The 288,358-nt window shown below is 45.7% G+C and overlaps 1 protein-coding gene, 3 long non-coding RNA genes and 2 other non-coding genes across 12 annotated transcripts; 2 read left to right on the forward strand and 4 right to left on the reverse strand.

The window, feature by feature from the left end:
• Positions 1-20,519: 20,519 nt before the first annotated feature.
• On the reverse strand, positions 20,520-28,253 carry LOC115090844. The gene is made up of 4 exons (XR_003856523.1): positions 27,848-28,253; positions 27,359-27,485; positions 25,377-25,469; positions 20,520-20,830 (listed from the first exon to the last, which is right to left on the reverse strand). It is a non-coding gene; the product is annotated as an uncharacterized LOC115090844 (long non-coding RNA).
• A 2,989-nt stretch (positions 28,254-31,242) lies between these two features.
• On the forward strand, positions 31,243-175,753 carry ST6GALNAC2 (ST6 N-acetylgalactosaminide alpha-2,6-sialyltransferase 2; the record flags this gene model as incomplete). Its single annotated transcript, XM_029597497.1, has 10 exons — positions 31,243-31,347; positions 31,924-31,943; positions 125,013-125,070; positions 129,011-129,188; positions 131,737-131,899; positions 151,554-151,692; positions 152,605-152,708; positions 157,911-157,994; positions 172,110-172,209; positions 174,834-175,753. Coding segments are annotated over 10 exons (1,125 nt in total), but the record flags the coding sequence as incomplete, so codon positions are not given.
• A 16,331-nt stretch (positions 175,754-192,084) lies between these two features.
• LOC115090845 lies at positions 192,085-210,384 on the reverse strand. 5 transcript variants are annotated; one of them, XR_003856527.1, is made up of 6 exons: positions 210,369-210,384; positions 208,709-208,894; positions 204,126-204,235; positions 203,662-203,792; positions 196,302-196,343; positions 192,085-192,210 (listed from the first exon to the last, which is right to left on the reverse strand). It is a non-coding gene; the product is annotated as an uncharacterized LOC115090845 (long non-coding RNA). The 5 variants fall into 5 exon arrangements; XR_003856526.1 differs by lacking the exon at positions 210,369-210,384 and adding an exon at positions 209,233-209,249; XR_003856525.1 differs by lacking the exon at positions 210,369-210,384 and adding an exon at positions 209,005-209,127.
• LOC115091402 lies at positions 193,973-194,045 on the reverse strand. Its single transcript, XR_003856704.1, has one exon. It is a non-coding gene; the product is annotated as a small nucleolar RNA R38 (small nucleolar RNA).
• On the reverse strand, positions 203,881-203,959 carry LOC115091403. Its single transcript, XR_003856705.1, has one exon. It is a non-coding gene; the product is annotated as a small nucleolar RNA R38 (small nucleolar RNA).
• Positions 209,333-262,266, forward strand: LOC115090846. Of its 3 annotated transcripts, none has more exons than XR_003856529.1 (8): positions 209,333-209,753; positions 234,216-234,280; positions 247,482-247,670; positions 250,780-250,901; positions 259,311-259,344; positions 259,652-259,707; positions 259,800-259,952; positions 261,900-262,266. It is a non-coding gene; the product is annotated as an uncharacterized LOC115090846 (long non-coding RNA). The 3 variants fall into 3 exon arrangements; XR_003856531.1 differs by having other exon boundaries at positions 247,582-247,670; XR_003856530.1 differs by lacking the exon at positions 250,780-250,901.
• The last annotated feature ends 26,092 nt before the right edge of the window (positions 262,267-288,358 follow it).

The raw sequence follows: 288,358 nt of genomic DNA on the forward strand, positions 1-288,358 counted from the left end.
AAAATCCAAAACAAGAAAATAGTTCAGCGATTGCTTGTGGCCTGGTACACCAGAAGCCGGCCTTGTTTGTTGTCTGAACAGCTTAACACTTGAGGAGTGTGTTAGCTCAGAGAGGAATATTCTTCAGCAACAACTCTTTCTACTGGAATCTCATTAGACTTGAAGCTTCTTTCCATCTCAGACCATTTCATCCTGGCAGGTGAACATCCCATTCTTCCGGACCTTTCTGCAAAAGGGTTTTTGACAAGGGTTAAGCTCTTAATTCCCTGGGGTTCCAGCTGCAACTATTTAATGGTACAAACAGATTCATGGAGTTTGATGTTAAATGTATTTGCCCTCCCCCTGATGCTCTGGTGCTTCAGTGAAATCTGGTTCTTAGAACTTGTTTTCTCCTTTCGAAGTGCTTAGTCATGCGTTCTCAAAAGATATTACTTAAAGGTGGCCTATGCCCAGAGTTATGGACTTTGACAGTGATGCCTCCTAGCCTTTCCACCGAACTGGTCACTTTTTAACCAGTGCCATCCTTCTTATCCAAAGCCATTTTTGCCTTCAGTTTAACAGGCAGTATGTCTTTTAGTGCCCTAAAAAAGGGAATCGTGGTGGTAAGGGTAATATTTCCCCTTATTAAAGGTTCTTTGAACCTCCCTCAGGTAATTAAAAGATGGCTAACTGATAAGCCTGTATTCAGTGGACATCAAGGGGAGAGTCAGCTTCAAAATCCTCATTGTCCATGTAAATCAAGCAGATGCTCACCTCAGGCTTTGTTAAAGGGTCAATGGGTTCCGAGGGTGCTTTGCCTCATTCTCTGAGAACTCAGGCTTTCTCTTGATCAGAGTCTACAGTGCCTGTTCTGGAGGACATCTGTAAGGCAGCAGAGGGTCTTTATATTCTCTCCTAGATGCTATGGATTAGAAGTACAAGCCAAGGGGGATACTGCCTGGGGCAGGCATTCTCAGAGAAGCTTTGTCTTCTTCCCACTTGTGTTGAAATGGGCTTGGGTACATCCCACTAGTGTGTACTGGTGTAGCAGGATGATTACGAAGGTGAAATTTAGTCTAACCTGTTAATTTCCTTTCCTTGAGTTCTGCTACCTCAGTCCAGGAAAGTCAGGGCCTGCACTGTTATCCTTGGCAGCTGCCTTGAGTTTGGTAGAAATTTTCCATTCACTTTCGAGGTGCGCCCGAGGCTGTTGCTTCTGTGCTATTATCTCTCCCGTAGCACTGCTTGGCATGCGCAGTGTTGTTCAGAGATATGTGAGATACGGTCCCTGCTGAGCAGATTTTGCTTTCTAGGCAGGACAGACAAAAGAGTTTCCTCTGTCCTTCCTGTTATGAGTCTCTATTTATTGTGCCTAAAGTTATGTTTTAGGGGCAGTTGGTATTTCTCATTGCTTTGACATAAGACCCTGCATATTGCAGGTGCAGCTCCAGCCTGTAAACCGGGTGGTGATGTCACTGGAAAAGGGCATGTCCTCTTTCCCCATCTGCTAGTAGGTGAATAATATAACCCATTAGTCTAGACTAGTGCAGCAGGACTCAAGGAAAGGAAATTAACAGGTCAGACTAAATTTCAGCTCAGGATCCCTGTGAGCTTCAGGGAAACAACTGTATTAGCAGAGCATGAAGTTAGTTTGCCTCCTCTAGGGCTGCAGCTCCATGGTTTCACCTTCAGTTCTTTTCCATGTGTTGGCTGTGAACTTTCTGTGGAGCTGAACCTCTTTCCCAACCCCTTCTCCATACGCCATCTAAGATTGGCAGAGTTAGTTCAGGTTGCTAGGTGACCCCTGGTGTCGTGATATTGTCAAGTGATTGAAAGGAACCCTTTCTTTCTTTTTAAAGGAGGAGCAGCTTTTCTTCCCAACAATCTCCTCCTCTTTTGGACCACTTTCCTTCTTTATGTGCACTGGACAGAGGATTAAGAGGTCTTGAAAACACTACAGAGCCAAAGACATTAATAACTCAACTATTTACAGTTGAAAGCAAATCCCCTGCACCGATATCTACATGCCCAGATGAATTATTACCATGGCTGCAACACAATCCTTTTCTTTTTAACACTGGGGGCTCTGTTCTATGGCTTAGAGTTTTGCATGGAGAAGAAACTCCTTTTGCCTTTCCATGTCTGGATGGCAGGTTTCAGATGAAACCCTGCCCAGGCTTCTTTCAATCCTTGTAAGTTTCAGGCTGTGTTCATGCAACTCTAGGAGCTGTTGGTGAGCTGGTAACTCACCAGCAGCAGATTCCAGGCTAAGCGCAAATGATCCCTGACAAAGAATTAGTTTAAGTGAAGCTCCATAATGCATGAAGTCACACCCCTCTCTGAAAGGAAATTCATTTTTCAGATGTCAAAGCAGTACTGTTCTTCTCTTAAATGCATTTTCCAAACATTCCACCCAGAGACCTGCTCTGCCCTGCAAGCTTTTTTCTCCTCCCAGGACCAGCACCATGGTTTTCTGAATACAGTACATATATCATAACAATGTTCAAAGCAACCCAACAAATGAAGTCTCTCTTTGGCATAGTCGTGCCCAGCAGCAGAGCTGGCTTTAGGGGTGTATGACCTGGGCAGTCACACAGAGGCACTGCCAGGGCTTGGAATGAGTACTGCCACCTGCAGTGCTCTGAGCAGGGGGAGAGGGCCCAAAAAGGGGGAGGGATAACCCCAGCCATGGAGGATACTGTTCCCTGTGCTTGCGTACGACACTGCTGGCACTAAAGCTCACCTTGCACGCTATATACCGTTGCTTTTGTTCCATGTAAACCGAGGTGATGTTTCGACTAACATCGGTATAAAAGACTTTTAAATAAATAAATAAATAATGAGTGGGGAAAACAAACATTGTTCCTGGTTTGGTGAACTGAATTCCAGACAGACCATTTAACTGATCAACAGAAACTTTCTTTCTGGGACTATCCTGGCAAATTCTCACTGGTCACGATAGCAAGAAACTCTTGGCACTGATTAGTAGCCAATAGCCCAGGTGGGTGCCATACACAGTTCTTCTTAGGGTTCTGCCAATGTACCCAGTACTACTCAAGTTATAGGTGCCAGCATTGACCTCCAGCATCCACTGCTGATCTGGGGGCCGATGTAATATACTTCGCGAAAAGCGGACGCTGACTTTTCAGCGCCCGCTTTCTTAATGCACGCATAGCGCCTGCAAGGGGGACTCCATGCAATATGTAAATTAGGGTGTCGTGCTAGGAAGGAGGTGCTAGGGTCGCTTGCGCGACCTTAGCACCTCCTTGCTAATGCGACCCGCTGTGGCTGCCGGTTATGAAGACCGACGCCGATAAACTAGACGCCGGTCTGCCAAGTTATTTTATTTATTTATTTTTTACTTTAAAAAAGAAGCACAGAAAAGCAGTTTTTTCTGCTTTTCTGTATTTCTTTTCAATGCACTCAGCTATTAACGCCTGCTCCAGGCGTCTGAGACGCTCATTTATCTTTTTGCATTTGGTGTGAATGAGTAATAGCCTCATTCACATGCATTTGCATGTGATGAGCGCTAACTCATTCACTCCACATCGGACGCGCATTAAATAGGCACTAATCCCCCTATTGCATTAGAGGGTGGATTAGCACCTATTTAACACGCGTCCGACAGCGGGTTAAATAGTTGTGCTCGGCTGAGCGCACTGTATTGCATCGGCCCCCTAGTGCTGAGTTCCTGCATTGCTCTGCCGATGCACATCAACCCCACCCTCCATCAGTGCTGCCTTTCAATTTCAAGTTAAGCCCATTATCAATGCTTGCCAACTCACCCCAGATCACACGAACATACGGGACAGACCTTCATAGATATTACCTGTCTGTGGTACTTCTCTTTTATATGCATACAAAAAAGGTTCTTAAAAAATATTCTGGACTACTTTGTGGGAAAGGTGACTAGATCTATGACCAATGATTATAAATTTGATGTGCACAAGTACTCTGTTGCAAATTACTTTGATGTGTACAACATTATATGATGGTCATCTTTCAATCTGAATCATTCTGTGTTTTCAGCTTCAAATATACATGAGGTTAGCTTTTATATATACCTAGCCAGACAAAGCATTTAAAATTACACCTCCCGGTGAGAAGATAATCAAGAGATTCTTCATACTCTTAAATCTAATCGTCAACTTGCAGTACTACATATGCTTACCCAAGGCAAGAATTCCAATAACAAATTATAGTATTCCACAATTAAAAGCTGTATAGACTTTCATTAGGGAATTAGATAATATTTTAGAAATTGTAAAGCATTTTAATAGAATTGCTGCAGTACTGAAGACTTGCTGTGGATTTATATTACCCTGTGGTCTTTCTATAAACTTGAAATAATAGAATATTTGATAATGGCCAGAGGAATAAGCTTTTATAGTCCATACGATAGAGATAAAGATTGTCATCTTTTGGGATATAGACTGGAGTTTGGAGACTGATGTATAAGCATGTAAATGCCCCAATATTCAGTACACCAAGCAGAGCTGGGATTGAGAGAGGAGCTGGTAGACTGTCGCGCCAGGTGAGCAGGCCCGGTCGTGGCACCAGCGTAGCCGGGAAGCGCAACACCTTCCCTATCCATAGGTTCTGTGGGGGGCGTGTCACTTTCTAAAAATATGGATTGCAGGAGGAAGCTGAGCTTTATTTAACAGGCCTGGGACAGAAACTGAATGAATGGGGGGGGGGGGGCAGTACAAAAGCTTGCACCGGTCTTGGTTCTGATTTTTGCAATATGTAATTATCATCTAAGAAGATCAGCTTGTGGATGAGGAGGAGGATATGGAAGTGAGACATGAACTTACAGCATAAGAGATCATGAAGAAAGTGCATGCATTTGAAATCTGTTAACTTCCCTTACAGACACTCTCTTTAAAGGTCTAGACCAAGGTCAATCCTACATTCTTGCCCTGCTTGATATCTCTGCAGCTTTTGATACCATAAGTCACAATATCCCTTTGACACGTCTTTCAGAAATTGGCATTTCAGGCACAGCCCTTCTATGGTTCAAATCCTACCTTGATAAGAGAGAATACATAGTCAAAATTGGAAATGCGAAATCCACACCCATACAATTAACCCAGGGTGTCCCGCAAGGCTCTTCCCTAACCTCCACCCTCTTCAACATTTACCTGATGCCCCTCTGCCAACTACTCTCCGACCTTGGCCTCAAGCACTTCATATATGCGGACGATGTCCAAATCCTCATCCCTGTACAAGAATCCCTATCTGAGTCACTAAAGACCTGGGAAAATTGCCTAGCATCTAATAATACCCTCCTCACCAACCTGCACCTGGCCTTAAACACTTCAAAAACTGAGCTCCTCCTCATATCATCCCATCATAATTTATTGCCACCCCTCAGTAATGACCCCTTCCTCCCTACTATCTCCCTCCCGCACACCGTATGGGATCTTGGTGTCACCTTTGATCAACAATTGAAGATGAAAACATATATCAATACAACCATAAAATAATGTTTCTTTAAGCTCCATGTTCTTAAAAAAATTTAAACCCCTCCTCCATTTCCATGACCTCCGTAATGTCCTCCAAGCGACTATTTTCTCCAAAATGGACTTCTGTAATTCCCTACTACTAGGCCTTCCGAACGCGACCATCAAACCTCTCCAAATGCTTCAGAATGCAGTGGCTAGAATCCTCACTAATACCCGTAAATCTGACCATATTACCCCTGTCCTCAAAGAACTCCACCGGCTCCCCATCTCCTCTTGTATACTCTACAAAACCCTCATTATTATCCACAAAACCCTCACATCCATAATATACATTGGCTTGATGACTCCCTCCGCTTCCTCTCCTCCAACCGTTCCACGAGAGCAGCATACAAAGGCAGCTTATACACACCCTCCCCCAAGACCACCCACCTCACCTCCACCAAAGAGCGAGCCCTATCTGTTGCAGGCCCCGCCCTTTGGAATTCCATGCCACCTGATCTCCGCTTACAGCCATGTATCAGAAATTTAAGAAAAAGATTAAGACATGGCTTTTCAAACAGGCATACCCTGAATAGGTCCCCTCACCCCCCTCCTCTTCCATTATTTCACTCTTCCCCCTGCCATCCCTCCCCCCCTCCTTCCCCCCCTTCTGCTTCCCTGCTTTTTTCCTCTTATCCTCCTGCCCTTCACTCCCTATGTACTGTTCAGTACACCTCCTGAACTTTTCCCAGAGTACATCCCTTACTCTTTTTAATTTCCATTTATATTCCCCTTACCCTGTATATTGTACATATCTCCATGCATTTTAAAGTTTATCTTGTGTTATATTGTACTCTTAACTCTTGTGTTCTAGTTACCCTCTATTATCCTGCTACTTATATAAGGTTCTCATATTCGTTCTCTCCTTCATTGGTTTCACTGTTGCTCCCCTGTTTCCCCCTCCCTGTTCTATGTATTTCAGTTAAGTTCTCTATAAACCGATATGATGTACCCACGAATACAGGTATAAAAAAAGCTTTTAAATAAATAAATAAATAAATGTGGCATTAGAGGAAAATGCAGAAGATTGGCTGGATTTGAATTATCACATAAAGCATGGACTTCCCTAAACTGAATCCAGACTTAACATACTCTGCATCTTCTGCTTAAATGTCACATTAAACACTCTCCTGTTACCAGTGTGAATGCTCTTCTATTCAAACAACAGAACATATTACAAGTTATTGGCCCCAATATAAGTGTGCTGCTAGCATAACAGATATATATTACGCATAATTATTTCCCTACCATATCCTTATTTATTTAAAAACTTTTCCGTACCGTCATTAAGTTAGATTACCATCACAACTGTTTACAAAAAGGCACAAATAGAAATAAAAGTTGATTAGTAGAGCTAACATAATATAGGTGTGCCATCATTGCTCCTTATGCAAGAAGATGAGAACTTGCTCCTTTTCTCTTATCCATTTCCTAAAGACGGTTTTGTTCCAGGACGGCCGCAAGTCAAATCGGAATCAGCCCGACTGCTTACCTAATATTTACCCTCTCGTCTTAAGATCTTCTTATAAGGCCTTTTTAACTATCCCTTTGATAAAGGAGGCAACGCGTTTGAAAACAGGTAGTTGCTGTTCTCTTGCTCTGTTCCAATACAATGGAAGTCTCTTCTTAAGGAAGCTTCTCTGATCAGTCTGGGACAGACAACCAAGGCTGTCTGTCCCAGAAGAAGACCGGAGCCCAGAGCAGCAATGTCGTTGCGGGATCCCATCCCTGCGATGGTGAAGAAGCAGGCCAGAGCAGGAAGGCCATCATGAGATCCAATCCCGGCAGTGGCGGAAGTAGGAGTTTGGCTGTGCTTAATGAAAAGGCCCCATGTGTGGGTGACAATGGTAGATTGAATGTATGTGTGTGGGTGAGAATGGGAGCCTGAGTGTGCGTTTGTGTGTGTATAAGAATGGGAACCTGGGTGTGCATCTGTTTGTGTGATAATGGAAGCTGGGGGGGGGGGGGGGGGGGGGGGGGAGTTGAGAGAGTGAGAGCTTGTTGTGGTGGTAGAGTATGTGAGAGTGAGAATTTTTGTGTGTATATATGAACATAAGAAATTGCCATGCTGGGTCAGACCAAGGGTCCATCAAGCCCAGCATCCAGTCTCCAACAGAGGCCAAACCAGGCCACAAGAACCTGGCAATTACCCAAAAACTAAGAAGATCCCATGCTACTGATGCAATTAATAGCAGTGGTTATTCCCTAATTAAACTTGATTAATAGCAGTTAATGGACTTCTCCAAGAACTTATCCAAACTTTTTTGAACCCAGCTACACTAACCACATCCTCTGGCAACAAATTCCATTTATTGTGCGTTGAGTGAAAAAGAATTTTCTCCGATTAGTCTTAAATGTGTTGAGTGAGTGGGAAAGACAGACACTAGAATTAACTAGTGTCAATTCACAGTGTCAAACTCACTGTTTGACACTGTGAATTGACTCGATTTAGAAATCAGGACATTGCCTTTGACAAGTTAATGGATTAAGTTACTCCGAGTTTAAACTTTCATCGAAGAATATATGTACAGAAGCTATATCCTGGTCTCGGGAATTTGTTATCTCTGTAAAAACTGTTGATTTAGATTGTTGACTTACTTTTAACTGTTCACTTACTCTTAACTGTTATATGTAAAGCCTGTTGCTATTTATTGTTTACTTACTGTATAACCGGTTATTTGTAAAGCCTTTGGCTAAATTATTGTTTACTGTAAACCGAGGTGATGTAGACCTATACGTACCGCGGTATATAAAAATCTCCAAATAAATAAATAAACTATGTCTGGCTTGCTTATTACCTCAAACGCACACAAACTCTAAAGAATATATCCCTCAATTTCACCTTTCACCAAACTTTTAAAAGTCCAAAAATTTCTGAAAGCTATACTTACCAATCCTCTTTAACCACCATTAAATTAATCTTCACTCAGTTAATTGAAGGGTTTGAGATTTGGCGCGTGCTTCCAATCCTCCTCTACTGCAAAGGGTGCGGGGCCTCTGGAGGCTGGGGCTGTGGAAGTCCATCCCTAGATTGCTTGCGGTGACCTCTGGACTCCTCTCCTGGGGCATGCTGGGAGCAGAATACAGATGAGCCTTCTGGTCCTCCTCTACTGGTAGAGCATGTTAGAGTGCGAGCTTTTGTGTGTGAGAGAAAGCATAAGCCTATGTGTATGCAAGGGAGGAAGGGAACATGACAGTAGGAGAACAAACAGAACAAGAAGAGAGACCCTAAAAAGGAATTGGGAAATGACCAACAAGAGCAATGGACGGCCGGCGCCATCTTGTGCTCCTACCATGTGACAGAGGCCGACCAATGGCACCGGTAGCCCCTGTGACATAGTAAGGTCAAAGGCTATCGGTGCCATTTTGAATACCGGCAGCAGAGGGCGTGAGTGCAGGAGATGGCTCCCGGACCCCCCGCTGGACCACCAGGGAGTTCTGGTAAGTCTTGGGGGGGTCAGGAGGGTGGGAGGTTTGTTTAAATTTGCTGCCTTTAGACGGCCAAATAATACGGTGAAGATTTGTTGTATTCGTGGGGAATCGCGATACGTTTCGCTTCCCCACGAATACAATGAATATGGCCCTATACGTTGCGGATTACCAATACGTTGCAAACGAATGCACACCCCTATCACATTCTGCTACAGCAGTTCTTGGACTCTGTATCTATGTAAGCAATGTTTTCTTTCTGCCACTCACTCTTTTAGGCGATGACATAGGTACAACGAGAATCAGAAAAAAGAGCAATATAAGGACATCGGGGGAGTATACTTGTAACAGTTCACCCCCTTTCCCCTTGTCCCCTGTGAAAATTAAACATTGTCCTTTTGAGACAGGAGTTGCTCCTATTCAACACAGGTCGCCTTCCCTTTTCCCCTTCCCTCAGTGTCTCTCTATACCATACCAAAAGGCTGGATGCTTTCAGATGATAATGAATTTAGGGGCCAGCCTCTCGCTGATGGATACTTCATAATGGCCAATGGCCGGAGAAGGCAGAGCCCCTGCAAAGTTTGTAAAGCAGGATTCCAGCAGATGGGGAGGAGGAAAGGTAGCACATCCTTGCAGAAGCCTTGTCTTTAATTCATAGTTAAACTCCTGTTCTATTGTGTTTACTAAGTGGTAGATTACTAGGCAGCTGGAGTACAAAGGAATTCTTCGCCTGGCATTTGAGACTGGGCAGCAGTACAATACACAGTTCATGCTGGGTCCTGCTAATAGAATTCCTTTAGTGTTTTTTCACTGAAGCATCACTTTACAGAAGGAAAGTTCCTTTTGGATCCGTCTTAGGGGGTTATTTTCTAAAGCTTTTTGCGTGCGCTAGCTAGATCGGGGAGGAGTAACCACCGGAAGGGGAGGAGTTGGGGCGGCACCAGGGCGGATGCCGCGAAGACAGCATGGACGGCGAAAAGGTAAGGAACCTTTTCGCTTCCAATTTCGCGCCCAATAACACCACCTTTTATGATGGCGCTATTGGGTGCGATCGCTGCCAGCTTTCGCAGGCCCGCCCCCCGCTAGCACGTGATTCAGAGAGCCCTGCGACATAGGAAAATCTAGCCCTTAGTTTGATCGCCAAGGTACCAAAATGTACACATACTTCAGTGGAAAGCAATGGCTTGGCTCCAGGAATGGCGAAGGGCCCACATTATAGTGCAGGGAGAATCTGCCTGCACCAACGCTAGTCCTGTTGGAGAAGATGCTCATCTAAAAAAAAAAGAAAAAAGTTCCATTCGACCAGAGAATGCAGATTCCAAGATACCCATAATGGGGGCACTTTTCAAAAGCTCCACTTTGGTACAAAGCTCACAGGAATTTTTACCCATGGACTGTGCACCAGGTTTCAAAGGGAACGTAGTACCTACCTTCTTTTTCAAAACTGCCATGTGAACTTTTGCAGCTGCTTTTTTGAGGACATAAAAATTATATTAAAATAAACATGTACAGACTAGAAAATGCAATCTACATGTGTTATTTCTGTTCCTGCCCAAACACAGTCCTACCTCCAAACGCAGCTCAAAGCATGTGTGTGCTTTTAATTGCATTGAGGGAGGACAATGTTTAGATTTAAACTGCTCTTTACCCACAGAAATGGCTTTGAAAATTGGCCTCCCATTCAAGTACAATGTTATAAAATACAGCTTTAAACATAATAATTTCCACCTCCAGAAACTACCATAGTGTTTGCATTGACTGTAATCCCCTTTCCTGAAACTGCGTGGCAGACTAGCTTCAAATAATCACATCATACCGCCCCCCTTACAACACAGAAATTCCTAAAGACAAACTATCCGAAGAAATAACACACATCAACTATGTAGATAGCCACAACACTACAACTGACTGGCTAAACAGAATCACTTCTTTAGCTAACGAACTAAATCCTCTCAAAATGGCCTGCATTAAAGAACCAAAAACAATCCATGGTATAGTGAACAAATCAAAGAAATAAAACGTATACTTAGAAAAAAAGAAAAAGAATGGAAAAACAACAAATCAACTGAGAATCTAAGTACAGAAAACAACTAGCATACTACAAAAAAAAACAATCTTAGACGCAAAAAAACTAAATACTACAGCTCAAAAAGAAAAATTTGCAAACAACGCCAGAACCCTATTTAATATAGTAAACAACCTAACATGCGACAACACAAACAATCACCTAACCCTACAAGAAAATCAATGCAATGATGTAGCCCAATTCTTTAAAGACAAAATTGAGAATCTAAGGAAAAAAATCCCCGTAACTACAAAACAAGAGATTAAGATGCCCACTAGAGACGTCAGTATCTGGTCAGAATTTGAGGAGGTATCACATCCTGAAGTAGAAAAAATGATTAAGCAATTAAACCCTGCTACCCACATAATCGACACCATACCCATTACAGAACTTAAAAAAATAGCCGACACAATAACCCCAACCTTAACTAAAATCATTAACCTCTCACTAGATGAAGGAGTAATGCCGGATACCTTGAAAGGAGCCGTAATCAAACCAATTATTAAGAAAAAGAACCTTGACCCCCTAAATCTTAGCAACTACAGACCAGTCTCCAACTTACCCCTAATAGCCAAACTAATCGAAAAATCAGTTCAAAAACAACTATCAAACCACCTTGAAAATAACAACATACTATACCCAGCACAACATGGATTCCGCAAACACTACAGTACAGAAACGTTGCTATTAGCTCTATCAGACAATATCTTAAGAGGATTCAATACAGGAACACAATACATTTTGGTTCTATTAGATCTCTCTGCAGCATTTGACACTGTAAACCACAGAATACTAATCAATAGACTGAAAGAATTAGGACTCACTAATAAAACAATAAAATGGTTCGAGTCATACTTAAACAGTAGATGTTTCCAGGTACAAATCAAAAATGCACTTTCAGACAAAGTCACACTGCTAACTGGTGTCCCACAGGGATCAGCCCTATCTGCAACACTCTTTAACATTTACCTCCTCCCAGTATGTCATTTACTAGCAGGACTGGGAATCATACATTACATTTACGCAGATGATATACAATTACTGTTACCCATTCCAAACACCATCGAAGAAACAATGAAATTAGCCAATATGTATCCAGGAATAATCAAACAGCTCCTAAACCAGATGGAACTGGTAATAAACATTGACAAAACTGAATTCTTACACCTTGAACGTAAAAACACACACCACACACAACCAACATTCACAATCAAAAATATTCAAACCGCTGAGTTAGTAATAAAAGTTAGGAATCTAGGAGTAATAATTGACCCTGAGCTAAACATGAAACAACACATCTCACAGAAAATAAAAGAAGGTTACGCAAAACTAATGATCCTGAAAAGACTAAAACCTCTACTAACAATTTTCGCTCGGTTCTACAAGCAATGATATTTGCAAGCACAGATTATTGTAACTCCCTGCTTTTAGGACTACCTCAATCTACAATTCGGCCTTTGCAAATATTGCAAAATTCCGCTGCCAGAGTTTTGACAGGCAAAAAAAAGAGTGACCACATTACAGGAACACTTGCTGAACTCCACTGGCTTCCAATTGAACAAAGAATACAATATAAGGCACTTTGTATAATCCATAAACTAATCCACGATGAAAAGCCGACTGGCTTAACACGGCACTGCGTATCCACGTACCACAAAGAAACCTGAGATCTGCAAATAAAGCTCGACTAACTGTCCCCTCTGTCAAATCAGCATATCTCACGCAAGTCACTGGCTGGTCCCGTACTATGGAACACCATGCCACTCGAAATAAGACTACAGAGAAATCTGAAATTATTGAAAACTAATCTGAAAACCTGGCTTTTTAAACAAGCATTTTATAAAGATAAAGAGAAGGAGAAAAATAGTTTATAGATAAGGATGCACCAAGCTAAAAGTTATTAGTAACCTACTAAAGCATATTAATGTTAAAATCAAACCGCCTAACTTGTTCCTAACAATCAGGATTAACTTACACACTTAAGTTTATTATTTTAAATTGTTACCGTACTATGATGGCACATGATTAATTTGTAATCTATACCACCCATATTTCTCTTTATCGTGCCCTTCTGTAAACCGTTGTGATGGTTATTTAACTTAACGACAGTATAGAAAAGTTTTTAAATAAATAAATATATACTGGTATATATATATATATACACACACACACACAAGGCTTATGTCAGTCAGTCAGTCAGTCACACTGTTGTGTCTGTCTATGGCCACAAGGTGGCCCCAGAGCAGTAGAAGGTGCACTGTGCAAAGACAATGTCCAAGTGCCTGTAACTAAAAACTCACCTGAGCTAAAAAATTCTAACTTATCCCTATCAATTAAAAGGCAGAATGAAAATACAAACAAAAAACAAACTTTGAAATGTTTGTATGCTAATGCCAGAAGTCTAAGAAGTAAGATGGCAGAATTAGAATGTATAGCAGTGAATGACGACAGACTTAATTGGCATCTCAGAGACATGGTGGAAGAAGGACAACCAATGGGACAGTGCTATGCCGGGGTACAAATTATATCGCAATGACAGAGAGGAGCACCCGGGAGGCGGTGTGGCACTTTATGTCCGGGATGGCATAGAGTCCAACAGGATAAACATCCTGCATGAGAGTAAATGCACAATTGAATCTTTATGAGTAGAAATCTCTTGTGTGTCAGGGAAGACTATAGTGATAGGAGTATAGTACTGTCCAGCTGGTCAAGATGATTAGACTGACAGTGAAATGCTAAGAGAAATTAGGGAAGCTAACCAAACTGGTAGTGCGGTAATAATGGGAGACTTCAATTACCCCAATATTGACTGGGTAAATGTATCATTGGTACATGCTAGAGATATAAAGTTCCTGGATGGAATAAATGACATTTTTATGGAGCAATTGGTTCAGGAACCAACAAGAGAGGGAACAATTTTAGATCTAATTCTCAGTGGAGCACAGGATTTGGTGAGAGAGGTAACGGTGGTGGGACCGCTTGGCAATAGAAAAAACTGAAAGGAGCATCTACAAAGGTAAAAAGTGTGCAAGAGGCGTGGTCATTGTTAATAAAATACCAGCCTAGAAGCACAGTCCAGATCTATTCCACACATTAAAAAAGGTGGAAAGAAGGCAAAAAGATTACTGGCATGGTTAAAAGGGGAGGTGAAAGAAGCTATTTTAGCCAAAAGATCTTCATTTAAAAATTGGAAGAAGTATTCAACAGAAGAAAATAGGATAATGCAAAAGCATTGGCAAGTTAAATGTAAAACATTGATAAGACAGGCTAAGAGAGAATTTGAAAAGAATTTGGCCGTAGAGGCAAAAACTCACAGTAAAAACCTTTTTAAATATATCTGAAGCATAAAGCCTGTGAGGGAGTCAGTTGGACCGTTAGATGATCGAGGGGTTAAAGGGGCACTTAGAGAAGATAAGGCCATCGCGGAAAGATTAAATTATTTCTTTGCTTCGGTGTTTACTGAAGTGGATGTTGGGGAGGTATCTGTACTGGAGAAGGTTTTCATGGGTAATCATTCAGATGGACTGAACCAAATCACGGTGAACCTAGAAGATGTGGTAGACCTGATTGACAACCTGAAGAGTAGTAAATCACCTGGACCAGATGGTATACACCCCAGAGTTCTGAAGGAACTAAAAAAATTAAATTTCAGACCTATTAGTAAAAATCTGTAACCTATCATTAAAATCATCCATTGTACCTGAAGACTGGAGGATAGCTAATGTAACCCCAATATTTAAAAAGGGCCCCAGGGGCGATTTGGGAAACTACAGACTGGTTAGCCTGACTTCAGTGCCAGGAAAAATAGTAGAAAGTGTTCTAAACATCAAAATCACAGAACATATAGAAAGACATGGTTTAATGGAACAAAGTCAGCATGGCTTTACCCAAGGCAAATTTTGCCTCATAAATCTGCTTCATTTTTTTGAAGGAATTAATAAACATGTGGATAAAGGTGAACCGGTAGATGTAGTGTACTTGGATTTTCAGAAGGCGTTTGACAAAGTTCCTCATGAGAGGCTTCTAGGAAAAGTAAAACGTCATGGGATAGGTGGTGAAGTCCTTTCGTGGATTACAAACTGGCTAAAAGACAGGAAACAGAGAGTAGGATTCAATGGTCAATTTTCTCAGAGCAAGGGAGCGGGCAGCGGAGTGCCTCAGGGATCTGTATTGGGACCCTTCCTTTTCAATATATTTATAAATGATCTGGAAAGAAATACAACGAGTGAGGTAATCAAATTTGCAGATGATACAAAATTGTTCAGAATAGTTAAATCACAAGCAGATTGTGAAAAATTGCAGGAAGACCTTGTGAGACTGGAAAATTGGGCATCGAAATGGCAGATGAAATTTAATGTGGATAAGTGCAAGGTGATGCATATAGGGAAAAATAACCCATGCTATAGTTACACAATGTTAGGTTCCATATTAGGTGCAACTACCCAAGAAAGAGATCTAGACGTTATAGTGGATAACACATTGAAATCGTCGGTTCAGTGTGCTGCGGCAGTCAAAAAAGCAAACAGAATGTTGGGAATTATTAGAAAGGGAATGGTGAATAAAACGGAAAATGTCATAATGCCTCTGTATCGCTCCATGGTGAGACCACACCTTGAATACTGTGTACAATTCTGGTAGCCGCATCTCAAAAAAGATATAATTGCGATGGAGAAGGTACAGAGAAGGGCTACCAAAATGATAAGGGGAATGGAACAGCTCCCCTATGAGGAAAGACTAAAGAGGTTAGGACTTTTCAGCTTGGAGAAGAGACGGCTGAGGGGGGATATGATAGAAGTGTTTAAAATCATGAGAGGTCTAGAACGGGTAGATGTGAATCGGTTATTTACTCTTTCGGATAATAGAAAGACTAGGGGGCACTCCATGAAGTTAGCAAGTGGCACATTTAAAACTAATCAGAGAAAGTTCTTTTTCACTCAACGCACAATTAAACTCTGGAATTTGTTGCCAGAAGATGTGGTTAGTGCAGTTAGTATAGCTGTGTTTAAAAAAGGATTGGATAAGTTCTTGGAGGAGAAGTCCATTACCTGCTATTAATTACGTTGACTTAGAAAATAGCCACTGCTATTACTAGCAATGGTAACATGGAATAGACTTAGTTTTTGGGTACTTGCCAGGTTCTTATGGCCTGGATTGGCCACTATTGGAAAAAGGATGCTGGGCTTGATGGACCCTTGGTCTGACCCAGTATGGCATGTTCCTATGTTCTTACAATATGCTCTGTCTGCAGAGCCCTGTCAGGCTCCCACACAGGCTCTCTTTCACATACACACACCACAGGCACTTCTCTTAGGGGATCATTTTCTAAGCCTATCGCACACGAAAAGTCCCTTTCCGTGTGCAATAGCTTGCTGGGGGCGGACGCGGCAATGTCTTCACTAGTGGCGATAAGGTAAGTTACGTTATCGTCGCCAGTAGCGCACCCAGTAGCACCACCTTTCACGGTGGCGCTATTGGGTGCGAAAGCCGGCAGAGATAACACCGTGGTGGTGCGATGGCTGCCGAGCTCCCCCCCTTCGCCCCCCGTTACCGCTGGATTCACCATTCTGTGCGAGAATGGAAAATTCAGGCCTGAGTTTAATATATTAAAACAATATTTATCTTTCACTTTTCTTTGATTTTGAAAATTTATATCAGTTGTGAACCAGAGAACCTGAGCAATGCCAGGTTCCTTTTGCTAATATGATGTCTGCAAAATCCAATTGTCACCCTTCCACACATAAGGATAAAGCAGGCACAGGCATCGGCATGCTTACACACACTCATAGGCTCCCACATACACATAGGGGTAGATTTTATAAATCTGCGCCCGCGCGCTTTTGTTCGCGCACCAGGCGCAAACAAGAGTACGCAGGATTTTAATAGATACGTGCACAGCCGCGCGTATCCATTAAAATCCGGGGTCAGCGCGCACAAGGCTGCCCAAAATCGGCAGCCTGAGCGCGCCGAGCCGTGCAGCCTGCCTCTGTTCCCTCCGATGCCACTCCGAAATCGAAGCGGCCTCGGAGGGAACTTTCCTTCCGCCTCCCCCCACCTTCCCCTCTCTAAACCCCCTCCCCCTACCTTTGTTGTACAAGTTACACCTGCCCGAAGCAGGCGTAACTTGCGTGTGCTGGGCCGGCCGCCGGCGCGCAATTCCCAGGCCCGGGAGCCGTTTTGGAGACCTCAGCCACGCCCCCGGGCCAGAACCATGCCCGCGGCCCCGCCCCCAAATGACACGCTGCCGCAACATGCCCCCCCCCCCGGATTTAAGTGCATCCCGGGGCTTGCCCATGCCGCCGAGCTTTCGGGGGGGTACGTGCCCTAGGCACCTTCTGCCTTGCTCTGGCCCCCTGTCACCCCCCCCGATCACAACCCCCCGATCGCGAACCTCCTTTGATTGTCACTACCCATGGTGGTAATATTAGGGACAGAGGTGTACATGCATACTTACAAGAACGATTAATTCCATACTGATTGCTCTTCTACATATGTCGTGTATGTATTAGTGTGTCCATGTCCGAAAGTTTATGTGGGACGCACTACCCGTTCAATACAAGTACGACTGAATGAACACAAGGCATGTTTAAAGACAAAAACTTTATCAGCACTGATTGTCCAACATTGTTTAGATTGTGAGCATAGCTTTTTTTCAGTTGAAATGGACAATTATTGACCACCTATCATGTTCGATTCGAGGCAGTGATATACTTGCAAAATCAATTACCAGGAGGCATTTTGGATCTTCACTTTAAAGTCACAATCTCCTGGTGGTATGAAGGAAGAACTTGATTTTACAGCGCCTGGTTGTTTCAGTTCACTACGACTGTAATTAATTGAGAAGTCAAAGCAATATGGTGTCCATGGAAAAATAAAAGAAAGCCGATGGTGTAGTTTGGGAGAGTTCAAGCATATCGACTGAATGAAAATTGACATCCCCTGAGGAAAGACACTTTGTGTGCCTGAAATGGGAGGGCAGTGAGTTTTTTTGAAGTCTAATATCATGCTTTGAACTGTAAAATCTTTACAATGTTGTTAACAATTATAACTTTCTCATGATGTTTTTAAAATTTTAATTCATTAATTTTAAAACTATGCGCATTTTTAAGTGCTTATAAAAAAAAATTGTAGATTTTATACACGCTATAGTAAATTAATGTTTTTGGATGGAGGTTGGGCAGTTGATGATTTAAAAAATTTAAATTATTACCGGGTGGTAATGTTTGAAGATATGAAACCTGCTGCCTCGTCCATACAAATTTGTTGGTCTTGAATTTTTTTCACTGGTTGAATAGCATTTTTGCAATTAAAAATTTTTTATAATCACAGAATAATTTAGGTTTGGAAGGTATTGGAGATTATATTTGATATTGATACTTTACACCTTTCCGGTAGAAATTGTTGTGTTTGTAGCAAAGGTAGAAAAATAATTTTATATTCAGCTCAGTGAATGGAATAAGCCAACTTGTGGAAAGTACAACTCATGATACTTTATTTTGTGCAATACAGGAGGAAAAACATTTCCTCCTGTATTGTACAAATAAATACATTTTTCCAGTTTTGCATGACCTGCAGCATCTGGCTTTTCAGGGTTTCCAGTTCAGTTTTTGAATGAAGGCCCATGGCACCAGGATCTCTGGACTGGTTTCAGAGTGAGCTGGAAAACCAAAGAGCAGGAAGAAGTTGCTGGGGGGAAATTAAAATTAAAGCCCCCTACCTTTAACAGTCTCCCAGTTCATTGTGTGGAGGATGAGGGCGCACTTTTTCACTTGGGCCATAGGTGCCAAATGGCCTAGCAACGGCTCTGATACATACAGAAATGCACACACACATTTATACATACACACACAGGCACTCATACACACAGTCACCCCCCCCTTGCACACACACATATACACTCGCTTCCCCCTACACGTACACAAATAGGCTCAGCCACACATTCACATACACACACATAGGCTCCTTCACACCATACACCCAGGCTCATACACACACACACACGGGGCTTCTTCTTTAGCCACCACCAAGCCTTCTTCATCCGACACGGGATGGCATCCACGGCAGCCTTCTCCTTCTTTGGCCGCTGCAAGATGGTATCCTGTGGCAACTCTCTCCTCCTCTGGCCATTTTGGAATGGGATCTGTGGCAGCCATCCTGCAGGCTTCTCCAGCCAACGCAGGATGGAGCCCTGCAGCTGCCAGCAATGGAAGAAATCTAATATACTGCCAATGCAGATAAAGAGGTTGTGTGTTTCTGTGTTATTTTATTTATGTATTTCTCTGTATGTTTGGCATTTGTTTTATTTTTATATGTGTTTTATATTAGTTATTGGCCTTGAGAAAAGGGAAAAGCAGTTTAATAAATACAAAAACATAAGAACATAAGAACATAAGAAAATGCCATACTGGGTCAGACCAAGGGTCCATCAAGCCCAGCATCCTGTTTCCAACAGTGGCCAATCCAGGCCATAAGAACCTGGCAAGTACCCAAAAACTAAGTCTATTCCATGTAACCATTGCTAATGGCAGTGGCTATTCTCTAAGTGAACCTAATAGCAGGTAATGGACTTCTCCTCCAAGAACTTATCCAATCCTTTTTTAAACACAGCTATACTACCTGCACGAACCACATTCTCTGGCAACAAATTCCAGAGTTTAATTGTGCGTTGAGTAAAAAAGAACTTTCTCCGATTAGTTTTAAATGTGCCCCATGCTAACTTCATGGAGTGTCCCCTAGTCCTTCTACTATCTGAAAGAGTAAATAACCGATTCACATCTACCCGTTCTAGACCTCTCATGATTTTAAACACCTCTATCATATCCCCCCTCAGTCGTCTCTTCTCCAAGCTGAAAAGTCCTAATCTCTTTAGTCTTTCCTCATAGGGGAGTTGTTCCATTCCCCTTATCATTTTGGTAGCCCTTCTCTGTACCTTCTCCATCGCAATTATATCTTTTTTGAGATGCGGCGACCAGAATTGTACACAGTATTCAAGGTGCGGTCTCACCATGGAGCGATACAGAGGCATTATGACATTTTCCGTTTTATTCATCATTCCTTTTCTAATAATTCCCAACATTCTGTTTGCTTTTTTGACTGCCGCAGCACACTGAACCGACGATTTCAATGTGTTATCCACTATGACACCTAGATCTCTTTCTTGGGTTGTAGCACCTAATATGGAACCCAACATCGTGTAATTATAGCATGGGTTATTTTTCCCTATATGCATCACCTTGCACTTTTCCACATTAAATTTCATCTGCCATTTGGATGCCCAATTTTCCAGTCTCACAAGGTCTTCCTGCAATTTATCACAATCTGCTTGTGATTTAACTACTCTGCACAATTTTGTGTCATCTGCAAATTTGATTATCTCACTCGTCGTATTTCTTTCCAGATCATTTATAAATATATTGAACAGTAAGGGTCCCAATACAGATCCCTGAGGCACTCCACTGTCCACTCCCTTCCACTGAGAAATAAATAAATCTTTTTGTGATGTTATGCTTTTTGGGTATCGGGGGGGGGGGGGGGGGGGGGGGATGACGCCATCTCATTCCTCGCCTCAGGCAGCAGGTTGCCTCGAGCTGCTCCTCCCTGTAATGGCCGATTTCAGTTTCTGGATAGAGCCCTGGTGCATGGCCACAACCCAAGGATTTTGGAAGGCAGGGAGTGAAAGTGAAGGTATATAAAATATCCCCTGTTAAATTAACTCTTGAGCTAATAAAAAGGCTTAAGCTAAATCTAAATAAACAAAATAGGAGAAAAATCTCTGGGTAGTTAAAATGAAGGCTCATGGTGCCAGAACCCAGCTCTGGTTCCGATTGAGCTGAAACTGCAACGCAACAGGAGAAAACTGCTGGGTCAAAAAAAAGAAAAGAAAGGAAAATGTTGTTATACAACAATGTTACATTGGCAATTTGAATCACTCTTACTGAACACAGATAGCACTACATACAATGATGTATCATACAAGTTAATATACACATATACTCACTCAATACACACTCTTACAGGATCATCACTCCTTTCTTTTCTATCATACACTGTACTTTTGAACAAGTAGCTTAGAAAAATATATATCAAATGGTAGAGGGTTTTGCATGGCTGGCTGGGTTTGTGACATCAAAGCCCAGATAACCAATCAACAAAGGGCCAGATTTAAGAGTTTGCTTCCTATACGCAGGACCAGATGGTGAGGGCAGGGGTCCTCCTCGGAGCTTGGAGAGCAATGGACCTTGAAAAAGCAGGAGAGAGGGTGGTATCGTTTTGAAGTGGTACAACCCTAAATTAATTGAGATAAGGCTCCTCTTTGGCCTAGATATTTGGCACTTTTACAATTTGTTACCCAAGGTAATTTCCTATGTTGTGTATGCCTAAATCAACATGAGCATTGAATATCCACTCATGCCAAATAGGCCTTAAGTAAAGATCCAGCCATGTGTAAGGGAGTATATAAGAACACCTTAAAGGACTAGCCAGAGCTATCTAGTCCGGCCTTCTTTAAGTCCCAAGCCAGCAAGGGTGTTACTGGGGGTGGACCCTTGGACAGAGACAAGGTTGATGCTACCTGCAGGGAGGAGCCCTGCAGGTCCTTATAGTCAGCTGGCAGAGCTGGCCAGTGCGGAGACCCAATAGCACCTTCACCAATACCAGCCCTCGTTCCCTGCAGGTTGAGCCCTTGGGTACCAGGGCAGCTGGACTTAGGCGCAAGTCTCCGAAGGTGAACAATCCCACAAAGGACGGTAGGCATGAGCTGAGGCATTCCTAGGATCGGGGCAGGCAGCCAACAGCAGAGTCCAGAAGATGTGCCAAGGGTTGAGGCAGGCAGCGATCCAACGAAATCCAATAAAGTGTACCAGGAGTCAGGGCAGGAGGCAAATCAACGAAGTCCAAGAACAGTCCAAGGTCAAGGCCAGAGAAGCAATCCAGAAGAGGACAAGGTCAGGACCACAGAGTCAGGCAACTAGCTACTCACAAGGAGTTCGATCTGTTGCTGAGATGAAGACTGAAGGCAGGGGCTGGATTAAATACTTCTGGAGCGCTGACATCAGTGAGGGCTGCAGGGCTTTTCCCACCATAGGCCCTTTAAATGCTGCAGAGAGGTGCGCGCATGCACCTAGGGAAGTGCTGGCCAAGACCAGATGGTGGCGGTGCGAGCGGCGGCCCCAAGCCGAGAAGGGGAAACGTGGCGTTGGCGCGGGTCCCTGCCAACTCGAGAGAGGTCGGGGCTGGTCGGGTCATGGGACAGCGCCAGGTGAGTGAGGCCGGCCACGAAGCTCTGCAGCCAGCAACCGTAACAAAGGGATTCTAGGCCCAGGGAGGATCCCTGCACCCTTGCATAAGAAGGGTTCCTCTGCCTTTCCCCCCCCCCAACATCCACCTCTGAGGCATGACCCCGCTGAGTTCCTGTCTCCCTTGCCCCAACATCCACCTCTGAGGCATGACCCCGCTGGGTTCCTATCTCCCTTGCCCCAACATCCACCTCTGAGGCATGTCCCCGCTGGATTCCTGTTGCGTCCGTCGGTGCTAGACAGCTTTGCCCTGTTTGCCTCACCTTGTTCATGGCTCCTCCTGCTTACCTAGGAAAGATGGCTACCACTGCCTCTACAAGCCGACCTTGCCGGCGTCCCCGAAACAGCTATGGTACAGCCTCCCACCATGCTCCTTCCAGGTACCTACTAGGGTGAGTGCGCACGCCACCCATGTCTTTATTCCAACCTTGGCGCGAACCTCGGGGCGTTCCCCCTAGCTGATGTCACGCCATCCAGATATACAACCTATTCTAATTTGCTAGCTTGTTGAGTTAGCAAGGACTCAAATCCATTCCCGTCTGTGCTACTCTGCCACTTCCGTGCTGCAGCTGGAAGCTCTCTCTCTGCCCTTCGGGGTATTGCTAACCTGGGTACCCGCTCCTTGGGGGCCCTCTGCTTTATTTCAGGTGCCTTACAGGGAACAGGTACTCGCTCCTCTAGGGCCTTCTCTCCCTGCCTCGGTGCCTGCATTATCTTCTACAACCTGGTGGAATCACATACCTACAGCAAACACCTAGTAAGTACTCTAACTCTCAGTCTCTCACATCCACAGTACTACCTTGCTGGGAAACCTGCTTCAGATCCCAACAGGGTGAGCAGGGCTCCCTCTGCCGCGGTCCCCGAGACTGCTACTACCAGACTGCCTCACTACTGCCACCTCTGGTGGTATTCAAGCTGTATAATAAAAGAACTTGTGTTTGTGCGTTCTGAGTTTAGCCCAGTACTGGGGCTCCTCCCCATGGGAGTGGTCATCTGCCACAGTACCCAAGGATCCACCCAAACACTGCTTAACCATAGCAGTTCCTCTGCCTCCTTTCCCCAACTGCCACCTCCGCGGCATGTCCCCGCTGGGTTTCTCCACCTCTTCCCCCCCCCCCCCCCCCCACCCCCACCCCACATCCACCTGAGAGGCAGGCAGGTCCCTGCTGGGTTCCTCTGCCTCCTTTCCCCAACTGCCACCGCATGAGTCTCAGACTCATTTCCAAAACAAAATAGTAAGTGTGTGACTGAATTATGAAAGAATTTCAAGACGATGCAATAAAGTGCACTTATAAAATATGTATCCTTGGCATTGTGCATCTATTCTATCCCACTACTGGAACAATATACATACACAGATTACAATAAACACGCCCTGGAGTGTGTGTGTAGTAACATTTCGATGCCAAAAATTGCCATGTGTCCAAGGCGCCCATTTAATGTGGCAAATGTAATGCTTGTTTCCCCGGGAGCTTTGTGATTCTGCCAGTACCCGTATTGTTCCTTGCAATACTACTACTAAAATATTAAAGTAGGAGTAAGAAAGCAGACTCATGCAAAACAAAAAAAGGCCTTCAGAAATAATAAAAAAAGAAAAATGAGCACCCAGCAGTAGTATATTTCTGAAGGCTTTTTTTTTTTTTGCATGATTCTGCTTTCTTACTCCTAATTTAGTATCACAAGCATTACATTTACCACTTTAAATAGGCGCCTTGGCCATGCAGCAATTTTTGGCATCAAAACGTTACCCGTTGCACTAGCCTGAGTGCACAATATTGCATTGGCCAGGTTGAAAGATGTGTGAATGATCAGTAGCCTTGGTTGAAGCCTTGACATTGGCGCAATTGCTCACAAGTATACAACTTGTGCTAATTCAACCTGACAGAATGTTTTCTGAAAGTGTATGAGTGAGTGCCGTATTACAAAACACTCAAATATGTTTGATTACTACATTACTAAATTACAGAGCAGATATCTATTAATCAATCTTTTTATTTTATTTTTTTTTACTAGTAGTAATAGTACTGAAAGACATCTATGAATGTAATCAAACACACTGAGAACAGTTTTTCACATTAGAACTCTCAGTCCCCTAATATTTCTTTCTAAAACTGCAAAAAGTAACAAGGTTTTACTTTATATAATTTATTTGCAAAAATAATGTACAAAAACTATATTTAACAAAAACATAACACAATAAATAAACTTAATCAAATCATATAACACAAATAAATCAGGGTGTTGGAGAGGAGGGTAGCAGCCCTGGAGACCTCTCTGGAGCAGAGGGCAATGGCATTACATGAGGAGATGCCAGTGCTCTCTGCTCCAGAGCAGGATCCTCCTGAGATGCGACCCTCTTTGTTACGTTTTGCAGTTTCAGAAATATTAGGGGACTGAGTTCTAATGTGAAAAAAACTGTCCTCTGTGTGTTTGATTACGTTCATAGATGTCTTTCAGTACAATTACTACTAGTAAAAAAAATTAAATAAAAATGATTAATTACTAAATTTAGTAGTTTGGCACTAATCATTATTACTAAATTACAGAGCAGCAATCTGTTAATGTAATAGCTGGCATCAAGGTAGAGAGAACATGATGGTAAGCTACAAATCTCCTCTCGTTTCTCCTTCCATTCCTCAAAAGCACATTAAAACTTCACTAAAGGTAGCTGTGCTGTTTGTACGTCTCACTGTGCATCTTAAACTTAAAGTGGCCCCTAAACCCAAACTCACCACACAAACCTCACCCCGAATTACTCTTGCAGTGGTATATAAAATATAGTTCTGTTTTTCCAAGAGCCTCTACAGAGGCGCTCTCTCTCGCTCTGTAACACATGTTGCGAAAAAAATACCTATGTGGGCATTAAAATATCACTCATTGTGCTATCTTGGAAATTACCCTAATCACGGCCCCTTCTCCTATCACAAGCATTATTCATGCGAAATTTATAGAAAAATGAAAAAAAAAAATCTAGGCCTTACTTTATTGTGCTACCACTCGTACTCACCACTCACACATCCATCCCAGCCACTATAACTGACTGATCTCAGAAAATGATAAAAAAATGATTTTGTCTTTCAGCCTCTGACAGATATACTACTATATTACCTGGCCCACTGGCTGAGGCTGTTGCCTCTGTCCTCCTCGGGTGGCAGCTGGGTCCAGGAAGCCCTGTGTCCTTGCTACCGCTGGTGTGCGGTTCTGTAGAAGACAGTTTAAAATTGAGAGAATAACAGTTGAAAGACACAGGAGTGAGGTCATGAGTACAGGTTACACTACAGCCACAGGCAATTGCATTCAATGACTGTTATAACATAATTAAAATTATTACAATTAAAATTTAGTGCAGCAGCACACTTATTGAATGAATAATATTTGTGTCACAGTAGTATTCTAAAAACAACCTATAAGGCAAGGGATGGGACAGGGTTCTGCGGACCTCCTTGAGCCACTTACCCTTATGAATAGGAGGTCAGGCAGGTCCCTAACCTGCCTGGCCGTTGTAATATGGTGCCAGGCTCGCTTATGCAAGCCTGGCAGGTCAGGTTCATTGGGGGGAGGCATTTGTGGCCTGTGGGCCTTTGTGCTGCTTGCAGCTTATAAGTTAGGGATTTGGTGGTTTAAATTTAAACCACTGGCTTCAGGGGAACAGGTTGGTTCCCACTTGTCTGGGGTAGCTGGGAGTAGGAGGAGTCTGGGTGGTCTCCCTGGCACGCAGCTGGGCTTGCCTGTTATAATTAGGGAGGTTTGGGTGGACCCTTGGACACTGTGGCAGCTGACCATGCCCACGGGGGAAGTCCCGAGAGGGGCCACAGGTCAGGCTCAGCTTAGGACAAACACAGAGTTTGATCTTTTATTAGACAATGTGGTGAAGCCACCAGAGGTGGCAGTGGTGAGTAGTTGAAGTAGCCCGGCTGGGCTAGTATCCCTCAGGCGCTGGAACAGCGACTCCTCCGGTAGCAGTGCTATAGTGGAAAGAACTGAGAATAATGAGTACAGTGGAATATGCACAAGCCCCAGTATGGAGAACCCCAGGATTAAGAGAGCAGGCCTTCGAGGAATGAGTACCTGATCCCTGAGAGGCTTGAAGGTGATGTACTCACACAGCGGTTCCACGTAGGAGATGGCACTAGGGCTGGAATGGAGGCAGGCCCTTGAGGAGTGAGTACCTGGTTCCAGGGAACAGCTCTGAGGTGAAGATGGTAGTACTCACTGGTGTTGAAGATAGCGAATCCTTCCAGGCAGAAGAGAAGGTAGGAGCAGGCAGCGAGTCAGGGAACATGGGCCCTCGAGGAGTGAGTACCGGTTTCCTGATAGTGACCTGAAAAGCAAGTGAAGCCCCCAAGGAACTGGTACCCCGTTAGCGTTAAGAGTCCAATAGAATTGGAGGCAGAGTAGCTGGGTACGGAGAACGAATCCCATCCGTATGATTCCCCTTGCTAACTCAAAAGGCTAGCAGTGTAGCCTTTAAATATCCAGACCGCGTGATGTCATCACAGGGGGACGCCCCTGAGGTTTGCGACAAGTAGGAAATAAGAGTGAGGGCTGCGTGGCGCGCGCGCCCCAAGGTACTGATGGAGCATGGCAGGAGGCAGCGCCCAAGTCGGTCCAGGGATGCCGGAGAGGATGGCAGGCAGACGCTGCGGCAGCCAGGCATCCATCCACAGCAAGAGGAGGAGCAAAGAAAGGTAGGCGGAGTGAAGCCGTCAGGACGGGACGGTTGCAACAAAGCCTCACTTGCCCGCTGCTGCGCCTGATGCTGCATCCCTCCCGCCCGCCCCTACTGGTTGTTATTGTTCGGGGAGGGGGGTTGGTAGCCGAGCCGATTTGGGGGGGGGGTTATGCCTTGGTTAACGGTTGTCTGACTTGACAGGGGTCATTTCAGGGATTCCTAGCAGAACAACTGGATGCAGTTGTTGCTGGTACAACTCCTTGCTGGACTGTGGCGGGAGTTGACATGATCGGCTCCTTGCTGGGTGGTGGCAGGGGTTGTGGGATGTCACTTCATACAGGCTGGGTTAGCCTGCGTATGCCAGGCTTGCTGGTCAGTGGTGGATGGGCGGTGGTGGGGAACTTATTGTTATGGTTACCTGGCTCGGGCTCCTGGGTGTTTGGCAATAAAGCTGCGGCTTGTTTGATCCCCAATTCTGTTGTGTGTGTATTGGGCGCGGGCAGAAGCAGCGGTCCTGATTACCCATATTAGTCTCAAATGACGACCTTAGAATTAGAGGGATAAAGGAATAACATTAATTATTATAAACATGACCAAGATTTGCCTTGACCTACTAGGTAATTTTGTATGCCACCTAGAAAAGTTAGTAAATATAAATACTATGTTATATTTACTTATCTTTCAATGTGGCATTCAAAATTCTAAATGCCACCATTTCACAAATAATACCTCAGATAACTGCTTCTTTTTTAGTATAGTGTGGTGCTACACTTCTGTTCTTCTAAAATATATTTATTATAATATATAACCACTGTACTTATAACTTTATATAACTTACTCTATTCTACTACTACTCTATTAAATTTTCCAATACAAAAATATAAATATGCACAACATTATCTCTCACCTTTCTTGTTGAGATCTTTGATCTCACAAGGGTAAGAGGCCCTCTGGCAAAACTCCTCCTGGAGAGCGACCCAGGCTGCAGTCTCCCTTTTCAAGTTTGTCCTGCAGCCTGGGGGGTGTATAGAGATTCTGCTCATCCAAGAGGATAAGCTGGGCCATAAAACAGGGCTTCCTGGCCCGAGGAGTCCTCTCCTCCACTGCCACCTTTGAGGAAGACGGTACTGGTTCAGGATCAATTCTACCATGATAAAATAAAAAAGAAGATGAAGAAAAGAATGTGGTTTAGGACAGAGGATGGATAGTGGGGGAGGGGAGGGGCTGACAGGCCAGGCAGTTCCCCCCCCCCCCGTCTATGGAGGACAGCTGACTGTTAAGAAGAGTGTGTCACTCAGCACAACATCTGTCAGACCTTAATATAGGGTGCTGTGTCGCCTATCACTGGCACACATACCATTCACTGGCTGATATATGGGGGAGGGGAGGGGGTGAAGGGCCAGGCAGTTCCCCAGTTTTCTTAATTTCGGACTTAGGGCATACTAGAAATTTGTAATTGTTGCAATGTCAATGTACCTGTAGTTGAATGGGGTAGGGAAGTGGAATTTAAAACGTTATTTAAAAAGAAAGTACTACTTTAAAACAGAAATTGTAAAAATAATGTGACCAGGTTGCCAGTTTGTGTGTGTGTGGGGGAAATGCTGATGTGCACGGAGCAGGAGAGAGACCTTGGGGTGATAGTGTCTAATGATATGAAGTCTGTGAAACAATGCGACAAGGCGATAGCAAAAGCCAGAAGAATGCTGGGCTGCATAGAGAGAGGAATATCGAGTAAGAAAAGGGAGGTGATTACCCCTTGTACAGGTCCTTGGTGAGGCCTCACCTGGAGTACTGTGTTCAGTTCTGGAGACCGTATCTACAAAGAAACAAAGACAAGATGGAAGCAGTACAGAGAAGGGCGACCAGGAAGGTGGAGGGTCTTCATCGGATGACATACGAGGAGAGATTGAAGAATCTAAATATGTACTCCCTGGAGGAAAGGAGGAGCAGGGGTGATATGATTCAGACTTTCAGATACTTGAAAAACTTTAATGATCCAAAGACTACGACATACCTTTTCCATCAGAAAAAAATCAGCAGAACCAGAGGTCATGAGCTGAGGCTCCAGGGATGAAGACTAAGAACCAATGTCAGGAAGTATTTCTTCACTGAAAGGGTGGTGGATGCCTGGAATGCCCTTCCGGAGGAAGTGGTGAAGTCTAAAACTGTGAAGGACTTCAAAGGGGCGTGGGATAAACACTGTGGGTCCATCAAGTCTAGAGGACGTGAATAAAGAGGAGACAACAAAACACTGCACGGAGCGGCAGTAGCCAAAGAGGCATTCACGGAGCAGGATGCCAGTGGCCAGTGGTTGGTGTTCCTCTTTCACGGAGCAGAAGGATGGAGGGCTGCCATCTCCAAAAAAAAAAAAACAGGGGTTGGTAAGAGTTTGGGGCAGGGGTGTGGCCTGCTTGTTACAGCGGTTGCTACCCCTAATTGAGCTGGATGTTCACTTGGATGCAGATCCGGCGCTGCTCTCTACATTGGTGGTGGGGTGGAGGGGAATTAGGGCTGGAGGGTACTGGAAGCCAATAGCAACAGGTGGGTGAGAGAAAAAGATTAAAAAAAAAAAAAAGATAAAGTGCGTAGCTTGCTGGGCAGACTGGATGGGCCGTTCGGTCTTCTTCTGCCGTCATTTCTATGTTTACCTTTTTTATTTCAATAAAGTAGCATAAAGTAAAATTAACTTAAAGTACTTTATTTTCTAGGTACTTTTTTTTTTAAATGTATACCAAGTTTAAAACAGAAATTAACAAATAATGGTAGGAAAACTGTGACCAGGTTGCCAGCTTCTGTGTTAAACATTTTTTTTCAGTAAAGTAGCACAAAGTAAAATGAAGTACTTTATTTCATTTAACTTTAAGAGCTAACATGAAGTTAGTGCACACTAATCCCCCGTTAGTGCATGCTAACTCTGAAATGTGGGAAACACGAAATACCTACCTGCAGAACCGTTAAAAAAACAAAATTTGTCAGATGAAGATCAGTAACAAAAATGACATGAAAAAAAAAATCAGTGCACATCTCTAGAGTCTCTTTATCACAGGTCTTACCCTCTTAGAGCCTACTGTAATCCGTTTAGTCCTGACTGTCCAAATCCTCTGCAGGAGTGGGGGGCAGTTATTTTGGATACTGCACAGTTGGGGAGGATTTTTTAAATCACAGACAATTCCTCTTTCACTCGACTCAGCTCCTTTTTTATTGCAGACAGCTGAAGGCAAATGGGACAAGCCTTGATCTTCCAGATGGTCTGCCTTAACATCAAGGCACTGCAATTGATATACTAAATAATGGCCATTATGTTGATTTGTTTCGGTATAGAAGACCTGTATTGTGATACAGAATTTTTAAATACCTTGTTTACCACTCTAGTTTAATTAGCCTTGTACATGTGCCCTAGGGCTATATAAGGAAAATAAGGACAGGGATGGGATGGGGGTAGAGTGGAAGTGGGGGGGTGGTTTAAAGTGTCAATGCACTTTAAACACAAAACTAGCTTTTTAATTTAGTTGCTCAGTTGATAAAGAGCATAATAGCCTTAAAGTCATTTTATCCTGGATTAAAAAAAAAAAATTACATTCTCCTACAGTCATCTGCACAAGAAGGCAAGAAGAAACAAGCTTAACTTGTTCAAACAGTGTTAAAGTATTACTTTTCTAACAAAGACAAGCCCGAATTTGAGGGTTACCCTTTTAGAACGTGTGTAAAGGCACAAAAGGGGCACATTTTAAGGCTAGAAGTAGTTAGAAAAAAGTAGCCCTGTATGTATTGGACAAATAGTAACAGTCACGAAAATAGAGTGGATTTTCCCACCTGCGCTAACGGCACAACTTTTTGGTATGGGCAGTTAATGCAGAAACAACAACCACAAAAAAAAAGGCCACAATCAAGCTGTAGACCACAATCGGATGGAGAGCTGTGCTCAGCAATGTGTTGCAGACTTTTATTTCTAAACGCAACGCACCTACACAACCACCCGAATCACTTTAACTCGAGTGGCAGACGGGTAAACTAGTAAAGTGTTCGGTAATGTTAGGCAGTTAACTCTGTAGAGTAAGTGACTGCAAGCGACAAGACCAGTAAGAGCTGGATAAAATCTACATAGACTAGGTCAAATGCTTCCTTCTCAATACCCAGACATCTTTTTTTTTTTCACTTAAAAAATAATGGTGTCAAGGAAAGTATAAAATATTCAATTTTTGCCATTCCTTTCAGGCTAGGTCATTAATAAACTACTAGGACTGAATCCCCCCCCCCCCCCCTACCCCTACATACCGACAAGTAAATGTTTAATTATCGACTCTTAAGTCAAAAAGAGTTCAAAGTCTTCGACTGCTCTGCAAGTTCGAACTGGATAGGAAAGGTTTTCCTTCCCCTAACAGCGACAAGGAGACTTCTCCAGGGAAGGTGAGGCTGGTTGGCAACAGATGATAGAGAGGGACAAAGGAGGGGGGCGAGACTGAGAAAGGGAGGCACGCGGAAAGAAAAGAGAAGGGGACGAGAGAGAGCGGGGAAAGTGGGAGGATTTTGTTGTCTTGAATTCGAAAAGCACGCAGACGGTTCCAGCTGAGGGAACAGGCAACCTCAGCCGGAGCCGAGGAACTTCAACAAATCAACTGAAAAAATACAAAAAAGTTTTGCAATGAAGTCGGGAAGGAGCCATGCGGCAGCGGCCGGGCGGACTGGGGACAGAGCGGACTGTGGCGCCCTCCCGTCTGTGGGCCGGGAGGGCGCCAGCCAGCGACTCCGTGCACCCCCCCCGCTGCTGCGCAGGACGATCCAAGTTTGCTGCAGGCGGCCCCCCACTTGGAATCGGCTCTGCCTTTGCTTTGCGACGGTGTTAACGGTCTCCACGGTCCTGTATGGGCACTATTACACCCTACCGGTGTCTCCCAGGACGAGAGCTAGGTAAGAGAGGAAAGAGCGGGTCCGGGGCTCTAGAATGCGATTTAAATCTGTAAAACGTTTTTTTTTTTACTCCAGGGCCACCCGGAGAACAACAGGTAGGAGCTGCAATATTTCGAAATAAGTCGGGAAAGATGCTCATGCTTCCTGCTGAACTCTTGCACTAAATCACCTACAAGTTCCCCCCCCCCATCCCCATCAACGTTGAAAAATTGTGAATGTGAAAAAAATGTATGCGTTGTTTCAGGAATTTTATCTCCTATGCATCTCTTCCGAGAGTAACTACAAACAAAGCCCATCTCCCTCCACCCCCCACCCTCATATACAGTCTGTAAATTAACTCTTTGGGGGGGGGTCAGGTCCTATGTAATGCTGCCCTATGCTGTCCATCTGATGATCAGGCTTCTTCACGTTTTGCTTTTTAGCGATGGAAAATGCACTAAACTGGCTTTCATTTTGTAACGACACAATAGGGAGGGTGGAAGATGAGCATGGACTGCCCCATCTCCTCCCTCTCTCTTTCATGTAACTTTGCTCCCAAAGGCTTTGGGGAGATCGGCTGCACATTTTCACACATCTTCCTTTGCTTGGAGGAGACTCTCCTTGTCCTTGACCAATAACATGAAGGAAATTCAAACCAAAACAGGTTTAAATGCAGGTTCCGAGAACCCTAGGAGCATGGTCTTCTGCCCAGTGCACTACTTTTCCCTAGGGACATAAGATGAGGATAGCCCTTTTGGTCCAATCTATGTTGGAGATCTACTTATTGCCCCCCCCAAATTGACCTGCTCCTTCCAAGTATAACGCCTGGAGTAAAATGAAAGTGGGGGGGGGGGGTAACTTTTTTTTTTTTTTTTAAATAAAAGCCCAGAGAGAGCTGGAAAATAAATTTTAAACTTAAAACTGACCTGGGCTGCTGTGCTAGCTGGCTGGCTGAAGCTGCCCTGGCCAAGCAGGATTGCAGCAGCATTCATTTATTTATTTTGTCTTGTTTATTTGCCTCAAGGCAGTAATTGTCTGGCAGCATGATGCTGCAGAAGAGGAGAGGATGAAAGATACCTGCCTGTGATCTTAAAACAGGTCACAGATGTTTGAAAGCAGTCGCCATCATTGCAGCTGCATCAGAAGCAGGCTTTGAGTGGCAGGAAGGTGGCACTTGTAGCCGCAGCACGGCTGAAAAGGGGAAGCCCGGGTGCTGTCATTTTTCCATAGCAGACTGAATTAGCCATGCTTTCTGGGTGACGTCCTCCGGCAGCACGGAGCAGTGTTATCTCTCTAAAACTGCAGAGCCAACCCAAAAAAAAGATCTAGGTGTCATAGTGGATAACACATTGAAATCGTCGGTGCAGTGTGCTGCGGCAGTCAAAAAAGCAAACAGAATGTTGGGAATTATTAGAAAAGGAATGATGAATAAAACGGAAAATGTCATAATGCCTCTGTATTGCTCCATGGTGAGACCGCACCTTGAATACTGTGTACAATTCTGGTCGCCGCATCTCAAAAAAGATATAATTGCGATGGAGAAGGTACAGAGAAGGGCTACCAAAATGATAAGGGGAATGGAACAACTCCCCTATGAGGAAAGACTAAAGAGGTTAGGACTTTTCAGCTTGGAGAAGAGATGACTGAGGGGGGATATGATAGAGGTGTTTAAAATCATGAGAGGTCTAGAACGGGTAGATGTGAATCGGTTATTTACTCTTTCGGATAGTAGAAAGACTAGGGGGCACTCCATGAAGTTAGCATGGGGCACATTTAAAACTAATCGGAGAAAGTTCTTTTTTACTCAGCGCACAATTAAACTCTGGAATTTGTTGCCAGAGAATGTGGTTCGTGCAGTTAGTATAGCTGTGTTTAAAAAAGGATTGGATAAGTTCTTGGAGGAGAAGTCCATTACCTGCTATTAAGTTCACTTAGAGAATAGCCACTGCCATTAGCAATGGTTACATGGAATAGACTTAGTTTTTGGGTACTTGCCAGGTTCTTATGGCCTGGATTGGCCACTGTTGGAAACAGGATGCTGGGCTTGATGGACCCTTGGTCTGACCCAGTATGGCATTTTCTCATGTTCTTATGTTCTTATGAGCATGCACAGTTATTCCCGCGCATTCCTGCAGGGCTCCTCAGTTGTTTTTTTTCGCGCATCTACACAGTAATGCGGGAATGGCTCTTCTGACTTCTCGTTAAAATATTTTCTACATTCATGGAAGTGAACCCCAAAACAGCACTTATCGGTGCTACTATGTCCCGAAAAACTATGGGATTCAAATACTATCAATGTGGCCATATTCTGTCCCTCACCAATGGGAATAATTATTGCTATTTGTGTTTGGGGCCTGACCACGATCAGGCTTCCTGTCAGAGGACCAGGCCTCGTCAGGTAGCTCTGCCCCATCACTGCTGTCTGCTGATGGTTGCTCAACACAGTCATCCCTGGATCCAAAAAATTCAACATCCAAGCCAAGAGAGAAGGGCATCGTCAACAGGGCCTAAGGAGACTACCTCAGGCCGAGGGGTAAAAAAGAATCGGGAGAAAGGCCTAGTGCGCTCCACTTGAAAATGGGCATCGCTCAACAGCTGACAGGCACACACAAAACATTGGCGCACAAGCCAGTCTCAAGTTCATCGACGTCCAAGCATAGTGGTGCATCCCATACAATGCAAAAGAAGCATGATTCAAAAGAAGCACAACGCAAAGTTAAGAGTCTTCAACGAGGAGTTAAGATGGTGGCATAGGTGGACGCCGGTGAGTATTGCTCTCTGATTTCCTCTCTGTGAATTACCTGAAATGCCTGCGAAACGCAAGGGAAAGGTTCGGGTATACCCTTCTGAACCATCTCCTTTTTCTCCTGTACAATTGGAAATGCCAGGTTTATGTCCATGCCAGAACGGAATCCAGGACCGAGGATCCTTGTGTGTGAGCCCACTTGGAAGCATCGCCGTTGCCGATTGAGGAGGTTTCCCTGAGCCCAGAGCTGCGTCAACCGCCGGCGTAGAGAGCAGAAGAGGCGACTTCCGCAGAGGCCATGGGAGAAGGAGTTGCGTTGAGACCCGATGGGGAGGTGAAAGCCTACAGATTTCTCTGTAGATCCTCGACCCCATGATGACCCCCCTGCAATCTGCAGTGATGGGAGTGGAGCTTCTGCTACTGACTCCGAGGAAGCTAGGCTGAGCTTGGCGTTGGGACCCGCAATACACCAACCTGGTCCTCTTGGAAGTGGTGAGCCATTTAAGATCCATGCAAAACCTGCTGTTGTGATGGATGCACTTTGGGATTTGATAGTAAGTTTCAGGATTGCACTTGCTAATCTGAGTTCAAAGACCGAAATTCAATATACCCAGTAGAATAAAAGTTTAAAAGATGTCCAGGACCAAGCTAATCTTACATCTAATAAATCAGGGGAATGTGAAGCTAACTGTTGCACTTGGAAGTGGACCATTGTCCTGGAGCAGTGGAGAACGCTCCCTGGTAGGGACCAGGAAGCACCTGCCCCCAGGGGGCGGAGCACAGGAGGAGACAGAGGCTGGGATGAACTTTACCACTGGAAGCCTGAGGTCCCCCCCGGGTGCAGCCCATAGGGACCCGGGCCGCTTGGACTTAGGTGGGCCTTGCAGGGTCTCCCGGAGAGGTAGTAGAAAGGCGTGCCCACGATCAACAAGGGAACGCAGTTGAACGTCGTGCTGTTGACCTGAAGGGGTAAGGACGGCCCAACAGTGTAGGCGGTGACAAGGCAACCAGAGTCAGGATGGTCAAGGAACAGTATCCGAGAGACAGTCCAAGGGTACTACCTGGAGAGAAGTGGGGAGACGGAAGGTTGCTGGAACAGAAGGTCGCTGGAACAGAAGTCAAGGGGACCTGAAGCAACTAGGAGGAAACCTGTTGCAAAGGTAAGCTCTGACTGTCAGAGCTTGCCTTAAATAAGACTGGATCAATGGCGTCATCCGGGCAGGCCCGACAGCCCTAGCGTGCTGCGGCCCCTTTAAATCTAGAGAAGAGGGGCGCGCATGCTAGGGGAATCCTGGAAATGCAGCGGCCTTGAAGCCGGTGCGTCAGCCGCCGGACAAGCCTGAGGGGATGGCGGAGGCGCCTCCAGCACGGTGTGAGGCTGCGCTCAGCTGGCAGGGCCGCGTCAAGGAGGTGAGTAGGGCCGGCCGTCGCAACAGTACCCCCTCCTCAAGGACCCCCTCCGGAGTGGACAAAAGGCTGGATAAACCACAAATGAGGACTTGTGCGAATATGGTGATTGACCTTGGTTGGAGCATTGGAGAGTAATTTCCTCAGAGTGGTCCTGGGAACCAGTTGAAGGTCTGCATAGGTTCCTCACTGGAAGCCCCCGAAGGTAGAGAGTGATCTCTAAGACAGTTCTTCGGATTAGCTCAGGTTTCCCGTGAACGTTCCTGGAGGCGTCTTATCGATCCTCCCTGTTAGCTCGATAAGGCCTTCGAGAGAATGAGGAAGCTCTCATGCCGCCAGTTCATCTTTTATTCTGGGGGCTAAGCCATCTAAGAAGATTGCGTGCAGACTTTGCCCTTGCCAGTTTAATTCCGTAGCCAGGGTATGGAATTCTATCGCAGAAAGGGAACGGGAGCCCTGATGTAGCTGTAGAAGATCTGATCCCATAGTTGGAAGTCTGCCTGGTTCCTCAAAGACTTGTTTAAAGGCAGCTTCAAATTGCGGAAGATTAGTCAGCATGGGACCAGAGTGTTCCCACAAGGGGGAAGCCCACACCAGTGCCTTGCTGTCCAAAAGAGACAAAATAAAGGTAGTCTTCACCAGATCAGTCGGGAACAGCACCGCCTGAAGCGTAAAATGCATGTGGCATTGATTCAGGAAATCCCGACATCGTTTGGGGTCCCCTGAGTAACGTGGTGGAACTGGCATGGAAATGATCGCTCGTCCAACATTGGGGTTCGGTGCAGGTGCTGGTGTGGGTGGAACTGAAGAAGGTAGTGGAACGTTTAATCGACTTAGGAAGTCTTGTCAAACTGCTAGGCTACCACTTGGTCTAATGTTGATTGAAGCTTCTGGATGATCCCAAGATAGGAATCCAATCGGGCATGCATACGTTCCAGGGAGGAAGACAGGGTCTCGAGGCATTGTTGCTGCTCTTGTACCCTGGAGACCAGACCAGGAATGGCCTGCAAAGCGGAAAGCTCCGCCAAGTCCATGACCTTTGCAACCTGTTGCGCTTGGAGGTGGACCCTTGTCCTGGAGCAGTGGAGAATGCTCCTGGTAGGGACCAGGAAGCACCTGCCCCCAGGGGGCGGAGCACAGGAGGAGACAGAGGCTGGGATGAGCTTCACCACTGGAAGCCTGAGGTCCCCCCGGGTGGAGCCCATAGGGACCCGGGCCGCTTGGACTTAGGTGACCTCGCAGGGTCTCCCGGAGAGGTAGTAGAGAGGCATGCCCACGATCAACAAGGGAATGCGGTCGGACGTTGCGCTGTTGACCTGAAGGGGTAAGGACGTCCCAACAGCGTAGGTGGTGACAAGGCAACCAGAGTCAGGATGGTCAAGGAACAGGCCGAGGTCAGTACCCGAGAGACAGTCCGAGAGTACTACCTGGAGAGAAGTGGAGAGACAGAAGGATGCTGGAACAGAAGTCAAGGGGACCTGAAGCAACTAGGAGGAAACCTGTTGCAAAGGCAAGCTCTGACTGTCAGAGCTTGCCTTAAATAAGACTGGATCAATATCATCCGGGCGGGCGCGACAGCCCTAGCGTGCCGCGGCCCCTTTAAATCTAGAGAAGAGGGGCGCACGCTAGGGGAATCCTAGAAGTGCAGTGGCCTTGAAGCCGGTGCATCAGCCGCCGGACAAGCCTAAGGGGACGGGCACCTCCAGCGCAGAGTGAGGCCGCGCCGAGGAGGGCAGTAGGGCCGGCCACGGAGCCTGTGGCCGGCCATCGCAACACTAACATTTAAGAAGATACAAAAATTTAATGCCTCTGTGGTAAAATACTGTAAAAGTTTGGCTAGAAGAATTGAATTTCTTGAAAACCATGCCAGACACACAAATCTTAGAATATTGAACTTTCCCCGGGTAGTAGGAGAGATACCTTATGTGACTTTAAAAAAATTTATGATTGCTGTATTAGAATTTACCTCTGAAACAATCCCGTCAGTACCCATAAATGTTTTTTTTACCTAAGGCAAGGCAGGCAAGAGCTGCTGAAAATATACCTCTCAATGATTTGACTAATTTCTTGTAAAGTTCCTCTGTCGAAATTATAGACAGAGGAACCTTATTAGTATCCTTTATTTCTAAATATGATATAAATTATGTTATGAAAAAGTACTTTGCGAAATATCCAATTAATTTTTTTCAAACACCTATAAAAAGTTTTCCTGACCTTGCATCCACTACCCAAATGAGGAAGAAAGCATTTTTACAGATTAGGCAAGAAGTTGTAGAAATTGGATATACTTTCTCTCTTCGTTTTCCATGTAAGTGCTTAGTAAGGAAGGGTGAGGATAGTTTTATATTTTTCACCCCTGAACAACTAAAATTGTTTGTGAATTCTAAGAAACAGCTAACTTCATCCCCTGCGACCATACAAGAAGTATAATAAAGGATGCTGGAATATATGTTAGGCTTTTTCCTTAGAGAATTTCTCAGTTTAAACTTCTGTATGTTTTCCATACTCTCCTTCTACATTTCTGTTAATCAGTGGAAGAATGGTATAATTTGTATTTGATTGTGAGAATATTTGTTTCCCCACATTTTTCTGTATACAATTATGAATGGTTTGTATTAAAAATGGTATAAAGTAAAAAAGAGTCTTCAACGCTTCCAAAGCGCACCATGCATCACACACACAGCATCGGATCCAGAATGAAGCTCGATGCTTCACTCACATGCTATGATGCAACAACCACTCGACGCACTGGACGCAAAAGTCACAGGTCTGCTAGCAATGCACTCAACACTTTCGAGACCTAAGATTGGCTCTGGATGACAGAATACCAAATATACAGTGGTCCCAAGAAGAGTGCCATGCAAATAGTGCCTAAAGTGAGTCATGCAAGGGCATCATCGGGGGCACCCAGCAAAACCCCTGCAGAACCACAAATACCCTACATAGCAGAGGAGCTGCAAAACTCCAGTTCCTTCAGACAAGAGGAAATTGCAGCCTTGCCTGTTGGACTTGATTCGGGAGCCTCTTCCACTTACTCACAATGTGGGAAAAGTCTATTCTGATATCTCTTCTCTTATTATAAACTGCCAAGAAATGGTGAGTGGTGGTCTAGAATTGTTTTAATTAAAATAAATTTCATGAACACATCGGCATTCATCCCTCTTACAGGAACCTTTGGTTAAAAGGCACAAGTCTTCACTTCCTGAGCTAGCTGTGTCAAAACATCATAAGCCTCCAGATTCTCTCCAAAGAGAGTCCATAGAAGATCCCCTTGTCCAAGACGGTCATCTAGAGAAAGGGATACGATTCCACTAGAGATTGAACATCCTAGAGGCCAAGGCAGAGCAGCTTTGCATGCCATGGAACAAATCACGTCCACATTGAGAGCATTCTTCTCTTCTCTAGACACTGAAGGTCACCTCAGGCCACAAGAACCTGTCAGTCCCTCAGAGGAAGAGCTCTCCCCACTGCAAGAAGATCTTCCTGCTCCAACTGAGGAAAACAATAATCTACCAGATCGGGGAGGGGAACCTATTCCGCTTTTCTCACCAGAGCCAGACAAACCTCCACAAGAGTCTCTACCGACTTCACTTGGTAGCTCCACGGAGATTTCATCTGATCCTCCTGAAGATCTGCCAGACCCCGAGATTGGACTTACTCAAAATTTGTGGAGAAAGACGGTAGAGTACTCAAAGTGAAAACACGCAAGATTCTGGACTCCAGATCCGAAGTCATGGGTATTTTGAAGTTATTGGATGTACCGGAGGAACCAACAGTCTTACCATCACATGCAGTATTAGACACTAGGGATGTGAATCGTTTTTTGACGATTTAAAACAATCGTCAGATATATTTTAAATCGTCAAAAATCTTTAGAGCCGCGATACAATAACAATTCCCCCGATTTATCGTCAAAAAATCGTAAATCGGGGGAGGGGGGAGGGCGGGAAAACCGGCACCCTAAAACCCACCCCGACCCTTTAAAATAAATCCCCCACCCTCCCAAAGCCCCCCAAAATGTTTTAAATTACCTGGGGTCCAGGGGGGGGGGTCCCGGCGCGATCTCCCGCTCTCGGGCCACGGCTTCATTAAAAGAAATGGCGCAAAATGGTGCCGGCGCCATTTTGAATATTGGTAATACGGCCGGCGCCATTTTGCCCTCACTATGTCGACATAGTGAGGGCAAAAGTAGCGCCGGCGCCATTTTGAATATTGGCAATACGGCCAGCGTGCAGGAGGTCGCTCTCGGACCCCCACTGGACTTTTGGCAAGTCTTGTGGAGGTCAGGAGGTCCCCCCAAGCTGGCCAAAAGTCCCTGGGGGTCCAGCGCGGGTCCGGGAGCGATCTCCTGCACTCGTGACGTCGGGTGACAGGAACCAAAATGGCGCCGGCGCTACCTTTGCCCTGTCATATGGTAAGGGCAAAGGGCCACCGGCGCCATTTCTTTTAATGCAGCCGTGGCCCGAGAGCGGGAGATCGCGCCGGGACACCCCCCCCCCCCCCCCACTGGACCCCAGGTAATTTAAAACATTTGGGAGGCTTCGGGAGGGTGGGGGATTTATTTTAAAGGGTTGGAGTGGGTTTTAGGGTGCTGGTTTTCCTGCCCTCCCCCGATTTACGATTTTTTACAAAAAAACAAAAACCATGATGATCAGATTTCCCTCCTCCCCCCAGCCAAAATCGATCGTTAAGACGATCGATCACCCGATTCACATCCCTATTAGACACCATTATGGACAAGACATGGGAGTCTCCCCTTTCAAGAGTACCAGTCTCCTGTAAAACAGACAAAGATTTGTATGCAAAAGTCTTTGCATTATGGGGTAATGGAACTCCCATATGCCTCAGTGGTGGTGAAGTCTGCAATGAAGCAGTCAAAGAAATCCATACTTCACTCCAGCACACCTCTGGGCAAGGACAATAGAATCCTCAATGAATTTGGCCACAAGGTGTTTCAGAGCTCCATGCTCCACTTAAGAATACAACATCAATTTTATATAACCTAGTACCTGTACAAATATGTTCAGAACTTGAAACCATTTGTTAGATCGGATGCATGTGACCAGGTAACACCTCAGCCTCTAGTTGATTTGGAAGAAGGGCTATAAACACCTACTACGTACAGTCTATGAGGCCTTTGATACCTCAGCGCTAATTTCTACAACATCTGTTGTGGCTTGTAGGATGGCCTGGCTTCAAGCCAGTGCTATCAGAGAGGACATCCACAAAAAATTAGCAGACTTGCCTTGCAAAGGGGACAATCTGTTTGGTGACAAACTGAGGGAGACGGTTTCTCAAACAAAGGAGAAGAATGTAGCAGTGTTGTCGCTTACCTTACCCACAGGACAGCAGAGTACCACCAGGAAGTATTCTCAATACAAAAAGCTGTTTTATTAGAGAAGACCTTTTCAGGCAATATCAATCCTATAGACCAACACCATACCAGCCACTGAGACAGCAAAGTCAGCTGTCTCAGCAGAGGAATCATCAAAGAAATCAGCAGACATAGAAACAGCAACAGGTCCCAATAGGGTTTTTTTGAGTTCAGGCCGACCACAGATACCACTACAAGTAGGGGGAAGATTAACATACTTTCGCCAGGCCTGAGATACTATCACTTTAGACTGGTGGATACTGAACATCTTTCACCATGGCTACAGGCTAGATTTCAAGAGACTTCCATCAACTCCACTCCTTGTAGCGCCAATATGGGATTCTTTGCAAATTCCTCTTGTACAACAAAAGGCACAATGTTTACTTCAACAAAGAGTGATACGTGCCCTACTGCAGTATCAGGTCAACAAGGATTATAACTCCCAATACTTCCTCATCCCGAAGAAAGGTGGGGGTTTCCATCCAATCCTGGACCTTTGTTCGCTCAACAAGTTCCTCAACAAGCACAAGTTCAAGATGACCTCCCTGAAGTCAATTCTGCCTTCCATTCAGTCCAACGATTGGATGTGTTCCCAGTAGGGAAGTGAATCGGGCTTCGGACGATTGAAAATATCGTATGATATTTTCAAAATTGTCAAATTGGGGGCTCCCCCAAAACTATAGGAAAACCTCACGATATTGTTCGTGGGGGTTCTCTTATCGTTTTGGGGGAGGGCGGGAAAAAGGCACACAAAAATAACCCTTAAACCCATCCCAACCCTTTAAAACTAATCCCTTAGCTTCCCCCACCCTCCCGACCCCCCCCCCAAAAAACTTTTTACAGGTACCTGGTGGTCCAGTGGGGGTCCCGGGAGTGATCTCCCGCTCCCGGGCCATCAGCTGCCACTAATCAAAATGGCGCCGATGGCCCTTTGCCCTTACCATGTGAAAGGGTATCTGTGCCATTGGCCGGCCCCTGTCACATGGTAGGAGCACTGGATGGCCCGCGCCATTTTTAAAGATGGCGCCGGCCATCCAGTGCTCCCTCCATGTGACAGGGGCCGGCCAATGGCACGGATACCCTGTCACATGGTAAGGGCAAAGGCCATCGGCGCCATTTTTATGGCCCGAGAGCGGGAGATCGCTCCTGGGACCCCCACTGGACCACCAGGTACCTGTAAAATGTTTTTTGGGGGGGGTGGGGGAAGCTAAGGGGTTAGTTTTAAAGGGTTGGGGTGGGTTTTTTGTTTATCGGCTCGGGCGCAGCCGATAAACAAAACCGCGATCGGGCCGGACGAAAAAAAAACCAAGATGTGAATCGGAACCGGAATCCGAACCGATTCTGGTTCCGATTCACATCTCTAGTTCCCAGGATCCTAAGGATGCTTACATGCACATTCCAATCCGCAAATCATATCTTTGTTACCTGTTCTTTCAGATAAGTGCACAGCATTATCAATAAAAGGTTCTTCCCTTTGGTCTCTCATCTGCCGTGAGAATTTTTACAAAATGCCTTGTGGCAGCTGTGGCACACTTATAAAAACAGGGAATAAGGATTTTCCCATATCTGGATGACTGGTTGATTGTATCCCCAAAATTAAAAAATCTTCGAGCACATATTGCTGATACAATTTGGTGCCTCGAAAACCTGGGCTTTCTAATAAATTATGAGAATTCCAACGACTCCAGTTCATTAGAGCAAGGAAAAATACAACCCTGCACAAGGCCTTTCTACCCAGCAACAGAGTCAAGTACTCTTGTGCTCCAACTTCAACAGCAGACATACTCTACTGTTCTCTGGCTTCTTGTATTGCTAGGCCACATAACGGCAGCAATTCATGTAGTCCCACACATCCAGCTACACATGCGCTGCTTACAATGGGGGTCTGAAAGCCAATGGTCACAATACAAACAGCCTATGTTGAGAAGAATAAACATAACAGCTGCCATGAAAGTGGACATATCTTGTGGCTGAGTCCATCAGTCTTAATGAAGGGAGCACTCTTTCGGACTCTGCCGCACCAACTAATCCTCATAATGGATGCCTCAACTTCGGAGGGGAGCCCATTTTCTCCATCTCAAAACACAAGGCTTGCGGTCTCCGAAGGAAAGCAATTTCCAGATCAACCTGTTGGAGTTAAGAACAATAAAAACTGCAATCCACACATTCACACCAGAACTTCAGGGGAAATGTGCGATGATCCATACGGACAATCAAGTAGTCATGTGTTATATAAACAAGGAAAGAGGCTCTGGTTCCAGATCACTGTGCAAGGAAGCAGTGCCGATTTTGGAATAGGCAGAAGCATACTTCCTCACCCTACAGGTGACTTACCTGACAGGGGTGGCAAATATGGAAGCCGACAGACTAAGCAGGATTTTTCACCCTCAACCGGGGAGTGGCAAACGATTTCTTCAACAGATAGGGGTCTACCTTGCATAGACCTATATATGATAGAATGCAACAGGAAACTGTGCAGGTTCTTCTCCATCTACCTGACCCCATGGAGGGAAATCCAGGATGCGTTCCTCATTCCCTGGACAGGAGGCCTATTCTATGCATACCCACGAATACCTCTGATAGCTCAAACAATACAAAAATGCATCCGTGACGGAGTGGACATGATTCTCATTGCTCTGGCGTGGCCAAGGCAGCCTTGGTATGCCTAGCTAGTACAACTTTCCATTCATCCCCCAATTTTCCTGGGGAACAGCGTGGATCTACAAACGCAGGAGGGAAGAACTCTACTTCATCCCATTCATTCCTCCTTACAGCTGACAGCATGGAGATTGAATGGGCAGTGCTAGAGCACTTCAAGTTGCCACAACACATTCAAGATATTGTAGTATCTACTAGGAATCCTTCAACATGAAAGAACTATGCCTTTAAATTGCGAAAATACTAACAGTGGTGTGTTACCAAGAATATTGACCCGTTCACATTCACTCCCGAGTCCTTGTTAGAAAACCTTCATACTCTAGCCATAACGGGTTTAGCGACATCATCTATATGGGTGTACTTAAGCAAAATAGCAACTTATCATAGGGCAAAAAAAGGGCTTTCCATTTCAACTCACCTACTGGTGTCTTGTTTTATGAAAGATCTTACTCTTCTGTGACTGCCAGTTCATAAGCCTTCGGTTCCATAGAACATAAACATGGTCTTAGAGAAGCGTATGTTTCCACCATTTAAACCTCTGGAAACTGCCGCTTTAAAATACTTAATTTGGAAGGTAATGTTTCTTACCGCTGTGACTTCAGTAAGAAGAGTTAGTGAGCTTCAAGCACTAGTGCTTTTTTCTCCATACTTGCAATTTCATCATGACAAGGTCTTACTTCGAACTCATCCATTCTTTCTACCGAAGGTCGTATCTGCTTTTCATTTGAACCAGTCCATCTCACTGCCCATGTTTTTTTCCAAAACCACACAAGAATGACAGAGAGAAATTGTTATACACTTTGGACTGTAAGACAGCTTTAGCTTATATTAAGAGAGCTGAAGCTATTAGGCGTACATCTCAGTTATTCATTTATTTTAATCCAAATTCACCAGGTTCAGCAGTGACAAAATTGGATAACTCAATACAGGCCCCTGTATCCCTCTTCCACCTCTTATTATTCATAACCTTTTAGACCCGCTCTACAATTTTACCTTTGGTAAACCCTTGAATCGCCCTTTATTTATTCCTTAAGCAAGTCATTATTTGATATACCTCCTCTCCTTCTCTATTTTTCTCTCCCCTTCCCCCTTCTGACCCCCACTATTCCTTAAGCAATTTTTTTCTGGATATACCTCTACACCTTTCTCTTTTCCTCTCCGCATCCCCCTTTTGACCCCCTTTATTTCAGTATTATATTTATTCTTACCTCCCACCATGTTCTAAACATCCCACTCTGTTAGTTGAAGTTAAAATGTTCATGTATTGAAGTTAATTTGCATTTTAATTATCTACTTCCCCTCCCCATTTCCCATTGCATCCTTCTCTTCTTATGTTTGGAAGCTATAACATTTCTTGTAAAGCTTTTATATTGCATTTACTATTTTATGTAAACCGATATGATGTTCCCAACGAAAATAAATGTATTCCATTCTGCTACAAAGCACATTCCACTCAACTGGAGGGATTGGTTAAAGCTCATCAGGTGCTAGCAACTGCAGCTTCCATAGCGCATCTTCCTATCGGGGGATCGGGCATCCTCCGGTGGGCTGGTCGCTCTGATCACATGATTTTTTCCAGCTTCCTGCTGCGAAGAGGTCCTGCATGGTGGTGGTCCAGTGAGAGGCCCTGCACGGCCGTGGCCTGAAGGGAAAGGAAGTGCAATGATGATATGTATCATACAATCTAGCAGCAACCCTAAGCTTGGGACTCCCAGAAAGCATAGCTAATTCAGTCTGCTTATCAATGGGAAAAAAATAAGTTTGCTTACAATACTTGGTGTTTTCCATAGATAGCACGATGATTTAGCCTTGCGATCCCCACCTTCCTCCCTGGATAGCCTTCTACATCACTGCATAAATGTGGCTTTATCATCAGTTAAGGAGACCTGCAGGAATGCGCGGGAATAGCCGTGCATGCTCATAGAGCAAAGCTTTGCGATCTTGGAGAGATAGCTCCGCCCCGTGCCACCGGAGGGGGTCACCCAGAAAGCATGGCTGAATCATCCTGCTATCTATGGAAAACACATTTACTGTAAGCAAACTTTTTTATTTTGCAGCAGCAGCAGCAGTAGCCTTGGGGAATCTGCTGCTGCCCTATAGAGGCAGAGGATTGCATCGAGGACTCCTGGAAGGTCCCCGATGCCGAAAGCATGCGTGCTGCGAACTGGAAGTGACCCGGACAGGCTCGACCGGCTTCGCGCTGGCTCAGGGGTGACTTTAATGTTAAAATAAGGAGTTTGAAACAGCAAACCAAATTAAAAATTAGCAATTCTGGGAAAGGGGACCCTGCCTGAGCCTCCACCTTAGTTTGGGAGTACTGACTGAAAGTCACTTGACGCGACTTAAAAGTACCAAGAACTCATTTTAAAAATTTAAAAGTCAGCAAATAAGAGGGTGTGTGCAAGTCAGGAGAGCCTGCTGAGGTGGCCCCTTGTCTTGTTAGGGTCCCTTTGCTTATTAGGAACACAAGTTCACTTATAGGGGCCTCATTAGAAATAGAGGTAATATCTTTGGACCTTTGATAGCCTCTGAGACTTTAGAAATGGCTCAAATTAAAAAAGGTCCAAACTGGAAAGGAAAGAAAGCTACAAAAGGATTTAACTGAGAATAAATCTATGGGAAACATATAAGAGAGACTGGGAAAACCCTAAATTATTCATGGTTTGGGGAAAAATGTTGAAAATATTTTCAAGTTTGTTTTCCATTGCCTTTTAACTCTTTTTCACATAGAATCAGGAATGGTACCTCAGAGAATATTGATGAATCCTTTGAAATTGGCTAACAAAAATAAATTTAGGGAAATGGAATTGAATTTCAGGCTTATAACACTTTAGATTTAATCCCTATTAATCATACTGTGACCTCCATTTTATGACAGGATTTCTGTGAAAGCATGTCTGTGTCTATGCAAATCAGGCCCGGCACCACTGGGTGTGCAAACCATGCAATTGCACAGGGCGGCACACCTGGTGGGGCAGTGTCAGGAGCAGGGAGAGGCCTGTGCTGATGCCGGTGGACCCAATCCCACAGGGTGGCGGAAGAAGGAGGTCTGTGGTGCCGCCGATGGAGCCGATCCCACTGACAGCAGAGGCAGGACCCAGCAGAGGAAACCCATCTGGCAGCTCCTCCTCCGGTGTTGGCCCTGCGGTATTCAACATTCACGGTACTAGAACTTCCTGTAATCTTGCGAGACGAAAATACAGGAAGTGCTAGCACCAGGAGTGTTGAATTACCCTCAGGGCCAACACATGACGAGGAGCTGCAGAACAGCTTTTCTCCACAAAGGAACAGGCTGGCATCAGCAGTGAAGGAGGAATGACCCATGGACGCTGACTGCCTGGTCTGCATTTGTGTGTGAGTGAATGGGAGGCTGCCTGGGATGGGTTGGTGTTGGGTATACATACATGCATGCATGAGAGCCTTCCTGGGATGAGCAGGGTATGTGTGTGTGTGTGTGTGAGAGAATGGAAGCCTGACTGGGATTTAGGTGGTTGTGAATGGGAGCCTGCCTGGGGTGGGTGTGTGTCTGTGGGTGTGTGATAGAGAGAGAGAAAAAATGGGGGGCTGCAGGTGGATTCCAACCTGCCAGAAGCTGAAATGAAGATGAGGGCCTGGGGCTGCTGATAGATCCCAACCAAAGAAGAGCTGGAGATGCCTGTGGGTTTGTCTGTGTGTATTTTGTGTATAAGAAAGAGAGCAGAAAGTTTGTGCATCCCACTCCCAGTGCTCCACAACAATCCCAGAGTGACTGGAAATCAAAAGTTCCCAGGTATAGAGAGCATGAATTTTTAAAATCCTTTTTAGTTTTATTTTTAGGTGTTATTTGCTGTGTCTGCTGTTTTGAAATATTGCTGTCTGGGACATTAAAAAAAACTTGTATATGAATTTTTAATTATTTGATCTTTTATTCATCAGCTTTTTAAAAATAATAATATTAATATGTTTTTAGTATTATGGCTATTTTATTTTTTGATTTTATTGTTTGATGTTTGAGGAATGGTGATGGTTCTATTTTTTCATTGTTGCACTCTATAGAGAATCTGGCTTCTTGCGGTTTCCAGTTCAGTTTTTGTCTGCACATTTGTATTTCTGCTTTGTGGTTGCTCTATTCTGTATTTGGTGAGGGTCTGTTTATGTTCTGCATGTGTGACTAAAGTGAGGCATTTTCCTAATAGGATGTGTATTAGTATATTCGGGGGGGGGGGCTGTCAGAGGGTCAAGCCCACACCCAACACACATCATAATGGGCCTAATACCATATGGGCTCCAAGAGTCTTTTTTTCAGGGCTTTCTGGTTAGCATCACTGCAGTAATGTAAATATAATGGAAGTGATATTTTTATCTCAGTGATATTTTTCATGTAAAATATAAATGCACAACTCTTAACTGTGTGTGTGTGGAATGGGGAGGGGGCTTTGTGCAAGGCTATAAGGTTCGCCTAGGGCATCTAATACCCTTGCATTAGCCATGAGTTCGGGGGGAGGGGGGGGGGAATGGTGTCAGTTTTTTAAAATTTGTATCACTGAAGGGAGCTGGGTGCTTTTTTGGTAGGCCCCGGGACAGAGAATGAATGAATGGAGAGTGGGGGGCAGCACAGTAATTGTTTGCACTGGGCAGCAAAATATCTAGCACCAGCCCTGATGCTAATTAGATTGCTTCACCATCTTGTAACTCAAATCTGGAGTCCCGCTGTGAAGGGGCCAGCGCACACACAAGTTTCTCACTGATAGAAAAATTCATTCACTTTCCAGTAAAAAAAAAAAAAAAAAAAAGCTCTAAAATTCCCAAATTTTCTTTCCCTAAAACTTAATACAAAAGAGGAGGGTGTTCATAAAAGAACAAGGTTAAAACTTCTCCCAAATGTCCTAGAGAACTACTTAAACTGATGCCAGCATAAGTGAAAGGATCCAACCCAAATTGTAACAGTAAGTTTCCAGTCAGAAGGACATTGGCAGAGCCCAGAGAAGTCAGCCTGGCTACACTCTCACAGAAGCTGAAAACCTACCACAGTTAATGTTAAAGACACGGGAAAAAAGTGTAGGCACAGTGAAGTTGATTATGAAATGCGTGTGTGTGGAAGAATTGTAGTAATTGCAGTCAGGTAAAAGCAGAGCAGGAACAGAATAATTTCAACTGTGACCAAGTTAGCGGAATTTTTACTTGGTTTTATTAAAGAGGTGTGAATGGTTAAAGGTGTCTGGAAAGAGTGACAAGTATTTCAGAGAAAAGGGTAAATTTTCCAGATTAACATCTGCTGAGATATTGAAGCCCTTAGACCTTCAAAGGTATGTAACAATCCTCCTGAAGGGAAATAGTTTTGAGACAGAATACTGTTTTATATGTCAGTCCCAGATAAAAATCCATTTGCTGACCTGGAACAAAACAGTGTAAGGCAGTAAGTCAGCCTTCTGTAAGTGTAAAGCAGGATTGACTCTTATATTTGGTGAAGCTATAACTCTTTGCTATTGCAAAACCAAGAATAATAAAAAGTGATTGTAAGAATTCCAAAAGAATCACTTTCAGGTCAATACAGTAAAGTGCGGCCACGGTTACCCTGTTTCTAACCTGCCTTTTACTCACAATTTGGCCGCGTTAGCCCAACCCGCGATCCACTATCCCCTTTAACCCATTCTTACCGCCTCTTTAAATCAACAAGTAACCCTTTCCGCCCGCGGCATGTATATTAAATGTAAACGATCGGATTAGCTATTCCCCCCATTCAGTAACGCGTGCCCTGACTATCGCCTTTTTAACCTGCAGTTTAGCCGCGCGTTTAACCTGCTAACTTACCGCCTACCCTTACCCCTGCATTAGAGGCAGGGGTAAGGGTAGGCAGCAAACTTTCCCCCAGCCCTCGCTCACCTGCCCTGGCCGGTGAGCAAAAAAGGGGCAGCCCAGTCCTCTCTATCCTCCTCCCGAAGCAACGAAAGCGAAAAAGGAGGCAGGGCAAAAGTTAAAACAAAAGTGAATAAAGAGTAATAAAAGTAAACTTACTGGCGGGAGCCGGAGGGTGCACATTCATCTAGGGAGGCGGGAGCCGGCGGGCGTGCGTGCGTTCATCGAGGGAGGCGGGAGCCGGCGGGCGCCTGTTCATCGAGCCGGAGGGAGCCGGCGGCGAAAGCGGCCTCCAACAGCCCCCGCCGGCGGCGAATGAATGTATACACCTGTATAAGCCTGTGCAATTTGGGCGCTCAAGGCGTGACATCACGACGTTTGGCATCACGTGTGAAGTCACGCCTTGAGCGCCCAAATTGCACAGGCGTATACAGGCGTGCATTCATTCGCCGCCGGCAGGGGCTGTTGGAGGCCGCTTTCGCAGCCGGCTCCCGCCTCCCTCGATGAATGCGCACCCTCCGGCTCCCGCCAGTAAGTTTACTTTTATTACTCTTTATTCACTTTTGTTTTAACTTTTGCCCTGCGCCTTGCTTCGGGAGGGAGGGAGAGAGGACCATCCCCTTCCTGGTACCTGTCATTTAAAATGACAGGTACCAGCGCACCCAGGATACAGTATAGGTGCTGTATAAAGCGCCTATACAGTAAAATGGGTTGCGCGGGCCTAACCCTTCTCGGACACTTCTTGGACGCGGCTTGCATTTGCAAGCTATTTAAATACAGTATCGAGCAGTAGGTGAGCCGGACTGTATAACATACACTGAACAAATCATCAGAAGAGTCGCAAAGCTTAACTCTGGTGTGTATGTGTGAAGAAAATAAGACATAATAAGGAAAGCAGCACAGGAGACCAAAAGCGCCAGAGCATATAGATCTCTTAGTATACTAGAACTGCACTTGTATAAGTGATATCAGTTAACACAGCAGACTTCAGATTGCAAACTTACCTGACAGTACCTACACTTAACAGCGTGATAGAAAGCTGTCCCAGTGTCTGGAACAAGTAAAATCTGTTTCAAATATCTGAGTTAGTACTAGCAGCACCTGTCAAACGCTCCCTCTTATTTTTAATGCAGTTGGGACATTTGATTTTTTTTTTTTTTTTTTGTAATGAAGCGCTAGCTAACACAAAGTATCACCAAGCCAACAATATCAAACTGAGCTTATATTGTAATGTATATTGCTGAAGACTTGATCATGTAGTTTAGACAGGAATCCTGTTTTTGATTTATCTAAAGTACAGCTAGGAGATCATCCCCACTTACTGGCAGGAAGTTCCTGAGACAGAAACCACAATGAAGCTTCTCAGCTAATCTAGCTGCCTAAGCTAACAACACCCCCTATTCTTCTAACCCCAGCTACAGTGAGAGGACGAAGCTCAACACATCTGAACCATAATACATCGTACTCAAATTTTTCTCCAGAAAAAATACAGATGAATGCGCATCAACATTAATACTATTACAAGATTAGCTAGTCTTCATCCATTTAGTTTTACAGTGCACACAGAGGAAAGAAAAGACATTCACATGCAATAAAGATACCAGTGACAGACGCATAGAAAAAGAGAAAGAAAGGGAAAATAAGACAGAGACTAAAGTCTAGGCAATAACAGAGTGAAAGAACAAGAGACAGGAAGAGCAAGAGATTCAGTACCATAATAACACATACTTACCAGAGAAGTCTTTTTAAGGTTTGGATCGGAACAACCTTCATCTGATGTTTTGGATCAGTTTAACTACAGCAGACGTTTTCTGTACGAACCCAGATCAGTCCAGACTCCTGAGTTTTGCCTCCCTGCCAGCAGATGGAGACAGAGAAAGTTTCACTGACACTGTACATAACCCAGTGTGCCACCTGCAGTCCCTCAGTATTTCTGTCTCCAGCAGATGGTAGATGGTGTTAAAACCTGCAGTCTGGAGAATATTTAAAAAAAAAAAAAAGAAGAAGAAAAAGAGAAGATAGATCTACAGTTCCTTCTAGGGGGTTGTTAGGTCCAGAACCAATGCTTTTAAAATTAACAAAATTTCTTTTATTTAGTTGGATTCTGCCTTCCCTCCCTTCCTCGGGAGCCTTTACTGTGTGGGTTCCGGACTCCCTTAGTCATTATACAGGAGATGCAGTGGGAAGGAGATTTCCTTTTACCTCTATTCTTCCCCCTGCTGAAATTTAAATTTAATGAATCCTTGGATAACAACTGAAACCCCTTAGTTACTGGTCATCCAATTCAACACTGCAGGAGAGTCAATAATGTATGCCAGAGGAGTGGGGATTTGACAAACCTGATCATTCTCTAGTATAAAGCTGTGCTTAGCTTCTATAAAGTTGATGGTAAGTGTGCCTATTTCACTTTTTCAACCCGGATCAATCCTCTATGACTTTAGTTCTTTCTTTCACAGAAACATAGAAATGATGGAAGAAAAGGACCAAATGGTCTGTCCAGTCTGCCCAGCAAGCTTATGCCAATATCTGCTGCACTGTGAAGGTTTCCCCTAGGCTTATCAGTTTCCCAGACCATCAATGTCAGGGCCCTTGTTGGTTGCTGTTTGAGTCCAGTTCTCCGTCACCTCTTGCCATTGAAGCAGAGAGCAATGTTGGAGTTGGATCAAAGGTTTCAGGCTTATTGGTTAAGGGTAGTAAAGGCCACAACAGCAAGTTACCCCCATGCTTATGCTTATCTGTTTTCCCAGACCATAAAATTAAATGTCCTTGTTGGTTGCTGTCTGAATCTAATTCCCCTTTTCCTCTTTTCTCCCTGCCGTTGAAGCCAAGAGCAATAATGGAGTTGCATCTACAGTATGAAGGCTTATTGATTAAGGGTAATAACCGCCGCACCAGAAAGTTACCCCCCATGCAGGGCCGGTGGAAGCACTAGGCAAACTAAGCAATAGCCTAGGGTGCCACAGGTTTAGGGGTGACCCAGCAGCCACCTACTGCTTCCATCAGACCTGCTCAGAATTGTGAAAAAATTTGCCCCAATTCCCGATACTAGTGGCAACTGCAGGATCTAGGCCGGCGATTCTCAATCAGTGTGTCGCGTGCTACTCACAGCCGGCGGGGGCCAAAGAAATGAAGACAGTTGCTGCTAGCTGCTGCCGGAGACCAGGCCGGCGGGGGCTGAAGAAATGAAGACCGGCACTGCTAGCTGCTGCCAGAGACCAGGCCAGAGGGGACGAAGAAATGAAGATTAGAGCTGCCAGCCGCTGCCGAAGACCAGGCCGGCAGGCCGAAGATGAGCTGTTTAGCTGGGGGCCTTTGTGTGTGTGTGTGTGTGTGTGTGTGTATTTGAGATCGGAAGGGTGCTTCTGTGTGTTTGTGGTGTGTATGTGAGGCAGGGAGGATGCTTCTGTGTCTTTGTGGTGTGTATGTGAGACAGGGAGGGTGCTTCTGTGTGTGTGTGTGTGGTGTGTATGTGAGACAGGGAGGGTGCTTCTGTGTGTGTGTGTGTGGTGTGTATGTGAGGCAGGGAGGGTGCTTCTGTGTGTGTGGTGTGTATGTGAGGCAGGGAGGGTGCTTCTGTGTGTGGCGTGTATGAGAGGCAGGGAGAGTGCTTCTATGTGTGTGTGGCATGTATGTGAGGCAGGGAGGGTGCTTCTGTGTGTGTGTGGCATGTATGTGAGGCAGGGCGGGTGCTTCTGTGTCTGTGGCGTGTATGTGAGAAAGGGAGGGTGCTTCTTTGTGTGTGGTGTGAGGCAGGGAGGGTGCATCTGTGAGTGTGTGGTGTGTATGTGAGACAGGGAGGGTGCTTTTGTGAGTATGTGGTGTGTATGTGAGATAGGGAGGTTGCTTCTGTGAGTGTGTGGTGTGTATGTAAGACAGGGAGGGTGCTTGTGTGTGTGCGAGAGAGAGATGGAGCATATTTTTGGCTAACTGTGGCTGTGAGAGGAAGCATGTGTGTGATTGAACCTGTTTGTAAGTGAGATAGGACATGTGTGTGATTGAGAGCTTGTGTGTAAGTGAAAGAGAGAGAGCATGTGTGTGATTGAAAACCTGTGTGTAAGAGAGAGCGAGAGCATTGTGTGATTGAGAGAGACTGGTCCAGAGAAGTGACGTTGTATGTGTGTGAGAGACTGATCAGGGAGATGACTGGTATGTATGTGCTTGTATGTGTGAGAGAGAGAGAGACTGATTGTGGGCCCTAAGAAAGAGGACTGTGAGGACAGCTTCAGCAGCTACCGCTGCTTCTGGTGCGGCCTGCAAGGGAAAGGAGTAGGAGAACTGCTGGAGAGGGTAAGTAAAGGTGGCTTTTTAAGTTTATTTTTCTTGATTCACTACCATTTTAATTATTGGGTAGTATGTGATGTCAGCTGTTTTGAAATATTTTATTGGTGTTTGGTAAAGCTTTCAAAATTTGCATGAGTCTTTAATTGTTGGATATTCTATTCATCAGCTGTTTTGAAATTATTTTATTAGTATGATTTTACTATTATGATTAATGATTTTATTGATTGTTTCATGAGGAATGATGACATTTTTGTTTTTTCATTGTTGCACTGTATAGAGTCTGGCGTGATATGTTTTACAGTTTAGATTTTGTCTGTACATTTCTATTTATATTTTATGTGGCTTTATTTTGTATTTGGTGAAGGTCTGTGTTCTGCATGCAAAGACTGAGATGAAGCATCCTTTTAGCATGTGGTTTCTCTGTAGGTACCTGTAGTAGCTTGGCCTGTTCTGTTTTCCTGATAGGAGGTGTATTGATATTTTAGATTCTGGTGTAATATTTGTGGTATTCTTTTTCATAGGTAGGGTTGTTATTCTTTGAGTGTTGGCAGATAGTACTGTGTTGATATGGGAGGACCATGCCAAAACATTTCACAATATGAATTCCAAGATGCAAAGTTTTCTTGTTGGCATCAAAACAGTGCATTAAATTATCACAACAACTTGTATATTAATTTTACCTCAGAATTTCATTTTTCATGTAAAATATGTTATAAATGCATAATTTAAAATTGTGTATGGGGAGAGGGCGCCAGGCTGTAAGGTTTGCCTAGGGTGCCTAATACCCTTGCACCGGCCCTGCCCCCATGCACTCTTCTTGATTTCCGTCCGCTAGCCTTTAGGGATCCACAGTGTTTATCCCATGCCCCTTTGAATTCTTTCACCATTTTTGTCTTCATCACCTCCGGAAGGGCATTCACGGCATCCACCACCCTCTCTGTGAGCTCAGGGATCTCTGGCATGGGGTTTCTGTTTTGAGGTTATTCATCCTGATTCAGCAGATACAAGTCAGTGCTGCCAGCTGAGCAGAGCCAGGAGAGAAGAAAAAGTGGTAAAAAGATTTTGGCATTAATCTCTGTGCTAGCACACTGCTCCCAGCATCAGATCATCTGCCCTCCAATCCAAGTCATTCCCACTTCAAATCCTGTGATGATGACCTCATACCATCGGTGGAGTGCGGTTTACTTTACATTTACTCAAGATGCTGGAGTACTAATGAGGAACTTGTCCTGATTAAGGAGTGATATCTCACAAGCGCTCTATGGCTGGCCACTGGGATACATCCTTAGTAGTGTGAGCAAAGATAACTAGGCATATTGATTTCAATTTAGGACTCTGAGCTTACCTTTGCAATTTCAAACAGTTCATAAAAATATCTATATTTGCTGAATTTTTTTGTTAAGATTGTTGCAACATTTTTCTACACACAATCCTGCAATAGATTTATGACTAAAGTGTAATAATATTTTTCTTTCCATAAGAAAAGCCTCCCCTGTTAGTGGCAAGATAGAAGGGAAGGTAATTTTATCCACCTAACTACTTGTACTTGTCCAGTCCTGATCCATATTCTTTTTTGATAACAATGAGTTAATTGGAAATACTAGAGATTAATAGTAATAATAACATAAGAACATGCCATATTGGGTCAGACAAAGGGTCCATCAAGCCCAGTATCCTGTTTCCAACAGTGACCAATCCAAGTCACAAGTACCTGGCAAGTACCCAAACTTTAGATAAATTACAAGCTACTATTGCTTATTAATTACCGTAATAGCAGTTTATGGATTTTTCCTCTAGGAATTTATCCAAACCTTTTTTAAACCCAGTTACATTAACTGCTGTAACCACATCCTCTGGCAATGAATTTCAAAGCTTAACTATGCACTGAGTGAAAAAGAATTTTCTTCAATTTGTTTTAAATGATCTGCTTGCTAAATATATGTATATTTAATACACAGAAAATGAACAAGATTGCACTAATGGGAACACTCTCTTTATCCAAAAGGGTTTTAAATCTAGCACAGGGAAGGTAAGGGACTTGCTCAAAGTCAAGGCTTAAGTAGAGGATAAATAGGATCAAATCAGGCTCTGTAGGTTCACCAGTGGCATTCAGGGAGCAGGCTTGGAGTTCCCACTATGCAAAGTAGGCAGCTGCCTAGAGGCCTCAGGCTGAAAATAGCACTTCCCTCATCCTCTGTCCCAAGGACACTGTCTCACAAGCACTGATCAGCCTGAATGAGTGTCCTGTCAGACCCACCCCCTTAAAGGCAGAAGGGCTTGCAGCCTGACAACATTCAGAGCACTGTAAACTAGACTCTCTACCTTAAAGGGAGCAGATTTGCCAGCAAGCTGCCACCCATGTTGAACAGTGCTTGGACAAAGTGGCTCCACAGGAAAGAGGAGATGCTCCCTTTCATTTCCATACAGGTCAGAAGGTAACCCCCTTCTTCTGCTCCTGCATCCTTAGATAAGGGTGCTTAGAAGATAAATCCAGACCTGTCTGGGAAGCCAATAAACAAACTGAAGAAGACACACACAATTAAAAAAGTTTAAAAAAAAACTGTTTTGGTAGATTCATATGGCAAGAAGAGGCCTTAAATCAAAATATATTTTTGAAGGAATAATCCTTTTTTTTTTTTTTTTTTTTTTATGGGCACATCACAAAAAATAAATTAATAAAACAATTACTTTGATTGCAGGGCTGTTTTAGTACAGCACCAAAATGTCAGCTTACTCTGTGTGAATAAGAAGATCTGACTGAAAAGCCAATGCAGACTAAACTGAAAGTGCCATTCAGGGAATGCACATATTCCCATTCCTCTTTCTTGTGCCAAAAGTTGTTTCTGCTCCAGGGAATTCAAAGAATTAGGCAGTAATCTAGGGGAAGGCCACCAGTGCAGTTATTCTGTTATCTGTCAGGAATCTCCCACACCAATGCTCTCACAAATTGTCTGTAATAAAAGATCAGCTAACAAGGCACAGATAATGCCAGCAACCTCATTGCTAACCTCTACATTTATGTGGACTAAACACAGCTAACTCAAAACAGATCAAGGTTTTGGGAGGCAACAGAAAGCCAGGTTTGACTGCGTATGGAACTGTCCAGTTCTGAGACAGGATGCATTGAGAATGAGAGGCAGAGCAAGAAAGATGGCGCACAAAGAGCCCAGTGGGAAGCAGACACATCCTTATAGCCCCTGATTGAATAAGATGTAAAAACAAAAACAAACGTGTGCTGCACTTAGCACACATTTTCATTATGCACATGCTAAAAAAAAAAAAAAGATAAGTCCTACCGCAGCAAGCTAAAAGTATGCAAATGCATCAGGAGTTTTAAAAAAAGCCAGATACCTAAAAATGTGCGCAAAAAAAAAAACCAGAATAGGTGCCTCAAACACGGTTTAAGCTTATAGTTTTCTGCGTTTAAATGGCTGTACTGAAATAGACCCAGGCTCAATTTGCATAAAAGTACAGATAGGACCTAGTTTCATGTAAACTAGTATGCAAAATGCAGAGCGGGGGGTGAGGGAGGAGGCTAGTGGAGTTGTGATTTTACATAAACACCCTGGATTTTAAGAAGCACATGTGTAAGTTACATCGCCCGAAGAGCAGGTGCAACGTTGGGTGATGGAATGCGTATGCACCCATGGACAATGTCTCGAGGATTTTCTGAGCCAACCGATGTGCATTAGCTCTCTGAAAATACTTGCTAAAGTTTGTAAACGCAGACTTTGCCTCTATCCCTGGCTATTATAAAACATGATTTACATGCACAAACATGATTTATGCGAGTTTTGGGGCGGATTTTCAAAGGGTTACACGTGCCGAGCCTATTTTGCATAGGCCCGGCGCTGCACGCAAGCCCCGGGACTGCGCTTTGTGAAAGGGGCGAGATGGGATCGAGGCTGGGCAGACTGGATGGGCCGTTTGGTCTTCTTCTGCCGTCATTTCTATGTTTCTATGAGGCCTCCGGCACAGCGGCAGAGGCAGGCGTAAATAACAAAATAAAGGTGGGGAGGATTTGGGTAGGGCTGGGGGGGGGGCGGGTTAGATAGGGGAATGGAGGGGAAGGTGGGGGGGGGAGGCGGAAGGAAAGTTCCCTCCGAGGCCGTTTTGATTTCAGAGCGGCCTTGGAGGGAACAGGGAAAGCCTTCAGGGCTTGGCGCGCGCAAGGTGCACAAGTGTGCACCCCCTTGCGCGCGCCGACCCCGGATTTTATAACATGTGCGCGGCTGCGCACGCATGTTATAAAATCGGGTGTACATTTGTGCGCACTGGGTTGCGCTCACAAATGTACGCCCGCGCGTACGTCTTAAAATCCGGCCCTTTGCATACCTAAATCATGGTTAATACACACAAAAACGTGATTTCTGCCTGTGCACATGAAATGAGTTAGTTCAGGCTGGCTCATAAAATTTGGGGTACATTTTTAACCTACGCACGTGCGTCCATGTGCGTGCGATTCCTGGTACGTAGGCGCGTGTATGTTATAAAATCCAGGAGCCGAATCAGCCTGCTCATGGTTGGGCGGTGCACGCAAGTGTTGCGCCCGTCGGTCGCAGACGGCTGTGACCTTTGCTGCTCACCTCTTTGCTTCCCACAATTCCTAGTCTAGGGAGAATGGCCGCCTCTGCTTCAGCACGCCGACCTCCATGGCGGGTCCGGGATGGCGTTGGCGCTCCCGGCAGCCATCTTTCCTCCGGGGTTACCCTGTCCCCGTTTTGAGCACATCATGGCGGGAACCTCGGGGGCGTCCCCACCGCATGACATCATCCGCTCACCATACTTAAACCCAGCTGACCTTCCAAGCTACGAGTTAGCAAGGATTCCCGTCCTGCTTAATTCCTCCGTTCTAGGACTTCGCTTCGCTGTTCCTGTGCTCCTGGCTGAGTGTTCTCGGTACCCGCTCCTCAGGGGCCTTGTCTCACTCAGGGCTATCCGCTCCTCGGAGAGCCATTTCCTTTTGTCTCACTTCTACTACCCAGTGAGTCTCTTCACCATTCCTTCACCGAGACTCTACGGTGCCTTCCACTACAGATACCACGTTAGCTCTGAGTGAGTACTGGATCTGCTGTACATCTCCTCTTCGCTCTCTGTGTGGATTCTTGGGTTTCCCCGCTCTGCGGACCGCTACCATCTACCTCCAGGCTACCACGCACTGCGGACCACTACTGGATACAGTCTGGTACATAACTTCTTCAAAAGGAAGTATCCTCTGGGTTACCCCGCACTGCGGACCACTACCGGAGACAGCCAGCTTCTGCAAGGAGAAGTATCCTTCGGGTTACCCCATGCTGCGGACCACTAACAAAGACAGACTGCACTAAGCTTCTGCAAGAGGAAGTTTCCTCTGGGTTACCCTGTGCTGCAGACCTCTACCGGAAAGACCAGCTTGCAGACCACCAACTCAGGACTGAGTCTAATAACCCGCTCCTCGGGTTTCTCTAACTGTACAATAAAGTATTTGCCTCTGGTGTCTATCTCTGCTGAGACCCTCTAGGTGGAGTTAGCTCTTGCCACAGTCTAAGGACCCACTTTCTAGTTCAACACACAGAATGTAACAGCAAGGGGGGGTACTTATGCAATTTTCGAGCAGCGATGCATCCTAGCCTTCCCCAGTTCCCTCCCAGTCCACTCCAATTAAGAACCGTGTGGCCGGGCCCATTTGAAAACGGGCCTGGTGCACGTAAACCCCGGGATTTACATGTGCAGGAGTTTAAAAATGTACTCGTTTGTGTGCACAAAAGCACACATTTTCATACTGGGAATTTTTTGTTTATTTTTATTTATTTAGCTATTTTATATACCGTCATTCCAAATAAAGATCGCAACGGTTGAAAACATGCATAGTATGGCAAGATATACAATGGATTAATGTAATCACATAAATACATACTATACATAGGCATGAACACTGATTTAATGTAATCAATTGAGATATAGGTCTACGGGGTGTACTAGTGTTTTAACTAAGGGGATAAGAGGGTAGTGGTCTATAGGATATGTTTCAGATTTTTTATTTTGGCGTCGGAGTGTGATAGGCTGTTTAGTTCTATTGTTAGTTTATTAATGTCTTTGACCTTGTTGGGCTTGTTCTGAGCACAGTTAGTTTTAAGTTGTTCTTCTTGATATTTGTTCTGATCTCAGGTAAGTTTCAAGGTAGGTTATAGGCATTTTTAAATTACCATGTTTTCAGTTCACTTTCCGGTCACCCTGAGATTGTTGTATTTGTGGATGGCAGGGGAGGGGTGGTGAGGCTGGTGGCAGCATGTGCACACACTCTCAAACACACACTAACACACTCTTTCACACACATACATGCTCATTCTCGCACACACTCATTCCCCCACATTTACACACACACTCTCTCACACTCATTTATTTATTTATTTTATTTATTTGCATATTTTTATATACCGACTTTCTTCCCAAGAAAATCAAAACGGTTAACAAAAAAAACGTCTAAACAGATCTAAAAGATCATAAAGACGCAAACATTTCCATAGATAATACCATTTCCAAAATAACAGCAATTCATAACAATAATAAAATAAATCATATAATGGCTATCTAAAACACATTTCCAATTGTCAGTCTAAAACAATACTCAGATTATAAAAAGCAATCTAAAAATAACTATTAGTAATTAATAATTATTAATTAAAACAAAACATAGTAAAATACAGTACAACTAAATCTTAAACATAAAATCTTACTAAAATTAAATCTTAATAGTTTAGTAACTTAATATGATAACACTGAGTTTATATCTTATTATCTAGTGGATCTAAGATGTTAAATAGATCAGCTTATCTCTAAAAAGGCCTGTTCAAATAGCCAAGTTTCTATCAATTTCTTAAATTTCTGAATACAAGTTTCTGTTCTAATATCCACAGGAAGGGAATTCCAGATTTTAGGACCAGCCAAAGACAAAGTCCTGTCCCTGACTGAGTTCAGATGTGCCAGTTTTGGAGAGGGAATTGTAAGCAGTGCTTTTCCCAAAGATCTTAAATTACGAACCGGGGTATGGATCCGGAGAGAGGCATTAAGCCATTCGGAATTATCTCCATATATTGTCTTATGGATTAGAGTCAGACATTTGTAATGAATTCTCGAGTGAATCGGTAGCCAGTGGAGTTCTTTCAAAACTGGTGTTATATGATCATATTTTTTCTTATGCACACTTACGTCTCTCCATCCTACACACACACACACACTCACTCATAGCATGCCTGCACACACTCACTTCTCTACCTCTCATACCCATATTCATTCATCCTCACCTCAAACCCATTAGCAACAGCACTCTCCTCTTTCCCCAGCCACGCGGAACCAATGCTCCTCCTTTTCCTCCTCATGCAGCACCGGCCCGCTACATCTGTTTCATCTTCCTTGTACGGGCCTGATGCTATTGCTCTTCTTCCTTCTGCTGGGAGAGCTGACGCTGCCCATTTCTGGTTCCCTGTGAGGGAGGTCAACACTCTTGCTTTTCCTTCTTCTGCTGCACGGGGGCCGATGTACTTCCTTCACTTCCTGCCGCAGAACCAATGCTCTTCTTCCTGTTTTGGACCCTTGCTGCTCCAGTGACATTCTTCCAGGCCCTACTTCTACAGCAGCACCCGAAGTGTTTAGATGTTGTCCTGGAGATTCAGCAGTTTGTTTAGAATTCTGGAGTATCCAGGCCAAATCCGGAGAGTTCCCAGGTATGATCATGTTTTATGCACATAAATGCCAGGTACAGGACCCCAAATCAACAAAATAACATCATATATATGGAAACTAAATTTTTGTTATTTATTATTATTTTTATTATTTTAGTTCTTAGGTTTATTTATAATTATTATGAACGGGAATCTCATAAAATGCTCAGTTGTAGCAACGGTAGCTTATTAAAAGCTTTAGACAGTCTGACTCATTTAGACTGTGACTGTAAAATTTTTAATCATTGATTTCCGTTCATGAGAATGTAGGACACAGTAAACTTTTTTTGCTTGTGGTATCAAGCTTATATAAAGAACTCACATTTTATCGCTGTGATGACAGATGTAAAAAGAATCGGAGCTATCGCTGTGTTTTAGGGCTGCCGCAGCTCCGTTTTGCTCAAGCTAACACTTCACTTGAGAATCACTATATTTTCTTTTAGCTGATGAAAAAGAGGTCGGGGCTATCGCTCTATATTAGAGCTGCCACCGTTCTGTTTATTATTAGAGCTGCCGCCGCTCCATTTTGCTCAAGCTGACATTTCAATTGAGAGTCACTATTTTTCTTTGCCCTTGCCCAACACGGCTCGTGTTTCGTAGAAATACTTCTTCAGGAACTTATGATGGTTATTTTTGTGGTCCTGTTGACGGGGAAGAATTCTGCGTCCTCAATTGCGGTACAGCGTTTCCTGTCGGGATCCCGAAACACGAGCCGTGTTGGGCAAGGGCAAAGAAAAATAGTGACTCTCAAGTGAAATGTCAGCTTGAGCAAAACGGAGCGGCGGCAGCTCTAATAGTAAACGGAGTGGTGGCAGCTCTAATATAGAGCGATAGCCCCGACCTCTTTTTCATCTGCTAAAAGAAAATATAGTGATTCTCAAGTGAAGTGTTAGCGTGAGCAAAATGGAGCGGTGGCAGCCCTAAAACACAGCGATAGCTCCGATTCTTTTTACATCTGTCATCACAGCGATAAAATGTGAGTTCTTTATATAAGCTTGATACCACAAGCAAAAAAAAGTTTACTGTGTCCTACATTCTCATGAACGGAAATCAATGATTAAAAATTTTACAGTCACAGTCTAAATGAGTCAGACTGTCTAAAGCTTTGAATAAGCTACCGTTGCTACAACCGAGCATTTTATGAGATTCCCATTCATAATAATTATAAATAAACCTAAGAACTAAAATAATAATAAATAACAAAAATTTAGTTTCCATATATATGATGTTATTTTGTTGATTTAGGATTTTATTACATCATATTTATCAGTTCGATATTACAGTAGGTACAGGACCCCAGCACCACAAAATCCAGGTTCAGTCCCATCGGCCAACACTATTTTTATTTATTCATATTCCTCTTTTCGGCACTTCAAAACAGTTTACATTTAGGTATTGTAGGTGTTGCAAGTGCAGACGGAGCTTGGGAGCGGACGTGAGCATGAGCCCTCGGAGCACGGCAAACCCTCAGGGTGAGGCTCGAAAGTACGTGCAGTGGGAGGTGAGCGAATCCAGGCACGGGCTGGACTCGGAACGTAGCTTGAATGGGAACGTAGCTCATTCAGGCCACCGCTAAACCTGTATGCACCAAGAGTGAGATCCAGCAATGCAATGCTGGTCTCTGTGGTAACCCTCCAGCCACTCGATAGCCCTTTCAGACCTGCCGCTTGAAAAATGGCTTGTGTGTCAGGACTGACGAAGGTAGAGGATAGATGGTGACTGGAACAAGGAACAAGACTTGGAATGAGGAACATAGCTTGGAACATCACATGGGACAAGGAACATGACTTGACACAAGGAACATGGGTTCAGATATTAGATCAGGTTCAAACTTCAGGTTCAAGGTTCAGGAAAGGAAAGACCCCTGAACTGCAGCATGCCCTTCACAGTCACGCCAGATGCAGAGCAAACCCTGGCTTGGACCATGACGAAGACTTGCCACTGGAAACATGACGAAGACTTGAGAATCCTGTCCCGCTGCATGTCCTACACAATCCAAAGGCTGTTTGCGGACCATGCAAAGGTGGAGCAGACTCTGGACTTAACTCATGGACATGGACGGAAGCTGGAACAAGGCACTCCAAAGATCAGGAATGGGATTCATGGAGTCAGGACTCAGAACCAGGGATGGGACCCCCAGCATTTAAAAACAAGGGCCTTCTGGAGACTTGTCCAGTGGACGAAGACAGGCCTTGAGCCACAAGGCACCCTATACAACCTGTGAGCTGGTCTTGGACCACAACAGTGGCATGCCAAGGAGAAGACCTGGAAGTGGGACTTGGAGATGAAGACTGGAACATCAAGAACTTGTGAGGCCTTAACAGGAACCAAAGACACAAGGACCATCGAGAGACTAGGAACATGCAAAGAAGAACATAGACCATCAAGTCAGGAGCATGACCACGGAAGACCTTGAAGGATGAAGACACTTTGGACGACCATGAAGGTCCTTGTGAAAGCCCTGAATGAAGACTGAAGAGCCCTTTTATAGGGCTGCAGGAACTGACTTCATCTAGGAGGGCCGTGGTGCATTTCCCGCAGTGGGCCCTTTAAATCTCTGGCTGAGGTGCATGCGCCTGCACCTAAGGAGGCACCATGCAGGAGAGAAACGTCTGCAGCATCCAGGCCACATGGAGGAGTCAGCATTTGTGGCATCCCTGGCCACATTGAAGGTGGAAGCAGCAACCCGCCAAAGAAGCAAACCAGCGAAGGACTCCGGGCTGCATGGGAGTAGTGGCCTGGCTCAGTGGTGGAGGCTTTCCAAGGCCGCGCAAAACGGCAGCACCAGGACTGAAGAGGCAAGCGGCATCTCTCCCACTGCAGGAACAGCGTCGGGACTGTGGTGACAGCGTCAGGGTCCACTGGAGGGTAAACAAGCCGCTCACAGGCCTGTCCCGCGGGCGGTGTTGCAACAGTAGTTTTTTTTTTTCCCTATCCCCAGGAGGCTTACATTCTATAACAGGCTGATGCATTAAGGTACATCCAGCTGAGTACGTGGTTTTACTTGCAGTTTCGTGCGCATAAAATTAGCCAGCAATGCAGCAAGGAGATTCGTGCATCTAAAATGCATGCCCTATCAAATGCATAATGGATAGCGCCCAACGCCTGTAAATTCAATGGAAAAAAAGAAATTAGCTATTACTGCTTGATGCAGGAAAGCGTCCCCAAAGGCTGCACCCCCAATACACTTTTTTTTATGCAGGAAAATTTAACTCCAGCTCTGGATGTGGAGTAAAGTTTACTCACAGTTAAGGGTTCATGAGAAAGATAAAAAATTGGTCCCCTGTGTTGCCATAAATGTACCCCTTGAAGGGTAGGGTTGTTTAGCGAGATAAGTATAAGATTTAGTTATTTGGGGTTAGAACAAAAAATGTATGTAAGGAGTAGTGGAATGAAGCATGAGGATGAGCTAAAGGGCACCTTAAAAGCATGGATGATGCCTTTACTTTTGGTTAACACGCATTGCAGATTTCTGTAACTTCATGTAAACGCACTTTTTTTAGGAACGTACAATTTAGACATTTGTGCGCCTGTTGCAATACATTTTTGAGTGCCAGAAATGTACTCCCTGGTGGGCCCTTTGTTGTCCACCACTGTCATTTGAATATTTTAACGGGAACATAGGGGATGTGGCTGCATGCACCTCTTATTGCGTCGGCCTGTAAGTTTGTACCTGAGGCAATGGAGGGTGATGTGACTTGCCCACAAGGAGCAGCAGAGGGATTTGAACCCTGGTTTCCCTGGTTCGTAGCCTGCTCCTCTCTCTCTCTCTCTACCTTTGATCAGGAATTACATTTCCAGCATTAAGAAAATATGAGTTAAACCTACGCACCTTTCTGCACTGGGGAGCAGTAATAGCTATTGTTTTTATTAAACATGGGATTTGCATGGATAAGTGCTATTCTGTGTGATCATTTTTACTCAAAGCTGTGCACAAAACCCCCAGCTATATAGGGCGTACAGTTCTATGAACTGCAAAGTGCGCAACGTAGCACACTTTATTACCACGGGGCCAGAGTTAGTAAAAGATCATTTGACAATGCTTACATAATCATGCAGTACTACCGATATTGTCTTCCACTGGCAGAGCCCTTCATCGGGATACAGAGTCACCAGGAATATTCTCTCTTATCAGGGGAAACTCTTGATTGATTTAAACCCAGTGAAGGCAAACCTCGGAAGAACGATTACAGCCATAAAAAAAAAAAAAAATCAGGCAGCTCCTGTTCTGCTCTGTGATTGGGCCATGCCGGAGAAAGGATGCAGCTGGAGCAGAGACTTAATCGTTTTAGAAAGGGCCAGCCATTACAAAGCAGCAGGTATTGTCATCTTGGGAAAGAAAAACTTTATGCATAGAGAGAGTAACATCACCAAGACCAAAAGAGGAAATGCAGTGCTGTGTCGGAGAGAGAAGCAGGGGGGGGGCGGGTTCTCCATGAAGAGTCTTCAAGGTGAATTTTAAAAGCCCAGCGCGGGCCAAAACCGGGAGATATGCACATGTCAAGCCGGTGCGTGTCAAGTGGCTTTTAAAAGGCGCCTGCATAGGCGCATATCTCCCGCTACGCGCACATAAATGTTTTCTCAAAAAAAAGGGACAGGGAATGGTCTGGGCAGGGCATGGGCGTTTCCTGGATTTCATGTTGCGCAAATACTTACGAGCACAAGTGCACGCTGGGGGCTCCCCTGCTGCATAACTTGACTTCTGCTATGAAGGGCATGTAAATCACAAAATAAAATAAAAAAAAATAAACAGATCAGCGAGGCTTTAAAGGTCGAGGAAAAGGGAGGCTATTCAACTAGGGGGATTTGGATTCCTATCGCTTGCCTGGGCAAACTGGGAACGAACTGGGAAAACTGGCATTTGTGTCGGTACGTGGGTCTTTTAAAATCCCCCCACTTACGTAGCAGAAGTGGCATTTGTGCACAGTCGCACGCCTACTTAAAATGGTACGCAATTTGTGCGTATGTTCGGCCTGTTTTATACCATGCGCGCAGGGCTGAAATTTTCCCTCCTTTGCCCAGCTAAATGTATGTGTGGACTTCCATAGCATATGTACTTTTCACCTACGAGAAGGCATACCCAGAGGCTTGGTTAGGCTGGGAGTGGGGGGAGCGGGAGGAAAAGAGCCCTGCGTACATGGTATTTTCGCACTATTTTACCCTTCTTGGCCACCTGCACAAAAGAGAAGGTGTGAAGTACACGGGCGCTTTCAAAGCTCATGTACTGCTCACTAATTTTCAAACAGAAAATCTCAGCCTGGGAAGAGATGGAAAGGGAAAGGCAGAGCAGTAGATGGGGAAGCAAGGAAGCATGAGTGTGTGTGTGTGTGCGTGCATAAGACTGTGCGAATTACTTTGGTTAGGTGTGTATTTGATACAGCTGGAGAGATTTTCTGCATTTACGTGTGTTCTGCTTGTTTGGGTGGGTTAAGAATGTAATGTGAGTGCTTGAAATAATAGTTATGTATTTATAATGTATTTTTTAATGTATTGATTTGTATTTTATATATTTTTGTATTGTTGAAAACCACATTAGATGGTCCTATGCTGGAAAGAAAGGCAGTATATAAATCTCAAATGAGGTATTACATTTTTATATAAGTAGAAGCTAGTGCGAATTAGGTATAGTATTCCCAGTAAAGTCTGAATGATGTGGTATTTGCAGTGTGGACGCATTATGCATTTATTTTTGTATTTTATGTGTATGATAGGTTTCTTTAAAACTAAGTAATCAAAGGTTTTCCTCCGGCTTGCTCAGCCATTTGAAACGTTGTATGTGGTCCATCTTATTAAAATTTTGGTGACCTGTATCCTACATCAAAGGCCAGCACACACACAGGTCGATGCAGTATTCACGCAGGAAAAACAGGCGCTCATGCTTGAGCGCCCACTTTCCTAACGCACGTTCATCCACCTCTTATGGGCACGCAATGCAGAGGGCAAATGAGCTGCTGCGTTAAAAAGAAGGCGCTAGGGGAAATTGTGCGTCCCTAGTACCTCCTCGGCATTGGGTGCCCAGGAGAAGTGGTTGTACGTGGGTTAGGAAAATGGATGCTCATAATTGAACATCCATTTTCCCCAATCTGACTGCCGTCAGGACTCTTTTTTTTTTTTTAGTTTTATTTTTTTTCACATTGCTACTTTCTGTGGTTCCTTCGACTTAATATTGCCATGATATTAAGTTGGAGGAACCACAGAAAAGCAGTATTTCCTGCTTTGTAGTTCAACTTTTGGGGTTCTTCAAAACTTAATGCCAGCTCCGGGGCTGGCATTAAGTTTTGAGGGTTAAAATGTGCGCGTCGGGTACACGGTTATTTTTTTCATCGGGGTACTAGCTAATAGCTCATCAACATGGCTTTTACATGTGATGAGCACTATTAGCTATGCCCTGGTTTGGATGTGCGTTTTGGACATGCTGATTCCCTTATTGCATCAGGGATTATGGGCACATGTGCAAAACATGCCTCCAACTACGGGTTAACCTGTGCGCTAGCCTAAGTGCACGGTATTGCATCGGCCTAACAGTGCCTTCCTGTGGCTGAAGGAGTCCCAAGTGGGGAGAAAAGAGTCTACTGGTTAACCAGAGTAATGGGATGGTAACCAGGAGATCTGATATTATTCACTGCAGCCTTGGGAAGTTATTATCTCTTTGAGTCTCAGGCACCCTTAGATTGTAAGCTCCCTGGAGAACAGATTCATTGTACCACTTTTGTAGTTTGCTCTATAGTTCCATAGATAAAATGCCAATATATAAACTACTATATTGTCCTTGCACAACTATAGAACCTATACCCGCCCTCTCAAGGGGCTTTGAGCACCATCTGGTTGAAATGTGGGATCCAAATAAAGGAAACTAAAAACTTTTCTCTTCCATGTGGCAGTGCAGAGACCTGCCTTTGATCCACAGCCTAGCCCAAGCAGCAATTTGGCATTATTTGTTTAGAGTATGTATAAAGTACATACCCAACATTGTAGAAGGTTACCATGGATTAGCTGTTTCAATAAATGAGGACAGAATGAATGACTAACACAAGTCATACAAACAGAATAGATTGCTGTTCTTGCAGGTCGCTGATAATGGCTAATATATCTAGTTGACTAAAGGTGGACATGGGCTGGTTATGCTCAAACATTAGAAACATGGCAGATAAAGAATGATCTGCAGGGAAAAGAAAGAGGATGGTACGATGCGAAAGCAGAGGAAGTGAATGAACAAATGGAAAACATTATGAAAACCAGAAAAGATTTAGTTGGCAACATTGGCACTGGTGCACTGGATGGAGCTGAAGGCACTGTTACTATTAACTTGGGGGAGCTCTTTTCTCCCCATGCCTGCTTGTGTATTTTTTCTCCCCAGTTCTCCTAAATTAAGACTGTCCTTACTCAGAAAAGGCATTCAGGACCTAATTTATCAAAAGTCATAGAAAAGAAGAACATATTAATCCTTATAAATGCTTTTCAGCTGCCGTTTGCACGCTGCCGTGTTGCCTACAACCAGGGATCTGGCATCACATGCTGCCACTTAAGAACATAAGATATGCCATGGCCATATTGGGTCAGACCAAGGTCCATCAAACCCAGCATCCTGCCTCCGACAGTAACCAGTTCGGGTCACAAGCACCCGGCAGATCCCCCCCCCCCCAAAAAAAAGTAGATCTATTTCTTGTCGCTTGCTTCTATGGCTAAGCAATGGCTTCCCCAAGTCTACCTGGCTACTAATTGTTATAGAACTTTTCCTCCAGGAACTTGTCTAAACCTCTTTTAAACCCCACTGTGCTAGTTGTCTTGACCACTTCCTCTGGCAACAGATTCCACAACTTAATTGCACTGAGTGAAAAAATACTTTGTATGATTTGTTTTAAATCTGCTGATTAGTTTCATGGAGTTTCATGTTTTAGTATTTATTTATCTATTTGATTGATTTTCTGCTTTTTTAGTCACTTCAATGCAGATTACATTCAGGTACTGGACATTTTTCCCTGTCCTCAGAGGGCTCACAATCTATCCCACTCCCATCTGTGTCCTTGCCCAACCACCAGCAGTCCTTCTCCAAGGTCTTCTTTACGGAGCAGTATTTGGTTAGCATTTCTGCTTTCTCGTCATCCATTTCCACACATTGCTGCCTGTCACCTTTTCATCTTACAGTTCCGTATTTGGCATTCCTCCTTTCTCGGAGTTACCCCAGGTTCTGACAGGCCAAGCCTGGTGCTGCCCCCTGCTCCCGAAAGGAGGTGAGCAATGAGTCTGGGGAGACAGCAGCGTCCCCGACCCCCACCAGCTGCCCCCACGCATCCTGCATGTAAAAGTCCATCGTGTGCGTACACCGGAGATCCTGAGAGCTCGGGTCAGGAAGCGGCTCAGAGAGCGCAGCCACCGAACACCTCCGACCAGTCTCTGGCGGGCAACGTGGAAAGAGGCACCCGGCAATGACACCTGGAAACAGTATTTGAAAGGGTAAATAACCATCTTCTATTTACCCATTACACCCCACTCATGATTGTACAAACTTCTGTCGTATTCCTCTGCCGGCTCTAATCTGTCCAGCTTTTCCTCGTAAGGAAGACGTTCCATCCCCTTTATTACATCAACATAATCTTGAAAATACTAAGAGGATATAATGAGCGGCTACTGCAGCATGAACCACTGTGAAGTAGGTTTTGTCTTCTCAATGAAAAGATGTAGAACTTCATAAATTTCATAGTTGAAAGTGGCAGACCTTTACTGTTGCCTAGATTTGCATGAACGTAATCAGGCCGCTACAATATCGGTGTGCGGAAAACGGGTGCTCATGATTGAGTGCCCGCTCTCCTCGCGCGTGCCGATGTAATATTTAAATGGGCGGGGCAACAGCAGAGTTCACCCTGCCAGCAGCCAAAAATGAGGAAAGGCCGCGGCAGCTTTTCCTGTTAGCTGCGCATATGAACACACAGCTTTCTGGTCCCCGCACCCCCCCCCTCCCCGTCAATCACAAGAAGGCCAGCGGGGCCAAAGGAAAGACTAGCCCGCGGGGCCATCATGGAGCTCATCCCACCACGATCCGAACTTAAGGGAGAAGAAGGCCGGCGGGACCATGGTGGAGCTCATCCCACCATGGCCTGGAGAAAGGAGGTTGTGTGTGTGTATGTGAATGTGTGTGTGTGTGAGAACCTGTGTGCATGTGTCTGTGTTAGAGCTTGTGTGTGTGAGAGAGAGCTTGAAAGTGTGACTGTATCAGAGTTTGTGTTCATTTGTATGTTTGTGTGAGAGCCTGTGTGCATGTGTATGTCTGTAGGCCACGTGCGTATGTTTTAAAATCCGGCCCAATATGTCTGTTAGGGAGAGAGACGGAGTGTGTGTGTGAGAGCATAGGCATATATATAAGAGATGGAGTGTGTGAGAGAATGAATATGTGTGCATGTATCTGTGTGTGTGAATGTAAAGTTTGTGTGAGTCTCCCTTTCCCAGTGCATGACAATATCAGGGTGACTGGAAATCAAAAGATCTCAGGTATGGAGAGCAGGAGATTTTTTTAATCCTTATTAGTTTTAATTATTGGGTGAAATTTCATGTTTCTGCTGTTTTGAATATTTTATTGTTTTTTGGGAAATATTAGAATATATTTTAGTTATTGGATTTTTTTTATTCATCAAATGTTTTGAAATATTTTATTGGTGTTTGGGAAATTTTGGATATTTCATTTGGTAACTGGTTTGAAATATTCTTTTTATGACTGATTTTACTATTATGATTAATGATTTCTTGATTTTATTTGTTAATGTTTTATGAAGAATGATAATGTTTTTGCTTTTCTATTGTTGCTCTGCTTATTGAGGCTGGCTTGTTATGGGTTCTAGTTCAATTCTTCTCTGCATGTTTTTATTTATACTTTCCGGGCCGTATTTGGTCAGGGTTTGTCTGTGTTCTCCAAGTGTGATCAAGGTGAGATATTCTGCTACCATATAATTTATCTGTAGGGATCTATAGCAGTCTGATTTGTTCTGTTTTCCTAATAGAAGGTGTATTGATGTTCTAAGTCTTGGTGTAATATGTGCAGTGTTGCCTTTTCATAGATAAGGTTGTAACTACTTAAGTGCTGGCAGTTAGGGTTGTTTTGGTATAGGAAGGTTACTATATTGTAATGGTAATTCTGTTTATTCATGGCTTTCTGAGGGCCAAGCCACACACAGTACGCATTACAAAAAGTCTAATTCCGGCACCGGCGCATCTCCTAAGGCGAGAGTTATCACCACCTCCTCACTGGTGCAATCACAACGCACAGGCCCTATGGACCAACACGTATTAAGGGTGTTGGATACGCCAAAAGAGGACAGTATGGGAGATATGTCCTTAATCTCCCTTAGTCCTGCGAAGGACATACTCCACCACCACAACCGAAGGTGTTAACATCTCCTGGAATATCATGTGAACTGGTAGGATCAGCCCAGGGAGGTGCGGATGTTGATAGACAGTCTGTACCTTCTCAGGATGGGAATGTTATTTCCTCTAGTAATAATAATATACAATTAAGACCTCCAGTTCACATAGAAAGTAATATTAGTCCGGTGGTTGTACCAGACAATGTTACTATGGCGGATCTTGATTAAAATGAATGAATCATTGGTGACAGCTATTAATATTAATAGAGGTTTAATCAATGAACAGGAAAAAAAGGTGGATAAACATGAGAAAGATATAACAACTATGATGAATAAGATCCAGTTAATCCAAAACTCCGAGAATGTTTTCATAAAGGGTAGTCTTATGATGCATAAGGAGGTTGAATATGTAGAAAATTCATTAAGATCTAAGAACATGAGAATTTTAAATTTTCCGATTACTCGCCTCTTATCTCCCTGGGAGATGTTTAAGAAATTTTTGAAAGAGGTATTATTGTATCAAGATGAGGAAATTCCTAAAATTTCAAAAATATATTTGGAAAAAAAACCAGTTAGTAATACTGGTTCTCAGAAGGAAAACGGAGATGCTCCATCTTCTCTGGGAGTCTCGACTTTTTTAGAGGAGTCAATTGACATTATAAATAAAAGGGCTACCCTTTTTATATCATTTGTAGCGGAGCAAGATAAGGAGAATTTATTCAAAAAGTTCTTTAGATCTAAGAATTTCCTATTTTGTGGGCATAAGCTGCAGATGTTTCCTGACGTGACTAGGGCCACACAACTTAGAAGAAAGTATTTTTTGTCATTGAAAGCGCGTGTACTCGCAATTGGTGCGACTTTTTTCTTAAAATGTCCTTGTTTATGTTGTATTAATTATAGAGGGAAGAGATTTGGATTTCTGGACCCTACACACCTAGAAACCTTTTTGGTTGATAAAAGTCAAGTTGAAATATCAAGTGAGAATGCCCAGTAAAAATGATACATCTCCCTTCTCTCTATACATTTTTTTCTTGATTTGATTAAAATAGGATATAAGATTTGCCTTTTTGTCAAAATTGACGAATATTTGGTAGTGTTTACTTAAGTCTCCTCCTATTATGGAATATGCAACAACAGTAATAATGGTATTGTTTTAATTTCTATATTATATGTATATTGTATATGTTGTGTAACATATTTTCCTGTTTTTTCATGATGTAAGCTACTTGTGAAAAATTTAATAAAGATTAAATTAAAAAAAAAAAAGTCTAATTCCATAGGAGTTACAAGTGTCTTTTTTGCAGAGTTTTCTGGTTGGCACCACAGCAGTGCATGTAAATATAATGGGGTAGATTTTCAGACGAGCGCGAATAGCCTACTTTTGTTTGCGCTCCAGGCGCAAACAAAAGTACGCTGGATTTTAGTAGATACGCGCGTAGTCGCGCGTATCGGCTAAAATCCTGGATCGGCGCGCGCAAGGCTATCGATTTCGTATAGCCTGCGCGCGCCGAGCCGCGCAGCCTACCCCCGTTCCCTCCTAGGCCGCTCCGAAATCGGAGCGGCCTAGAAGGGAACTTTCCTTTGCCCTCCCCTCACCTTCCCTCCCTTCCCCTACCTAACCCACCCGCCCGGCCCTGTCTAAACCCCCATCCTACCTTTGTCGGGGGATTACGCCTCCCGGAGGGAGGCGTAAATCCCCGCGCGCGAGCGGGACTCCTGCGCGCCGGGCCGCGACCTGGGGGCGGGTACGGAGGGCGCGGCCACGCCCCGGGCCGTAGCCACGCCCCCGTACCCGCCCCCAAAACGCTGCCGACACGCCCCCCGGAACGCCGCGACGACCGGGCCCGCCCCCCGACACGCCCCCCTCCGAGAACCCCGGGACTTACGCGAGTCCCGGGGCTCTGCGCGCGCCGGGAGGCCTATGTAAAATAGGCTTCCCGGCGCGCAGGGCCCTGCTCGCCTAAATCCGCCCGGTTTTGGGCGGATTTAGGCGAGCAGGGCTCTGAAAATCTACCCCAATATGCATGTTGTAAGTCATGATTTTGCCTCAAAAGACTTTACTTTTGAATGTTCTTTGCCATGTAAAATTTCTTATAAACGCATCATTTAATTTTTGGTATCTGTAAAAGGGTGTGGAAGCGGGGCGGGGGGGGGGGGGGGGGGGAGAAGGGGAAGTGGCATATGTGCAAAGCTGTAAGGTTTGCTTAGGGTACCTAATACCCTTCCCTTGACCTGGGTTCTGTTTGGGGGAGGGTGCCAGTTTTTTGGTTTTTTTTTTTGTTTTTTTTTATTTATTTTTATAGCAGTGACAAAATCAACAAACAAGCTCTACTACACAACACCAATAGTCACATTTTCTTATACCCACAAGTGTATGTACAGTGCAAATAGAGAGAACTAATTCCACATATACTGACTTCCAGCCACACTCTTTTAGGCCAGAAAACGGGTGCCAGTTTTTAAAAATAAGATTGCTGGAGGGAGCTGGGCTTTTTTTTTTGATGGACCTGGGAAAGAGACTGAATAAATTAGTGGGAGGGAGGGGCAGCACGGTAATTGTTCACACAGGGCAGCAAAAAAGCTAGCACTGGTCCTGTTTTTAACTGGAGCTTGTAGGTTCCAAAAGGGATTTTCAGGTCTGGAACTGTTTGTTTTATACCCAAAGAATCTCAGTTTTGTTGGGATTCAGATGGAGCTTATTGGGGGTTTTCTGTCCATTCTTGGATGGCTGCGAGAAATGTGCTAACTTTCGTGGGAAGTCATTATCTCCTTGTGTTTCAGGTACCCCTAGATTGTAAACTCCCTAGAGAAGAGATTCATTGTACTACTATGTAGTTTGGTCCATAGTTCCATAGACAAAATGCTAGTATATAAACTATTACTCTGCACTTACACATCTACAGCATCTTGACAGCAATCCCTATACCCTTCCCCTCAAAAGGCTTTGAGCACCATCTGGTTGAAATGTGGGATCCAAGAAAAGGGATCTAAAAACTTTCATCTTCCATCTGGCTGTGCAGAGACCTGACTTTGATCCACAGACTGACCCAAGTAGCAATTTGGCATTATTTGTATAGAGTATGTATAGTGTACACACCCAACATTGTAGAAGATTAACAGGTGAGCCAATTGATAAAGTGTATTTGGGTTTTCAGAAGGCATTTAAGAACATAAGATATGCCATACTGGGTCAGATCAAGGATCCATCAAGCCCAGTATCCTGTTTACCAACAGTGGCCACTCCAAATCACAAGTACCCAAACATTAAATACCCATTATTACTGCACTACTAATTTGGTTAGCTTCCCTAATTTCTCTTAACATTTCACTGTCTGTCTCATTATTTTGGCCAGGTGGATGGTAATATACGTCTTTCGCTATACTCTTCCCTAACACACAAGGGATTTCTACCTATAAAGATTCAAATATGCATTTAGACTCTTGCAGGATCTTTATCCTGTTGGACTCTATGCCATCCCGGACATAAAGTGCCACCAAGTTGCCTCCTGTAATGTATTACAATCCGCTTGTGATTTAACTACTCTGAATAATTTTGTATCATCCACAAATTTGATAACCTCACTCGTCATATTCCTTTCCAGATCATTTATATATATATTGAAAAGCACCGGTCCAAGTACAGATCCCTGAGGCACTCCAATGTTACCCTTTTCCACTGAGAAAATTGACCATTTAATCCTACTCTCTGTTTCCTGTCTTTTAACCAGTTTGTAATCCATGAAAGGATATCGCCTCCTATTCCATGACTTTTTAGCTTTCTTAGAAGCCCCTCATGAGGGACTTTGTCAAATGCCTTTTGAAAATCCAAATACACTACATCTACCGGTTCACGTTTATCCACATGTTTATTAACCCCTTCAAAAAAATGAAGCTGATTTGTTAGGTAAGACTTCCCTTGGGTAAATCCATGTTGACCGTGTTCCATTAAACCATGTCTTACTATATGCTCTACGATTTTGATCTTGAGAATAGTTTCTACTATTTTTCCTGGCACTGAAGTCAGGCTCACTGGTCTATAGTTACCTGGATCGCTCCTGGAGCCTTTTTTAAATATTGGGGTTACATTGGCCACCCTCTAGTCTTCAGGTACAATGGATGATTTTAATGATTAGGTTACAAATTTTAACTAATAGATCAGAAATTTCATTTTTGAGTTCCTTCAGTACCCTAGGATGCATACCATCCAGTCCAGGTGGTTTGCTACTCTCTAGTTTGTCAATCTGGCCTACTACATCTTCCAGGTTCACAGTGATTTCATTCAGTTTGTCTGACTCATCACCCCTGAAAACCATCTCCGGAACTGGTATCTTCCCAACATCCTCATTAGTAAACACGGAAGCAAAGAATTCATTTAGTCTTTCTGCAATGGCCTTATCTTCCCTAAGAGCCCCTTTAACCCCTCAGTCATCTAATGGTCCAGCCAACTCCCTCACAGCTTTCTTGCTTCGGATATATTTTAAAAAGATTTTATTAGGAGGTTTTGCCTCTAAGGCCAACTTCATTTCAAATTCTCTCTTCACCTGTCTTATCAATCTTTTATACTTAACTTGACAATGCTTAAGTTTTATCCTATTTTCTTCAGATGGATCCTTCTTCCAATTTTTGAAGGATGTTTTTTTGGCTAAAATAGCCTCTTTCACCTCACCTTTTAATCATGACGGTAATCGTTTTGCCTTCTTTCCACCTTTCTTAATGTGTGGCAAGACCCATTGATGTTAAACGATTGCTCCGAGGCCTTGGTCAATCTGGAAAGATTTAGGAGAACCCATGAATGCTGTGGAAGATCAGTTAGTGGTTTCTCAGTAATGATTCATCTGCCAAAGCAGATACTACTTGACGTGGTGGTCATAGCTGTATTCCATTACCATCATCATTTTTATTTTTAATTCGCCTTTCCATTTGACACTCCCCAAGGCATGATGGAAGATGTAACGCTGGAGAGTTAAGGAAATCGATGGTATTGGATCAGCATTCTCTTTGCGCCATCTGTGGGTACCCAGTGAACCAGAGGAAACATTCCAGAAAGTTCACACTTGATGAATCCCATAGGACTCATCAATCTATCCTCAAACATGGGAATTAGAACAAAAAACACTCAATAAAATGGAACAAAACCCTACTTGTGAATTTTTATGGGTTTCCATACATTTCTCTCTCTCTCTCATATATATATATATATATATATATATATATATATATATATGAGAGAGATTTCAAAAGAGTTAAGCATGTAAAAATAGCAATATTCAAAAGCCCATATATGCACATAGAGTCCTTTGAAAATTACCTCCTAAGTGTGTACATGTATAGCATTTTATCTGGAATCTCAGCATCGGGACACCAACATGACTGGAAAAGGACATGGATGAGAGCATCCGAGTATCCAGAACTATGTTTTTAAAGCTTTTGCTTTTTTACGAGTCACTTCAGTGGCATCTGCATAATTATAACCCATTCGGAAGGTGGATTAAAGATCAACAAGGAAATCAGAGATACTGTACATTGAAACTTGACTGCAATCCCTTCATTAGCTCAACCAAAAATTAGACCGCAATCAATTTTATTTGAAGCATTTAATAATTACAACAAGAGCCAATTTATTGCAGCGTGATAGCATATTTGCTATAAACTGTTCATTTTTGGGGTAGAAACACTGGAAAACTGCACTCTCAAAAAGACAACTACTGCAATTTTCTGAGGTTCTTGCCTTTTTTTTTTATGCTGCCTTTTTCTTTAGCCTACTTTCTGAAGGAAACAAAGGCTTATGAGATTATTGTGTCTGCCCTTTTATTTGTTTAATCCTTCAAGATTTTCAGGGCATGTCAGGAAGAGCATGAGGATTCTGACAGGGATGTGTTTGTTTTTGTTTTTTTTTAAATCTACATATATGCTTGGACCACAAACGTGTGCACACCCACGTCCTGGAAAGTAGGCTCCTTTAGTTCTGGGAATCGTCTTGTTGCCCTTGAATGAGTTTTTGTATTTTGGGGTTTTTTTATTTGACCAGTCTACAGCCTGCCTTCCCCCCCCCCCCCCCCCCCACCTCCCGAAGCTACTGTAAAAGGTAACAAGTGATGATCCTTCCCTGTGAGGCCGCATGGCTTGAATGCAGAGACAGCAGAGGGTGGAAACAGCTTGAAGTATTTCATAAGGACAAAGATAAAGGAGGCAAGAAGTTGTTAAATGGAAGGACCGTGCGCTGGGAACCTGCGCCGAGCCTACTTTACATAAAGCATATGTGGGTTAGTAGCCTAGTATGAGAGCAGGCAGGTTGAGAACTAGGGAAGCCGGGGTTCAAATCCTTCGGATGCTCCTTGGGCAACTCACGTCACCTTCTATAGCCTCGGGTATAAATTTAAAGGTGAACTTTCAAAGAGTTGCGGGCGTACAGGTCAGCACATCTGCTTGCAAATAGCACATATATACGCATACGATGTTTTTAAAAATAAACCTTAAACATACACGCGCAGGTCATGGCGCATGAATAAATTAGCTCATATAAAAAAGGGGCGGGGCCAGCATTTACTCACATAGGTTGCTATTTTATAACCTGCAAAAGCGACGCGCGTATGGCCGTCACCTGCGCACGTTTACATCTGCTAATTATCTGGTGTAAGCGAGAATAAAATTCTTTATTGCCAAATGTTGACTGGGTGAGGGGGGGGGGTCTGGGTAAACTGGAGGGGGAGTTCAGACTGAAGAACCAGGAAGGTCTCGATGAGTTAGAGATAGACTGGGCAAACTGGTGAGCTAACTGGTAAAGCTGGTAATTTCCTTCACACGCGCGTGGAACAAAGTTTGATCATTTACACGCGTGAAAGCCATAAAAGGAAAATACGCAAGTTAAATGTCCTCGTGTAAATGATAAAAATTAGAAACACAAATTACATGTGCACAGCAGAATTGTGCCACTTATCCGGATAAATTTTGGCTTCTCTGAGTAAGTGGCGGCATTGGTGCCACTTAGCCGGATTAAGTCTCAAGAACCGCTAATTATCTGGCTAAGTAAGACAGCTGGGTAAGTGTTAAAACGCTACTTAAGAACATAAGAACATGCCATACTGGGTCAGACCAATGGTCCATCAAGCCCAGCATCTTGTTTCCAACAGTGGCCAATCCAGGCCATAAGAACCTGGCAAGTACCCAAACACTAAGTCTATTCCATGCTACTGTTGCTAGAAATAGCAGTGGCTATTTTCTAAGTCAACTTAATTAATAGCAGGTAATGGACTTCTCCTCCAAGAACTTATCCAATCCTTTTTTAAACACAGCTATACTAACTGCACTAACCACATCCTCTGGCAACAAATTCCAGAGTTTAATTGTGCGTCGAGTAAAAAAGAACTTTCTCCGATTAGTTTTAAATGTGCCACATGCTAACTTCATGGAGTGCCCCCTAGTCTTTCTATTATCCGAAAGAGTAAATAACCGATTCACATCTACCCGTTCTAGACCTCTCATGATTTTAAACACCTCTATCATATCCCCCCTCAGCCGTCTCTTCTCCAAGCTGAAAAGTCCTAATCTCTTTAGTCTTTCCTCATAGGGGTGCTGTTCCATTCCCCTTATCATTTTGGTAGCCCTTCTCTGTACCTTCTCCATTGCAATTATATCTCTTTTGAGATGCGGCGACCAGAATTGTACACAGTATTCAATGTGCGTATTCAAGGTCCGGCTATGTTGAAAATACATGCCGCCTATCTTTTAGGGTAGATCTAAGTGTGTTTTATGTCGTGGGTGTGTGCATTTGTGCACATGATATAAAATATATGAGCATGCACACATTTGTTTTAAAGTTACCCTCCCTGATTGTAAATCCTCTGGGGACAGGAAAATACATTGATGTGCAGTATGTGGCTCACCTTAAGCTGCCAAGGAAAAAGACGTGAGCTAAAAGAAATAAAAAATACTTTTGGATGTTCACAATGATTGCAAAATGGCCTTCATTTTAAATCTAGTTTACACCATTTTCTAGACAAAGCAGATAATCTATTTTGCTGATCTTATTTCACATTCAAAGCAATGGGCACCATTCTGAGCTTCATAGTCAGTGAATGGATCCTGAGAAACTGCAAGACTATTTTCATGATTTAAGTTTTTTGAGCTAAGGGACTCTCTCTCTCTTTCTCGTTAAAGGAGGAAGAGTGGGAAAAAAAGCATATAATGCATCAGCTGGAAAGGCTCCTTTTGTCTCTCTGCTTACAATGAGATTCTGAAGCAGATAATGTGGGTGGAACTCTATTTGCATGCAGCTGAGCTTATGCTATTCAAATCCTGAGCGAGGGGAATAGAACTGCTTTTGTTTGTGAGCACCACTGTTACAGATGGACCAAGCTGTGCCATGGATGTTTGCAGTGATCCGGAGCAGTTTTTGACTCTGCCAAATCACCAAATGGAAATGAGGGCAAAGCCAGAGATCAAGCAGGGTCTATGGTTTCGGAACAAGACAGGAAAATAGGTAGATTAGAGTCAGGCCTGGATTTGCCAATAGGCACACTAAGCCTATGCCTTAGGTTGGCAAAATTCTGGGAGGGGCAGCAGGCCAGCTAAAGATTTGCTGCCTCCCGGCTGTGCTGAATCTCAATCAGCAGAGAACAGGAGGGAAAGGGTGGGACTGGAAGGGACAGAGCAAAAAAACCCAAAAAACTGCTCTGCTTCTATTCCAGGCTCCACTGCCCCCCATCCAGGGAGTCTAAAAAAACCACTCTGCTCGCTAATCCTGCCCTCTCCCCCTTCTCTGTTGTTCAGAGATATGAGGGGAGGAGCTGGGCAGGGAATAGGTAGAGCAGAGTAAAGAAGGCTGTGCCTCAGACCCCTCTGCTCATTGTCCATTGTCCCAGGGAGGGAGGGAGTGATTGCACCACTAGTGCTTAGGGGTGGCAAAATCATAAATCCACCATTGACCAGACTAGATGCACACTGCAATCCTTATCTAAATCATGTTTTGCTTAGCGGTATTAGTCCTAGAGAGAAAAATGAATTCTTTTGCAGATTATGAGATCCCTTTCAGTAGGCAAGTATGAGAATTATCCAGAAGTGGTGATGTTAAACAAGCTTTCAAGCACATAGGTTCCTTCTTCTGATGTGAAAAACTGAAAAGTCCTAAAATTAAATTTGATTAAAAAAAAAAAAAAACACCACCCTCCAAGGAGCATTCAGTAGAATAACAAGGAAGTTTATAAAGGGCAAGTTCATAAATGCCATCGAAGTCCAATATCCATTTAAAACATTTGGTTGGAGATCACGTGATGCAGTAAAGGGGATCAGACGTGGGATCTCTCTTCTCGGCCTCTCCACCGCCATCCTACCCAATGTGAAACACCCTGCCACGAAATAAATTGTGCAAAGTACTTCTTTTACCTCGGGATATCATTGTTCGGCTGATTGCCGCAGAATGGTCTCCAGGAACGCAAAGAAAGAGAGAGAAAAGGAGAAGACCCGGCCGACTGAACAGGCCCTGGAGGAGGAGACTGGTGTACCGGATGCAAATTCGGCTGTGGCATTAGCAGATAACCGTTCGGCGGTCAAAGAGGCCTTAGGGCCTGAGTTACTTACAATTTCAAATAAGCTGACCGAGCTGACTGCCTCCATAACCGGCTTTGAATCGCGTTGTTCCGCTATAGAACAGTGGGTCTCCGATGTGCAGGACGACCAGCAAGCCGCATAAAAAGAGCTTGACCATCTCAAAGCCACGTTCCTGAAACACTCCGACCGCCTGGAAAACCTTGAAAATAGTCTGCGTTTTGTGGGTTTGCCAGAAACAATAGCGGAATGTGACCTGGCTGCCTTTCTGGAAGAATGGCTGCCATGAGTGTTGGAGCTCCCCTTGTCACATGGCCCGCTAAGGGTCGAGCGTGCTCATAGACTTGGCCTTAGACGGGAAGCGGCAGTGAGGCCGAGGGTTGCGATCGCGAAAATTTTGAACTACCAACATAAAACCGCGATTCTACGGGCTACACGTGCCAGGAAGGGGCTTGAATACGAAAACTACACGATACTCATCTTCCAAGATTTCTCGGCCGGTTTGTGTCAACAACAGTGGGCTTTGGTGCCATTTTGCAGTCGCGTGTATGCTTTAAATATAAAGGCGGCACTTGTCTACCCAGCGAGTATCCGAGTATCGACTCCTGATGGCGTTCGCTGGCTTACCAATCCTGCAGAGGTTCAGGAATTTCTTAAAGCCTATGATACATCTTCCCCAGCTTCATCGGAAACTCCGAGTGACATGGCACGCTATGCAGGAAGCTATCCTTTCCGATCATGGGACTTGCTGTGAGTACAGGCCTTCTGATACCGCGGCCTGACTGAGATCCGCGGAGGGAGATACAGAAAATGGATTCTCTTTATATTTTATTTTATTTTTATTTCCTCTTCCTGGCTCCTACTGCTATTTTCCCTGCTTGTGGATATCGGGTCCCTTCTGCTCAAGCCTGATCTCACATGGCAGAGACTGGACTTGCCGCGGCCTCGCACTCTTGGGGGTGACTGCTGCCCCTCCCCCCCCGGTGTGCCGGGCTGCCCCATACCGCGGGACATACTGTTGTTGGGCCATGGTGCGGCCCATGTGGAGAGACTCTGTACGTGGGCCCAACTTCTGTTTTTTTTTGTTGTTGTTGTTTTTGTGTTCCCGTATGTATAGCGACCTGTGTACGGTTGTGTCAGACCTTCCTTTTTTTTTCAAGCCTGCTTCAGGCTGAAGAGACAGTACTTGGTCACAGTCCTTATTATAGTAAATTGTAGTAATTGGGAACCTCGACAAAGGGACTGTTTTGTTCTGTTTGGGTTACCTCCACTCCCAAGGTGTGCGGATTGTATTCTCTTTAGGCTCCTTAAGCTGCAATTGATTCCTATTCACAGTGGGGGGGGGGGGGGAGACGTCATCTGCATAAAGGTGATCTCCGTTAGTTCACGGAATGAGCTACTGGGTTAGAAGGGGGATGGGGTGGAAGGAGGGGAGGGAGGTTGGAGGGGTGGGGGGGAGAGGGGGATGGGGGTTTGTTGCTTATTTTTTGTGGTTTACATGTTGTGTTTGGAGTGCAAATGTGAGTTGTATGTATACGACTGACTCCTGGGGAAATGGGCGGGCTATGGCGGGGACCTTAGCTGGGAGGGTCCCCGTTCCACATTTAACTTTCAAAACCTTTCTTGAATACAGGGGTGTTGCGATAGATGGCTAATCCAAAGGTACGGTTAATATCCTGGAATATATGTGGTATCAATTCCCCTATTAAGCACACGAAAATTCTCACACAACTCAGAAAGAAGTCGGTTGACCTGGTATTCCTCCAGGAAACACACCTTACTCATCTGGAACTTAAAAGTTATGCCGTAATTGGGTGGGTTCCGTACATTTTGCCTCCGCTACCACTAAATCTGCAGGCGTCGCCATTTTGATAAATAAGAGACTGCCCATTTCTATTAAACATGAACTCAAGGATCCACTTGGTAGGTACATCATATTAGTAGTTGAACTTTTTCAAACTACTATGGTGCTGTGTAATCTATATGCCCCAAATAATCCAAGTACTGACTTTTTCCAAACGGTTATTTACAGATGGCTGGAGTGGCTGCATTCTTGAAGTGGAGAGGAGGCCTTTAGGATAGGTCCGGAAAAGCTTGTTTAAATAGCCACGTCTTAAGTCTTTTTCGGGATGTTGGGAGGCAAGGCTCCTGCCAGAGATTCGGTGGGATGGAGTTCCAGAGTGAAGGTCCCGCTGTTGAGAAGGACCTGTCTCTAAAAGTTATATGCCGAGTGAATTTAGTGTGAGGTACCTGGAGGGATCCTCTGTTTGCTGCTCTGGTCGGTCTAGAGGCAATATGTTGGCTGAGCGGGAATTGTAGGTCGAGTCTGGTAAGGTGGTGGATGGTTTTATATATAATGGTGATGGACTTGAAGATAATTCTGAAGTGAATAGGGAGCCAATGTAGGTTTTTTAGGATGGGGGATATGTGGTCTCTTCTCCTGGTATTGGTGAGGATTCTTGCTGCTGCATTTTGGACCATCTGTAGAGGTTTGGTGTACGAGGATGGGAGACCTAGTAGGATAGCGTTGCAATAATCTAACTTAGAGAAGATTATTGCTTGTAGTATCGTTCTGAAATCATGAAAGTGGAAGAGAGGTTTTGTCCTTTTCAGCACTTGGAGTTTGTAGAAACAGTCCTTGGTTGTACGGTTGACAAATGCTTTCAAATTGATCCTGTTATCTATTATAACTCCTAAGTCTCTCACTTGGGTGGAGAGTGGGTAGGCAGGAAGAGTATTGATGGTGTTGCTGTTTTCTGGGGAGATAAGTAGTAGTTCGGTTTTGGCAGCATTTAACACGAGGTTTAGACTAGCAAGAAGGTCGTTGATTTTTTGGAGGCAGGATTCCCAGTATTCGAGGGTTTTGGAGAAGGATTCTTTGAGCGGGATCACTATCTGGACATTGTCCGCGTAGAGAAAGTGTTTGAGTTTTAGCTTGGTTAGAAGCTGGCACAGCGGCAGGAGGTATATGTTGAAGAGGGTGGGTGATAAGGCGGATCCCTGTGGGACTCCTACAGGTGAGTTATGGCGGGGAGATTCTTGTTGTGGATTTTCACTTTGTAGCCTCTGTTGTTGAGGAAAGTTTTGAACCAGACAAGCGCCGTACTTGTTATACCAATAGTAGAGAGTTGATTTATGAGGATGGAGTGGTTTACGGTGTTGAAGGCTGCCGAGAGGTCTAAAAGAATCAGGAGGAATGATTGACCTTTATCGAGACCCAAAATGAGGTAGTCTGTCAGCGATATAAGGAGAGATTCTGTACTGGAAGCTTTGCGAAACCCATATTGGGAAGGGAGTAGAATTTTATTATCTTCGATGAGTCTGAGATTTGAATGTTAACTAGTTTTTCCATGATCTTAGCTATGAAAGGTAGGTTGGCGATCGGTCGGAAATTGTTTGGGTCTGTAGGATCCAGATTAGGCTTCTTTAACAGTGGTCTGAGGGATTCCAGTTTGAGTTCGTCAGGGTAAATTCCTTGGGAGAGAGAGCAGTTAATGATGTCCGCCAGCGTTTGTGAGTCAGGGATTGCCATGAGAAGTTTGGTGGGGATATGGTCTGAAGGGTGAGAGAAAGGTTTCATTTTTGTTGAATATGGAGGCAAAGAAGACACTTCAGGCAGCTTTCATGGCAGGCAGGTAAAAAGACTTGAGCACAATTCAGCGCTCTCTTTTATTGTACATTCATACAAAGGCAGATGATGTGTCATTACATGATTGGCTACTTTCCCCATAGCAACAGACGAGTCTCTACACTATTGGCTTGGCTCAGGGGGTGTGCACGGATCATATCATTGGCTGCTGAAATCTATACCTCCTGACTTTGTCCTGCCTCTGACTAGGGAACACCCAGCCCTACTTTCAGGCTATCAGGATTAATTATAAACTAGAGAAATACATGACAGTCAGGTATCCTTTCCCAGGCAGAGACTTAAGCACAAGTGATGCTTTTATTCAGGCAAATGTCAGGGAGAAGGGAAGTTAGTGTTTAACCCTGATGAAATGGCTTGCTGGCAAGCGCATATTTCCCACAATTTTCTTTAAGACTGACTGAATCTCTGTGGCGGTGATGGGTTCAAATGAATGTAGTTGAATGGATTTGTTGTTGGATAATTGGTGTAGGCTCAAGTCTGATGCAAATGGAGAACTTGACGGCGCACACATCTCCTCTATTTCGGCGCAAGTTCCTACAGATTTGGAATCTCTATATTCAAGCTCTTCCCCATAAAGCACGGAGTCAGATCTTGAATGATTGACCGACTTGACTTTCCTGGTCCTTTTAGAAGGCCTGAATTTGCTTCTCTGACACTCGTAACCATGTCATGGTTTACTGGGGGTGGGTAGGGAGTTTTTGGGATAGGTTGTTCTGTACTTAAGCATGTTATTGCCTCAGTGTGTTGAGCGCCTAAGGAACACTGTGCTCAACATGGTTTAATGTTATATATGTTATTTTGGAAAATGCAATAAAAATCGTTTAACATAAAACATTTGGTTGTGACATTATTAAAAAACTGGCATCTCAGAGACATGGTGGAAAGAGTATAACCAATGGGACAGTGCTATACCTGGGTACAAATTATATTGCAATGAAAGAGACTACTGCAGTAGTCAAAAAAGCAAACAGAATTTTAGGAATTATTAGAAAGGGAATGGTTAATAAGACAGAAAATGTCATAATGCCTCTATATCGCTCCATGGTGACACCGCACCTTGAATTCTGTGTACAATTCTGATCACCGCATCTCAAAAAAGATATAGTTGCGATGGAGAAGGTACAGAGAAGGGCAACCAAAATGATAAAGGGGATGGAACAGCTCCCCTTTGAGGAAAGGCTGAAGAGGTTAGGGCTGTTCAGCTTGGAGAAGAGACGGCTGAGGGGGGATTTTGGTAGAGGTCTTTAAGATCATGAGAGGTCTTGAATCGGTTATTTACACTTTCGAATAATAGAAGTACTAGGGGGCAATGCATGAAGTTAGCAAGTAGCACATTTAAGACTAATCGGAGAAAATTCTTTTTCATTCAACGCACAATAAAGCTCTGGAATTTGTTGCCAGAGGATGTGGTTAGTGTAGTTAGTGTAGCTGGGTTCAAAAAGGTTTGGTTAAGTTCTTGGAGGAGAAGTCCATTAACTGCTATTAATCAAGTTTATTTAGGGAATAGACACTGCTGTTAATTGCATCAGTAGCATGGGATCTTCTTAGTGTTTAGGTAATTGCCAGGTTTTTGTCCTCTGTTGGAAACAGGATGCTGAGCTTGATAGACCCTTGGTCTGACCCAGCATGGCAATTTCTTCTGTTCTTATGTTCTTAGAGATAGACTGCATATATATATGAGAGACAGAGAGAGCTTGCATGTACTTATGAGACAGCCTGCATGAGTGCAGAAGAGAGCCTGCATGTGTGTGTTAAAGCCTGTGGGGTAGATTTGCAAAGGGTTACGCGTGTAACCCTTTAAAAACCCTCCTGCACGCGCCGAGCCTATTTTGCATAGGCTCGGTGACGCGCGCAAGGCCTGAGACGCACTTATGTCCCGGGGCTTTGGGGAAGGGGCGGGGTCATGGGCTGGACACCGGTCCAGGGACGGGACCGAGGCCTCCGGCACAGCGGCTGTGCCGGGGGATGGTGCGCCGGTAGCTGGTCGGCACGTGCAATTTACACCTGCCAGAGGCAGGTGTAACTATTGAAAACAAGGTAGGGGGGGATTTAGATAGGGCTGGGGGGTGGGTTAGATAGGGGAAGGGAGGGGAAGTTGGGGGGGGGGGCGGGAGGGAAAGTTTCGGAGCTGCCTCGGAGGGAACGGGGAAAGCCATCGGGGCTCCCCTAGGGCTCGGCGTGCGCAAGGTGCACAAGTGTGCACCCCCTTGCGCGCGCCAACCCTGGATTTTATAACATGCGCGCAACAGCACGCGCATGTTATAAAATCGGGTGTACTTTTGTGCGTTCCGGGTAGCACGCTCAAATGTACCCTGCGCGCAGGTTAGAAAATCTGCCCCTTTATGTGTATGAGAGCAACAGAACTTGCATGTATGTGAGAGAACCTGGTTGTGTATGAGAGCAAGAGAGACTGCATATGTATGAGAGTGGGAGAGCCTGCGTATTTGAGAGAGCAAGAGCTGTAAATTTGACAGCATATATGTGAGTGAGAGAGAGCCTGTGTGTATGACAGCGTGTGTGTGTGTGTGTGGGTATTTGAGTGAGGGGGAGAGAGAAGTTAAAGATTGTGAGGCCCTATCCCCCAATCCACAACAATCTGTGGATGACTGGAAATCAAAAGATTCCAGGTATGGAGAGCTGGAAATTTTTTATGCTATTTTTAATTTTAGGATGTTGTTTCATGTGTCTGCTGTTTGAAATATTAGGTGTTTGAGAAATATTAGAAAACATTTCTGAGTCATTTTAATTATTGGATGTTCATTGGCTGTTGCCTGCTTGACTTATTTATTCTTTTTATTAGTATGGTTTCAATATTTATGAATGATTTATAGAGCTTGACTTTTTGCTTAATGTTTTATGAGGAATGAGGATGTTTCTGTTTTTCCATTGTGCACTGTATAATGCAGTTAGGTTTGCTGTGCTTTCCAGAACATATGTGTGAGCGAGAATGAGTGAACCAGGGAAAGTGTGTGTGAATAGGAGAGAACGAGCAAAGCCAGTGAGCATAATTGTGAGCAAAAGGGACTATTTAAAACAGTGAGCATGTGTATGAGCGAGTTAGTGAACATGTGTGTGAGTCAGAGTTTGTGAGCTAGTCAGCCTGTGTGTGAGAGAGAATATAAAGGAGTTTGCTTAAGAATGAACATGTATGCAGTGTGTGTGCATAAAGTATATGAGAGAGAGGAGAAAGTTTGTGCATACCTCCTAATCCTGACTAATCCATAACAATCTCAGGGTGACTGGAGTTTAAAGCTCCCAGGTATAGAGTGCAGGGGTTTAACTTTTTTGCCTTAGTTTTAATTACTGGTATTTGGTGTTGTTTCATGTGTCTGCTATTTTGAAATATTTTATTGTTGTTTGGAAAATTTTAAAAAACAATATTGTTTAAAATATTTATTCTTTTTATGAATATGGTTTTACTATTATGATTGATGCTTTATATAATCTTGTTATTATTGTTTGATGTTTAATGAGGAATGGTGATGTTTCTGTTTTTTTCCATTGTTATACTGCATATGGAGTCTGTCTTTTTATGGTTCAAATTCAGTTTTTTTTCTGCATGTTTCTAGTTATAATTTGTCTCTTTATTCTGTATTTGGTGAAAGTCTGTGTTCTGCATGTATGACTCAGGTGAGGTATTCTGCCAGCATGTAGATTCCATGTAGGGATCTATAACAGCTTGGCTTGTTCTGTTTTCCTAATATCAGGTGTATTGGTGTTTTAGGGCCTGGTGTAATATTTGCAGTGTTGCCTTTTCATAGGTAGGGTTGTTACTGTTTGAGTGCTAGCAGTTAGTGCTGTTTTCATACGAGAGATTTTCTATATTGTATTTCAGTTTACTTAAAGCTTTCTGGAGGCCGACATGCTTTACAATAGCCTCAATACCATATGACTGCAGGTGTCTTTTTTGCAAACTTTTCTGATTGGTACCATAAAAGTGCATGTAAATAATTGTAGCGCCCCCTCAAGTATTATGCTGCCAAGGGAGAGGGGCTGCACAAGAAGAATAACCCCCACCTGCACCCGTGGTTATGAGTATCAGAGTGGGGGGGGGGGGTAGCGGGTTACGTTAGTACTTCTGGGATAAATGATCCAAATGCCCCGATCCTCTCTTCTAGGGGTCTCTGTGGTTCTCACCCCACACCTGGGAACAGTGTACAGCACAAAAATCACCACTTTACTGTAAACCTTAACTTCTTTTACTATGAACAGGGACGCGGAACAATACAGAAATGATAAAGGGAAATAATTTATTACTAGCACGCATCCATGAGCCTGACAATCACAAATTGGCCAAATATTTGTCTTGTAAATTAAGCAACCTGCCCAGTCAACCAGGGCTATGAGCAACCTGAATTATCAGTAGCAGTCTGTGGATTCTCTTGCTCAGACTGCCCTCTGGAAAACCTGAGGGTTACCCAAGACCGTAAGGGTAAATGTCATACCAGTGCACAAAATAATGCTTTACTGTTACTCTCATTAGTCCCAAAAAAAAAAAAAAAAAAAAAAGGATAAAATCACAAGAACGTTGGGCCCGGGTATAAATAAGAACATGGTTGTTAAATCATAGTCAATGTAGGCTGTATACGTTGAAAAGTAATGGCTCTCTCTGGGGAAACTCCAAGCTTATAGAGGCTCCAAACCAGGGGAAAACAAGCTGGTTCCCTGCCCTGATGCAGGGATTTAGAAATTCAGGGTAGGCCCCTACTTGGTTGGTAGCAAACAGCAGGGGTTTATCGTGTAGCTCACTGATGCAACAAGTCTGCGCCCCCAGAAAGACAGCTGGAATCGCTGTGCGGCTGCTGAGCAAAGTAGGATTACTTAGCTGAATTAGGTCTTGCAGGAGGGGGACGTAAACTCTCAGCTCCTGGACTCTCCTTCTGCTGTGCTCTGTCTCCTGGTAGCCATGGGCGAAGGGCAAGGAGACATCCTAGCCCAAGCACAGCTGTCTGCTTTCCTTCCCCTGCTGCTCTCTCTCGCTGATCTCAATGATCTTAGACGCAGCCTCGTGCCTTTTTTTGCTTGCTCCTCACTGATTGGTCTGACGTTCTCTCCTCTCTCCAGGTAGTACGGCTGGCTCCCCATTGGCTCATTTTAATAACCGAACCCCCCCTGTGCCTTTTGTAATCTGATAACTGCTGCTTTTTGCAACAGCACAAGTCTCATGCTGGATTTAAACTGAAATAGTTTTATTATGACATCTCTCTGCTCCACAGGGAAAAGCAACAGTGCCCAGTTGTCCCCTTGCTGCAAATCTGGGATACAGTTGTCACCAGTCCAGTTATTATCTTTTGTCCTTTTATTTTTCTTGTCCCTGGGTTACACCATACCTCCCTGCGCCATGTAAGGTCTGAGGAGCAGGGACCCAAATCAGGCAGTCCGGCCACATAATATACATGTTGTATGTGGTATTTTTACCTTAGAACACTGAATATTCTTTCATGTAAAATCCGTTTCTATAAATGCATATTTTTAAATTATTTATGGCAAGGGTGGGGCCAGGAATGTGTGCAAGGCTGTAAGGCTTACGTATGACACCCAGTACCTTTGCACCAGCCCTGGCTCCACAAGGAAAAGCAGGATTCCTTCTGGAACTGTGTTACTTTGGGTTAGTGGCTCTTCCCAGTCTTGGCCAGGGCCCAATTTTCTCTTTTTATAAGCCCAGAGAACAGTATGGGTCACTTCTGTTCCCCCTCCCCTGGAGTAGATAGGAGAGCAGAGCCTAAGGAACCATAAAAGCAGCAGACTGTGCAATCAATGGGAATGCACTAGAGTGGTGGGAGGGTTGAAGAGAAGTGGAGGCAAGTTACAAGCACAGGAAGGAAGGGGGTAAGCCAGGAGAAAGTGCCTATGCAGTGTTAGAGAGGCTTCTGTCTGAGGTGACTGTCCTGAGCTCTGAGAGTAGGAGCTGGCAATGGAATTAGCAAGTCTCCTAGAGAATGGGATTGGGAAAGGGAGAGGCTACTGCAGAATGGGGAAGGGCTGGCAGCAAGCGAGAACTTTACACCATGATGCAGCAGTCCTGGACTGGGGGCAATCACTGTGTGAGCACATAAGCAGCAGCACAACAACAGCATGTCAGAGAGAGTGTTTGTGTGCCTGTGTCAGAGAGATTCAGCGAGAGAGAGAGCCACACTGATACACACTTTGTCTGTGAGAGAGTGTGTGTGGGTATCTTTCTCACAGACACAGACACTCACTCAATATATTGGTGGGTCTGTGTGTCTGAGAGAGGGTATATGTCTTTGTTTGTGTCTGTGTGTATGTGCCAATAAAGTTTCTGCAATCTAAAAATCTGGTTGTGACTGAGTGTGTGTGTGTGTATCTGACACTGGCTGGTAGTATCATTACTTGCAATTGGTTCAAGAGCCAGATCAAGAATCCAGGATATACTCTATAAGAGATATAAGCAGATGTGTAGGGGGGCTCAACCAATTTGCACGGATGGAATAGGGGCTGTAGTTCTGCTCACCCCTGGTCTAGATTGTGCTTAACTTCTTATTTATTTTGGAGATATTTTGGCTCAATTCTGCCAGGTTCCAGGGTTAACTTGGCATGCTTTTGGGAGCTGTTGACACATGTACTGCAGGGAAAGTGCATGAGTGTGTCAGTTACCCCATGGGCTGGTTTTGAAAAAAATTCCCTGGGCTGATATTTTCCTGCAATCCACCCCTGACCAGTAGCCACAACTCTGTCTATGCAGAACAAGAATATTTCTTCCCCTTCCTTGGTTTTCAGAGACTGAGTAACGAGGTAGCAGTGAGTCAGCTTGTAGTGGAGGGTGAATGATCAGAAAAAAAGCTGTGGATAATGAGGGATTAAATCATGTGGTCTTGAGCAGTCTATAAATATTATCTGGATAATACCCACCTGGGAGTGCTTTTCACAACCAGGTCTCTGACAGCTGGTGTTGCCAACAGCTGATTCTGTGATTCATTTGTAGGGTGTGCCTTATTTTTGTAAATTATGTTTCTTCAAAACTGTATACTGCAGTGTGGGGAAAAAAATGTCACCTTGATTATGTGTCTCACACAGCAGAAGTATGCTAAAATTGAGTACACGCTAAACCAGCAAGTTCCTACAGTGCTACCTCACTCCGCATCACACAAAGCAATAGCAAATTTATTCATATACCACGTACAGCAGGACAAAACAATCAATAAAAAAGAGGTGCACTGGGTCCTTAGATTAACATTTTTGATTTAAAATTTAAAGTTAGCATAAAATATTGGAAAAAGCAAACATATTTTGAGTTTGATTTCAAAGATGTATAGTTGTGGTCTTCTGCAGTGCTTCTGATCTATATGGTCTGGTGAGGAATATAAAACAAAGAAGCTGAAGTCCTCAGAAGTATTTTATTAAAGAGGCAATATTCCAGTAAATGCCTGACTCAAAGCCTGAGTTTTGCCCGACCACAGGCTGATTCAGGGGCTGTTCATGACAGATTTTGTCAATTGCCAGGAAACAGTACAATGATCTCATACCTTATCTAGTAATGCGAAATCATTAAAAAAGGAAGTTTTCCAATTTGTTTATAAAGACACTTTAAAAGTTGTAGGTACATTCAAAATTGAAAGAAATTGCTCCAGATCACACAGAATTGTTTTAAAACTGGAGAGTAGCAGACTGAGGAATTGTTGTCACGGTGCAACATATGCTTGACGATATTGGTCTGGTAGCAGAGTGATAACAGCAATTAAAGAAGAAATAAAACACCCGCTTTAGATGCAGGGCAGTGATATTGTGTTATATTTTCTTGTTAACTAAAAGTATCAGATTTACACAAAGGGCCGGATTTTAAAAAGGTATGCGCGCCGGGTCTATTTTAAAAGGGCCCCGGGACGCGTGTAAGTCCCAGGGCTTTACAAAAGGGGCGGGGCCAGAGGACTCCGACAGAGTGGCCATTGCCGCTCTGTCGGAGGATTGCGTGCCGCGTGCCGCAGGCTGCTGGCGCGCGCAGAAGGTAAAATAAAAATTTGGGGGGGGGGGGGGGTGTTAGAGTAGGGCTAGGGGGAGGAAAGGTTAGGGAAAGGGGGTGGGAAGGTCAGGTTAGGGGGAAGGGAAATTCCCTTCCAGGCCGCTCCGATTTCGGAGTGGCCTGGGAGTTAATGGTGGAAGGCAGCGCGCCTGCGCTCGCAAGTTATAAAATCGGGTGTACAAGTGCGTGCACCGGGTAGCGCTCGCACCTTTTTAAAATCTACCCCAAAGTGAATTAGCCCTTGATAATGGACAAAATTTGAGAGCCTAAACTGTCATTTTAAAAGTAGACAGGCAGCATTCTGGGCCATGAGACTGGCATTAGGGTTCTCATTTTTTTTCTTACTTTATATTTATTAAATTTTAGACAGATATTCTACAAAGCATCAACTTTGCACAGAAACTTACTGAATTAAATTACAAAAAAAGAAACATTTTGAAACTTATGCGGGAATAATAATCATCTCGTTAGTCCACTAATTTAGAGGGAAGAGGAGAAAAGAAAAAGGAGCTAAACAAAGAAACACAACAGTGGAAAGAAACTGCAATAGCATGAAAAACCCCGCTTACATTCATATTGATGCCTAACCAGGAGACAAAATATGGGCACTTGAAGACCAAATCTCTCTCTTAGAATCTATAAAGGTGTTAGATGTTCTGGTGGGGGAAAAAAAAGTAGTAGTACCTTTCATTATTCTATTTAATTAAGCACTTGCCTGGGTAATAGCAGAAAAGTAGCTCCCAGAGCGCGGGCCTCCTGGCGCAAAGCCAGAAAAACCCTTTTCTTCTCTCTTGAGTGCTTTGGAAAAGTCAGGATAAATCCTAACACACAGACCCATAAACTGAGCATTAAAGTTCCTAGAGTAGCTATACATCATAAAGCTTAATTCACATTCAGAGAGGAGAGACACTAACAATGTCGCCCTTTCTGAAATTTCAGAAGTAGGGGTTTCCAAAAATGCTGACAAATCTAAGGTCTCTGTAAGAGATTGGCTGTTAAGAGAAAGCAAAAAATAAACCTTGGTAAAAGAGGGAACTGACAATGGGGCCGATTTTAAAAGGAGCACGCAGGCATTTATGAGCGTGCGGTTCCTGGCATGTGCACCTGTATGTGCCAATTTTATAACTTGCATGCCGGGTTTTAAAATCTGCGCGTGCATATGCGAGCAGCGTGCACGGGGGGGGGCCAAATTTTCCAATATTACGCATGGCGACGCATTTGGGCCTCCCCCAGTTCTCTCCCAGTCCGCTCTAATTAAAAAGTGGACTGGGAGGGAACTTCCTTACTCCCATGAACATAAGAACATGATATGCCATACTGGGTCAGACCAAGGGTCCATCATGCTCAGTATTCTGTCTCCAACAGTGGCGAAGCCAAGTCACAAGTACCTGGCAAATACCCAAACATTAAATACCCATTATTACTGCACTACCAATTTGGTTAGCTTCCCTAATTCCTCTTAACATTTCACTGTCCGTCTCTTTATTTTTGCCAGGTGGATGGTAATATACATCTATCGCTATACTCTTCCCTAACACACTAGGGATTTCTAGCTATAAATATTCAATTGTGCAATTAGTCTCTTGAAGGATCTTTATCCTGTTGGACGCTATGCCATCCTGGACATAAAGTGCCACCCTGCCACTAAGTTGCTCCTCTCTATCGTTGCGATATAATTTGTACGTGAAAATGTTTTATTTTTCTACTTACTGCTCCTCCCAAGTAGAAGTAGTTTCCGGCGTGCACTTCCCTGGGACAGCGGCTAATGATCGCTGTCCCGGGCCTGCGTGGCCTCCATCCTGCCACACAAGCCCCTCCCTCCCCACCCTGCCCCTGGTCTGCCCCTTTTCTTAGGCCCAGCACCGTTTTAAAATGTGCATGGCACGCACAAGGCCCGGCCACATGCATAAACCCCGCTTTTTATGCGCACGGGCCTTTGAAAATACACTTAATGTTTCTAGGAGATATCTTTTCAAATTAACTTTTGGTAATTCAGCCACCACCCTGGGGAAATTAAATGTCTCACTTTATTTTCAATAAATTTCACCCTCTTGTTGTGGACCAGTGAGCCTGACTTAAGTGCTGGGAAAAATAGTGTAAACTATTCTAAAGAACAAAATCGTAGAGCATATAGAAAGACATGGTTTGAGGAAGTGACGTCATCCTTGCAGATGGCAGCCTGACTCACGAGCTCCCTAGCTGCCCGACTATTTTCATAATTTACAGGAGGTCAATCTGCTTGAATTTACCTTAGAAGAAGCCCTGAGAACCCGTGCACCTGGCGGCAATGGCCACGAAACGGAAATGGGTAGATTTTCAGTGCTTTTCATACTGTAAGTTGGGAGAGCCTGATTCGGAGGCCCGACGAGCGAGATGGATGACGCATTTAATCTAACCTCTGAGGAGGCCCCGACCCGATTGGAATTCAGAAACTGGTTCTGCGATCTGAGACAAGACCTGAAAAGTTATAAAAAGGAAATACATGAGATGCTGAAGGAATTCCACGAAGAGATTACATCTATGGGCCACAGGTTGGATGATATCGATAGCAGACTGGATGGACAGATAGAGCTTACCAAGCAACTTCAGGAGACTTGCAATGAGCTATAAGAGGATAATGCATCCATGAGAGCCAAAATGGCAGATCTGGAAAATAGAGCGAGGAGGGGAAACCTACGTTTCCGAGTATTTCTTGAGACATCAGACAATGCTGACTGCCAAGCTGCAGTCAGCCACTTCTGCAGCTTCTTATTGGACCCGGATGGAAAGGGTGAGCCCAGCATCAATATGGACATTAAATTGGACAGAGCGCACTGCGCATTGAGACCCGCAGGTAATAATCACCCTCGGGACATCCTAGTTTGTTTTCACGATTATTCCCAGAAAAAAAATAGCCATGGCCGCCAGAAAGCAAACTAGATGGCTGTGGGAAAACCAAGAGATTTTGGTCTATGCGGTTTTGTCTCAGCAACCCTACAAAATAGATTGGAACTTAAAGAAGTTACACTGTTTCTCCATAAGGAAAACATAAAATACCGTTGGATGCATCCTTTTGGACTTACACTCACTTGGGATGGAGTGACTTCTCAGCTGAGATCTATGGCAGAAGCAGTGGCCATCTTAAAAGATAGAGGCTTCACCCCAACGACTACAGCAGGCCCGGGAGCCAGAAAATTCACGCCTAAAGATCAACATCCGCGATGGCAAAGGGCTAGGGTTCGCAACAGCCGATTGAAAAGGACTTCAGACTCACATGCACAGGCCGAGGGAGTCCCTTGAGCGTGAGCATTGACACAGGCCTCAAGCCGATATATTTCTCAGTCACACAGCAAGCCACTTTAGGGCACTGGACATAAGACATTGATCGACTGAATGTTGGGTTCAGAAAGTGAGATTGTTTGTTTGCTTTTCTTATGGGTTATAGTAATAGTTCAAACCTCCTGTTGAGGTCATTTGCAATCGGGTAGCAGGGTGTATGATGTTAGATAGTAACTTCCTCCACATAACAGGGAGACATGGATCTGCGAGGAGGTGAATGCCGATCAGTATTGAGGTTCGGAAGAGAAGGGGGGAGGGGAGGGAACCGTACTAACCAACCATGTTTAGCATTTTTATACTACTACTTATACTACAAGGACCTACCAATATTCTCCCTAGCTTTGTCCTACTCTCCCTTTACTAGCGGAGAGAGTGGATGGGAAACCATGCTTGTTTTAAACCTGTTGGAGGGGAGCATGATCTTATATGAACATCATGGCCTCTATCCGTATATGCTCCCTTAATGTAAAGGCCTCAATTCCCCCTTCAAGAGATGCATGCTCTATAAAGAAATGGGGCACCTGAAAGCAGATATTATATTTCTCCAAGAAACGCATCTAAAAGCACGCTATGAATCCTTAATGAAGTCACAAGCCTTTCTCCAGCAGTTCTATGCCCCGAGTTCTAAAATGGCGAAGTATGCAGGAGTAGGTATGCTCTTTGCACAACATTTTGTGTTTGAATATCAATCATGTATCAAAGACCCAATGGGTAGATATCTTATTTTAGTGATACTGGTAAATGGGGTGGAATACACTTTAGTAAATCTTTATGCACCCAACAAAGATAAAGGCACATTTTTTGCCAAGTTGCACCAGCTCCTTCACACACAGAGCAAAGGGTCGTTGCTAATCGGTGGCAACTTTAATCTGGTTAGGTCCCCAGCGATGGACACCTCTAAAGGGAGTGTCACTGTATCCTCGTCAAGAGCTAGTGGACAGCTGGTAGCTAATAGATGTGTGGAGAACTTACCGGTACTTTCCGATCACCAGGTCCTATACCTATTATTCTCCATGTCATTTAACTCACTGTAGAATAGACTATTTTCTTTCTGAAAAGGGGCTTTTTAACCACATTACCAAAGCCTATATTATTCCGGTAGCCTGGTCAGACCACGCTGCAGTGATCTTAGATGTTACCTTTGCTAATTACGATAAGGGGGTCCGGTTTTGGCGCCTAAACAAATCCTTATTAATGGACGAGGAATTTAACAAAACACTAGCTCTTAATATTAAAGAATTTCTTACCAGAAATGATGCAGGGGACATGTCTCCATCTATAGTGTGGGAAGCCTTAAAAGCATATATACGGAGATTGTTAATATCAAGGGCCACATTTGTCAAGAAGCGCAATACACGAGACGCACAAGCTCTAAGGGAATCTATTTTAAACTTAACTAGAACGCATCAATGTACAGGCTCCAGGAAGGCCTTGCTCCAACTGTCCAAACCCAGGGAAGACCTTTTTGCATTTGGAGTCCGCTAAAATGGCACATATGATGCACTTAGCAAAACAGGAATATTTTGAGGGGAGTAACAAGGCGGGTAAAAATTTAGCTAATAAATTAAAGAAGGTCCAATATCAAAACTCCATAGATAAAATTAAGGATGAACGGGATTTGATCCTCACAAATAATATAGATATTCGTAACAGATTCCTTCATTTTTATTCTGTACTTTATGGGGCCAATCATACTATCACCCAGGAGACGGTACCCTTGCCGAGCTTGGCGGAGGAATCCCAGATTGAGCTGGATGCTGAGATATCCACATTAGAAATCCTGCATACAATCAAATCACTTAAGCAGGGGAAGTCGCCTAGGCCAGATTGTATCACTGCAAAATTCTATAAACAATTTGGTCCCTATTTAGTCACACACCTATAAAATGTATACAATCACTTACGGACGGACGGATGGGAGGGGGGGGGGCTCTCTTGGACCTAATGCCAACATGGGCATAACAGTGTTGCTTAAACCAGGACGTAACCCGACATCATGCGGCTCCTACCGTCCTATTTCTCTGATCAATATCGATCTTAAAATATTGGCTAAAATTCTAGCGGGGCGAGTAAATAAATACCTCACGACACTGATCCACCAAGACCAAGCGGGATTCATTCCAAGGAGGTTAGCAGGAGACAACATCTGCAAACTTATAAACCTCATGTGATTGGCCATGATCACCAAAAGGAATCTTTATTTTTATCTATTGATGCCGAAAAGCCCTTCGACATGGTGCATTGGCCCTTCCGGTTTGGGGTACTGAGGAAAATGGGTTTTGGACCATATTTTTGTGATGGCCAGACCGAAGGGAAGCACCTGAAACTGATAGTGCTGCCCCAGCACTATGAACCTGAGGAACGTCTGCCGATCCTGCCAGATGGGAATATGGAGATAAGCCTCGGTGAGATCCAGGGACGCCAAAAACTCTCCTCTCCGTATTGCCGCAATTACTGTCTGTATTGTCTCCATCCGGAAGCGTGGTACCTTCAAACTCTGGTTCACCTTCTTCAGATCCAGGATAGGCCGGAAAGTGCCCTCCTTCTTTGGCACCACAAAATAGATGGAATACTGGCCTTGTCCCCATTTGGGTGCCGGCACCGGCACCACCGCCTCCAGACTTAACAACTGATGAAGCATTTCTTGGACAGCTGCCCGTTTGCTTCGGGAAAGACGTGATTCCAGAAAGGCGGACCTCAGAAGACGAGAAAACTCTAAGGCATACCCTTCGCTCACCACACTCAACACCCAGCGATATGACGTAATCTTGGCCCAGTCCTCGTAAAAATGGGCCAGCCGACCCCTGATTACTAGAGACGAAGAGTGGACCAGCCGGATCTCATTGGGAGGACTTATTGGCACCCACTCCCTGGGTGGACCCGCCTCTCGAAGACTGTCCAGTCCCCCGAAAGGACTGCTGTCTATGCGATGCCTGTCGTGGTGCTGAGACTCCTGAAGATCTCGCTGGACGAAAACCCCTGGACTCCCGAAAACGAGGCCGAGAGGAAAAGGGCTTATGGACCGACTTTCGATCCTCTGGCAACCGATTGCCTTTTGTCTCACCCAGAGATTTCATCAGACGATCCAGATCCTCACCAAACAACAGCTTCCCCTGAAAGGGCAAATTACAGAGCTGCGACTTTGACGAAAGTTCAGCCGACCAATTCGCAGCCACAAGTAATGTCTAGCTGCCACCACCGACACCATACCATGAGTAGTGGTTCGCACCAGGTCATGCAAGGCGTCCACTCGATAGGCCACTCCCGCCTCCAGATGAGCCGCCTGGATCAGGGACAGAGTACCAGAGGCCAACGGTTGCTGCGGCTTCTGAATCCAACACAAATAGGCCCGCTGCATGAGACTCGCACAGACCGCCACACGCAGGCCTAGACCCAGCACCTCAAAGGCTCACTTGAGGTGCGTCTCTAACTTCCGATCCTGAACATCTTTCAGAGCTGAAGCCCCAGCCACCGAGATGGTAGTCTTAGTGACTGCCGAAACCACCGCATCCACCTTCGGAACCTTGAGGGCATCGAAATGCTCCTGAAGCAGTGGATAAAATTTGGACATTGCTCTGCCAACTTGCAGCCCTGAGTTGGGGGATTCCCACTCCCTGGTAATGAGTTTCTGGATCTTCTTTGGAATTGGAAAAGCTCTGGGAGGTCTCCTAAGGCCATCCAGCACCGGATGAACTCCCTCCGCATCCGAATCCTCCAGAGTAAGCTTAACTCCTAATTCCTCCAACACCTGGGGAATAAGCGGGCGAAGTTCCTCTCTCTTAAAAAGGCGAATCACCCATGGATCATCACCTTCCGTCTCCGGCATCTCCGTGCCCCACTGATCCATTCTAGAATCTAGTGGGTCCAGAGGAGGGCACTTGATCAGAGACTAGGGACTCCAGTATATTAGAAATTACCTCCACTTTAGCAGAACAATCAGAGAAAGCAACCCCAAATTTTGCCATAACATCCCATAATGAATCGAGGGTGACCACCAACAGTTTCTGGGGAATCAAACTTGTACTGATAGGGTGAACCAAAAGCTGAGACTCATCTCTGAGCTTCTCATTCGACTCTGCTACACTCCCTGCTGTTATTCCAGCAGACCCCCCACAAGGAAGAAGAAACAGCGTCTGCTCCATTTTTTTTCATATGCTCTCTCCATTGGGATCGATCCAGTCATGAAAGTGACACCATCGATTAAATTACCTAGGTAGTCGAAACAGATGCAGTTCTTCCATCAGCAAAGAGAAGGGAACTGCCCCAATCCACATCCTTTCGGTGAATTATTCTACACTGAGAGGATAACTTTCAAACAACTACGCACAATGGCATATACGCGTGGAAATGGCCGCATGGAGATCTCTGCTAGTAATTTATGATCTGTGCATATCACTTATGCACGTCCTCGAGCTTAATTGTACGTAAAGTGAAAAAGAATGTTCTCCGATTAGTCTTAAATGTGCCACTTGCTAACTTCATGGAGTGCCCCCTGGTCCTTCTATTATCTAAAAGTGTAAATAACCGATTCACATCTATTCGTTCAAGACCTCTCATGATCTGAAAGACCTCTATCATAATCCCCTCTCAGCCATCTCTTCTCCAAGCTGAACCCTCCTGGTTCTTCAGCCTGAACTCTCCATAGTTCATGGATTGATAAAGCAACAAGGAAGGCTATCTAACCAAGCCGTGGAGGCAACAAGTTGAAAATTAGAAGCCAAAATGTCCAATTTCTGGATTCTTTATTATAGAAACAGGTATCTTTAAAAAGTCCGACTCTGGCCGAGTTTCGCCCTCTTATAGTAGGGCTGCATCAGGGGCTTGAATTCATCAGATAAGTGCAAGAGAGACGGAATCACCGGTACCATAATCGCTACATAAAGTGCTTTCCTTAGTGATTCAAACAAAACAAACTGCTGTTAACACTGCCGGTGATCTTTTGTTCATTGAGCGCGGCAATATACTTTATACAATCAGAATCCAGCACAACATTGTCTGTCATACATACCGGTTATAGCACAATATAGCCTGGAATCATCTCTGTGAGACCATCAGATGCATCTCCCTTATACTTAATCCGTGCATTCAGTATTCTTATCGGGCTTTTTAAAGATACCTGTTTCTATAATAAAGAATCCAGAAATTGGACATTTACGCTCCATAGTTCAGCCAGTCGTCCTACCTGGCCAATAGTACACAACTGTATACTTTCAGATAATTGAAGAACTAGGGGGCATTCCATGAAGTTAGCAAGTAGCACATTTAAAACTAATTGGAGAAAATTCTTTTTCACTCAATGCACAATTAAGCTCTGGAATTTGTCGCCAGAGGATGTGGTTAGTGCAGTTAATGTAGCTGGGTTCAAAAAAGGTTTGGATAAGTTCTTGGAGAAGTCCATTAACTGCTATTAATCAAGTTTACTTAAGAAATAGTCACTGCTATTAATTGCATCAGTAGCATGGGATCTTCTTGGTGTTTGGGTACTTGCCAGTAGAGATGTGCATCGTTTTTTGTGTTCGTGTGTTCTTCGTTTTTCGGCCGCCATGGAAAATGTCGGGTTTTTTTCGTTTCGGGTCTTTTTTTTTGCGAAAAATCGATTTTTAGTTAGTGCGCACTAACAAAAACCGTTAGATTTTGTTACTTTTTGTTAGTGTGCGCTAACGGGAGTTAGCGCACACTCACGGGGAGTTAGCGCGCACTGACTACCGTTAGGGCACATTAATCGGAAAAACGAATTTTTGCAAAAAAACGGGAAAATCCCGATCTTTTTCGGGCTCCCTGAAACATGCCGAATTGGACAATTTTGTTGAAATTTTCCAATTCGGCAAAAACGAATGCACATCTCTACTTGCCAGGTTCTTGAGGCCTGGTTTGGCCTCTGTTGGAAACAGAGTGCTGGGCTTGATGAACCCTTGGTCTGACCCAGCATGGCAATTTCTTATGTTCTTATGAACACTTTTGATATCAATAATGCAAGATAATTAGCAGGTAGAAAATTACACAAGTAACTGGCAAATCTGTGTGTGTCTTTTAAAATAAAATATTCCATGTGTTAATGTTGGCCTCGCCCTGGAATACTTCTAGATTGCCGTTTTTACATACGTATACATGTGCACAAAAGCAAAAAATATGCATGTATGTTTGATGTTTATAAAATGGCATGTACGCAATTAGATGCTATTTACACATATATATATATATGCTGTTTTACATGTGTAACTCTGAAAATTCACCCCTTTGTGTACATACAGTACATGGCAATCGCTTTCAATGCAGCATATGCTGTAAAACATTTGCAAGGTTATGTTTACGGGATCTTCTCTATCAAAAGTGTTATCTTAATGCATGATTTTCTCAATTGAACTGCTAAAGTTCTATGTTACAAATCTTCTATAAATCGTTCTTCAGATTCAGTCAAACCAACCTTTTCTTAATGCCTTGGTAACAACGTTCTTGTTTTTCTGATTAGAATGCATTTTAAATACTAGGATCTTATGATATAGTATGATACTTACGACTCATATACTAGAAGCTAAACTAGAAACAATAAGTTCTTTGAAGCATGCCCTGTTCTCTAATCATTGTGAATCTCTTATTCCCTTCTTACGGGTCATTTGACACTTGGGGGAACCAGCTGGTATTTATTTGGCTGCAGTAAACTTATCTCCCTAGTCTAGAGAAAGCACAGGCATGCAGGTGGACCATGGGTCTCCAAGAAAGTCTGTTTGTATATATCCCTTCATGCATTGCTAACTCAGGAAACAAAACCAGGAGCATGTCAATCTAGAAGACTCAAAAGTTCAAGAAGGTTGCAAACCTATTAAAGAGCGTACAGCACTAACACAGAGCATGAAAACACCCCGGAGAATGAAAGTCAGTTTGCAATGATACGTTATCTTGCTTGACAACATGGGGCTTGCTTCCAAGTCCAGTGCCACCATGTTCAGCAAAAAACTGAAAAACAAGCATTTGGTGTGTAATCTATTAGATGTGGCCTTTTAGATAAGTAACATTTTTATATTAGCCTATCAGTTCTTGTCTTTGACTGAAGACTTGTTGGGCCTATTGTTTATTATGTAATTTGCAGTGTTCTTATTCTACGTTTATCTTGGATTTTTAAGTTTTAATAATGTTATTGTACAGAGGGCGACTTTCACACTGTGCACTGAAGTATAAAGTCTGCAGGTTCTTTTTGCCCACAGTTTTTATGTCAATTTTCAAAGGGGAAAAAGTATCCTTTGAAAATTAGGGCAGACCTTAGAAAATCTGGCGGTAACAGGGGGCGGGGTGGGGAAGCGGGGGACGGGCCTGTGAAAGCCGGCAGCATTCGCACCTCCGCGGTGCTTTCCCTCCGGCTTTCGTTCCCAATAGCGCCATCATAAAAGGTGGTGCTATTGGGCGCAAAACTGGCGGCGAAAAGGGCCCTTACCTTTTTGCCGTCAGCGACGTCTTCGTGACATCCACCCCGGTGCCGCCCCGACTCCTCCACTATAGAGCCTCCTCCTCTGCTATAGAGCCCCTGTGTAGGGCTCTATAGCAGCCTGACTTGGTCCGTTTTCCTAATAGGAAGCTGCCCAGAACCCACCCCAATCTAGGTATTGCATGCGAAAAGGGATTTTTTGCATGCGATCCCTTTTGAAAATGACCCCCTAGTTTGGAAAAGTATTGCGCATAGACCTGCACCTGATATTAATATGGACACTATTTCCCAGTGAAACTGCACCTGTATGCGTGCAAGTGTTAACCCTTCCCCCACTTCGCCACCCCCTCCCTGTGCTTAAAAGCATGCGGTGTGTATTGGTGCTACCTATGTACATTTCCCCGCAGACAAGGCATGACATTTTCAAAGACCAATTTCTGCAGGATGTTGATGGATACTATGACAATTTGGTAGTCACCTGAGTTCTGAGGCCTTATATTAATATTCTAATTGGAATTTAATATTCTGTAAACCCAGGTAGTTCATCAAGTGGATAGAGATTATATAATGGTTAGGCCGTACAGAACAGAATAAAAACATGAGCGGCTATATTTCCTTCATGGTGAATGGAATTGAACCTTTCCATTTATAATTTATGGTCTTTTTATTCTTATTTGGCAAGGGTTTATTTGTGACCAAGGTGAGGTATTCTGCTAGGTGTATTCTGTTTAGTTTCTGTGTAGGGATCTATAGCAGCCTGGCCTGTTTTTCTAAAAGGAGGTATATTGGTGTTTTAAGGCTTAGTATAATATTTGTAGTGATGCCTTTTCATAGATAAAGTTGTTACTGTTCAAGTGCTGGCAGTTAGTGCTGTTTTTATACGGGAGGTTTACTATATTATAATTCTGTTTACTCATGGCTTTATGAAGGCCAAGCTTACATCGAAGTGCTTTATAACTATACCATATAGTTTTTTTTGTAGGGTTTCTTATTGGCCATAGCAGTGCATATAAATATAATATATATGTTGTGATATTTTTATCTCAGAAGACTGTACTTTGAATGCCCTTTTTCATATAAAATCTGCCTTTTTGGGTTGGGGAAATAGTTAATAAGACATTTTAAAATAAATGCATAATTTTTAATTATGTGTGGGGAAGGCTGGGGTTGGGTGGGTGGCGCATGATTGTAAGGTTCATCTAGAGCAGTGGTTCTCAACCGGTGTGTCGCGACACACCAGTGTGTCACCAAGAAACACGCAGGTGTGTCGCCACACTTCCTGGTCCTCCACTGACCCAGCTGCTCTCCGGTCCTCCTCCGCCCGGGCTTAAAATGCTGTCTGCGGAACACGGCAGAACAGCTGGAGCCAGCGGCACCAGCATGGTCTCTTCTTCTTGCCCCCCCCCCGCGGCCCGGAAGAGGAAGTGGTGAGCAGCAGGTGCGTGCGCGGGAAGAAGAGACCATGCTAGTGCAGGCAGCATCAGCCCGAAGAACAGAAGCGAGGCGCGCAGAAAAATGAAGAACATCAACCCCTGCGGCCGATGGGACTCCTGTCTCTGCACGAGGGCTGAAAATGAAGGAGGTAGGATTGGGAGGAGGCTGCTGCTGCCGCTAGTTCCGGGGAGGGAGGGAGGGAGGGAGAGAGAGTGAATGAATGAGCAAGCAAGCATGTGTGTTTGAGATCCTGTGTGTGTGTGTGTGTATGTGTGTGAGTGAGATAGCATGTATGTGAATGATTGAGAGCCTGTATATGTGAAAGAGAGTATGTCTGTGATTGAGAGCCTGCCTGTGAGAGAGAGAGCATGAATGTAAGTTTACGATTGGGAACCTGAATGTGTAAATTTGTGATTGAATACCTGTTTGTATGAAAGAGTGTGTGTGTATGATTGAGATCCTTTGTGTGTGAGAGAGATCATGTGTATGTATGGTTAAGAGCCTGTGTGTATAAGTAAGAAAGAGAACATGTGTCTGTGTGTGATTGAGAGCTGGTTTAGGTGAGGGAGCATGTGAGTATGTGATTGAGAGCATGTGTGTAAATGAGAGAAAGAGAGAGAGAGCATGTTTGTAAGCATGTGAATGAGAGTCTTTGTGTGAGAGAAAAAGACAGCATGTTTGTGTGTGATTGAAAGCCTGTGTGTGTAAGAGTGAAAAGATAGACAGCATGTGTGTAATTAAGAGCCTATATAAGTGAGAGAAAAAGCATGTGTATATGTGAGTGACTGAGAGCATGTGTGTAATTGAGAGCCAGTGTGAGAGAGAGTGCTGGTATGTGACTGAAAGAGAGGAGAAAGTTCCAAGCAAACCACCCCTCCTCCTGCTAATTCAAAACAATCTCAGGACACCTGGATATCAAATGTTCCCAGGTATGCAGAGCAAAAAAAATTTTGTATCCTTATTTTTCATTACTGAGTCTTTGTGTCTGCTATTTTGAAATATTTTATTGGTATCTGAGTTTTTAATTATTGGATATTCCACTCATCAGCTGTTTCGAAATAATCTGTTCTTTTTGTTAGTATGGTTTTATTACTATTGATTTTATATTTCTTGATTTGTTTTATAAGGATGGGTAATGTTTCTTTTTTCCTTTATTACATTGCATACAGAGACTCTGGCTTGTTGCAGTTTCCAATTCAGTTTTTGTCTGCATGCTTCTAGTTATGCGTTTTGTTCTCTTTATTCTTTGTTAGGTGAGGGTCAGGTGAGATTTTCTGCTGGCGTGTAGTTTCTGTGTAGGGCTCTATAGCAGCCTGACTTGGTCCGTTTTCCTAATAGGAGATGTATTGGTGTCTTAAGGCCTGGTGTAATATTTTCAGTGTTGCCTTTTCTTAGATAAGGTGGATACTGTTTAAGTGCTGGAAATTGGTGCTGTTTTGGTGTGGGATGTTTACTATTTATGTTATTTCTGTTCAGACAGAATACGTATCTTTTCCTTGTGTCATTTTAAACAATAAAAATAATTACCTGATCTTTACTTTTTATTTCCGCCGTGAATTGTAATGAGCAGTGTGTCACACATGTGAGCATGGCCTGTCAGGTGTGTCACAATGGGAAAAAGGTTGAGAACCACTGATCTAGAGCACTTAATACTCTTATGCCGGCCCTGAGAGTCGAGACAGCGCCACACACATAGACTCCCACCATTTACCCATCTCTCAAATCCCCAGGAGGCAGATGCAGGGGAAGGGTTGGAGGCCGGTGATAGGGTTCCCGGGAGTGTAGCAGGGCTGCCAGCTTCCTAGAAATATTATCACTAACACTATCTGCCCCTCCTCTGGGAACCCTGCCCCCTGCCTCCCCCAGCATATCAAATCACTGAAAGGGCCAGACTGCAAAGGAAACCCTTCCCCTGGCCCCCTCAAGTAATTTGACCTTTGCTGCGCCTTTGGGGAGTGGGGAGGGTGTCATCTCATCCTTCACCTCAAGCAGCAGATGGTCTTCAGATGCCTTCGTTTTTTCATAACCATTGCTACTCCAATACACTCAACCTAAACCTGCCACCTCCACCAGCTAGGAACAATATGACAGTATTCTTCAGTCTATCAAATTAGTTTGGGGTTTTGGGAACCCAAGATTGTCATCTTCTCATCTGTTTCTTGCTCAGTACATGTTTTGATTATAAACAAGGGATGAAACACTATCAAATACTTCAGCACAAAAATGTATTCATATGAATTGCAGTTTGCGTCCATTTTGCATTTAAATGTGCTTGCATACAGCTTGCCAGTCTTCTAGACAGAAATATTTTTACTTAGCACAATCTAATCCATGTATTACTCATAGATACGAATGTCTTTTCAAAAGACTTCTCAGTGCTCAAATTGGTACTGTCAAAAAAAAAATAATAATAAAAAAAAATAGGTATTTTAATTATGTGTATAGATTTTAATTATGTGCAGATTTTTGTTCTGTTATGTTTTAGTTTAACTGATGTGTATTATGATATTGATTGCACATCGCTTTGAGTGATTCTTAATCAGGAAGAGTGATTCATAAATGTCTTTTAAATAAGTAAACTTTTTCTTAAAAACGTAAAATTGCACCCCCATTCTTTAATTAGGTTCTGGCATTCCCATGCTCCTTTGCTCCATGGTTATAAGATTACACTCCTCTCTTGGGCACAAGTTAGTCTGGTAGTAGTTTGGAGGAGGTGACTGTACAAATTTTAGTTTTATATTTAGAATCTGTGACCTTTTTCAAACTGGCAATAGAAAATATATATCTATATCTAGATATAGATATAAATACTGTTTAATTCCTCTTTGGGCCTTATTTCTAGATTCACTTACTTTTTTTCTCTCAGCATATTTTGTATCATTTTTATACTTTTTTTAGATTAAATAAGGTGTGCAATTTTTGTTATGATCACGATCTTAAAGCTATTTCTTAGATTCTGTATTAGCCTCACACATAGAGCCAGGGCCAGAGCAAGATTCAAGCATACTTGGGCCGGGTACAGAGAACAGTGCAAATGGCAAGGCAAAAGGCCTTGATTTTTCAGATAGATATTGAAACCACAAGACCATCTCTATGCAAAACAGTAGAAGGTCAAAACAGAGAGAAGACAGAGCTGACTTGCATAAATCAGTTTAAACTGATTTTCACCCATAAATTCCCGGAATTTTCTGAAAGTTACTTGGTTTAAACTGATTTTCACCCTAATTTTAGGCTGATTAAAGAGCAACTCGCAGTTTCTTAAGGCCTCCAGCAACTGCTGGAAGACAGTGCAGTCTAAAGCACCTGTAACGTTTCAAGTCCCTTCCCACTTCTCCCAGAGAACCTCATGCTTAGGGACCTTCATTTTCAGTTTTATTTATTTTTTAAAATTTTCCTGGGAATTTATTAGGATTTATTATCACATAAACAAAAGCAGGAGAAAATCAGTGGAGAAAAAAACTCACTTTTCAGGGTAAATATCAGAGTTCATTTTGGTGGACTGAAGCCAGGACAATAAAAGATTATTAAACAGATTCTCCCACTCTCTCACTAAGCAGCATCCCTGTCTCTCCCCCATCTCCTGCTAGCATAAGAACATAAGAAATTGCCATGCTGGGTCAGACCAAGGGTCCATCAAGCCCAGCATCCTGTTTACAACAGAGGCCAAACCAGGCCACAAGAACCTGGCAATTATCCAAGCACTAAGAAGATCCCATGCTACTGATGCAATTAATAGCAGTGGCTATTTCTTAAGTAAACTTATTAATAGCAGTTAATGGACTTCTCCTCCAAGAACTTATCCAAACCTTTTTTGAACCCAGCTACACTAACTGCACTAACCACATCCTCTGGCAACAAATTCCAGAGCTTTATTGTGCGTTGAGTGAAAAAGAATTTTCTCCAATTAATTTTAAATGTGCTACTTGCTAACTTCATGGAATGCCCCCTAGTCCTTCTATTATCGAAAAGTGTAAATAACCGATTCACATCTACTCGTTCAAGACCTCTCATGATCTTAAAGACCTCTATCATATCCTCCCTCAGCCGTCTCTTCTCCAAGCTGAACAGCCTTTCCTCATAGGAGAGGTGTTCCATCCTTCTCCATCGCAACTATATCTTTTTTGAGATGCGGCGACCAGAATTGTACACAGTATTCAAGGTGTGGTCTCACCATAGAGCGATATAGAGGTATTATGACATTTTCTGTTTTATTAACTATTCCCTTCCTAATAATTCCTAGCATTCTGTTTGCTTTTTTGACTGCTGCAGCACACTGAGTTGACGATTTTAAAGTATTATCCACTATGAAGTCTAGATCTTTTTCCTGGGTGGTAGCTCCTAATATGGAACCTAACATCGTGTAACTACAGCAAGGGTTATTTTTCCCTATGTGCAACATTAAATTTCATCTGCCATTTGGATGCCCAGTCTTCCAGTCTTGCAAGGTCCTCCTGTAATGTATCACAATCCACTTGTGATTTAACTACTCTGAATAATTTTGTATCGTCCGCAAATTTGATAACCTCACTCGTCGTATTCCTTTCCAAATCATTTATATATATATATTGAAAAGCACCAGTCCAAGTACAGATCACTGAGGCACTCCACTGTTTACCCTTTTCCACTGAGAAAATTGATCATTTAATCCTACTATCTGTTTCCTGTCTTTTAACCAGTTTGTAATCCACGAAAGGACATCGCCTCCTATCCCTTGACTTTTTAGTTTTCTTAGAAGCCTCTCATGAGGGACTTTGTCAAACACCTTCTGAAAATCCAAATACACTACATCTACCGGTACACCTTTATCCACATGTTTATTAACCCCTTCAAAAAATGAAGCAGATTTGTTAGGCAAGACTTCCCTTGAGTAAATCCATGCTGACTGTGTTCCATTAAACCATGTCTTTCTATATGCTCTACGAATTTGATCTTTAGATTAGTTTCTACTATTTTTCCCAGCCCTGAAGTCAGGGCTAAAACTGAAAAGGACCAAAACTGTAAAGGACTTCAAAGGGGCGTGGGATAAACACTGTCGGGTAGATTTTAAAAAATTGCTCGATCGCGTAATTTTGTTTGTGCACTAGGCGCAAACAAAAGTATGCTGGATTTTATAAGACACGCGCGCATCTTATAAAATCTGGGGTCAGCGCGCGCAAGGGGGTGCACATTTGTGCAACCTGCGCGCGCCGAGCCTAGCACGCGCTGCCTGTTCCCTCCGAGGCCGCTCCGACTTCGGAGCGGCCTCGGAGGGAACTTTCCTTCGCCCTTCCCCTACCTAACCCACCCCCCCGGCCCTATCTAAAATCCCCCCTTACCTTTATCGCATGATTTACACCTGCGAAAAGCAGACGTAAATCTGCGCGTGTCGGCCGGCTGCCCCGTCCGTGTTCCGGTCCCGGGGGCTGGTCCGGAGGCCGCGGCCACGCCCCCGGAATGCCCCGGGCCGAAACCACGCCCGCGTTGCCGCCCCCAAAACGCTGCGTCATGCCCCCGAAACGCCGCGTCGTTCGGCCATGCCCCCCGACACGCCCCCTCCCGCCCCTTTTAAAAAACCCCGGGACTTACGCGTGTCCCGGGGCTTTGCACGCGCCGGCGGCCTATGCAAAATAGGCGCGCCGGCGCACGAGGGCCCTGCTCGCGTAAATCCAGGCGGATTTACGCGAGCAGGGCATTTAAAATCCGCCCCTGTGGATCCATAAAGTCTAGAGGATGTGAATGAAGAGTGGGTGGCTCACGGGAACGACGTCTACTACCTGGTGATAATACCCTTATTCAATAAACATACACACGGTTAATGCGACTCCAACATTGCTTCAGCGGCAATGAGGAAATGTGGAAAAAAGGATTTGCATTCCCAAAAAAGCGGGGAGTAGCTTGCTTGTTACAGCGGGTACTACCCCAAACCAAATAAAGCCTGATACTTCACTTTCAATGTATATCCAGCAAAGCTCTCTGCTTCAACGGCAGGGGAAAAAGTCTGACACTTCATGCATATCCAGCATAGCTCTCTGCTTCTACGGCAGGGGAGAAAGTTTGACACGTTACGCATATCCAGCATAGCCCTCTGCTTCAACGGCAGAGGAGCAAGACTGATACTTCACTTTCAATGCATAGCCAGCATGGCTCTCTGCTTCAACGGCAGGGGGGAATGAAGAAAGGTGGTTCTATATTCAGGCAACAACCAACAAGGACTGAATTACATAGTCTGGATAAACAGATAAGCATGGGTGTAGCTTGCTTTTTGCGGTGGTTAATACCCCTAACTAATTAAGCAATTTCACTTAGATGCAGTTCCTACACTCCTCTCTACATTAATGGTGGGGGTGGAAGGGAAATAGAATAAAAAAAATTACTAAGAGCTAAGAGAAACAGATAAGTATGTGAGAGAAAAAAAAGTGCGAAAGGTTGCTGGGCAGACTGGATGGGCCGTTTGGTCTTCTTCTGCCGTCATGTCTATGTTTCTATGGTATCTCCCCGACATCCTCATTAGTAAACATGGAAGCAAAGAATTCATTTAGTCTTTCTGCAATGGCCTTATCTTCCCTAAGAGCCCCTTTAACCCCTCTGTCATCTAATGGTCCACCCAAATACCTCACAGGTTTCTTGCTTCGGATATGTTTTTTAAAGTTTTTATTATGAGTTTTTATCTCTATGGCCAACTTCATTTCAAATTCTTTCTTCTCCCCTCTTATCAATGTTTTACACTTAACTTGACAATGCTTATGATTTATTCTATTTTCTTCAGATGGATCCTTCTTCCAATTTTTGAAGGATTTTTTTTTGGCTAAAATAGCCTCTTTCACCTCACCTTTCAACCATGATGGTAATCGTTTTGCTTTCCTTCAACCTTTCTTAATACGTGAAATACATATGGACTGCGCCTCTAGGATTGTATTTTTAAACAATGTCCATGTACTTTTAACCTTTGCAGCTGCACCTTTCAGTTTTTTTCTAAATATTTTCCTCATTTTATCCTTGCTACTGAGCACCAGTCCATGCAAAAAAAAAAACAAAAAAACCCACCAATCTGCATCATTTAGTGGCTTTAAACATGCCAGAAACCTTAGCCTGCATAATATATATTAAGACTGATAGTTAACTTACTATCCCCCATAACGTCAGGGGATTCCCTCCATTTCATTTCTAGATCCATCTATGGCAGATTTCGGGGGTCGCCTCAAGCAATAGGCTTGCTTCCTGGGTTCAGGTACTGGATGGCTGAAGAGGCGTCTCTCTGCTCTGGACTGTCCCGGTCATTGGGCCAGGGTTTCCGGTACCAAGATAGGGTTTCCATCTCATCGATTTCCTGAACACTATCGGCTATTACGTACCAGGCAGAGCTTTCCTTTCTCCCCAGTCTCTCGGTCACACCCAGTCCTCTCCTTCCTCCACACAGGGAGCTGCAAGGGATCCTTTGTGTCCTCTCCCCCCTTCATGCATAATCATGCAGTGAGTGGAGGGTATTTTCTCCACGTTGCAGGTCTTTGCCCTCCCCTCTTTAAGCTCTCGGGGGAGGGGGTCCTTCCATGTCTTGTCACATCCGCAAATTCTTCCTTCATCCTGGGATGGGGGCACAGCCCTGTCCTATGGTCTCTCCCTGGGCAACTCTGACCTCTGCTCATAGGGAGATATTGTTTTTCTCCTCTCTGCTTTGGTTTATCTACACAGTGGCTTATAGTCAACAGGCAAACAAGTAGAACTTGATATGCTGGTTAAAGTTCTCATCTGGTTTTTTTTCATTTCTCTGCTGAGACGGGGTTTTGGTGGGAAGATACCTGTCAGTATCCATCTTTTGCAATCTCTGTCCTTCTGTGGCCGAGATGCTTTTTTGGGGCCTCCAGTGGTAAAATATCGGGTATCCCCCTACACCAGCACAAGTATCTCCTCATCATTTTCCCGCGTACAGAACAAAGCAAAGAATTCATTTAGTTTTTCTGCTATGGCCTTGCCTTCCCTGATCACCCCTTTAACCCCTCAGTCGTCTAGTGGTCCATGAGACTCCTTCATTGGCTTCTTGCTTTGAATATATTTGAAGTTTTTTGTTCTGAGTTTTTGCCTTTCTGACAAGTTTATTTTCAAGTTCTGTTGTGGCCTGCCTTATGCCAATGCTCGTCTCTATTTTCTTCCAGTTTTTGATGAATGTCCTTTTCCTAGCATGTAGCCAGATGGACTCAGGACCAGTGGGTTATGTGCTCTTGTGCTAGCAGATGGGAGACGGAGTCAGATTTCAAAGCTGACTTCACTCTAGATATACCCCTGCAGTAACCTCAGCTTTTCAGTATCTCTCCATCTCCTAGCAGATGTGGACACTATCCCACACACTAGAATAGTGATAAGAATTACAGCAAAGAAGAAACAAAATTTACCTTAAAGAAGATTGAGCCCCGCTCTCCTGGGGCTCGATCTTCTTTAAGGTCCCTCCCCCAGTCAAGAATTCCTGAGGTGATCTCCGATATCCCTCAGAGGTGTGCCTTGGTCCGGTAACTGGTTCCTAGCGTGGACCTAGCCCACAGTGTGGCTGAAAGGCAGCGGGTGCAGAACAGAGTGCAGCGGTGAAGGTGATTACCTCTCCCTCTGCAGCTGGAGACTGTCCGGCACACGATCGGTAAGCGCCAAGACCAGGTAAGAAAAAATCTTTAAATTCAGGTCTCCAGTCTTGCCATACTGAATTCTTCTTCCGGCGAAGTTAAAAGGGGCACCGATCGGGTTGAGCAGCCTTGGTTGGGCTAGGTCCCAATCGGGTTCAAGGGTCCACACACGTGGAGACCCTTGGGGGGGCGCCATCTTCCCTTCTCAACCAGCGGTACACGCGGGGCAGGCCAGGCGGCCGATGCGCCTAACTCGCGCGTGTCCAATACAGATGCACGCATAGCTGCGCACACATCTACACGCACAGCAGCGCGCGCACCCCGCACGCACAACTGAGTACACTCGATGAGCACAACTGAGCGCACCAGTGCGCATAACTACATGCACAGCTGCGTTTACAACTGCACGCGCGAAAACACAATGGCACCAGCGCCCAAGAAGGCCAGAAGGCACTCTCTTTGTACAGCCTGCCATATAAGAGCTGCGCAGCCTGAATTGGAGTCCTGCCTGTGTCGTCATTACAAAGAAGCCCAGGGGGAACCAAAGCCTGGTCCCTTACTGTCGGGGGATGGGTCCAGAACTACTACCGACAATAGCTCCCCGCATCTGTGCATCTCCGAGATGACTTCTCCAAAGGAGGGCACCTTTGGGGCCCCTACTCCGACTCCCCCTGGGATTAACATGGACCCAGGGACCTTCTTCTGGTTGGAATTTTTCCAAGGCCTGCAAGCCTTCGTTCAGGCGCAATCAGCCCCAGCTGCGCCCCGGGCTCAACCCCTGCCGGAAGCACAAGATCCTCCCGGCCCTGCTCAGATGCCTCGAGACATGCCTCGCCTAACCAAGAACGTCCCTGACAGGGAACCAGACACCTCAGATGATGAGGGCGATTCCTTGGAAGAAGGAAAAATCCCTCCAGGGATGGAACCATACCAAACCATGCTTCGCTTCTTCCACAAGGACGAATTAACAGCCCTTGTTTCCCAGACTCTGAAGATGCTGGGCATTCCAGGCACGGCCCTATGGCGGAACCAAAGAAGAATCCCATCTTGGTGTCCCTTCGTAAGGCCTTCTTCTACTTTCCAATGATGGAAGCCAACCAGGAACTGATTGAACTGGAGTGGGATACCCCGGAGGCCAGCTTCAAAGGGGGTCGGGCCTTGGAAGCCTTATACCCTCTAGAGTCAGCGACCAAGGAACGCCTGCGTTTCCCGAAAGTGGACGCTATGGTCTGTGCCGTCTCAAAGAGAACAACGATTCCTGTTGAGGGAGGGGCTGCATTGAAGGTTACTCAGGATAGACGATTGGAATCCATCCTCAAGCAGGCCTTCAATGCAACAGCAATGACACTGCAGATTGCTTCCTGCTGCGCACTGGTGGCACGTTCCTGCTTGCTCCTCTCGAGAGAGGCAAATAACTCCAGAACGTATACCGGTGAGATGATGGAACCTGCAGCAGCCTTCTTGATGGACGCAAGCTCAGACCTGGTGTGTACCTCAGCCAGGGGCGTTGCCTCAGTAGTGGCAGCCAGAAGACAACTATGAACATAAGAACATAAGAAATTGCCATGCTGGGTCAGACCAAGGGTCCATCAAGCCCAGCATCCTGCTTCCAACAGAGGCCAAAACCAGGCCACAAGAACCTGGCAACTACCCAAACACTAAGAAGATCCCATGCTACTGATGCAATTAACAGCAGTGGCTATTCCCTAAGTAAAATTGATTAATAGCCATTAATGGACTTCTCCTCCAAGAACTTATCCAAACCTTTTTTGAACCCAGCTACACTAACTGCACTAACCACATCCTCTAGCAACAAATTCCAGAGCTTTATTGTGCGTTGAGTGAAAAAGAATTTTCTCCAATTAGTCTTAAATGTGCTACTTGCTAACTTCATGGAATGCCCCCTAGTCCTTCTATTAACCGAGTCACATCTACTCGTTCAAGACCTCTCATGATCTTAAAGACCTCTATCATATCCCCCCTCAGCCGTCTCTTCTCCAAGCTGAACAGCCCTAATCTCTTCAGCCTTTCCTCATAGGGAAGCTGTTCCATCCCCTTTATAATTTTGGTTGCCCTTCTCTGTACCTTCTCCATCGCAACTATATCTTTTAAGAGATGCGGCGACCAGAATTGTACACAGTATTCAAGGTGTGGTCTCACCATGGAGCGATATAGAGGCTGTCAGGAACTGACGGCCCAGGGACAATGGAACAAGGAAGAGGCGGAATGGAACATAAACCGCCTGGAAGCTCGAGCAGTCAGACTAGTGTGCCTGCGATTCAGCCACAGATCTGAGGCAAAGCGATTCGAGTAATGTTGGACAACGCTACAACGGTGGCTTACATCAACCGCCAGGGAGGAACCAGGAGCCAGCAGGTGTCTCTGGAGATAGACCCTCTCATGGCATGGGTAGAGATAAACCTACAAGGGATTTCGGCCTCCCACATCACAGGAAAAGACAGTGTCTCAGCAGACTTCCTCAGCAGAGAGAGCCTGGACCTGGGAGAATGGCCGCTGTCGCCCACAGCCTTCCAACTGATAGTAAATCGCTGGGGCCTCCCAGCCATGGATCTACTGGCCACCCATCTCAGTGCCCAAGTCCCCAGGTTCTTCAGCTACAGACGAGAGCCACACTCCCAAGGGATCGACGCTCTTGTCCAGACTTGGCCAGAGGAAGACTTACTGTACGCCTTCCCTCCCTGGCCACTACTGGGCAAGGTTATCCGCAGATAGAACATCACAAGGGATTTGTTCTACTAGTGGCCCCGGATTGGCCAAGATGACCATGGTACGCAGACATGCAAAGACTCCTTGCGGGGAACCCTCTGTGCCTACCTCCACACAGGGGCCTTCTCCGGCAGGGCCTGATTCTCCACAAAGATCTGTCTCGATTCTCTCTTATGGTCTGGCCCTTGAGAGTACTAACCTGAAGAAGTGAAGTTACTCAAAGGCCGTGATTGACACCCTGCTCAGAGTGCGCAAGTTCTCCACATCCCTGTCTTACATACAGATCTGGAGAGTATTTGAAGCCTAGTGCAAGGACCACGGGATACTCCCACGGACAGCCAAGAAGAAGGGGTTGTCTCTCAATTCCCTCAAGGTCCAAGTAGCTGCACTGTCCTGCTTCAGAGCCGAAGTGGACGGTATCCAGCTATCAACCCATCCAGATTTGTCTTGCTTCCTGAAAAGGGTTAAACAACTCCGACCACCCCTAAAGTGGCTGGTGCCTCTATGGAATCTCAATCTGGTATTAGACTTCCTAGCTGGGGCTTCCTTCAGACCAACACACGGTCTGTCACTACGCCTCTTAACATTGAAGACGGTATTCCTGGTGGCAATATGTTCAGCTCGTCGCATCTCTGAACTACAGGCACTATACTGTCAGGAACCGTTCCTTAGGTTCACGCCTGGAACCATACAGCTGCGCACCGTCCCCTCCTTCCTACCGAAAGTGGTTTCCGAGTTTCATTTGAACCAAACCATCTAACTACCATCTCCGGATGAACATAAGGACTTGGAAGACTAACGCCTTCTTCGCCATCTAGGCAGATTCCTAGTGCAGTACCTGGAAAGATCGGAACCGGTGCGCAAAACGGATCACTTGTTTGTTCTTCACAGCGGGAAGAAACAAGGAAAAGTGGCCTCGCAGTCGACCATAGCCCGTTGCATCAAGGAAGTAATCAAGGCAGCCTACATAGAGGCAGGAAAGCCCTTACCACTACAGGTTAAGGCTCATTCTACGAGGGCACAGGGAGTATCTTGGGCAGAAACCAAGCTGCTGTCGCCCGCCAAGCAGCAACTTGGACCTCCATACACACCTTCTCCAGGTTCTACCGCCTGAATGTTCAAGCCCGAGAAGACACAGCCTTGGTAAGGGCAGTACTAAGTGGGCCATGGGCAGCCTCCCACCCTGTCCGGGAGTAGCTTTTGTACATCCCACTAGTCCTGAGTCCATCTGGCTACACGCTAGGAAATGGAGAAATTACTTACCTGATAATTTCATTTTCCTTAGTGTAGACAGATGGACTCAGCATCCCGCCCACGGCTACCCCAGAAAAGGAGAACCTCGGATAGCGAACCTCGAAACTAAACAAATACGGGTAAGCCGCAGGCTACCCCTAGTACAAGACACCCACAGTTGTCCGGTGTCGGCGTTAATTGGTTGAATGCACTGGCTGTCTCCAGTTTAGAAATTAGTTGAACCAGTTCAATCAAGTTTTAATCAAGTCTAATCAAGTTATTTAAGCAAAGATATATCCACAATGGCTTTTCGAAGAAAATACTGGAGAGCTGAGGTTACTGCAGGGGTATATCTAGAGTGATGTCAGCTTTGAAATCTGACTCTGTCTCCCATCTGCTAGCAGAAGAGCACAATACCCACTGGTCTTGAGTCCATCTGTTTACACTAAGGAAAACGAAATTATCAGGTAAGTAATTTCTCCATTTGACATTAATGGCCTCTTTCATCAACACTTGGAAGGCATGCGTGAAAGAGCAGGACTGTTGCCTAAGCAGCAGCCAGAGGATGTGTGTGGTCTTTCTCCAATATCGGGGCTGGCCTGGGATGGGGAAGGATGGCCCCCGTCTGATGTGTCTGGTCAGTCTAACAATAGAGGGGAGAGACCCACCTCTGATGCTGTGCCAGCTTGCTGGTCCTCTTCTGACGTGGCCACACAGGAGCTTACATCCATTGTACTGACATAAGAACATAAGAAATTGCCATACTGGGTCAGACCAAGGGTCCATCAAGCCCAGCATCCTGTTTCCAACAGTGGCCAATCCAGGCCATAAGAACCTGGCAAGTACCCAAAAACGTGATACCTCTAGGTAGATGCCTATCTTGCCCGCCTCTTCTAAAGGCTCTGAGCACAGAACCTGGTGAAATGTGGTGTAACCAAATGTAACCACACCACTGTTACCAAATTCCACTCACTTTTTATTTTTTTTTAAATAAAACCCACTGCAGTTTATATTCCTCCCAGATCTAGAAACTAAGGAATGGCGACAAAGTATAACATTTATAAATTACCAAGATCAATTGGCCAGACTGAGTCCCTCTGCCATTTTCCTTCTGAGCGTGTGCTGGGGGGAGGGCAAGGACTGACTAATATTTATGACTCATGCTCCTTCCCCAGACCCTGTCAGATAAGATGATAAGATGCCTGCTGCAAAATAAAGGTGTGTGCCATTGTTTATCGACTTGGGGGATGCGAGATAAGATTACACTGACCTGCTGAGTGTATTTAATCATCATATCACACATTCTACAGCATGAGGTCACTTAGAAACATAGAAATGACAGCAGAAGACGACCAAACGGCCCATCCAGTCTACCCAACAAGCTTTCACACTTATTTTTCTCATACTTATCTGTTACTCTTGGCCCTTATTAGTATCTTTTTGGTTCTAATTACCTTGCACCCCCGCCATTGATGTAGAGAGCAGTGCTGGAGCTGCATCAAACTGAAGTATCAAGCTTAAGTGGTTAGGGGTAATAACCGCTGCAATAATCAAGTTACTCCGATGCTTATTTGTTTACCCAGACTGTGCAATTCAGTCCTTGTTGGTTGTTGTCTGAATATAAATCCTCTTTTCTTCATTCCCCCTGCCATTGAAGCAGTGAGCTGTGCTGGATATGTATTCCAAGTGAAGTATCAGGCTTAATTGATTTGGGGTAGTAACCACCGCAAAAAACAAGCAACACCCACACTTATTTGTTTACCCAGACTGTGCAATACAGTCCTTGTTGGTTGTTGTCTGAATGTAAATCCTCTTATATTCATTCCCTCCTGCCGTTGAAGCAGAGAGCTACGCTGGATATGCATTGAAAGTGAAATATCAGGCTTATTTGATATGAGGTAGTAACCGCTGCAACAAGCAAGCTACTCACCCGCTTATTTGTGAATGCAAATCCTTTTTTCCACATTTTCTCTTGCCGTTGAAGCATAGAGCAATGTTGGTCACATTAACCGTGTGTATGTTTATTGAATAAGGGTATTAATCACCAGGTAGTAGCTGTCATTCCCCCAAGCCATCCCCATGCCTCTTCTCTTCATTCACATCCTCTAGACTTTATGGATCCACAGTGTTTATCCCATGCCCCTTTGAAATCCTTCACAGTTTTGGTCTTCACCACTTCCCCCAAGGGCGTTCCAGGCATCCACACCCTCTCCGTGAAGAAATACTTCCTGACATTGGTTCTGAGTTTTCCTCCCTGGAGTTTTAAATCGTGACCCCTGGTTCTGCTGATATTTTTCCAACGGAAAAGGTTTGTCGTTGACTTTGGATCATTAAAATCATTCAAGTATCTGAAAGTCTGTATCATGTCACCCCTTTTTCTCCTTTCCTCCAGGGTATACATATTTAGATTCTTCAATCTCTCCTCATAAGTCATTCGATGAAGACCATCCACTTTTTTGGTCGCCCTTCACTGGACCGCCTCCATCCTGTCTCTGTCTCTTCGGAGATACGGTCTCCAGGACTGAGCACAGTACTCCAAGTGAGGCCTCACCAAGGACCTGTACAAGGGGATAATGTCTTCCCTTTTCTTACTCGATATTCCTCTCTCTACGCAGCCCAGCATTCTTCTGGCTTTAGCTATCGCCTTGTCACACTGTGTCGCCGACTTCAGATGGTTAGACACTATCACCCCAAGGTCTCTCTCCTGCTTCGTGCACATCAGCCCTTCATCCCCCATCGAATACATTTCTTTCTGATTTCCACACCCCATATGCATGACTCTGCACTTCTTGGCATTGAATTTCAGCTGCCATATCTTCGACCAGTCTTCCAGCTTCCTTAAATCCCGTCTCATTCTCTCCACTCCTTCCGGCGTGTCCACTCTGTTGCAGATCTTAGTATCATCCACACATAGACAAACCTTACCTTCTATCCCGTCCACGATGTCGCTCACAAAGATATTGAACAGGACTAGTCCCAACACCGACCCTTGTGGCACTCCGCTCATCACCGCTCTCTCTTTAGAGTAAGTTCCATTTACCATCACACATTGTCTTCTGTCCTTCAACCAGTTTGCTATCCAGGCCACCACCTTGGCACTCACTCCCAAGTTTCTCATTTTATTCACAAGCCTCCTGTGCGGGACCGTATCAAAAGCTTTGCTAAAATCCAAGTAGATGACATCGAGCGCTCTTCCTCGATCCAATTCCTTAGTCATCCAATCAAAAAAGTCGATCAGATTCATCTGACAGGATCTTCCCTTGGTGAAACCATGCTGCCTCTGGTCCAGCAATTCTGCTGCTTGTAGATAGTTCATTATTCTTTCCTTCAGCAGCGACTCCAATACTTTTCCCACCACCGAGGTGAGGCTAACCAGCCTGTAGTTTCCAGCCTCCTCTCTGCTCCCACTCTTGTGAAGAGGGACCACCGCCGCTCTTCTCCAATCACTCGGCACCACTCCCGTTTCCAGGGATCTATTGAACAGGTCATGCAGCGGAGCCGCCAGCACATCTCTGAGTTCCCTCAGTATCCTGGGATGAACCTCATCATGCCCTATGGCTTTGTCCACTTTCAGTTTTCCTAGCTCTTCCCATACATGCTCTTCCGTAAATGGAGTTTCATCCATTCCACTCCCCTCCAGTTTCTTGTTAACTAGCAACGGTCCTTCTCCAGGGTCTTTTTTAGTGAACACTGAACTGAAGTATTCATTTAATATTTCTGCCATTTCTTCATCTGTTTCCACCCATTGATCCTTTTCACCTTTCAATTTCACTATAACACTTTGGACTTTTCTCCTTTCACTGATGTATCTAAAAAATGATTTGTCACCTCGCTTTACCTCTTTGGCAATCCTTTCTTCTGCTTGACTTTTCGCTTTCTTGATTTCTTTCTTCGTCTCCCTCAGTTTTACTAGGTATTCTTCCTTGTGATCCTCCCTTTGGAATCTTTTATATTTCTTAAACGCTGTTCTTTTATCTTTTATTTTATCAGCCACCTCCTTTGTGAACCAGATAGGTTTCATTCTTTTCTTGCTTTTCTTTACTTTTCTAACATATATTAGTCGCTTCAGTAATTGCTCCTTTTAGTTTGGCCCACTGTTGTCCTACATCTCTCGTTTTCTCTCAGCCTTCTAGTTCTTCCTCCAGGTACTTCCCCATTTCAACAAAGTCTGTGTTTTTGAAACTCAAAACCCGGGTCTTTGTGCGACTTCTCCATATCGTGTTAGTGATATGAAACCATACCGTTTGATCACTAGTGCTGAGGTGGGCACCCACCCGGACATTAAAGACATTATCTCCATTAGTGAGCACTAAATCGAGTTTAGCTCCCTCCCTCATGGGCTCCATTACTATTTGTTTGAACAGAGCCTCTTGCAGGGCATCCTCTATCTCTCTACTACTGTTAGATTCCACAGAAGGGATTCTCCACTTTACATCTGGCAGATTAAAGTCTCCAACAATCACCACTTCTCCCTTCTTTCCCATCTTTTGGATGTCTTCAACCAGATCTCTGTCTAGTACTTCCATTTGATTAGGAGGCTTGTAAACCACTCAAATAAAAACGGATGACCCATCATCTTTTTTTAGGATGGCCCATAAAGCTTCTTCTTTGCCCCATCTTCCTTGCAGCTCAGATGCTTGGATATTGTTTTTGACATAAAGAGCCACTCCTCCCCCTTTTCTGTCCTCTTTGTCCTTCCTTAATAAGTTATATCCCGGTATGGCAGTATTCATGTGAATCCGTGAACCACGTCTCTGAGACAGCAACAATGTCCAAGTCCACCTCCACCATTAGGGCTTGCAGGTCTGGGATTTTATTGCCCAAATTACAAGCATTTGTGCTCATAGCTTTCCAGCTATTCTGGTACAGGTTAATGCTTTTCTTGGACTTTGTGACTTATTTAGCTGACGTTTGTTATCCACTTTGACCTTTTTCATTGCATTTGTATTTGGGGGTGACATTCTAATGTCCTTCTGTCACCCCCATCATCTAGTTTAATTGCCTTATAACAGGATTTGAATTTATCTCTTAGGATACTTTTTCCCTCTACAAACAGATGTACGCCATCTTTGACAAAGAGCTTTTTTCTGTTCCATACATGGCTCCAGCCCCCGATATATCCAAAACATTTTTCTTTACACCAGGATTTGAGCCATACATTGAAGTTATCAATACGGCTTAGCATCTCCTTCCCCTTTCCATGAACAGGTAACACTTCTGAAAAGGTAATGGTTGTTGCCATGTGACTAATCTGCTTCGCTAGAGACTGGAAATCTCTCTGTACCTCTTGGATGCTGTTACTAGCAAGGTTGTTGGATCCCAGATGGATGATAATATCAGCTTTAGAATCTTTGCTTTCTTCTTTGATTGTGTTGACTATCTAAATAGCATTTCTGCCGGTCGATGATTCTGGAAGGCATTTAACTGTAGTGTTTCTCTCTAGAAGAGTTCCCAAAATAGTGCCTCTGATGACTGAGTCACCCAGCACAATGAGCTTTTTCCTTTGGTTATTGATTGTATTTTGAAATTTCTGTATGCATTGGGTTTCTTCTTTCTTTTCACATACCACTTCAATCTCTTTCACCAGAGCTTTATCCTTATGTGTTGCAGATAAGACATTTTTTACTTGTGTCACTTGAGAGAGCGTGTGTTTCCGCCTCACCGGTCTTAGTCTACCAGAGCCCACAGTAATCCTGTTGATTTTTGGGTTTCTTGTCGCCCTGTGTAATTGGGGGAGGGGTGACATGTAGGCTGTGCAATTATGTAGAATGGGTGTCTGTGGGTCACAGGACTTATCCTACCTGAGCCCACTGTAAACTTCTTTTTTCTTGAGTTTTGTTTTTTCTGCGATAATGAGGAATTAATTTCGGAATAATGTGAAGTGGGTGAAACTAACTTTATTGCAGCCAATTCAGCTTTAGCTTTAGCCAGCTCCTTTTTGAGTTCTGAACAAATGGGGCAAGCCTTAAGTTTCCATATGATTTCCCTCAATATAAAGGCTCACAACAGTTGCATTGGATAGTCCTCATTTTGGTAAATTTGATGGATAACACCTGAGGAATTACCAAATTTCCAACTTATATTGTTGACAATTTTGTATTCAGGCAGACTATATCAGAAACCCAACCCCAGGAGTGGGTGGGTAGAGGGGCAGGGTGTGAGGCAGTTAAACAGTTAACGTTGTTCTCAGGACCCTGTATCTGCAATTGAGTTTGAACAGACCCTCCCCCAGATTGGCTTACTAAGTTAAACTTTTTACTTAGCTGGACGCAAGAAGCTTTAGTGCTTCCTGTCTTCTGGCAGAGCACAGTCCACAAAGGATCTGATTGACCCCTGCTGGCTCTATGAGTCAGCAGCCCCCACGCTAGTTACAGCAAGACTCTTTCTGGAATGTTTGACTTTTGCTTTAAATGAACCCCACAGCAAATTTATGCCCCAAATTAATATCTAGACAAACAGCGATTTTTAATGACAGCTATATCCAAATAGAGAGATTTTAGTGAAGAAAGAGATTATAGTGACAGGATTATCTGATTAGATCAAGAGGTTTTTCTTTTTTTTTTTTTTGTCTTGAATCTTAATTAACCCACAGCAAATTAATATGCAATGTCAATATCTAGAAACATAGAGAGAGAGAGATTATAATGAAAGCACAGACAGCAATATAATCTATCACAGAAGCCCTCTAAAATAAGTGTAAATTATTTTAATAAACAGTTATTCCTTAGCTGGTTAGCTGGACGCTTGAACTGAATCTGTCTTCTTGCTAAGCACAGCCCACAAAGGCAAGTCAGAAGGTTTCCTGGTAACCTGAACCCTGTGGTTATAAAATAACTCTTGGCTGTCTGTTGCCCAAATGTAAGCATGAGTGTGAGGAACTGATAGTCAGCCGGTGGTGTTTAACAGGCATTTCCTCTTTTTATTTTTTGAAAACCACAGGCAGAAAGCACCAAGTGATGTACCCAATCAAACAAAGTTTTCTCACAGCCAAGAAAAGGTAAAAACCCACACTCTTCTTTCTTTCCTCAGAATCAGAGCATTGGATAAAGGGAAGGGCATTCTCTCCCCAGATATATAGTAAAGCAAGGGTGGCTAACTCCAGTCCTCAAGAGCCACAACCAGGACTGGTTTTCAGGATATCCACAATGAATATGCAAGAGATAGATTTCTATGCAAATATATGCCATGCATATTCATTGTGGATATCTTGAAAATCAGGCCTGTTTGTGGCTCTCTAGCACTGGAGTTGGCCACCCTTACAGTAAAATATACCCCCAAGGAGATTCATAAGTGTTAAAGTTTAGTGGGAGTGTTCACCAGATAATTTCAGGTCATCAGAGGCTGGTTTTGACCTATTGTGCGTAGGCAGTTCCTGAAAAATAAAATGCAGAGCTACAAGTCCTTAAATGCTGCTATAGGTTTAGTTTATGTGTGGGTGTGGCAAGGACACAAAAGGGCCGCCAACTTCCCCTATGAGATCTGCCACTAGAAGACACAAGGCTGATATCCTGCAGGCTCCCTTCCTGACAGGATATGTTACACAAAATACTTCACACCACACTCACACACTGACAGACCGATGCAGAAAGATGTTATTCGATTGAATGCACCTTTCTGCCTGCACTTGAGTGTGCATTTTTCTGGATGCAAAACATACTGCCGATGCAGCAAGGAGTTCTGCACACAGAAAATGTGCATCCCTAAACGGGAGTACTGCTGCTTAGCACCCTTGCATGGGAATCCCATGCAAATGAAGATCATTAAGCATTGCCCCCCTCTGAGAGAGAGTGCATCTGGTCATTGTACCTTTTTTAGTGTTGGAAATGCAACTCCTAGGTCAGGGCTAAAGCTAAGTTTCCAGCACTATAAAAAAAAAATAAAAATAGAAAAAACAATTAAAAAAGGTAAAATAAAAAAAAAGTCATCAGGAACTCTCTGGATAAATGCCGGCAGCTCTGCTATTTAACCGGGAAGCAGCTGCCAGACACCTCGATAAGTCAGTACTGATCCAGCTATCTGGTGCAGTTCGCCGCTACTTAGCTAGATAAGTACTTTATCTGGCTAAGTAGCAGTGACCTGTGCCAGATAGTGTTGCGACCGTCGCTGCCCGTCTCCACTCCGCCCACCTTACCGCATTGGCGACTCCCTCCGGGGTTGATGGAAGGCTGGCTACCGCGGCGTTCTTCAGCCGGCGTCCCCGGATCGGCCCGACGCTGCAAACCACCATGTTGACCTGATGGATGTCTAGGGGCGCGCGCACGGCGCAGCCCCGCCTCAAGTACCAGAAGTGGTGCAAAGCAGAGCTAGGACAATTCACATTACAACCAACATGAAAAAAAAATTAAAATTCTGATGTCACCTCAGTAAAAAAATATCCCTCCACTGCTATTTTCTGAAGTAACATAAACTCCTGCAAAGAGAGACACATCTAGAACCTTGCTACAGTCACATCACTGACTCTAAGGACTCAAATAACAGAAACCTTATGAAAAGGCAACAATGCAAATACCGTACTACACCAGGCCCTAGAACATTAATACATCACCTACTGGAGTAACAGAACAAGCTGGACTGCTATAGAGAGACTACACGCTAACAGAAATACTGCACTTTAGTCACACACACAGGCAAAACAGAGACCCACCCCTACCTAATAGAGAAATAAGAGACTACAAATTAGAAACACGCAGACAAAACCGAAATAGAAAGCCTGAGAAACTAGACTCTGAACAGTGGCATACTGAAGTGCGAGCAAAATACAAAAAATATAAGTAATGCACATTCCCAAAGATAGCATATTCCAATTGCTAATTTTTTCTTTTTTTATCTTTGTTGTCTCATCTTTGTATTTTTCTAATCAGTTAGTCCCGGTCTTTTTTTTCCCACTTTTCCCTTGTCTGTCATTTCCTAATTCCTTTTCAGGGTCTAATTTCTCCTACTGTCTTCTTCCCTTCCTTCCTTCCACATATACACACACACACACACACACACACACACACACATGGCACGCTCATGCTTTCTCTACATACATACACACATGCTCTCACTCTAACATGCTCTACCATACACACACACAAGCTCTCACTCTTTCATACACCATCCCCCAAGCTCCCATTCTTATACACACACAGACGCACATTCAGGCTCCCATTCTCACCCGTATGCACACAAGCCCAGGCTCAGATTCTTACTTTCTCACTCACATGACAAACTCCCAAGGTTCCCATTCTCCGCCCCCCCACACCCCCCCCACACCCCCCTCCACCCCAGGCTCCCATTCTAATCCACTCACACACCAGGGACCTCATCTTCTTCTTCAGCTCCTGGTCCACTTTGAGTAAGGAGGCCATGGCGCAGGGAGTGTAGCAGGCAGCCTGCGAGGAGGGGCCCAGCGCACACGCGCATGCGTCTCAGGCCGCCGAAGCTCTTCTGCTGGCACCAAGGAGTGTAATATGCCACCGCCGTGCGCCAGGCCAGGAAGTGATGCGTGCGCTGCCGCATCTAAGCCCCAAATTAGGTACAGCCAAAGTCCTACATCCGCCGCCGCAGGGAATGGGATCCCGCAGCGGCCTTGCAGCTCCGGCCCTCCTCTGCTCTGCCATGGGTTTGGTATCCCGCAGGTCCTATCCCTGCAACAGCATTGCTGCAACAGTCCTGGTTGGGTGGGCCTGAGCCCAAAGTGGGTGAGCCATGGCCCACCCAGGCCCACCTGTGCCTATGCCACTGCAGTATGGTAAAAAACAGGACTAACTCATAAGAACATAAGAAGAACATAAGAAATTGTCATGCTGGGTCAGATCAAGGGTCCATCAAGCCCAGCATCCTGTTTCCAACAGAGGCCAAAACCAGGCCACAAGAACCTGGCAATTACCCAAACACTAAGAAGATCCCGTGCTACTGATGCAATTAATAGCAGTGGCTATTCCCCAAGTAAAATTGATTAATAGCCGTTAATGGACTTCTCCTCCAAGAACTTATCCAAACCTTTTTTGAACCCTGCTACATTTAACTGCACTAACCACATCCTCAGGCAACAAATTCCAGAGCTTTATTGTGCGTTGAGTGAAAAAGAATTTTCTCCGATTAGTCTTAAATGTGCTACTTGCTAACTTCATGGAATGCCCCCTAGTCCTTCTATTATTCGAAAGTGTAAATAACCGAGTCACATCTACTCGTTCAAGACCTCTCATGATCTTAAAGACCTCTATCATATCCCCCCTCAGCCGTCTCTTCTCCAAGCTGAACAGCCTGAACTTACTCTGTCTCTGATGAATGGAGCCAGCTGATAACCCTTCTTTCCATTCCTGGAGTTTGTGCTATAACCCCGCATTTCCCTATTTAAACAAAACTATAAATGCCAAAATACCATAGAACGGGAGGTTATAGAAAACCAAAACAAAAAAACCCAGGATTGAAAGCAGAGGCAGATTGTAGGAGAATATCCTCACTAGGTATTTTTTCATAATCGGCTGACTCCATCCTGCAGTTTCTGTGCAGTATGTGATTCAATGGCTCTCAAAAGCCCAAGAAGCTGACCCTTGAGATAGACATCATGTGACCTGGATCCCATACACCTCTACTAGCAGAACTGAGTCAAAAAAATCTCCTACACAAATTTCGTATTTTTCCTAGACCTGGGTGAGTAAACAGAGCTGTAGTCCCCCTGCCTCCAAGCTTGCTTATATGATGGGAAATGTGCCAGCTGATTCTGTCATTTGGACTAGCTGAGCCAGTCCTGATTGTACTCGCATTGCATGATCTGTAGACTTGTAGACCTGCTTGTAATGGAAACAGAATTACATAAGCATGCATGGAAGCATCTGGGCCAAGCCAGGACTGTCTCAGCCTGTCCAAGTGCCAAGATACCCGCTGGAAATCCATCGCAGCAGTAAAATGTAAACTTGAATGTAATAATCCCCCGACTCATCTTCTTCCAGTCAGGTTCTCCCTGCCTGGGCTCCCTTAAGTCTAAAGTGAAGGCCGATGTGCTGTATGGGAAGCTCTTCAGCTTCAGTGTCCCAGTGCTGATGTGGGACAGGCACTTCACCCCTGCGACGTGGGACAGTTTACGAGAGAGGAAGACTCCCTATGGATGGCATGGCCTCCCCTTTTCAGGTACAGAATCTGCACTGGCAGCATGCCGATTCTAGAAACTGCGGATGGCACGGGCAAAAGACATCCTCCAAGGTTTAAGGTCTTTTAGTATTGTGTTTTTGTCACCCAGTAGGGACCCTGCATGATCACTCTCCAATCCTTTTCATCCCATGATTTTGCACATATAAGGAACATCTACAGATTATCCCGACAGAGCAGTTTCAGCTGCTCAGCTCTTAATTTGAACTGAATTAGGCACCACTGAGCTGGGTGAGATTTTATTTAAAAAAAAAAATATTTTTTTAACTTGCAGTTAAACACTGTGAGGATGGCTGAGCAGAACTTCACTCTCTGGAGTCAGGAAACATGCTGATTCCAGCTTTTCTTCTTGCAACTTAACTTTTATCAACATTAGCAGCACTCCAGTACAACAATGGCTGCCTACCTTTGAAGTACACTTCCAATTCCATCAAGTTAGGACTGAGATGTTTACAGGAGCTGCTTTATCCTGGAGACAGGGGGGGGGGGGGCCTTCTGATTCCCCTCCCAGCAGGGTCCCTTCCACAGAGCTCTCTCCCTCTGTAGGAATTAAGGTGGACCAGGCCAAATGCCTGGTCCCACACATGCAAAAAGGGGGAAAACAGGGTCACTTTATCACAAACACCTAGAGGTCAATATTCAGTAGGCTGTTTAGTGGACAAGCTATCCAGCTAAGATTAGCTGGATATCCTACCCTTCTAGCACTGGAAGTGTAAACCTGGTGTAGTGTATGCTTACAGCGCAGCTTTGACAGAAGCTGCGCTGGACCTCACCGGGAGCGATAAGTGCAGACCCCGCTCCCAGCGGGAATATTTGGGCCATGGAAAGTGGAGGGAAGGTCTGGCGGGGGGGGGGTTGGGGTGTAGCAGGGTGTTAATTCAGATTGCTAGGGGGAGGGGGAAGGGCCTGGCCTTGGTGAGTTGACCTCTAAAGATGGGGTTTGTCTGGGGGAGGAGGGGGCCCCCCCACGGTTCCATCGTATTTAAAGATGTGGGGTGGGGGGTGCAAGGCCCAATAGGACTGCTTTAAGATTAAGTGGGGGGGGGGGAGAAAAAAAAATCAGGCCATAGGTTCCTTTAATTCTTGGGGGGGGGGGGTCCTGGCAAAATCACTACCTACCCGGTTATCATTTGAAGATATTTAGGTAACTAGCAAGTTATCCAGCCACACAAGGCCGGATAACTTTAGACCTACTTCCGAGCAGGTCTAAACTCACCCGGCTAACTCAGCCAGGACTATGTGATATTGGGCTACGTTATCTGGATAACTGAACTCCTCCCTGGAATGCCCCCTTTTTACCCGACTAAATTATGGCCAGATAAGTAGTTATCTGGCTATTATTTAGCCGGATAAGTGGCTGAATATGCCAATTATGCCATCTAGATGGATACATTTTGAGTTATCCATCTAAATGCTTTTGAATATGGACCTTCTAGTAAATGCTATAACTGCCAAGATATTTCTTAATCTTCCCCCACCCTGTGACTAAGAATATTCTTCAGCCATGGGCTTCTGAATCTGCCGGTGATCAATATTTTCTGTAAGGCCCGGTCTCTCACTTCGACAAATGTGCCTGTCGAACCGTAGAAATGCCTAAATAAACCATAGAAATGCCTAAATAAGGAGATTTGACCATTCTTGATTTTGGAATTTGAATCACAGTGCATTGTGGTATTTGCAGTTCTGTATGTTTTTTGTTTTTCTTTTCTAATTTGCAGTAGCAGTATCAAATACATAAATCCTTGGCTACCAGACTCCTACAGCTCTGCAAAAACATTCAGTCCTGTCCAGTAGCACCCTTGCTATTGCTTTGCCATTTTTTATTTTGCCCTTCCCATCTGTTGTGTAACTGGCATTTTGCCAGCGGACTTGTTCTTTTTTGTAAGCTGTGTGACTCTTTTTGACATCCAGCAGTCACACCAGCTATGTCATCTGCCCCAAGAATAAAAATGTTTAGAAATCGGGAAGATCTGTGGTGGATGTGGTGGCATCTTGTAACCTTTCCTGAATAAAGGTCCCAGTGTCTGCACAGTTTTTAACTTTTTTCATGGAAAGATCTGAAACAAATGCATCCATTGTGCGCTCCTCGGTTTGTCACTTTTTTTTTTTTTTTTTAATAACCTTTGTCCCTATCATGGGGACGCCCACGCTCTCTGTGTTTTAACAAAGCCACCCGGTCCCCCAGGGATGTGGGGTAAGACCCAGATGGGTTCTTCCACTTGGGCAGGTTCTGAATGAGCTGGTGAGCAGGCGTGAGAGAAAGTAGGCAGTGCCAGCTGAAAGAAGCCATTGTGCAGGAGGGTATGGTAATGTTGCCTCAGTCTGGGAGAACAAGGAGCAGGTCCTGACGGCATCAAGCAAGTTTGTGACGGAGCCCACAATGTGCTACACCTCGATTCTGATCCGAACCCTTCTGCTTGTCAGCAGAACAAAGGTATGGTGGAGATAGAACAGCCCTTTGACAGTAGGTCTTATATGATGTGGGCTTCTTTTTTTTTTTCTTCCCCTCCCTACCCCCTTTTCCTACCAGTCCTCTCCTCTACCCTACAGCTGCTGAATGATTCTGCCAACAGCTGGTTGTTTGATGCCAGGCCACCGGAGAGCTGCATCCGCTGTGCTGTGGTGGGAAACGGAGGCATCTTGAACGGATCCCGACAAGGGAAAGAGATAGATGATCACAACTTCGTTTTCAGGTCGGAACAAATGCGCCTGGTTGACCCTAGAATGTATTTGACATTTGCTGGGATGGGGGGGTTACAGAGGCGAGCATGAGGACATGGTGAAAAGTGCACATGACCAGATAAGAACTGATTTAAGATCAACATCCTAAATAAAGTCAGCTGCATTGTCCAGCATTTTTTCTGCTTTTTAATTTCCATGGCTGCTGTCTTTTTATTAGATAAAAGCTCTCTGGACATTTACAAACATCTTTTATAACTAGGACAATGATTTTAAGTTCTTAAAAATTTTCCAGCTAATTGTGGCTCTTTGAATGTATTAAAAATTGGTGCTTCTTTAGCATTCAGGCAGGTCAGTCCCAACGAGTGGGTTATGCACCTCTGCTAGCAGATGGAGACAGAGCAAAAGTTGGCCATATAATCCCACCCCAACATCAGCCCACCAGTATTCTCTGTCTCCAGGCATGCATTTCCCTCGGAGGATTGCCCGTGAGTATAAAAAAAAAAAGAAGAAAAGAAGAAAGAAGTTGGAAAGGTGATATTGGAAAGACGAGATGTCTATGTAGCACCGCTTGCCTCCTGAGGTGATACTGTGCAGTAGAGTGCCTTCAGTCCGGTAGCCTTGACTGGTGTGGACCTAAACTCCAATTGGTGGTTGCAGGCCAAAAAAGGCTCGGCAGTGAAGTCTTTAGACCTCTCCCCCCGTAGCCGGGACCTGTCCCTGCTTTCAGCCAGGGAGGGCTGAGCTCAAGTAAAAGTTTTTTTACTTTAAAAAAAAAAAAAAAAGACAGCAAAAGGAAGACAGCTGCCAGAGGAGAGGGGTCTGTTTCCTCAGCATTTGGCTGTCCCGCTCATGTCTCTGGGGAGTTCTGTGTGATGAGGAGAGAGTGTGCAGGCACGGTGAGTTGAGCAGCCCTTTGGCTAGGCCCTGTTCCCAGGCTTCTCTCATTTTGGCGCAGGGTAGTTTCATGTACCTTTTGTTGCAGGCCATTGGCATGTGCTTGTGCATCTGTGTGTGCATCCTTTCTCGTCTGTGCGTCCAGTTTAGGCGTTGGTACTGGGTTTCCAGTTGGAAGAGCAGCATAGGTGCATGCACTTGGACATACATTTTTTGTGTGTCCGTTTTAGGCATGCTTATATGCGTATGTAAGCTAGGCATGAGCCTTCATCAGTCTGCACACTTACAGCATGCCAACCACGGCAAAGAAACCTAAGCGCCTATCTATCTGTGCTGCATGCCACATCAGGGCCATTCAGCCGAAGTTTCCTTTAAGCCTGTGTCAGCACTGCCTGGATGATTGAGGAGTTCTCACAGGACAAGCAGGATGGTTGTCCTCACAAATGGGTGACATCGAGGATGGAGCCCACCACGGAAAACTTCTGTCAAAGTTTAAACAGAACTTTGACTGGCCCCTACTGGGCATGCCCAGCAAGGCACTGACCCTGCAGCCAGCAGGGGTCTCCCTTCAGTCTTCTTTTTTCCGCGCAGCAGTTGCCACGCGGTGAAAGGAGCTCTCTAACCACGTTCCTGACAGGAATTTGGAAGTTAATTTCCTAAGAAAATTTGCCCCTCAGGGGTCTCCCTTCGACAAATTTTTAGTCATCTTACGGAACCCGGTAAGTTTTTTGCCTTTTTCCATCGACTACCGTCGATTTTGGCCCTTGAGGCCTGTTGGCACTTACCGATCCCCAGCCTAAATTTTGGCTTCAGGCCATGGCAACGGGGTTCCGCCGTTGTCCGGATTGTACCCGGACTATGTCCATCACAGACCCCCACAGGGTTTGTGTAATGTGTTTGGGTAGTGGGCATGATGTCCTGACTTGCACCAAGTGTGCCTTAATGACACCCAAGGGTCGCAAGGCCAGGATGGAGAAGATGGGGCTCCTCTTCCATGCACCCACCCCAACGCCATCGATAGCATCGACGTCATCGGAACCGGCACCGTCGAAGTTGTACCATCATCGTCAACCCTCCGGTGACCGTCCGCCATCGATCGCTTCTCGGCCGTCGACTCCCGTCCCTTCCCCGGATGGGCGAGGGGATCGGAAGGAAAAGCACCGCCATCGACGGCACAAGTCTCGGCCTGTCGAGGATCCACAGCCATCGACCTCTGCTCAAGCCGAGCCACCGACAAAGAAGCCGCGAACAGACCGGACACCCTCCACGTCTCGTTCGCCGGCATCGAGGAAACCCTCACCCTCCCGGGGTGCGGGGGCCGTGATCCCACCGGTTACGGTGGTCCCTCCGGCCCTGCCTCAGCCTCCCTCTCCCGTCGAGCCGGGTATGGTTACCCCTGGTCTCCGGGCAGAACTGGACCGGCTGGTCCAGGAGGCCATCGAGAAAGCGATGAAGAAATTGCACCGTCTCCGGCACCGGTTCCAGTGCCGCCCCCGGCACCGACACCGGCACCGGCTTCGCCACCGAGGAGGGAACCGACCACCGAGCCGTTGATACAAGCGCTAGCACCGCTACTGAGCCGCATGGAGGCGCTTATGACGGCCCTTCCATCGGTGATTCCAGTACCATCGACAACACCACCGTCTCCGACTGGATTTTCATCGGCAGGAGAAACACCGTTCCGGATTCCTCCTTCCGGGGTGGTTCCATCGGTGCCTTCTGGTATATCTCCACCGATATATCCTTCGGTTCCATCCATTCCACGCCAGGCACCGATTCCATCGGCAGCACTGAAGCCATCGATGCCATTTCTGGTTCCACCTACGGCACCGATTCCACCTCGGTTTCCATCGATGCCTTCAGAGCCTCAGCCAGGTCCATCAGGGCTACAAGCCCCACTTGATCCCTACGATACCTGGGGTGATGATGATGATACATCTTCTGACACAGATTTGCCTTCGCCACCATCTCCTACAGAGAGTAGAAAAAGATCTCCTCCTGAGGATCTATCTTTCATTAATTTTGTGAAAGAGATGTCAGAAGTTGTACCTTTTCAACTACAATCTGAAGCTGATGACAGACACCAGATGATGGAACTCCTTCAATTTCTGGATGCTCCAAAAATCATCGCTTCCATCCCTATACACCAGGTGTTTTTGGATCTGCTCAAGAAAAACTGGGAATCTCCTTCATCAGTGTCACCAGTTAACAAAAAAGCTGACTCCACCTACCTTGTCCAGTCAGCACCAGGTTTCCAAAAACCTCAACTGGATCATCGCTCTGTTGTGGTTGAGTCCGCGCAGAAGAAGGCCAAGCATCTTAAGCCACACTCTTCTACCCCACCTACCAGGGACAACAAGTTCCTAGATAGTGTTGGACGGAAAGTCTATCATGGAGCTATGTTGATTTCACGCATAGCTTCATATCAACTTTACATGACTCAGTACAACAGAGCCATCCTTAAGCAGATGCAAGACTATGCTGACACGTTGCCAGACCAATACCAACCGCAGCTTCAAGCCCTTCTTCACAAGGGATTTGAGGCAGGGAAGCACGAGATTAGGACTGCCTACGACATATTCGATGCTTCCACAAAAGTTTCAGCCACGGCCATCTCAGCCAGAAGTTGGGCTTGGTTAAAATCATCCAACCTTCGCCCAGAGGTTCAGGATCGTCTTGCTGATTTACCCTGCTTAGGCGATAATTTGTTTGGAGAGCAAATTCAGCAGATTGTGGCGGAGTTAAAAGACCACCATGAGACGTTGAAACAACTCTCATCTGTCCCACCTGAGCTGACCTCCAAGCAACCGCAAAAGAAAGACTCTAAGAAGTCATTCTTTCGACCACGCCGTTATTACCCTCCATCGGCCAGGCCTCGTCCAGCTCGATCCTCTACTAGGCCTCAGCCGCGTCAGCCTAGGAAACAAAGGCCTACTGTAGCCCCTCCTCCTGGGCCTGCGGCTGGCCTTTGACTCCCCTGTAGGGAACACATGCCAAACCCCTCTTCCGGACATCCCTGTAGGAGGTCGACTGTACCATTTTCTACAACCTTGGTTGCAGATCACCTCAGATCAGTGGGTGCTAACAATTATCACACAGGGTTACCACCTCAACTTCATAACTCTTCCGGCAGACTCCCCGCCTCTTCAAGCGTGGAGTCTATCCACCCATTTGGCTCAATTACAACAGGAAGTATCCCTTCTTCTGCAATCAAATGCTATAGAACCCGTTCCTCCCTCTCAACGAGGCAAGGGATTCTATTCCAGATACTTCCTAATACCAAAGAAATCAGGGGGACTACGTCCCATTTTGGACCTTCGAGCCCTCAACAAATACCTTCAAAAAGAGAAGTTCAAAATGGTAACCCTAGGCGCGCTGCTCCCTCTGCTACAAAGAGGGGATTGGCTGTGCTCTCTCGACCTCAAGGACGCTTATACCCACATTGCGATCACACAATCCCATCACAAATATCTGCGGTTTCTAGTAGGCCACGACCATTATCAATACCGTGTCCTCCCTTTCGGTCTAGCTTCTGCCCCACGAGTCTTTACCAAATGTCTCGTAGTGGTAGCAGCATTCCTAAGGAAGGAAGGTGTCCACGTCTACCCATACCTGGACGATTGGCTAATCAGGGCCTCCACCCAACAGATAGCTCAATCCTCCCTAAAATTGACAATTCAAACACTCCTTTCCTTAGGGTTTCTCGTCAATTACGAGAAATCTTGCTTAGTCCCGTCTCAAACCTTATCCTTCATTGGGGCAGACTTGGACACCTTACAGGCAAAGGCTTACCTTCCTCTTCAGAGGGTCCACACCCTAATGTCCCTGGCTCGCCAGCTCCAGTCTCAGAACACTGCCACGGCTCGCCAGTTCCTCATTCTCCTAGGGCACATGGCATCCTCGGTTCAAGTCACTCCCATGACCCGACTAGCCATGAGAGTAACACAATGGACTCTACGACACCAATGGATTCAAGCTTTTCAGCCTCTATCCTCCATAGTCACAGTCACACAAGCGCTGCGCCTATCCTTAACCTGGTGGACGACTCAGATCAACCTCCTTCAGGGCTTACCCTTTCTTCCACCGGATCCGCAAGTAATCCTAACCACCGACGCTTCTCACATCGGTTGGGGAGCCCATGTGGACGACTTTCAAACCCAAGGGTTATGGTCCAAAGAGGAAGCCGAACACCAGATCAATTTCCTGGAACTTCGAGCAATCCGCTATGCGCTCCGCACTTTCAAAGATCATCTCTTTCATCAGATAATCTTAATCCAGACGGACAACCAAGTGGCCATGTGGTACATAAACAAGCAGGGAGGCACAGGCTCCTTCCTTCTGTGTCAGGAAGCTGCGCAGATCTGGGCGGAAGCCCTCTCCCACTCCATGTACCTCAGGGCCACTTACCTGCCGGGAGTAGACAATGTATTGGCAGACCAGCTGAGCCGTGTCTTCCACCCACACGAGTGGTCACTCGATCCTCTGGTAGCGACTTCTCTGTTTCACAAGTGGGGTTCTCCCCGCATAGACCTCTTTGCGTCCCCTCAGAACCACAAAGTGGACGATTACTGCTCTCTCATTCGGAGCCAGCACTCTCGGCCGAGGGATGCATTCTCCCTCAAGTGGACAACCGGTCTGCTCTATGCATTCCCTCCACTCCCTCTTGTGTCAAAGACTCTCGTGAAGCTACGCCAGGACGGAGGAACCATGATCCTGATAGCACCTTACTGGCCACGCCAAGTATGGTTTCCAATACTCCAGGATCTCTCCATCCGCAGGCACATTCCTCTGGGAAAGGACCCGCATCTGCTCACTCAAAACGACGGATGCCTCCTCCATCCCAACCTCCAAGTCTTGTCCCTGACGGCATGGATGTTGAAAGGTTAGTCCTTCAGCCTTTCAACCTTTCAGATTCCGTTTCTCGGGTCCTGATAGCTTCACGAAAGCCTTCCACAAGAAAGTCTTACTCATACAAATGGAAAAGGTACACATCATGGTGCACTTCTCAGTCCCTTGATCCCCTTTCCTGTCCAATCCCCAAATTTTTGGACTATTTATGGCATCTCTCTGAATCAGGTCTTAAAACCTCTTCTATCAGAATGCATGTCAGTGCGGTAGCCGCCTTCCATAAGGGTATTGGGGGTAATCCTATTTCAGTACAACCCCTAGTAACACGCTTTCTTAAGGGCTTGCTCCATCTAAAGCCGCCCTTGCGTCCTCCGGCCCCATCCTGGGACCTTAACCTGGTTCTTGGTCGTCTTATGAAACCTCCTTTCGAACCTCTGCACTCCTGTGACTTTAAATATCTCACATGGAAAGTGTTATTCCTTTTGGCTATTACTTCAGCTCGCAGGGTTAGTGAATTACAGGCCCTAGTTACCTATCCGCCTTACACTAAGCTCCTGCAGGACCGGGCGGTACTCCGCACTCACCCTAAATTTTTACCTAAGGTAGTTTCTGAGTTTCATATCAATCAATCCATCATACTACCTATCTTTTTTCCCAGGCCCCACTCCAACTCTGGAGAGCAGACCCTGCATACCCTAGACTGTAAACGAGCTCTAGCTTTTTACCTAGACCGTACAGTTTCCCATAGGAAGAGCACTCAATTATTCGTCTCTTTCCATCCTAATAAGTTGGGACAACCTGTGGGTAAGCAGGCTCTTTCTTCCTGGTTGGCGGACTGCATTTCTTTTTGCTATGAGCAAGCTGGCATTCCTTTTCAAGACCGTGTTAAAGCACACTCTGTGAGGGCCATGGCGACGTCAGTGGCACACCTTCGATCGGTGCCGCTTCCTGACATCTGCAAAGCTGCAACCTGGAGTTCTCTCCATACCTTTGCAGCCCATTATTGTTTGGACAAGGCTGGAAGACAGGACTCCATCTTCGGCCAGTCTGTCTTGCGTAACCTTTTTCCAACCTGATGTACCAACACCCTTCCACCTACCCGGTTGGGTGCGGATGCCCTTTCCCAAATTTCTCCTCACTTATTGTGCCTGCTGCACACCGTTGGGTACATTTGGTGCAAGTCGGGACATCCTCAGCTCGGTACTCACCCATTTGTGAGGACAACCATCCTGCTTGTCCTGTGAGAAAGCAAATGTTGCTTACCTGATGTAACAGGTGTTCTCACAGGACAGCAGGATGTTAGTCCTCACGAAACCCGCCCGCCTCCCCGCGGTGTTGGGTTCGTTTTATTCTTACTTTCTAGGCACTGCCTGTAGCTTTGAAAATCAGACTGAAGGGAGACCCCTGCTGGCTGCAGGGTCAGTGCCTTGCTGGGCATGCCCAGTAGGGGCCAGTCAAAGTTCTGTTTAAACTTTGACAGAAGTTTTCCGTGGTGGGCTCCATCCTCGATGTCACCCATTTGTGAGGACTAACATCCTGCTGTCCTGTGAGAACACCTGTTACATCAGGTAAGCAACATTTGCTATTTGCCTCCTTCTGATTATGCTGACGATGGTTCATCTTCTCAGACTGAGGGGAGTTAGGACTGAGGGAGAAACGGCAGGGGAGTGCCCTCCCTTGATTGATCTACAGGTCGAGTCCTCAGAGGACCCTGGCTCACAGGATGTCAGGTTCAGGCCCTATGGGGCATGAAATGGACCCGTCCTCCTTTTCCTGGATAGAATTCTTCCAGGAACTGCAGACATTTCTGCAGAACTGGTCTTCTGAAGTGGCAATACCTACTAAGGTAGCTCTGTGCACACAGAGTGCACCTCCGCCCATCTCCACAATCAAGTGTCATGGCTCAGTGCGGTCTGACAGAACTCAAATTCAGGTGGATCAGAATAATACCAATGATGATGGGGGTGGCTCTCCTTGTGAGGAAAGGGACATTCTCCCAGATTTGGAGCCATATAGAAGTTTTCTCCATTTATTTCAGAGAGATGATTTGCTGGGTTTGATATCTCAGACCCTGAAGACTCTAGGAGTTGCTTGGCCTGACTCCTTGAGGACACAGAAGAAGGATCCTATTTTAGTCACCCTGCGCAAGTCTTGTTTTTTCCCCTCTTGGATGCAATCCAGGAGTTGGATGATCTGGAATGGAGTGCGCCAGAGGTGTCTTTTAAAGGGAGACACATCTTGGCAGGTTTATACCCTTTGGAACCACAGGCCAGAGAGCAATTGCATTTCCCTAGAGTGGATACTTTAGTGTGTTCTGTCACGAAACATACCACCATCCCGGTAGAGGGAGGTGTGGCACTGAATGATGCTCAGTATAGGAGGATTGAGGCTATCCTGAAGCAAGCCTTTGAGGCAGTGATAATGAACTTGCAAACTGCATCTTGTTGCACCTTGGTAGCGTGGGCTACCTTGCGTCTTTGTTAAGAATCTGGTGGTGCTGGGTCCAGTCTTGGAACTATGATAGAACTGGGGGCCACCTTCTTGGCTGACGCAGGTTGTGACTTGGTATGCACAGCTGCCAGAGGAACTGCTTCCATTATTGTGGCCAGGCGGCAGTTGTGGCTGTGCAACTGGTCCGCAGATGATCTTTCAAAGTCCAACCTTACTAAGCTGCCCTTCAAAGGCTTGCTTTTGACAGTGAATTGGAAAAAACGGCAAGTAAATGGGAGAGACTCAGGACCCTCTTTAGCCAGAGGACAAGAAATATGTTGCCCGGTTTTTCAGGTGACTGCCCGATCTCGAGACTACTGGCATTTTCAGCTTATAGGGGTGGTTCCTCCCAGAGATCCCGGCCCCTCCACAAATCTTAGTCTTTTCTCCCCTGAGGTCCTCAAAAGGATGCAGGCTCCAGAGGTGGTTCAGGAGCTAGATGGTTGCCTATCCCAGTTTTATCACAGGTGAGTCCAAATTACTTTGGATCAATGGGTTCTCAAAGTGATTCATAATGGGTATGTTCTAGAATTTCTTTGCATTCCTCCGGATGCCTTCATGGTTTCTCCATGCAACTTTCCTCAGAAGAGGGTAGAAGTGGAAGAACATTATAGCAGCTGTTGAATCTGAAAGCGGTGATTCCCATTCCCAAATCACAGCAAAATACAGGCTGATATTCCATTCATTTTATCATGCCCAAGAAGGAAGGGTCATTTCAGCTCATACTGGATCTCAAGGGCATCAGCCATCATCTACAAGTCATGCATTTCAGGATGGAAATGGTGCACTCTGTCATAATGGCTGTCCAAGCAGTGGAGTACCTCATGTCTCTGGATCTGTCGGAGGCATATCTGCATATTCCCATCCAGCAGGAACTTCAGCGTTTCTTCCTGTTTGCTATCCTGCATCATCATTATCAGTTTCAGGCCTTGCCTTTCGGACTAGCCATGGCACCCACAACTTTTTCCCAAGGTCTTGGTGGTGGTAGTTGCAGCCCTTCGCAAGGAGGGCATTCTAGTTCACCCCTATCTGGATGACTGGTTGATTCAAGCTAGGACATTGGACGAGAGTCTTCGCGCTTCCTGCAGGGTGTTTCCTTGCTATAGGAACTAGGCTGGGTGGTGGATCTAGCCAAGAACAATTTGTAGCCATCTCAGACCCTGGAGTATCTTGTGGTTTGATTTGATACAAGGCAGGGCAAAATGTTTCTACTGGCGTTTCAATCCACACGTTAATGCTGAGAGTCCGATTCCTGCAGAACTCTTTGTCCGACCGTGTGGTCTTGTCTGCAGGTCCTCGAGTTGATGGCTGCTGCAATTGAAGTGGTTCCCTGGGCAAGGGCACATATGCACCTTCTTCAGCATGCCTTGCTCTCCCAATAGAGTCCACAGTCGCAGAACTATGCAGTGAGGCTGCTCCTTCTGTTAGAGGTGAGATCCCAGTTGGATTGGTGGTTACAAGTGTACCATCTCAGGTAATTTCCCTGACAACGTTCGATTGGTTAGTACTCACGAGAGATGCGAGCCTCTGGAGCTGAAGGGCTCACTTTCAGGAGTTGGTGGTGCAAGAGCACTGGAATTCAGCAGAGCGGCAGTGGAACATCAAAAGACTGGAGAATGAGCGGTTTGGTTGGCATGCTGCTGTTTGCCGAGCAGCTAGAGGCTCAGGCAGTCCTGATAAAATCCGACAATGCAACAACGGTGGATTACATCAATCATCAGGGTAGAACCAAGAGTAAAAAGGCGTCGGAGGAGATAGATGCGCTCATGGTGTGGCTGGACCAGCATCTCCTAAACATATCTGCCTCTCACATTGCCGGAAAGGACATTATCAGAGCTGATTTCCTCAGCAGGAGAAACCTGGACCCAGGAGAATGGAAGCTGACAGACAAGGTCTTTCTGCTCCTGGTGAACTGCTGGGACCTACCAGATCTAGATCTGTTGGTGATCTTCAACAACACAAAGGTTTCATGCTTCTTCAGTCACAGGCAAAAGCAATGGCCATCAATGCTCTTGTTCAGGAGCCATGCGGCGCCCTTCTCTATGTATTTCCGCCCTTGCCTCTGATAGGCAGGCTGGTCCAGAAGATTGCAAGTCAAACCAACACCATCCTTTTAGTGGCTCTGGATTGGGTTCGAAGGCTATGGTACGCCGATTTCCAGATACTTCTGGTGGGCAGTCCCCTCAGGTTACCGTTTCGGACGGATCTATTACATCAGGGGCCCATTCTGCATGAGGATCCAGGTTGATTCTGTCTTATGGTTTGGCCATTGAAAGGGCTCGGTTATTGAAGCAGAGTTTTTTGCCTGTGGTAATTTCCACTCTTCTTCGGGCCCAGAAATTTTCTACTACTTTAGCCTATGTTAAGAATTTGGAGGATCTTTGAGGCCTGGAGTTCTGAGCGAGGTACTCGACCACTCAAGGTGGATATTCCTTTGATTTTGGAATTTTTACAAGACTGTTTGCTTAAGGGTTTGGCACTTAACACCTTGAAGGTTCAATCTGCAGCCCTGGTGCACACCCCAGTAAGGCTCTCATTCATTCATTCAATCACACACACATACCACCGTGAGATCAGCATAGAAAATGTGCCAGCTGCACATGTTTTGGACAGCGAACGCTGGCACCGAGAAGGAGTAGGAGAACGGGCTCCTTCTTTCTTCAGCCACCGGTGAGATGGGCGTCCACTGGCGGCCTCATAGGCTGATTCCTCTTCTGGGCTGCCAGTGAGATGGGGGTCCATCGGCGGCCTCACGGATCTGTGCCTGCTCCCGACACTATCCCACCTGGTGTGCTGCCCTGTGCAATTGTACGGTTTGCACACTTGGTGGTGCTAGGCCGTGACATCAACTTTTGCTCCGTCTTCATCTGCTGGCAGAGGTGCATAACCCACTCGTTGGGATTGACTTGCCCTTACTAAAGGGAAGGAACTTATCAAGTAAGCATACTTTCTCCTTTCACAGCAAGAGCACTATTTCTGGATGTCTTTATTTCCAGTTAATTCAAATACAGTAAAAACTCCATTATCTGGCAGTTTACCATTCAGAATATTTCTATTAACTGGCATCTCAACCAGGCAGCCCATTTGGTGGGGGAGAATGACAGGAAGGGGAGGGGTTAGATTAGGGAGCAGAGTGGCTCTTTTTTTTCTGCTCTGTCAACTGCAGCCTGATCCCCTTCCCTCATGTGTCTGCCCCCTGCTGCCTGGAGGAGAGAGGCTGGAGCAGGAAGCAGAGGACTCAGATAACTAGAATATCTTATTAATTGCCGCCTTCTATTTACAACAGTGTACCATAATGTAACCAGCTTGTAATGTTGTATCAAGACCTTTCAAAGATTTCTGTCTTTTAAATCTCCCTTGCCAGTCCAAGGCCTGCATTCACATTCCATCCCCCACCCCCAACATTCTCAATCCCCTCCAAATAAAACCCTACAGTCCAACACAACTTACAGCACTAACAATTAAAAAAAAAAAACCCACAGCCCAGCATCAAACTCAGTTCTTCTGCTCTCAGCCCTGCAGCAGCAGCAATTCACTGTGCAGCCATCTGAAATAAAGCAGGAGCAACTGCCAAGGAGCAATAAATGCAAAAAGGACCAGTTGAGACTTGATGAACGGAAGGAGGGTTAGTTTCAGCGCTTATCGGTTGAAACTGAAACTGTCACATTTTTCACCCAGTAGGGAGAGGTTATTGGGGCTTTTTGGTTACAACCAAAAATCAGAAGCCCTCCTTATAGCATAGATCAGACCCAACCCTCTTTGTTTGTTAGTTATGATTTATGATTCATCCGAAGTGGTGTATAGCAAGTTGGAAATAGGCAAAGCCGATTAGATTAAGATAATAATTTAACAATCATATGATACTCGCTATGCCAACCCAGTACAAGTGAACACATGAGCTTTTACAGGACCACAGCTTAAGGTGGTCAAAATGCTCCTGCAAGGGTTCAAAAGCTAAACCAGGTTGGGGCTGACTAATATATAGTTAGGAAATTTACAAGGTAGACTGGATGCTAAAAGCAGAAATATCTTAGTGTGCTGAATCGGTTCCCCCAGTATCAGACATGTGGTAGAAAGCACTATTCAACACACTATGCTTTCCTTCAAATGACTTTGAACCAAGGCCCTGCCAACTCCTTAAAGGGTAGAAATCCCATGATACATTTTTGGAGGAGCAGATCAGTTATTCTGCACTATACCTAAATTCCTATCATATTTGCATGTCCTTGCCTGGGGGTAACAGTCTATGGTCAGCTCAGTATCCTCTTTTTCCTCAGCGTTTGGGCATAGCAAAAGCTGACATCGTGGCCATATATAGTCCCACCCCGACATCAGTCTGCCGGTATTCTCTGTCTCCAGCAGATGGTGGACATGCGTTTCCCTTTGGGGGATTGATTGTGAGTAAAAAAAAAAAAAGAAGGAATAGAAAGGAGATAGTGGAAAGGCAAGACTTCTATATAGCACCGCTTGCTTCCTGTGGTGATACTGTGCGGTCCCTATCTCAGTAGAGTGCCCTCAGTCCGGTAGCCTTGAATGGCATAGAGCTGAAATTTCAATTAGAAGTTGCAGGCCGGGACCCGTTCCTGCTCTCAGCCAGGAAGGACTGAGCTCAGGTAAAAGTTTTTTACTTTACAAAAAAAAAACAGCGAGAGGAGGAAAGAAAGCAGGAGAAAGAGGCTGTCCCGCTCACGTCTCTGGGGAGTTCGGTGAGGTGAGGAGGTAGTGCAGGCATGGCAGGTTGAGCAGCTGTTGTTTGACTAGGCCTCCGCTCCCAGGCTTCTCTTCTTTTAGTGCGTGGTAGGCTGTAAGATGATTTTGTATGCTTTTCACTGCAGGCCAGTTGTGCGCCAAACTTCAAAATTTTGGGGGGGTTTTGTGTGAAAGTACTGTGCGCCCAGTTTGGATGCCTAGTTGGATGTGTGACTTAGACGCATATACTTGCATGCACATTTTTTGTGCATCCATTTTGGACACGGGTTTTATTCGCACATAATCTAGGCATGAGCTTTTACCATTCTGCAAGCTTACAACCATGGCACTTGTGGCAAAGAAGCTTAAGCCCTTATCCATTTGTGTTGCATGCCACATCAGAGCCATTCAGCCGGAGCTGACATTAAACCTCGTCAGTGCTGCCTGGATGCTCGGGGAGATTTTCCTCCTTCTGATTTTGCCGAATATGGGCCATCTCCTTGGTCTGCAGGGAGTGGGACCAAGAGCAGCATGACAGGGGTATCCCTTCCCTCGGTTGATCCACAGACTGAGTCGTCATGAGACACTCGCTTTCAGGATGCTTTGGGCCTACGGGGCCTAGAATGGACCCATCCTTCTTTTCCTGGTTAGAATTCTTCCAAGGATTGCAGACATTTCTACAGGAGTGGTCTTTTGAGTCTGCACTGCCTGCTAATGTAGGTCCGTGTGCTCAGAGTGCTCCTCCGCCTGTCTCCACAGTCTGTGGCGCAGCGCAGTCTGACAAGGCTCGAATGCAGGTGGATCAAGATGATACCAATGATGATGGTGGTGGCTCTCCCGGTAAGGAAGGGGAGATTCCCCTGGATTTAGAGCCTTATAGAACACTTCTCCATTTCTTTCATAGAGATGAGTTGCCGAGCTTGAGCTCTCAGACCTTGAAGACCCTTGGAGTGGTTGGGGATGCAGAAGAAGGATCCCATTTTAATCATTCTACGTAAGGCTTCTTTTTCTTACCTCTCCGGGAGGCAATGCAGGAATTGATTGATCTGGAATGGAGTGCGCCAGAGGCGACCTTTAAAGAAGAATGTATCTTGGCAGGTTTATATCCCTTGGATTCGCAGGCCAGAGAGCAGTTGCATTTCCTTAAGGTGGATGCCTTGATGTGTAACGAAACATATTACCATCCCGGTAGAGGGAGGTGCGGCATTGTTCAGGATAGAAGAATTGAGGCTATTCTAAAGCAATCCTTTGAGGCAGTGATGATGAATTTACAAATTGCTTCTTACTGTGCTTTGGTAGCTTGGGCTACCTTGTGAATGTCAAGATTCTGACCTATGATAGAACCGGGGGCCGCCTTCTTAGCTGATGCTGGTTGTGACTTGGTTCACATAGCGGTCAGAGGAGCTGCTTTGATTGTTACAGCCAGGCAGCAGCTGGGGCTGAAATAGTATTCACCAATCAGTTGCGCAAAGGCCAATCTTACCAAGCTCCCCTTCAAGGGCTCACTTTTATTTGGCAGTGAATTAAAAAAACTGGCAAGTAAATGGGGAGAGACCCAGGTCCCTCATTTGCCAGAGCACAAGAAACCCATTGCCTGGTCTTTTTGGGTAAGTGGCTGCTCTTGAGACTACTGACATTTTCAATCTTATAGGGGAGGTTCTTCGCTGAGGTCCCATCACTTCCTCAGGTCTCAGTCCTTTTGCACCCGAGGACAAAAGGATGTGGGCTCCAGAGGTGGAGTTCCTTGGTCTTCACAATGAGGGTTTGCAGGCTTACTTGGTGGTGCAGAAGATAGGTGGTCGCCTTTCCCATTTTTATAACAGGTGGATCCAGATTACTTCAGATCAATGGGTTCTCAAATTGATTCAGGACAGGTATGCTCTTGAATTTTGTTGCATTCCTCCAGATGCTTTTATAGTCTCTCCTTGCAACTCCCCTCAAAAGAGAGTAGAAGTGGAAGCGACATTACAAAGGTTGTTGAACCTGAACAGGATGATTCCCATTCACAAATTGAGGTGAAATATGGGCCAGTATTCCAAGTATTTTGTCATGCCCAAGAAGGAAGTATCATTTCAGCCCATACTGGATCTCAAGGGCATAAACCAACATTTACGAGTCACGCATTTCAGGATGGAAATGGTACGCTCTGTCATAATGGCAGTACAAGCAGGGGAGTACCACACGTCTCTAGATCTGACGGAGGCATATCTACATATTCCCATCCATCAGGAACATCAGTGGTTGCTCTGGTTTGCTATTCTGGATTGTCATTGCCAGTTTTTGGGCTAGCCTTGGCACCCAGGCCCTTTTCCAAGGTCATGTTGGTGGTAGCAGCAGCCCTCCACAAGGAGGGCATTCTAGTTCACCCCTATCTGGATGACTGGTTGATTCGAGTCAAGATAATGGAAGAGAGTTTTCACACTTCCTGCAGGATGGTTTTCTTACTACAGTAGCTAGGCTAGGTGGCAAATCTGGCCAAGAGTAATTTGCAGCCATCTCAGACCCTGTAATATCTTGGCATTCAGTTCAATACAAGGCAGGGCAGAATATTTCTGCCGGAGACTCTGATCCACACATTGATGATGCAAGTTTGATCCATGTGGAACTCTGTCCATCCGACCATATGGCCTTATCTGCAGATCTTGGGGTTGATGGTTGCCTCATTGTGAGTAGTTCCCTGGGTGAGGGTTCATGTGCACTTTCTTCAGCACACATTGCTCTCTGTCATGAATTGCGCTGCCCGCGGGTTTCCCCTGCGAGCAGGCCACTTACCCTCGCTGCCTTTCTTCACCGACGCAGCAGGACGCTGCCGTCGGCCTGCCCACGCGGCCCAGAGGCCGCCCGTGCTCCATCTTGTCTTCCGAGGCCGGAGCCGCGGCCTTCCTCGGGGCTGGAACCGCCCCCGACGCTGATTTCCTCTTCGTGGCGTTCAGGCCGCAGCCCGGGCTGGAGTGGCGGCCGCAGCCCCGGGCTGGAGTGGTGGCTGGAGCTGCTGCCGACGTTGGATCCTGCGCTCAGGCTCAGCCCTGCCTCTGCTGACGTCTTCCGTACAGACGCTGTGCAGGCCGCTGGCCATGGTCCTGCACAGCCTCTGTTTCCTGCTCCTAGGCGCGCGGCTGCGTCTCTTTGCAATATTTAAAGGGCCAGACACAGGAAGTGTCTGGGCCCCACCTTGCTGACTGTTTCCTGTACCAGCCCTATAAAGGGCTGCTCCGTCAGTTCTTCAGGGCCTTGCATCGTCGTCGAGTCTTTGCTCTGGAGGCTCCGGCCTGCCAGAGTCCATGTAAGGTCTTCCAGTCTTCTAGGAGCTCCTCGTCTCGTCCATTGTGCCATGTCAAGTCTTCGTGCCTGAGGTCCATGTCCAGGTGTCTTCGTGATCTTCCACGTCCTAGTGTTCCTGCCTTCCTAGATGTTCTTCCCTACACCATGCCTCGTCTTCGCTCTCGAGCCTTCTGGTACCGGTAGGCTGGGGGTCCCTCAGATGCAGTACTCCTGAGTGGACTAGCCTGCCAGTGGACAGTTGTCCTGTGCTCCTGAGCCGTCATGTCCCGGATGTGTGTTCCTGTGCTGTCCCGCTCCCGTCGTGGTCCGTGACCAGCCTTGGGGCTGTGTAGGGCGTGTAACGGACAGGGTGGTCCGCAACTCAGTCCCGCGGGTGACCTGAGTAGGGCGCCCTGAGAGACAGTGCCAATGTCCATGCCTCTTGTTGCCTTTGTGGATGTCAAGAGTCTCGTCCCTGGATGCCATTGCATCAGCCATGTGTCTTCGTCCCTGGATGCTGTTGCATCAGCCATGGTTCTTCGTCCCTGGATGCCGTTGCATCAGCCATGTGTCTTCGTCTAAATGCCGTCGCATCACTCCATAGTCATGTCTTCATGTCAAGGCCCGTCTGCCCTCAACCTCAGGCCAGGCCTGAGGTTGAGGGCAGACGGGTCCTCCGACCATTCCGAAAAGGCCCGGAATGGTCGGAGGACCATTCACCTTCCAACATCCTCGGATGTTGGCCATGGGAGCTTGCTGGCCTGGCCGAGGGTAGACCGTCAGCCATGCGGAGCCAGCGTCAACCCTTGGCTCGGCCGTGAAGGTCGGGGTCAGTCTGAGGCCCATGGGCACACTAAACCATCAGAACACAACAGAATGCAAGGCCTTTCGAGGCCGGTCTCAACACTCTCCTGATGGAGTCCGCAATTGCAGAACTATACGGTGAAGCTGCTTCTTCCATTAGATTTGAGGTCTCAGTTGGACTGGTGGTTTTAGGTGGATCATCTCAGGAAGAGTTTCGCTGAAGACACCAGATTGGTTGGTACATATGACAGATGTGAGCCTCTGGGGCTGGGGGGCTCACTGGCAGGAGATAGTGGTACAAGAGTGATGGAATAAAGCAAAGCAGCAGTGGAACATCAACAGACTGGAGGCACGAGCAGTTCGGTTAACGTGTCTGTGGTTCTCCAAGTGGCTAGAGGCATGGTCAATCATCATGGTGGAACCAAGAGTCAACAAGTGGTGGAGATAAATATGCTCATGGTGTGAATGGAGCAGCATCTCCTAAGCATATCTACCTCTTACATTGCCAGAAAGGACAATATCAAAGCCAGTTTCCTTAGCAGAAGAAGTTTGGACCAAGGAGAATGGGAGCTGGCAGATGAGGCCTTTCAGCTCCTGGTGAATCGCTGGAGCCTATTGTATCTAGTAGTGTTGGCAAACCTCAACAACGTGAAGGTTCCAAACTTCTTCAGTTGCAGGTAGGAATCAAAAGCGATGGGCATAGATGCTTTCATTTAGGAGTGGCCATGTGGCACCCTGCTGTATGCATTTCCACCCTGACCTTTGATAGGCAGGCTGGTACAGAAGATTGCAAGCCAAACCAACACCGTCCTTTAGTGGCTTCAGATTGGGCTTGAAGGCCCAGATACTCTGATCTCCAGAGATTTCTGGTTGGCAGTCCCCTCCAGCTACCATCTTGGACAGATCTGTTACATCAGGAGCCTATTCTGCATGAAGATCTGGATCGATTCTGTCTTAGGGCTTAACCATTAAAAGGGCTTTGTTGTTGAAGCCCAGTAATTCACCTGCTGTAATTTCCACTCTTCTTTGAGCCCAGAAATTTTGGGAGGGTCTTTGAAGCCTGGTGTTCTGACCAAGGTACTCAACTGCTCGAGGTGGATGTTCCTTTGATTTTGGATTTTTTACAGGACAGCTTGCTCAAAGGTTTGGCCCTTAACACCTTGAACTTTCAAGTTGCAGCATTGGCTTATTATAAGGGAAGAGTCAATGGAGGGCCTTTGTCTTCCCATTGGGACGTGTCCCATTTCTTTCAGGGAGTTAAACAACTTTGACCCTGTTGCGGTTTCCGGTGCCTTTGTGGGATCTTAACTTGGTCCTCGAGTTCTTGGCAGGTCCAACTTTTCAACCGCTGCATACTCTTTCCTTGTGGCTGCTTACTTTGAATACAGTTTTTCTGGTAGCAATCTGTTTGACATGTCGGGGCTCTGAGCTGCAGAGTTGACTTAGAAAATAGCCACTGCTATTACTAGCAACGGTAACATGGAATAGACTTAGTTTTTGGGTACTTGCCAGGTTATTATAGCCTGGATTGGCCACTGTTGGAAACAGGATGCTGGGCTTGATGGACCTTTGGTCTGACCCAGTATGGCATATTCTTATGTTCTTATGTTCTCTTTCCTGCCATGAGCCTTTTCTCTGTATGACTCCAGGTGTGGTTCAACTTCGGACTGAGCCCTCTTTTTTCCCCAAAGGTGGTTTTAGAGTTTCACTTGAATTAGTCCATTTCCCTGCCTGATTTGGACAGCTGAGTACTGTCATTTACATTCCTTGGACATTAAGCGACATTTACTGCGGTACTTGGAGATGACTAAAGCTGTTAGGAAGACTGATCACCTGTTTGTGTTCCATATTAAACAGGGAGCACCTGCGACGCGGGCAACGATAGCCCACTGGGTTAAGGAAGTCATTACGGTAGCCTGTGTGGCTGCTGAGATTGCATTGCTGAGGTCAGGCTGCATTCCACAATGGCTCAGGCAGTATCGTGGCGGAGCTTCATTTGTTGTCACCTGCTGAAATTTTCCGAGTAGTGACATGGTCATCTCTGCACACCTTCTCCAAGCATTACTGCTTGGATGTTAAGGCTAGGGAGGACGCCGCATTTGCGAGGTCGGTATTGATTGGACCGCTGGCAGGCTCTCGCCCTTCTTGAGATTAGCTTTGGTACATCTCACTCATGGGGATTGACCTGTCCGAACATTGAGGAAGGAGAAATTAATAATTAGCTGATAATTTCCTTTCCTCTAGTAAGGGCAAGTCAATCCCCAACCCGCCCTCGGCTGCCTATGTTTTAGTTTATGGTTTGCCTTTCTTCGGTGAGCTATGCAAAGTATGAATCCTGTTCTTCGTTGAAAACTGGTAAGTGGCTTCTCTAGCCCTTAACTAGCTATGTTCCTTCTTTTGGCTGAGCTCAGTGTTCCTGTTGGTTGGGAAACATGAATGATTGAATATTAATAGTCATGTTCAAGTACAATCAGTTTTAATCAGTTTGGTTTTTCCAGAGAAAATTGGCAGGCTGATTGTAGGGCGGGACTATATGGCCCTGATGTCAGCTTTTTCTCCGTCTACATCTGCTGGTAGAGGTGCATAACACCTCATGGGGATTGACCTGTCCTTACTAGAGGAAAGAAAATTATCAGGTAAGTAGTAATTTCTCCTTTTTTTTTCTCCATTATGCTGTAGATTGAATGGGGCAGTGATTCAAGGCTTTGAGGAAGATGTTGGAACCAAGACATCCTTCTATGGCTTTACAGTGAACACAATGAAGAATTCTTTGATTGCCTATGGAGAGTATGGATTCACCAGAACACCCCAAAGCAAGGTGAGGTGAAAAAAAAAAAAAAGGAGAGGGGAGGGGAGGTGTGAAACGTGACGAGAAGGATGTCCTCCTGAATGGGATGATTATGCTCTATGAGGTCTATTTTCAAAACCATTTAGATGGATAACATAATAGTTATCCATCTAAATGGCTTTCCTGGCTATATTCAGCTCTTATCCAACTTAATTGTAGCCTAGACTTAAGCTGGATAAGATGGAGTCATTCTAGGGGTGGGCAGGAGGCATTCTTGGAAGGAGCGGGGTTAGCTGCATAAGTTAACTGAGTTAGCTGGTTACCTTCTGCGGTTTAACTCTGGTCGGACTGTAGGGCTGTCCTAAAGTTAGCTAGTTATATATGACCGGCTGACTTTAAGATAGCAGGGTTTATTCAGCAGTGCGACCATACCACTGAATATATCCTGCTAGTTAGCCAGTTATGTATAACTGGCTAACCAGCACAGCTGCATAGGAGCTGAATATGGACTTCTACAGGAATAGAGGGCAAATTAAGGAAGATTTTCCTCCCCTAGAGTTGAAGAGGGTGGTTCTGTCTTAGAGAAGAAATAGAGGTGGTGCAATTGACAGAACATTGCACAAAACTTGATTACAAGAAGCCTAGACCTCAGTAAAATATAACAAAATTTGAAATTGCCTCTTCTGGCTAATGCAATAGTGCTTGGAAGGGCAAGTGTGACCGAAGGCCATCTGACCATAGGTTATGTCCCATTCACGAAGCAATTAGTACTGCTCATATATTTTTGCAGAGTACAGCTATCTTCCTGCATTTTATGTGCACCATACCAAAACCTTTACTGTTGTTTTCCATAAATAAGTCTTAAACTGGTACTTTTTTCCCTCTAATGCTCCCAATTCTTTGACTTGGAAGCTATATTAACATTTCTGTCCCTGTCTACAGGACCTTCGTTATATCTTCATCCCGTCAGATATACGAGATTATCTCATGCTGAAGTCGGCCATTTTGGGCATCCCAGTTCCAGAAGGTAATGACAAGGGTGACAAGTAAGTACAACGATGATGCAAACACATTGCTGGAAAGGGGCAAGAAAAGCACATGAGGAACTGTAGGTAAAATACATAGGCTCAAAATACATCGCTTGACGAATTTTGGAAGCCAAAGGTCTAACCATCCTTTTCACAAAGTGTCTCAAATATTTTATGTGATCGTGGACCATACCTTAACTCCCGTTGATCTGCATTGGACAAGATGACTATTTTTAAAAATCATGTTTTCCCAGTTTCCTTACAAAGGAGGATAACCTCATGTACATACATTTAAAAAATCTTACAAAACGTTTACAAGTTTTCATCTTTGTGATGTGTTTTCATCTTTGTGATGCATATCCAGCATAGTTCTCTGCTTCAACAGCAGGGGAGAAGAAAAACTGTTACTTCACACATCCAGCAGAGCTCTCTGCTTAAACGGCAGGGGAGAAGAAAAACTGATACTTCACGCATATCCAGCATAACTTCAACGGCAGGGGAGAAGAAAAAAGGATTCACACTCACAAAGCGGGGAGTAGCTGGCTTGTTACGGCGGTTACTACCCCAAACCAAATGTGCCTGATACTTCACTTTCGATGCATATCCAGCATAGCTCTCTGCTTCAACGGCAGGGGAAAAGAAAAACTGATACTTCACGCATATCCAGCATAACTTCAACGGCAGGGGAGAAGAAAAAAGGATTCACACTCACAAAGCGGGGAGTAGCTGGCTTGTTACGGCGGTTACTACCCCAAACCAAATGTGCCTGATACTTCACTTTCGATGCATATCCAGCATAGCTCTCTGCTTCAACGGCAGGGGAGAAGAAAAAAACTGATACCTCACGCATATCCAGCATAGCTCCCTGCTTCAACGGCAGGGGAGAAGATAAACAACCAATAAGGGCTGTATAACATAATCTGGGTAAAAACAAATAAGCATGGGTGTAGCTTGCTTATTGCGGCGGTTACTACCCCTACTACCTCTAACTAATCAAGCTAGATATTTCACTTGGATGCAGCTCCATCACTGCTCTCTACATTAATGGCGGGGGTGGAAGGGAATTAGAACCAAAGAGCTAAGAGAAACAGATAAGTATGAGAGAAAAAATGAGGGAAGCTTGCTGGGCAGACTGGATGGGCCATTTGGTCGTCTTCTGCCGTCATTTCTATGTTTCTATGTTTCTATGATTGTTAGGCAAGGGAAATGCAAGAATATCTCAATAAGTGGAAGAAACGTCAGTTGATTTTTGCATAATTTCTGCTATTCAGATCCAAATATTTAATTTGGTTGCTTGTGTGTTCAAATTTCACTCTGGGGAACCAAATGCCTTAGTTGGAAGTTTTCTACCTTTCTTTCTTTTTTTTTTTTTTTAACTTTGCACTTTTGGGTTTCCAACTCAATCAAAACTAGGGCTGGGCTCTGGGGATTGTTCCTTTTATTTTATATATGTCCTCCTAACTTACTTTTAGTCCTGTCATTGCAGTGACGGTCTTTGACAGTGAGTCATGCACCAGGCCTCCTTCTGGAACCCTGAAATCATAGTGTTGAGGGAGCGCTAGGGAGTGGTCCCAATGCCGGGAAGGTTGGTGTGCCCTTGGACCACGGCATGACTTCAGAGGAGCTCCGAGGAAGCGCCAAGGCAGGCAAGACGTGTCCAAGCATGGGTGGGCTGGCTTACGACCAGGAGCCCTGACCTCTGCCGAACATGAACGCACCAGAAAAGACCCAACAACGCAATGCTGGTTTCTGGGGTAGCCCTCCGGCCACTCGATAGCCCTTTCGGACCTGCTGCCTGGAAACGGCAGATGCGACAGGACAGACAGAGGTTGAGGACAGGCGATGGTACTGGAACAGGAACAAGACGAAGACACTTAGAGACATAGTTGAGACAAGGAGACTTGGATGAGACGATGGAACTGGAGACTAGGACGAGACAAGGAGACTTCGAGACTTAGGCAGGCACTGCCCCTCAGAGCACCCTACACAGCCCCCTGTGGGCTGGTCACGGACCACCCTGTTCCACTGTGCACCCTACACAACCTGAAGAGGCTGGTCACAGACCACGTGGAGAGCGGGACATGCGCAGGGCTGAGGCTCAGGACGAAGGAGGGATCCGGGCAGCACTCAAAGAAGGATCCAGCCAGAAGAGGACTCCAGTGATCGGAAATGGACACCGGATCAGATACGGATTTACTCCCAGGAAGGTCGGCTGGAGGCGAGGCCCGGCGGGCGAAGCAAGGCTTGAACCCGGAGCTAGGACCTAGCGGATCAGGGACCACCGAACACAGGAACAGAAGAGCTGGAACAACTGGAGACAGGTATCGAAGAAATGGACCATTCAAGGACAAGGACATCCGAAGAGAGGAGCCGGAGGGAACAAGGACACCTGAAGACAAGGACAGGGGACATCAGGAGACGAGAACATCTGAAGACTGGAACATCTGAAGACAAAGACACGGGATCCAACGAGAGCCCAGGAACCATGGATGAAGACAGGACGAAGGACCAGGAACCACAGAAGAAGACAACAAGGGAATTCCCATGAAGAGCAGAGTTCTTTGTAGAAGCTGGAATCGATGAGAAGTCCAGGAGTGGACTGGCTTCTTGTGAAGGCGCTGGAGGACTGGCGAAGGGCCCTTTTATAGGGTTGAAGAGGAGACACCCAGATGACTACTCCCACCGCTGGCCCTTTAAGAAGGCAGGAGAGGTGCGGCCGCGCGCCTAGGAGGCAGGACCACGGACAGCAGCGGCGGCGTCCATGCCGCAGAGAGGAAGCAGGAGCGGCACTAGGCCGCGAAGCCAGGTCCCGGCGGTGGCGGCGGCTTCCTGCCACAGAAGGGAAGTAGAATGGTGGCTCCCTGCCACGAGGACAACAGGGCAAACGGCAGCTCCGCTGCACAGGAGAGGACGGCAGCAGCAGCGGCCCTGCCCGCCGCAGGGAAGAAGATGACGTTGGCGGCCTCCGGGCCGCAAGAGAGGAAAGGTGACGGCGGCTGACCTGCTGCGGAGCAGGATGTGGGCTGCAACCTCCAGGCCGCAGAAACGAATGTCAGCCATGGCCTGGGAACAGAGGTGAGCAGCTGCTCACGGCCAGGCCTGCGAGCAGCATTGCAAAACATAGGCCCTTAATTGGGCAACTAGGGTGTCGCTACTGCACAATGACTATGGCTGCCTCCACAGCATCCCCAAATCCAGCTGACTTGGGGAACAGAAAACCTAAACTGGGAATCAACCCAAGTCCCTCAAGTCACCAGGCTGATTCTCATGAAAAGATGCAATACCCAATTTCTTATCAAGGGGCTCGTGCCAACTCTGCCATACTTGGTGAAATATCCCTTGCTATCTAAAATTAATTTAACAAGGAGCTCGAGAGAGGGCCCCTACCCCCAGCACATCACTGACTATGCATCCTAGTGTGCATTTCTGGAGTATTTAGAAAAACAGCCCATCCCTCCTTCACCTTGGCTAGGTGGCAAATGTTCACCTATAGTGTAAACCACATTGGCTCAAAAGTGAATGACGTGTATGCTTGCTTAGTCCTATAATTTAATTAAATAGGCTAGATTTACTAAATGATTGTTTCCAGTTTGAGCCTGTCAAAAAAGATTCTTACAAAACCACATTGTAAAGCACTGTGAGATTTATATTTCTGGCTTTTTCCATTTGAAAGCAATACTACAGATGACAAAATACATTCAGGTCACAAGGAAGCTTTTTTATATGGCCGACTTCCATCTGGCTCCAGACTTCCAACTGGCTCCAGATTTTCAGAACAGGTTGATCCAGTCCTGCATTCATTCTCCTGCAGGTACCTATAGTCTTGCTTTTCTTGGGGAATACAATAGGGGAATCAGAATAAATCCCAGCATGCAATGGAGTAAAACCAGGATTGGATCGACCTGTCCTGAAAATCTGGAGCCAGTTGGCAACCCTACCTCCATTTCCTCTCTCCAAACTCCACATATACATTTGCCTCGTTATGAAAATGAACAGTTTTGATAGTAATATTGCACAGAAAATGTATACTAGGCCTATCTGTGTCTGATGCTTTGCCTCACCCAGCATCAAAAGGGCATCCAAATCCAAACTGGGAGATCCCTTAGTCTGAGCAAAAGAAGGCTGGCAAAAGAAATGGACACACAGCCTCCATGCTCGCTGCATTTGCGTCACTCCATCTCTCTACTGAAATATTCAAGAAGTTCATGTCGTCTTGTCCTCTTTTTTTTTTTTGTTCTTTCTGTTTGCTTGTTTTTATTCTTTAATGCATTTTCACTTTAAAATAGTACAAAATCTTTCAAAAAAAACAGAAGCAGGCTCAGAACAAAGCTTATCCGTAATTAACAATCAATAAAAGGTCACATATGTATACACATTAAAGCTAATACATGTTAAGGTTCTTAGACAAGTCATTTTGCTTAAGGAACTGGAAATGCAAAACTCACATTTCTGCTTCTCCTGAATCCATAGGGGTAGATTTTAAAAAATAGCGCGATCACGTACTTTTGTTCCCGCACCAGGCGCAAACAAAAGTACGCTGGATTTTATAAGATATGCGCGTAGCTTATAAAATCCGGGATCGGCGCGCACAAGGTTGCCGATTTTGGGCAGCCTGCACGCGCCGAGCCGTGCAGCCTGCCTCCGTTTCCTCCGAGGCCGCTCCAAAATCGGAGCGGCCTCGGAGGGAACTTTCTTTCGCCCTCCCCTCACCTTCACCTCCCTTCCCCTACCTAACCCACCCCCCCAGCCCTATCTAAACCCCCCCCCTACCTTTATCCATGGATTTACGCCTGCCGGAGGCAGACGTAAATCCACGCGCGCCAGCGGGCTGCTAGCGCGCCAAGACCAGACCCGAGGGATGTTCCGGAGGATGCGGTCATGCCCCCGGAACACCCCCGGGCCGAAACCACGCCCCCAGGCCCGCCCCCCAAATGCCTCGTCACGCCCCCGAAACGCCGCGTCATTTGGCGACGCCCCCGACATGCCCCCTTAAAAAAGCCCCGGGACTTGCGCGCGTCCCGGGGCTCTGCGCTCGCCAGCGGCCTATGCAAAATAGGCGCGCTGGCGTGCGAGGGCCCTGCTCGTGTAAATCCGGCCGGATTTACGCGAGCAGGGCATTTAAAATCCGCCCGATACTGCATGCCTTGCTACTGTTTTTTGTTTTTGTTTTGTTTTTTTTGCTCTGCTACTTTAATAGGTATTTCATCCTTTCTGCTGCAGGCCATCAATGTACTTTGGGCCCCAGGCATCAGCAAAGAAATTCAAGTTACTGCATCCAGACTTTTTGCAATATCTTCGGGACAGGTAAGGAAGATGTCCTTTCCCACTGTCAAAATGTTCACGGCTTTCTCTGTTGGCAAAAGAACATAAGAAATTGCCATGCTGGGTCAGACCAAGGGTCCATCAAGCCCAGCATCCTGTTTACAACAGAGGCCAAACCAGGCCACAAAAACCTGGCAATTACACAAACACTAAGAAGATCCCATGCTACTAATACAATTAATAGCAGTGGCTATTCCCTAAGTAAACTTGATCAATAGCCATTAATGGACTTCTCCTCCAAGAACTTATCCAAACCTTTTTTGAACCCAGCTACACTAACTGCACTAACCACATCCTCTGGCAACAAATTCCAGAGTTTTATTGTGCGTTGAGTGAAAAAGAATTTTCTCCAATTAGTCTTAAATGTGCTACTTGCTAACTTCATGGAATGCCCCCTAGTCCTTTTATTATTCGAAAGTGTAAATAACCGATTCACATCTACTCGTTCAAAACCTCTCATGATCTTAAAGACCTCTATCATATCCCCCGTCAGCCGTCTCTTCTCCAAGCTGAACAGCCCTAACCTCTTCAGCCTTTCCTCATAGGGGAGCTGTTCCATCCCCTTTATCATTCTGGTTGCCCTTCTCTATACCTTCTCCATCACAACTATATCTTTTTTGAGATGCGGTGACCAGAATTGTACACAGTATTCCAGGTGCGGTCTCACCAGGGAGCGATATAGAGGCATTATGACATTTTCCATTTTATTAACCATTCCCTTCCTAATAATTCCTAACATTCTGTTTGCTTTTTTGACTGCCGCAGCACATTGAACCGACGATTTTAAAGTATTATCCACTATGATGCCTAGATCTTTTTCCTGGGTGGTAGCTCCTAATATGGAACCAAACATCGTGTAACTACAGCAAGAGTTATTTTTCCCTATATCAACACCTTGCACTTGTCCACATTAAATTTCATCTGCCATTTGGATGCCCAATCTTCCAATCTTGCAAGGTCCTCTTGTAATGTATCACAATCTGCTTGTGATTTAACTACTCTGAATAATTTTGTATCATCCGCAAATTTGATAACCTCACTCATCGTATTCCTTTCCAGATCTCTATCCTTTACCTTATTTAACATTTACATGCTTCCCCTCAACACCCTCCTCACCAACCTTGGCATCAAACACTTCATCTACGCAGATGATGTGCAAATTCTCTTCCCCTTCTCTGACTCTCTCCAATCCGCTCTCCAAAACTGGGAATCATGCCTTACCGCCATCAACAAACTCCTCACAGACATGCATCTTGCCCTCAACCCTCAAAAAACAGAACTCCTTATCATTTCCACTAAACTCCCTTTTCCATCTGTTCCCCTATCTCACTCTTCCACTACCTTCCACTCACACACCCGTAACCTGGGTGGTGTTCTTGACAACCAACTCTCCTTCAAACCCTACATCAAATCTATCTTAAGTGACTGCTATTTCAAACTACAAACTATCAAAAAACTCAGACCCCTACTGCATTTCTCGGATTTTCGCACAGTGCTTCAGTCTATCATATTCTCCAAAATCGATTACTGTAATGCTCTCCTCCTCGGCCTCCCCTCCAACCACACCAAACCATTGCAACTCCTACAGAACGCCGCAGCACGTATTCTTTCTAACACTAAAAAAGAGACCACATCACACCAACCCTCATCGAGCTCCACTGGCTATAAATTCAATCATGTATCCTTTTCAAAACACTATCCCTCATCCACAAGAGCATTACTAATGAAAACCTCCACTGGCTCTGCCCCCCCCCCCCCCTTCCTCGCTCCTCCACAAGACCCACCCGTCCTGCCCTTCAAGGAACACTCCGCACTCCCTCTATCAAACCCTACAAACTGATCTCCACAATGAATAGAGCCTTTTCCCTCGCAGGCCCCACTGTTTGGAATTCCCTCCCTCCAGATCTGCGCACAGAGACATCCACTCCTAAATTTAAAAAAAAAAAACTAAAAACATGGCTTTTTCTACAGGCCTACCTGTCCTCCAATCCCTCCACATGATTGTTATCTGAAATCTTTGTTACATTGTCACTGATTATTTCTTGTAAATTTTTTGTAAATTAGTTTTCCTCTTTTTTTAATTGTTTCTTGTTTCTCTGTTAACTATAGTTACCGTTCCATGTAAAGGCATTGCCTATTAGTTCTAAGTTAATTGTAAACCGATACGATGTGCAAACGGATGTCGGTATATAAAAAATGCCAAATAAATAAAATAAATAAATATTGAAAAGCGCCAGTCCAAATACAGATCCCTAAGGCACTCCACTGTTTACCATTTTCCACTGAGAAAATTAACCATTTAGTCCTACTCTCTGTTTCCTGTCTTTTAACCAGTTTGTAATCCACGAAAGGACATCGCCTCCTATCCCATGACTTTTTAGTTTTCTTAGAAGCCTCTCATGAGGGACTTTGCAAATGCCTTCTGAAAATCCAAATACACTACATCTACCAGTTCACCTTTATCCACATGTTTATTAACCCCTTCAAAAAAAATGAAGCAGATTTGTTAGGCAAGACTTCCCTTGGGTAAATCCATGTTGACTGTGTTCCATTAAACCATGTCTTTCTATATGCTCTACGATTTTGATCTTGAGAAAAGTTTCCACTATTTTTCCCGGCACTGAAGTCAGGCTCACTGGTCTATAGTTACCTGGATCGCATCTGGAGCCTTTTTTAAATATTGGGGTTACATTAGCCACCCTCCAGTCTTCAGGTACAATGGATGATTTTAATGATAGATTACAAATTTTAACTAATAGATCAGAAATTTCATTTTTTAGTTCCTTCAGTACCCTAGGATGCATACCATCCGGTCCAGGTGATTTGCTACTCTTTAGTTTGTCAATCTGGCCTACTACATCTTCCAGGTTCACAGTGATTTCTGACTCATCACCCCTGAAAAGCATCTCCGGAACTGGTATCTCCCCAACATCCTCATTAGTAAATACGGAAGCAAAGAATTCATTTAGTCTGTCTGCAATGGCCTTATCTTCCCTAAGAGCCCCTTTAACCCCTCGGTCATCTAATGGTCCAACCGACTCCCTCACAGGTTTCTTGCTTTGGATATATTTTAAAATGTTTTTATTATGAGTTTTTGCCTCTATGGCCAACTTCATTTCAAATTCTTTCTTCGCCTGTCTTATCAATGTTTTACACTTAACTTGACATTTCCTAGCGTGTGGCAGATGGACTCAGGACCAATGGGTATAGTGTACTCCTGATAGCAGTTGGAGACGGATCAGATTTCAATCTGACGTCAGCCCTAGTACATATATCCCTGCAGGAAGTGCAGCTCTTCAGTATTTTCCATCTCCATAGCAGTTGGGGACTCTATGCACGCTCGCACAGCGTTAGAGTAATTTACCAAAGAAACCCAAAACAAGAAATCTTACCTCTACAGATGAGCCCCACTCTCCTGCGGTGATACCCTTTGGGTCCCTCCCCCAGTTTAGAATTCCCGAGGTGATTTCCGCGATCCCTCGGAGGTTGGCCTTGGTCCGGCAGCCGACCCTCGGCGTGGACTTAGCCCCCAGCAATGGGTGAGGCTGAGAGGCAGCAGGTGCAACTTCGAGCTCGGCAATGAAGGTATTTTCCCTCTCCCCCCGCAGCTGGAGACCGCCCAGAACGAGACCGAGAAACGCTGAGACAAGGTAAGGTAGAAAACTTCTTTAAAGTCTCCGGTCTCCGTAGTTCGAAGAGTCGCACAGGTTGCCAGCCGGCGCCAGTGCCTCCGGGTTGATCAGCCCTAGCAGGGCTAGGCCCCGGTCAGATTCAGGGGTCCTCCCACGTGGAGAACCTCCAAGGTGGTCGCCATTTTGACCTATTTGCCGCCCTGTCCGCTGTCCCGACCCGTGCGCACAGAGGTGAGCCGTGCGCACAAATCTCTTGTGCGCACATCGGCACGTACATAATTGCCGTGCGCATAGCAACGCGCCCAACCACACGCATACTGTGCCGGGCGCATAAGTTTGGCCCATGCACACAGCGGCATGCACATCTTATTGAGCACGCATCCAACTTACACACACAACCTCGACGCACCGGAGCACATAACTAGGCCGCCCGATCCCTGTATTTTTTACGTGCACAAGCCATGGCACCACCGAAGAAGAAGCTCAAGGCTCAGGGCCTTTGCCCAGCATGCCACATCAGAGGTGCGCAGCATGAGGAGGCCACAGCCCTGTGTATAGAGTGCGAGGAGGCCCTGGGGGATTCGGCCCATGGCCCTTCCCAGCCGGTGCCGGGATCCAGCTTCTCGAACAGTACGCTGGACCTCGCGTCCCCCAGCAGGAGCCTCCCTCAAACGGGGCTCCCCAGGTACACAGCGCCTCTTAATTTAGACCCAGCATCTATCTCCTGGGTGGAATTCTTCAAAGGCCTGCATACCTTCGTCCACATGCAGCCGGGGCCTCCGATAACACGGCCACAGCCTCTGCCAGAGGACCTCAACATCCCGGGACCCTCTATACCCAAAGAAGTGCCTCCACCGCCCAGAAGCCCCACCCTCGAGGACACGGACAACTCAGAAGGCGATTCAGAACCCCTGGAGGAAGGGGAACTCCCTCCAGGGACCAAACCCCACCGAAACATGAGGCGTTTCTTCACCAAAGACGAGCTTCCAGACCTAGTCACACACAGCCTGAAAGAGCTCGCTATCCTGGGCACAAGTACATTGGGGGAACCTAAGACGAATCCCCTCCTAGAGGGACTCCGTCAGACCTCCCATCATTTCCCACTGTTACAAGCTGTCCAGCAGCTAATTGACTTGGAATGGGAAGCCCCGGAGACCACGTTCAAAGGGGGGGCATGCCCTTGCAGCCATGTACCCTCTGGACCCCGCTGCCAAAGATCTCCTGGCATGTCCGAAAGTGGATGCCATGGTCTGCGCGGTCTCGAAGCACACTACCATCCCAGTCGAGGGAGGAGCAGCACTCAAGGATGCCCAAGACAGACGTCTGGAATCCATCTTCAGTCTTTTGACATCTCCGCTATGTCTCTACAGATCGCGGCCTGCTGTGCCGTGGTGACACATGCCTGCTTGTCACAGACAAGGAACAACACTCCTGGGGAAGCCTTTGAACCAGCAGTATCATTCCTCACGGATGCTGCTTCTGATCTAGTGCGCACTGCAGCTAGAGGCGTGTCATCCGCTGTGGTGGCCAGAAGACAACTCTGGCTCCGAAGCTGGTCGGCCGACGCATCCTCCAAAACGAGACTCACAAGGATGCCCTTCAAGGGAACCCTCCTGTTCGGAAGCGAACTAAAGAAGCTAGCCAACAAATGGGGTGAATCCCCACTGCCGCAGCTACCGGCGACAGGAATAAGAAAAACCAGCGACCCTTCCCCCGAACATCTAGGGGCAGAGGATCACAGCACTTCAACCCATACAGAAGCACATATCAAACGGCTTGCCTCGCAGGCAGGAGCCAGTCCTTTCGGAACAAGCATAATAAAAGGGGAGCTGGCTCGGGGCCCGGTCCCAGCTGCACCCCACAATGAAAATCAGCCGACCTGTCCAAGGGAAGAAGCCATAGGGGACAGACTTGCCCTATTCTACCAAAGATGGGTCGAGATAACCTCGGACAAGTGGGTCCTAGCCATAATTCGAGAGGGTTATTATCTGGATTTCCACCACATCCCTCCGGCCAAGTTTGTGGAATCCCCCTGCCACGACCCCTCCAAGAAGATGGAAGTGGAAGCTACACTGACCAGATTACTCGTCTTAGAGGCTATAACACCGGTGCCCTCACAACAAATAAATAACTGGACACTATTCCATCTATTTTATTGTGCCCAAGAAACAAGGGACATTCCGGCCCATCCTGGATCTCAAGTCGGTCAACCGCCACCTGAAGATTCTTCGCTTCCGCATGGAAACCCTACGCTCAGTCATAAGGGCGATACAACCGGGAGAATTCCTTACATCCCTGGATCTGTCGGAAGCCTACCTGCACATTCCGGTCCATCAAGAGCATCAGCGTTTTCTACACTTCACGATCCTGGACCATCACTACCAGTTCCGGGCACTACCATTTGGGTTAGGCACAGCACCCCGGACATTCACCAGAATCATGATGATAATAGTAGCAACATTGAGGAAGGAAGGAATCCTCGTACACCCCTATCTGGACGATTGGCTGATCAGGGCGAAAACCCCAGAGGAAAGTCACCAGGCAACCAACAGAGTCAAAACTCTACTGGAGAGCCTCGGGTGGGTGGTCAACACAAACAAGAGCTGTTTGCAGCCCTCCCAATCCCTAGAATACCTAGGAGTTCGGTTCGACACCAAACAAGACAAGGTCATTCTGACACCAACAAGGAGATCAAAACTGATGACCCAGTTGCGAACCCTGTTGAGCGAGCTTTGTCCCACAGCATGGGACTACCTCCAAGTCCTCGGCCTCATGGCATCCACACTGGAAGTAGTGCCATGGACAAGAGCTCACTTGAGACCCCTACAGCGCTCTCTACTGTCACGATGGAGCCCGCTGTCCCAGAACTACACCGTTCGTTTCCAGCTCCCGGACAAAGTTTGGACCCAACTACGATAGTGGCTACAAGAAGGCCATCTGAGCCAGGGAGTGAGGCTGTCCTCACCAACCTGGATCCTGCTCACCACGGACGCCGGCCTATGGGGATAGGGAGCACACTACCAGAAGCTAACTGCCCAGGGGCAATGGAACAAAGAAGAGTCGGGATGGAACATCAATCGCCTAGAAGCATGGGCAGTCAGACTAGCCTGCCTATGGTTCGGTCACAGACTCCGAGACAAATCAGTCGAGTCATGTCTGACAACGCCACAACAGTGGCCTACATCAACCGCCAGGGAGGAACCAGAAGCCAACAGGTGTCCCTGGAAATAGACTCCCTAATGACATGGGCGGAAGCGAACCTTTGAGAGATCTCAGCCGTCCAAATCGCCGGGAAAGACAACGTCGCTGCAGATTACCTCAGCAGAGAAAGTCTAGATCCCGGAGAATGGAGACTGTCGACCACAGCATTCCAGTTGATAGTAAGCCGTTGGAGAACACCAACCATGGACCTCTTAGCAAACCGGTCCAACGCCCAAGTGCCCAGCTTCTTCAGCCGCAGTCGGGAACCTCAGTCACAGGGAATCGATGCCCTGGTACAGACCTGGCCACAGGAAACTATTATACGCCTTCCCACTGTGGCCCCTATTGGGCGCAATCATCCACAAGATAGAACACCACAAGGGACCAGTACTTCTGGTGGCCCCGGACTGGCCAAGAAGGCCGTGGTACACAGACATGCGAAGGCTACTGACAGGGAGCCCTCTTCCGCTACCGCCACACAGGGATCTGCTCCAACAAGGGGCCGATCCTCCACAAGGACCCAGCTCGATTCTCTCTTACGACCTGGCCATTGAGAGGACTCTCCTGAGGAAGAGCGGATACGGGGGTAGTAATTGACACCCTGCTCCGAGCATGCAAGTTCTCCACATCCCTAACATACATAAGGATTTGGAAAGTATTCGAAGCCTGGTGTGAGGACCGTGACATCATCCCATGCGTAGTCAAAATTCCCACGATTTTGGGGGAATTCCTACAGAACAGTCTACAGAGGGGAATTCCTACAGAACAGTCTACAGAAGGGATTGTCTCTCAACTCCATCAAGGTACAGGTGGCCGCATTGTCATGCTGCGGAACCAAGAGTGAGGACGGTAGCCTGCCTCTCACCCGGATGTCTCCCGCTTCCTGAAGGGAGTCAAGCAGATCCAACCACCCCTAAAGTGGCCGGTGCCTCTATGGAACCTCAACCTGGTGTTAGACTTCTTAGCAGGAGCCTCCTTCAGACCTCTCCGCGGCCTGTCCTACCAACTATTAACATTGAAAACAGCCTTCCTGGTGGCAGTCTGTTCGGCTCGTCGTATCTCCGAACTACAAGCACTGTCCTGCCGGGAGCCGTTCCTCAGACTCACTCCAGGAACCATCCAGTTACGCACGGTCCCATCCTTCCTCCCCAAAGTGGTTTCTCACTTCCATCTCAACCAAACCATCTTGCTACCATCGCCAGATGAGCATAAGGATTCAGAAGAATCTTGCCGCCTGCGCCACCTCAACGTCGGCAGACTCCTAGTCCGATACCTGGAAAGGTCGGAATCTGTACAAAAGACGGACCATCTATTCGTCCTTCACAGCAGGAAGAAGCAAGGGGAAGTGGCCTCGCGGGCAACCATAGCCCGCTGGATCAAAGAAGTTATCAAGGCAGCCTACTTAGAAGCAGGCAAGCCGCCGCCTTTACAAGTCAAGGCCCATTCCACTAGAGCCCAGGCAGTGTCCTGGGCGGAAACCATGATGCTGTCACCCGCCGAGATATATCGGACGATGACATGGTCCTCCATCCACACCTTCTCCAGGTTCTACCGCCTGGATGTTCAGGCTCGAGAGGACACAGCATTTGCAAGGGCAGTACTAAGTGGGCCCTGGGTAGCCTCCCACTCGGTTCGGGAGTAGTTTTTATACATCCCATTGGTCCTGAGTCCATCTGCTACACACTAGTAAATGGAGAAATTACTTACCTGATAATTTTGTTTTCCTTAGTGTAGACAGATAGACTCAGCATCCCACCCACGGTTGCTGTCATTCATGGAATCCTCGGGCGACATCCCCGAGAGCAAGTTATTCACGGGTAAGCCAAGCTTTCCCTCCAATAAGGACACCCATCCTACCGGGTATCAACATTTCCTGGTTGAGGGCACTGGCGGTCTCCAGCTATAACCAATTTAACCAGTTCAAGTTAATGAAGTTAACCAAGTTATAAAATTAATCAAGTTATACAAGTTATACAAGTTATTCAGTCACACATATATCCACAATGCTATTCGACGAGAATACTGAAGAGTTGCACTTTCTGCAGGGGTATATGTACTAGGGCTGACGTCAGATTGAAATCTGATCCATCTCTAACTGCTATCAGGAGTACACTATACCCATTGGTCCTGAGTCCATCTGTCTACACTAAGGAAAACGAAATTATCAGGTAAGTAATTTCTCCAATGCTTATGTTTTATCCTATTTTCTTCAGATGGCTCCTTCTTCCAGTTTTTGAAGGATGTTTTTTGGCTAAAATAGCCTCTTTCACCTCACCTTTTAACCATGACAGTAATTGTTTTGCCTTCCTTCCACCTTTCTTAATGCGTGGAATACATATGGACTGTGCCTCTAGGATTGTATTTTTAAACAATGTCCATGCCTGTTGAACACTTTTAACCTTTGCAGCTGCACCTTTCAGTTTTTTTCTATTTTCCTCATTTTATCAAAGTTTCCCTTTTGAAAGTTTAGTGTTAGAGCTGCAGATTTACTTATTGTCCCCCTTCCAGTTATTAGTTTAAATTTGATCATGTTATGATCACTGTTGCCAAGTGGCCCCACCACCGTTACCTCTCTCACCAAATTCTGTGTTCCACTAAGAATTAAACATTCTGGAATTTCACTGCTCTTGAGTTACAAATGCCTTCCTCTAAATATAGTGATATCTATTTGCCTGTCAATTGAGTTTTTGCTTCTGGCATGAAGTGATCACTTCTTGTAGGATCAGTGGACTATACAGGGATATGTTTTTATAGGGTAATTTAAATATTTCCGCAAAATGTGCCCAGTCTAGACATCTTTCAGCATACATAGGGCCTGGTCAGTGCTATCGGCTTCTTACCAAGAGGTTCTCACCAGCAACATTCTGGTCAATGAGGACAATTAGCAAGGAGTTGCCATTAATTCCCTTCAGCGTTATCATTGGACTTTCTATGCTCTTTATCAACCTAGTGATCCTTATTTTGTACCTTTTTTATTAATTGGAAGAGGAGGTTCCCAAAACTGAAACTTGAAATCCAATTGTATTCTGACAAGAGCCATCTACACTAGAATGATGGCATCTCTTTGAGCATTGCTTCCAGCTTTGTTCAATACAATAGACACCCATCTTTAACTGCTGCTACTTGGCTTTATGTACTTTTTCTCCCAATTTATTATCAATGAATATATAGCTTTCTCGATTTCCTTGTTAGTGTTACAAATTCTATCCCATTCAAAGTATATTGCACCTACTTATTGTGCCTCAAAGGCATCACCACAGGTCTGTTCTCAGTAAAGCGCATTGTCCACATCTCTGCCCATTTGTCTGGGTTATCAGCGAGTCCTGCGATGTCCTGTCAGTGCAGAAACATCAGCATTGCCACTTTATTCTTTCCTCCAGATCATTGATAATGATAATAAGAAACAGCAGCTCATGCACAGACCCCCTTATGGGACCTCCTCTTATCACAATCCAATTATTTATACAAGACTTATTTTCTGCAGTGCCAAAATTTTGTTCAGAGCGGATTACAGCATTAAAACATCCATGATTAAAAATGTACATTACATGCATACTTAAACAAATAACAAGTCAGGTTAACACATTTTATAAACTTGTTTCCCTAAAAAACATGGCCTTTAACTTTTTCCTAAAAACATTAATATCTCTTTCTTCTCGTATATCTACATGCAAGCCATTCCATAATTCAGGGACGGCATGTGAAAACATACGCTCATGAGTCGACTGTAATCTCGCAGTATGCAAGGAAGGCAAGCTTTTCCCTGCAGAACGCAATACTTTTTTAGAATCATAAGGAATAATATTGTTTGCTAAAATGCACGTTGTCTCTCCATACAATAGTTTTATGAGTTATAACAAGCAATTTAAAAGGCGCTCTCCATGTAACTGGCTACCAGTTACAAGACACCAAAGTTGTTGTGATATGCTCAAATGGCGGGATTCTCAGGAATACTCTGGCAGCAGAATTTTCTAACAACTGCATATGAGTTAGGTAATCCCACCAGTAAAATATTGCAAAAATTAATTTGTGAAAACACCAAAGTTGGAATGTGGCTTCCGCAGTTAGTGTAACTGAGTTTAAAAAAGGTTTGGATAAGTTCCTCGAGGTAAAATCCATAAACTGCTATGATGGTAATTAATAAGCAATAGTAGCAGATGAAATTTAATGTGGACAAGTGCAAGGTGTCGCATATAGGGAAAAATAACCCTTGCTATAGTTACACGATGTTAGGTTCCATATTAGGAGCTACCACCCAGGAAAAGGATCTAGGCATCATAGTGGATGCCTAGATCCTGACCACCTTGAACAATCCAACATACTCCAACCAACACAATATGGTTTCCGAAAACATCTCAGTACAGAAACCCTTCTCCTCTCCCTAACAGATACCATTATCAAAGGAATGGACGCTGGTAACGCCTACCTCATTGCTATGCTGGATATTTCTGCCGCCTTTGATACCGTCAATCATAACATCCTTATCAACACCCTCATCAGCATAGGAATCTCCGGTACTGCTCTTTTATGGATTAAGTCATACCTCCAAAATCGTAGCTACACAGTCATCACTGACAACTTTGTATCTTCACCTGTTAATCTCGATTGTGGTGTCCCCCAAGGATCCTCCCTCTCTTCAACCCTATTTAACATTTATATGCTCCCTCTCACCAACCTCCTCTCCAACCTTGGGGTTACACACTTCATCTATGCAGATGACGTGCAAATCCTCATCCCCTTCACAAATTCCTTTCTCTCCGCACTCCAAAACTGGGACACTATTCTTTCCTCCATCAACCAGCTCCTCACTGATATGCACTTATCCCTCAATCCCCAAAAAACTGAACTCCTTCTCATCTCTTCTAAACATTCGCCAATACCCATACCCTCTACCCTCTCTTCTACCACTTTTACCTCCAACACACGAAACTTGGGTGTTATACTCGATAACCAACTCACCTTCAAACCTTACATCAAATCTATTCTCAGTAGCTGCTATTTCAAATTACAAACCCTCAAAAAATCAAACCCCTTCTCTATTTCTCTGATTTCCGTACTGTACTCCAATCTATAATTTTTTCAAAGATCGATTACTGCAACGCTCTCCTCCTTGGCCTCCCCGCTACCTACATCAAACCTTTACAACTCCTTCAGAACGCTACTGCACGCATTCTCACTAATGTAAATAAGAAAGATCACATCACTCCCACCCTCATTGATCTCCATTGGCTTCCCATTCACTCACGAATTATTTACAAAACCCTAACCCTCATTCACAAAAGCATTACCAATGAACATTACAACTGGCTAAACCCACCTTTCCTCCCTCGCACCTCCACAAGACCTACCCGCTTCTCACTCCGTGGAACTCTAATTTCTCCCTCCATAAAATCCACTAGACTCATTTCCACAACCAACAGAGCCCTTTCCCTCGCAGGCCCCACCCTTTGGAACTCCATGCCTCTTGACCTACGCACCGAAACCTCCACACCTAACTTCAAAAAGAAACTTAAAACCTGGCTCTTCCTCCAAGCCTACCCCCTTTCATCATCAATTACTAACCCTCCCCCTGCAGGACCCATTCCTAACACTTGCCCTCTCTAGCCCTCCTCCCCTCACTATACCTTGTATATAAAGAATATTATATAACCATGTATATAACCTCATATCCACGAGTGTTGTATACAGGGTTATATAACCATGTATATAACCTGTACATAACAAATGTTTTTCGCCAAACCCTGTGCATAACCTTTCCCCGTTTTGTTATTGTTTACCCCTCCCTGCCCCCCTCCTATGTCACTCCTATTTGAATCCCCCATTCCTAATTTATCTAGTTGTTGCTCCGTTACTGCGTTTTACTGTTTACTGTTCTTTGTAAAGGCAATGCCTATATATACTTTGGTTGTTAGTTACATGTAAACCGACACGATGTGCAAACGGTTGTCGGTATATAAAACCATTTAAATAAATAAATAAATAATACTTTAAAATCGTCGGTTCAGTGTGCTGCAGCAGTCAAAAAAGCAAACAGAATGTTAGGAATTATTAGGAAGGGAATGGTTAATAAAACGGAAAATGTCATAATGCCTCTATATCGCTCCATGGTGAGACCACACCTTGAATACTGTGTACAATTCTGGTCGCCGCATCTCAAAAAGATATAGTTGCGATGGAGAAGGTACAGAGAAGGGCAACCAAAATGATAAAGGGGATGGAACAGCTCCCCTGTGAGGAAAGGCTGAAGAGGTTAGGGATGTTCAGCTTGGAGAAGAGACGGCTGAGGGGGGATATGATAGAGGTCTTTAAGATTATGAGAGGTCTTGAACGAGTAGATGTGACTCGGTTATTTACACTTTCGAATAATAGAAGGATTAAGGGGCACTCCATGAAGTTAGCAAGTAGCACATTTAAGACTAATCGGAGAAAAGATTTTCACTCAACGCACAATTAAGCTCTGAAATTTGTTGCCAGAGGATGTGGTTAGTGCAGTTAGTGTAGCTGGGTTCCAAAAAGGTTTGGATAAGTTCTTGGAGGAGAAGTCTATTAATGGCTATTAATCAAGTTTACTTAGGGAATGGCCACTGCTATTAATTGCATCAGTAGCATGGGATCTTCTTAGTGTTTGGGTAATTGCCAGGTTCTTGTGGCCTGGTTTGGCCTCTGTTGGAAACAGGATGCTGGGCTTGATGGACCCTTGGTCTGACCCAGCATGGCAATTTCTTATGTTCTTAGCTTGTGATCTATCTAATGTTAGGGTTCTTGCCAGGTACTTGTGACTTGGATTGGCCACTGTTGGAAACGGGACCCTTGATGGACCCTTGGTCTGACCCAGTATGGCAGATCTTATGTTCTTATGTAATTAGCAAGATCCTTACCAGCTTATAAATGGAATTTTTAGTCTCCTTATCCCTTGCCCCCTCCCCCCCCCGCATTTGTGTATCTCAAAGCATATGCAGAATCCAAATAAACTGTATAAATCATATGTCCCCCTACCAAGTTGGCTGCTCACACTGTCACTTGGGCACTCCAGACACCCCTCCACCTGTTGGACATTCTCTGCTTTAGCTGTATAGTTGGATTTCTCTTTGTCACACTCTTAGCCTTTGCTCTGTGCAATGCACTGTTAACCTTTTCTGTGTGCCATGCAGATTACCCTTTTCTTTTTTCCCTCCATGTCTCCTCTATGGCCCATATGGAACACGCTTCCACCTTTCTTCCAACGTGCACACACATTTTAGTCCCTTCCTATCTGTTTTCACAGATTTTTGAGATCCAATCTAATAAAGTCCAAGAATGGGTACCTGTACATGCCTAGCACTGGCGCCCTGATGCTGCTAACAGCCCTTCATACCTGTGACCAGGTGAGAGTCCTTCATGGGCGATGTTAATTTGATTTCTTGTGGAAGGTAGAAAAAGAAGCAAATATGGACAGCACAAGACAGAAATGATCTTTTTGCCAGTAATGCACAGCTCTTTGTAGGGCTTAGGTTTAGTCCTTAGCTACAGGAGTTGGGGTATGTTCTTTTTCATTTTCTTTAGGGATCTGCTGTCATTTTTAAAACAATTTAAAAATACCAATGATTTTTGTTGGATTGTTCTGTGTCATTTCGCATCTGAAATGGCAAAAAAAAAAACTAATAAAAGATTGTGTGTCCTAGAGGTGGCAGTTTCCCCCAAAAATGCAATATTTATTTTTTAAAAATCTGGTCACAGACCCTCTGTTCTTCCCCTTTGTTACAGCAGGGCCCTCTCTTCCCGTCCCTGGTAGCCGGCACCCCCCAAGCCCGTCCTTGCACATCCTCCTGACCATTCCACCCTGGACGCACCAGAACATCCCTGGCAGTCGAGAGGGGGTCCAAGAGTATCCCTAGTGGTCTAGTGGAGGCCGAGGAGCAATGCAGGAGCATTCCTTTTGGTCTGGGGGGGGGGGGGGCATCAGTATCCCCTGTCACATGATGGTGGCAAAGGGTAGCCTGCACCATTTTGAATAATGGCAGCCACCAGGCCTGGGCGTGTAAGGTTTGCACCCAGGCCCCCACTAGATCACTAAGAACATTTTGGTGAGTCCTGGAGGGTAGGCTAGGTTGGCTTAGTGGCTGTAGGGGAGAGAGGAGCTTTGCTTTAACAAAGGGAAGGGATTGCAGGGTGGGACCTGTCACCACATTTTTTTTTAAAATAAATATTACATATTAGAGGAAAACGGCAGCCTCCAGGGGTAGCGGGGGTGGGGGGAAGGGGAGGTGGGACAGGTCTCCAGAGATTCATGGGGTCTGTGAGATGGGTTTTTCTTGTTTATTGGTTTCAGAAAATAACATGTACTATTTGCGAATAACCAAACCAAAAAAAGAGCCAAGAGAAGTCTTATCTATCAAAACCGAACCAACAAAAAGACCCTATAGATTATATTTATCAATGCTGTGCCACCTATACAATATCTTCTATTGAAGAAAGCCGCATCAGCAAGCCTGACAACGGCAGTCTTGTGACTTGCCGTCCGGACTATTCGTCACTTGCGGCGTATTTTTTTGATTTGAAGCAATATTTTTAAAGTCCCAACTTGTGAGAAAGTGTATAACCAATAATTTCACAGTCCCAAATTTTTAAAAAAACAAACTACATCCGTGTCTTGAAACATCAATATAGATCCCGACAACGGCCGGTGTTTCGCGATAATGATATCGCTTCTTCAGGAGTGATTTCAAAATTGAACACAGGACTGATGCTGTAAATTTGTAGAAAATTAAATCAGTATTGCAAAAAATTTTTAATATAGCAAAAAATTAACTCAAGATGTCACAGCACAAACCTTCTTCACGGACGCGAACGTCTCCAAGGAAATATTTCAATATGTGGGACAGAGCGGAGTCCGAACTGTTTTCTCTTTAAAAAGCCCACGCTTTTCAGGCGTGATGATGCATTCAACCATCGTTGTCAAGGTGATCTGTAAACAATTCAGAGAGCTCAAGCCGATCATTTAAAACTGAATTGCTAGCGTGATCCTCAATGTCTATAAAAAGATATTGTCATAAAAAAACTTGGAGTTCAAGTGCTGAATTTAGACCAGTAGGTTCAACAGTCTGAAGTCTGTGAATCCACCATTGTTCTGCGCGTAGTAGCCGGGTGTTAAAATCCCCTCCTCTCCAATTTGGGGATAGCTGTTCTAACACACACACCTTTAAGTCATCAAAGGTATGTTGATATTGTATACAATGGGATGTCAAAGGAGCTGTCAGCCGACCTGTGGAAATGCAGGACCTGTGTTCTATTAGGCAAGTCTTGAGTGCTCGCCTAATAGAACACAGCACAGCATTGATAAATATAATCTATATATAATAATAGTGCACAGCATTGATAAATATAATCTATAGGGTCTTTTTGTTGCGTTCTATTTGCGAATAATGCACAGTATTTACAAATAGTACACTGTATTTAAAAAAAAAAAACACACAGCACTCCCCCCCCCAAAAAAAACTGCACATGGAACGACATACAGAACTAAACATTATTTTCTGTACATACCCCTAGTAAAAAAAAAAATAAATAATAGTGCACATTGTGAAAAAGTGTGCATTGTAAAAACAAAAAAAAGTGCTAAAAACAAATGATTTTTTTTTTCATGCACACCGAATTCTTTCTTTACTGCCTTGCTTTTTTCTGTACTTTTGGTGCTGAAATGTAGAGGAACCAGCTCCTTATGTCTTGTAATGAAAGCCCAGGAGTGCAGAACCTGCAATGGAAATTCATTCCTCCAACAGTAAACTTAGTGAGCAATACACATACAGAGGTTTTGTACCATGCAAATTCCAAAGCATTCTAGCCTGCCCCACCCTCCGCAAGCAGCTGTTTCTCTTGGGGCTATCTTTCCCCCTGCGCATAGATCGCCTGCTACATGGCTGCCTTATCAGGCCAGTTGTTTCACTGCCTCGAGCCTGGAGTTTGGCTTTATTTACTCAAAATTTAATTATTTTTTTTTTAATTCTCTCAGGTCAGTGCATATGGATTTATTACTGACCACTACAAAAACTTTTCAGACCACTACTATGACCGTGTGAAGAATCCTCTCGTGTTTTATTCCAATCACGACATGTTGCTGGAGTCCAAGCTGTGGAAAGGCCTGCACCAGCATGGCATTCTGAAATTGTACCAGCGGAGAGGGTGAGAGGCGCGAGGGAAGCTTCCCTGCACTTTCTAGGGCCTGGTTCTCATCTGTTACCTGGTGCCTTCCTGCCTCATGGCCAGAGTATACAAGATGAAATGATGACTGAAGGGGGCACCATTGCCACCATGGGACTTCCAGAGCCTGTCTGGCTGCAAGGCACTTGTAAACTCACCTCTTCTGATTTAAATCTTTGGGCAGCAATGGACACGTGCAGAAGCATGAACTCTGATCTTCGAGTCATCCCTATGGTTCCAGTCTCAGCACTCAGCTTGCTGTGTGGCAGCAACTAAGGTATAGCTCCTTGCTTAAGAACATGTAAGCAATGGTTGGATGCTCCCTGCTTTTAAGCCCACGACATGTTCCTCACGAAATAACATGTAACCAAAGAGAGAGAAGGCAGAACTTAATTTTCTTAAACAATGCTGTTTAATCTCTGTATACTCATGGTCATTTCGCAACTATGTAGGAACAATTCTCTGCAAAGCTGTGTCTGTGTTTCTCATCTGTGGTTCAGACCTGGAGCAATGTATCCAATCTGCCCAATTTCTGGAGAGACACTTGAGCCAGTCCTGGCTTTTTGACATGGTGTGTAATGCATTCTGGCACCTGCAGTGTTGATTTGAAATGAAAAACATACAGACTTACAATGCAGAGGCATACAAGTAAAAAAAAAAAAGAAATTCAGTAATAAGCAAGTATCTCTCCAGAGCCTGGGGTCACTAGATAGCTGCCAGGAAGAGACCTGCTGTACTTCGACACTGTTTGGCCACTATACGCCTTACTTATCTTTAGATTAAATGTTTCCTACTGCTGAAGAAACAACTGTCTTGTCAATGCATGCATTATCATCTTCATAGCTGTGTGCATTCCTCGCTGTTAACATGATTTTTTTCTAGAGGAACTTGCTATGGGAGCTGGTGCCATTGTGGTTGAGCACAGGGTGTTGTGTAAAACTTACAATTTGGCAGATTTTCTAAAATAACTGTCTTGTTGGGTTGGACATCTTACGCTAAAAAGAGTGGGCAGAAATCTTATCCTGGATGCATCACGTTACAATTGTAAATCTCCCTTTAGATCCTGGGGTTATTCTTTTGGGCAAACCTTATGGGGATTTTTGCTCTAATCATAAAAAGGGTATAAGTTTAATCATTTTTTAGTAGCTGCTATACGCAATGTAGCATGTCACTGGAAGTTGAACTCACCTCCATCTATAAATGCATGGATTCATTTACTTTGGCAAACCTATTATATGGAGCTCATTACTTTTCAACTATGGAATTTTTATCAGAATGTTTCTAAAGTTTGGGCTCCTTTTTTTGAACAGATTTGCTGCCGTACTGGATATGGTGACTTAATTTGATTTACACTTATTATTTTCCCAGAACCTTTGAATATATACTTGGGAATAGAAGATAATTAGTTAAACTGATAAAATTAGCATATGCTGTTCTCTGCTTCTTGTTAATCTGCTGGATGTTAGTTCCTTAATAAAGTTTTTTGAAAAAAAAAAAAAGAGTGGGTTCTTTCTTCATCATGTACTACTGCCATGAAAACATACATGTGGCTATAGTTCTGGGGATAAGTGTTCAATAGGGTGCATAACTGCACAGGTATATGTAAGATGGCATCCAACAAGCTGATTTCTCAAAGTAGCCATGTCCATTGTGTTCAGAGGTAGTTATTGTGCAGCTTAAAGTATAGGCATACATTTTCAAAATGGCACATTAGCAGCATGCTTGCTCCTATATGAAATTTTTTATTTGCAAATGAAATGTGCACATGATTTCCAAACACTCCCTGGTATACCTCTTTCCTATGCAGCTGAAGGAACATTTATACTTTGGGTATCTAGAAATCCGCACACTTGGATATGACTAATTTGGGTTGTTTAACTCTTATTTTCTTTTACCCATAGAAAAGGCTATTAAGTCTTTAAATATTTACCAAATTAATGCTGAGAGTTTCCATTAACCCACAAGTGTGGTGTCACTGATTGTTCCTCAACAGGGTCCACAGTTTGGGTGAATAAATGTGGACTTTTTTTTTTTTAAGTCCAGTGATCTGAAGATGGATGAGTATTAGGCCTAAGACCCTGCACAGATAATACAGGATTTTGTAATTGCATTTTTTTTCTGTTTTTAAACATATAAAATAAAAAGTGTTTGTTTCCTCTCCCCCTGTCCACCCTTCCCCTCATCTCTTTCTATGTAATTTGCAATGTCTGTGTTGATTACTGGAGTATTTCCCAGATCTGATCAGATGTGCCATGGAAAAGTCAGCACTGCCTGATGGTCAGATGCAGGGCAGCACCCTGCAGCAACAAGACACACCACCAGTGGCTTTTAAACTTTCCGAGAACACATGTAATTAAGCATGCCTCTTCTTCCTAGCAGCAGCATGAGCCCTGGAGTGTAGCAATTGATGGACAGCATGCAGGGCACTGATAGTTGGGACCCGATTTGTGCAGTGCACTCAGCACTTCCTTATTTCCCCATCTTTGAGTTGTTCAAGCCACTGTCCTATCCCAGGTTGAGTAAGACAGAAGAACATGCACTGAGCAGTTGATGTAACTCACTTTGGGGCCGATGAAATATCACGTGTGGTAAAACGGGTGCTCATTATTGAACGCCTGCTTTCCTAATGCATGCACAGGCACTTGTCCTGGGTGCCTGATGCAATATTTAAATGATCTGGTGTGGTAAAAAGGACATGCTAGGGACAAATTGTGCATCCCTAGTGCTCAAAAACATCAGGTGCCCAGGAGAGGTGGCGCTGCGCCCACAACGGCATTGGGCGCCCAGACCAGCACCAGTGGCTGACCTGACCAAACATCTCCCCTACCAAGGACTGGGCTGATGGGCTAAACGGTCCAGGTCATACCCTGGGATCCTGTACCTGAAATGGCAGATTCTGAGGTCCATTCGGTAAAACAGCCCTTGCCAGACCCCAAATCCCTCTCCAGACCAGGAACGCCTGCTGGAGACCCTCCCCCAGCAGCTCTGTTCCCGATTGGTCCATTTCACTGTCACATGCCAGTGACAGGACCAATCCCCTTTCAGGACAGCCTTCTGAAAGAGAATTGGTCCTTTCACTGACATGTGATAGTGAATGGATCAATCAGTAAGTGAAGGCGTGAATAAATTAATATTAAGAGCCCAGCAGGCATTTCTAGTCTGGAGAGGGGATTTGAGGTGTGGCAAGGGCAGTTTTTTCGAATGGACCTCAGAATCCGCCATTTCAGGTACAGGACCCCTGGGTCCAACCTGAACCGCTTGGCCTATCGGGCCAGTCCTTGGGAGCTTTGGTCAGGCCAGCCTCATGAACTTTAACACCTGCCTCTGAGCAGGCGTTAAATTTCTCACGGTTGTAGGAGACGCACTCTGCAGTCTTTTGCTTAGCATGCCTCCTAGCATCACAGGGTAAATAGCCAATAGCCTCATCTACATGGAATTTATATGTGATGAGCACTATTAGCTACACGCTTGTTTCGATACATGCTTTGGACGTGCTAATCCCATTATTTCATTCGGGAGTTATTCTAGCGCGTCCAAAACATGCATCCAAACACATGGTAAGCTGTGCACTAGGCTGAGCACACTATATTGCATCAGCCTCTTTGAGTGTTGTGAACAGCAGTAGCAGTGAAGGAGCTTTGGCAGACATATGGAGCAGCCAAGGTAAGTAACTGAACTGGCTGCTCACGCCACACCAACTTCTCCCTTCTCCAGTGGGAGCTGATGCAGTGTGACAGGTTCATGTGAGTCTCTGCCCCCTCTCTTCCTTTCCGGCTGATACAGAAAGAAGCGCGTGAGAGCCGGCGAGCGCCCGCTCTCACGACGCGCACACAGGCCAGTGTCCTGGGTGCTCGATTCAGTATCGGCCCGCATGCAAATGAGGGCCCGCGGTAAAAGGAGGTGCCTCCTTTTTGACAGAAGTGGCGGCTGTCAGCGGGTTTGACAGCCGACGTTCAATTTTACTGGCGTTGGTTCTCGAACCCGCTGACAGCCACGGGTTCGGAAAACGGACGCCGGCAAAATTGAGCATCCGTCTTCCAACCCGCGAGCCGCGGGCAGATTTTTAATTTTTTTTTATTTTTGGGACCTCCGACTTATTATCACTATGACATTAAGTCGGAAGGTGTACAGAAAAGCAATTTTTTCTGCTTTTCTGTACACTTTCCCAGTGCTGGCCGAAATTAACGCCAGCCTTTGGGCAGGCGTTAATTTCTGAAAGCAAAATGTGTGGCTTCGCTGCACATTTTGCTTTCTGTATTGTGCGGGAATGACTAATAGGCCCATCAACATACATTTGCATGTTGCGGGCGCTATTTGTTTCGGGGGGGAGGTTGACCATGTGTTTTTGACGCACTATTACCCCTTACTGTATAAGGGGTAACAATAGCGTGTCAAAATCGCGCAGCCAAATGCGGGCTAACAGTGCGCTCCAGCGGAGCGCACTTTACTGTAGCGGCCCGTTTTGTTTTAAAATTTGGAAGAGAGACTGATGGGACTTTCAGTGTTTCCTCAACTCTTTTTATGGCTATACGAGTCGTTTCTATGTCCACAGTGCCTGCTCCATGGGGGTTGATGTGCCTTGGGTTTGAAAAGGTTGGAAAACCCTGAATTCCTGTCATGCCTCTTTGCAAGTAAAAGCATGCATGCTGTGTAACAGAGTGTGCACTGCCAACTGCTGTGAAAAGCCAGCCTAAGGGAGGGTGGAGTCTAGGGCAGTGAATCCATGTGTGTATGCGCTTTATTTTTCTTGTCTTTATTTTGGATGGGTTTTTCCACTTTGCAGTAGGTAACATTTTGAGGTGGGGGGGTTCTAGAGTGGCTCTTCTGTATATCTGGGTAGCTGAAAGTTTGTGCTGTATGGTTTACCAACATTTTTTTTCCTGTTGTAATAAAAATAAGTTGATTTATAAAGCTTTTATGCTCTGTAGTCTCAAATAGTCTGGCCTGAAAGTTTCACAGTATTGTTACACACTTACTGATAAGAAACTGCTGCAAGTTCTTCTGCCTTCCTAAGCTGAAACCCCAGATAACACCATATCTGTCTCTGGCAGCTGACCAGAGCTTGAATGAAATGCTTGTGGTGGTACTCACAATGTTTTTTTTATAGTGATTTGGAACACTTTCCTAATTCATTTTACACATCCCTAATTTAAAGATTTTGGATTTACGGGTAATTACTGTTCTGATATTGAGGTAGCCCTAGAGAGGGATTAAAATCTAAGAGGGAGATTGAGCAAGCTGCAATAGGGCTAAAACGCCCTATTAATGTGATATTGTGCAATGTTTGGACCTGAAACCCACCCCTATTACAATGAGCTGCTTTGCATGCATGAATTTTGCAAATCCATGCAAAGCAGCTCATGCATAGCTAAGTAATCTTATGTAAATAAAATAATGCAGCCATGTTATTTTATCTACACTGCAGGAGCACCAAGATCTTAAAGGTAGGTCGCAATGCTCCCATGGTAGGTTTAAAGGGCCCTGCTGCCCAACACGGCTCTCCCACAGCCCCATGCCCACCGCGAGGGCCGCCATTCGAGGCAGCCTCGCAAAAAACTAATTTAGACAAAAGGTGCTGCACAGCAACAACCCCCCCCCTGTGTCTAACCCCCTCCTCATTCTGGCAAGTCCCCCCCCGCCCCTGGTCCCTTAGATGCCCCCCCCCCCCCAAATAGCAATTCCCCAATCCAATTCGCCCCAGTTCCCCTTTCAATATAGTGAAGGCCAGTAGGGTCCCGTCCCCCCCCCCCCCCCCCCCCCCACCTCTCACCTGCCCAAAAATTACTTGGTGGCCTAGTGGCCCCACCCCAGACCCCCCTGACAGTCCCTAATCTGTAATATAAACATTGGTGGCCAGTAGCAGTGTCTTGATTCTTTTCCCACTAGGTCAATATGACACAGTCATATTGGTGATTGATTTCTTCTGGGATTTTCAATGCATTCAAAGGAAGACAACTTTACATTGGCATGATTCATTTTGACAGCATTAGATCTAAACTGATTTGCTGAGGTTCTCATGAACATTTAAAATCTTGTGAGACTGATATAAAGACTTGAAGGCTCTTTGGTCGGTATAAGGATTATAAATTTGACTATAAACGTTTTGAATGGAATGCTGGCAGACATTGAAGATCCAGAAAATATTGTACCAGTATTTGCTCAAAGACATTGAATATATGATTTACACCTTCTTGAGATAAGTAAAAGTTTAAACTTCACATTTTTTGAGATAAGGACTAGTTTTGTCTTGGTTTAAGACTTTTTTGCTTTTAAATTGATTTTGTAAAAATTGTTTAATTGGTACTTAGATGGGAGTAATTATTGCTAGGAGTCTTGTGCACTTTGATTATTGGGTAGGTCAATGGTGATAAAAAGGCTGAAACTTTTTAGTAAAAGTAAAATAAATGCACTTTGTTTGAACTGTTCTCTCAATTAAAAGGTTAGACAATTTTTGAACAGTACAGTGGCTGGGTTTTGAGAATGGTTGTTAAAATAATTCCTTTAACACTAACAATCAACCCTGCACATAAGACCAAGCTTCTAGTTTTCACACGGTGCCATTTATCGCCAGATGATCACAAAGCAGCATTGTCAGTGCATGTGCAATAAACAGCGGTGTCCAGTAGTTCACGGAGGTCACAAACTCTCCCCACCCTTGCTCCTGATGGGCAGATGGATGATGAACACAATAGAGAAAGTGGTAGTGTAACCCGAAACAGTTTCCCACTTTGAATAATTGCATCAATTTTAAATGATCTGCTTTCATTTTTCCTGGAAAAGCTTATTTCCTAGTGGGGAGATACCTGGTGACAGGAGTGTTTTATGAAAAGGATGAACAGGTGATGAAACAAACAGCAAAGAAAACTGGCATAAAACATGCCCCAAAAAATGTTAAAAGGAACTTAAACCTTAGTTTTAAAAAAAATGAATAAAGTTATCCTGTACTGTATTCATCTGTAATGGCTGGGTTTTGTGAGTGTTAGTGTTAAAGGAATTATTTTAACAACCAATCAACCCTGCACATAAGACCAAGCTTCTAATTTTCACACAGTGCCATTTATCACCAGATGATCACAAAGCAGCATTGTCAGTGCTAAACAGCCCTAAACTGTACATTAGCTCTCAGTAGTTTCTCCTCTGTTAATTGTAACATCGTATTACTATAATGTGGCGATCATCAAAATGACTGCAGTATTAAATAACACAATAGTGATCATAATGTAATTGGCTTTAACAATCACTGAAGAGAGGGTATTCAGGAACATTATTGCAGTAGCAATGGACTAGGAGACTATGATAAAATAAGGACATTAGTTGAAAAAAAAAAAAAACCTAAAAGGAGAAGTTGAAAAGGTTAAACGTTTGCAATGAGGCATGGATACTGTGGGACCCCATAATATCTACTCTCCAAGGCACTTGCCCGAAATGAGACTATCTACAGTACCTGTATGTAATCCTCTTTGAAGCGCTGAAAAAAGCGTGAAAAGCGGAATATAAATCTAAAATAAATAAATAAATAAATAAAAATGTGCTTCTAGGCTGCACATCCAGACGATAATGTCTGGATGAAAAGTGCAACGTGGACCAAGTTGCTGTTTTGCAAACGTCCTATGAAGACACCAACTGGTACTCTGCCCACAAGGCCGCTAGTAGAATATGCCCCGAGTCTCTCAGGAACCACCAACACAAAGATCGCGTGCAAGGGGGGGGGAGGATTTTCGCAGTTATGCGCTGCGACGCATCGGGGCCTTCCCCAGTTCCCTCCCAGTACGCTCCAGTTAAGGAATGGACTGGGAGGGAACTTCCCTAGCCTGACCTCCCTTCCCCTTCCACTATCCTGCCCTCCCCCTATCCTAAACCCCTCCTCCCAAATCTTTAACCTACCTTTTGCGCTCGCCGGCACCCTGCCGGCACGCGATCCCCCGGCACAGTGGCAAATGGCCACTGTGTCGGGCGTCTCTAGCCCCACCCCTGGACCGCCCCACCTCGCCCTTTTCATAAATCCCGGGACTTACACGCCTCCCAGGGGTTTACACGTGTGGCCGGACCTTTGAAATTGGCCCCGCACGCGTAGGTGATTTAAAATCCGGCCCACATTGTGGCAATGACCTCATCAATACTTCTGGCTTAGAAGCTGCCTTCCCCTTCTTGAATCCACTGAACATACAAACAGATGATCAGACCTTTCAAAGGCATTTGTCACTGTTGGACATCTTAAGACATCTATGTACATCTCGCACGTGAAAGGCAGCGATTCCATCTTCTGTTCTAAATGAAAGGATACCACTTTTGGCAAAAATGAGAGCTCCATATGAATAGAAACCCCTTCCAAGGAAATTTCCGGGAAAGGATCCCTGCAGGATAAGACTTACAATTCCAAAATCTTCAGGGCAGAACAAATTGCCACTAAAAAGACTGTTTTCAAAATTAAGATTCTTTAGAGAAGCCTCTGCAATGGGTTCAAAAGGAGCCTTACACATTACAACCCCTCAAACCTAATTGAGGTCCCACGAAGGGAACCATCCTCTTTTGAACCTTTCTTCTAAAACAAGACAATTCTGCCACATGCACTTTAAGAGAATTCAGAGCTAATCCTTTCTGCAAACCCTTCTACAAAAAGGATAGAATAGCCAGAACCAATGCCCCTAATGGAGAAACTCCCACTTCTGAACACCACGATTCAAACACCTTCCAGATCTGGATATAAGCCAAAGTGGTTGACTTCTTTTGGGCTTTTAGAAAAGTGGAGACCATCTCATCAGAATATTGCTTCTTCCTCAACTCTCTCCACTCAAAAGCCAAGCCGCAAGACAAAAGCGAGCTTGCTGTTCAAATATTACTGGACCCTGCTGAAGCAAATCCTGGATGTGACTGAATCTCAATGCTTCCTGTACACCAAGCCTTATCAGATCCATGAAACAAGGATGCCTGGAACACTCCGGAGCCTAGAGATCACCCAAACCAGATGCTACACTTATTTTCTTGATAACTAGACTGTGACATCATGAGCTGTCTTTGGTTGGCTAGAGAACAGAGTTAGGCAGGACTCTGGCTATTTTCTCATACATTTTGTATTAATTGCAGAAAAGCAAAACTGAAACAGCTCTGCTTACCTTAGCAGTATTCAGAATCCAAAATACAGCAATACAATTCACTACTAGTCAGGATTGGCCTTTCCTAGGTTTCCATCTAAGGTTTCCAGTAAGAAAAAGGAGATGATAATGCCCTTGTATAGGTCCTTGGTGAGACCTCACTTGGAGTACTGTGTTCAATTATGGAATCCATATCTCAAGAGGAACAAAGAAAGGATAGAGACTGTCCAGAGAAGAGTGACCAAAATGGTGTAGGGCCTGCATTAGAAGACCTATGAGGAGAGGTTGAAGGAAAAGAATATATATATCCTGGAAGAGAGGAGGTGCAGGGGAGATATGATACAGACCTTCAGATACCTGAAAAGTTTTAGTGATATACATTCGACAACCTTTTCCATTGGAAAGAAATCAGAAAAACTAGGGGTCATGAAATGAAACTCCAGGGAGGCCGACTCAGAGCCAACATCAGGAAATATTTCTTCACGGAGAGGATGGTGGATGCCCGGAATTCTCTTCCGGAGGAGGTGGTGAAGATGAAAAATGTGAAAGAATTCAAAGGGGCATGGGATAAATATTGTGGATCCCTAAAGGCTAGAGGATGGAAATGAAGAAAAGAATGCAAGGGGGTAACTTACTGATGTGGCGATTACTACCCTTTACCAATAAGCCTGATAGTTTGATGCAACTTCAACATTGTTCTCTGCTTGAATGACAAGGCATAACAGGGAAATGGATTCAAATAGCAACTAATTAGAGCCCTGACTTTTATGGTCGGGGAAACTGATAAGCATGGGGGTAACCTACATGGTGCAGCAAATACTACCATAAGCTTGCTGGACAGACTGGATGGACCATTTGGCCCTTTTCACCATCATTCTATGTTTCTATCTCTTCCCTGGGGGACCCTGTTCTCCATGGCCAAGCTTCTTATCCCCCCTTCTAAGGAGACCACCCTTAGAGCAGAACTCCCTTCCTGGCTAAATTCCTGGTCCTGGGTTTTTAAGGAGAATCTAACATACACTCCTTTACATGGACCTACCAATGGCCAAGAGGTAAAAAAACAATAGACCCCCAGGAGGTCACGTCTGAGCCACAGGAGTCTGGTTCTGTGACTATAAAACCATAGATGTTTGGCATTTTTTCCAGTTGCCATCAGATCCACTGAGACAAATCATGGAGTATGCCATGTCAGATAACTCCCATTTGCCTGAATCTAAAACATGCCTGCTCAAGAAATCCACCTAAACATTCTTCACTCCCACAATGTGTGCTGCCAAAAGGACCTCCAGATGCTTTTTGGCACACTTGAACAAGAGACTCATGTCCAACCACCTCACTGTCCTTTTGGTCCTACCTTGCACATCCACCAGTTTGGAAAGTATGAGGGACTGGAGCACAGTGCAGTAATCATGGTTGAATAGTAGGGGTTTGAGTTTTTTGAGGACTTCACCCAAATCAGCCAGTTGTCTAGATAAGGCTTCATCAAGACCCCTTCCCTGCAGAGCACTGCGGAGACTACCACCATCACCTTGGTAATAGTCCTTGACACTTTCGCTAACCCAAAAGGGAAGCGCCTGAAACTGGTAATGACCTCCTAGAACTGTAAATCTGAGGAATTTCTGATGATCTCATCAAATTGGAATGTGCAGTTTCACCTCTGAAACTCTCCCTTTCTCACATGTGAAAAAGGAGCATCCTTAGAGACACTTTCACATGCTTCAGATCCAGAAGGGACCAGAACATGCCTTCCTTCTTAGGTACCATGAAATAAATCAAGTAACAACCCTGGCCCTATTCACCTTCTTGCACCGGAATCACCGCCACCGACTGGAGAAGACAAACCAGTGTCTCTTACAGCCATCCTTTTCTTTACCAAACAACAAGGGGAGAGCATGAACGTATCCCTTGCCGCAGTGTTTCCCGACCAGTGCACTTTCAGACCTGATCAGATGCACTCTGCAAGTCACCACTGCCTGATGCTTAGATTCAGACTAGCACATAGGTTCTCCTCTCAGCACCTTACAGCAACAAGAGTAACCAGTGGTGGCTTTTAAACAGGTAAGAGCTCCTTTTTGAAATCATATGTAGCCCCCCCTTTGTTCAGACTCTGCTTTGGGTGGGGAGTACTACATGAGAAATTATATGATTTATCTTAGGGTTCGTAGCTTGAGTGGGGGATGAGACAGGGTCCCAGTCAACCCCAATACCACAATTCTGTGCCCTTCCCAAACAACCTCTGACTTGTGACACCACAAGATCATCACACCAGAATAAAACAGTAATTAACCCTTTTACTAGTATTGTTTAAGTAGACAGGAAATCCAACCAGAACATTAAATGGGAAAAGAACAGTAGTAAAGCATAATATAAACTTGCAGTTTTCTTATTTTAAATCAAGCGATGCAAAAATAACACTGGGTATGGCCTGTTAGTCAGGGCAACCAACATGCTCATATGGATAGTAGAAAAGATAAGAAACGCTAATAGAGAAAGGTTGGGGGGAAAAGCAGTGAAGTACACAGCTTTCAAAAATTGTCTTTATCCCTGCGTACTCAAAAAAGAAGGGTTGGGGAACAGAACCACCCCAATGTCACCAATTTGTAAAGGGTGCACCCTGTAGTCCTGGGGGAATTCTGCGCTACTGCGGAGCGCAGAATTTGCGCAGAATTCCCCCGCTGCCCAGAATTACCAAATTCTGCGCAGAAAATAGCAGAGGAAAACCCGGCATGCCGCGGAGTGCGCAAAGATGAAGGCCCGTATATGCTGCGGGACGCGCTCTGCAGCAAAGATGAAGGCCCCAGCGTGCCATTTGTGGCGAAGATAGAAAGCCCCCACGTGCCGCGAACTGAGTGTGCTCCGCTCGCGTCGAAGATAAAGGACCCGGTGAGAGAGAATGTGAGTGTGAGAGAGGAGAGGGTGAGAGAGAGCATGGAAGGTAAGAGAGCAGGGGGAGGTGGGGCATGCTTGAGTGTGGATTTCAGAGAGAGGGAGCCTATATGAGGGGAGGGGGTGTGGGGGAGGGGAGGGTGAGAGAGAGCAGGAGGGTGTGAGAGAGAGCATGGGAGGTAAGAGAGGGTAGTTGGGGTGGATGCTTGAGTGTGGGTTTCAGAGAGAGGGAGCCTATATGAGGAGATTGTGAAGGAGTGTGTATATGGGTGAGAGATTGGGAGCATGTGTGTATGAAAAAGGGATCATGTGTATGTGAGAGTGCTAGCCTGTGTGAAGGGATTGTGTATGTGTGAGACAGAGCCTGTGCGTGAGACAGAGACATAGGTAGCCTGTATGAGGATGTATGTGTGTGAGAGAAAGGGAGCTTGTGTGGGTGTGTATACAAGAGAGAGGACCCTGTATTAGGGGATGTGTGTGTGTGTGTGTGCAAGAGAGTGAGGGAGCCTGTATAAGGGTGTGTGTATGTGTATTAGAGTGAGCATGTGTGTGAGAGAGGGAGCGACAGAGGGAGCCTGTGTGAGGGGCAACACAGAGAACGGGGTCAAACTCTGGGACTGGCAATAGAGTGAGGGGGTAGAGCCTAGAGGTGGAGGGGAGAGATACTGGCAGGTGGAGGATTTTGGACCTGAGAGGACAAAGTGGCCTGGAGAGTAGGGAGAGCGAGTGGAAAAAAGGCTAAAGAGGTTAGGACTCTTCAGCTTGGAGAAAAGATGGCTGAGGGGAGATATGATAGAGGCCTATAAAATAATGAGTGGCATGGAATGAGTAAACATTAATCAGTAGTTTGCTCTTTCAAAAAATACAGACCAGGGGACACACAATGAAGTTACTGGGTAATACATTTAAAACTAATAAGAGAAAATATTTTTTTACTCAACGCATAATTAAGGTCTGGAATTTGTTGCCAGAGAATGTGGTGAGATCTATTAGTGTAGCTGCGTTTAAGAAAGGTTTGGACAAGTTCCTGGAGGAAAAGTCCATTAACAATTAAGGGAGATTTGCAGAAATCCACCGCTTATTCTTGGGATAAGCAGCTTGGAATCTATCTACCCCCTTGGGATCCTGCCAGGTACTTATGACCTGGCTTGGCCACTGTTGGAAACAGGATACTGGGCTTGATGGACCCTTGGTCTGACCCAGTATTTGCCTTATGTTCTTATGCTGAGTGATCTCCTGGGACTAATCACCCGCATATGACAGGTAGAGCAGACGCGCTTTTCCCTGCACTGCTCTGCTGATGTCATCTCTCCCCTGTGCGAGCCTCAGCAGCAGTACTGCAAATTCAAAATGGCACCTGCCACGTGGTATCCCTGCCACGGCACTCCGGTTGGCTCAAAAACTAGCACCTTGGCCTCTACACGCAACGCGGACCAACGCAGCCTTCTATTCCTGCCCCTCTTCAATGTGCGATCACTGTGGCAATCTTTGCTGACATGGTTTTTTTTTTTTATTAAACTTAATTCGCCATACTGAAAACCAGGTAAGGCAGCCAAACACCAGAGAAAAAACCAGGGCAGGGAGCAGGCAGAGAGGAAGAGACAAATTAACAGGACTAAGCCCAAGGCCCCCTTACCCTACCACACTCTCCCTACAGAAATCTCTCTCTGTCAGGAGGAATAGGGCACCAGCCTTCACGTCACTCCTGCCTGAGATAGCAGACACTTAACTGAGGGAGGGAACTATTGCTATCATTACAGGAGGTCAATCCTGGCAGGCCGAAGTCCACAAGAATCAGGCAGAGGTCAGGTCCAGGACCTGCTGGAAATAGAGAAATACTGGCTGTCTGTGGTGAGCTATATGAGAAGGATGTCAGCAAGTTGTCGTCATTCTCCATCTCCACCTGCTGGTTGGAGTGCATAACGCGCTGGTGTGGACTGGCTGTATTTTACCAAAGGTTTTCATTCAGTTTTAAAAACACATTAGTGGCAGTAGACAAACAGTACAGTAATATGCAGAAGCTATGCCATGCTAATATACAGCCTTTCCTGCTGCTATCGTTTGTACCCAGTTGGAATGTGGAAATTTGCCATTAAAACTAATTTCTTTGCAATGGGTGCAGGCTTTTTAGCAATCCAAAGCAGCTTTATAGTAGATGGAATGGTTGAGCAGTTCAAATGCTGAAGCTTTGCTGTTACCTACTGGCCAATATACATACTGTAGCTTGATTTACAAATGCATACAGCAAGCAAATGGGTTCTTTGCCATACAATTGTGGTAAAGAACCAGCTGTTTCCTTTTTGCAGGCTGCTGTATAGGCCCAAATCTGATTCTCTGTTGACATGCTACTGCTGGACACCAACCCCTCTTACCTTCTTCCACTGTTGTTCAAGCCTGCTGTTTTCACCCTCTTGCTCCCAGCAGACTCCACACAGAGCAGTCTGCACCCCTTCCCATCTCCACAATGCAACCAAAACAAAATTAGATTGGTGTCAGGAAATACTTTAATTAAATGTAAAAACCAATGCCCGACTCAGGCCGAGTTTCGCCCATAGCATGGGCTGCTTCAGGGGCTATATATATATGTTAATTCCTTCACAGTAACTAGTAGTGCAGCTACAGACATTAGCTTTGGTACAATAGCTCAGCACAATCTGTAAATCGACTGACATCTCAGCAAACAGGAAGTCTACTGTATTTGTCCACCACAAGAATCTTGTTTAACTTTACAGTACAGAACAGCACAAATGCACCAGTGTCTCAGCACACCAGAAGGTATATTTTCTGAATGCTCAGCTGTCCATTTTATCACAAAAATCCATGTGATATCGTTTAAATACAACTGATTTGTGGGTGCACCGTTGTGTGCGTGTGTACATATGTTCATCTTGTCTTTGTAAATTATTTTCTATTATTGTTTTAAATTTGAGGTTTGATTTATCATTTATGATTTTACATTGTGTAAGTATTTATTTGTTTTTATATATTTTAATATATATTCTGTATGATTTGTTGTAGCCCCTGAAGCAGCTCAGTCACATGAGTGAAACTCAGCCAAGTCAGGCTTTACGTTACCACACATTGTGATAATAAAGAATCCTTATTTTACTGATCATCATCTTTTGGTTGCTACTTTGCTACAGTGGATCGGTTTCTGTCTTATTTCCTGGGACTAACTCCTGCTGGACAGAATCCAGTACACTAAACACTACTATCATACCAATTCAGAATGACAGTTGCCAGGAGAATTTATATTTATATGAGCTCAGTTACATAAATAATGCAATATTAAACACATGCACAGACCAGGGATATTAATAATGGAATGCAATTCTTTTTGTAGAAGAGATCAGGGTGCATGGTTTTAGCCCCCATATACCAGACACAAGGCTCAGCAATATTTTAGAAATTTAGAAAAATGTTTATAGGAAATAAATGATTGCCAACCACAGTATGTGTGTCTGGGAAGGAGGAATGCATAAGATCCCTCCTTGCCTATGTCACAATCTTACAAGGCTTATATACATTTTTTCTAGTTACCTTTGCCAAGAACTGATAAATTCTAAATACATTAATCGGGCCTGGCTTCCTTTCCCTAGACCACCTACACCCCATCATCTGTTCTCCTTTTCGAGTCCAACTTTCCATTCTACTTTCATCTCCTCACAATACTTTGTAGGAAGACAGACCATCTCTTATCAGTCTCTGTATTCTCATTTGTAGTTGGTTCTCAAAGCCTAAGCACGTCCTATGAGATGTCCTTCACGTCTCACTGACTTAGGCCCACATCCTGTAGCTGCTTTCCTTACAGCAAAAGCACAGCACCTATTTGACATGTGCTGGCACAGGCTTAGTAAGGCCTAATAGAGCAGTCCAGCAGTCAGAATTATACAAGGGTTGCAGTCTCTTATTCCTTCTGTCTGCTCCTGCCTGTGTCAGTCCACTGAGTCTCTTATGCTATGAAACCCCCTAGGGAGGGAAGCAACACGAAAGCTTTCTGCCATGTACTATACCGAATGCTTTTTGTCACCTAGCAATCTGCTTGCTTTGCTGAGTGACATCTCGCAAGCAAAAAGCAGCTATTTTTAATTGTCTACAAGTCTCCCGCAATTCTGTGAGACAAGTTAGCCTTTAAACGTGTCAGCTTTGCTGCTGTATCAGTTAACCATTAACCTTATGTGTTCCTCTGACCCTGAAAGTTACCTATTCTGGCCTAGCCTAGCTCAAACCAGGTCCCTTACAACTCTCCTCTTCCCCTCCTCCCCCCACCAGAATGACTCGAACAGAACAAAGTGGTATCCAGCCGGAGGAGCTTGAACAGGAGAAGCACCTGTTGACTAGGTGAAAATGTAGTTTATGGGAAAAGAAAAAGGAACGAAAAGAAAAAAAATACCCGACAGGAAAGAAAATATTTGAAATCCAGATACAAAGATAAAACATTTTTTAAACGCATGGTTTTCTGGATATAAGCAATGTGAACTATATGCAAATGTTCCATAGACTGCCACTTAGGGCTGTTATAAGAAACCAGAGACCTTGACAAGGGCTGACTGGCAGTGTTTTGTTACAGCTATAGAAATTTAGACAACCATCATATGGTGCTGGGTGTAAGCATATTGGAGAAATTACTTACCTGATAATTTCGTTTTGCTTAGTGTAGACAGATGGACTCAGGACCAAAGGGTATAGTGTACTCCTGATAGCAGTTGGAGATGCATCAAATTTCAATGTGACGTCAGTCCTAGTACATATACCCCTGCAGGAAGTGCAACTCTTCAGTATTCTCTCCTCAAGTCATTTGATGAAGACCATCCACCTTTTTTTGGTTGCCCTTCTCCGGACCGCCTCCATCCTGTTTCTGTCCCTTCGGAGATACGGTCTCCAGAACTGAGCATAGTACTTCAGGTGAGGCCTGAGCAGAGTTCTACGTGGCTCTAAATCTGGGGGAATTTCCCCCTCTTCCAGAGGGGACAAATTCAAATAGTCATTCTTATCCACATCCTCCTGAACATCCTCAGGGACCAATGCACTTACACCCAAAATAACCAAGACAAAATTTATGCACAAAAAAGTAAACACTCTTTATAAGTACAATAACATTTATTTAAACATGAAAAATGTCACAGAAATGTTAAAAATTCTTGATGCTTTACTACAGGAAACTGGAGGCTATGGTGAAGGTCACTTGACACCAGGGAAGAAAGACAGGACCTACAGGGGACAGAGAACATATGCAATTACATATAAATACTGAAGGTGACCAACTCAGCATCTTATTATGCACAGAGCAGTAAAATGGCAAAGTGTAAAGGAAATACGTAGCTAACCATAGGCCCACATTCAGAACTAAGGCATGTTAAATTTCTGGGTCATCCTAGATACAGAAAGCATGTCTGGACTCTTAATGCTGTATTCGTACCTTTCTGCAGAACCGTCACCTTTACAATGCAAGAAGTAAAAGCACTCAGACCCCACATACCACTGTATCAGGCCAATACAGAACGCGCACCATTAGCCCCCATTTGGCCGTGCGTTTTTGACGTGCTATTTTTACCACTTATATAGTAAGAGGTAATAGAGCGTGGAAAACATGCTGCCAAACCCCCACCCCGAAACTAATAGTGCTCATCACATGCAAATGCATGCTGATGAGCCTATTAGGTAGTCACCCGCAATATAGAGAAAGCAAAATGTGCAGCCAAGCCACACATTTTACTTTCAGAAATTAACTCCTGCCAAAGGCAGGAGTTAATTTCAGACAGCACCGGGCAAGTGTACAGAAAAGCAGAAAAAATTGCTTTTCTGTACACCCTCCGACTTAATATCATAGCGATATTAAGTTGGAGGCCCCAAAAATAAAAAAAATTCATAAAAAAAATCTGCCCGCGGGTGGGAAAATGGACACTCAATTTTGCCAGCGTCCTTTTTCCGAACCCGTGGCTGTCCGAGGGTTCGACAACAGACGGCGGTAAAATTAAGCATCTGCTGTCAGACCCGCTGACAGCCGCTGCTTCCGCCAATGAGTGGCGCTAGGGACGCGCTAGTGTCCCTAGCGCCTCCTTATTAGCGCGGGCACTAATTTAAATACTGAATTGCGAGCTTGCCTCGGAGTGCCGGCTCTCCCACGGATTTTACTGTATGGTCCTGTGCTATGCTACAGCAAACATACAGAGTTAAGAATATGCATCTTTTACTGTTATTTTTAAATTTGTATTTCCTCCCGTCCTCCTTATCCAGGGGTTTTGGTAAGACTAACATGGTAGTTTAAAGTCACAATACTTGCTGCATTCTCAGTTAGCCCATTTCATTGTTTTGCTGTCACCTCAATATCACCATCGATTTTTGTCCCAATATTTTTTTCACTTATACTTTGAGGGAATTAAAAAGTGTGCACCTTTTATTGTTAAACATCCATCCTCCAAATATGCTGAATCGTTCAGCATATTTCATATGCAAGAAAATATGCATCACTGTCAAGATTCATAAAATGGGTATCAACTGACTGAACCAGTTTCATAGCAAGTGCTAAGATGCTTTGGTCCTCAACTTCTGAATTCAACAGTGCAAAAAGCACTGTCTGAACCCACCATCCCACTTGTTTTCAGACCACTTTGCAGTATCTGCACTACATTTGTGCTTTACAAGTATCACTACAAGGACTGCAGACAGCTCTGATCAGAACTGGCAAAGCTGCAACCCATTTACCTAGATTCATGAGCAAGGACATGGCTAGAGGAACTTGCCAAAAAACCCCAACTGAAATATTAACCTCATGAGCAACATGAAAAACTAAGGGAAAAAAAACCCCCACATTGCTGCCTTTAAGTGCTGCCAGTCCTACTTTGACTTTTCATGCTTGTCTTGCAGTTGACCAAGCTCTTATATTAACCACCCACTGTAAATAATTTTAATACTGATTGAAAAAGTCTGAAAGGTACAAGATCACATAAAGGGGATGACTTGTGGACAGAGCTTAAGCCTCAGAAAAAATGTTTTCCCTCACTGTTGAATTTTCAGACAGGGATAACAGCACATCATTGGCTCAGCAGAGAAAATTTCCCACCAACCAGCCCATGACAATAGGTACTGGATATAGAACAGCATACAAGGAATAAAAATCACAGCACAGACCTCAGACTCAACACACAAACTCCACGTGCCAATGGCATGCGGAGTGTTTGTTGTGCCATAGGCACCATAGCAACACAAAAAGCAAGCTCAAACTTGTTTCCAGTCTTACTCAAGATTAAAAACAGTTTAGGGGATTTAATCTTCTATAGTTAAATGGAAAGGAGGCCAAGTTATCTAAAGGTGATTTACTTTTCTTTCACTGCCTAGCAGCAGTTTGGCAAATTTGTAGCTCACACACAAGCAGTTTAAAGTTTTGTGAACTTTGCCCGAATGAACCCAGGCCCTAGTTAACTCACATTCATACTGGCTGTCTCCCAAAAAAGTGACTTTTTATAGAAAAATTAAATTATATATACAATATTAGAACTAGCCTGTTTCCTCATTACTTTTATAGTGCCAGTGTGCACAATACTGAAAATAAGCCACAATAATGCCCCTACCCTTGGGAGCTTACAATCTGAATTTTAGAACAGGGGGATTACATTATTTATTCTAGGTCATGTTATGCTGGGTGGTTAGAATATTGTACAGGTTCACTGCCATATTTCTATTTACTTATCCTCTCTCTCGAAAAATAAAACATTAAAAAATGTAACTATGCAACTAAAGTCCAACTACCAATGAAAAAATTAATGTAGCAAACAAATCCATGTGCTGCTTTACAACAGTATAATAGATTGAGTAGCCACCCAGAGGGCTGAGAACCAAGGAAGCCAGGGGTCAAATCCCACTTCTGCTCCTTGCATCCTTGGGCAAGTCACTTCACCCTTTTTCGCTCAGGTTTCAGAGGTTATAAGTAGGGATGTGAATCGTGTCCTCGATCGTCTTAACGATCGATTTCGGCTGGGAGGGGGAGGGAATCGTATTGTTGCCGTTTGGGGGGGTAAAATATCATGAAAAATCGTGAAAATCGTTAAAAAATCGAAAAATCGGCACATTAAAACCCCCTAAAACCCACCCCCGACCCTTTAAATTAAATCCCCCACCCCCAAATAACTTAAATAACCTGCGGGTCCAGCGGCGGTCCGGAACGGGCTCCTGCTCCTGCATCTTGTCGTCTTCGGCCGGCGCCATTTTCCAAAATGGCGCTGAAAAATGGCGGCGGCCATAGACGAAAAAGATTGGACGGCAGGAGGTCCTTCCGGACCCCCGCTGGACTTTTGGCAAGTCTCGTGGGGGTCAGGAGGCCCCCCACAAGCTGGCCAAAAGTTCCTGGAGGTCCAGCGGGGGTCAGGGAGCGATTTCCCGCCGCGAATCGTTTTCGTACGGAAAATGGCGCCGGCCATACGCGTATGGCCGGCGCCATTTTCCGTACGGAAAATGGCGCCGGCAGGAGATCGACTGCAGGAGGTCGTTCAGCAAGGGTTCCGGCGCCTCGCTGAACGACCTCCTGCAGTCGATCTCCTGCCGGCGCCATTTTCCGTACGAAAACGATTCGCGGCGGGAAATCGCTCCCTGACCCCCGCTGGACCTCCAGGAACTTTTGGCCAGCTTGTGGGGGGCCTCCTGACCCCACGAGACTTGCCAAAAGTCAGCGGGGGTCCGGAAGGACCTCCTGCCGTCCAATCTTTTTCGTCTATGGCCGCCGCCATTTTTCGGCGCCATTTTGGAAAATGGCGCCGGCCGAAGACAAGATGCAGGAGCAGGAGCCCGTTCCGGACCGCTGCCGTTCCGGACCGCCGCTGGACCCGCAGGTTATTTAAGTTATTTGGGGGGGGTTCGGGAGGGTGGGGGATTTAATTTAAAGGGTCGGGGGTGGGTTTTAGGGGGTTTTAGTGTGCCGGCTCACGATTCTAACGATTTATAACGATAAATCGTTAGAATCTGTATTGTATTGTGTTCCATAACGGTTTAAGACGATATTAAAATTATCGGACGATAATTTTAATCGTCCTAAAACGATTCACATCCCTAGTTATAAGCCCTCTGGAGACAGGGAAATACCTACTGTACCTCAATGGAACTTGCCTCGAGTTAACAATGAAAAGGTTTATTAAATCTAAAATAAAAATTCAAAAGTTTGAAAAAACAAAACACCAGAACAAAAACTGTAATGCTACTTTGTTGTCCCCTGCTGCACTGCTCAACTACTAAGAGCAAACCCAGAATTAGCCACTGGAAAGTTCTCAGCTCTCTAATCTTCTTTTATCAAATATTGCAAGTCCACTCACCTTAATAGATGTCTTGGAAGAGCAGGACATAGCAGCACTGCCCTAATGGAAAATTCATTCAAAGAGAACTGGTTAATTATTTATACACAAATTAATTTTAAGCATTCTTAACTAGGTTTCAAGTCAAAGTGGCTGACAAAATCAAAAGGCATCTAGGTGGGCAAATCTACTAGCTTCAGAGCTCTCGTAGAAAAAGTCCTAAGATCTCCCCAGAGAGGCTTTCAGACAGATGTGCAAAACTGTTCCATATTTAGCAATGAAAATAAGCCACTGGGAAAGTTGTCAGTGCCAAACCCAAGTCATTTTGCCCTGGAGCATTTCCATAGTAGACACCATATGACCAATGACTTGTAAATAATCCCAAACCGTGGGAGTCGTGAGCTCCGCCAGGCGCCGCACCTGAGTCATGAGATTGAGCATGCGTTGCTGCGGAAGAAAGACCTTGCCTACCACGGTGTCGAAACGAGCACCCAGGAACTCCAGCTGTTGGGTCGGCTCGAGTCTGCTCTTCGCGAAGTTGACTACCCAACCCAACGCCTGGAGCTGGCGCACCACCAAGGAAACCGCCCGGGTGCAATCCGCATGCGACTTCGCTCGAATGAGCCAATCGTCGAGATAGGGATGAACAAGGACCCCTTGGCGCCGGAGGGACACCGCTACCACCACGAGAACCTTGGTGAACACCCTCGGCGCGGTGGCCAGACCGAAGGGGAGGGCACAAAACTGGTAATGGGACCCCATCACCATGAACCTCAAGTATCTTTGATGCCGTTCTCGTATGCCGATGTGGAGATACGCCTCTGTCAGGTCCAAAGAAGCCAAGAATTCGCCCTTGTGGACGGCCGCAATAACAGACCTGAGAGTCTCCATACGAAAGAGGGGCACACGCAACGCCTTGTTTACACCTTTGAGATCCAGAATGGGCCGGAAGGTGCCCTCCTTTTTGGGAACCAGGAAGTATATGGAATACTGACCCGTCCGGAGCTGGTCCTGTGGAACCGGAACCACCGCCCCTAGAGCCTTCAGATGATCTACTGTTTGGGCGACGGCCATTTGTTTGTCCACTGGGCCGCACGGCGATATCATAAAAAGAGATCCCGGAGGAGACGTACAAAATCCAACTCGTAGCCGTACCGAACCACGTCGAGGACCCATTGATCTGAAGTGATTTTGACCCACTCCTCCCAGAACCGGGATAGGCGACCTCCGATAACGGGAACGGAGGAGTGGGCCTGCGCACCTTCATTGTGCGGGCTTGATGGCAGCGAAACTTTGGGACGGACCCCCTCGTTGAGGCCTCCTGCCGCGAAAGGAAGGGGACCAAGACTGGGTTCGCGTTGCCAGCTGCCGCTGGGAAAAGGAACCACCCCTTCCCGCACGGAAACGCCTTTGCCCCCGAAAGCGAGCTCTGGTATTACCAAACGCTCGAGGTTGCCTAGGCCTGTCCTCCGGCAACTTGTAAACCTTGTTGTCCCCCAGGTCCTTAATGAGCTGATCTAGTTCCTCGCCAAACAGCAACTTGCCCTTAAAGGGGAAGGAACCTAACCTTGCCTTGGAGGTGGCATCCCGACCAACGACGGAGCCACAGTAACCTCCTGGCCGAGACCACCGAGGACATAATGCGAGCCGAGGTGCGTAACAAGTCATATAAGGTGTCCGCTGTATAAGCGACCGCTGCTTCAACACAATTGGCCTGCTCAGCTTCGCCCGGAGGAAGCTCCTGCGAGGTCAGCAGCTGCTGGACCCAGCGCAGATTAGCCCTCTGCACGAGGCTGCTGCATGCCGCCGCTCGGACACCCAGTGCCGCCACGTCAAAGATGCGCTTTAGTAAGACCTCCAGCTTGCGATCCTGGAGGTCCTTCAATGCTATGCCCCCCGTGACGGGGATAGTCGTATGCTTGACCACCGCCGTGACAGCTGAATCTACCGCGGGTGTTTTCAAAAGTTCCAAGGAATCCTTAGGTAAGGGATATAGCTTTTCCATGGCTCGAGTCACTCGCAGGGAAGCCTCTGGCAGTTCCCATTCCTTCGAGACTATCTGCAAGACCTTGTGGTGGAAAGGAAAAGTCTGAGGGGGGGCCCGAAGCCCTGCCATGGCGATATCCCCCGTGGACGTGTCCGCCTCTTGAGGCGGCGCCACCAACTCTAGCTCCTGCAGCACGTGCAGGATAAGTGAGCTTAGCTCCTCTTTACCAAACAAGCGGAGCACCTGTGGGTCATCCCCCTCTACAGACCCCTGCTTGTCCGCTGTCAACAAATCCGGGCCCCCGGGGATTCTGGAACAGCTCCTGTGTCTCCCATGTCCTCGGTCCCCCCCCCCCCCCCCCCCCCCCCCCCGCGGGCGGGGAACCGTGACCCCAGAGGACCCCACCCCCGGTGGACTCCCCCGGGGCAAGGAAGTTGTCTTGGGAATCTTCGGGGGAGTGGGAACCTCTGCCTCCCAGCCGGATTCTGCCTGCAAAAAGGCTTTGTGCATTAAAAGCACAAAGTCCGAAGAAAATGGCACCGACCTTTTTAAATCCTTCCTCGCGCCATCCGCGGAGGGGGGGCCTCGGGGAGTCCCCAAACCGGGCTGGGAGCGCGGACTTCGAGCGCCAGGAGAAGGAGGAGGGGAGATTTCCTCCTCCGACGCTGAAAAATCAGACTGCCTCGTGGCCAAGATGGCCGCCGCACTCCTCCCCGATGGAGGAGGGGCCGCTGAACGGCTGCCGGAGGCGCTGCGATGCCGCGACGGAGAGGGGAGAGGAGACCCGCTACGGGCAGCGCTCAGCCCCCCCCGAGGGTCCCTCGCCCCCGGGAACACATCGGGGACAGAGACCCCCGCGGGAGAGCTGCGCCCCCGGCTCTCCACAAGTCAGACAGACCGCGGATCGCGACATCTAGGAGAGCCCAAGCTGCAAGCTAGAAATGGCGCCAAAATTCCCGTGAGGAGAGCCTCACCGCTATCGCGCGCCGGGTGATCTAGCCACCCCCTCCGGGGTCCGACAGGCACTGGCAGGCCGGGGTTAAAGAAGGTGAGCTCACTGCCTGTCTCCAACAGGTCCTAAGTGGCTCTACAAGCAAAAAAAAAAAAAAATAATAAAAAGTTAACAAACCCCCTTCAGGGTTAACCACCCTGGAATTGGGGGGGGGGGGGGGGGGGGGGAGGGTGACCGGCCCACCTGTAAGCTCTCCCCCAGCCACACGGACACTCTAACCCGGGAATAAAAGCGGAGGGTATACCCTCCGAGCCTGCCTCACGCTAAAAAGCAACCGCGCAGCGCAAGACACTAACACAGACAAACAGAGGATAGTAAGGAAGAACCAATTGATCTTGTCCCCTGCCCTTTATCTTTTTTTTTTTTTTTTACATTTCCCAGTACCGAGAAAACTGACCAGACCAGGACCGCAGGTTATGCCTCTCAATCTGCTGGAGTCAGAGAATATACTGAAGGATCGCAGGTGGCACACCAGTATATCTAGGGGGTGCTTTCAGTTTTCTCTCTGACTCCATCTGCTGGAGGGGAGGCATAACCCAGCTGTCTGGACTGATCCTGGTACGTACTGGGAACTATTTTTATCAAAAGAAACAAAAATGTTGAGTGGACTGTCTATGGGCTTCTGTCCACGCCAGATAAAAGGCTAAGGCTCGCTTGCAGTCCAAACTATGCAGTGCTTGTTCGCCTTGGTGTGAATGAGGCCTGGGAATGAATCTTGACAGAACGATTGACTGTTTAAGAAGAAAATCCGCACCACCTTAGGCAGGATGCGCATGCAAGACCCACCCTGTCATGATCGCGATTTATCCATCTTATACTAAGTTCTAAGGCCTGCAGATCACCCATCGCCACCAAAAATATGACCTTCCAGGTCAGGTACTTCAGGTCACAGATAAGCAGCGGCTCAAAACTGAGCTTTCATCAGCTGAGCTACCACTTTGAGGCCCCAAGACAGTGGGAGGCTTCAACTGAAGTACTCATCACATGAAACATACAACTATAGGTTGTACAGAGATAGGCGTACCATCTACACTTTGGTGGTTTGGGCCAATTGCACAGAGATGAACTCTAATGGAGTTGGTTTTTAAGCCAGCCTCTGAAAGATGTAGAAGGTAATCAAGCAATTTTGTGTGGAGCAAGAGAATGGATCTAGGACCTTCTGTTCATACCACACAGAAAACAACCTCCACTTCAGTCCGTAGGACTTTCAAGAAGCCAACAGGACTAGAGACACATCCTGACTGATCGGTTTCCGGGTAGACAACTCCCATAGGAGTGGCAACCAGACCTATCTTGGCCAACGAGGGGCTATGAGGATCGTATTCCTTCTGTCTTCACGAAGCTTCAAGAGCTTCGCCACTAAGGGAATTGGAAGATATATGTACAGAAGCCTTTGCCCCAATGAGGAGCTAGGGCATCAGAGGCTGGTTTGCCGTCTGACTGACAAGAAGCAGAACTGAGGTACCTTCCTGTTGCAAGGAGAACACGAACATATCGTCTGGGCTCCCCCAAAAGTGGAATATCCAATTACTTTCGTTGGTCCAGGGACCACTCGTGGGATCTGAAGGCTCGATTCAGTCTGACTGCAACCACAGTCACTGTAAGGTATATGGCCCAGAGCACCATCCCATGAAACAAGGCCCACAACATGATCTGGACCACTTCCTGACACAGGAGGTACAATCCTGTGCCCCTCTGCTTTTTATTTATTTATTTATTTAGAAGAGTTTATATACCGGGGTATAGCAGTCTGCCTTCACTCCGGTTTACATTTTAAACATATTACAGGAGTAAACAAAAATAGGTAACATTAATACATAGCATATATTACATAGTAAAAAACATCAACAGGTAACAGGCGTTGTACCAACTGGGATTGATTGGGAAATACAGTGTATAGGCGGGGAATTAGCGAGTGTGGGAGCACTACTTGCATTTTACATATCACATGGCTACTTGGCTGTTGGTCTGGATCAGGACAACTTTGTTGGGTAGCCGATCTCAGCCCATAACGTATACTTGATCGTCCGGAGCTCCAGGAAGTTGATTTCACAAGAGCGTTCCCACTGCAGACCATCCATAAGAGCTCTCCACCCCAGGGTAGATGCATCTGTGATTAGCATAATTTGAGTAGGGAGACTCTGAAAGGAAATCCCCTGCCACCAGGGCAAGGAGTGATTCAGGGTGATTCGGATGCAATCCTAGAGGATCTGAGTGGCTTGGCTGTTTGCATGTGTAAACATGCCTAGGACGTGACATGGACGGTCATGGCCATGTGGCCCAACAGCCTCAACATATGCCAGGCTGATACCTGCTGGCTCTGTTGAACTTCTGCAATGTTTGCCAAGCAGACAGCCCTCTGGCATGGCAGAAACACCTTAGCCTGAGCAGTGTCTAGCAGGGCTCCATTGAAGTTCGGTTGAGGTGACTGACTGAGATGGAACTTTGGGTAGTTATATGATAGAGTTCAAAAGTTTTTCCTTTTCTTGTAACTATTTCTATGCCATGTTCAATTTGTACATTGTTTTATAGTTATATATAAAGCCCCTCCCTTTTGGGCATCTCACTGTTTTATGTAAACCGGAGTGATTTGTATCTGATACAAGAACTTCGGTATATAAAAATTAAAAAATAAATAGTTGAAGACAAATCCTAGTGTCTCCTACACCCAAATGGTCTAGTGCACGGACCTGGTGGCCCCTGCCTGAGATGTGTTCCTGACCAGCCAAACGTACAGATACAAGAAAACATGTACTCCCAGTCTGTGAAGGTGCGCTGCCACCACGACCAGGCATTCGTGAAGACACATGGGATGGATGCAAACCCAAATGGCAGCATCCGGCACTGGAAGTGCTGTTTTCCCACCACAAATCAGAGATACTTCCTGTGACCGGGGAAGATCTTGATATGGGTGTCTGCATCCTTTAGGTCAAGGGAGCATAGCCAGTCCCCTTTTTGTAAAAAAAGGGGATCAATTACCCAGGGAAACCATCTTGAACTTTTTTTTTTTTTTAGAAAAGTGTTCAAGGCCCTCAAGTCTAGGATAGGACGGAGTCCTATTGTTCTTTGGAATCAGGAAGTACCTGAAGTAGAATTCCCTGCCTTCACTGCCCTAGTGCTCCAGGCTCGACCACTCTGGCCGTTAAGAGGGAGGAGAGCTCCAATTTTAGTACTTCCTGATGCACTACCGGCCCCCAATATAGGCATGGAGGGCAATTTGGCGGGACACCCAATAGGTTTAATTGGTACCCTTGGCAGACTACGGACAAAACCTACTGGTCCGAAGTTACATTGGGCCATTGGCTCGCAAAGAACCACAGCCTGCCCCCAACCTGAAGGTAATCATTCCAGGTACAGGTGACTGGTTTACACTCCCATCTAGTCAAAACCCAGTCCCTCAGAGTTGACAGAGGAGCTAGCTGGGGCTTGGGAGCTCTGATGGTGATGACAGGATAGAGGAAGCAGAGGATAATACTTCCTTTGGCGGGGGAGGAGGGGGAAAAAAAAAAAAGACTTCCTTGGCTCCGGTCTCCTGGAGGAGGACGGGTCCGAATACTGGCAGAAAGCTGTTGGAGGATTTCATAATGGTCCGAGTTGGGCCACAGCATCCCTCACCCCATCTCCGAAGAGATTCTCTCTAGTACATGGCATGTCAGCGAGTCATTCCTGTACCCATGGTCAGAGATCTGAAGCAGACAGACATGCCATTTTGTGGGTGCCAATTCCCACTGTAGAGCACCTCAATGCAGTTTGGAAACATTGTAGGTCTCACGGATCTCATGTATCCCGCACTCCAGACCCTTTTGCACCAGCGATGACAGTGTCTTCCTGTTGTTGAGGCAGCTGCTCAGCCACCTCCTGGCACCTGCCTCCAGATGTCCTGAGAGTACTGGCTCATGCAGAGCTGATAGGCAGCGATGCGGACAATAAGCATAGTGCCTTGGAACACCTTCCTCCCAAGAGCATCCATCTCTTTGTGGTCCTTTCCCAGGGGCACAGAGGACTGGGTCCGAGAGTGCTTGGCCCTCGAGGGCAGATTTGACCATCACCGACTGGTGAGGCAGCGGATGATTATCAAATCTGGCAGCCTTCTGGTCGAGGCAAACCCCGTCCACCTTATTAATGGGAGGCACTGTGAGGGTGTGTTCCCAAATCCTCAGCACAAAATGTGTCCTTTTGCACAAGCATAAGATGACATGCACAGCAGCAGCATAGATTGGGTTCTCTGAGCTCTAAGAACGTTTTTCCATCTTGGCAATGGATGAGTTCACCCACTTGTATGGCTCATTACTTTTCTGCTTAGCTACAAAGAAAGATAGTCATGGGAGTAGCTTTCTGGAGAGTAAATGCATAGAGAGACATTACACGTTCTCTGTTCTTACCATTTTGTACTTCTAAGACTTGATCAACTGTTGAATACAGGATCACATAAACGGTACAGAATTGTTTTTTCCTGCTGGCCCATGCTTCGCTCTCCAAGTTGGAGGGAGTGGTTATAGTAATTCCTTGAAAACTGAAAGCAGAAGCAGCCTATTATTGGTAAATTACTAGTATCCTTAGATATACAACTTTCCCTGTTTTCCCCTGTTCATTTAGAAAGGAAGAGCTTCAGAGAAATGTGCATTCCACAGGTTGATTATTCCCAGATTCAGACAGGGATAACAATCATCACCAGCTCATTCCTAAACACACTGCTAAACCTTCAAGATCTTTCCAGTTTGCTTCTTTATAAACCCACAACTACTCTCCCATCAATTCTTTCAGCAGGTAGTCAATTCCTACTATAAATATCAAGATACAGCTTCCACTGTATATGGGCTCATTTTTAAATGTAACCTTCACTTACCTCTTAAATCCTGCCTCTCTGTACATCAGCCATAGCTGGTGGTAGAGTAACAGTAATCACCACACACTTCTAGGAAGTTCATGTTGAGCCATCTCCATGCCATTTTCTCCCTATACAAAAAGCAAACCTTTTTTCAGAGGAAGAAATAAATAGTCTAAAGGCTCCAAGGGCTCCGCAGCAACATGAGGAAATATTTCTTCATAGACTGCCAGTGGAGGTGCAGTAAAAAAACAATGTTAAATGGGGACCATTTCCTGCTCCATAAAGACTGCATAATTCTTCTTTTGGCTTTTAATGAAGAAAGTGATTTGGAATATTTATGGTTATGGTGGAGAATACATGTATTTGGCACTCCTTAAAAAAAAAAAAAAAAAAAAGGAAGTGCAAAAATCTGCAATTGCACAAGACACAGCTGCAGCAGTACAGATACATACTAAAACAACCCTAGAAAAAGAATAAAACCATGACTAAAAATGACCACGCAGCAAGAACTCCTTTAAAAAAAAAAAAACCCCCAACAAAATCTCAGTTACCAAATACAAAAATCAACACACATCTCCTGCTGTTCATTTAAAACAGTCAACCTAGCCTAAAATATGATGGAATCAACTAGGCTTTACACTTTAAATTGAGGTCCAAAAACTAACACACCATCTGAGTCTGATATCATGTGTCCAATGTGTGTGCATCTATTTCTCTGTGTAATTAGGTGGATTTTGCATATGTACCAGGGATTCTCATTCAAGGAACTTGATCTAGTGTGTGTGATAATAAAATTTATGGTAGGCATCGGTTTAGTGAAATTCCAGGAGGCATTGCTTGGGTTGTTTGAGGCCCTCTCTGAAACTGTCTCACGTTTGATAACAGAAGAAATAGTGCATCTCTTTGTAGTTTTAGGCCCACAATGAAGCCTTATAAAATATGCCTGTCTTCAAGGTTAGTTTCCCAGGACTCTTTGGAATGTCAGATGTAAGCAAATGTGTCTTTTTACCTTGTGACCCTAAATCAAAGGAGTGTTTTAATTACTAGGGCAAAACTGTATTTAAGGCTAACCAATTCTCAGGTCTATCCTGTAAAGTGCGGCCGCGTTTACCCTGCTCCTAAGCCGCGTTTTACTCACTTTCTGGCCGCGTTATCCCTTCCTGCGATCCCGAATCCACTTTAACCTACTCCTACCGCGTCCTAAAATCCCCGGCCAACCCCTTCTGCACGCGGCATGGATATTGCATGCAAACGAGCGAATTAGCTATTCCCTAGCAGCCCGTAACCCGCGCCCCGACTATCGCTATCTTTCCCTGCCGTTTTGTCGCGCGTTTAACCTGCTAACTTACCGCCTACCCTGACCCCTGCGGTAGAGGCAGGGGTCAGGGTAGGTGGCAAGCTTTCCCCCAGCCCCCGCTCACCTGCCCCGGCCGCGATCATGAGTGCCGGTCTCCGGGGCAGACCCAGTCCTCTCCCTCCTCCCGAAGCAAAAAAAAAAAGCGAAAAAACCAAAAGCAAAAAGTAAGTCGCGCTGCTGTCACTTCTCCCCTCCTCCCGGAGCAGGGCGCGAAAAGCAGCCTTGCTCCGGGAGGAGGGGAGACTGACAGCGGCAAAGCAAAAAAAAGCGAAACACACCAAAAGCAAAAGGTAAGTCGCTTCGCCGCTTCACTGCGAAGCAACTTACTTTTGCATCCCCGATCGGACTTCTCCTGCCTAAACTTACTTTTTTTGCAGCCGTCCGGTCCATCTGAAGAAGGTATCTTCCCCTCCCCGGGGAAGATGGATGCCAGCACGGGGGAAAGCAGCCCCTGTGCATTCAATTGGCTGCTCAAGACGTGACGTCACGACGTTTGGCGTCACGGCATGAGCAGCCAATTGAATGCACAGGGGCCGCTTTCCCCCGTGCTGGCATCCATCTTCCCCGGGAGGCAGAGGGGAGCCACGATACCTTCTTCAGATGGCCGGACGGCTGCAAAAACAGGTAAGTTTAGGCAGGAGAAATCCGATCGGGGATGCAAAAGTAAGTCGCTTCGCCGTGAAGCGACTTACTTTTTGCTTCGCCGCTGTCAGTCTCCCCTCCTCCCGGAGCAAGGCTGCTTTTCGCGCCCTGCTTCGGGAGGAGGGGAGGGGGGATTGGCAGTCCCGACTTCCTGGTATCTGTCATTTCAAATGACATTTGAAATGACAGATACCAGCGTGGCGTGAAGCGTTAGGCCCGCGCACCCAGAATACTGTATAGGTGCTCTATCCAGTAAAATGGGTTGCGCGGGCCTAAGGCTTCACGGGCCCTTCTTAGACGCGGTTTACATTTACATAAAATTAGTGTTCAGGATCGAGCGGTAGGTGTGCTGCACTGTGCGTGCGGCAACCGCAGGTGCCGCAGGCACTAACGCAGCTCTTCCTACCGCTCGGTACTGGATAGACATGTCTATATCTAATCAAGTCAGTCTCTCAGGCTTAGGAGCTGACTTCCTTATGTGCATAAGAAATAAAGGCTTTTGGTTATGAGAAATACATGGTCTCTGTTGTCCTTTGGTAAACTTTTTTCATAACAGGTGCGCTTGTTACCACTATTCCTTCTTCAGGAATATAAATAAAACAAGTAGTTTATTTCATTTTGCAAAACGGGAACTGCTCATAGTCAAAAGGTCTAAAAGCAAGCACACTTACTTGAGATAAGCCCACTCTTATACAACTTTCAAAAGTTCCTATCTTTAGTTTGGCTGTCAACGCTTCTTGGCATATTTTCTATCATGCTCTTGCCACCTATGACAGGCTTAGCCTTACTGTTTCTTCTAAAAAGCTTGCACAAGGAGGAGAAAGGGGGGGGTATAGGAGGGAGAAAGGGGTGGTTGCTCTCTCTGTACTGACTGTTGTGATATCTCGACTACATCTGCTTCCCCTGGAACATAGGGGGGGGGGGGGGTGTTGTACTGAGGGAGTTTACTCTCAGCCCTACCTCTGGTGGTGTACAAAGATAACAAGAAGCAGAAGTTAGGCTAACAGCTTCTATGGGGAGAATGACATCACCAGGCTGTGCAGACCAATTTGTGACTTTGGTTCTCTATACTTTCCACAAAGGCCTGGTTTTACTTACAGGCCCTTGTGGTACTCTTCAGGACCGGGTGGGATTTATTCCAGGCAGGTAATGTGTTTCTAGAAGGGACACACATTCCTGAGGCTGTTGCTTGGGTTTTCTGTCCCCCTGTCAAGCTGCACAGACTGTTAGTTTTAAAAGCATGCGTTACTTTTCCTTCTTAATTTCTAAGCAAAAGCTACAATTTCTGCTTTATCTACTGTGGTTAGTAAAGCTACAGAAGAATTTGTAGTGTGCTTCCCACCCTAACTTAGCAGCCTTCCAAATAGAATTCCTAGCAGCATAGGGCAGGCTTTTGCATCATAGAACTCATAAATCAACTTGGTACCATTTACCTTTGTTATCTTTGTAATCGCAACACTCAGGTATTCCTCACACATGACCATTTATTTTATTTATATACATGTTTATAAACCACTATAGCTGAAGGCCTAAAGTCTTAAATGCACCAGGAATATTTTTAATTACAATAAATTCAGCCTAAAAGCTTAGAACAGAATTAAACAAGCTTTGACATGTACATAGGAGAAGAGGACCATTTTGCTATTTTTTGTAAGTGCTCTCAGTCCCCTTCCCTCTCACATCCACCTAAAGAACAGAACTGCCCTCCTATCGATATTTAAAATTTCCAGGTTAATGCCTTAAACAATTGTCAGCCTGCCCTGCCATTTCAGATCCCTGCTGAGATCTGTGAGATACGTACTCTTCAGTTTACAGTTTTTAAAAAACTATTACTGTATTTAAATGATGTGCAAATGGCCACTAGCCACAGTTGAAGCCTGGACGGTTAGCACTATTGCTCACAAGTGGTGCTAATTCGACCCCCGTATGTTACCATGAGTCCCGATTAATGCACCTATTACACTAAATGGTCAAAAACCATTTAATACAGCCGGGCTCGTTAGGTAAGTAACGATAATGGAAGACAGAAATGTTATGTTAGCAAACAGGCCAAGTTTCCAAAAGATCACATGGTATAACATGGAGGAAAACGTCCTACCCAAAAAGGGCTCCTTAAGTCGCTCCGAACAGCTAGGAAAAATGTCTGCGTAATCAAAACCGTCCTTATATTCTTTACTTCCTCCGCTCAACATCCCCTGGAACGTATCCTCAGTCAGGCGCCGCGTGTCCAAGATGAAGGCAGATCCTGTACCCCTAAACAGCCACTGCCCCACAGTTCCCGCCCGCCCGCTCGCCGTGAAGTCTCAACTGCAGCTTTCTCGCGAGAAGTCAGCGGGCTGACCACGAGGGAAGAAGCAAAACGCCATAGTATTTGCTCCCCTCGCCCAGCCTTACTATGGGGGGGGGGGTCTCCTACCCCGTTGTTAGGAAGGAAAGTGCGGCGGGCTGTATATGGAAGGTTCTTCCTCGTGGAGCCTTGCCCTGGTTTTCCGGAGCTTTCTCCCCCCCGTTTATCCTTTAGGTAGGGGCGGCCCTTGCCTCCTCGCCTGCCCCCCCCCCAGCCATTCTACGCGCAACCACCCGGACCTCACTCCAAGCTCACCTGCTGCGTCCGGGAGTAGGCTTCGGGCTGGCTGCTGGGAGCCAAACCGGACCTCTGAAGTAGCTCGGGTGGCGGTCGCGCTGCACGCTTGCTTCGGGGGCCGCCATCCTCCGGTGCTGCTCGCTAGGTTAACACGCTTGCCTCTGGACAGCGCCATTACTGGTGCTGGAGCTTGAAATGTGGCACCTTGTTACAAAAAAAAAATATATATATATATTAGCAGAAGGGTAGCGGGGGAATCGTAGCCAAGATAGAATACTAAAGTGAAGAAAGAACTAGAGCGAACCAGCCGCAACCTCCTTTATCTCCGCCCCTTTTCCGTCATTTCCTGCACCGGGGGTGGGGGAAGGGGTGAGCCTGTGGATTACTAACTTTACGATGTCGCATGAGATAACGAAGTAGAGATCACCAACTGTTGTTAATAACCTGTTTTGGTTTAATGATTTAATGCCTTATTATTGTAAGCCGCCCTGATCCTATTTGGCAAGATGGTATATAAATATGTGTAAGTAAATAAATACAACCAAAGCCCGGGAGGGTATTGGGAGCTGAGCAACATGGTTTGCGTGGACATGTGGCACACTCTAGTCAGAGATGGGCCACATCATTCGACAGCACCGGGTCCGGCCTGATCTGTAGCTGAAACTTTGGAATCTTCCCGTACATGCGCAGTAGGTAGGCGCCAAGAGCCGTTCGATCTACACGCCTTCCTCAATCTCGTTTTCAGGGCCGGTGCTAGCATTTTGGCGGCGGCAGCCCCGCCTTCTCATTTTTTGATTTTTTTTTTTATTATTAACACAATACACCACCTTAGTTAAACCTGCAGAACACTGGCTCCCCCTCGTCAAATACTGAATAAACAGGCCGATTCAATAAGGAGAACGGGTGCTCCGTGTTGAGCACCCACTCTCCCAACGCGCGCAATCCTATATTTAAATGAGGGGTTGCACTAAAAAGGAGGCGTCCCTAGCGCCTCTTTATTAGCGGCAAACCAGGAGAGGTGGTTGTCAGCAGAATCAGGAAACCAATGCTCAGTTTTACGAGGGTAAGTTTTCCGAACCTTTTAACAGACATAGGTTAGGAAATGGACGCTGGTAAAATTAAGCGTTCATTCTCCTGATCAGCTGGCACTTTTTTTTTTTAAACATTTTTGGTTCCTCCGACTTAATATCAGGGAGCTGTGCCTACTCTCTTTCCAGCTCTAGTCTCGGTTACCTCATTACTCGGCAAATCCCTGCCCATTTAGCCCTGCCTCAGTCTACACTCTGCCCCTTATCATTGAGTCTCTTTGGCTTCTTGGCTGTGTGTATGGGGTGGCTCTCTGTAGCCTTCTGACTTTCCATAGCCTTCTCTTCTCTCTATTCCTTGAGGCTTTTCTAAGCCATTGTGGTTCTCGCAGCCTTCTGCCTTGTGGCTTCCCTAAGCCTTTCTGTTTCCAGGCTTGCCTTGCTCCCAAGCCTCTGGTCTCAAGCTTGCCAGTATTAGTAACCTCTGTTTGGTTCCAGTGTTCCGTTCCTGCCTGAGCTTCAGACATCAGCCTCCAGCCCTGCAGCCTTCATCCCGAGTCTGCTCTCCCTTCTGTCTCTAGTCATGTCTGACATCAGCCTAAAGCTCTGCAGCCTGAATCCCCAGGCCTGTTCAGCTTCTCCTGAGTTCGTACCTCGCTACTCTGGATTCCAGTCCAGCTTTAGCCTTAGGTCTCCTCCCTTGTTCAAGTCCTGCCGACCACCTCCACCTGCAGGGAAAGTGGATGGTATAGGCTGAAGATCCCCTAGTCTAGTCTGCCCCTAGAATCCTGGCTGTTCCCATGAGGGTTCCCCAGCTGAGGTGGGTCCTCAACCCTAACAGAATGACAAGGCCAATCTATCCTTGTGGCAACGGTTCCTGGACTTGCCATCTGTCTGATGAGCTCAGTAAAACTTTTATTCCCTGGGTTTGCAAATACTGCCAAAGACATACCCCACCAGGGTTTTTCAGGTGTTGGGAATGTGGGTCTCCCAATCCTACCATGTGGGAGTGTGAGTAGTGTACTTGTGCAAATCCCACCTTTTGACAGACTTGTATGGATTGTGGAGTACATGCATTCTGCTTTGATAAGAAACATTCTGTGTTAAAATGTACTGAGGACTTTCCCCTGCAACAAGGGGCAAAGACCAGAATCAGTAAAACCTATGCCTAGACAGACTTCTGTTAATTCTGACTTACAACCAAGTTATGTTCCTAGTAGAAAGGTAGCAAAAGAAGAATGTTGTAACCCAGGAGTAAAAGTGTCTGTCAGAGAAACCTTGTTTGTCTTTTGCAGGGAGAAAACCCTCACAAGAAAAACCAGTGCCCAGTATGCTGCCTTCTGCCTCTGATTATTGGGAATGTAAAGAATGTAAATGACTGAATCCCACTTCCCTAGGGGAGTGCTTTATGTGCATGATGCTCAAATGTTCTGGCAAAACATTGGAGGGAGATATGTTTCAACAGCACTCACAAACACAGGGAAACTACAGTCAAATTGAAAGGGTAATTGCTTTATTGAAGAACCTTGATCTTTCTGCTAGCAAGAAGGGACCTCTACAGCTGGAGCTTGATTCCATGTTGGCTCTAATTAAAACTCACAGAACCTTCAGCCTAGCACAAGAAGTGGTTCTCAGCCTCTAGCATTGGAGAGGGGGAACCTAGTTTCATTGTGTTCCCAGAACTTCTGCTCTGAATACTGCCGAGAATAAGCCTGTACTGAAAGGAGAAGAAAAGCATCACACAGGAAAACAATCAGTTTCAAAAGTATCTGCTTTATTAACTATTCCTTGTGCTCCAGTTCCTTCTATCACCAAGCTGTCGATTCTCCCAGGCTGCTGGACACACCTGCCTGTATTCTCTCCCCAGCACTGGCTGACTTCTCGATAGGATCTGTACATTGTGTTACGCGTGCTATCCACGGCAGACCTGTGGCGCGGCCTTCGCACCTTCTCATACTGACTCCAGCTCCTGGTTCCCCTTCGCTGGCAGCGGTGGGCCACCAGCTCCGACCTCGGGTCGCCTCCAGTGCCTCCGGCTCTGCCATGGTCCCCAGTATTGCCAGCCAAGATGTCCTTGCTTGTCGGGCCTCTCCGTGTGGCCTGTGGAGAGATGCCACCATCAGCATCATGCCCCTCCCTAGGCACGCGCGAGCATCACTAGTTCTTTTAAAGGGCCCACGGTGGGAACCTGACTGTGGCCCCGGATGCTGACGTCAGACTCCTCAGCATATAAAAGCTCAGACCTCGCTCCATAGCGTTGCCTTTGCAACAGGTCTCCTCGTACTCCTCATACTCGTTGCTGATAGAGAATCCTCTCTACTCGTGTTACTGATTCCAGTGGTTCCCGGTTCCTGTTTCCCTTGCTCCTGTCTCGTCTATGTGTTGGACTGACTCTTTGGATTTTGACTCGGCTTTGCTTTACTACTCTTCTGCTCATCTCCAGCCCTGGACCTCTGCTACGCTTGACTACTCTTCAGCCTATCTCCAACCCCAGACCTCTCCTACGCTCGACTACTCTTCAGCCTATCCCCAACCCCGGACCTCTGCTACGCTTGACTACTCTTCAGCCTATCTCCAACCCCGGACCTCTCCTACGCTCGACTACTCTTCAGCCTATCTCCAACCCCGGACCTCCGCTATGCCTGACTATTCTTCAGTTCATCTCCAATCCCAGACCTCAGCTACAATTGACTACGCCTGCCTTCTCCGTGCCCTGACCATTGCTTTGATTGACTACGCCTGCCTTCTTCATGCCCTAAGCACTGCCTTGATCGACTACGCTACAGACCTTTCTGTGTCCAGAGTTCTACGCTGCTTGCCACGACTTCCACTTGCCGCCGGCTCTGATCCTAACCTGTCAGTGACGCCACCTCTCGCCTATCCTCTGGATGTGGACTTACAAGGCTTAGGCCTTCCTTTGCTTGAGCGCCTCCAGTCACTTGTTCCTATGGTGTTTAAGTTCCAGTACCGAATCCAGTCCAGGGTAGGATTACGCCATCTAGCAGCTGCTGTCTCTGGGCTGAACCACTTCTCGCTATTCACTAACCTTGAGGCCCACCTAAGTCCTGCCGACCCCAGCACCAAAAGCCTCAACCCGAAGGGAATGAGGGCTGGTATCCAGCGGCCTCTAGCTTCAGCCCACTCCACCTGCTGACGGTGGGGACCCGTAGGTCCTTACCTACGGGTTGCATCAACCTCACCTCTGCCTAAGGGTCCACCTCCGATGCAACACGTCGATTCAGGATTTTAAGAAGCAATCAAAATCTTTGTCAGCTGAAATTCTCTTGAGGTTATCCAGTTGACGTGGTAAGAAAGGCAAACAAACGAACATTATTTTCACCTAGAGACCATTTGCTTTCAAAAATCACAAGGAATATAGGTAAGGTGGGAGAGCAGGTCCTTACCTGTGTCACTAGATATAGCAGTCGATCAAAAGACATTAGAAAGATCATTAAGAATAATTTCCAAATTCTCCAGTTACGCGATCAGTTTAAAAACACAGATATACGATTTGCATATACTAGAAATAAAAATTTGTGTGAGTTATTGTGTCCTGCCTTTTTTCAAGAACAAAATACACAAAACATTGTTAGAACTGGACATTATAAGGGTAGACACTGCTCAGTGTGCAGTGTTACTTTAGAAATTAAATAATTTTTACATCCTAAAACTAATAAACTGTATACATTGAAATCTTCAACTACGTGTACTTCTAAGTTTGTTGTGTATGTGGCAATCTGTCCTTGTGATATGATATACGTAAGGAAAACCATTAGGAGCCTATGGGCACGTATTCTGGAGCATCAGAGTTGTCATAAGAACAAAAGGATGGAAGCGCCTATGGTAATGCATTGCATTAATCAAAATAATAATTTTGAACAACTTAGATTTTTCACTGTTTATTTACATCCACAAGATGGCAATAGAGAAAAGTATCTCTTGCAACAAGAACAGAGGTGGATTTTTGAGCTAGACTGCATTGAACCATAGGGATTAAACATTAATATAGAATGACTATATTTTCTTATAAAATTATTTTTTCAATTATTTTGAATCATTTTGGAACGGGTTATTTTGAAATGTCTAACAAGAAGAGATGTGGATTGGACATAGGTGGGATTGACATTTCTTCAGTACAATAGCGTATGGTTTTGCTTTAAAAACTATTCTTGAACCAGTGGGATTATATTTGAGAAATACATCTGAGTAGAGATGATCATTGGGTGCTAGAATGATTGACGTGTTTAGAGCAATAGAATTGTGAATCCAACATTTGGCATTTCCATTTAAACTGCTGCCTTTCTATTTGTATGCAACCATTACCAATCCACAAAAAATGGGGGTAAGCACAATCACACTAAACAACCCACATCCAATGATTCTTTTAAATATATTATCCTATGAATGTTATTGCATCTTAATCTCTTTCAAAAAATCACCAACACTGGTCTATAATTTGAAAATAAACTTCAAACTTTTCACACACACTTTTTTCACCCCAAAGGGATTAAAAAAAATTTTTTTTGAAGAGTGCAGGGTGATGTTCATAAAATGTCAGGGCACCATCCCGGTATGCCTTACTTGTGTTTCCTGTACGTACCCGGATCAGTCCAGACAGTGGGTTGAGCCTCCTTTCCAGCAGGTGGAGACAGACTAAAACTTGCAGGATGCCCTATATCAGGACAGAGCCTATCCTCTCACCCTTCAGTATTCGTCTGTCTCCAGCAGGTGCAGCATCTCCACTTCGATTCTCTGCTGTAGGCTAGTCAGCCTCTTTATTCTCTTTAGGCTCAAGCAAGTACTTCTTTTGGTTCTTGTTTAAAAAAAAAAAAAAAAAAGGATCTCTGAAGGAAATTTCTGCCTTCTTTAGTGCCTTTCTGTTTTTTGTGTGGGAGACGTTAGTCTCCCAGCTCTTGCCCGGCTCAGGGGGGCTTGTCCCCTTTTGCAGGAGGGGGTTCCCTGCATAGTCCTGAGTCCGTGGACGCTTCTAGGTGTGGGGACCGACGCTCTCTGGGCCTCGTTCCCCCTCTGGCTGCCGAGAGGGTTTTGAACCCGCTGCTGCGCTCAGTAAAAAAAAAAAAAAAGGAGTTAAAAGGTGTTAAACTTCAATAAGTTGCAGGTACTCACCTACCTCTAACTTATTTGCAGCAGTTGACCAGCTTTTTTATTTTTTTCTGGTCAGAGTAGGGCTAGAACCGGCAGTCAGAGAAGCAGAAGGCAGCAGGTTTCCCGCCTGCTCTCTCCTGCTGTGCAGGCTGTCAATCAAGTTTTTTTTCAACTTTTTTTTCTTCAGCCGAGGTTTAGCTATGTCCGGGCTGACAGCCTGTCTTTCTTGTGGGCTCTCCTCTTCGCGTTTTTCGCGTCAGGGCCTCTGCACTGCTTGCCTGCCGGGTGGGGAAGGTCCCTCCTCAGCAGGACAAGCAAATTTAGCCCGGGGCTCCACTCCTCCCGGCATGGCTAGGCCTTTCCCGGGTCGGCAGAGCCCGGAAACGGCTGCCATCTTGGGTTTTTCATCGGGGCCGATTTCAGTGCTCCCTGGGGCTGGGGGGCTGGATTTTTTTGATTTGGCCCCCGCGGGTCCCCAGGAGGGGGGGTCCTGACCTTCCCTCGCCCCCCCCCCCCCCCCCGGGTCCCTTTTTCCGCAGATTTCGTCGTCCTCATGCACAAATCTTATCTAGCTAGCCTGCATGAGCTGGATGAAAGCCCCCCCTTCGCCAAAAATCCCTCGTTCAGCGCCGTTGACCACTGGACCGGCCGCGGAGCTTCAGGGACCAGTTCGGGTGCGGGTGGTCCCAGGGGTGCCCCCCTCCCCCCAGTGTCTCCCGGGTCCTCAGACCCCGCTGCTTCCTCTGATTCGGCAGATGGGGGATGACCCCAGAGCCCTTTGTCTTTTTTGTAAGGAGGAGTTAGAGCCCCTCCTCCCTTTTGTTTTGGAGGAGCTGGGTCTGGAAAGTCCCTCCGTGGATAATCTCATGGCCTCACTCCCTAAGGATATGAACCCGGTTTTGGGAGGGCTCCGGGCTCTGGCCTCGGCCTTTCCCTTCCACCCCATGCTTAAGCTCCTTATCCTGCGGGAATGGGAGGCTCCTGAGGGTGCGCTCTGGGTGGGGCGTGCGATGGATAAGCTCTATCCACTCCCGGAAGAGGACTTGGAGCTGTTGCGATATCCATCAGTGGATTCTTATGTTTCTGCAGTGGCCAAGCACACCACGATCCCGGTGGAAGGTTCCACAGCCTTGAAGGATTCACAAGATCGTAAGCTGGAGGCTCACCTGAAGCGCATCTTTAACGTCCTAGCCCTCGGGGTTCGGGCGTCTTACTGTAGCAGTCTCATGATGCGGGCGGGCCTCCAGTGGGTCCAACAGTTACTCTGCGCCCGGGAGCTTCCGCCAGGTGAGGCAGAACAAGCCAAACGTCTGGGGGCGGTAATCGCTTACGTGTCAGACACCCTCTATGATTTGGTCCGTGTGCAGGCGAAGGCGATGGTTTTGGCAGTGGCTGCCCGGAGGCTTCTTTGGCTACGCCACTGGTCGGCTGATCAGTCCTCGAAGACCCGGCTGGGCACGCTTCCCTTCAAAGGTAAGATGCTCTTTGGCGAGGACCTCGATAAGCTTATGGACTCCTTGGCTGACAACAAGGTCCATAAGCTTCCAGAGGACCGCCTTAAGTCTTCTCGGTCCTTCGCGGCCTCTCACTTTCGCTTCAGGGGTCAGCGTCGCTCCGCTTCTCGCGGGCGGGGCGGTGCTGCGAGGGGGTCTTCTCGTGCGCAGGCCTGGTTGCAGTCCTTTCGTGGCAGGCGGCCTTTTTGCGAGGGCCAGCCCGTGCGTACCACCGCTAAACCTGCCACGCAATGAAGTTCAGCCGACCCATTCCTCGGTCCCTTACCTCGGCGGACGCCTCTCCCTGTTTTTCAAGGAATGGGTCAAAATCACGTCGGACCAGTGGGTCCTCGACATTATCAGAGACGGGTACGCTTTCGACCTCGTCAGGGAACTTCCAGATCTCTTTCTGTTCTCCCCTTGCGGCCGGGCCAAGAGGGACGCAGTGGTCCAGACTCTCTCCAAGCTTCTGGATCTGGGGGCGGTGGTCCCAGTCCCAAAGGGGGAAATTGGCGCCGGCCAGTATTCTATTTACTTCACAGTGCCAAAAAAGGACGGGTCCTTCCGCCCAATCCTGGACCTCAAGAGGGTCAATCGGGCCCTCAAGATCCCCCACGTCCGCATGGAAACCCTACGGGCGGTCATTGCGGCGGTCCGTCCCGGAGAGTTCCTTGCTTCCCTTGATCTCACAGAAGCATATTTTCATATTCCCATCCACCGCGACTACCAGAAGTATCTCCGATTCCACATTCTCAACCAGGACTTCCAGTTTCGAGCTCTCCCCTTCGGCCTCGCGACCGCTCCTCGCACCTTCACGAAGGTCATGGTAGTAGTGGCAGCGGCCTTGCGCCGGGAGGGGATTCTCGTCCATCCCTATCTGGACGATTGATTCATCAGGGCCAAGTCGGAGACCTCTTGCCGGCGGGCGGTGGATCGCGTCTTAGAGCTCCTTGCCTCTCTCGGGTGGATAGTGAACTTTTCCAAGAGCAAGCTTCAGCCCTCCCAGGAGTTGGAATTTCTGGGAGCACACTTCGACACCCGAGTAGGCAAGATATTCTTACCTCGGGCGCGAGCCCTCAAGCTGATCGATCAGGTCCAGAATCTGATTGCGCTATCTTCCCCGACAGCCTGGGATTATCCCCAAGTCCTGGGCTCCATGGCTTCTACCATCGATCTGGTCCCCTGGGCCTTTGCTCATATGCGTCCGTTACAGAAAGCTTTGCTGTCTCGTTGGCCACCAGTGTCGGAGCAGTTCCACGTAGTCCTTCCGTTCTTGGAGTCTACTACCGACGAATTACAGTGGTGGCTGTCTCTTCCTCATCTCCTGCAAGGGATGCCTCTTCAAGCTCCACAGTGGACGATAGTAACCACTGATGCCAGCCTGTTGGGCTGGGGTGCGGTCTGCCTTTCTCAGTCCACCCAGGGGACATTGTCCCAGACTCAGTTGCGCTGGCACATCAATCGACTGGAAACTTTGGCGGTCCACCTGGCCCTTCAGGAGTTCCTTCCCCTGATCCGCGGCAAGGCGGTACGAGTCCTGTCCGACATCTCCACCACAGTCGCCTACATCAATCGCCAAGGGGGCACTTGCAGTCCCCTGGTAGCCTTAGAAGCCAGCCGTCTCCTCGCTTGGGCGGAGCGTCACCTATAGTGCCTTGCGGCTTCTCACATCGCTGGAAAAGACTATGTTCAAGCTGACTTCCTCAGCCGGCAGTCGCTCGATCCAGGAGAGTGGGAGCTCTCGGACGCGGCTAAGGCTCTGATAGTGGACAGGTGGGGTCCTCCTCACCTCGACCTCATGGCGACTCTGCGCAATGCCAAGGCCAATCGGTTCTTCAGCCGCTGGAGGGAGCATGGCGCAGAGGGCGTGGATGCTCTGGCTCTACCTTGGCCAGCGGACGTCCTTCTGTACGTGTTTCCCCCGTGGCCACTGGTGGAGAAAGTTCTCAGGAGAATCGAGCTCCACCGGGGACCGGTGATTCTCGTCGCTCCCGAGTGGCCGCGAAGGCCGTGGTTCGCGGATCTCATCAATCTAGCGGTGGACGGGCCCCTGCGCCTCGGTCATCTCCCTCGTCTCCTCCGGCAGAGGCCTGTATTTTTCGACCAGGCCAATCGCTTCTGTCTTACGGCCTGGCTTTTGAACGGCGTCGCCTGAGGCGCAAAGGTTATAGGGAGAAGGTCATCTCCACCCTGCTGCGAGCCTGGAAGCAGTCGACTTCTCTGGCCTATGTGCGCATCTGGAAAGTTTTTGAGTCCGCGTGTACGGAGGCGGGTGTCCCTGCGCACTCCCCCTCGATTCCTTTGATTCTTTCTTTTCTTCAGAAGGGTCTCTCTAAGGGCCTCTCCTTCAGTTCTCTACGCGTTCAGGTCGGCTCTCTCCTGGGTCGGGTGGACGGTCATGCCTTAGCAGCTCACCCTGACGTGATTCGTTTCCTGAGGGGCGTTAGACACCTCCGCCCCCCCTCTCGGGCCACGTGTCCGTCGTGGAGTCTCAACCTGGTCCTTCATGCTCTCTGTGCGGCTCCCTTCGAGCCTCTTCGTCATGCTATGCTCAAGGATCTTACTCTAAAGACTGTCTTTCTGGTCTCTATTTCCTCTGCTCGCCGTATTTCCGAGCTCCAGGCGCTGTCCTGTCGAGAGCCCTTCTTGCGTTTCTCCGATTCCGGGGTTTCTCTCAGGACGGTTCCTTCCTTCTTGCCTAAGGTTGTCTCCACTTTTCATGTCAACCAGTCGGTCGAACTCCCAGCGTTCTCTCCGGAGGAGATTGTGGGTACGGCGGCGACCTTCGTCGGCTAGATGTGAAATGAGTCTTGCTTCGCTATCTCCAGGTCACCAATGACTTCCGGGTATCGGACCATCTCTTCGTCCTTTGGAGTGGTCCCAACCGCGGTAAGCAGGCTTCTAAGACCACGATTGCGCGGTGGTTGAAGGAAGCCATTTCCTCGGCGTATCTTTGTCAAGGTCGTCTGCTTCCTGAGGGTCTGAAGGCCCATTCTCTGCGTTCTCAGGCTACTTCGTGGGCGGAGAGTCAATCTGTCTCCCTGCAGGAGATTTGCAGGGCCGCCACTTGGACGTCTCTGCACACTTTTGCTCGGCACTACCGTCTGGATGTACACGCTCCGGTGTTCGGTTCCTTTGGGCGGCAAGTGCTTTGAGCGGGACTGTCTCAGTCCCACCCAGTTTAGGGAAGCTTTGGTACATCCCACTGTCTGGACTGATCCGGGTACGTACAGGAAAGGAAAATTAGTTCTTACCTGTTAATTTTCGTTCCTGTAGTACCACGGATCAGTCCAGACACCCTTCCCTGTCTGTCTTCTGTCCTCTCGAAGCTTGTTTTCTTGCAGGTCTGCAGATTTTCATATTTTCCTTGGTGCAAGATTACTGAGCATTTACACTGGAAGCCTTGGTGGTTATTTTATACCAAGTTTATGCAAGAGCATATAGGTATACCATGCTTCTACATTAATCTATGGTTGTTCCGTTGAGCTTTTTGGTTACTTGCTTGATCCTATTCTTGGGTTTATTGTTTTATGCTTTGACATACGTTATACTGAAGGGTGAGAGGATAGGCTCTGTCCTGATATAGGGCATCCTGCAAGTTTTAGTCTGTCTCCACCTGCTGGAAAGGAGGCTCAACCCACTGTCTGGACTGATCCGTGGTACTACAGGAACGAAAATTAACAGGTAAGAACTAATTTTCCTTTTTTAAATCATGAACACCACCGTCCACCCTATAATCCTTTTATTATTTTTCTCAAAAAAAGTTTTTTTGTTTTTATATATTCCAAACGCTTTTCTGTAAAAAAAAGTGTGAAAAGTTCAGAGCAAAGGTAAAAATAGTTCACCAGTTGAACATTCAAAAACCCCACAAGTGTTAAATAGATGTTATTCTAAATGTCACTTAGCTTGAGCTTAAATCCTTCATTCTTTATTTAAATCCATTGATGACTAAAAATGCTCGCAGCGCTGAGATGTGCAGCAGTTAAGTGGCTTCCCCTGATGAAGAAGCAATTTGAAACTAGGCCTTGTTGGGGCAAACTTGCCAATGGTTGTATGGAATTCTCAGAATTCCATACAGCCGGGATTTCCAACAGTACACCCCCCTCTTACGCCCCCTCCCCCAGGATCATTGGCTTGCTAGGATTATCTTGGTGGAATTGGCGCTACCTTTGCCCTGTCACATGATAAGGGCAAAGGGCCACCGGCGCCATTTCTCAACGCAGCGGTGGCCAGAGAGCGGGAGGAGATCGCGTCGGGACCCCCCTCCCCACTGGACCCCAGGTAATTTAAAACATTTGGGGGGGGGGTTCGGGAGGGTGGGGGATTTGTTTTAAAGGTTCGGGTGGGTTTTAGGGTTTTTTGGTGTGCTGGTTTTCCCGCGCCCTATTTAACGATACAATACAAATGCCCCTGACGATAAATCGGGGGCATTTGTATTGTATCGTGTATCTAACGATTTTGGACGATTTTAAATTTTCTGACGATAATTTTAATCGTTCAAAAACGATTCACATCCCTAGCAAGTAGCTCATTTGAAGCAAATAGAAGAAAATTATTTTTCACTCAGCGCATAGTTAAACTCTGGAATTCATTGCCAGAGAATATGGTTACAGCAGTTAGTGTAACTGGGTTTAAAAAAGATTTGGATAAGTTCCTAGAGGAAAAATCCATAAACTGCTATTACGATAATTAATTATCAATAGTAGCTTGTGATTTAATTAATATTTGGGTACTTGCCAGGTACTTATGACTTGGATTGATCACTATTGGAAACAGGATACTGGGCTTGATGGACCCTTGGTCTAACCCAATATGGCATATCTTATGTTCTTATGGGCAGGATAGCGTTATTTAAGATGTCTCTTCTTCCTGAACTATTCTATATGTTACAAATGATGCCTTTAATTCTCACTCCCTTAGACTTTAAGGGGTTTTATCGTGTTTGCTCCAGGTTTATCTGGGGGGGGGAGCGTAAAGTGAGGGTGTCTCTTGCCAAACTGATTGTGCCCTCTCCTGAAGGGGGCTAGGGTTTTCCTAATTTACAGTACTATAATTTGGCATGTGCCTTGAGGGCTTTAGGAGATTGGCTTCTGGATTGTCATTGTTTTTGTTAGGAATTGTGGACCCTTGGCCCGAGGTGGGGTTGTTGCTACCTGAAGGCTTGGACCCCAAAGTTCCCCACCGTCGGGAGGTGAGGCAAGCTGGAACTTCGCCTGTACTGACCCTCGTTCCCCGCAGGTTGAGCCCTTGGTTGCCGGGGCCGGCAGGACTTAGGAGCACCCCTGTGTGGCTGGTCCCGGAAAGGGTAGGCGAGTGGGTGCAGAGAGTGTCAGAGAGATTAGGCACAGTTCGAGACAGGAGCACTCTCGGAGGGAGGAGGAGAAAGAGTCTCAGGGAGTGCAAGGCCACTGCAGCTCTGAAGGGAGTAGAGCAGGACTACAGGAGAGTGACCTCGGGATGAGGAGGTGCAGGTGCAGAGACACGAGCTGTAGTATGCTGAGTAAGGACTAGAGCGGGAAATCCGCTGAAGCTGATGTCCAGAAAGTAGCAGCGCAGGGGAGAGCCCCAAGGAACGGGGCACCGAGACACAGTCTGATGGAGTACTGCGCTGAGTCCAATCCTGAAAAGAACAGGCACTGTAGAAATCCACAAGGAGGAGTACCGTGGAGGTCCCAAGGAGCAGAGAACACTGTGGAAGGGACTCACAATTAAGACTGCGCTGAGCCTGGCCCCGAGGAGCGGGAAGCGCTAGAGAGCGTCCAGTTGAGGTAGCACAGAACCAGGGCCCGTGGAGCGGGAAGCACTGAAAGAGAGCCCAGGTGGAGTTGTGCTGAGCCTGGCCCCGAGGAGCGGGAAGTGCTGAGAGGAAGTCCAGGTGAAGTAGAGCTGAGCCAGGGGCTGTGGAGCGGTTGGCGTTGACAGAGTGTCCAGATGATGTGGCGCTGAGAAGAAGTCCGGGTGAAGTGGCGCTGAGCCTGGCCCCGAGGAGCGGGAAGTGCTGAGAGAAAGTCCAGGTGAAGTAGCGCTGAGCCAGGATCCACGGAGTGGGAAGCGTAGAGGCAGGAACCCGGAAGGAGAAGCGCAGAGATCCGAAGGCAGGAACAACTGGTCCGTGGAACAGGAACTGGCACCAAGAAGGAGCCAAGGAACTGGTTGCCAAGTTGGTTAGTGGTGGCTGGAGGTGAAGCTTAAGTACTCCAGGACAGTGATGTCATCAGCCGGGGAGGAGCCTGGAGTTCCCACCATTGGCCCTTTAAAGGGAGGACAGATGGCGCGCGCCTAGGGAGACTCAGGATCGGAATGCTGGTCAGCAGCATCCCCACCGCCATGAGGAGTGCAGAAAGCCAGAAGGAACGCGACAGCAGCAGCTGGCCATTGCCGCGATAGTACCAGGGGTAGCGAACCAAGCATGACATGACGTGAGTTGAGCCTGCCACGGGTGGCCGTGGCCGACGGTCATAACAGTTTTGCTGATGTGCATGTAAAGCAATGTGTTGCTGCTCCTTATGATTTATGGTTCCTGTTTCATGCGAGTTCAAAGGACCTTCCTTTTCATTTATTAGTTCATTATTATTCATTATTATTATTATCATTATTATTCATTATTATTATTATTCATTTATTTATCATTTATTAGCATTATTGTTAGTTCTATTGTTACCTGTTTTATTGTTCAACTGTTCTATGTAAAGCCCACTACTCTTTTTAGGCATTTAAAAGTTGTATGTAAACCGGATTGATTTGTAGTTCCTACAAGAACTTCGGTCTATAAAAATTAAAAATAAATAAATAAATAAATAAAAATAAATAAATATTTATCCCATAACGTATTGGTGAAATATATGCAATTTGGCTGGAAATCTGTGAGGCGGAGGATGTTGCTTTCTTGGAAGATCTCTCTATGGCTACCATTATGTGGTAATCCATGGTTCTTGCCCGGAAAGGATAGTAACATTTTTGTGTAGTTAACTAATGTGGGTCATAGCACATTTCATGCCTTTATTGATTATCACTGCCAGCGAATGTATTCCTTCCCACGATGCCAAGAGTTATTTGGCTTTGAGCCCCGACAAGTTTTTCACTATTTACAAATTGCAAGTTTTATTACCAAAAATTTTGGGTCTCGTCAAGCCCCTTACTCCTCGGGCCCATTTCAAAGACTTCTGTCTTTATTTCGGGGGAGGAAGCAATCCTTGGCAGGTCTGTATAAATTCCTGCATTGCATTACCTCCTACAAAAGGTTTCTGGTACTAGCGGAGTTATGGAATTTGGACTTAGGATTGGAGCTTGATGATGATGATTTTCTATATGGAATTGCTGATTTCTACAAAGCTATTCCATTGGTTGGGTTGTGGGTGTTGCGCTCGGGGGTGGACCCCTGGCCTGAGGCAATACGGGAACTGACCACAGGGGACGGAGCACTGAAGAAGACAGAGGCAGTGTAGATCTTCACCACTGGAAGCCCGCGGTCCCCCCGGGACCCAGGCCACTGGGACTTAGGTGGGCCTCGCAGGGTCTCCTAGGAGAGTCTGAGTCCGGCGTGCCCACAGGGACTGGAAGAGCACTATCGGGTTCGAGGCTGGAAACAGGTTGGAGATAAGCGAACCAGAAGAGTGTTGGTGATGACAAGGCTAGGGACAGAGCCAGAATCAAGCACGGTCAGGCGAGCAAGGTCAAGTCCAAGAATCAGTCCGAGGCATGGTCAACGAAGCAAGGGTCAAGATCCAGAGGTCAGGCAGGGTCGAAGAACAGGCAGAGGTCTTGGGCAAGCGGCAGGCAGGCAGATGAGTCAGGAACAGGCTGAGGTCTTAGGCAGGCGGCAGGCAGGTCAGGAGCAAACTGAGGTCTTTACCAGAAAGGCAGTCTGAGGTAAGACCAGGAAGACGAACAACTAAGACAGGAACAAGTAGGGCAAGGAAGCAGGTATGAGCATGAACGAAACTGGAACAGAAGGATCCTGGAATGAGACTAGGAACAGGCAAGCAGGAACACGAGCAAGGGCAATCTCAGAAGCAAACTGACCCGATTGCCAAGGCAAGGAAGTGAGGCCAGGAACTTCCTTTTAACATCCATTCAATCAGGGTGTGCCGCGGAACTAGGCCCCGATCTAGAACCCATATCAGGGTGGTTGGTCCGCACGTGCATGCGTAGGGGCGTGGCTAGCTGCTGGGACGCCAAGGCCCGGCGAAGGGCCTGGCATGTGACCGAAGGCCCAGTGACCGCTGCCGCGGAACGCCAGGACCTAGCTGGGCCCGTGAGGGCCACGAGGGAGATAGGACCGAGACCCGCTGTGTGACTCCAAAGGTGAGCGGTCCCGAGCGCGGGATGACCGTGGGTGGGGCGCATAATAGCGGGAACAGTATTTACAGGTGATTCACAGGTTAATTATTTCTCCTAATAGGGCATATCAGGTGAAACTTATTTCTTCTCTGCAGTGTCTCAAATGCTCTGGGGCTAATGCGTCATTGAGTCATGGGCTCTGGGAGTGCTCCCCGAGTTATAGTTTCTGGGAATCTGTGATGCAGTATTTGTCTAAATTGCTGTGAAATACAGTTCCTGTGAGTGCCTCTATCTGTGTTTTGGGAATCTTTATAGATGAAGTGGGCTATAGTACCTCTGCCTGTAAACGCCTAATCAAGGGGACTTGCATTGCTCGGAAATGCATTTTGTAGCAGTGGATTCAGAGTGATACACCACTGTTTGACTTCTGTTTACAGAAATGTTGGATCTTTTGAATTTGGAAAATCTGTCCTGGACCACGCCTTTGCGGGGAAGGAAATCTGCCTTTCCCAGGATCTGGGAACCGTTTATTAAGCAACTTCCAGTCACTTTGCAGAGGCAGTACACATATGCCCTGCCAGTAACATAAGAATATGCCATACTGGGTCCATCAAGCCCAGCATCCTGTTTCCAACAAGTACCCAAAAAGTAAGCCTATCCCAATGCTACTATTGCTAGTAATTTTTTGGAACACAATGCCAGTTGAACTACGGCAAGAGGAATGCCTCAAATCGTTCAAGCGGAAGCTCAAGACCTGGCTCTTCGCCAAGGCATACACGTAATTTCTCCCTTCCTCTCCTCTGCCCACCATTCCTCTCCTCTGCCCCCCTCTTCTGGCCCTCTATCCCCTCACTTCGCCCTTCTCCTACCTTTTTCTCCTCCCCTCACCTCATACACTTTTTCTCCCCCCTCACCTCGTTCCCTTCCCTCTGCTCGCCACTCCCCCCTCTCCTCCTAGCACTCCTAAATTGCTTATCTCTTAGTGTCTTCCTTTTGTACATATGTATATATTTACAAACCTCGTTGATTATTTAATGCAAATTTCCCCTTGTTATTCACACCCTCATTTATTCATTTGTTAACTTGTTTTATTTGTTCAATGTAAAGCGCCATGCCTGGCGTTTGTTTGTGTTACACTGTAAACCGATGTGATATCCTGGATGAATGTCTGTATATAAAAAATTTTAAATAAATAAAATAATAGCAGTGGTTATTTTCTAAGTCAACTTAATTAATAGCAGGTAATGGACTTCTCTTTTTTTAAACACAGCTACACTAACTGCACTAACCACTAACTACATCCTCTGGCAACAAATTCCAGAGTTTAATTGTGCGTTGAGTGAAAAAGAACTTTCTCCAATTAGTTTTAAATGTGCCACATGCTAACTTCATGGAGTGCCCCCTAGTTTTTCAATTATCCGAAAGAGTAAATAACCGATTCACATTTACTTGTTCTAGACCTCTCATGATTTTAAACACCTCTATCATATCCCCCCTCAGCCGTCTCTTCTCCAAAAGTCCTAATCTCTTTAGTCTTTCCTCATAGGGGAGCTGTTCCATTCCCTTTATCATTTTGGTCGCCCTTCTCTGTACCTTCTCCATCACAACTATATCTTTTTTGAGATGCGGCGACCAGAATTGTACGCAGTATTCAAGGTACGGTCTCACCATGGAGCGATACAGAGGCATTATGACATTTTCCGTTTTATTCACCATTCCCTTTCTAATAATTCCCAACATTGTTTGCTTTTTTGACTGCCGCAGCACACTGAACCAACGATTTCAATGTGTTATCCATTATGACGCCCAGATCTCTTTCTTGGGTGGTAGCACCTAATATGGAACCTAACATTGTGTAACTATAGCATGGGTTATTTTTCCCTATATGCATCACCTTGCACTTATCCACATTAAATTTCATCTGCTATTTTGATGCCCAATTTTCCAGTCTCACAAGGTCTTCCTGCAATTTATCACAATCTGCTTGTGATTTAACTACTCTGAACAATTTTGTATCATCTGCAAATTTGATTACCTCACTCGTCGTATTTCTTTCCAGATCATTTATAAATATATTGAAAAGTACGGGTCCTAATACAGATCCCTGAGGCACTCCACTGCTCACTCCCTTCCACTGAGAAAATTGTCCATTTAATCCTACTCTCTGTTTCCTGTCTTTTAATCAGCTTGCAATTCACAAAAGGCCATCACCTCCTATCCCATGACTTTTTATTTTTCCTAGAAGCCTCCCATGAGGAACTTTGTCAAACGTCTTCTGAAAATCCAAATACACTATATCTACCGGTTCACCTTTATCTACATGTTTATTAACTCCTTCAAAAAAAGTGAAGCAGATTTGTGAGCCAAGACTTGCCTTGGGTAAAGCCATGCTGACTGTGTTCCATTAAACCTTGTCTTTCTATATGTTCTGTGATTTTGATATTTAGAACACTTTCCACTATTTTTCCTGGCACTGAAGTCAGGCTAACCAGTCTGTAGTTTCCCGGATCACCCCTGGAGCCCTTTTTAAATATTGGGGGTTACATTAGCCAGTCTTCAGGTACAATGGATGATTTTAATGATAGGTTACTAATTTTTATTAATAGGTCTGAAATTTCATTTTTTAGTTCTTTCAGAACCATGGGGTGTATATCATCCGGTCCAGGTGATTTCCCACTCTTCAGTTTATCAATCAGGCCTACCACATCTTCTAGGTTTACCATGATTTGGTTCAGTCCATCTGAAACCCTCCGGTACTGGTACCTCCCTAACATCCTCTTCAGTAAACACTGAAGCAAAAAGCACGAAGGAAGGCGATCTATAATAGCCGTCAGGATGAAAGAAAAGAAATAGATGCCTGTAGTCTTAAAACAATCCTTTATTGCAGTGGAGACACAAGGGTAGCCCGACTCTGGCCGAGTTTCGCCGTTTCAAAACGGCTGCCTCAGGGGCTAAAAACATAAATAAAAAACTTTAAGAATAAGAATAAAATAAGAAATGGCATCATCAATAATTGTATAGTTATTTGAATCAATCAACCACATTTGAGTGAATCAGTCATTTAAAAGTTAAATAAAAAAGCCAAGGTGACATATAGAGGATAAATACACTAAAAAGATGGGTTTGTAACACACCAAGTGAATTTGTACATAGCCTCACGGTAGAATAAATTGCATAAAAACAAAATCCAGAATATTAATAAAAACATCATCATTACCTTACGATAATCTTCTTGAATTCATTAGTTATATATCGACTAAGAATATAATGTGATCATATAAAGAGCTGTATGATCTCTTATGTTGCGTCTGTAATGGTGCAGAAAAAAGATGACAATATCACATTATGTATTATACATTATATTCTTAGTCGATATATAACTAATGAATTCAAGAAGATTATCGTAAGGTAATGATGATGTTTTTATTAATATTCTGGATTTTGTTTTATGCAATTTATTCTACCGTGAGGCTATGTACAAATTCACTTGGTGTGTTACAAACCCATCTTTTTAGTGTATTTATCCTCTATATGTCACCTTGGCTTTTTTATTTAACTTTTAAATGACTGATTCACTCAAATGTGGTTGATTGATTCAAATAACTATACAATTATTGATGATGCCATTTCTTATTTTATTCTTATTCTTAAAGTTTTTTATTTATGTTTTTAGCCCCTGAGGCAGCCGTTTTGAAACGGCGAAACTCGGCCAGAGTCGGGCTACCCTTGTGTCTCCACTGCAATAAAGGATTGTTTTAAGACTACAGGCATCTATTTCTTTTCTTTCAACACTGAAGCAAAGAAATCGTTTAATCTTTCTGCGATGGCCTTATTTTCTCTAAGTGCCCCTTTAACCCCTCGATCATCTAACGGTCCAACTGACTCCCTCACAGGCTTTCTGCTTTGGATATATTTTAAAAAGTTTTTACTGTGAGTTTTGCCAACTTCTTTTCAAATTCTCTCTTAGCCTGTCTTATCAATGTCTTACATTTATCTTGCTAACGCTTATGCATTATCCTATTTTCTGTGAAATTTGATAGTTGATAAACCACTGTTCCTACTCAGGGATATTTCCTATGTATTACTTTCTGCAGCTCCAGGGTGTGAGGGGTGGAGGGTGGGGATATTCAGGGTTCAGTTGGGAGTGTTGTCAGCTGTCAAATTTTGTCACTGTATATTTTGTTCTTTTTCTTTGTTAAAATTCAATAAAGACATTTATTTAAAAAAAATCATCTTTCCCTGAGTTTTCTAAAATCATAACTTGAATCAGTTCTGAATCAAAATTTACTCAGATTAGTTAAAGCAGATATTTGATGATCTAAACCAAATTAGATGAGATTGCCAGGTCCTCGTCATAATCCTTGTATTCAGATGCACAAAGGGTCAATGGTAGTGTGCATTTTATGCTCTTTTATCTAATTAATTAAAATGAGCATATTTGTCCTGGAATTAAGGAGTTAGGCTTGATGTCTAAAGATGCTCTGCTTGCATACTCTTTCACTTAGTAATACCACATGGTAACACTAGGGGGCAGAGGTCTCACATATTTTGTTTTGAAAGTAGTCGTTTTCACTAGGCACAGTGATAGCTTTGTGTTGGCTGGTGTACTCTTTGTAATGACTTACCTTGATGACCAATGCCCACCCTATTCATTTCTGGCTGCTTTTATTTCTCTCCTAGTCCATCTCACTAACGATTCTCCCAAATCTCTGGCTGCTTTTATTTCTCTCCTAGCCCATCTCTAACCATCTAGATAACAAAAGTAAGGATCATATACACACACTGTATATACAAAAGTGTGTGTTATGTATGTATATATATGTTAGACAGAAAAAGGCAAAATGTATAGTTTGTAAAGAGCACATTGATTAACTTGGAGATTAATAAAAAAATAAGATGGTCTCACATTCACACAATATAGTAGGACTTAACTAAAATGACCATTCCCAGTCAGTGCTCTGCACTGAAATAAAGAAGGTCCCCAGTTCGATCTCCAAGTTGGGCCCTCTGCACCCCAAGTTTGGTTCGGGCTGGGGAGGTGAGGTAGGGTGGAGTTATTATTAAGGGAAATGTCTAATGGCCATATTTTGAGCCCATAATACTGGGTTCTATTGTGTTCAGCAGTCCACGAATCTGTTGCTCTTACCTCCAGCCCCATGCCCTCAGCAGACGCTTCTAATGCCGCGGCAGGCCCCCGAATGGCTGCGCGGCCAACTGCCACATCTGAGAGGACTGCGCTACCGGATCAACCCCCTTTCAAATTGTTTATGGAAGGCAGCAATCTCCTCCTTTGCCAATTCCTTTGACTGTTCTCTCACTGGCCGCTCAATTAACAGCTTAGGAGCTCCAAGAACTCTAAGTCCACACTGAAGAGATGCTCCAGAAGGTGGCAGAGAGAGCCAGAAGAACCACGGACACACACCGTAGACCTGCACTACATTTTAAACCAGGGGACAAGGTCTGGTTTAGCACCCATCATATTCAGCTTCGGATGTCTTCCATGAGACTTGCACCCTGATACATCGGGCCCTTTCCAGTCATCTGCCAGGTGGGCTGAGCAACTACCAGTTGCGCCTACCAGCTTCCCTAGGAATCCACAATGTATTTCATATTTCCCTTCTCAAGGATCTAGTCCTCACTTGGCTCTCCAGGAAATTACCCAAGCCTTAAGAGATATCCTCTGAAGAAGATGTTACCTATCAAGTGACGTCGATCCAAGAGATGGGAGTACCTGATATCTTGGGAGGGATATGGTCTGGAAGAGAACTCATGTGAGCCTACCTCCAATATATTGGACAAAAACCTTCTGAGGGAATTCCACATCTCACACCCCAAGAAGCCCAGATCCTCAGGGGGGGATGTAGAGGAGGGGGTACTGTTGCATTTGGCGGACTGCCGCTCTTATCTCTAGCCCCTTGCCCTCAGCAGACACTTCTGATGCCAGGGCAGGCCTCCGAATGGCTGTGTGGCCAACTGCCGCATCTGAGAGGACTAGTGGTTGAGAGAGCAACGTCTACACTGGGCTGCCTTAGGCGTGCATGCGTGCCTGACTTCCTGCATGTTAAAGGGCCCGCAACGAGAGCTGCCCGTGGCGCCCGCTGATGACATTAGGGCTCTCTCCCTATTTAAGGCTCTCTCCCCCTGTACTCCCCACCTGGACAATAGGTCGCCTCTTCGGAGTAGTGCTTTGCTTCAGCGTTCTTCACCCCGACGTGTGTTCCTGGTTCCTGCTGTATTCCTATTCTTCTGAGTAACATAGTAACATAGTAACATAGAAATGACGGCAGAAGAAGACCAAATGGCCCATCCAGTCTGCCCAGCAAGCTTCCCTCATTTCTTCTCCCATACTTATCTGTTTCTCTTAGCTCTTGGTTCTAATTCTCTTCCACCCCCGCCATTAATGTAGAGAGCGGTGGAGGAGCTGCATCCAAGTGAAATATCTAGCTTGATTAGTTAGAGGTAGTAGGAGTAGTAACCGCCGCAATAAGCAAGCTACACCCATGCTTATTTGTTTTTACCCAGATTATGTTATACAGCCCTTATTGGTTGTTTATCTTCTCCCCTGCTGTTGAAGCAGAGAGCTATGCTGGATATGCATCGAAAGTGAAGTATCAGGCACATTTGGTTTGGGGTAGTAACCGCCGTGACAAGCCAGCTACTCCCCGCTTTGTGAGTGTGAATCCTTTTTTCTTCTCCCCTGCCGTTGAAGTTATGCTGGATATGCGTGAAGTATCAGTTTTTCTTTTCCCCTGCCGTTGAAGCAGAGAGCTATGCTGGAAATTCGTGATGTATCAGTCTTTCTCCGATGCCGTTGAAGTAGAGAGCCATGCTGGATATGCGTCGAGAGTGAAGTATCAGGTACATTTGGTTTGGGGTAGTAACCGCCGTAACAAGCCAGCTACTCCCCGCTTTGTGAGTGCGAACCCTTTTTTCTTCTCCCCTGCCGTTTAAGCAGAGAGCTCTGCTGGATGTGTGAAGTAACAGTTTTTCTTTTCCCCTGCTGTTGAAGCAGAGAACTATGCTGGATATGCATTGAAAGTGAAGTATAAGAATGGAGTGATCAAGCTAGTTGAAAGGCATCAGGAATAGAGGAAGGTGGAGGTAGTAATCTGGATATTTGGTTTGGGGTAGTAACCGCCGTAACAAGCCAGCTACTCCCGTCATTGTGAGTGCAAATTCTTTTTTCCACATTTCCTCATGCTGTTGAATCTTAGAGTGATGTTGGAGTCACAGTAACCATGTGTATGTTTATTGACTAAGGGTATTGTCTCCAGGCAGTAGCCATCATTCTGGCGAGTCACCCACTCTTCATTGGCGGCCTCTTGACTTTATGGATCCACAGTGTTTATCCCACGCCCCTTTGAAGTCCTTCACAGTTCTGGTCTTCACCACTTCCTCCGGAAGGGCATTCCAGGCATCCACCACCCTCTCCGTGAAGAAATACTTCCTGACATTGGTTCTGAATCTTCCTCCCTGGAGCTTCAAATCGTGACCCCTGGTTCTGCTGATTTTTTTCTTATGGTAAAGGTTTGTCGTTGCCTTTGGATCATTAAAACCTTTCAAGTATCTGAAAGTCTGTATCATATCACCTCTGCTCCTCCTTTCCTCCAGGGTGTACATATTTAGATTCTTCAATCTCTCCTCGTACGTCATGCGATGAAGATCCTCCACCTTCCTGGTCGCCCTTCTCTGTACCGCTTCCATCTTGTCTTTGTCTTTTTGTAGATACGGTCTCCAGAACTGAACACAGTACTCCAGGTGAGGCCTCACCAAGGACCTGTACAAGGGAATAATCACTTCCCTTTTCTTACTCGATATTCCTCTCTCTATGCAGCCCAGTCTTGAACCTGAGTCATTGTCTTCTTGGTCAGTCCTCCTCATCCACCTTCCAGTGTTCCTCCTTGTTCCAGAGGCTCCTCGTCCTTCATTGTTCCTTCTCCTTGGTTTGGACTTCTGGCTTCTGACCACAGCTTGGACTTGACACTGCTTGACCTCCATCTGCCTCTGACCCCTGCCTGCTTATCACTGTTGACTGATCTCTGCCTGGCCTGGTGCTCTGCCTGGACCTCAACCCTGAATGTACTCTGCCTGCCTCTGACCATAGCCTGAATCTGACTCTGATTGCCTGATGCCTGCCCAGACCGCTGCTTGTCCTGACTCTGTCTTCTCTTACTATGCTGGCCCACATCATCTTCTACGCAACAGATCTTCTCCTCCACAGAGGCTCGTGCCTAAGTCCAACTGGCCCTGGCACCCGAGGACTCAATCTAAGGAGAATGAGGGCTGGTATTGGTGAAGCTCCTGTTGGGCTTCTGCTTCAGCCAGCTCCGCCTGCTGATGGTGAGGACCTGCAGGGCTCCTCCTTACAGGTTGTGCCAACTCCCCCTTGGTCCAAGGGTCCACTTCTGCAATAGGTTCTGGAGGGAATTCTGGTGCACGGCCCCCATCCTCAGGACCATTTCTGCAATGACCAGACTAGCAGCAGTGGGAGGAAGAGTCTATTAATATAGGGTGGAAATCCTTATGTAATTGAAGGCTCATGCTGCCAGGATCCCAGCACTGGTTCCAACTGAACTGCAAGAAAAAGGAGAAAGGAGGAATAGAAAAAAAAGACTATTTCCATCCAACTGTCAATGAGAAGGCTGTTTAAATTTAAATTAACACAAAATAAGGCTGGCACGGTGCTCAGGTGGAATGAGATCTGCACTGCCATGTAGAAGGTCCCCGAGTTGGGTCTTCCAATAGTCCAGGGCTGGAGATCTGCAGAAAGGGAGTCCATGCACTGGAGAAGGGAGTCATGGCCATTGATTGCCTAAAGGTGACACCTAATGGCCAAATTCAGAATCCATGTTTGCAGACTTCCGGAAGGAGCCCTGATGCATGGCCCCTGGCCCAGGACTGCATCAGTGGCCTGTCACTGCAATTACCAGAGTAGGAAATGTTGGGCCATGGGGTGGATGAATATAAAAATAGAGGGGAAATCCCCAGATAATTGTGAATGAAGGCTCGTGGTACCAAGATCCCAACTCTGATTCCAATGAAATTGGAGTACAAAAGGAGCAGGAGGAAACTGCTAGGTAAAAAAAAACAAAACAAGAAAACTGTTCTTATTTTCAAAAGAATTTTGCTGTTTGACACAGAACAGGAGAAACTTTTGAGATCAGGGCCCGGTGTGTTTATGAAGTCCTTGTTCACTCTGCAGGTCGAACCTAAATACTTTTGTTCTCTTTTTATTGTAAGATTTTCTGTGGGTTTAGAAAAAAAAGATATTATCCCTTCCATCTTCCCATCTCACAACAAAGACAGACACACTACACCATTTCTTGCACATTAAAAGAAACATTCCTGTTCTTTGTAGAATTTCAAATGCACGATAGCGCAAGAAATAAAAAAAAAAAAAAAGTCTTTTAAAAGAACTGCTCATGACCTATTTTTGATCATTCTTAGTCTGTGAATTTCCATAAAAGGGGTCTATTTATTAAGGGATGGTACATGGTAAATGCAGTAATGCATGCTATTTACCGCAGCTCCCATAATGTGCAATAATGCACCTTACCACATACTGTAGCTTAGTAAATGGATGGGTGTGTAATTAACTCTGCTTCTTTTTGAACTCAACAGATTCCAACATACATCAGAAGGTGGGGTTAGAAAGCCCAGAATTGGCCTAAGTCTCCTTCCGGAAGGTGAGTCAATACAAGAGCAGCATGGCATTAATTCAGTGTGGACAAAAAAAAAAAAATGAGCACTCTTTCTTCTACTGAGCCACACTAGTGTAAGTTTTCCTAATTATAGAAAGCAAAACTATTTTATCAAGCTCCCTTCTGATACACCCTATTTTGAGAAATCACACATATGTTTATTTTCGGTACTACTATGGATTCGTTTAAGTTCATGTTGACTCTTTTGAAACAGAAAGGATCTGATATGAGCATTTCTTGGAAGAGCTTGCCTCAGGTCTTTTCAGCTATTTCCAGCTCCTTTTCCAGGGAGTCCACAACAAACGTGTTCTGTTCGGGGAAACTCCCAGAATAATTACAGATATAATAAAAGTGCCATGGGGAGAATTACCAGAAGTATAGGGGGTGGAGGCCTGAACCTTTGGCTTCTCTTTCGAAGTGATAGAAGTGGGTATGTACTGGGGCAAATGGCTTCACCTGTTGTGGAAAGGATTACCATTGGGAACTTAGATATTCACTTTTGTTTTCAGACACAGCCTAAGAAGAGTTATTTAAGACCCCGAAAACGAAGACGCAAAAAATGCCCCCAAAAAAATTTTTGTTGTTTCCAATGTATTGACCTTTTCCTGGGACTAATATGGGAGCAGCCATTTTGATCCCAAAGAAAAGAAGAAAGAGAAAAGAGGAATTTAGAGAGAGAAAAGATTGCTAAGCATCTTATAAAGCAACCTATGTGAGGGGCCTACGTGAGGGGATGGAATGGCTCCCTTATTCAGGAAGACAAGAAAGGTTAGAGTTCTTCAGCTTAGAACAGAGACGACAGAAAGGACATGATTAAAAATTTATAAAATCAGGAGTGGGGTGGAACGGGTAAATACTAGGGGACAGTTTTTTACCCTTTCAAGTAATACTAAATCAAAAGGAAACTATGAAACTAACAACCAGCAGGTTTAAGACAATTCATAGAAATTATTTTGTCGCTGAACACAAAATCACGATGTGGAATCTTGCCAGAGAATGTGATTGAGTTGATTAGCATAGCAGGGTTTAAATTAGGTTTGGACAAGTTCTTGGAAGCAATCCATAAGCAGTTATCAGCCAGGAAGACTTGGGGAAAGCCATTGTTTAACACTGTGAGCAAAATATAATGTACTTTTTGGGATCTGCTGGGTACTTGTGACCTGAACCAACCACTGTTGGCGATAGGATGCTGGGCTCGCTGGACCTTGGTCTGACCTAGCAAAGGCATTTCTTAGCCATGTAAGTTTTGAGCTGAAAATAGATACCTTTTACCTTAGGCACCTGAGAGGGACCTAAGGGACTGACGATCTCAAGATGATAGAGCCGATGGAGTTGGAATCAAAGCAGCATTTATTGCAAAACAAAAGCAACTCAAGGGACAATAGAGTCAGTCAGGATTCCCAGCCTCAGAGTAAAATAAAGTATTTTCCTGGCTCCTAGTCACAGCAAAGGTTTTGAATATAAGTGAATTCTAAATCTCATTTCAGAAGCAGGTGAAGCAAAATGCCTCTAGCCTTAACCAGTGTCTCGCTAGCCATGGGCAACTTGGTCCTGAGGCATTCCTAGAGTTTTAAACAAGGATTTTGACTTTCAAAAACATCCAGGATTTAAATTATACCTACAAGTTTAACAGGCCTTAAAGAGCTATGTCAAAGCCACACCACGCTCTCCTTAAAGTAGTAGGGCCGGGCAGGGGCGGCTCAAGGCAATCTGCTGCCTGAGGCGAGGGATGAGATGGCGCCCCTGCCCTTCTCTCTCCCTTTTCCACACACACCCATACATGCATACACACATATACACTCATTCACTTCTCTCCCTCTTCCATACACACAGACACTCTTATTGTCTCTTCTCACCTCATTCTCATTAGCCACAGGAGCCCCCTCTTTCCCCAGGCCCACGGGACATGCACTCCACTTCCTCTTCCTCCTCCTCCAGTAGTGTCGGCCCACTCTGCCCTTGTTTTGTTTTCGGGCACGTGGCCCAACACTGTTGCTTCTCCTCCTGCGTCCTCAGTTTCCCGCAGAGGAGGGCGACGCTCCTGCTCGTCCTTCTTGCCGCGCAGCACCGGGCTTCACGTTTTCTTCCGGGGGCATGGGTGCTGATGCTCCTCCTCCTTAGAGCGTGCGCCTTTCTCTTACGGCCTTCTGCAGCAAAGCACCTGGAGTTTTCGGGTGTTGGCCCGGGGACATGGCAATTCGTTCAGAATTCCGGAGTCTCCAGGCCAAATCCCGAGAGTTCCCAGGTATGAGTGTGAGGCAGACACAAAATGGTAGCTTTCTGATAGGGGTATTTTTTGCCGCCTCAAAATTCTGCCGCCTGAAGCGGCCGCCTCACCCTGCCTCATTCTAGAACCGCCCCTGGGGCTGGGCTATTAGAGAATAATACAGAACTCTGACTTTTACTGTTTTAGTATTTAAGCAGTTAGAGGGCTCCAGCAGATCTTCATGCTATCTATCCCAGAGTGAGGTTTTACCCTAGACAGACTGGCACTAAAAGGTATTTTAAACCAAAGAAAAATCTCTCCGTTTTGCACGTCAAAATTGCCTTACCTGCCTGGAACTTTTGAATATCAGCCTCTTAGTGACCAGAAAAAGAAAAGTAAGATGACATTTACAGCAGGCAGTAAGTAGATCACCCTTTATCAATTAAAGTGATTTTTCAGGGGGAAGGAGTCCCCATAATTGGAGTATAAAAGCCTGTGATGGTCAGTGGTTAATAAACTTTTGGAAGAAAAACATTTTTGTATAATAGTCCAGGCCTTTTGTGCTCACAACCCTGGACTACTGTAATTCTATGTATGTTTGACTTCCTAAAATTTATTTACATCCGCTACAAATACTTTAAAATTCTGTGGCGAGACTAATATCGAGAATCTCTAAATATGAGCATATCATACCAGTTCTCCAAAGTCTTCATTGGCTTCCAGACAGTCAGCGTATAAAGAATAAAATAATAACCCTGATTTTTAAAGTACTACATGGAAGCGCTCCAGAATATCTATCTATGATGCTCAAAAAATATGCTACTGCTCGTTCTTTAAAATCCTTGGCACTACATCTCCTTCATATTCCGAGCAATAAGTCCATCTCCAAGAGACCCGTAATCGGGCCTTCTCTGTAATTTGTCCCTTCTTTTAGAATTCACGACCAGAAGATTTTAAAATACTAATTGATTTTAAAGTTTTCAGAAAAGAATTGAAGGCCTTACTGTTCACTGAAGCTTTTGGCGACTATTAAAACTACCATATTTTTATTATTTTTTTTGTTTTTGTTTTATTTGGATTCTAAAATGTTTTACAGTAATGTTATATTATGTGCATATCAGTACTAGAATATTTTTAGGGTGTTTGTATGTGAAGATTATATTAATTGATTTTATATTTTCTTACCCACCTAACATGACCTCATTATAGGCAGACTATAAATTTGGAAATAAACAAATAAAACTTGGTTGTGTATCCATGGCCACCTCCCCATATCTTTCCTCCCACCCAGTCCTTCCAAGTGTCCTGCATTTAGTAGGAGTCTCCTGAAGTCTACCTACAGCACAGAATGGGAAACACTTAAGAACTTTGTAAACCATCGTGATGGCGAAACCAAACAATGGTATATAAAACTCGATAGATACTACATCTACCGGTTCACCTTTATCCACATGTTCAACTCCTTCAAAAAAGTGAAGCAGATTTGTGAGGCAAGACTTGCCTTGGGTAAAGCCATGCTGACTTTGTTCCATTAAACCATGTCTTTCTATATATTCTGTGATTTTGATGCTTAGAACACTTTCCACTATTTTTCCTGGCACTGAAGTCAGGCTAATTGGTCTGTAGTTTCCCAGGTCACCCTGGAGCCCTTTTTAAATATTGGGGTTACATTAGCTATCCTCCAGTCTTTAGGTACAATGGATGATTTTAATGATAGGTTACACATTTTTACTAATAGGTCTGAAATTTCATTTTTTAGTTCCTTCAGAACCCTGGGGTGTATATCATCCGGTCCAGATGATTTACTACTTTTCAGTTTATCAATCAGACCTACCACATCTTCTAGGTTCACCATGATTTGGTTCAGTCCATCTGAATCATTACCCATGAAAACCTTCTCCGGAACGGGTATCTCCTCAACATACTCTTTAGTAAACACCGAAGCAAGGAAATCATTTAATCTTTCTGCGATGGCCTTATCTTCTCTAAGTGCCCCTTTAACTCCTCGATCATCTAACGGTCCAGCTGACTCTCTCACAGGCTTTCTGCTTTGGATATATTTGAAAAAGTTTTTACTGTGAGTTTTTGCCTCTATAGCCAACTTCTTTTCAAATTCTCTCTTAGCCTGTCTTATCAATGTCTTACATTTAACTTGCCAACGCTTATGCATTATCCTATTTTCTTCTGTTGGATCCTTCTTCCAATTTTTGAATGAAGATCTTTTGGCTAAAATAACTTCTTTCACCTCCCCTTTTAACCATGCCGGTAATCGTTTTGCCTTCTTTCTACCTTTTTTAATGTGTGGAATAGATCTGGACTATGCTTCTAGTATGGTATTTTTTAATAATGACCATGCCTCTTGCACACTTTTTACGTTTGTAGCTGCTCCTTTCAGTTTTTTTTCTTACAATTTTTCTCATTTTATCAAAGTTTCCCTTTTGAAAGTTTAGCACGAGAGCCGTGGATTTGCTTACTGTCCTGGATTTGCTTACAGTCATTAATTCAAATTTGATCATATTATGATCACTATTGCCAAGCGGCCCCACCACCATTACCTCTCTCACCAAATCCTGTCCTCCACTGAGAATTAGATCTAAAATTGCTCCCTCTCTTGTCTGTTCCTGGACCAATTGCTCCATAAAAATGTCATTTATTCCATCCAGGAACTTTATCTCTCTAGCATGTCCCGATGATACATTTACCCAGTCAATATTGGGGTAATTGAAGTCTCCCATTATTACCGCAAAACCAATTTGGTTAGCTTCCTTAATTTCTCTTAGCATTTCACTATCAGTCTCACCATGTTGACCAGTCTAACTTCAGTTAGTCAGCCTGAGTGACTCGCTGCTCTCTTGATTAATAAATGTTGGTACCTAATCAAACCAAATCACACTACCTCAACACTTTTCCAAGGTGAGTAACTGAACTGAACTTTTCAACCTTTTTTACTTAGGTATATATTGCTCCTAGCTTATTTCTAGCTTCTGGCTACTTTTTTTTTTAATATACAAAAACTCTAACTTCTGCTTACTAGCTGCCTTACAGACTTTTAAAAATAAACACACTAACTACTGCTTACTAGCTGCCTTATTGACTGACTATTTAAAAATACAGTCTAACATCTGTTTATTTACTGCCTTACTGACTATTAAAAACACAAACACACTAAATAATATTACCAAATTGTTAACTTTGCCCCAATACTTTTAAAAAAGACAATGTCCCAAGCAAAAACTTACTGATGCCTTTCAGCCACCAGCAAGGTGACCCTCTCCTCTCAGTGCTCCCACTGGATTGTGGGTTACTGAGTTCTTCTCTTGCAATATATAATGTGCTTCTAAGGTAAATTTGTGCATAACAATCCCTTTGGAGATTTACACTACAGTTAGTTGTCCTGAGTGACTCACTGCTATTCTGATTAACAAAGAATGGTACCTAATCAAATCAAACATACAACCTTAACACTTAGTTAGTCAGCCAGAGTGACTCACTGCTCTCTTGATTAACAAATGTTACCTAATCAAACCAAATCACACTACCTCAACACTTTTCCAAGGTGAGTAACTGAACTGAACTGAACCTTTCAACCTTTGTACTTATTTATTTAACATTTTTTATATACCGAAATTCTAGCAACAATTTTGCTAATCATTTCGGTTTACATATAACATTGGAGTGACTTAACATGCGAGTCTTACATGGAACAGGAAAATGAACTTGGAGAAAATTGAATAAATACTAATAACAAATAACATTAAAACAACAACAGTAGTAATAGACATGTTATATACAGGCGATTAAAATGAATCAGTTATGAATAAGATATCTGCAAAATAGACAAGAGGGATTGGAAAATTAATTCTTTAGTTGTTGAGCTAAGAGGTATTATATGGCATAGACCTGGAGGAGGGATTTGTGGATAGTACTCAATCGTAGGCTTGAGAGAAAAGCCAAGTTTTAAGTCTTTTTTTAAAAGTGAGGGGGCATTGTTCAAGCCTAAGATCCGAAGGTAGAGAGTTCCAGTGGATCGGACCTGCAGTGGAGAAGGCTCTTTTGTTTGACGAAATTTTAAGTGGAGGGATTTTCAGAGAGCCTTTTTGCGCAGTTCTCAGTGGACGGGAGGAAGTATGTAGCTGGAATGGGATCCTGAGGTCTAGGTATGAGGCTTTGTAAATGGATTTATGAATGGATGAAAGGGTTTTGTAGGTGTTTCTGTGTTTTATAGAGAGCCAATGGAGATTTTTTAATATTGGTGTTATGTGGTCCCTTTTTTTTGCTTTAGTTAAGATCCTGGCAGTGGCATTTTGGAGCATTTGTAGCGGTTTCAGGGAGATATCAGGGAGTCCAAGTAAAAGGGAGTTGCAGTAATCAATTTTAGAAAATATGATTGTTTGCAGAACTGATCTGAAATCCTGGGGGTGCAATAAAGGTCTGAGTCTTTTTAGAACCTGGAGTTTGAAGAAGCATTCTTTCACGTGTTACTGATAAAACTTTTGAAATTCAGTAGGTTATCCATGGTGACTCCTAGGTTTCTGACCTGGGTAGAAAGAGGAGGTGGTGCCGAAGAATGAGTGTTGGAGAGTTGGTAGTTGCCTTCTTGGGTGATTAGGAGGTATTCCGTTTTGTTGGTATTCAGAACTAGACAGAGATCAGCAAGGAGATTGGATATGGAGAGGAAGCATGAATTCCAAAAGTGAAGTGTTTCTTGCAAGGATTTGGTGATAGGAATAAGTATTTGGACATCGTCCGCATAAAGGTAGTGGGTTAGATTAAGCTTAGAAAGTAGGTTACAGAGTGGGAGCAGGTAAATGTTGAATAAGGTCGGGGATAAAGAGGATCCTTGAGGGACGCCAAGGTTAGAACTGATCGGTTGAGATTCATAGTTGTTTATCTTAACTTTATAGAACCTGTCTTGTAGGAAGGATTTAAACCAGTTGAGTGCTGTGTTTTTGATACCAATCTCTGTTAGACGGTCTAAGAGGATCTTGTGGTTGACAGTGTCAAACACCGCTGAGAGGTCAAGGAGGATCAATAGGCAAGGGTGTTTTTTCTCTTGGTTTAAGAGAATATTGTCGGTTAGAGAAATGAGAAGGGATTCAGTGCTTCGGGATTTGCGGAATCCAAATTGTGTTGTGGCGAGAATGTTGTTATTGTCCAGGAATTCGCAGAGTTGATGGTTGACTAATCTTTCTAGGATTTTAGCTATAAATGAGAGATTGGCTATAGGCCGAAAGTTGGCTGGATTTTCCGGAGAGAGGTTGGGCTTTTTTAGAAGGGGTTTTAGTATAGCGAGTTTGAGTGGGGTTGGCACTAAGCCAACCCCACTCAAACCCCACCCAGTATATACTTAGGTATATACTGCTCCTAGCTTATTTCTAGCTTTTTCTACTTTTCTTTTTTAATATACAAACACTCTAACTTCTGCTTACTAGCTGCCTTACAGACTTTTAAAAATAAACACACTAACTACTGCTTACTAGCTGCCTTACTGACTGACTATTAAAAAATACAGTCTAACTTCTGTTTATTTGCTGCCTTACTGACTATTAAAAGCACAAAAACACTAAATAATATTACCAAATAGTTAACTTTGCCCCAATACTTTTAAAAAAGACAATGTCCCAAGCAAAAACTTACTGATTCCTTTCAGCCACCAGCAAAGTGATCCTCTCCTCTCAGTGCTCCCACTGGATTGTTGTGAATGTCATAATGCTTTTGCATTGCTCCATGGTGAGACTGCACCTGGAGTACTGTGTGCCGCATCTCAAAAAAAGATATAGTTGCATTGGAAAAGGTATAGAGAATGATAAAGGGGATGGAATGGCTCCCCTATGAGGAAAGGTTAAAGAGGTTTGGGCTGTTCAGCTTGGAGAAAAGATGTCAGAGTGGATATGATAGAGATCTATAAAATCATGAGTGGAATAGGACAAGTAAATGTAAATTGGTTATTTATTCTTTCAAAAAAAATACAAAGACTAGGGGACACTCCATGAAGTTAGTAAGTAGCACATTCAAAACAAATCAGAAAACAATTTTTTTTATGCAGTGCTCTGGAATTCATTGCCAGAGGATGTGGTTAAGGCAGTTAGCATAGCTGGATTTAAAAAAGGTTTGGTCACATTCCTGGATGAGAAGTCTTTTTAACCGTGTAGACATTTGGAATAGTCATTACTTTTCACTATACAATAGCAGCATAGATTTATTTAATGTTTGGAATCTTGCCAGGTACTTGTGACCTGGACTGCCACTGTTGGAAACAGGATACTGGGCTTGATAAATTCTCAGTCTGACAGTGTGGCGATTCTTATGTTCTTATACTCTTATGCAGGTAAACTTACATGCATATCGCCTGTCTGTGTGTAAGTTTACCCATGGCCAGTGCTTTCATTAGCAAACTAGGTTGTTACTTTGAGCGTCAAAATTATGGAGGTGGTAAAATCCTACCAGCATAAGGCCCAGAGGGGTGCAGTACCAGAACCAATAAAGAAAGGAGCACTGTGATGAAGCCACCACTGTCAGTAGGAGAGAGCGTTTTGCTGGAGCTGCTTCCAATAGGTAAGCTGAGGGACGGGGTGCATGACTGAAGGCTCGCCTAGGATGCCAAATACTCTTGTGCTGGCTCTGAGTTTCCCTGGACTGAGAAGAGGCACTCTGGGGGGTGGAGTTCAGAAATGATTTGCATTTATGCTTATACTATTGGATTTTAAAAAGTATGCCCATAAATTTTTCCCAGGAAATTTCTACTTACAATTCAGAAAGTGTAATTGTGTGCAGGTAGATTTGGTGGGATAATTTTCAAAGTATGCCAGTCCATTTTGAAAACTGGTGTAATGTATGTGCGCATTTGCTGGCTAACTTCTGCGTGCTGGTACAAAATTACCCCCTAGATGTGCAATCCCAAGTGCAGCCATTTTCCTGTGTGCATAGTGAAAATTTACATTCTCAGGTACCTGCAGGCCCTCATCTCTTCGTCTTCAGGTTAATGCTTGGTTGGATGCACGTTTTGGCTGTGCTAGACTAACTCCTGATGCAATAAGGGGATTAGTGTTTCCAAAATGTGCATCTAAACAAATGCATAGCTAATAGCACTCATCAAATGTAAATTCCATGTAGATGAGACTATTAGCTATTACCTGCCAATTCAAAAAATCGCCGGTAGACCAATGCATCCTTTTTAATGCAGCAAATTTAATGCCAGCCCTGGAGCTGGTATTAGGTCATACTGTGAGTCAAGAGCACGAAAAAACCAAAAAATACTGGTCTTCCAACTTAGTATCATTGCGCTACTAAGTTCTACTGCTTGCGGCGCTTAAAATTGAGGGAAAAATTTAAGAGTTTGATTACAAAAAAAATTTCTGGGCGCACAGTATACACACTGCAGGCATGCGTGTATGTTGTGCATGTGATTTATCTGCAGCGGAATAAAACAGATGCTCATATTGAGCGCCTGTTTCTTAACCCGCACACAGGCAAGCCTCCTGAACGCCCGATGCTTTTGAGTGCTAGGGACGCACAATTTTTGCCTTGCGTGACCTTTTTAACACGGCAGCTCATTAAAATAAAGCATTGCGTGCCCAGGAGAGGTGGATGTGCGTGCATTAGGAAAATAGGCGCCCAATACAAGGGCTTATTTTACCGCGTGTGATATTGCATCGGCCCTCCTGAGAGTGGTGATATTCTGAGCCCTGCAGGTCCTCTGCCCAGCTTATTCATCTCATGCTGTTTTCTGTCTTGTTTCCTACAGCACGGACTCCCAGGACATGCTCTGTGTGGTACAGCACAGCAAAAGGCGTGACTCTGGATAATAACTATAATAAGAGAGAAAACGCTTTTTCAATTTACTGCCTGGATTTTTCCATTTTTGTCATCGAAGCCCTTCCTGATCTCGCTCTGTATTCTTTATCGCTATTTTGCAGGAATTCTTTCAAGTCAGGCTGAAAGGATTTGACAAAAAAAAAAAAAAGCAACCTTTGTATTTGACTGGATTGCTAAAGGAAGAGGTGCAGATTGTGTGCTCTACTGAAAATTACAAGAAAAAGCCAAGAATGCAAAGTTAAATTAGAAAAAGATGCTGCCTCAGGATGGCTGTTTTGCTCTGTTTCCTCCTGCTCATTTAAAATATTTTGTGTTTGTTTCTGTTATTTCTTTGAGCTCTCGCCACAGGAGGCAAGTCCTTAAAACTGCTGAGTTTGCACCCTTCTCACAATTGAGAGCAGTCAAGCAAAAGCAATAATGGAGAGGACCACATTAAAATGCTTGCACCATTTACAATTAAAATAAAATCCAGTTCGCTAATAGAACAGGCCAAAACATCTACATATTTTTTTTGCTCCCCTGTGTTTTGATTTGATTCCTGGGGATAAAAAGAGTATTTAGAGTTTATAAAAGCTTCTCCTTCCTTTTTCTCTCCCAGCATCATAATGGACCTGGGTGATTATGGATGTCAGGATGCTGTGTGCTAGTAAAATACCTGGGCTAGATGTGTTCTGACATTATTCCAGTTTAGATAAGGTGCTGAAGGCCAAACTTGCAGGGCAACAGGTGCGGACACCTTTCTTGTGATGTACCTACAATTACAAATCACAATAGCAAGTATATCTGCAGTGTATTTTTAATTCGGTCACTCAGTCCACCTCCACCATCTGCCACCAAACACCTCCTGTTTCTAGTTCACCACATTCTACTTCCACATACATTCAGGTCGATGCAATATCATGCGTGTAAAAAACGCGCACGTTTTTTGAATGTGCGCATATCCACCTCTCCTGGGCGCTCGATGAAATACGCAAATGAGCTACTGCACCAAAAGGGATGCACAATGGATAATTTGTGTGTCCCTAGCACTCTGCATCGGGCGCCCAGGAGAAATGGCCAATGCCTGGCCAGAGCTTCCTCCCTAACCCTAGGCAGGGCTGTTCCTGATTGGTCCTTTCACTGACATGTGACTATGAATGGACCAATCGGCAGTAACTGAAGCAGTGAATAAATTAAGTGCCCTGTGCGTGCAGGTTACCAAAACGGACACTCAATTTATGATGTCCGTTGTATCCCGCAGCAGCTAATTTACTGGCACAATATGCACACACAGTATACACAGCCCTGAGCATGTTTATTGTGGATGTATATTGTGAGCGCCCAAATTTTTTTTTTTTATGTCAAGAATTTTTTTTTGCATGGTGCTGCTTTCTGTGGTTCTTCCTACTTAGTATTGCAACGATACTAAGTAGGAGCAACCACAGAAAAGCAGTTTTTTTTTGTTTTTAAATTGAGCCCTTGATCCACAGGAAGACTTTAAGCCTGCTTTCATTTTCAGTTCATTTATTAAAACTTAATATCGTGTTTGATTAAATTTGGTACCCAAGCGGCAGGCATAAAATTTGACTGGTTAAAAAGTGTGCCTCAGGCGCACAGGGATTTTTTGCATCGTGGGGGTAATAGCTAATAGCCTCATTTACTTAGAATTTACATGTGATGAGCGCTATTAGCTACACATGAGTTTGGACGTGCATTTTGGTCGCATTGATCCCCTTATTGCATCAGGGGTTATGGATGCACGTCCAAAATGCGTGTCCCAGTGCTCGTTAACCTGTTCACTAGGCTCAGCGCACCATATTGCAGTGGCCTGATTGTAAACTATTGAGTGTATCAGATAGCTGAGTACACGTGCAGGATCCGAGTGGCAGAAATTTTTAGGGTGCCAGGAAATGTTGCCATTATTTACACACAGCAATGAAAGTCATATTTGCTTAGGACTGTAAATCTTACCAATCTAAAATATTGAAATACGCTAATAGCACTCACATACACGTCTTCTTCTTTCTCTGTTTTCTCTCACTATCTCTCCCTCCATCTACTGTGTTGTCTTTGAAATCAATATATAACCTTGAGTTCCCACAGGCTAATGGAATCAGGTCTCCTCTGGCCTCCTTTCTAGCTTTTACCTTGGCAGCAATGGAAGAATTGTGTGTGACTTCAAATGCAGCATTCACCTGTCATTGTGTTCGGCTTAGTAATTACCTCAGGAAGCAGAACAGGCTCTTGAAAGAATTGATCCAAGCTTGACATAAGTGGATGGAAGTTATTTTACTGGATCTTTATTTTTATTGGCTCTGTTGTTTTGATTATTAGATTATATGTTGATTGTTCTTGTTTTAATTGTATGTACATTTTATTTTATGTTTGTTTTTATTTTATGTCTGTTCTTGACTATATTATATTAATGGATGAGTCATTGAGGTCCATGTTCAAAAGCCATGTAGGTGGAGCGCCAGGAGTGGGTAAGGTAATACCTCGCTCCTGGCAGGGATTTGGAGAGTCCGGGGGAGACCAGGGGGTGGGGCGGGTGAGAACTGGGAAACCACAGGTAGGTGGGTGGGGTCAGGGGGGTGGATAAATTAAAAAATTATTGACATCAGTAATGGGGTTGGCAGGCCAGGACATGTAATGATACTTAGAGGGCTTTGCAGAGTTGGGAGATGCAAGACCGACAGGGCCTTGCCTCTAATTTGGAGAGGGGAAGAAGCAAAATGGGCACAGGCCTGTTTACATATGTAGTAGTGTTTTTCCATTTTACACATCTCTACTTAACTGGATATCTTTGAGGCCAGATAACTTCAAAATCTAATCGGCTATATTCAGACGTAGCCGGTTAGTTGTAAAGTTATCCAGCTACATGTAGCTGGATAACTTTAGGCTAGAAAATTCAGCGGGACGTTTATCCCATTGAATATACAGGACAAGTTATCCATCTAACTCTAGTCGGATAACTTATCCACTAACCAGCCTAATGAACATGGATCTCATTATTTATTTTTACCATCCTATGTTTTGTTTTATATTATTGGTACACCGATTTGGGCAATTGTTATTGAAAGGGTGATTAAAAAATTCATAAATTATTTTCACCATCCTACATGCTTCCTCATTTGAACAGAACCTTGTTTTGTCTCCCTTAAATACATAACTCCTGCTGTGAGCAAGCTGAAAAAGAAATGTGCACATGTAGGCCTTCTTTGCCATCAGATCGACCTCTGCTGCACTGGTAGATGTGTTGCCATCAGGATCTATCTTCTCATTCCAGCCTCCGCGGGTCTGCCTTCTGTTGCTGCAGCCATCGAGCTGCATTGCCTCTGGGACCACTGCTACTTCCCTCTGCAGTGCTTCTAAGAGGTAAGTTGATGGTTCCTTTGCCCATGGGGAGGACAGGGAGAGCTGGAGAGCCAGAGGAAAAATTGTGGCAGGAGGGAGAGATAAGAGAGGGAGGGGTGTGGGCAAGGAGAAGAGAGCAACAGGATGCTGTGGGAGCAGGGAGAGGAGGAGGTGGGGGCAGGGGGGGAGAGAGCAAGGGTAAGGAGAGAAGAGGATAGGGCAGGGGACAAGATCAAGAGAGGGTGGGGAAAGCAGGAGAGAGAAGGGGTTAAAGGAGATGAGGAGGTTGGAAGAGAGAGATGGGGTGCCCAAAGGGGGGAGGGGAGAGAAGAGAGGGCTGAGAGCATGGGAAGCTGCTGGGAGCAGAAAAGAAAGAGGAGGGGTTGAGGGGAGAGAAGAGAGTATATTATATTGGAGCTGCAGAGCCTTGATTGCTTTTCTTGTGGAGGCAGCCCTCTCTTCTCTCTCCTCAGCCTCTCCTCTTTCTTTCTGCCCCCAGCACCCCACCTCTCTCCCTCATCCCCTTCTCTTATCCCCGGTCTCCACCCACTCTTGCTCTCATCCTCTTCCCCAACCCCCTGTTTTCTCTCCGCCCTTGCTCTCCTGTCCCATTCTTCTCTCTCCTCTACCTCCTCTCCCTATGGCCTCCCTCCTTCACCTTCTTTCTCTTCAGCCCCCTTTCTACTTCTGCTTACTCTCTCCCCCCCCCCCCAAGAATAATGAAAAAGGCTTGGCGGCTCCAACATAATACCAAATCATGTTGGGGCTGCCAGGCTTCCTCTTCCTGCCTTCTACCTCCTCTTTCCCTCCTGTACCCAACCCCCTCTTCTTTTTCTGTCATGCCCCCTAAGCCCTTCCCCCTGCTCTTAACTCTTTTTTTAAAATTATTTATTAACAAGATAAGTCACAAAAGACAAAGCAGCAGAGTAAACATTGCATTGATAATAAATCAAAAAGGATGGCCTTAAATCCAGGTCAAATGAAGGTCATCTTAAAAAAAAGGATGTGACACATTCAATCATGCAACAATATATTTTTAAGCATTATCAATAAAATTCTGCCAGTCCCAATATTTACCCCACACCCCATCATACTTTGAGGATTTCCCTTTCAGAGCAAAGGGCATGTGTTCTAACACTGCCAATTCTGAAATTGTATTCTGTCAGTAAGACACTTGGGGTGAGGTCTTCCAAACATATGCTATGGTTATCCTCCCATTTAACAGCCAATAATTTATAATAATCTCCACTCAAAGGGGTTGTCCCAATTTACACTACAATATTCCCAATCAACCCCCTCTATATTATTATTAATATGTTTCTACGGGATTTAGGTTTTTTATTTTTTATTTTTTTCAAATTCATTTGCTTCACCAATATCTATTCTTATTTTTTACAAAACATTTTTGAAGATGTATGTGGAAGTCTCATTCAATGACAAATTCAATCAACTTCAAATCCATTGAGTTAATGTTGGTCTTTGGTTTATGTGTTTAATCATCGACATTCCGCCATACCATCATAAGAACATAAGAAAATGCCATACTGGGTCAGACCAAGGATCCATCAAGTCCAGCATCCTGCATCCTGTTTCCAACAGTGGCTAATCCAGGCCATATGAACCTGGCAAGTACCCAAAAACTAAGTCTATTCCATGTTACCATTGCTAATGGCAGTGCCTATTCTCTAAGTGAGCTTAATAGCATGTAATGGACTTCTCCTCCAAGAACCATGGGGTGTATACCATCCGGTCCAGGTGATTTACTACTCTTCAGTTTGTCAATCAGGTCTACCACGTCTTCTAGGTTCACCGTGTTTCACTTAGCTTATCGTGAAGAATGTTGATTGTCCTCCCAACTTGGCCATATTTCAAAATATCCAAATTTCTTCTTCAGGGGAAACTATTACATGTCCTTCTTGTCTCAAATGTTCTTTTTCACTACGATGGATTTGAAGTTGATTGAATGGGTCATTGAATGAGACTTCCACATCCTTCTTCAAAACTTTTTTGTAAAAAAATTTGGTGAAGCAAATGAATTTGAAAAAAATAAAAAATGAAAAACCTAAATCCTGTAGAAACATATTGATAATAATATAGAGGGGGGGTTGATTGGGGATATTGTATGGTTATCCTCCCGGCATGCAACAAATGGGAAATCAATCTTTTATCATTATTTGAGCCTGCTTTCAAGTCTCCACTCTCTGCTCCCCCTTTAGCACCCTACTTCTCTCCCATTCACTTCTTCTCCTCTTATTCCTACTCCCTCTCCCTCTTGCTCTCACCCCCTGCCCCATCCCCCTTCTCTCCAGTCTCTCCTCCTTTCCCCTGCTCCCTCCACCATCCTCTCCCTTCAGTCTTTCTTGTCCTTGCTCCCACTCCCCACCCCCCTTTGCTCCTACATATACCCACCCCCTACAGGAAAAGGAAAGGCTTTGGGGGCCCAACATAATACTGTATCATGCTGGGGCCTCCAAGCCTTTGTTGTTTTTCTTGTGAGGGAGTGGCTAATTAGGTTGGGACCTCTGTACCTTCATTGTTGTTCTTGGGGGGGGGGGGGGTGTTATGTAACATAACATGCAGGAAGACATGCATTTCTGTTTCTAGTGCTCCAGTGTTGCACTGCATGCAGAGTCGGGCTTCTTTGGGTTACCATATTCGTTTTTGGTTATGTGAAGAATGCATATAAGAAACAATAACATTAATTATAAACATTGGGGGTAGAGTTGGGTGCCAATTTGCATAGCCCCCTCCCCTCTAATCCTGGTTTAGAAAACCTTAAAAAAATGCATTATAAAGTTTTGTTAAGTACAAGAAACAGTGTGGGAGGATGTTTTAAATAAATAGTTGAGGAGAAAAGCAGGCTTTCATTTTCCTGTGTGACAAGTGGTGACAGGTTCGTAAAAACTAAACAGACCCATAATGACAAGAACATTTTGATGCTGTCACGAGGCATGTTCTGCACTTCCTGCTCCTGACAGAAAGGTTAATACGTCAACCACTGCTGACTTCTTATTTGCCCCAATCAAAGAGGAAACCATCTTCCCGTGACACCTCCTTGCATCCTGGGTTCCTAACCTGTCCCCTCGTCTCTTTAGGTGTCACACAAACAGCAGTATTGTTTTTCTTGCAGACATCTGGAATGAAAAGTACTAGAACTCTAACCTGCTGTTCGGCCTGTCTAAAACTGGTGACAAAGTTGCAAGTGCTGAAAGTTGGCCACTGGATTCCCCAGAGCAGGATCTTGCAAAAACGGTATCCACCACCAGATCTGTAACAGTTAGTCATTGTAAAGCAGGGAGAAATGCTCCACAGAAATGCTATAATTTTTTTTATATTGATTTTTATTAAATGAGAAAGCAATACAGAAAAAACATGAGTTATTTAACAGAAACTCAATTGTAAAACCCACGATACAATTCCAAGAACAAAATAGCAATACAGCATTGCAACTCATCAATTTTCCTTTGTTGTTTTCCAAGTACCCAGCAAAACACGCTCACTTCACTATTCATCCCATTCACTCTCCAAACATACCCTCACCTTTCCATACCTCATATTATATGGAAGCAAAAATGTTAGCAAGAGCAGGCACTCTTTTAGGCAGTAGGCGTTAATCTACTTTTAATACCTTTTTCTACAATTCAAAATATCCCTTCAAACGCACGAAAGTCTTTTTTTTTCCAGTTTTTTCCTGCCTGTGGCGCATCGCCATTTTCCAGGAACCTAAAGAAGGGAGCTCATCACTATGCCAGCGGGACAAATCTTCTTTCTTTGCCAGTGTAAGTGATGTGGTAAAAATTAGTGTCCACTTTTTGGCGTCTTGATTTTTTTGTCGAATAAATACAAATAGAGGGCCAGGTACCTGCTGCTTTGAAGGATACCCCCATTTTGGGCCTGATGGACTCTCACATTGTCCGCGGGGAAATGTCGGGTGTGCAATCATTGGAAGAGGAGGCTGGAGAAGTGCTTGCCTCACCTCCGGACCTTTCCCTTTTTCTAATCCCCAATTGTGAGGACCCCACCAGCCAGTCCAGCTGCTTCAAGGGACCCGGATGTGTTGGTGGGGGCAGGGGGGCCGGAGCGCAAGCAGAAGATGCTGCTATCCTGCAACCCTGAGCAGGGCCAACACTTATCAGAAGTAACGGAGCAGAAGCCGGAGAGGACCTTGAATTTAGGTCCGCTGGCTCACCAACATTGGGGTTTTTCCATTGTGGGGCTGACAAGTTTTCCACCCTGGCTGCTGAGCCCTACAATTCAACTACATGATCATTTCTGATAAGACCCAAACAATTCACTTTGGAAACTATATGGGAGGCAATAAAAAAACTTGGAATTACATTTTTTCTTACAATTAAATCCTTTAAAATTGATGATAAATACACATGGGGTAAAAATATTAGAACTGGAAGCTGTCAATGCTTCTTTCTTACAAAAGAGTAAAGAAATTAAAGTGGAAATGCAAGCTGTTGGAACAACCCAGGAACTTTTAATTTAAAAAAAATCAGCTCTTACAAAATAAACTGGAGAATTTGGAAAATTTGTCTCGAGGGAAAAATCTACGTTTATAAATTTTCCCAAGTTACCCCATATACCAGCTAAAGACATGTTCAAGAAATATCTTATGGACATACTTAAAGTTCCTGAGCAAGCGATACCTCCCGTGGCTAAATCCTTTTATTTACTCTCTTTTAAAAAGGGAAATGAAGTTAAAGTGGGTCAGCAGGAAATGGAACCTTTGATACCATCAAACATTGACATTTCACAATGACTTTGGATAGTGTTTTGGAAAACTGTCATCTTTCGTTTTAGAACCTGCTCAAGATTGGGTATTGAGGTTATATTTTAAATACCACCTTGAATCTTTTCTTCAGCTTAATGTCCGAATCTACCCAGACGTCTCCAGAATAACTCAGAAGAAAAGGAAACAATTTCTGTTAATGAGGCCCAGGGTCCTACAAGTTGGGGCCTAGGTCCTTCAAGTTGGGGGCCTATTTATTTCTATAATTCCTCTGTAAATGTGTAGTAAAATAAGGTAATTTGTATGATTTCTAAGAACCATTTCAATTGTCTTCATTTCTTTGTGATAAAGTGGTTCAGCAACCAGACGGTGTTAGATCCCCTCTCTCTGAACCCCCTACGGTTGGCGAGTGTCCTCTTTAATTATAATTCCCCTTGTTATCACTGCTATTTCTTCTTATTCTTTTTGAGATTATTTCTTGGAATTGTTGTTGCGGTCTCGGTCGCCACGCTGGCGCCCGAGACCTTACCTTCTTCCCGGGTCTCGGGCAGCTGCCGCGTTCCGCGGCCTCAGGACCCCGGTCACGGCGTTCTCAGCCGTTCCGGTCCCCCGCGGGCCTGCAGGGTCTTCGGCCGCCATGCTCCGGTCCCCACGCTGCCACTGGCGTGCTCTCGCAGCCAGCCCCGCCCCCAGGCGCGCGCGCGCGACTGGTCTCTGCTTTTAAAGCAACCAGCGCGGGAAAGCCCGGCTCCTCCCTCCTCTGACGTCAGACGCTGCAGGGCTATTTAAGCTCTGCAGTTCCTTCCTTTCTTTGCCTTGCAACGAGGTTCTCTACTTCCGGTAGTTCTTAGTTGCACTCCTGCTTTACCTGCCTGCTACCAGCCTTGACCTCTGATTGCCTGACTCCGTTTGCCTGCTACCAGCCTTGACCTCTGATTGCCTGACTCCGTTTGCCTGCTACCAGCCTTGACCTCTGATTGCCTGACTCCGTTTGCCTGCTACCAGCCTTGACCTCTGATTGCCTGACTCCGTTTGCCTGCTACCAGCCTTGACCTCTGATTGCCTGACTCCGTTTGCCTGCTACCAGCCTTGACCTCTGATTGCCTGACTCCGTTTGCCTGCTACCAGCCAAGACCTCTGATTGCCTGACTCCGCTTGCCTGCTACCAGCCAAGACCTCCGATTGCCTGACTCCGCTTGCCTGCTTCCTGCCTTGACTCCGGTTCGTATTTGACCTGCTTGTCTTCAACCTGCCTAGACTTCGGATTGTGACCCCGACTTCTGCCAGCTTGTTGTCTGCCCAGACTCCAGTCCGGATTCCACTCCTGGGTTTCTTCGCTCTCACCTAAGTCCCAGCGGTCCGGGCCCCTATGGGCTCCTCCTGGGGGGGCTTCGGGCTTCCAGGGCGAAGTCTCCTAAGTCCTAGCAACCCGGGCTCCCACAGCTTCTCTGGAGGAGTCTCGGGTTTCCAGGTGAAGATTCTTTTGCCCAGTGGGAGTTCTGCCTACCGACTGCTCCTTCGGGCCGGTCGGCTCAAGGATCCACATCCGGACTTTCTCCAGCTCAACAGTTTGCAAGGCCTATGGATCCGGCAGACCTCGCCGGGCTTCAGGCCATCCCGGGGTTGGCCCAGCGGTTGGTGCAGCAACAGCAAGTCCTGGATTCTCTGGCTGCTACTGTAGAGCGGCTGGCGTCGCGCATGGATACCGACCCTCCCGCGCCTGTTCCAGTACCGGCACCGGCTCCTGCACCACTGGTAACCCTCCAGACCCCTACGCAGCTTCCAGCGCCCTCTCGCTATGCCGGGGATCCCAAGGCATGTCGAGGGTTCTTAAATCAATGTTATGTGCGCTTTGCTCTACTGCCTAACCAGTTCCCTACTGATGGCACCAAGGTGGCGTACATTTTTTCCCTTCTGGACGGGCGGGCCCTGAATTGGGCTTCTCCCATGTGGGAGAATAATGATCCTGCATTGGGGGACTTGAATCGCTTTGTGGAGGAGTTCAAAGCAGCCTTTGATGAGCCGGCCCGACAGGCTTCAGCTACTTCAGAGTTACTTCAGCTCCGGCATGGCTCACGGACTTTAGCAGACTACGCTCTGGATTTTCGCACCCTCGCCCACGAGGTAGGCTGGCAGGATGAGGCTCTCCGAGGCGTGTTCCTGGAGGGTTTAGCCGGTCGTATTAAGGACGAGCTAGCGGCTCGGGACCTGCCGGAGACCCTGAGTTCCCTGATTGACTTAGCGGGTCGAATCGATCGACGTTTGCAGCAGAGGGCGAAAGAGGGGCGTCCTTTCCGGCGTTCGACGTCCGTGACTCCCAGGTCCTCCAATTCGAGTTCGAGTTCGGGGTCGCGTGGAACTACCTCTTCTCCTGCAACTGCCTCCGACGAGCCCATGCAAGTGGGTCGTTCGTCACTATCGCCCGAGGAAAGGCAGCGACGCCGGGACTTGAGACTTTGCCTGTACTGTGGAGGGAAGGGCCACTATCTTGCCCAATGTAAGGAACGGGCGGAAAACTCCCGCGCCTAGGTGTAAAAGAGGAGTGTCCCCTAGGCTCCTCAATGCACCATGCCGGTAACTCTGGAATATCCAGGTGGTTCCTTCCTCACGCAAGCCCTAATTGACTCCGGGGCTGGAGGCAACTTCATTACCAAGGAACTGGTGCAACAGTTGAATCTCCCTACGCGTCCTAGGACTCCTGCCTTGCGGATAACCTCTATTCAGGGTACTCCTCTATCAGGCTGCATCTCCACCGAGACCGTTCCGTTCATTTTGCAGACGGGCTTGTTGCACACAGAGGAGATCTCCTTGCTAGTGTTGGAGAGAGCAGTACACCCGGTGGTCCTCGGGTTACCCTGGCTTCAGAAACACTCTCCTGTGATTCGCTGGAAAGATTTTCAGATTACCCAGTGGAGTTCGGAGTGTTTCCAATCCTGCCTCCAAGCGAAAAAATGCCAACGGATTCCGCTGGCCCACACCGTACCGGCATTACCGGCTCCGTATGCTGACTTTCATGATGTCTTTTCCAGGGAAAAAGCGGAATTGTTGCCGCAACACCGACCTTTTGACTGTGCAATAGAGTTGCTTCCAGGTACTACTCCCCCTCGGGGACGAGTGTATCCTTTGTCTCAGCCAGAGACTCGGGCCATGTCCGCATATATCACCGAGAATCTGGCTAAGGGCTTCATACGCCCTTCCAAGTCTCCCGCCGGAGCAGGTTTCTTTTTTGTTGCCAAAAAAGATGGAGGCCTGCGGCCTTGCATTGATTACCGTGGTCTCAATGCTATCACCAAGAAGAACCGGTACCCGCTTCCCCTCATTCTGGAGTTGTTGGACAGACTCCAAGGAGCCCAAGTCTTCACGAAATTGGACCTCCGCGGCGCATATAATCTGGTTCGTATCCGCCCCGGGGACGAATGGAAGACGGCGTTCAACACCCGGGACGGCCATTATGAATATCTAGTAATGCCGTTTGGACTGTGCAACGCTCCCGCTGTCTTCCAGCACTTGATGAATGAGATTCTGCGTGACTTATTGCATTCCTGCGTAATCGTTTACTTGGACGACGTTCTCATACACTCCCCGGATCTTGCCTCCCATCGGCAACATGTGAGACAAGTACTCCAGATTCTGCGAGACCACCATTTGTACGCTAAGTTCGAAAAATGTCTTTTTGAACAGGAGTTGTTACCCTTCCTCGGGTTTATAGTATCGTCTACAGGATTCCGGATGGACCCCAGCAAGATATCCGCCATCAGGAAGTGGCCCCGACCTGAGGGGTTGAAAGCCTTACAACGCTTTTTGGGGTTTCCCAATTTCTATAGACACTTTATTCCTCAGTACTCCCGCTTGGTGGCACCTTTAACCGCGCTAACTCGGAAAGGGGCAAACGCTCGCCTTTGGCCTGAGGGAGCTTGTGAGGCTTTCCAATTGTTAAAGGAGGCGTTCCTCCAGGATACCTGTCTATGCCACCCGGATCCAACACGGCCATTCTTTGTCGAAGTCGATGCCTCCAACATTGCTGTGGGAGCGGTCCTCTCACAAGTCTCTAAATCCGGCCATCTCCTACCCTGCTCCTATTTTTCTAAGAAGTTCTCCTCGGCCGAGTGCAATTATGGTATTGGAGACAAGGAGTTGTTGGCGGTCAAGCTTGCGCTGGAAGAATGGAGACAGTGGTTGGAGGGCTCCCTCTATCCGGTTATAATTTATACAGACCACAAGAATCTGGAGTTCCTTAACCAAGCCCAACGTCTTAATCCTCGACAAGCACGATGGTCCCTTTTCTTTAACCGCTTTAATTTCATTCTGAAATACCGACCCGCATTGAAGAATGTACGAGCTGACGCCCTCTCCCGTTATGAACTTCAAGAGGAGAAGGAAGACCTCCCTCAACACATTATAGATCCTGCAAAAATCCAGTTAGCTAACACCACTGTTTCCACCCTAGGACGAGTGGTGGTTTCCCACAAGGATCGCAGAAAGGTGTTAGCGTGGGCCCATGACTCGCTTTCAGGAGGTCACGCCGGCAGGGAGAGGACGCTCGACCTGCTTAGCCGCTATTATTGGTGGCCTCGACTGAGACAAGATGTCCGAGTATATGTTGACTCTTGCCCAGTATGTGCCCAACAAAAACCGCCTTGTGGTCGGCCCTGGGGCCTCCTGCAGCCACTGCCTATTCCTGTGGAACCATGGTCCCACATAGCTACGGACTTTGTAGTGGATCTACCTCCCTCGGAAGGCAATACGGTGATTTGGGTAATGGTAGACCGTTTCTCTAAAATGATTCGCCTGGTACCCTTGCCTAAGCTGCCCTCTGCACCTGAACTCGCACTCCTGTTTACTACTCACGTCTTCCGGGCTCACGGTCTACCACAGAGTATCGTTTCAGATCGTGGGTCACAATTTACGGCTCATTTTTGGCGTGCCCTTTGCAAAAAATTTGGGGTCCAATTAAATTTATCCACGGCCTTTCACCCCCAAACTAATGGTCAGACGGAGCGAACGAACCGCACTCTCAAAGCCTTTCTTCGCAGTTTTATCTCCGAAAAAGGGAATAACTGGACTGCTCTCCTACCTTGGGCCGAGTTCGCCTACAACAACCATACCCATGCTGCTACTGGACAAACCCCTTTCCAGATTGTTTATGGACGTCACCCAAGGCCTCCTTTGCCGCTTCCGATTTCCATTCCTTCACCTGCTGCCTTAACCACGGCGCAGCAAGTACATCATCTCTGGAAGAGAATTCAACTCAAACTGACCACCGCAGCAAAGAGGTCACAGCAGTATACCAATCGTCATCGACGGCCAGCGCCAGTTTTCCTGCCTGGTACCAAGGTGTGGTTAAGCACCCGGAACCTCCAACTACCTAACCGTTCTCGTAAGTTGGCCCCTCGATACTGTGGGCCTTTTCAGATTGCAGAGCGTATTGGTACCGTTTCCTACAGACTTCGCCTTCCGTCTTCACTTCGCATCCACAACGTGTTCCACGTCTCGTTGCTGAAACCGGTGGTACTGTCCCGGTACCATCACCCCTCCACGGATGCGCTATCCTCCCCTACATCTACAGAGCCTACGTATCAGGTACGAGAAGTCTTGGACGTGCGCTTCCATGCCCGTCGCTGGGAATACCTACTGGCTTGGGAGGGGTGTGGCTCCGAGGAGGACTCTTTGGAACCAGCTCGGAACATCTTGGACAAATCCTTGCTCACTCAATTTCATCTGGACCATCCCGGAAAACCTGGCCCTCGGCGGAGGGGGCGTAAGAGGGGGGGTACTGTTGCGGTCTCGGTCGCCACGCTGGCGCCCGAGGCCTTACCTTCTTCCCGGGTCTCGGGCAGCTGCCGCGTTCCGCGGCCTCAGGACCCCGGTCACGGCGTTCTCAGCCGTTCCGGTCCCCCGCGGGCCTGCAGGGTCTTCGGCCGCCATGCTCCGGTCCCCACGCTGCCGCTGGCGTGCTCTCGCGGCCAGCCCCGCCCCCAGGCGCGCGCGACTGGTCTCTGCTTTTAAAGCAACCAGCGCGGGAAAGCCCGGCTCCTCCCTCCTCTGACGTCAGACGCTGCAGGGCTATTTAAGCTCTGCAGTTCCTTCCTTTCTTTGCCTTGCAACGAGGTTCTCTACTTCCGGTAGTTCTTAGTTGCACTCCTGCTTTACCTGCCTGCTACCAGCCTTGACCTCTGATTGCCTGACTCCGTTTGCCTGCTACCAGCCTTGACCTCTGATTGCCTGACTCCGTTTGCCTGCTACCAGCCTTGACCTCTGATTGCCTGACTCCGTTTGCCTGCTACCAGCCTAGACCTCCGATTGCCTGACTCCGCTTGCCTGCTTCCTGCCTTGACTCCGGTTCGTATTTGACCTGCTTGTCTTCAACCTGCCTAGACTTCGGATTGTGACCCCGACTTCTGCCAGCTTGTTGTCTGCCCAGACTCCAGTCCGGATTCCACTCCTGGGTTTCTTCGCTCTCACCTAAGTCCCAGCGGTCCGGGCCCCTACGGGCTCCTCCTGGGGGGGCTTCGGGCTTCCAGGGCGAAGTCTCCTAAGTCCTAGCAACCCGGGCTCCCACAGCTTCTCTGGAGGAGTCTCGGGTTTCCAGGTGAAGATTCTTTTGCCCAGTGGGAGTTCTGCCTACCGACTGCTCCTTCGGGCGGGTCGGCTCAAGGATCCACATCCGGACTTTCTCCAGCTCAACAATTGTGTAAAAGGATTTCTCTTACTGTGGACTTTACAGACATAAGAAATATTATTACCTTTTGTATGTTTTTGACTTCAGTGTTTCAATTCACTCTTATTTCCTTTTCCATGCAAGATTTTTTTTTCTTTCTTGCAATTCAATTAAATTGCATAAATAAAAAATGAAAAAAAATAATTGAAATTAATTTCTGTTGAGGTGCCTTATGATAATATTTGTGGCTTTTGAATCTTTTCAGGCAAAAAGACTAGTTGCTGATGTCCTCCAAAGTGGTCAGTATTGGTGTAATCATTTTTTGTTTCTTTCTGAGAATTTTGTCATAGGAGATTTGAATTGAATTAGGATATTCTTGACTGATAATAACATTCCAGATTGCAGAACAAGGTTAACAAATATATTACTCTTCTGTGAGTACAGGAACTTGTTCCACATAAAAAAATAGTCTGTCCTAGTTAATGTCTAACGTTGTTTAATAATTAGAATTCTGTGGCAGTTTCTTCATTCATGTCATTATGGTAGCTCAGTTATATTATTTTAATATGTTACTATATGTCTATATCTTCCATTTGTGCTCCGCAGCATAGAAGAAGTTTTGATCCAGTTGCTAGCATTCAGCAACACACTGAAGTATTGCTGTAAGTATTGCTCCTCTCTCTGCTACCATCTAAAGACTTTTAAAAGTATAATGATTTAAAGGGCATCCTCAAGATAGCTTTATGTATTGCAGATGAGTGTATAATATAGTCCACACATTAAGATGAAGGAATTCGAGCAAGTTGTTTCCCTGAAGAAGGAGTGCATTCTCCGAAACATTGCAGTGTTGAACAGCAAAAAGGCTCGACAACATAAGTGGACCAAAAAGTAGACTCAAAGCAGATAAGTATGTTAGCTTGTACTCAAGCATCAAAGCATCTACAGAAAAACCCATAGAGTGACTGATGATTATAAAGCCCTAGTGCTTATACAGAGCTTTCACAAAAAAGCCTTTGAAGCCTGTTGTACTATATGATGGTCACCCTATTTAACAAGGTTTAATGCTCTATATTGTCAGTAGCAAGATATAATAATAGTACTATATGTTCCATGACACACCATGGTGGGCATGGCAAACACACACATGAACAGAAAGGGGCCTGAATCCAGCAGCTTCTGACAGGCTTTAGTACACTTCACACCATACATTGCATGCTAGACTCACACGCTCACACAAAAAGTCATAACAACAGACCTCTGGTGTTGCTCTGGAGGTGGACCCTTGGCCCGAGGTGGGGTTGACGCTACCCGCAGTGAAAGCCCTATGGGTCCCCACCATCGGGAGGCGGAGCTGGCTGAGCGACGGAGGCCGACTGGGGCTTCGCCAATACCATCCCACGTTCCCCGCAGGTTGAGCCCTTGGGTGCCGGGGTCGGCTGGTCTTAGGCGGGCCTAAGTAGATGAGGTGGTAATCAGCCAGGACCAGCAGAGGTAATAGGAAGGCCAAAGCAGGTCCTGACGAGGCAGGGATCCAGAGACCTGAGCACCAAAGGGCATCAGAGACGAAGACAGGTGGCGCCCGAGTAATAGTAGGCCAAAGCCTGAAACGCCAAGTCCAGGGAGATACCAGAAGATGTAGTAGAGAGCAGGCTGGCGTCAGGGCAGGCAGCAGACGTGGAAGGGCAAGCAAGGGTCAAAACCAGAAGTCAGTCCAAGCGTGATCAGACATAGCGAGGGTCCAAGCGTGGTCAAAGCGTAGTGAGGTTCAAAGCCAGAAGTCGGTCCAAGCGTGGTCAAAGCATAGCAAATGTCAAAGCCAAAAGTTGGTCCAAGCGTGGTCAAAGCATAGCAAGGGTCAAAGCCAGAAGTCAGTCCAACAAGGCAAGGAAGGGACCGGGTACGGAACAGGAACCAGGAACGTAGACAAGATCAGGAACCAGGAACGAGCAGCAAGCACATGGCAAGCATGGAGACCTGTTGCCAAGGCAGGGAACAAGTGGTGGGTCCTGCCTTATATAACAGGGCCCGGCGATATCATCATCCAGGGCTGTGGGTTGGATTCCTGTCGCGGCCCCTTTAAAATCCAGCAAGGCGCGCGCATGCCTAGAGGGCAGCAATGCGCTGGACGGCGGCGTCTCCCTGTGGCACACGTGGGGAGACCCGCTGAGAGGCAGAGAGGTCCGAGGTGGAGCCGGGGACGGCAGAGGAGGCTCGGGTGCGTAGGCAGCTGCCCACAGCCTCAAGGGAGAATGGACCAGGACTGGGAGCTGGGCGCCGAGGGTAAGAGGGCCCGGACGCAGGCCTGCCGCAGATGGGACACGCAACATCTAGACAATGGATATTTATTATATGTGCCAGTTATGAGCACAATACATGAAGAAATGTTTTATATATATATATATATATATATATATATATATACATACATACATACATACAGGTAATAAGAAAAATAGTACAATATAACACGTCCTTTAGATATCTTATTTGTATAGCCTCTGAGTGCTTCGGGGGAGGGGGCACCTTTCCCTTCTCCTGAACTCCACAGAGCAGCTTTTTGCCACAATGCACAATGAACATGTCACCAGCAAGAAGCTATTGTTCATTTTTTTCAGGGACATGTTAACCTTTAACCTGGCTGTAGCTGTGCCAGAGATAAATTATATCTTTAATCTGAGGCTTATGCCTCTGTGTATTCCACAGTTGCTGCAGTCGTGTGAGTTGTGTCATGTGAGAATTCTGAGTTCACTAAAGGGTATTCGGACTTATGCTAAGTAATGCTATTATACTATAGTTTAGAAATTTCTCATATACTACATATCATATAAATAAAAATTCTTATGCTCTTTTTTAGGTCTCAAGTATTTTGATCATCTTCTGATACCTTGTTTGATAAAATAATCAAGCAGTGGGATGGACATGAAAGGGTGGCCATCTCAGCTTAGAGCACTTCAAACTCTCACAGTACACTGCAGGCAACAACGTCACACAGCACAGTGCTGGAAGAGGAATATATGAACATCAGGCACAGAAAAAGAAAACAATGGAGACAGTGATTGTTTTGGTATTTGATGTAGGAATTCGTGAGATTTTGAAATAGATGATCACGGGTGCCTGCTGAGAACAGAAAATAGTCCATAAAACTGAGAAATACTGTTATACTGTATGTATTTACTTCTTTCAATGTCTGTATACCATGAAACAGCACCTTCCCTGTATGTACCCAGATCAGTCCAGACTCCTGGGTTTTGCCTCCCCTCCAGCAGATGGAGACAGAGAAGTTTTGACGGACTCTGCCATAAATACCAGGATGCCACCTACAGTCCGTCAGTATTACTCTGTCTCCAGCAGATGGTGGATGAAAATCCTACAGTCTGTGACATTACTTAGGGTTGGCTTAGGGTTAATTCTAGCCTAGTCAGTTTTAAGGTGAAGAGGTACTTTGTCCTAGGTAACAAAAAAAAACCAAACAAACGAGATTAAAAGTTAGGCTTCAGGAGAGTCTTCTGCCTCTCAAGGGGTTGCTAGGTCCTGAGGGGACCATCCCCCCCTGGTTGCAGAGGCCACTGACATGCGGGGTTGAGAACCCTATTTCCAGCGTACTAAAGTACTGGGGGTGATACCGGGGAGCCCAGCTCACTCCCCCAGTAGGATTGGAACTAGAGGCTTTGCGGCAAGTAAAAAAGTTTTATTTTTTAAATTGTGCCTGTTTCTCTATCGGGGCTCTCCTTTCCCTCCGTTCGCTTTGGGCTTCCCTCGCTCCGTTTCGCCGCATTGTCATTGGGTTGTGCTGGGGGAAAGTTTGGCGGTTTCCTTATTTAGCGATGCCGAGGAGAGCCGTGTGTGCAGCTTGTGGCGCTGCATGCAGCTGTCAAGGTTCGACCTTTGTTCCTCTTGCCTCTCAGGAGGAGAAGGAGCCTCCACAACCCGTCCGAGGGTCCTTATGCGGGTCCAGACTGTCTCCGGAGCTTTTGGGAAGCTGCCGCCCCTGACTCTCAGCCCGTTCCCGCTGAGCACGGGATCAGGCGCCATTTTGGATTCGCCCGCGGCAGTCAGCGCGGCAGCGAATGCAGTGGGGGGGGGGGGGGGAGGAAATCTCCCGCCGTAGTTATCCCTGCAAAAGACAGTCCCCTGAGGGGGGGGGGGGGGACTCAAGAGGGCCTGGTCCACATGGCTTGGGGGATATCCTGGCAGGGGATACTGATGATTATTCCTCGGATTCATCCTTTACATCAGACTTTGTGCTGTTGATGCACAGAGCCTTCAAAGCCAGGAAAGCAGGTAAAAAGAGGGGGTTACATAGCTTGGGCTTGTCAGACCCTGAGACCAGCCCAAGAAAAAGGTTAAGCTTGTTGAGGAGGCGGGTCGCCCTCAGGTGCAAAAGCCTTTAAGGTTTGGGACACCTCAGGCTGTTTCGGATTTTTCTTCAGACTCTGAAGAGCAGGAGGATCCGCAGTTACCTTCCCAGCCCCCGAGGGGGGTGGAGGGGGAAACAGGTCCAGCACAGAGAGGTCAGCCGGGATCTCATGGAGCAGATGGCAACGATCCTAAGGTGGTCAGGCTTTTTCGTAGGGACGAGTTGGGCCCTCTCATCCCTTCCATTCTTCGTGAACTGGGTATTGAGACTCCCCAGGAAGAGTCCCGGCTGGGGGCTACGGACCTGGTCATGTTGGGCTTACGGGGACCATCTTCCTCTTTTCCTTTTTGCTTTTCAGCCACCGATTTACTCTTCAGGGAGTGGGATACCCCGGACTTGAGGCTGAAGGAAGCCAAAGCTATGGATAAGCTGTATCCTATACCAGAGGAGGCTTTAGAGCTTCTTCAGCTCCCCAAAGTGGATTCGGCAGTTTCGGCTGTTACAAAAAAAACCACCATTCCGGTTACCGGCACAACTACCCTCAAGGACTTGCAGGATCGCAAGCTGGAAATTCAACTCAAGAAGATTTTCGAAGTCTCAGCGCTTGGGGTTCGCGCGGCTATGTGTAGCAATTTTGCTTTGTGAGAAGGCCTTCGCTGGGTTCAGCAGCTGCTGGCCAACAAAGCATTGGCGGAGGAGGAAACCCTCCAGGCGGGGCGCCTGAAGTCTGTCAGTACTTATAGTGCCGATGCTTTCCATGATTTACTCCGCACTTCAGCCAGAACCATGGTTTCCGCTGTTTCAGCGCGTTGTCTGTTGTGGTTGCCCAACTGGGCAGCAGATGTCTCTTCTAAGTCCCAGTTGGGTTCCCTGCCTTTCAAGGGCAAATTGCTCTTTGGCAAGGAGTTGTAGGATCTGATACAATCACTCAGGGAGAACAGGCCAAGGTCTAGAGGGTCTTTTGTGTCCAGATCTCGGTTTCGTGGGGGTTGAAGATCTCGGACATCTCAACCGCCCACCTCCTCTTTTCGTCAAAACTCCAACAGACAACAGTCATGGCTTCAGTCCTTTCACGGCCGATGGTTCGGTAGACCTGGTAACACCCAGTCCGCGCCAGCTGGAATGCCTTCACAATGATGGGCAGCTGGTCCACTCTTCAGTACTGGTGATAGGGGGCAGGCTGTCTCTGTTTTACGAGGAGTGGGCCAAACTCACGACAGACCAGTGGGTCCTATCTGTGATAAGACACAGCTACGCATTAGATTTTGCACAACGGCTGCACCCTCAGTTTCTAGTCTCTCCCTGCGGCTATGCAACCAAGCGCTGGGCGGTATAGGAGACTCTTCAGCGTCTTCTCGATCTCGGAGCCATTGTCCCTGTTCCTCCGGTAGAACATCGATGAGGTCGCTACTCCATTTACTTTGTGGTTCCAAAAAAGGAGGGAACCTTCCGGCCCATTCTCAATTTAAAGCAGGTCGTTTTCTTCGGATTCCACGCTTCCACATGGAGACATTACGGTCAGTGATTGCTTCAGTGCGGCAGGGGGAGTTTCTAGCATCCCAGGATCTAATGGAGGCATATTTACACGTCAGAATCAGAGCCGATCACCAGAAGTTCCTGCACTTTTCCGTTCTGGGGCAGGATTACCAGTTTCAGGCTCTGCCTTTTGGTCTTATCACTGCGCCCAGAATGTTTACTAAGAACATGGTGGTAGTTGCTGCACAACTATGCAGGGAAGATTATTTGGTGCATCCGTATTTGGACGACTGGCTGATTTGTGCGGAGTCAGAGGCGCTTTGCTAGTAGGCGATAGACTGGGTACTTTAACTGCTGGGTGCACTCGGTTGGGTGGTCAACCGGTCCAAGAGTCATCTTCTTCCCTCCCAATCCCTGGAGTATTTGGGAGCTTTGTTTGACACCCAATGGGGCAGAGTCTTCCTCACGGCAGACTGTATTGTCAAATTACAAGGACAGGTAAGAGCCTTTTGACCAAATATCCCCCGAAGGTTTGGGATTATTTGCAAGTTCTGGGGTCCATGACTTCGACCCTGGAGCTGGTTCCATGAGCTTTTGTTCACATGTGGCCATTACAATTGGCCTTGCTTTCTCGCTGGAATCTGGTTTCCGAACAATTTCATCTGCTGTTACCATTGCCAGGTGCAGCCAGGGCCAGTTTGGACTGGTGGCTCCTTTCGGACAACTTGAGCCGTGGCGTCCCCTTGGTTGTCCCAGACTGGACGGTGGTGACTACAGATGCCAGCCTTTCTGATTGGGGAGCAGTTTGTCTACGTCAATTGGTACAAGGTCAATGGTCCCAAGCGGAGTCACAATGGTCCATCAATCGTCTGGAGACCAGGGAGGTGCATCTGGCATTGCAGGTCTTTCTCCCGCTCATCAGGGGGAAGTCGGTCAGAGTTCTATCCAACAATGCGACCACGGTAGCCTACATCAATCGCCAGGGTGGGACCAAGAGTCAGCTGGTGGCGATAAAGGCTCTTCTGCTGATCAGCTGGACAGAACAGTACCTAATCAGTAGTGCGGCGGCCCACATAGCGGGGGTCAACAACGTTCACGCGGATTTTCTAAGTTGACATCTTCTCGATCCCAGGGAGTGGGAACTGGTCAAGTGAGCCTTTCAACTCATCTGCGACACGTGGGGAACGCCCTGCATGGATTTGATGGTGACATTCCAGAATTCCAAAGCCCCATGCTTCTTTGCTCGCCACAGGGACACAGGTGCAGAGGGAGTAGACGCTCTGGTACTTCCCTGGCCGATGGATCTGTGGCTGTATGTCTTCCCACCTTGGCCTCTAATCGGGAAAGTACTCCAAAGAATAGAGCTGCACCCATCCAAAGAGATCCTAGTAGCTCTCAAGTGGCCACGTCGTCCATGGTTTGTGGATCTGGTCAATCTCGCTGTGCAGGATCCTCTTAGGTTTCCAGATCTCCCGAACCTGCTTCATCAAGGACCTGTCTGTTTCAACCAGGTTGATCGCTTTTGTCTAGCGGCATGGCTTTTGAGAGGCGGCGCCTGAAGAGCAAGGGCTATTCCGACGCAGTGGTATCTACACTCTTGCGATCACATAAGGCTTCTATGTCTCTGTCTTATGTACGCATATGGAAGGTGTTTGAGACTTGGTGCGTGGACAGGGAGATTCTGCCTACACGAGCATCCGTGCCGGATATTTTGTGTTTCCTTCAAGCCGGCTTGGCTAAGGGATTATAGTGTAGTCCATTGCGGGTACAGGTTGCAGCGCTAGGTTGTTTATGCGGCAACATTCAGGGAGTTCCATTAGCTACGCATCCGGATGTTTCTCGATTTCTTCATGGGGCAAAGCTTTTGCGACCACCGGTGAGATCTCTTTGTCCGTCTTGGAATTTAAATTTGGTACTTTTGGCCTTGTGTACTGTGCCGTTTGAACCTTTGAAAAGGGCAACATTGAAAGATCTCATGTTGAAGGTGGTGTTTTTGGTGGCAATTTCATCTGCTCGGCAGGTGTCTGAGCTTTCAGGCTTTGTCAGGCCAGGAACCCTTTCTAAGGATTTCGGATTCTGACATATCCTTGCAGACGGTTCCTTCCTTCCTTCCGAAGTTGGTCTCCTCATTTCATTTGAATCAATCTGTGGAGCTTCCCTCCTTTTCGGGCCTGAATTGTTCAGATCTGTGCTTTTCAATATATATATCAATGATCTGGAAAAGAATACGACGAGTGAGGTTATCAAATTTGCGGATGATACAAAATTATTCAGAGTAGTTAAATCACAAGCAGATTGTGATAAATTGCAGGAAGACCTTGCAAGACTGGAAGATTGGGCATCCAAATGGCAGATGAAATTTAATGTGGACAAGTGCAAGGTGTTGCATATAGGGAAAAATAACCCTTGCTGTAGTTACACTGTCAGGCCTATCCTGTAAAGTGCGGCCGCGTTTACCCTGCTCCTAAGCCGTTTTTAACTTCGTTTTCGGCCGCGTTAGCCCTTCCTGCGATCCCGAATCCCCTTTAACCTAATCCTACCGCGTCCTAAATTCCCTGGGCAACCCCTTCCGCCCGCGGCATGTATATTGCATGCAAACGAGCGAATTAGCGCGATATTGCATGCAAACGAGCGAATTAGCTATTCACCTGCAATCCCGTAACCCGCGCCCCGACTATCGCTACCTTTCCCTGCCGTTTTGTCGCGCGTTTAACCTGGAAACTTACCGCCTACCCTAACCCAGGCGGTAGAGGCATGGGTAAGGGTAGGTGGAAAGCTTTCCCCCAGCCCCCGCTCGCCTGCCCCGGCCGCGATCATGGGTGCCGGTCTCCGTGGCAGCCCCAGTCCTCTCCCCTGCTCCCGAAGCCAAAAAAAAAAAGCGTAAAAAACGTTGCAGCCCCCCTCCGATGTCCGGACTGGGGCTGCCACGGAGACTGCAACGGCAAAGCGACATTTCAGTGTCCCCCCTCCTCTCGGAGCAGGGCGCGAAAAGCCGCCTTGCTCCGGGAGGAGGGGGGACACTGACAACGGCGAAGAAAGCGGCAAAGCGACATTTCAGTGTCCCCCCTCCTCTCGGAGCAGGGCGCGAAAAGCCGCCTTGCTCCGAGAGGAGGGGGGACACTGACAGCGGCGAAGCAAGCGGCGAAGCGACTTTTCAGTGTCCCCCCTCCTCTCGGAGCAGGGCGCGAAAAGCCGCCTTGCTCCGGGAGGAGGGGGGACACTGACAACGGCGAAGAAAGCGGCAAAGCGACATTTCAGTGTCCCCCCTCCTCTCGGAGCAGGGTGCGAAAAGCCGCCTTGCTCCGAGAGGAGGGGGGACACTGACAGCGGCGAAGCAAGCAGCGAAGCGACTTTTCAGTGTCCCCCCTCCTCTCGGAGCAGGGCGCGAAAAGCCGCCTTGCTCCGAGAGGAGGGGGGGACACTGCCAGCGGCGAAGCAACGACGAAGACAGCGGCGAAGCGACTTTTCAGTGTCCCCCCTCCTCTCGGAGCAGGGCGCGAAAAGCCGCCTTGCTCCGGGAGGAGGGGGGACACTAGCAACGATGAAGCAACTTACTTTTCTGAAGCCATCATCAGGAACACATGCGATCGTAGCTCCTCCCGATGAAGACAAAGATGGCCGCCTGCACGGGGAAAGCGTGCAATTGGCCGCTCAAGACGTGATGTCGTGACGTCACGTCTTCAGCGGCCAATTGTACGCTTTCCCCGTGCAGGCGGCCAACTTGTTGGGAGGAGCTACGGGAGCCAGATCGTGTTCCTGCTGATGGCTGATGGCTGCAAAAAAGATAAGTTTTGCCGGCGTCCAAAAGCGACTTACTTTTGGGATCTTGACAGATCCCAAAAGTAAGTCACTTTTGAAAAAAAACAAAATTTGCTCCCCTTTTTTTTTTTGCTTCGCTGCTGTCACCTCTTCTCCCCCCTCCCGGAGCAGGGCGCGAAAGCAGCCTTGCTCCGGGAGGAGGGAGAACAGACTGACAGCGGTCAGGTCGGGTCCGGTCGGGTCCGGGTTGGGGGTCCGGGTCGGGTCCGGGCTGGGGGAAAGCTTCGCCGCTGTCATCTCTCTCCCCTCCTCCCGGAGCAAGGCCTGCTTCGGGAGGAGAGGAGAGAGATGACAGCGGCGAAGCAACTTATTTTTGCATCCGATCGGACCAGACTTCCTGGTATCTGTCATTTCAAATGACATTTGAAATGACAGATACCAGCGTGGCGTGAAGCCTTAGGCCCGCGCACCCAGGATCCTGTATAGGCGCTCTATCCAGTATCCTGGGTTGCGCGGGACTAAGGCTTTTCGGACGCGGCTTACATTTACATATAATTAGGCTTCAGGATCGAGCGGTAGGTGAGCTGCACTGTGCGGGCGGTAACCGTGGGTGCCGTAGGCACTAACGCAGCTCTTCCTACCGCTCGGTACTGGATCACCCTGAATGTTAGGTTCCATATTAGGAACTACCATCCAGGAAAAAGATCTAGGCATCATAGTAGATAATACTTTAAAATCGTCGGCTCAATGTGCTGCAGCAGTGAAAAAAGCAAATAGAATGTTAGGAATTATTAGGAAGGGAATGGTTAATAAAACAGAAAATGTCATAATGCCTCTATATCGCTCCATGGTGAGACCACACCTTGAATACTGTGTACAATTCTGGTCACCGCATCTCAAAAAAGATATAGTTGCGATGGAGAAGATACAGAGAAGGGCAACCAAAATGATAAAGGGGATGAAACAGCTCCCCTATGAGGAAAGGCTGAAGAGGTTAGGGCTATTCAGCTTGGAGAAGAGACGGCTGAGGGAGGATATGATAGAGGTCTTTAAGATCATGGGAGGTCTTGAATGAATACATGTGAATTGGTTATTTACGCTTTCAAATAATTGAAGGACTAGTGGGCATTCCATGAAGTTAGCAAGTAACACATTTAAGACTAATCGGAGAAAATTCTTTTTCACTCAAAGCACAATAAAACTCTGGAATTTGTTGCCAGAGGATGTGGTTAGTGCAGTTAGTGTAGCTGGGTTCAAAAAAGGTTTGGATAAGTTCTTGGAGGAGAAGTCCATTATAGGCTATTAATCAAGTTTACTTAGGGAATAGCCACTGCTATTAATTGCATCAGTAGCATAGGATTTTCTTAGTGTTTGGGTAATTAATTGCCAGGTTCTTGTGGCCTGGTTTGGCCTCTGTTGGAAACAGTATGCTGGGCTTGATGGACCCTTGGTCTGACCCAGCATGGCAATTTCTTATATTCTTATGTTCTACAGGGACTTAAAGAAATTGGATATTCGAAGGTCTTTGCTGCGTTATCTGGAGGCTACCAATGGTTTTAGAGTCTCAGATCATCTCTTTGTACTCTGGAGTGGCCTAAAAGAGGTAACGTAGCATCAAAGGCCACTATCGCCTGATGGTTGAAGGAGGCTATCCATTCAACATACTTGATGAAGGGCAAATCTTTGCCTGATGGGCTGCGGCACATTCTACTCGTGCTCAAGCGGTATCATGAGCGGAATATCAGCAAATTTCGCCACAGGAGATTTGCAGAGCGGCTACCTGGAAATCGTTACATACCTTTGCCAGACACTACTGGTTGGATGTCCAGGACCCTGGTGCAGGTGGATTTGGAGACAGTGTTCTGAGAGCGGGCCTTTCCGGATCCCATCCCAGGTAAGGTAGCTGTGGTACAACCCAGGAGTCTGAACTGATCCGGGTACGTACAGGGAAAGGAAAATTGGTTCTTACCTGATAATTTTTGTTCCTGTAGTACCACAGATCAGTCCAGAGTCCCGCCCACTTGGTGTTCGCAGGGAATGGAGAGTCCACTCATTTCAGTTTTTCTTTGATTGGAGCTGCAGATCTTTGTTTCCGTGTCTCACGGGTTCTATTCCCACTTGGGGGTTAGTGATCCAGGTTAAGTTGTTAGGTTACTGTATATAGTTAATTTGATTTTGACCCATTCTGCTTTGTGACTGAGTAATACTGACGGACTGTAGGTGGCATCCTGGTATTTATGGCAGAGTCCATCAAAACTTCTCTGTCTCCATCTGCTGGAGGGGAGGCAAAACCCAGGAGTCTGGACTGATCCATGGTACTACAGGAATGAAAATTATCAGGTTAGAACCAATTTTCCTTTCACAGCCCTACCACGTCATCTAAGGGGTCAAATTATCATCATTAGCATGTACCACAGCAGAGGCATCACTTGAAATGGAGTTAAATGTGAGAGGATAATAAAAAAAAAGCCAAAAACAGACCAGAAAATGAAGGAGATAGTGGAAAAAAACCCCCTTTGATTTTAGATAAGAGGATATGGACCTTTGTATAGGACAATGATTTTCAACCTGAGGTGCATGGACTTCTAGGGGTCTGCGAGACCATCACAGCAGAGAGGCAATCAAAGTGCAGTTGCTGAGAAAAAGCAGACTGCCCTCACCTCTGAGGAGCCATATTCTAAGTCTGCTGCTGGCTGATCCCAAGCTGCCCATGCCAAGAGGGAAGGAAGATCAGTCTCAAGGAGTCTAAAACCCACACAGAAATGAGATGGAGAAAAACTGGACTGATCACCACCATGAGTACCCTGAAACAGCAGAGAGGAGGCAGGGAAGAGTACAGCTGAGCACCTCCATGAGGTGTCTAAAGTCACATGAAGAGGAGGGGATAAGCGCTCCCTTCAGCATCCAAATTAGCTGCTGCTCTCCAAGACTGGAAGTGGCGGGAAGCAGGGTGATAATCCTGAGAAGGGTTACCAGGCACTGCTACATGTGCTCTGGCTGTCTTGCTCCACTGAGTTGTAAGGGCATTGGAGGGGGGGGGGGAGGGAAAAGCCTATTTGGGAGCCAGTTCTTGGAGGTGGGGGGCAGCAAAATAAGCAGTCAAAAGGAGTAAAGGGGCCACAGGAAGTAGAGGGCAGGAGAAAGAGCTCTCAGGAAGATGCAATGGGGAAAGGCAGGAGGGAGAACCCATGGGAAGGTGCTATGAAAGCAGTGCAGGAGGGAAAGCACTTGGGAAGAGGCCATGGGGAAGGCAGCACTCAGGAAGGCATGTGGGTGAGGGGGCAGGAATTATTCAGGAAGGGGCCATGAGGGGGAAGGAGAGCAGGAGGGAAAACGCCCAGAAAGGAGTCATGGAGGCAGACCCAGGAAGGGGCCTGGAGGAAGAGGTCTAGGGTAAAGGACATAGAGGGGTGAGGGAAGGACAGAAGGCACTTAGGAAGGGGTCAAGGGTGGGGATAAGCAATAGAGGAGGTAGAGGGCTGGATAAGGTGTCACAGGAGTAGATGGCCAGAGGGAAGGGGCCATGGGTGGATGGAAGCAGAACAGGAGAGAAGACACTCGGAAGGGGTTCATGTGAGGAATCTAGAAAGGAGAGGAGTAGGGGAGGGGTTGCAGAGGAGAGATTGTACAAGGAAAGGCACTCAGGAAAGGGTCAAGTGTGGGGGCAAGCAGTTTTTCACTCAACGCATAATTAAGCTCTGGAATTTGTTGCCAGAGGATGTGGTTAGTGCAGTTAGTGTAGCTGGGTTTAAAAAAGGTTTAGATAAGTTCTTGGAGAAGTCCATTAACTGCTATTAATCAAGTTCACTTAGGGAATGGCCTCTGCTATTACTGACATCAGTAGCACAGGATCTTCTTAGTGTTTGGGTACTTGCCAGGTTCTTGTGGCCTGCTTTGGCCTCTGTTGGAAACAGGATGCTGGGTTTGATGGACCCTTGGTCTGACCCAGCATGGCAATTTCTTATGTTCTTATAAGCATGGCAGGAAAGAATGCATTCATGAAGGGGCCATGGGGGGAGGGGGAGGGCAGGATGAAAGGTATCAGAGGAGTAGAGGGAGAAGGAAAGGCACTTGGAAAGGGCTCAAGAGGGAAGGGCAGGAGGGGGAGTTGACTGCTATGGAAGGTGGGGACAGATGGCTGCCAGGGATCAAGGAAGGTGGTGGGACAACCATCCGGGATCAAATTGAAATCCCTACAGATAAAGTCTGAGGGTACGAAAGTACTTGTGGTGCCACTGACCTGGGCCGATGGAAGCACTAGGCAGATTAGGCGGCCACCGAGAGTACCCCGGGTTTGGCGATGGCCGTATAGTGTTTTCACAAGCTGTGTCAGTCCTACTGCTTTTGCTCCTTCTGGCCGCACTGGCCAGACCTCCTCTACTCTGACTCCAAAGAAAGAAAAAGGCCCAGCCATATTATCACAGATTCCTGCAGTAAGCTATTTTTGTTTTGTTATTGCCTGGTGTGTTTTATTTGATTTTATGAATGGTTTTTTTTCTGTGCGTCACCTAGGCCTTTCCTGTGTTAGGCGACTAATACATTTTTAATAACAGTAAATGTAAAAGGAGCAGAAGCAGCACCGTCAGCAGGCTGTGCATTTGAAGACACAGCAAAGACTGAAAGGAGGCGGAACAGCACTGATGATCACACAGCCCGAAGCAGCTGCAGGAGTGTTGGTAGATACATGGAGCTGGGAAAAAGGAAATGGAGCCTCACTGATGTTCGCACAGTCCTGAGAAGCAGCATAATTGTTGGCTGGGTCTGCAGGGCTGGAAAGAGGAGGCAACATGGCAGACTAGTTTGGGCTGGCATGGTCCACAGAAGAAGCAGCAGCAGCACTGATTGGGCCCATGGAACCTGAAGAAAATAGGACTCAGGAGGCAGAATGGTGTTGACTGGGCCGCACGGTCTGAAAGATCAGAAATGGTAATAATGTCAGCTGGCTGCATATTGGAAGACAGGAGCTGCTTCGCCCCCTCAAGAGATATGTCCAGATGGCAGAGGGTGCCCAAGAAAGGGGCTACACCACTTGCTCTGGAGGGAGAGAAGAATAAGCATTTGTGTGAATGAATGTGTATGTGTGGGCATATGTGTGAATGACTATCTTTGTGTGTCTATTGTGTGTATGTGAATGTGCACATAGGCAGTGGAATGGGGGTGGGCCCCTGGAGCCATGGCCCTATCAACATTTTCCCCACATTGCATCAGCAAATAGGACACTTGGGGAGGCAGGAGCGGTGATTGGTTTATTTGTCCCCTCCAACCTAAAAGGTGTTCTGCTACCTCTGAATGTGTGTGTGTGTGTGTGCGTGTGTGTGTGTGAGCGTGAGCATGAGCATGCATGAGTGTTAAGAATTATGTGTATATGAGAGAGAGGAGAAATTTTTTTGGCCTCTTCCTCCTCCACTAATCCATGACAATCGAAGGGTAACTAGAAATGAATTATTCCCAGGTATAGAGAGTGGGGAATTTTTTATCATTATTTTATGTAATTATTAAGTATTTGATATGTCTGCTTTTTTAAAGCATTTTATTTGTGTTTGGGAAAGTTTAAAATATTTGTATATAATTATTGGATGCTATCAGCAAATTATTAATCAGTTTTGAAATATTTACTATTTTTATTAGTATGGTTTCACTATTATAATTGATGTTTTATATTTCTTGATTGTATGCTTGATGTTTCATGAGGAATAGTAATGGTTCTGTTTTTCCATTGCACAGCATACAGAGTCTGTCTTTTTGTGGTTTCCAGTTCAGTTTTGTCTGCATATTTTTGTTTATACTTTATGATCTCTTTATTCTGTATTTGGTGAGGGTCTGTCTATGTTCTGCATGTGTGACCTGTTGCACTCTCCCCTCGTGGGATAGGCCTGCAAGTGGGTCACTCACCTTCCGACTATACCACTGTTGGCCGGATGCCGGCTCGGCTCCTTCACGGCCTTGAGGTGGCAGGAGTCGCTACCGATGCAGCCTCTGCTCCCCTGCGCAGCCTCTCCTTCAGGGACGTCGCCAACACCTGATGTGGCAGAGAGACACCGCCACTGTCTTTGTTGTGGCCTGGAACGCTACCAGCTCCAGCCATGCCGTCACTCCTACCTGGTGTCCGCCTAGGCGAGCGCACGTCAACTGAAGATTTAAAGGGCCCACGGTGGGAAATACCGCGGCGTCTCCCGATGATGTCATCTCATGCTAGCCCTATAAAAGGGCTCTTCAGTCTTTGCTCCTGGCCTACTTAAGGGATTCCTGTGGTCTCCAAGTCTTTCAAGGTCTTCTGTTTCCTGTCTTCATTATTGGAGGTGCTCCATGTCTTCATTCCTGGTCTCTCGTCATGTTCCTGGTATCCAAGTCTTTTCATCTTGTTCCTATTTCCTGTGTCTTCCTGGTTTCCTGAATCTAAGTCTTCAGCCTGTTTCCAAGTCTTCCGTTCCTGTTCCTTGTCTGTATCCAGCCTGAGTCTTCCGCTGATTCTAGTCTTTGGAGTCTTCCAAGTTCCTGAGTCTGAGTTCCTGAATCCGAGTTCCTGAATCCTGTCGCTGGTCTTCAGAGTTCTTGTTTCAGCTTCCATCTTAAGCCAAGTCTTTGAGTCCAGTGCCTGTGCTGCTATTGGCGTGGTCCATGACCAGCCCCGGGGTTATGTAGGGCGCACAGTGGCACCGGACTCTCTCAGAGCCTTCGTCTTGCTCCAAGTCTTTAGAGTTATGTCCAAGCCTCCTCAGGCTCCTTCTGTCCTCACGCACAAACTGCTTCCAAGCTGCAGTCCGAAAAGGCTTTTAAGTGACCAGAGGGCTACCCCACAGACCAGCATTGTGTTGCTGGGTCTCACTTCCTGGTGCATGTTGAATGTCCAAGTGTTCCTGTTTCCGAATCAAGAGTGTTCCCATGCCAAGCCATGTGTGTTTCTGTTTCCAAGCCAAGAGTATTCCTGTTTCAGCCAGCCAGTGCACAGATGTGTTCGCCCACCAGCAGTGTGAACTACAGCCAGCCCCAGGGTTGCACAGGATGCATCACGGCAAAGAAACTCATGCTCTCCAGTGCCCACCCACGCTTTCAACATGACCAAGGTGAGGTATTCTGTTAGTGCATACTTTCTGTGTAAGGATCTATAGAAACCTGGCTTTTTCTGTTTTCCTGATAGGAGGTGTGTTGTTGTTTTAGGGCCTGGTGTAATGTTTGCAGTATTACCTTTTCATAGATAAGATTGTTACTGTTTGAGTGATGGCAGCTAGTGTTATTTTGATATGGGAGGTTTATTATATTGTAATTGTAATTGTATTTCAATTTACTTATGGCTTTAAGACAAAATTGAAAAGCACACCAAAGCTGGGAAATACACGCAGAAGTCAGGCCAGCGTGCGCTGTGCAGATTTTTAAAAGTGCACGAGTATGCATGCATCTCCTGGTATGCACACAAATTTTTTTTAAAGGGGGTGGAGCATGAGCATGGTCTGGACCCGGGACATGGGCATTCCTAGATTTCTCAATGAAATCTGCGTGTAACTATTTACACACACAAGCGCGTGCCGGGGTCCCCTACCGCACAACTTTACTTCTGCTACGGATGGCGGGTATGTCCTGAAACAAAAAAATGAATAAAGAGGTTAGCAGGGATCTAAGAGTTGGGGGTTAACAGGGTAAAAGGTAGCCTAGTTAACTAGGAGTGTGAGGAAGTCCTATCCTTTACCTGGGTGAACTGGGAACGAACTGGTGAAACTGGTATTTGCGTTGTTGCGCATGTCTACTAAAATCCTCCCACTTGCGCGATAGAGGTGGCATTTGCATGCACATGCGCATCTATATAAAACTGTGCGCACGTGTATGCGCCGACAGCCAATTTTGTACTATGCGCGCATATACACGAGTATGTTATAAAATGGCCACGTCCGCCAGCACAAACCAGCAAATGCGCATACATGTGCGCCCGCGCGGCTGTTTAAAAGTTACCGTCCCCTGGAGGGTCACACCCACATCAAATGTGTTAAAATTGGCATAAAATCACATTGGTTCCAAGTGATCCTTTTTGCCTCACAGTAGTGCATGTAAATATAATATACATGATGTAAGTGCTATTTTTACCTCAGATTATCCTTTTTTTAATTAAAATCTTATGGTACATGCAAGGGTTGCAAGGTTGCAAGGTTTGCCTAGGGTGCCTGAATCCTTTGCACTGGCCTTGCCACCAGCCCCTGAATGTTCAGAGGGATAACTCCATGGAGAGTGCCCCTTTGAAAATGTGCCCACAGGCCGATGGTTACTCCCCTTTGTGCACCCCTTCATGCAACCCGTAGTGTTAACCATCTCCATGTTCTTTTTATATCCCTTGTTAACAATTTCCATATTATAAATGTTCAATGTATTAGACAAAGGAAATGCCTGATTTCCTGCATTTTTGTTTGAATGTAAACCGATGTGATATGTAAAATCCAACACCGGTATATAAAAATAAATAAATAAATAAATAAATAAAGTAAGTCAAAGTTGAGCTTCTAGGGTGAGACTGAAAGGGAGAGAGGCATGAAGGGAATGGGAGATAGGTGGAGAAACTGGTGGGTTGGCAGATGGGGGGGGGGGGGTAGTGACGTAGAGGGGCTTGTAAGAGCGAGAGGGGTGGGGAGGGCTTGGAGGGAGATACTGAGGTGGGCATTGGCAGGAGGGGGGAGGGAAAGGCTGGTGGGGAGGGACTGAGAGAGAGAAAGGGCTGAAAAAAGAGACTGGTGGTCAGAAGCTAGAGAGAGAGACCCGGTGGGGTGTGAGCTGGGGGGAAGAATAATAAGGGTGTGCTGGTACTGAGAAGGGGGCTGACAGGAGGGGGAGAAAGACTGGTAGGGAGGGTGTAAGGGGTGATATACTGGTAGGGTGGGACTGGGCAGGAGTTGGGAGGGAGAAATTAGGGAAAAACTGGTGACAGGAGAGAGACTTGTAGGGAGAGGCTGATGGGGAGTGACCGATGGAGAGGGGTTAGAGAGAGATAGTGACTGGTGGAGGGAGCAAGAGTGGTGTGGACAAGATGGGGGTTCTCTAACACTTTTGGTTGTTCAGAAGGGGTCCTTGCACCCAAAAAGATTGGAAACCTCTGCCATAGGAACTGGTTTAGCACCAGTCCATTTAGTTTTAGGGCAGAGGTGGGCAAAACCCGTGTATGTCAGTTTGTCATGTCTGTGGCCATGAGTAGGGTCAGAGCCCACAGTAGGGAGAGCAGGAGGTCTGGTGGCTGCAGTGATGAGAATAGGACCAACAATGAGAGCAAGAGGGGTGCTATTGTGGTGTTCTGGGGGAAGACCCCCCCTCATACGCACACTTTTTCGGATCTCTGAGGGGGAAGGATGCTTTTCCCTGCCCGCCCACAGTGCCACCCAGTGTAATGTGGCCCCCAGGCCAAAACATTTGCCCATCCCTTTTGCAAAGTTAAATGAAGCCTTGGATCATCATGTGACTATGTGGGACCTTTTCCGCTCCGTGAGGTCAATTTTAAAAGCATCGCTCATGCAAAAATACCCACATATGCGCATATGTGTGCCACGTGCGAGCAATGTGGATTTTAAAAAGCCACGAAGTACGAGCATATATACCTGTGCGGGTGTCAAAAATAAGAAGGCAGGAAAAGGGCGGAGCATGGGCTTTCCAGGGCAGGGCCAACAGTTATGTACGTAACTCCGCATCTTAAAATTGGAGGCTGCAGCGCGCATTGACTTGTTAGCCATGTAACTTTGCTGCTGCTCCAGATGAGTAGCAAGACTGTAGATCTTGAGTTTTAGGGCTTATAGAACAGGGTGAGGGGTCTGACTCAACTGCGGGGCATGCAGGATGAAGAACCAGAGGGGTCTCGAAGACCCTCGCTATTAATTGAGCAAACTGGTGGAGTAATTGGAAAAACCGGGTTGTCCCTTGCACGAGCATGTTTTAAAATCCTCCTGCACGCACACACAAAAGCCAGCAAGGTCCTAGGAAACATATGCAAAGTGTCTTTTCTCCAGCAATCTCTTAAGATTAAGTGCATACTTACATGCATGAGGTGTAATTTAAAACATACACTTGCAAGGGCGCTCGCGCGATTTAAAATTGCAGCGTATCTCCACTCGCGCGCCAGTATGCACGTGTAGGGGTGCATCCATACTCATTTTAAAATTAGCCTGTTCAGAAGCTTCTTTCAGTGTTCCCTCAAATCCTAAAAGTTCTGCTTTCTTTGAAATTCCTCAGACCCCTTGCAGACAATAAGAATGATGTGAAATTCTGAGCTGGATGAGTGCGTCTCATATAAATAACTTCCTCCACAGAGGCGCTCCTCAGCATTTTGTTTCCCAGCTCTCTTGTTTCAAATGAAAAATATAATTCTTTCTGGCAGATAGCTGCAGGTGAACACTATAATCAAGAGGCTCATAAAAATGCTTAGTGGCACTCAGAGCATTTTAAAGACATCAAAGTCAGACAAGCATGCAGAGAAGGGCTGCTGACGCCGCATGGAATGAATGAATTCAGCCCATTCGTTATTCTTTGGGAGAGGAGAGCTAATCAGAACAAAATGATCCCATGAAACAGCAAGGAAAATCAGTCCAAAGCAAGTGAGGGAGTATTTTGGATTTTTGGAATGGAGCTGGATTTCATTAACGTGCAACCGTCCTGCTTACATCCAGCACATTTAGAGAGATCCTGTTACAGGCATATTGTCACTCTAGTAGTACAGAGCTCTGTGTACTAAAGATTTTGATGATAGGCACGGGATAGGAAAAATCCTTCAGATAAATTGGACCCAGAGGGTTTTATTGTGGTGTACTTGGGATTACATTTATGGCTCAGCATGGAAACTTCCCAGTGCGTTCAGAATGGACTTGATTTTGGCCCAGGGTTTTGGACCTTTTTTTTTTAGTTGGAATAAGTTTTACTGTCAAATCGGTTCTCATGGGATTCAAAGTGCATTTCCTTTGGAGTGTTTATGGACTTTAGGTTAAGCAGAGGTTGGGAACGAGAAAGGTTTCATTGAGAGCATGAACTAGACTTTATTTGGATTGCATTTAAGGATTTTTTTGAATTCAGAGTAGATTTTCTTTGGACTGGTTTTGATCTTCATTTGGATAAATGATATTTTGTATAGAATTTGCTAGATAAATCCAGCTTTTACATTGGGATCAACTCTGACCAAGCCAAAGAGAAGACACTAAAGCTCTGATGTTAATTAAACATGCTCAAGGTTACTTCAGGTTTATAAACAGTACTGCTGCTGGGCTAACAGGTCAGCCATTTGTAATATTTTTTATAAATGAATGTCTACTTGCAGATTCACCATATATTGTTGTTATATTCTGTGTGTCTAGAGTTAGACAGTGGGCCCCTGAGTCGTGGTAAGGCTAAACTCCACCCACAGGGAGGAGCCCTGTGGTGACTCACCATGACAGGTAGAGTCTCAGTGATGATGGACAACAAAGAAATAACTTTATTATACTGCAATAGTACTTGAGGAACAGGTAATGAAGTTAGTCCAAGATGTAGGATCTGCAAGCAGGTCTTTTCCGATGATAACCCGCAGTGCGGGATGGTCCTGGAAATACTTCCTCTCAGTGGTACTTGTGTAGGATATCTCTGGTAGTGCAGAATAGGCCGGAGATAGTAGATGGATGTACTCAAGGTAATAGAGAGCCGGTGGTAACCCGCAGCGCGGGGTGCCCTGAAGAATACCTTCTCTTGCTGGTGTCTGTGCAGGCGATATCTGGTAGTGGTCCGCAACGCGGGATAGGCCGGACGCCGGTGGCAAGTTGCACAAGATGGTATGGATCCAGTAGTGGTCCGCAGAGCGGGGTAACCCGAGAATCCACACAGTGAAGGTAGAGGCAGGTGGAGAGTAGGCACTGTACTCACTCGGTACTGAAGAAATAGATTGAAACGTAGGCACCGAGAAGACCTGGAATGGAGCAGGGCTAGGTCATCCAAGGAACGATGCAGGACTCACTGAAAGAGAGCAGAGGCAGTGAGATAGGCCCTCCGAGGAGCGGATAGACCTGAGTGTGAGCGAGGCCCCCGAGGAGCGGGTACCAAGAACACTCAGACAGGAACAGCAACCAGAGTCACAGGAAGGCGGAATAAGCAGGACTGGAATCCTTGCTAACTCGTTGTACTGAAGGTCAGCTGAGCTTAAGTAGTAGAAGCGGGAGATGTCATTCGGTGGGAACGCCCCCGAGGTTCCCGCCATGATGCGCTCAAGAAGGGGCCAGGTGAGTGCGTGCGTGCCCTAGGTTACCCCGGAAGTAAGATGGCTGCCAGGAGCACCCACGCCGTCCCGGGAACGCCATGTGGGTCGGCGTGGAGAAGCGGAGATGGCTTTCTTCCCCAGACTAGAAGCAGAGGAAAGAAAAGAGGTGAGCATTAGAGGTCACAGCCACCTGCGACCGATGGGCGCAACAATTGTATTTCAAGCCTACCAGGCACCATCTGATTTTAGGTGATCTTATACAAAGATTTGCAAAAATGGCTTATGGGGAGATTGTGTCCGTTTGCCTGTAATATTGTACCACGAGACAAACTGCCAAACAGAATGGGTTGGGATTTTACAGTTTACACTTGATAGAAAACTTTGTGGGAAATGTTGTTACCTTCCGTTTTCTGTCATTTTGTCTTTCCCCATTCCAGGACCTCTGCATTGCCTGACCATGTCGTTGCCTCTCTCCAGACCCAGACCTCAGCACCGTTTGACTATGCTTGAACATCTCCGTGTTCAGACCTCAGCCTTGCTTGCCACTGCTTCCAGATTGCCGCCAGCCTTGACTCAAGACTGACCTTTGATGCCTCTTCAGCCTACTTCCTGGACTTGGTCTATTCAAGCCATGTGCTATAAAGCCCAACAGAGAAACTACGTGCCAGCAGAATACCTCACCTCAGTTACATGTGCAGCCCCTCACCTAACAAAGAATAAAGAGACCATAAAGCATAACTAGAAACATGCAGACAAAAACTGAACTAGAAACCGCAACAAGCCTGAGTCTATGTATGCAGGGCAGTAAAGAAAAAAGAGAAACATCACCAGTCCTCAAAACAAATCAAGAAATATAAAATCAATAGCAGTAAAACCATACTAACAAAAAGAACAGATTATTTCAAAACAGCTGATGAATGGAATATCCAATAATTAAAAACTCATATAACAAATTTCTAGATACCAATAAAATATTTCTAAATAGACACAAAGACCCAATAATGAAAAATAATAAGGATAAAAAATACTTGGCTCCGCATACCTGGGAACATTTGATATCCAGGTGCCTTGAGTTTGTTTTGAATTTGCAGGAGGATGGATGGTTTGCTTGCAACTTTCTCCTCTCTCAGTCACACACTCAAGCTCTCTCTTTCTCTCACTTACATAGGCTCTCAATCATTCACATATACACATGCTTTTTCTCTCTCACTTATATAGGCTCTTAATCACACATCTACACACATGCTGTCTATCTTTTCACACACACACACAGGCTTTCATTCACACACATACATGCTGTCTCACACACATAGACTCATTCACACACACACATTCTCTTTCACACACAGGCTCTCAATCACACACAGACACATGCTCTCTCTCTCTTACTTATATATACAGGCTCTTAATCATACATATTCATGATCTCTCTCACACATACAGGTTCTCAATCATACACTTACATTCATGCTATCTCACACACAAAGGATTTCAATCACACACAGGCTCTCAATCACACACAGGCTCTCAATCACACATACATATTCTCTTTCACACAAACATGTTTTTAATCACACACTTATACATACAGGATCTCAATCACTCACTTACATGTATGCTGTCTCTCACACACACACACAGGATCTCAAACACATATGCTTGCTCACTCACTCTCTCTCTCTTTCCCCCCCATCAAACTAGCGGAAGCAGCAGCCTCCTCCATTGTTAAGTGTGCTGTCCACGGCAGGCCCGCGGCATGGCCCTCTCACCTCTCTGCAGTAACCCCAGCTCCTGGTTCCTCATCCTTGGCAGCGGTAGACCGCCAGCTCCGTCCTCGGACCTCCCCTGGTACCTCCGGCTCAGCTACTGTACCTGGCGTTCCCGGTCCAGCTACCACTTCCACTGCTCCATGTCGGGCCTCTTCGCATGGCCCGCGTAGAGACGCTGCTACTCGGCGCCTAGGCATGAGCGCATCACTAATGCTTAAGTAGGACCCACGGCGGAAATCGAGCTATGGCCCCGGATGATGACGTCAGCGGAGCACCGGTACTTAAGCCCGGGCTCTGCTCCCTAGCTTTGCCTTTGCAACAGGTCTCCTCGCTGGTCAGGTACACATTGCCTCCTGAGAGGTTCGTCACGCATGTGAGAACCATCTGTCAGGTGTGTCCCGACAGAAAAAAGGTTGAGAACCACTGATTTAGACAGTACCTGTTAGGTTATCTTTCTAAATGGCTTTTAAATATTCACCTCTCTCTGTGTTTTCTCAAGTATCCAACATGTTGGGGAACGCTGTTTGCCTCTCCCTTTTGTAAGCTGTCTCAACAACATTATTGTTTTTAATTTCTGGACTAATGAAAGTTGTTTGTAACTCACTTTGTGCAGACTAATATATTGTCTAATTTGCTTTGCACAGTACTGTATATGTTCATAGCACTCTGAATTAATTTTTAAGAAGCAACATTCTCACTGATGCCCGGATAAGCCATAAGATAGTAAATCCTTTCAGTTTATCTGATACTGAGGACATTACTGTCTACTGGAGCCTGGCTTCTCTATACATTTCTATTAAAGATGCAGTATTTTATTTATTTATTTTCTTTATTTGTTTTTATATACCGAAGTTTAGCTAGAGGCCTTCACTCCGGTTTACATTTGCAACAACAAATTACATGTGTAGAAACCATTGGAACACATAACGTTAAATGTCTGAACCAGGAATTACATAAACAAGATAACATGTAACACCGTGTAGGGGCGATAACACAGTGTAGGGGTAACATATTAATGGGATATAACGAATTATAAATATATATAGTAATAACATATACTAATGCCTAGATCTAATATTGTACCGAGATGACTGGTGTTTCCGCAATTGGGGATGATTAACAGAACAGGACAACAGTGGATGCGAGTTCGACATCATTCGTCTTGTGTATGTCTCTATGTATTTTAAGTAACTGTGATTGTATGGTTTAAAGAGTAGTATGTATGTTTTAAATATCCATTTGGGTGTGCTGTGTTGGTTGGGTCGGGAGGATTAACCGATCCCATCTTTGAATGCCTGTCTGAATAGCCATGTCTTGAGTTCTTTTTTGAAGGTTTTAGTGTTCTTTTGTAATCTTAGGTGATCTGGTAGTGAGTTCCAGAGGTGCGGTCCTGCGATAGAGATGGCTCTGTTTCTTACGGTCATATTTTTAGCGGTTGAGATTGTTGGGATGTCAAGTTTTGATTTGTTTGTTATGGACCAAGGCCTGTAATTCACTGACTCGTCGTGCTGATGTTACTGCAACTAGTAACACCACCTTCCATGTGAGGTATTTAATGTGTGCCGAGTCCATGGGTTCAAACGGGAAAAGCATGAGCTGTTGAAGAACTATGTTGAGGTTCCACGGAACTGGAGGCTTAGAGATCGGAGGGTGAAGGTGAGTTAACCCCTTGATGAAACGAGATAGTAAGGGGTGATTGGAAATAGGAATATTGTTAAGTGGTCTGTGATATGCTGCTATGGCACTGAGATGGACCCTAATGGATAAGGTTGCCAGACCAGCTGTGTACAGTGTATGTAGATAATCCATGAGTAACTCAGGTGAACAGTCTAAAGGTGGTACACCATTAGAAGTGCACCAGGTAGAGTAGCGTTTCCATTTATAGCTATAGTTTTTCCTCGTTGAGAGTTTCCTGGATTCTAACAAAATGGATTGTGCCGAAGTGGAAACTCCCTGTTCTGTTAAAAGGAGCCTCTCAATCTCCATGCTGTCAAATGAAGAGATGAGTGTAGTGGGTGTAGAAGCGTTCCTTGATCTTGAAAGAGAAGATCTGGGCGATTCGGTAATCGAGTGGGGTCTGTGATGGATAGTTGGAGAAGGAAACTCTACCACGGTTGCTTTGGCCAGGCTGGAGCTATGAGTATCAGTTGAGCCTTGTCTGCTATACTCTTCTGAAGTGTCCTTGTTATGAGTGGTATGGGAGGAAAGGCATACAGGAGGCCTGTCGTCCACGGAATGAGGAAGGCATCTTGGGCGATCCTGAACTGACTTGGTCTTATCGAGCAGAATTTGGGAACCTGAGCATTGATCTCGGTTGCAAAGAGATCTATCGCAGGTGTCCCCCTTTGCATGAAAATGTCTTGGGCTACCTCCGAATTGAGTGTCCATTCGTGAGGATGAAAGATGCGGCTTAACCTGTCCGCCCTTGTATTTGCTACTCCTGGTAGATAAGTTGCTTGCAGATGTATGCAATGTTGGTGAGCATGTTTGAAAATTGTCAGGGTCTCCTTGCAAAGGGGCCATGAACCGGACCCTCCTTGCTTGTTGATATAAAACATTGCCACTTGATTGTCTGTGTAGATCATGACTCTGCGGCCCTTTAAGTGATCTTGAAACACTTGTAGCGCATTTCGAATTGCTCTGAGCTCTAATAGATTTATCTGCAGGGTATGCTCGGAGATTGTCCATAACCCTTGGGTTTCGTAAATCTCAAGATGTGCTCCCCATCCCTTGCAAGATGCATCTGTGGTTAAGACTGCGTTGTGAGGAGGAGGACTGAATATTGCTCCTTTTGACAGGGTGGAGTGTAGGAGCCACCATGTTATGTCCTGTTTCATCTCGGAAGTCAACGAAAGCTTCTGTGTCAACGGTTGTGTTGTTTCCATTGATGTTTTAGTCCCCATTGCAGGCATCTCGTGTGTAGCCTGGTGTTGGGTACTGTGAAGATAGCTGCCACCATGTGGCTGAGGACTACCAGAATTTGTCTTGCCGATGGCCTTTGAGTGTTGTTCAACGAGTAGAGAAGTTGACATATTTGTATTATTCTTTCTGTTGGGAGATATGCCCGATTGCGAACAGTGTCCAGGCCTGCTCCTATGAACTGTAGTCGTTGTGTTGGTTGGAGATGTGATTTCTGAAAATTGATCACTAGTCCCAATTCCTGTAAGCACTGTATCACCCGTCGGAGGTGATCGAGTAAGATCTCCGGGGTCGAGGCTATTATTAGCCAATCGTCCAGATATGGAAAGATGGTCATACCCTGTTGTCTGAGATGAGCCACCACCACAATCATGCATTTGATGAAAACCCTGAGTGCAGCCGATAGTCCAAAGGGAAGAACCTTGTACTGCTAGTGTTGATGGCCGTAGCGAAAGCCTAGGTAACGCCAAGAGGATGGATGGATTGGAATATGTGTGTACGCATCCTTCAGATCGATGGAACACGTCCAGTCATTGGATTGAATCAGAGGTAACATCGATTTCAATGATACCATCTTGAATTTCTCTTTGGTCAGGAATTTGTTCAATTCCCGTAGATCTAATATGGGGCGAAGTCCACCCGACTTTTTGGGTATGAAGAAGTATGGAGAATAGAACCCTGTTTTTTGGGTTTTCGGGAAAATTTGTCGAATGGCCTGCTATTTGCGAAGCAAAGCAATCTCCTCCCCCAGTTGTGGTTGGAAGCTTTGACTCTTTAGAGTGGAAAAGTGCGGTAGTATGGGTTTTGTGGTAAATTGGAGTTGATAGCCATGTCGTACTATTTCTAAAACCCATTGATCGGTTGTTATTTTCTCCCAGGCTGCCAGGCAAGAATTAATTCTGCCAGGTGGTGTTTGATGTGGTGGTGATTTATTAAAAAGACGGCATTGATTTTACTGCAGCAGCTGGTTGTTGTGTTTGCTGTCTCTGGTTACATGGTTTACCCCTACATTGAGTCGTGTTGTTTTGTTGCGGTGGAGGACGCTGGTAAGATGGATATGTCTGTGTACGAAAAGATTGATAAGACCTGTAAGGCCTACGATTATAGGATTGTCTACGTGTAGATCCCACATAATGACGCGTGGTCGAGTAGTGAGATTGTGACGTTAAGGATTGGACTGCTAGAGCTTCTCCTTTAATTTTCCAACTGTTTCTTGAAATCGTTCTCCGAAAAGGTTGTCTCCTGTACATGGGAGGTTCGCAGGTTCTAATAGCTGATTTTCTCAAAATAGCAACATGGCTGTTACTTCCTGGGATCTTACTTCTGGATTTCCTTTCTTCTTTGTCCTAGTATATTTTATTATAGCCACTTTGACTTTTTTTTTTTTTAATTATCTTCCTTGAGTTCACTGCTTAGCTGTTCAGTCTATGTGCCAGTAAGAAGTTTGTCTGGGATGCGGGAGGCGCAGGACAGCACGCTGACGTACTTAGAATAATAATGCTGGGAATGGCAAGTGGAAAGAGCACGGCAGATGCATGAGCAGCATCCATAGGGAGGTGGTGGACAAAAGCAGTAACAGGATTAAAAAAACACCTGGGTCAAGCCCAGAGGATCCATATCTGTGAAGACCCAGAAATGGAGCAGGTTGGACTGGAAGTAATGGACCGCACTTAGATCAATGGAGTATGCAGTATACAAGTAACTTTAAATAAATAAATAAAATAGTAAGGTTAACAATGCAAAGGGTTTTTCTGAGATATCATTTTCCTGCCCCTCTGACTGGTGGAATTCTTCCCAGATAACTTTTTGCCTGGATAAAATTTAGCAGGATAAAAAGAGGAGGTAGTGTGTGTGTGTGTGTGTGGGGGGGGGGGGGTGTATTCTGGGGACGTGGCCTAAATTCATAGGCATCAGAATGGGCTGGGCCATAGGGGCCTTGGCCTGACCAAAATCTGGCCCTTCCCACAGAATTGCCACGGGAGACCCAGGGGTGGGTTGGACAGGCAGCAGCCGTTCAGCAGCAGGAGGAAGACAGCAACTGTGCATCAGCCTCATCCTCCACCTCTGCAGTTCTGCACCCCCCCCCCCCCCCCCAAGGCATTGCCACTCTCCTCCTGCCTCTAATGAGGATCATAGCTGGGGAGATAGCAAGAGGAGGGGTGGGGCGGGGCATGGAAAGAGAGGGAGGAGAGTGTGAGAGAGAAAGGGTAGGGACAGATGGAGAGAGAGTGGGGGCAGAGCCAGGAAGAAAGAGAGGGGTGGGGGATGGGGGGGGGGGGGAAGGGTGACAGAGCTTGGTAGGCTTGGACCTCCCCCAACCAAAAAGGTGTTGTTCTTTCCCCTGTATAAAATTATCCAGGTAGTGTTGATATTCAGTGTTATCCAGATAATACTGGGTAAGTCTGAATATCTATACCTGGATAATTTCTCACTTGTCACACTGCTCAATATAGACTTCAGTGGTCCATATCTGTTTATACAAGTTTTCAAAGCATATAAACACTGACATCTCCTCAGGAATGAAATATAACTGGGAACAGAAGAGTTAATGTTTTCATGATTTCAACTGTGCACTGAATTAACACTAAAATCTGTTTACCAGTTCGGTAATGAGGAAAGGCAAAGAAAAGTCAGATGAAAGGCAAGGTATGCAGCTCTGTACTATAATTTGGAAAGAGTATACAGCATAATCCCTTCTATGCTGCAAATGTGTTTTAAATAGTTACATAAAGCCCAACCCATGGGATCTGCTGAAGCTCTGCCCACCTCCCTGCTATCCGCCCCCTACCTCTAGGCATACATCGGAGGAGCCCCTTTCTCAGAATTAGTAATGGAGACGAATGGATTACATG

Source organism: Rhinatrema bivittatum, chromosome 4 (assembly GCF_901001135.1).
Source record: "Rhinatrema bivittatum chromosome 4, aRhiBiv1.1, whole genome shotgun sequence".
In the NCBI taxonomy this organism is placed as follows: Eukaryota; Metazoa; Chordata; class Amphibia; order Gymnophiona; family Rhinatrematidae; genus Rhinatrema; species Rhinatrema bivittatum.